General features: G+C 45.5%; 2 protein-coding genes and 1 long non-coding RNA gene across 14 annotated transcripts; 2 read left to right on the forward strand and 1 right to left on the reverse strand.

The window, feature by feature from the left end:
* Nucleotides 1–33,052: 33,052 nt before the first annotated feature.
* Nucleotides 33,053–34,406, forward strand: LOC111857611 (uncharacterized). The gene is made up of 5 exons (XR_011982911.1): nucleotides 33,053–33,135; nucleotides 33,323–33,448; nucleotides 33,886–33,943; nucleotides 34,100–34,180; nucleotides 34,276–34,406. It is a non-coding gene; the product is annotated as an uncharacterized lncRNA (long non-coding RNA).
* A 1,639-nt stretch (nucleotides 34,407–36,045) lies between these two features.
* Nucleotides 36,046–170,323, forward strand: ppfia2 (PTPRF interacting protein alpha 2). Of its 11 annotated transcripts, XM_072709981.1 has the most exons (33): nucleotides 36,046–36,317; nucleotides 44,368–44,622; nucleotides 128,807–128,908; nucleotides 132,778–132,942; nucleotides 134,874–134,948; nucleotides 137,514–137,624; nucleotides 140,744–140,965; nucleotides 142,141–142,287; nucleotides 143,942–144,076; nucleotides 145,269–145,355; nucleotides 145,799–145,882; nucleotides 145,999–146,130; nucleotides 146,691–146,753; nucleotides 146,941–147,032; nucleotides 148,203–148,341; nucleotides 149,115–149,332; nucleotides 151,767–152,007; nucleotides 153,821–153,850; nucleotides 154,150–154,280; nucleotides 155,493–155,671; nucleotides 156,403–156,490; nucleotides 159,235–159,316; nucleotides 159,938–160,138; nucleotides 161,675–161,737; nucleotides 164,646–164,678; nucleotides 165,126–165,301; nucleotides 165,422–165,519; nucleotides 166,421–166,596; nucleotides 167,034–167,099; nucleotides 167,611–167,767; nucleotides 168,049–168,105; nucleotides 168,519–168,607; nucleotides 169,007–170,323. In XM_072709981.1, exons 2-32 carry the CDS (start codon nucleotides 44,374–44,376, stop codon nucleotides 168,575–168,577), a joined length of 3,858 nt encoding a protein of 1,285 aa, XP_072566082.1. In that variant the 5' UTR covers nucleotides 36,046–36,317; nucleotides 44,368–44,373; the 3' UTR covers nucleotides 168,578–168,607; nucleotides 169,007–170,323. The 11 variants fall into 11 exon arrangements, with proteins under 11 accessions (XP_072566082.1, XP_023694409.2, XP_023694408.2 ...); XM_023838641.2 differs by lacking the exons at nucleotides 145,269–145,355; nucleotides 168,049–168,105 and having other exon boundaries at nucleotides 156,400–156,490; nucleotides 168,519–168,618; XM_023838640.2 differs by lacking the exons at nucleotides 145,269–145,355; nucleotides 168,049–168,105 and having other exon boundaries at nucleotides 156,400–156,490.
* On the reverse strand, nucleotides 167,447–202,765 carry acss3 (acyl-CoA synthetase short chain family member 3). Of its 2 annotated transcripts, none has more exons than XM_023838643.2 (18): nucleotides 202,105–202,765; nucleotides 201,733–201,877; nucleotides 201,126–201,314; nucleotides 198,211–198,345; nucleotides 194,243–194,383; nucleotides 191,409–191,489; nucleotides 191,171–191,266; nucleotides 188,816–188,967; nucleotides 185,254–185,357; nucleotides 174,903–174,998; nucleotides 174,412–174,475; nucleotides 172,721–172,802; nucleotides 172,235–172,357; nucleotides 172,055–172,154; nucleotides 171,712–171,887; nucleotides 168,904–170,805; nucleotides 168,471–168,585; nucleotides 167,447–167,810 (listed from the first exon to the last, which is right to left on the reverse strand). In XM_023838643.2, the coding sequence occupies exons 1-16, from the start codon at nucleotides 202,395–202,397 to the stop codon at nucleotides 170,737–170,739; spliced, it is 2,046 nt and encodes a 681-aa protein (XP_023694411.2). In that variant the 5' UTR covers nucleotides 202,398–202,765; the 3' UTR covers nucleotides 167,447–167,810; nucleotides 168,471–168,585; nucleotides 168,904–170,736. The 2 variants fall into 2 exon arrangements, with proteins under 2 accessions (XP_023694411.2, XP_072566092.1); XM_072709991.1 differs by having other exon boundaries at nucleotides 168,471–168,630.
* Nucleotides 202,766–207,868: the final 5,103 nt, after the last annotated feature.

Consider the following 207,868-nt stretch of genomic DNA (forward strand, 5'->3'; position numbering starts at 1 on the left):
GTTTATCTTTATCAGGGTGCCACTGAGCTTGAAGCCCATCTCAGGAAGGACAGGGCACACAGCAGGTGATGCTAATCAATCCCCGAGAGCATTATCACAATTCTGACATGAAACCATCCAGCTCCAATATCGGGAAGTATATCCAAGTAGGGAAGGTCCTCAGATCGCCGTTGGTCCTTGTGAGGTCAGCACGCTTAAAGCAAATGCTGCTTTCTAGATATGTGCATTCTCAGACTCCTAACATTACATCCCAGCAATAATCGTTAACCTTCTCGCTGTTGCTGAGAAGCCACCTTGCAACAATAATATTAGGTTCTTGACTCAAACACTGTTAGATACAGAATTGTAATATTTAATGGTTACTAGAACTCATTTAGCTAAATCTTGAATCATGAACAAAGTAATAATACTCAACAGCATAATTGATTCTTCATCATTTGCACTTGCAGGCAGGCATTAGGAAACTCAGATAGACAAATCGTAGTTAGCTTAGTCTTTCAGGATGCAGCAGAGATACAAGGCGACTGTAAATCCCTGAAGACAGTGCCAGTCACAGACACCCAATAAATGTTTAGGCAGAGTCAGACAGATCCGAGGAGACACAGACAGCAGCAATTTGCCAGGAAAACTACAGCCGTGCTCCTAGCAGACGGACCTAAAGTCGAGGGTACTGTAGCCATTCACTACGCAAGAGGTTTCCTTGACAACGAGCTGGCAGACCCACCAACAGGCTCACACTTCAGGAATTGGATGTTCCACAAAATGTGGTGAAAACGTTTTACAGCTGTCAGCGTACAAGATGACCATGGAGTCGAGGCAGATCTGCAAATGACAGGAGCTGAGGTCTCCCCCAAGCAGTCACGTGACCCGCATGGGGCGAGTCGTCGCAGACGGCGAAGCGGAGTGCTCATTGGAATCAAAACCTGCGGACAATCTAGCAGACCATCTTGCAGTCAACTCATTGTGCATTTTCAAAGGCCACTAGGGGCCGCCATGCTCAGGTGATGAATGCCAGCTTCAGTTAGCAGATGAAGGCGTGCTGAAGATAGATTTAGAAACACGGATGACTGGTGGCCGCCAGCAGTTGGATGTGCAGTGGTCTGAGATGCCCAAAGCCACCTCCCTGTTGAGGACCCAGCTGGTGCACAGACGGCAGGAGATGCCTGCAGGTCCCTCCCCCAATGCTGTGACCTTCTGCGAAGTTGGGGGGGGGCAGCTGTGGACCAGACAACTGCAGGCTGTTATCATCCACAGATCTGCATGTGCTTTAGGGGGTTAGTTACAGGAGGGTGTTCATATCTCAAGTTCACAAAACAATTCTAATTCTAATCCTATTTTCTTCTCGTTCTAGGCACTTTCAGGGATATAGAGTCCAGCTGAGCATCCAGGGATCCCGAGTTTCCTCACCAGCATAACTGTAGTCCTTGTACTACAGCCATTATTTTTTATATGCCCTGGTACTTTGAAAAGGCCTTTTGTGTTTCGCTACAGGGTTCTTTCCCATGTCTGCTGGTTTCTTAGGCGATGAACACCTGCAGCCGATTAAGCCAGTGAAAGCATTTCTAAACGATCCCAGCTAATGAACCAATTTGTACTGCAACACTCTGTGCCTGGTAGCCAAATATGCTCAGGACAAAACTCTCAGGTGGAGATTCTGCCTTTGACTTGAGTTTTCTGTGATGACTGGACACCCAGGTATTTTACATGCAGAGTTTTGGATACCTTTGCGAATAAATGCTTGTCAAACAACATCTGTAGAGTATTTAAGGACCATGGACTATGTAGTTTGAGTTACAAGGCTGGTCTACATGAAGAAGAACTGTTACAAATGAAGTGTAGGTCCTAAAGAACACAGTCCTCACAGCAAAATGAAGCACTGTCCTCATATGTCAGTGATGGAGAAAGATCTTTGAGCACAGTGGTGAGCGACTGTATTTCAATCATCGTACTGCACCTTAAAAAGCCCCAGCTTGGTGGGGGTATACTTGTCATCTGGTTTACCAATCATTATTCTTTGTTTGATGCAAAAAAACAAAAAAACAAACTGTAGCCGTGATTATTATGATGACTTGGTGCGGATTCTCCCCACTCGCTTGAGCGGGGCAGCTTTTCTGTTATGGGATAGCCTGCCTGCTACAGTGCAATCTGATTAGGCCGCGGTTAAAGAGGAGCTTAAAGAGGCTTTCGGACAAAAACAGTTTATGGAGCGCTTTAGAGCTTCGCTTTCTGCTCGATTGCGCGCTCCCGGTGAGAGCTTGGATGTATATGCTGCCGACATAAGTCTGTTGGTGCAGGAGGCTTTTCCGCATTATGGAAGTGTTGCGCAGCGGGAGGAGAAGTTTAGGCGTTTTCTTGCTGTGCTGGACCCCGTTTTAAAGTCAAAGTGCCTTGAGCAGGGGGCTACAGATTTGGAGGAGGCTCTGCTGATAGCCGGACGATGAGACAATGCACGAGAGGCCCTGAAGATAGACTATGTGAGTGCACCTTCGAGCAGCCATCCTATTGGCGAGGGTGCTGCTGTGCATTCTGTGTCAATGGATGAAGGTCTTCGAACCGCAGTCGATAAACTTACTGAGGAGGTGCGTTTCCTTAGGATGGAAATGAAAGAGATGTATGAGGAGAATCACAGACTGAGAGCTGCAGTAGGGGGGCCACCATACAGACGGGGTGGACGCTCCCCTGATCGCGATTTGCAGTTAACAGAAGCAGGCAGCCCATGGCAGGACCGCCGATCACAGTACAGTGGGGGGCACAGCCCCAGCCCAAGCTGGCGCCCTAGACGGGAGAATGAGCAGGGTAAGCGAGGGGTGAGATTCTTGTCTCCACGTCGAGTTAATGACAATAGTCAGCAGGGAAACAGAGGGTAGCTGGTGCCGAGGCCCAGACATGAGCTCACCTTCATATGGGCCCCATGATCATGGACACTTCTGCTGGGGGATGTGAGATATACACTCATAAGTGTGAGCAGCAGACTTCATACATGAAAGGAATTGTGGAAGGCACTGAAGTAGCTATCCTGGTGGACTCAGGGGCTTGTGTGTATTTAATTAGTGCTGATTTTCGCACGTCAATTTCCGCACTACAAAGTCGTCCCCTGGCTAAAAACTACGTTAAATCTCGTGCAATAAATAGGTTAGACACTCTAGGTACTATTACTGTGACTTTTCACCTTGGGCCTGCATCCTGGCAACATGTTTTCCATGTCTTAAGAGAATCAACTCAGGCTGTGCCCCTTGGGCTAGACTCCCTCACCAAGAACCATGCACTCTTAGACCTGAGCCGGGGTATGTTACAGTTATGGGACATTAGCGTTCCCCTGCTACGGAGCAGAGAGTTAATTCCCGAGTGCTGCAATGCATCACTGGCCACCACTATGACAGTTCCACCCTTGAGTGAAGCCATGGTCCCCGTGGCCCTACATTCCTCAGCAGGCACCCTAACGGCTGCTTATTTCGATGGCTATATGGAGCCAAATGTGCCAGACACAACAGGACTGGTGGTCGCTCATACAGTGTCCAGTGTGAGTGATGGTGTCACGCTGGCCCATGTGCTCAACCCTACAGGTGGTCCCATTACACTAAAACAGGGGTTACACATGGGTGAGTTCTACCCCATTGAGGACTCTGATATCGCATCTCTCTCCCAGACTGGAAAGGAGGAGATTGGAGTTTTTCCACCCCGGGCGCTTCCTGCCACATTAGATGAGTCTCCTGTTACGGTGCAGCAACGAGCAGAGCTATCAGCACTGCTGCTGAAGTTGAGTGATGTGTTCAACCTTTCTAAAAGGAACACGGGGCGGTGTACACTTGTAAAGCACACTATAAGGACGGGTGATCACCACCCCGTCAAACAGCGTGCGTATCGCTCTTCGGAGAAACAAGCAGAAATCGATCGTCAGGTAGCTGGGCTGTTACCGGATGGAGTCATAGAGGAGAGTTGGAGTCCCTGGGCATCACCAGTAGTGCTTGTTAGGAAGAAAGGAGGAGAGTGGAGGTTCTGTGTGGACTACCGTAAGCTGAACGCCGTGACAGTCAGGGACTCCCATCCTCTTCCCCGTGTGGATGACAGCCTTGACGCATTAGCTGGATGCACTTGGTTCACCACCCTTGACTTCTCTAATGGCTACTGGCAGGTGGAAGTGGCTGAGGAGGATAGGGAAAAGACAGCTTTTAGGACAGGGCGGGGCCTATATCTGTGGCGAGCTATGCCCATGGGCCTGACCAATTCACCGGCTACCTTTCAACGGATGATGGAGCTGGTGCTACGAGGTTTGCCATGGCACATCTGCATGGTGTATCTGGACGATATCTTGGTCTACAGCCGGACATTTGCAGATCATCTTTCCCACCTAGTGGAGGTGTTGTCCAGAATCCAATCAGCGGGCCTGAAGCTAAATCCAAAAAAATGCCACTTTGCCAGAGACCATGTTGTATTTTTAGGCCATGTGGTCTCTGCCGATGGCCTCATGCCAGACCCAAGGAACACGAACAAAGTACGGTCCTGGCCCACCCCTCATACCCCATCTGAGGTCCGATCATTTGTGGGCCTTTGCTCATATTATAGGCGGTTTGTTAAGAACTTTTCGCAACCTGCTGTGCCTTTGAATCGCTTGAGTGGTAAAAATGTGCCATTTGAATGGACTGCAGATTGTGAGGCGGCCTTTTCTTACCTCAAGCAGGCTCTCACGTCTCCTCCTGTTGTGACCTTACCAGACTACACTCTTCCCTTTCGAATTTACACCGACGCCTCTAAGGAGGCAGTGGGGGCTGTCTTGGCACAGGTTGTGGAGGGCCTGGAGCGAGTGGTGGCCTATGCCAGCCAAGCTCTGAATAACACACAGAAACGTTGGGCCACCTTTTATCGTGAACTCTGGGCTGTCGTGTGGGCTGTACGTGAGTTCAAGCATTACGTTGGGCTGTCCTCATTCACAATAGTGACTGACCATCGCCCCCTTCTGGGCCTCCGGAAAATAGCCCTGGAAAATGACCCCACAGGGAGAAGGGGCCGATGGATTCTGGAGTTGGACCCTTTTGACTGGGAGATTGTCCACAAGGATGGGTTCCGCCATAGAAAACATATTATTGGCCTTTCATGTTACGAGACATACGAAACTGGTGTGATAAATGTAGGGCATGTCAGACACGGCGCTCCCCAGTTCCGCAGCTAAAGGCTCCCATGGGTGGGTCCCTGGCTAGCCGCCCTTTGCAGAGAATTGCAGCTGACATCTTAGAGTTGCCAGTGACCACGAGGGGTAACAGGTATGTGCTCGTATAGTGGAGGACTATTTTACTAAATTTGTGAACCTCTATGCCCTGCCAAATCAGACCGCTAACACGGTGGCACACTGCTTGTTTGAGGATTTTGTGCTGGTGCATGGCGTTCCGGAGACCTTACATACAGACCAGGGTCGGCAGTTTGAGGCTGAAGTTACTCAGTGCCTCTGCCGATTGTTAGGGATTACGAAAACTCGCACCACTGCCTACAATCCTAAATCGGATGGTATGGTAGAACGGCATAATCGAACCTTAATCGATCAGTTGGCTAAGAAACTGCTGTCACAAGGTGGGGAATGGGATAGCTATGTGAAGCAGGTGGCTTTCGCCTATAATATATCTGTTCATTCCAGCACAAAATTTACCCCATTCTACCTCATGCATGGCCGTGAGGCACAAGTCCCAGCTGATGTGCTGGTGGCTTGCGGGGTATTAGACCAAAGGGATGGGGGAAGTCAGATTTTGTGGCAGCGCTTGTCAGCAAACTCAAAGTGGCTTTCAGCACGGCTCGGATTAATCTGGCGGAGGCACATGAGAGACAGAAATTATACCATGATGAAGGTGCTCACCATGGGGGCTATGCTATTGGTGCCATGGTGTGGTTGAATGACCCCACGGAGAGCCGTACTAAGTTGGCCCCCCATTGGAAGGGCCCCTACCAGATTGTGGAAGCGATGGAGGCAGGGGGGGAAGCTGGACTAACGTATCGGATTGTCAACCCTTTGGACATGCATGGAAGGGTGCAGGTGGTCCATCACAATAGACTAAAGCCGTACACGTTACCAGTTCCCCATCTTTCGGATCCCCCTGCCCATTCGTCCAGTTTGAGCTCATCTTCTGTGGCTGACACCCCACCCGCCCCCCCATCTCCTGGGTTGGACAGGGCAGGGCTTCGATTGGATGTGGGGTTGTCGGGGAGACTGTTGCAGGACCCTGGGACGGAGCGGTCGCAGGCTGGACAGGTTTTGCGGCTTCCTGCACATCTCTCAGACTTACTGACTGTTCTGTTATGTAACTGACTGTTGTTCTGCTTGTTTTGTTCTTTGTTTCCTGTAAACACATTTCCCTTATAGGTACGGTTTTGTGCCCTGGAATTGATTTGGTGCGGTTTTGGACACCTAGGGTTTACTGTGGGGTGTGGGTTTGTGATTGTTCTTTTCTTTTGTGGAAACGGAGACGTTTTTTTTTTTTGTGGGGGGGACAGATATAACAAACTTTGTTATATAGAGGGTTCGTGGATTATGTCCCGGTAGAGCTGCCATAGGGTGGGGAAAGGTAAAAATAATAAAAAAAGGAAGTGAAGTGTTCGGGGACTGAGGTGGATCTCGTGTCGCTTGAGGGTTAATATAAATCTATCCGAACCCGGAGGCTCGGTCACATTGCTAAATACCTCTCGATAGTTTCTGCAGCTATTAAATAAATTGGATGCATCTTATTTAAAATAAAACTAACAAAATACAACTAAATACATCTTTTAAGTTATAGTTATTTATTCCTTTTGATTAACCATCCGTTGATGAAATTAGTTAAATGTCCCTAAACAGCCGGCAGTTGTGGTGTTAGAGCCCGACTTTTATTTAAATTAGAAATAGATTATTTTATACTACTTACAAATAAATCAGATTAACAAATAGAGTTAATATCCCGGGCGAGCCCCCATATGACTGTTTTGTTCTGGACTCCGACTTTCGCTTCGCCCCTTTCTGGTACTGTCGTTTTGGTTTGTTTTGGTTTCCTGGTTTATTTGATCTTCCGCTTGTTTTTGGACTACTCTCTTTGCCTTCTCCCTTTGGTACCTTTGCCTGTGTTTTGTATGCTTGCTGTGTGTGTTTGTACCAGGTGTGTGTAAGGAGTGACTGCCTTTTTGTTTTGCGAGACGTGGTTTATTGTATGTTTGGTTAGGGAGTCAGAATCTGATGTTGTATTTTGTTTTCCTTGTGTTGCACTTAGATTAGTTCCGGGACGTTTTCGTTAGCGGTGTTTTGTTTGTTGTTTTGGCCTTGTCACTCCCGAAGTTGGCTACACCTGATGTTTGTGAAAGTCTTTGTGAAAAATAAAAAAAATACAAAAAAAGATCCCTCTTGTTTCCCGTGTTCCCTTTTTCTCATTCCCTGGTTGTCTCGTCTCCCCCTCTCCCTTTCCCTTACCATTCTGGCGATCCCCAACCCTAGACTGGGGATCGTAACAGAAATTGGGGGCTCGTTCGGGATCCCATCGTCCGGGATACAATTACATTTCACTTCTGGTATCATCCCTCTGTGTTGTCTGTGTCACTCAGTCGCTGTGTCTTTTTCGGCTTTGCTTGGCAGATTAACTGTGGTGGGGAAAGTCTGTGTAATCTGGATTAGTATGGCTACATTCGACCTACTCGAGTTTACTCTGAACCCCACAAGGGAGCAATTTGATGCTTGCAGGAAGTCAGACTTGGTAGCCATTGCGGGATTCTTTAATGTGGTGGTCCCTGTTGGTGGATCAAAGCAGGAGATTAAGCAGGTCCTGCAGGACGAGTTGGTCACGCAGGGAATCCTGCCGGAGCCTGGTGATCTCTCGGGTGTTGCACCTTGCCCAGCCCGGTCGCCTACGATGGCGGAAGCCGGAGGCCCAGGGTCTCGGCCTCGCATGGATACCAGGGATCCCGGCTCGTCTAAGGAGGACCTCCTCCTTACAATTCGACTTAGGGAAACCGAGCTGGAGATTAAGAGGCAGGACTGCCAGGCCCAACTCCTATGAATCAGGGCTTTGGAGATGGAAGCAGAGCGGGACGCTGCCGTACAAAGGGCGAGGGTAGGCCAGCCACAGCCTGTTCCTCCGCCGTGAAAGGTAAGCTCGCCCCTTGAAGCTGCTCACTCCACCGCTCGTGCCGGTGTAGGCTCTCCGGACGAGAACGTGCGTCCTTGTACTCAGTCTCCGCTGGTTCGAACTCGATCCCCTGAGAGGGAGAACACTGGCTTCGATGTGAGTTGCCATATTGGACTCGTGCCCATATTTAGGGAGAATGAAGTAGATGCCTATTTCCCCATCTTTAAGCGCATCGCGATCACTCTGAATTGGCCCAGGCACCTTTGGTCGCTTCTGCTTCAGTGTAAACTCGTGGGGAAAGCTCAAGAGGTTTGTTCGGCTCTTGGTTTGGAACAGAGCCTTGATTATGATGTTGTGAAGGCTACTGTCTTGAGGGCTTATGAATTAGTGCCCGAAGCTTACCGGCAAAACTTCCGGAAACTTTGTAAATTCGCCCAGCAAACCCACGTGGAATTCGCTCGGGAGAAGTCCCTCCTCTTTGATAAATGGTGTACCGCTAGTGGTGTGACTGACTTTGATCAGCTTAAAGAGCTGCTTTAGTTAGAGGAGTTTAAAAACTGTGTACCTGATCGTGTTATATATCTGAATGAACAGAAGGTGACGTCTCTTGCGGAAGCCGCTACCCTCACCGATGAATTTGTGTTAACCCATCGAACCGTGTTTGTCCCTACTCCTTTGCCTCGTAAGCTCCATCCCAGATCGGTGCCGCCTCCTGAGAAGGCTGCTACGACAACCCCACCGGTAGAAACAAGGGAATGTTTCTATTGTCATGAAGTTGGACATCTCATTTCTGTTTGCCCTGCGCTTCGGCAGGGCAAACAGTGCCCCGTAACCATTTGGCGTGACACTGGAGCTGCTCAGTCCTTTATACTAGACAATGTGTTACCCTTTACCAACTCGACTTATACTGGTTATGATGTTCTTGTACAGGGTATTGAGTTGAGAACTGTGAGATTGCCTCTTCACCAGGTTTATTTGAAAACAGACGATTTCTCCGGTTTTGTTAAAGTGGCTATTCGACCTCGTCTCCTTGTTTCGGGAGTAACTTTCATTTTGGGTAATGATATCGCGGGAGGGAAGGTAGTTCCATTACCTGAGGTAGCGTCAGAATCAAGGTACTGCTCTGACAATTTAGATTGTGACTATCCTGCTGTATTTCCCACCTGTGTTCTCACTCGGTCTCAGGCTCGAAAATTAGCAGATATTGACCTGGCTGACACCTTCATGGCTGAGCGGGATGTCTCCATTTTGCCCCCGTCATCTAGTCCAGCGCCTGAGCTAGAAGAACCTGTTCTACACCAAGCCACTGATAGCATGTGTACGCGGGGAGAGTTAATCTCCGCTCAGGGAGCTGACCCATCATTGAGGGAGTGTTTTGATTCGTCCGTAGAGAAAGCAGACTTAGCAGACCATCCAGTGGCGTACTTTGTTGATCAGGATGTATTAATGAGGAAGTGGACCCCTCCTCAATCTCCCAAGGAATGGGCTACGGTGTTTCAGGTTGTTGTTCCGTGTCCCCTTAGAAACCAAGTATTAACCTTAGCTCATGACCACCCGTGTTCGGGCCACCTAGGGGTTAGGAAGACGCTCGCCCGCATAATAAAGTGTTTTTATTGGCCAGGGATAACTTCAGATGTAAAGAGGTATTGTCGTTCGTGCCACACTTGCCAGTTAATTGGAAAGGCCAATCAAACGATTCCCCCCGCTCCCCTGCGCCCAGTCCCAGCGATTGGGGAACCATTCGAACATATCTTTATTGATTGTGCAGGTCCATTACCCAAAACCCGTTCAGGAAATGGTTACCTTTTGACATTAATGTGTGCCACCACCCGTTATCCTGAAGCAATACCTATGCGGAGCTTAAAAACCAAAGGGGTGGTGAAAGCTCTAATAAAATTCTGTACCACATTTGGTTTACCGAGGTATATACAGTCCGACCAAGGGTCGAACTTCACTTCCCGGTTATTTTCGCAAGTGTTATGTGAATTGAATATTCAACATCGGGTCTCCAGTGCTTATCACCCGGAGTCCCAGGGTGACCCTTGAGCGTTTTCATCAGTCGTTTAAAACAATGTTGCGAACTTACTGTTTAGAGGCAGGAAAAGATTGGGATGAGGGAGTACCTTTGCTTTTATTTGCAATTCGGGATACCGTGCAGGAATCCACTGGGTTCAGCCCAGCTGAACTTGTTTTTGGGCATACGGTGCGTGGCCCTTTAAAGGTATTACAGAAGCAGTGGTTGTCCTCGAGTCCACCTCCTCAGACTAGGAATGTGTTGAGCTTTGTTAAGTCTCTGTGTGAGCGCCTTGGTGAGCGCCTTGGAGCGCTCGTTAAGTTCGTCACAGGAGGTGATGAAAGCTCGTTTTGATAAGAAAGCCAGAGAACGAACTTTCCAGGAGGGAGATTGTTCGTTGGTCCTTTTACCCCTGCCTGTCTCGTCTCTTCAAGCACGGTTTTCAGGTCCCTATAGTATACAGGAAAAAGTAAGTCCCACTAATTACATCATCGAAACCCCAAACCGAAAGCGGAAAACTCGTCTGTGTCACGTAAACATGTTAAAACCTTACGTTGATCGTGCTGACCTCGCTCCTTCGTCCGCTTCTGTTCTGCTCCCCTCTGCTGTGGTTACTGTGCCGGTGCGCGAGTACTCGCCCGAACTCGATAATCTGCACCTCGGGAGAAATTGTTTGCCATGCGCTCGCCTACCAAACTCACAAGCCCTTAAAACCCTCAAGAAAAGGCTTGCTCACTTACCCAGAGCCGCCCAATCGGATATCCAGGCCCTAGTGCATAAGTTTCCGTCTCTATTCTCCGACACCCCTTCGCAGACCCCTGTGTTAGAGCATGACATTGATGTTGGAGATCATATCCCCATTAAACAGCACCCCTATCGCGTTAGTCCTCATAAGCGAGAGCTACTAAAGAAGGAGACTGATTACCTGCTGGAAACAGGTCTCACCGTTCCCAGTTCCAGTCCCTGGAGTTCACCCTGTTTGCTTGTCCCAAAACCCGATGGTACGTCTCGTTTCTGCACCGACTATAGGAAAGTAAACGCGGTAACCAAACCCGTCGCCTTTCCACTTCCTAGAATGGAAGATTGTGTGGACTGCATTGGCTCCGCTCGGTTCGTAACCAAGCTCGACCTCCTGAAAGGATATTGGCAGGTACCGTTAACCCCTCGTGCTTCGGAGATCTCCGCTTTCGCTACCCCAGACACCTTCCTACAATATACGGTCATGTCCCTCGGATTACGTAATGCCCCAGCCACATTTCAGCGACTTATGAATATAGTACTAGGAGATGTTAGGAACTGTGAAGCCTACTTAGACTATGTGGTTGTCTATTCCGACTCGTGGGAACAACATATGACGTCATTAGAGCAAGTTTTTACTAGGTTAAAAGGGACTTTGTTAGTGCTGAACTTGGAGAAATGTGAGTTCGGACAGGGCACTGTCACTTACTTGGGTAAACTGGTGGGGCACGGAACAGTCAAGCCTGTGGACGCAAAAGTCCAAGCTATTACGTCGTTCCCCATTCCAAAAACTAAGAAAGACCTTCTACGCTTCCTGGGGATGGCGGGTTATTACTGCTGTTTCTGCCGAAATTTTTCGGATGTTGTATTACCCCTAACCAGCTTACTCCGTAAAGATGCCCAAGTTGTTTGGTCTGCTGAGTGTCAATCTGCTTTTGACTCGGTGAAATCTCTACTCACTAGTTCCCCTGTGTTAGCTGCCCCTGATTTTGGAAAACCCTTTAAGTTGGAGGTAGATGCTAGTGGTACCGGAGCCGGTGCTGTCCTTCTTCAAGAGGACGCTGCGGGTTTAGACCATCCTATCTCCTATTGGTCAAAGAAGTTTGTTAAGCACCAGTTGGCATACAGCATGATAGAAAAAGAAGCCCTATTACTCGCCTTACAGCATTTCGAGGTGTACATTGGTGATAGTACTCAGCCAGTGGTCGTTTTTACTGATCACAACCCCCTTGTGTTTCTGAATAAGATGTGTAATTCCAACCATTGACTCATGCGCTGGTCCCTCATTATACAGGCTTTTAACTTACGGATCGTCCATAAGAAAGGTGCCAGTAACCTGGTGGCTGACGCCCTCTCACGAATGTGACTTTTTGTATAGTTGTTGCGTTGATGAGTAGAGTTAATATAGTGTTTGTAAATAACTATGATTGTGGAACCTATGAGGTTCACACTTGTGGGGGGGGGGGGTGTTACGCGCCGCTGTTGTTCGTTCCGCCCCCTCGACCAGGACGCCGCCCACGAGATGTCGGACCGCCTGCTCACTTCCTGTTCCCGGAGTGAAAAGCCGGACAGCAAGATCCCTCGAGAGCTCTGCTCGTTTCTTTTCAATTTGTGTGATTGGTTTGCTTATTGATTTTGACAATCCGTGTATGACTGTTTTGTTCTGGACTCCGACTTTCGCTTCGCCCCTTTCTGGTACTGTCGTTTTGGTTTGTTTTGGTTTCCTGGTTTATTTGATCTTCCGCTTGTTTTTGGACTACTCTCTTTGCCATCTCCCTTTGGTACCTTTGCCTGTGTTTTGTATGCTTGCTGTGTGTGTTTGTACCAGGTGTGTGTAAGGAGTGACTGCCTTTTTGTTTTGCAAGACGTGGTTTATTGTATGTTTGGTTAGGGAGTCAGAATCTGGTGTTGTATTTTGTTTTCCTTCTGTTGCACTTAGATTAGTTCCGGGATGTTTTGGTTAGCGGTGTTTTGTTTGTTGTTTTGGCCTTGTCACTCCCGAAGTCGGTTACACCTGGTGTTTGTGAAAGTCTTTGTGAAAAATAAAAAAAATACAAAAAAAAATCCCTCTTGTTTCCCATGTTCCCTTTTTCCCATTCCCTGGTTGTCTCGTCTCCCCCTCTCCCTTTCCCTTACCTTTCTGGCGATCCCCAACCCTAGACTGGGGATCGTAACAGAGTTAATATGCGTTTTGTCAGGATGGGGGCGTTCTTCTCCCAAACCAGGGGTGTCGCGGTTTATGACATAACGGCACATGGTTAATAGCTTGGGAACCGTTCTATCTCAAGCCAGTAATCAGCAGGGGTGCGGTCCCCCGCTGTTTTACTGCCCCTGCCGTGAACCCCTTTAACAAAAAAGAACAGTAGACAGCCCCACCTAGCGGCCTGTTCTGAGACCGTACCACACCCATGCTTCTAAATTTATGTTAAAAACACATAGATTCATTGCTTAAAACTTATCGTCTAGGCTGTTCACATTACGACAGTGCGGCATGCTGGGACATATGCAAATAGCAACCCCGCTTCTGGGTTAATGCCGTACGCTCATTTTAACAAGGCTTACCATCATTATTTCTTGATTCTTGTTGTCGAAAATGTTTAGGGTGTTTTTAAAACTGAACTTTGGCTATTCAACATCCAAAAGCATCCCCCGCAAGTTCGGATTTATTTTTCATGTTCCGTCTGCGCTTGTCTTATCACTTTTAAGTTTATTCTTATGTTCGTCAGTTACATTCGTCACTTTTGCGTTCGTAGAGTTCCGTCTGGTGCCGAGAACACCCGAACGGCCGAGTACCTGCAGTGGGTTGCACCAGCTAAGCGTAAGTTCGATCTTAGCCTACGATGGACGTAAATTGGCCCTACGTTCGAGTTTACGCACTACTAAAAAATTATCCGTTGCACCACGCTCTTAGTTTCAACGTAGTGCTAAGTTATAGCGTAAATATTACACTACCTTAACATTAGGCGTAAAGTCCATCGTAAGAAAGACGTTAAAAAGTGGTGAAAATGGCTATCCGTTTTGAACGGTGGGAAGACGAAATTAAACGCGGTTTACGTCGAGAAAGAGTCATTCGTGACCGATTACATCCTTTTGAAGAATATGATGATGTTGATCTGTATACTCGGTTTCGTTTTCGCCGTGCCGAATTACAAAAAATTACCGATCTGTTAGCTGCCGATCTACCGCATGATACTGACAGAAACGGAGCCCTCAATCTGGCTTTACAAGTATGTCTGGCACTTAGGTACTTTGCCACCGGCTCTTTTCAAAGTCTTGTGGGCGACTCTATGCATGTACACAAGTCCACCATGTGCAGAGCCGTGAGAGTAGTGGCAGTGTCACTGAATAAACACATAAACACGTACGTGCACTTTCCCCTGCTGCCTGTGCAACAAAACACAACCCGTCAGAAGTTTTTTCAGATCGCCGGTTTTCCAGATGTGTTAGGATGTGTGGATGGCACGCACTTCAAGATAAAAACACCCAGCGACCACGAAATTGACTACGTCAACAGAAAGGGCTACCACTCTATAAACGCACAAATTGTCTGTGACGCCGACCTTATTATCACAAACTGCGTGATCAAGTGGCCAGGCTCAAAACAGGACAGTTACATCCTCAGACAGTCCAGGCTTAGTTCAGACTTTGAAGAAGGAAGATATTCTGGAAGGTTGCTGGGAGACTCCGGATATCCCTTAAGAATACGGTTAATGACACCTTACCTTAGCCCATCAAATCAGCAGCAGGAGCGCTACAATGTAGCACACGTCAGAACAAGGAATGTGGTGGAACGTTGCATAGGTGTCCTGAAGAAACGGTGGGCTTGTTTGCACAGAGGTGATTAGGTTTATAGTCTGTTTACATTAATGCCTGCTATTCAGAACAAATAATGTCTAGGTAAATAAGCTATGCCTAACCTCTATAATTTATGGTGCAACCATTTTGTCACTGACAGGTATAATAATGGAGCCAGACAGAGCTGCTGTAGTAGCAGGTGCCTGTGTTGTTCTCCACAACATGGCCATAGCTTGGAAGGTACCTCTGGTGGAGGATGGATGTGAAGTGGATGGGGACTTAGACATTCCCCGGCACAATGAGATTGACCTACCAGCTGAAGCAGCAGCTGCTCGTGACTACCTTGCAGCATCCTACTTTGGATAATTAGAGCAGACCTAAGCCTACTACAATAAACAGCATACAATCCCCTTAATTCAGTTCTGCAATTAATACTAATAACTAATTTAAATTATGAGGACACAAAATAAAACATGGTTATGGTTCGAGCCTCAGCAGAATAGTCACCTGTCTATGGGCCCTTGAGCAAGGACCTTATCCCCAAGCTCCAAGGGTGCTGGCTGATCCTGCACTGTGACCCCCAAGCTTGCTCTCACCTGTATATGTGTCAGTGTGTCTTATGGAGAGCAAGATGGAGTAGGTGAAGTTAAGCATTCCAATGTTCTTATGCAAATGGAAAACAGAAGATCATTTCATTTCAGTTATCATACAATGACATTATTAATAGTCAATCACAACTCTTGCAATGAAAATATTTAAGATTTATTTGATTTCCAAGTAACACTATTAAGAATGAAAGATTATATAACTTTCTAGGGCTCATTCATAACAAAGGTATATCCCTTGGTTTTCAGTTCTTCTTGCAATTTTAATATTTGTAAATTTAGTTTTATTTTTTCCATGTCAATTTTCTCTTTTTCTGAATTAATTTTTAAAGTTTCTGCTTTAATTTTTTCAATTTCAACTTTATACAATTGACATTTAAGGGCCTCTGCATCCACAATCTCTGGCCATGGCTTGGATAGCCTGACACGCTTTGATGGTGGTGGTGGAGGGCTGCATGCTGGCTCTGCAGGTGGAATTAGTGGCAGTGGTATGGGAAATGCAGCGGTATCTGGACATGGGTGTGGAGGTGACTGCGATACTGGAGTTGGGGGTGAGCAGGGAGTGGGCACCTGCACTGCCAGCCCAGTTTCAATCCCGCCTCCTACAATTCCCACGAGTGATAGGGAATCCTCCCCAACAATGTCAAGAATTAAGGAGGAGTATGGCCCCACATCTGGCTTTGGCCTGCCTCCGGTTCGTGCTGTTTTGGGGAAGTCCTCCGCTGCCTGCATCTTGAGGTCGCTCCACTTCTTCCTAACCTCTCTGACGTCCCTCTGCTCCACTCCCTTGAGTTGGTCTCCATCAGCATCAGGAGGCTGCAGTTGATCCTGATGCTGATGAGACCTGGAGTCTCCAGTGACCCAGATGTTTATGGAGAACAGCAGCATCTGGAGTCTCCGGTTTAACCATATGCTGAGGAGGACCAGCAGCATCTGGAGTCTCCAGTTGACCGTCATGGAGGCCAACAGCATCTGGAGTCTCCAGTTGACTGTGATGGAGACCAACAGCATCTGGAGTCTCCAGTTGACCCAGATGCTGATGGAGTCCAACTGCACCTGGAGACTCCAGTTGCTGTTTATGGAGATCAGCATGCCATCTTGGATAAGGTACAGTTGTATTCCGTTTTATTAGCTATTAGCATTTTATCCAGACCTATTTGACGAATCGGGTATCGGCAATACGTGAGCAATTCACAGACTCATTCGATGTCCGAGTTGGTCAAGTTAAAAGGTGTTTGAGTTCCAAGCTTCTGTATTATGGTATGCGGAGGGACACCATGCGACCGGGCATGATCACAATACAAACACGCAGGATTACGGTATGCGGAGGGACACCATGCGACCGGGCATGATCACAGTACAAACACGCAGGATTACGGTATGCGGAGGGACACCATGCGACCGGGCATGATCACAATACAAACACGCAGGATTACGGTATGCGGAGGGACACCATGCGACCGGGCATGATCACAATACAAACACGCAGGATTACGGTATGCGGAGGGACACCATGCGACCGGGCATGATCACAGTACAAACACACAGGATTACGGTATGCAGAGGGGTACCATGCGGCCGAGCATGAGCACAGTACAAACACGCAGGATAACGGTATGCAGAGGGGCACAGTGCAACCGGTGTACCGAAAGTCTTGGGATGCTTGCTTCATTTTGTAAAGATGTTGCAAATTTTTTGGTTTCATAACAATGTCCATTGACAGGCAATCTTTTACATGTTTCTACATATCTTCCACTCAGACATTTTCTTTTTAGCAATTGACTCATTCAGTTCTATTCCTGCCATTTTGCTACCAATTGCAATCCTAGTCTCCTGCCCACAAATGGATACTAAACGCAAAGGTTTGGTGTTTTATTTATTGCAAAGGTGTTACTAATTAAAAAGTACCGAATGAGACTGCTTGTCAATGAAGTGTTACAACTCAGAGCAGCTCATTTAGAACTATAATTTGGGTTTCAATTTATTACAATATGAAATTAATATTTTACTTAAAACTGCTGGCTCATTCTAACATTTGTAATACTTTATAAAAACAAATGAAAGTTATTTGCATTAAAAAAAAATAATGCAGTATGTGTACTGAAGCAAGCATCCCAAGATTTTTTGTGAGCACTGTGTATTGGTAGTCTACCTATTAATGAATGCAAGCCTACCTATGGGTGGTCTACAAATTAATGATCGTAATGCTAATAAATGGCTAATCTGTCTAAAAATTAATGTAAGCCAATATTTGGTTGGTCTGCCTAATAATGAACGTAAGCCTACACTGTTAAAAACGTAATGTAAAATTCACAGTAATTAACTGGCAGCAATTGACAAGTAACTTACTGTAAAAAAAAACACAGTAATTAACTGGCAGCAAATTAAATGTAACTAACTGTAAAAAAACACAGTAATTAACTGGCAGCAAATTAAATGTAACTGTAAAAAAAAAAAACATTTATATTTTTAATTTGCAGTAACAATCATGTAACTATAAAGTAAAACACGGTTAAGTGCTATGTACTGTATTTTTGGGTTACAGTAGTAGTGTACCAACTGTAAAAAAAAAAACAATAATTACAAAATATTGTTTTTTGTTAATGTAATATTGTATTAACTGTAAAATAAGAAATAGTATTTAATGTATACTGTATTTTTTTCAATGCCCATTTAGTGTTATTGCTTTTGGAAATAGTGTTTTAACTGTAAAGTAAAAACAATAATGTATCTTTAAGTTACAGTACCAGAATTCTGATAAATAAAACTTTCTTCACGCCATGCTGATAATTTATGGACTGTTAAATTTAAGAATTTTAGAATAATGACTGCAGAATGACAGCGAATAATACATTTAACAATTTATTTTCAATAGTTGAACAGTAGCCATAGAACAATAGATAAACTTATCCAAGAACACAAGGACTGATTTTTTTCTTTTTTAAATGGTGGCAATAAATCAACACGAGATCATCTCCATCTAGTCATTTTGCCAGTCAAACTCGGTGAAAGCCCTGATGAAGGAAATGACACGTGGGTTCATATATGATATCTTGCGCTTCACAGTTCCTCCAGTTTTTTGGCTTGTCTGGACTTTGGCACTGCACTTGCTGGAGTCAGGATTAATCCTGACAAGCAACCTAACAGAAATGAAAATGTAAGTTAATAATAGAATCACCTGGTCGGTTTGATGAGAACATCAGATTAATGGGAGTTCTCCCAGGGCAGATAAAAAGTTGTAAATAAAGATCAAATTCTTATTTGAAATTATAGGGCAATCCTAGTGTTTAAAGATTAAATTAACCAAAAAACATAACATATGAAAAAATAACCTGCATCTAGCTGGTTGGAGTCTAGATCTTAAAAAGGCCTATTCTTGTATTGCCGTACATCAGAAAAATGTCTATATATATAATATGGATTGTGAGCAATACCTCTGAACAAACTCCAGCATTGTGGCTGCTTCAGCCTGATATTCAATATTAAATACATAGAAACTGGCAAACAAGACAGCAAAGGCAGTTGTGAAATTAGGCATGGAAGGTGAGTTTGGGATTACAACACGCCCCTCAATGGAACCTAATTAAATCGTAAGATTACAATTATTAATTTTGACTATTTTAATCAGCCTCTGCACAGTCAGATAAATCCAAGATGGCACCTACAGTATGTGTACCTTCCCAGGGCCACAAGAAGTAACCTTTACGTCAGAAGTTATACAGTACAAATAATGACAAATAAAGACAACATACTTACATCTGCAAGGAGAAAAAGGGCATCCTCTGCCACTTTGAAATGTGCCATCATGACCAGCATCGCTGCAAGACCATCAGTGCCCTCTCTGTCCGTGTTCAAGGCTTCCTGCAAAACAGCTCTAACTTCTTTACTCCACTTCATCAGCTGACATCTAATGTTTGCCAGATTTCTATGAATTTTAATATGCCATACAAATGCAGAAATTGATGCTGTATTGAACTTACAGACTTTACATGTGTAACTGTAAGACATTTCTCCAACATCTGTTACCTCTTATCTTGTAAGCAGTAGACAGATGGCTAAAACTTTGGCTACTCTTTCGTAAATGCTAAGTTGGATTTATTTAAACTAAGTTGGATTTAAAGAAGTAAAAGCATGTCGATTCTAAAGATACTTACAGGCAATATTACGTTTTGTGCTGCTCCACTCCAACTGCGCCGTTCCACTCCTCGAACAGTTCCCCAACGGTCGTTAGGGTTTCAAAATGGCGCGGCTGTAAAAACGTCTCCAGCGCCACACCTTTCTCGAGATGTCAGACTGTAAACTCCCGTAAATTAACGCCGTGCAAAGCTGTGAATCCGTTTTACCTATAGCATAATTAGTTTTATGCAATCTCCATTCAATTCCGCCCAAAAGATGCATCGATTTCTAATAATGACGTTGCAGTTACTGAACAACTCTGGCGCCCAAACTAAGCAGTCCTATACGCAAGATGGCGCTCCTAAACTTCCGGGTTAAGTAGAGCGTTAACTATCTGCGGCCGAAATTCGAGAAAAATAGATTGGGTCTCTCTTCATAAATATTGCAGAGACATTTACTTTTTCCCTATATTGATCAGCGACTACTACGCATACGCACAGATATGAGACCGCATTAATCGCGTGAGACCGCGATATCAGATCAAAAGATTCAAAAGGCTTTTTGTTTTAGATTATTTAGAAAGAGTTTGCTCACATACTGCTCACAAGACTGAAAAATAAAGTACAGGGGAACGTAAGAAAACGTTCATTCCTTTAGTGAATGAGTGGGACTACAGGATCAAATAAATTTAGCACATTATTTGACATATAGGCATATACATTGGAAAGCATTTAAGCCATGACTCAACATGTGAAGTTTAAAAAAGTTTTTTTTAAATGTTCTTAAAGGCAGTTTTAAAATGTATAATTTCAACACATACACAAAAAGAATAGTTCTGTTGCTCAATCGCAAAATTTAAAGGGTGTAAAAAAGTTTTTTTTTTAAATGACTTCAGAGTAGCATGTTTATTACAGTACATTTATATAGTACAGTACATAATTAGTTCTACATTAGTTCTAGTTCTAGTGGAGTTCTACAGTACATTGTTGGTTACAGTATTTTTTATGCAATGTAAGATGTACAATTTTGCTGCAAAGTGGTTACTTGATTTTCTACAGTACAGAGTTGGATATTGTGATTTCTTTTAGAGTACAATGGTTGTTAGAGTGATTTTCTACAGTGCATTTTTGGGTACTGTGATTTTCAACGGAACATTGGAATTTTTACTGTAGGTTTGGTTTTTACTGAGATTTTCTACAATACACATTTGTTTCCTGTGATTTTCTACAGTAGCAATTTGATTAACGTGTTTTTTACAATACATCCTTGTTTGCTGTAAATTTTGAAAGAATAGACAGTATTCTACTGTTAATGGGTAAACAGTAATTTACTGTGCACAAACACAGTAAATTACTGTGGATTTCACAGGTATTTTTTACAGTGTATATATGGATGGTCTGCCTAATAATGAATGTAAGCCTGTATATGGGTGGTATGGGGAGGGGCACCATGCACAGGGCATTTCATTCTGGGGTCTGATTAGCAGTTGCAGGGTGTCCACCTGTGTCAATTTGACTACATGTCGTGTAATCATTACATAATCCTTCACTCAGCGTATAAGGATCCCCTCGCTTCTGCAACGTGCCGTAAAGACTTCTGCATGTTTAAAATACGGTGTACAAATGGCGGCAAGTTTAAAGCCATGCAAAGGAAATTATTTAGGTGTCAATGTCGTATTTCCCCTTTAAAGTGATAAAATTGTTTAAAAAGTTTTCGTCATTTTGAAATGACGTATTTAAAAGACGCAACGCTTGAGTTTGTAGAGCTGCGGTGCAGCAGCAAAAAGGAAAGAGGCAGTCGAGACAGGCTGAGCGCCAAAAACCTGTGAGTTTATTATAACGTGCCTAAACAGCAGAGAGAACCCGCGCTCTCTCTTTGGGCATACGTCACCAACCAACACACCCTGAACGCATGAGCAAAAGGTAAGACAATGAATTCTGTTTAAATAGTAGGAGCCCCTACAAGTTCTAGACCTAAACAACAACAATCGCAACACAACGTTACAGTGTTCATTTCATCTTGGTTAATGCAGGAGAATTATGTCGATGGCCATTATAAGCCTCATTAACAGCTTCAGAGCCACTCAACTGGCGGTTGCGGCCGCTGGGACGGCATACCTCGTCCGGCAGCTTCGTGAACGGGCGGAGCCGGAGGAAGGTACCTGAATAGTTACTTTCTTATTATGTGCAAAATACTTGTAATGCTAAGAAAATGCGTACGGATTAAAGTTTAATCGTGTCATCTCATGTTCTGATTAAATATATGTGTATTTATTAAACGGCTCTCTGGAATGCTTGATTCTGATTGGTCAGTTGAGACATTTGCAGGTTCGTTATTTTCAAATAATGACCGCTCCAAAGTAATAACGCATAGTCACGTGGTACTATATCGTTTCGCGGAAAGATAAACATGTTATTTTAAAACAAATATGCCAATAAAATGTTTCAAATTCATATTCATGTCCATGTCATTTTCCTTATGTGGCAAGTAGCCGTGTAATAAGCGGGATAATGTACAGGCAGCCGGTAGTTATCGCGAAATAAGCCCCTTCAGTGTGATACAAGACCCTCCGCTTCGCGTCGGGTCCTGATCACACTGTCGGGGCTTATTTCTGCGATAACTACCGGCTGCCTGTACATTATCCCTTACATATTAAATATGTGAAGCATTTTTGCATATAAGGGCACTCCTTGTACATGCAGATCTCTGTGTCAGCCCAGTTCAGTTAAATTTGATATTTCATATAGGGTCCAACAGCTTAGAATAAAGCAATTCTGTAAAGAATTAGCAACAGCATCACGAGCTGACATGACATTTAATGTCATTGAGCAATACTAAAACCTAAGTGTTATGAAAAGCAAGAATATAACAGAATCCATTCATTAAATACTCTGTTCCAGACCAACAGCATCTGGAGTCTCCAGTTGATCCTGATGCTGATGGAGACCTGGAGTCTCCAGTTGACCCTGATGTTGATGGAGACCAACAGCATTTGGAGTCTCCAGTTAGTCCTGATGTTGTTGGAGACGAACAGCATCTGGACTCTCCAGTGAATCCTGATGCTGTTGGTCTCCATCAGCATCAGGAGGCTGCAGTTGATCCTGATGCTGATGGAGACCTGGAGTCTCCAGTGACCCAGATGTTCATGGAGACCAGCAGCATCTGGAGTCTCCGGTTGAGCCATAAGCTGAGGGAGACCAACAGCATCTGGAGTCTCCGGTTGAGCCATAAGCTGAGGGAGACCAGCAGCATCTGGAGTCTCCGGTTGAGCCATAAGCTGAGGGAGACCAGCAGCATCTGGAGTCTCCGGTTGAGCCATAAGCTGAGGGAGACCAGCAGCATCTGGAGTCTCCAGTTGAGCCATATGCTGAGGGAGACCAGCAGCATCTGGAGTCTCCAGTTGAGCCATATGCTGATGGAGACCAACAGCATCTGGAGTCTCCAGTTGACCGTAATGGAGACCAACAGCATCTGGAGGCTGCAGTTGACCCAGATGATGATGCAGTCCAGCAGCACCTGGAGACTGCAGTTGATGTTTATGGAGATCAGCATGCCATCTTGGATGAGGTACAGTTTTATTCCGTTTTATTAGCTATTAGCATTTTATCCAGACCTATTTGACGAATCGGGTATCGGCAATACGTGAGCAATTCACAGACTCATTCGATGTCCGAGTTGGTCAAGTTAAAAGGTGTTTGAGTTCCAAGCTTCTGTATTATGGCATGCGGAGGGACACCATGCGACCGGGCATGATCACAGTACAAACACGCAGGATTACGGTATGCGGAGGGGTACCATGCGGCTGAGCATGAGCACAGTACAAACACACAGGATAACGGTATACGGAGGGGCACAGTGCAACCGGTGTACTGAAAGTCTTGGGATGCTTGCTTCATTTTGTAAAGATGTTGCAAATTTTTTGGTTTCATAACAATGTCCATTGACAGGCAATCTTTTACGTGTTTCTACATATATCTTCCACTCAGACATTTTATTTTTAGTAATTGACTCATTCAGTTCTATTCCTGCCATTTTGCTACCAATTGCAATCCTAGTCTCCTGCCCACAAATGGATACTACTGTAAATGCAAAGGTTTGGTGTTTTATTTATTGCAAAGGTGTTACTAATTAAAAAGCACCGGATGAGACTGCTTGTCAATGAAGTGTTACAACTCAGAGCAGCTCATTTAGAACGATAATTTGGGTTTCAATTTATTACAATATGAAATTAATAGCCTATTTTACTTAAAACTGCTGGCTCATTCTAACATTTGTAATACTTTATAAAAACAAATGAGTTATTTGCATTAAAAAAAAATAATACAGTATGTGTACTGAAGCAAGCATCCCAAGATTTTTTGTGAGCACTGTGTATTGGTAGTCTACCTGTTAATGAATGCAAGCCTACCTATGGGTGGTCTACAAATTAATGATCATAAATGGCTGACCTGCCTGAAAATGAATGTAAGCCTATATTTGATTGGTCTGCCTAATAATGAATGTAAGCCTGTATAGGCAGGGGCGGATTAAGGTGTACAGAGGCCCCCAGGCTACAGTAGTCTGTGGGCCCCCCAACCCCGCCCCCCTCCGCGCCAATGGGGGCCCCCTTGCAGGCTGGCACACGTGGGGCCCCTAGGCTTAAGCCATATCTAGCCTGTGCGTTAATCCGCCCCTGTGTATATGGGTGGTATGGGGAGGGGCACCATGCACAGGGCATTTCATCCTGGGGTCTGAATAGCAGTAGCAGGATGTGCACTTAAACCTGTGTCAATTTGACTACATGTGGAGAAATCATTACATAATCCTTCACTCAGCGTATAAGGATCCCCTCGCTTCTGCAACGTGCCGTAAAGACTTCTGCATGTTTAAAATACGGTGTACAAATGGCGGCAAGTTTAAAGCCATGCAAAGGAAATTATTTACGTGTCAATGTCGTAATTCCCCTTCAAAGTGATACAATTGTTTTCAAAATTTTCCTCATTTTGAAATGACGTATTTAAAAGACGCAACGCTTGAGTTCTAGACCTAAACAACAACAATCGCAACACAACGTTACAGTGTTCATTTCGTCTTGGTTAATGCAGGAGAATTATCTCGATGGCCATCTTAAACATCCTTAAGAACGTCAAAGCTACTCATTTGCTCTGCGCAACCGGACTGGTGGTTGCGGCCGCTGGGACGGCATACCTCGTCCGGCGGCTTCGAGAACGGGCGGAGCCGGAGGAAGGTACCTGAATAGTTACTTTCCTATTATGTGCAAAATACTTGTAATGCTAAGAAAATGCTTACGGATTAACGTTTAATCGTGTCATCTCATGTTCTGATTAAATATATGTGTATATATTAAATATGTGAAGCATTTTTGCATATAAGGGCACTCCTTGTACAGTACATGCAGATCTCTGTGTCAGCCCAGTTCAGTTAAATTTCATATTTCATATAGGGGTCCAACAGCTTAGAATAAAGCAATTCTGTAAAGAATTAGCAACAGCATCACGAGCTGACATGACATTTAATGTCATTGAGCAATACTAAAACCTAAGAGTTAAGAAAACCATGAATACAACAGAATTCATACATTAAATATTCTGTTCCTGACCAACAGCATCTGGAGTCTGTAGATGACCCTAATGCTGATGGAGACCACTCAGTATCAGTGGAGTCTCTAGTGGAGCCTGATACTGATGGAGACCAGCATCCCATTAAAAATGTAATTATGGCTGTGCTAATTCTCAGCTGGTTTTTATTTACTTTACAAATGTATTGTGTCGTCTTAGGTGTTTGAAGTCTCACTAGAGCACAGCATCTCTGGCAATGAAGTCCTGCTCTTAGCAAAGAAAAAAGCGGAGATGACTGAGCTGAGCCCTAATGTGAGTGTTCCCTCCTCGGGGCTCTTTCAGTCTGGTATAGAAACTATCCTGCCCATTCACTCAGGACCTCCATCTGTTTTTCTTCTGAAGGGCTTTCCCGTGCACACGAGACTAACCCGGGAAAGCACGACCATCAAGGTGAGGCTTCGGTGCTGCTCATTTTGTTGACTTACACTGGATTCATACCAGTTTTGGCAGCCTTGAACATTGCAAACTGGTAGCAGAAAATATAGCATTATTGTCCTTTCTTTGCATTGTGAGATTCTGGGCATTCTGGGCTTGTGAGATTAATTGAAAAGTCATTGTTTGTCTGTGTCTGCAGCTGGTCGCGGGGAAGGTGGTATGCTATGCATCCACAAGCATCGTGGACATTGCTGAGCACACCCCATTCTACAATCGCGTGGTAAATAGTCACTTTTACTCTGTTCCCTTATGCCATTTTCTCCACTTTTCAACAGTTATTTCAAACAGCTCACACTGTAATTTTTAATACGCTGCTGGATAGCGGTGTAGTATGGCATAGGATTTAGTAGGGCGGCCATCTCCTTCAGCTGCTGAACTCGTCGGTCTCAATGTTACTTTTTGCACAGCAAACGGACTTGGCAGCTTGGGCCTTTGTCATGGGCCTGGGGCTGGATGGAGTCCTGGTGACCTATCACTGGGCTGACATCAGAACTAAAATCCAGCCCAAGGAGCGTAACCAGCACAGCTCTCAGGTAAAGCTCTGATACCGTCCAGGACATTCACTAATTCCGACACTCTGAGTGACTTAGTCAGCTAAGAATGCACACGATGTCACGTCGCGTGCAGCACGGATCGGGGAATCAGGCGAACGGAAGCCAGGGATCGGGGAATACGGAGTTTAATGCCAAAAACACAAAGCACACCACATAACAACGTCAATGACCGAACTGGGGATACAAACGGAAACGCGGACTAAATACACTGAACTAATGACAACAATCCAAAACAGCTGTAAAACACTGGGATTCCACATGAGGTTAACGAGGGGGTGTGGCACACATTAGGATCGGACGGAGCGGGGTGTGACACACGAGGCTACAGCTATGACATGAATAGGGTACAGTTAGAGCAGCGGGTGCCACAGTGAGTGCCCATATCTCCTTCTTGATGTTTGAGTCCTGTTTTGCAGGGTGACAGAGCGACCAAGCACTCGCCCAAAATTAAAGGCCCTCGTCCAGGATTTCTCAGTGAGTACATTAACTAACATGTCAGTCACCTTTAGAGTTTTTGGTTTCCTGCAGGCTTGCACATATTGTGAATTTGTCTTAGCCAGTTATTTGTGTTATGCCATAATATTCCTGTAATTCAATGTCATATTGATAAATACTATTTTCTTTCCACAGAGGCTCATCAGCCAAGGAAAGAAGCACTTCAAACAAGCTCGTGCCATAATCCTTGGCAGACTGCGAATAGCCAACAAAAGGGTAACTATCATTAACTATAAGGGGGTAATTGGGAACACTATGAGCTTCTTCTCTGCCGTTATTTTAACCAGTTCTTCTTTTTTTTTTAATGGCAAAGGACATCCGTGCACCCAGCACCGGGAGCCGCTTATAATGTCTCATGGCTGCAGCTGACAGGCAATGTCTGTCCTCATATCCTGGCTGTTGGAAACATAACCTGCAGCCCTTATAAATAAAACCTGTCTTAGAAAAAAAGAGTGTGGTTTGTCATTCATTTAACCTCTTCACGCTTTGACACAAGGAGAGCGAAAGACCTAACAAGACAACTCACTCTGCAGCATAGCGACACCTGACTGTTCAGTTAGACTAAATGTGCAGAAGACAACAGTGACCCACTGCACCAGCTGTGAAACTCCAACTAATCAAGAGCGTGAACCCAGGAACAAGATAGTGGGTAACCAGGACCACAAAACCGGTTCTCAAACTCAGAATGTGGTTCTTAACAAACAAACATCTGAGCTAAATAAACCATTCAGGGCTCATTTAGATTCATTTGAGGCTTCAGTGTTTTGTAATTCAAGATTCTTTATTTGTCACATACATACTTATACGAGTAAAATGTAGCGAAATGTAGACCTGGGTGTAGAGCAGGGGGCTAAGCTCCCAACCTTGTGAAGCTCCTGTACTGAGTGTGACAGTGTTGGAAACACAGCTACCTACTGTACGTTTACCTCCTGTGGTCTGTCTGTGAGGAAGTTAAGGACCCTCACACACAGATAGCTGTTCAATCTCAGGTCCCTCCGCTTGGTGAACAGTCTATAGGGGACTATTGTATTGAATGCTGAACTGTAGTCAATAAACAGCAATCTGAAATAGTTCCCATTTTTCATGTCCACATAGCTGAGAGTGGAGTGCAGGACATGGAAGATGGCATGCTCTGTTGATCTGTTAGGGCGGTAGGTAGAGAAGCGTCGATCGGATATTTGGATCAGTATCGGCGCTGATCCGGACCTATTTCACGAATTGGGTATCGGCAATACGTGGCCATTTCACAGACCCATTCGATGTCCGAGTTGGCCAAGTTAAAAGGTGTTTGAGTTCCAAGCTTCTGTATTATGGTATGCGGAGGGGCACCATGCGACCGGGCATGAGCACAGTATAAACACACAGGACTACGTTATGCGGAGGGGCACAGTGCAACCGGTGTACCGAAAGTCTTGGGATGCTTGCTTCATTTTGTAAAGATGTTGCAAATATTTTGGTTTCATAACAATGTCCATTGACAGGCAATCTTATACATATTTCTACATATCTTCCACTCAGACATTTTCTTTTTAGCAATTGACTCATTCAGTTCTATTCCTGCCATTTTGCTACCAATTGCAATCCTAGTCTCCTGCCCACAAATGGATACTAAATGCAAAGGTTTGGTGTTTTATTTATTGCAAAGGTCTTACTAATTAAAAAGCACCGGATGAGACTGCTTGTCAATGAAGTGTTACAACTCAGAGCAGCTCATTTAGAACTATAATTTGGGCTTCAATTTATTACAATATGAAATTAATATTTTACTTAAAACTGCTGGCTCATTCTAACATTTGTAATACTTTATAAAAACAAATGGAAGTTATTTACATTAAAAAATAATAATGCAGTATGTGTACTGAAGCAAGCATCCCAAGATTTTCTGTGAGCACTGTGTATTGGTAGTCTACCTATTAATGAATGCAAGCCTACCTATGGGTGGTCTACAAATTAATGATCATAAATGGCTGACCTGCCTGAAAATGAATGTAAGCCTATATTTGATTGGTCTGCCTAATAATGAATGTAAGCCTGTATAGGCAGGGGCAGATTAAGGTGTACAGAGGCCCCCAGGCTACAGTAGTCTGTGGGCCCCCCAACCCCGCCCCCCTCCGCGCCAATGGGGGCCCCCTTGCAGGCTGGCACACGTGGGGCCCCTAGGCTTAAGCCATATCTAGCCTGTGCGTTAATCCGCCCCTGTGTATATGGGTGGTATGGGGAGGGGCACCATGCACAGGGCATTTCATCCTGGGGTCTGAATAGCAGTAGCAGGATGTGCACTTAAACCTGTGTCAATTTGACTACATGTGGAGAAATCATTACATAATCCTTCACTCAGCGTATAAGGATCCCCTCGCTTCTGCAACGTGCCGTAAAGACTTCTGCATGTTTAAAATACGGTGTACAAATGGCGGCAAGTTTAAAGCCATGCAAAGGAAATTATTTACGTGTCAATGTCGTAATTCCCCTTTAAGTAAGGGATAATGTACAGGCAGCCGGTAGATATCGCAGAAATAAGCCCCGACAGTGTGATCAGGACCCGACGCGAAGCGGAGGGTCTTGTATCACACTGAAGGGGCTTATTTCGCGATAACTACCGGCTGCCTGTACATTATCCCGCTTATTACACGGCTACTTGCCACATAAGGAAAATGACATGTACATGAATATGAATTTGAAACATTTTATTGGCATATTTGTTTTAAAATAATATTTTTATCTTTCCGCGAAACGATATGGTACCACGTGACTATGCGTTATTACTTTGGAGCGGTTATTATTTGAAAATAGCGAACCTGCAAATGTCTCAACTGACCAATCAGAATCAAGCATTCCAGAGAGCCGTGTAATAAAGTGATATAATTGTTTTAAAAGTTTTCGTCATTTTGAAATGACGTATTTAAAAGACGCAACGCTTGAGTTCTAGAACTAAACAACAACAACCGCAACACAACGTTACAGTGTTCATTTCGTGTTGTTTAGTGCAGGAGAAAGAGCTGAATGGCGTTCGCGGACCTCTTTAAAAACTTCAGAGCTACTCATTTGCTCTGCGCAACCGGACTGGTGGTTGCGGCCGCTGGGACGGCATACCTCGTCCGGCGGCTTCGTGAACGGGCGGAGCCGGAGGAAGGTACCTGAATAGTTACTTTCTTATTATGTGCAAAATACTTGTAATGCTAAGAAAATGCTTACGGATTAACGTTTAATCGTGTCATCTCATGTTCTGATTAAATATATGTGTACATATTAAATATGTGAAGCATTTTTGCATATTAGGGCACTCCTTGTACATGATATTTCATATAGGGTCCAACAGCTTAGAATAAAGCAATTCTGTAAAAAATTAGCAACAGCATCACGAGCTGACATGACATTTAATGTCACTGACCAATAATAAAACCTAAGTGTTATGAAAAGCAAGAATATAACAGAATCCATTCATTAAATACTCTGTTCCAGACCAACAGCATCTGGAGTCTCCAGTTGATCCTGATGCTGATGGAGACCTGGAGTCTCCAGTTGACCCTGATGTTGATGGAGACCAACAGCATTTGGAGTCTCCAGTTAGTCCTGATGTTGTTGGAGACGAACAGCATCTGGACTCTCCAGTGAATCCTGATGCTGTTGGTCTCCATCAGCATCAGGAGGCTGCAGTTGATCCTGATGCTGATGGAGACCTGGAGTCTCCAGTGACCCAGATGTTGATGGAGACCAGCAGCATCTGGAGTCTCCGGTTGAGCCATATGCTGAGGGAGACCAGCAGCATCTGGAGTCACCAGTTGAGCCATATGCTGAGGGAGACCAGCAGCATCTGGAGTCTCCAGTTGAGCCATATGCTGATGGAGACCAACAGCATCTGGAGTCTCCAGTTGACCGTAATGGAGACCAACAGCATCTGGAGGCTGCAGTTGACCCAGATGATGATGCAGTCCAGCAGCACCTGGAGACTGCAGTTGATGTTTATGGAGATCAGCATGCCATCTTGGATGAGGTACAGTTTTATTCCGTTTTATTAGCTATTAGCATTTTATCCAGACCTATTTGACGAATCGGGTATCGGCAATACGTGAGCAATTCACAGACTCATTCGATGTCCGAGTTGGTCAAGTTAAAAGGTGTTTGAGTTCCAAGCTTCTGTATTATGGCATGAGGAGGGACACCATGCGACCGGGCATGATCACAGTACAAACACGCAGGATTACGGTATGCGGAGGGGTACCATGCGGCTGAGCATGAGCACAGTACAAACACACAGGATAACGGTATACGGAGGGGCACAGTGCAACCGGTGTACTGAAAGTCTTGGGATGCTTGCTTCATTTTGTAAAGATGTTGCAAATTTTTTGGTTTCATAACAATGTCCATTGACAGGCAATCTTTTACGTGTTTCTACATATATCTTCCACTCAGACATTTTATTTTTAGTAATTGACTCATTCAGTTCTATTCCTGCCATTTTGCTACCAATTGCAATCCTAGTCTCCTGCCCACAAATGGATACTACTGTAAATGCAAAGGTTTGGTGTTTTATTTATTGCAAAGGTGTTACTAATTAAAAAGCACCGGATGAGACTGCTTGTCAATGAAGTGTTACAACTCAGAGCAGCTCATTTAGAACGATAATTTGGGTTTCAATTTATTACAATATGAAATTAATAGCCTATTTTACTTAAAACTGCTGGCTCATTCTAACATTTGTAATACTTTATAAAAACAAATGAAAGTTATTTGCATTAAAAAAAATAATACAGTATGTGTACTGAAGCAAGCATCCCAAGATTTTTTGTGAGCACTGTGTATTGGTAGTCTACCTGTTAATGAATGCAAGCCTACCTATGGGTGGTCTACAAATTAATGATCATAAATGGCTGACCTGCCTGAAAATGAATGTAAGCCTATATTTGATTGGTCTGCCTAATAATGAATGTAAGCCTGTATAGGCAGGGGCGGATTAAGGTGTACAGAGGCCCCCAGGCTACAGTAGTCTGTGGGCCCCCCAACCCCGCCCCCCTCCGCGCCAATGGGGGCCCCCTTGCAGGCTGGCACACGTGGGGCCCCTAGGCTTAAGCCATATCTAGCCTGTGCGTTAATCCGCCCCTGTGTATATGGGTGGTATGGGGAGGGGCACCATGCACAGGGCATTTCATCCTGGGGTCTGAATAGCAGTAGCAGGATGTGCACTTAAACCTGTGTCAATTTGACTACATGTGGAGAAATCATTACATAATCCTTCACTCAGCGTATAAGGATCCCCTCGCTTCTGCAACGTGCCGTAAAGACTTCTGCATGTTTAAAATACGGTGTACAAATGGCGGCAAGTTTAAAGCCATGCAAAGGAAATTATTTACGTGTCAATGTCGTAATTCCCCTTCAAAGTGATACAATTGTTTTCAAAATTTTCCTCATTTTGAAATGACGTATTTAAAAGACGCAACGCTTGAGTTCTAGACCTAAACAACAACAATCGCAACACAACGTTACAGTGTTCATTTCGTCTTGGTTAATGCAGGAGAATTATCTCGATGGCCATCTTAAACATCCTTAAGAACGTCAAAGCTACTCATTTGCTCTGCGCAACCGGACTGGTGGTTGCGGCCGCTGGGACGGCATACCTCGTCCGGCGGCTTCGAGAACGGGCGGAGCCGGAGGAAGGTACCTGAATAGTTACTTTCTTATTATGTGCAAAATACTTGTAATGCTAAGAAAATGCTTACGGATTAACGTTTAATCGTGTCATCTCATGTTCTGATTAAATATATGTGTATATATTAAATATGTGAAGCATTTTTGCATATAAGGGCACTCCTTGTACATGCAGATCTCTGTGTCAGCCCAGTTCAGTTAAATTTCATATTTCATATAGGGGTCCAACAGCTTAGAATAAAGCAATTCTGTAAAGAATTAGCAACAGCATCACGAGCTGACATGACATTTAATGTCATTGAGCAATACTAAAACCTAAGAGTTAAGAAAACCATGAATACAACAGAATTCATACATTAAATATTCTGTTCCTGACCAACAGCATCTGGAGTCTGTAGATGACCCTAATGCTGATGGAGACCACTCAGTATCAGTGGAGTCTCTAGTGGAGCCTGATACTGATGGAGACCAGCATCCCATTAAAAATGTAATTATGGCTGTGCTAATTCTCAGCTGGTTTTTATTTACTTTACAAATGTATTGTGTCGTCTTAGGTGTTTGAAGTCTCACTACAGCACAGCATCTCTGGCAATGAAGTCCTGCTCTTAGCAAAGAAAAAAGCGGAGATGACTGAGCTGAGCCCTAATGTGAGTGTTCCCTCCTCGGGGCTCTTTCAGTCTGGTATAGAAACTATCCTGCCCATTCACTCAGGACCTCCATCTGTTTTTCTTCTGAAGGGCTTTCCCGTGCACACGAGACTAACCCGGGAAAGCACGACCATCAAGGTGAGGCTTCGGTGCTGCTCATTTTGTTGACTTACACTGGATTCATACCAGTTTTGGCAGCCTTGAACATTGCAAACTGGTAGCAGAAAATATAGCATTATTGTCCTTTCTTTGCATTGTGAGATTCTGGGCATTCTGGGCTTGTGAGATTAATTGAAAAGTCATTGTTTGTCTGTGTCTGCAGCTGGTCGCGGGGAAGGTGGTATGCTACGCATCCACAAGCATCGTGGACATTGCTGAGCACACCCCATTCTACAATCGCGTGGTAAATAGTCACTTTTACTCTGTTCCCTTATGCCATTTTCTCCACTTTTCAACAGTTATTTCAAACAGCTCACACTGTAATTTTTAATACGCTGCTGGATAGCGGTGTAGTATGGCATAGGATTTAGTAGGGCGGCCATCTCCTTCAGCTGCTGAACTCGTCGGTCTCAATGTTACTTTTTGCACAGCAAACGGACTTGGCAGCTTGGGCCTTTGTCATGGGCCTGGGGCTGGATGGAGTCCTGGTGACCTATCACTGGGCTGACATCAGAACTAAAATCCAGCCCAAGGAGCGTAACCAGCACGGCTCTCAGGTAAAGCTCTGATACCGTCCAGGACATTCACTAATTCCGACACTCTGAGTGACTTAGTCAGCTAAGAATGCACACGATGTCACGTCGCGTGCAGCACGGATCGGGGAATCAGGCGAACGGAAGCCAGGGATCGGGGAATACGGAGTTTAATGCCAAAAACACAAAGCACACCACATAACAACGTCAATGACCGAACTGGGGATACAAACGGAAACGCGGACTAAATACACTGAACTAATGACAACAATCCAAAACAGCTGTAAAACACTGGGATTCCACATGAGGTTAACGAGGGGGTGTGGCACACATTAGGATCGGACGGAGCGGGGTGTGACACACGAGGCTACAGCTATGACATGAATAGGGTACAGTTAGAGCAGCGGGTGCCACAGTGAGTGCCCATATCTCCTTCTTGATGTTTGAGTCCTGTTTTGCAGGGTGACAGAGCGACCAAGCACTCGCCCAAAATTAAAGGCCCTCGTCCAGGATTTCTCAGTGAGTACATTAACTAACATGTCAGTCACCTTTAGAGTTTTTGGTTTCTTGCAGGCTTGCACATATTGTGAATTTGTCTTAGCCAATTATTTGTGTTATGCCATAATATTCCTGTAATTCAATGTCATATTGATAAATACTATTTTCTTTCCACAGAGGCTCATCAGCCAAGGAAAGAAGCACTTCAAACAAGCTCGTGCCATAATCCTTGGCAGGCTGCGAATAGCCAACAAAAGGGTAACTATCATTAACTATAAGGGGGTAATTGGCAACACTATGAGCTTCTTCTCTGTGTTATTTTAACCAATTCTTCTTCTTTTTTTATGGCAAAGGACATCCGTGGACCCAGCACTGGGAGCCGCTTATAATGTCTACATGGCTGCAGCTGACAGGCAACGTCTGTCCTCATATCCTGGCTGTTGGAAACATAACCTGCAGCCCTTATAAATAAAATCTGTCTTAGGAAAAAAAGAGTGTGGTTTGTCATTCATTTAACCTCTTCACGCTTTGACACAAGGAGAACGAAAGACCTAAAAAGACAACTCACTCTGCAGCATAGTGACACCTGACTGTTCAGTTAGACTAAATGTGCAGAAGACAACAGTGACCCACTGCACCAGCTGTGAAACTCCAACTAATCAAGAGCATGAACCCAGGAACAAGATAGTAGGTAACCAGGACCACAAAACCGGTTCTCAAACTCAGAATGTGGTTCTTAAACGAGTAATAAAGCATTATCAGAGAAATCTAATAAAATCAGACCACCATTTATTTGTTTTTTTTTCCCGTCCTGGCAACTTAAGGAATTACTATTTGATCTATTGATATAAAATCTTAAATGCAGAACGAATAATTAACTAGTGACTGTTTACTCTATATATGCATTGATTTGCATTCGAAAACGCGTCACAAAATAGCAGCTGCTGTCGTCAACTGATTTAGGCATTTTTTTGCGTGTATTTCTTGGATAGCATGGTCAAATGATTATTCATGGTCAATTTCCAACAATGTAACCCCAGTAACTTTTTCAAAAGACATAAAAACGAATACTATTAATCATTAAATCCACACTTCGGTGCAAATGTCGTCTACAGACACGTCTAGCAGATCGTTTATTATAAAGAGATTCTGCAGCATTTATATCTAATTGCGGATTTATATTCAGTAAAGGCGGGTAAAACGTATGTACTGTAAGTGTTGGTGTTTTTATGTATAAGTAAAGGAACTATTATATATTAGTTTAGATACTCGAAATGGTTTATAAAAAACACATTTGACTAATACCTTTGCTCAGCGAATTATGCATGCATGATCGTATAGTTAATCATTGTATTGAAGTATTAACACAGTATTAACACTAGGTGGTCGATGGGAGCCCTTGCTGTCTGGGCTTTCCCGTGATCCCTGTGCTGTATCAATTACGCCCAGATAATTGAGTAACACCTGCCGTCCCATCACTGCCGGGGGGATAAGCATATAGGTAGTCCTTGGGGTTATGTTTGGTGGTAACTACAGTGATCTTATAAACCAAAACAGCGGTTCTGAGGAGTCCGAGTTTCACGGTCATAAAATCGCTATCCGCCCGCTTAAAATGGGAGTGTAACGGCCAAGGCAAGAGCGATTACTTCACATTTATTTCGGGCTCGGCGGGAACCACTCATGTGAGCGGCAGAGGTGAGTGGGCAGGTAGGCAGGGGCTGCATGGGCACCGGGGGCTTTATGCCCCCCGTCTATATCCTGGCTAATTTAAACCCCGCAAATCATACATTTTGGCATAATTAGGATTCGGGAATATTTATTTAGTCCTGTCAACATGTATATCAAAGCTACATTTGGGTGACAAGGCAAGCCTTTTATTCTTTCATATTACTGATTTTATTTTCATTTGGAGCAGTGCGTCTTGCAGGGGTACCTGTTCATTGCGAACACTTATTTCAAAAGTGCTTGTTTGGAGAAAATAAATTATGCTTTCTAATCTGCATGGCCAAACAGTGCCAGTCTCCTCAAAGAAACAAAAATGAATTAAAAAAATGCACAACTGCAACTTTAAGACGAGCCCCCCCTCCGCGGGCGCTGACAATGGTCTTTACCGGGGTGCGCTTTCCGAGGCACAGATTGCAACGTGCCATCTTCTCACCAATGGGTATTTTTGGAAAACGGGATGTCACCGGCGAGCTGGCCAGTTTTAAGTTTTTTGCAAAAATGCCAGGCGTGGATTTAACCCCGGTGCCCTCCCCAGAAAGCCCGGCTTGCGTGTGGCGGCGGTTGGCGAGTGAAGCCCTCTAACGCCGATGATCCCGGAGCGGGCAGCTGTATGATTTCGGAGACTGCGGCTGTCGTTCATCTACAGTGGGCACGGATATATAAGTAAACTGTAAGTATGTCTAGTCTGTTTTTTAATAATGTATGTATTTTTTTCCCAGCTGCTAATTAATATTTGTGAATGATGGCTCGCCTACCTGTGAGGTGATGTATACGGACCGCCCTGCATGGACGCTGTTAAGGGAAACTTGTACAGATGCGCGAGGTGCCGGAGTGGCATTGCTCCGTGTAAATGTAATTGCTGTATTGTTTCTTGCCCGAAATGAGATAATGGTCAAAATTATGAGAAATACAGCTGTGTGCATCTCTGTTTTCAAGTAGAAGAGTGGAGGGGGAAAAAAAGAATGATGTCATGCATTTGAGACAATGGGGACGGGTTTTTCCTCAATTAATATAAAAGCACCCTGAAGGTGGTATTTCAGATATAAAGGGTGTATGTTGGCGAGAATCACTGGTGTTTTAATAAATGTCAACGTGAAACGAGAAGTAACCACCCCTTCTGTATGTGGTGGTCTGTGGGTTATGACAGCATTTGCATGCCCTGAGATGAATGAAACATGCGGAAATGTGCACGCAAACGCATGTGTGGCGCCCTTGAAACAAAGTAACCGTAGCATTACCGCTTAATTAGCTTTATGACATAGATTGCATTTTTTTCCTTTGGTTTTTATGCATGAATTATTGATTTATCCTGCTTGTTGAAATATTAATGAAAGCATCTTAAAAGGCAACAGTAATGTACGTATTATTGCTGAGGAATAATTCTGTGGTGCAAGTTATGTGCACGGGGTTGTGGATATCCTGGAGAGTGTTTCCGGGGAATGTTCGTAAAATCTAGAATAAAGTTAATTTTAATTTCTAGTGTTATCTTGGTTTGCTAAAATACCTGTGGCTGATCAAGTGTAACCTCATACAAAATATGATTTTTAAGCCTGTGCAATATATGGATGGATACCGGTGCCTATAGAAATGGAATCGGTAGATATGCCTTTGATGCCCAGTGACACTGACCCTCATGCTCTGCTGCAAATCGGGTGTAGACTGGCCATAACGTTACTCTTTATTCCGGTCTTTATTAAATCTCCATTGATTGACGACTCTCGGTGACCTTGCCTTCCGTGGGTCTCCAGGCGGCACCGTGGCGATGTCGCCGGGGCGCCCTGCGCGAGGCTTCCCACAGGCATCCCGAGCGATAATGACATCATGCGGGATGAAACTCGACTCCCTCCCCCACCCCCGAGACCCAGCCGGGCAGCTCAAACATGACAAGAAAGGGGGCGTCGGGAGGGAGGGGGGGTTGACTTCCCTTAGTTTTTTTTTTTCACTAATTTTCCAGTTGTCCAATATGCATCCGATAAGCTGTGGCATTTAAGTAAATTTCTCATTTTCAGAAAAGATCCAGTTCCAATAATTTGCAATCAAATATTAATTTGAAGTATTTGACTTTGTTACCTTCCCAAGTATGATTTTTGAGTCACATTAGTCCATGCGAATGTTTTTAATTTCTATTTTTCTGCAAGTTCAAGTCATCATTTATTCAAATCATTCAGGTTTAGGATCAAGGCAATGTTTAGTAATGGCCACAGTATGACCTTCCCACTCTGAGGGGCTCTGTCGAGTACTGTCTGCAGAGAGTTGTTTTTCACTAAGGTCCCGGTTCGATATGATTCCCAAAAACAAACCTGTGGAAGTGGAAGGAAAAAAATGGGGAGCTGGAATGGCAGTCTTGCTCTGTGCCTGGATGGAGGTGGCTGCTGTGGATTTGCTGCTTCTGCAGACCGGCTAGTGATGGGTAGCAGGGGACATCCCATTGGGTGGTCTCCAAGTCAACCACCAAGTCGGTTACCATGGTGGCTTGATAGGAGGGGAGGGCCTTTCTCGGCTGGGGAATATTGTAACAGGAACTAAATTACTGCTCGAAAGAATTAAGAAATCCTGCATAAACATGATGAGAAAATGCATGCTAAGTAAATGTGCCACATCATAGATCTCTGCCTCTACATTTCACATGGGGCCATGCAGTGTAAGCTCTGTTGTACCTGGAACTCAGGCTGTCAGGCCAGTTCATTCAGTCATAAACATGTGCTGACATCTACATAAGACAGTATACAGTAGTTTTAAGGTACTAACACAAAACAGATTAATTTTTCTATGCAAGTAAAGTCATACAATTGCGGTGTTATCCTTAATCACAAGGTGATTAAGTCCATCATCTACAGGTTCCTTTTATTCGTATGGCAATACATATCTTGGTTTAAACTAATAATTCAACTGTGTACCACTATGGCTGCTGTTTTTTTTCCCTTAAAGCTGAATTGTCTTATGAGAAGAATTTAGAATGATGAAAACATGTTCTGAAAAAATCTTATGGTGTTCATTTTTTAAAACTGACAGCACTCCTGTTGCTGTAGTTGGTTCAGGTTCCTGTGGCCGTAACCACATCTAGATCGAGGACTGAACACATCGCAAAAGCAGGACCGATGTATTTCCTTATATGGAAAGCATCTGCACTCTGTTGAAGAAGCGCTTTTTAAATGCCACCCCTTAAAACCATCATTTCTGTCTTTTTAAACATTTTCAGTTACTGGATCCTTTTCATTAAAGAGTAGCATCTAGAGAACGGATTAAATATTTTATTTTTGCTCTTGGATAAAAGAGTAGCTGTCAGGCTTCTGTAAAGTTCAACAAAGTTTTTCCACTTCAGTTTTCCCTAGAGCCAGAGTGTAGAACGTCTGAAATGTTTAGAGTTAGAAAAAAACACTCTCTGGTTTCTGAACAATGTGTGAATTGTCTGGGTGACTCGGTGGGCAGCACAGTGGACTCAAGCCTATTGCATTGTGGGTATGATTCCTGCCCCCACTCTGTGTGTAGAGTCTGATAGACTGACATCCCATCCAGGGTGTGTCCTGCCAAGTGTTTCTGCTTTCCTCCCCCCATGACCCTGTACTGGATGAGCAGTTAAGGGAGATGGATGGATGTCAGTATTTTCAGAGGCTCCACATTGATGAGTCTGGAGACTGTATCAGTTTTATTGGACTGTTGTGCGGGTTACTGCTTGCTCTGTGAAGGGCCAGGCGCCTCTATGTTCTATAAAACGGCTAGTCTGACTGGTTAAAAATATACAGAGAAATGTCAGTTAATCTTTTATTAATTGACCCCAAGCAGATGGGTTGAGTCCTGGCTCCGGTGGGTCTGTCTTTTTTATTCTCGGTGCAGACAGGGACATAGGTTGAGGTGTGTGCATTCTGCACAGAATACAGATGCTGTGATGAGAAAATTTTCTTTTCCCCTATCCTCCCTTGCACTCCATGGGACACATATACAGGTGAGAGGAAGTTTGGACGTCACAGTACAGGGTCAGCCAGCATGCAGCGCCCCCTGGAACTGGGGGTTAAAGGCCTTGCTCCTGGGCCCAAAGGGATTCCAACTGGCGACCTTCTGATCATGAACATGGAGTCCTGACCTGCTGAGCCATACGCTGAAGGTCTAACGGCAGCCTTCCCGAGTGGCCGTGCCCTCCACCCCCCCAGAAGTTCTGCTCAGCATTGCCTGGGTTCGTTCCCTAAATGTGTACAGGATGAGAAAGTCCATAGTGAGGCTCTGGTGGCTGGCGGTGGAAGGCGCTGGCCGTCGTGCCTCTTGGGCCACTCGGTGTGTCTGTGGCCCTTCCTGGGATCCCCCGGTGTTCCTGGCATCGTGCGGCACCCCTCCCCCACCCCCGCCCCCTCCAGCCGCACCCGGAAGCTCAGGTTTCCAGCAGGTGTCCGTGATTCCCACATCAGGCTGTGCTTCGGGACTGACGTGTGGTGACAGGGGTGGGGGCCCTGCATCCGGCACGCTTAAATTATTCACCAGTTGGCATATGGCACCGCGATGGAACACCAGCGCTTCTGCTGCATTTCCTGTGTCGCCGGTGTCGCAGTGCCCTCAGCTCCTCAGCCCCATTCCTATTTCCCCTTAGCTTTGTTGTGCAATGATTGCGATCATTATGCACAATTTACATGTAAATTTGTGTCATGTGTGCCTGAAATGCCGAATAAAGATGCAGATGCAGTTGTGCTGTTGTTTTTTTTTTTTTTTTTGTAGAATTGTATGTGTGCATATAATTGTTTAGTAATTTAATAATTGTGGTCCGTGAAACATTTGAACAAAAAAATGTGGAATTAGGTATTTTTCCGTATTAGAACAGTCAGCAGTAAATGGTATTCTATTAATTACCATGGCAACTGCTGCTTTATGTATTATTGTATGTTTATGTGCCACCTCCTAATTTTGCATTGTGCCCGTATTCATTGCTTGTGCTTTGTTAGAGAATTGGTGATGTAACTTGCTCGACTTAATGATGATGCGGTGCACATACACCCAGCAGCCGCATTATAAGATACACCTGCAGACAGTCTGCTCATTTGCGTTTGTTTATTTAGCAGCCGCTTTTGTCCAAAGCAAAGTACAAGTGTGGATCAGAGAGCAGGGTCAGCCGCCGTCCCTTGAGGACTTGGGGTTAAGGGCCTTGCTGAAGGGCTGCTAACGGTGACATCACTCTGTCAGCCGTGGAATTTGAACCAGCGACCTTCTGATCACAGGCACAGTGCCTTGACCTGCAGAGCCACACGGTGCCTCTGTTTCAAACAGAATCATGCGGCTGCAACTGAATATATACAGCAAGCTGACAGGGACAAGAGGTTCAGTCACTGTTTGACTAAGTTTTATGATGGTCGACGCGGCATGATGGACGTGATGTAAAATGTGGTGTGATGGCTGGTGTCAGACGTGGTGGTACCAGCGTCTTGGAAACAGGCACCATCCCGGGGTTTTCTTGCAGTTTGGTGTCTAGAGTTTACAGAGAATGGTGTGATATACAAGAAGATCCAGTCAGTGGAGAAAACGGGGAGGTCGAAGGGGACATGTGCGAAAATGTGGTAAAGTCTGTAAGGGATCATCCCTTTGCCATATTTTTTTGAATCCATGCCACCAAGAATCCAGGTTTCTCTATGGGCAAAACAGACCCGGTATTGGCAAGTATACCTAATACAATGGCTACTGACCACACTGTGTAAGGCCAGTACTACATCAGGTGCACTGTCAAATTTAATACGGTTCGATAAGATCAGTCTTAATCTGTTTAAAAAATCTGGCTCTTACCCCCAGGCCGGCCAACCGAGTCACATTCAGAATCGCCACTTTGCTCGTTAATCTAGACGGGCCGATCCTTCTGGGCGAGCACCATTCCCTCTAACACACGGCGGACTCGTTTTGTTTTCGATACGATGATTAACGTGTCCACGATGTCCCCCATTTCATCCCCGTAACATCGTGTGCCCTCTTTTTCACATTACGGGCAAGATTCTTACTTTTTTCAAATTTGAACATAGGTGGCAATTATTATTAATTTGGTATCAGCACAAATCGTAACTGCCACAGAAATGTACAGAGTGTCCCTGCCAAACATTAACTGCACATTCACTTTTCTGTTAATGTGTTCCTGCTGTGTTCATTTGGTACCGTTAGGGCCAACAGAGCCAGATAACAGGCTATGTTCTCTGGGTTTCGATTCTGGGCAGTACCACATAAAAGCTCGATTAATACGTATTTATAAATTTTATTTGATGATGATAAGAAAACTTCGGTAACATGGGTACTTAAAGCACTCATGTATAATGCATTATACATACATTATGAATGGATTATAAAGGTCTTATACACACGGCTATAACTATTCATAAACAGGCATAACACATTATACCCATGTGTATTATGCATATTGAATGCTCTATGAAGCTCTCATCTGTAACACACTATAGCTACCTTTATAATGCATTATATTGGTCAGTATAAGCATTAAGGATGCTTTGTCTTGCATTATAAATGTATCTATAGTATATTATAGATGAGAGTTTCATAAGGCAGTCATAATGTGTAATGAATTGGTTGTTATGTGTTATGCCTTTTTATAAATAGTTATAGCCGTGTGTATATTACTTTATGAATGTATTATAATGCATTATGAAGGCGTCTATAACGCATTATGATGAAGTAAAGTGTTACCAAGGTGTGACCAGCTCCCTTCCTGCTAATGACACCTTACCACCCGGTGTGGTTCTGTGGTGTCCCTGTTGTGTTTAACTGGCAATTCTGCGGGGGGGGGGTCCTTGTAAGCAAGCAGCAGCTTGTTGGTCTGAAGTTCTCAGTTATGTTTAGACTCTCTCTCATGGGCTGTGTGTTACTAACTTACATGCTGATACGGATGAGCGACTTCCCAAGGGTCAAACTCTGTCACTCAGCTTTTAGCTCTTGTGGTGGAAATTTTGGAGAATGCTTCTGACTTTTCTACTGTGTGTAAGGTGAAAGGTGAATGATTTCACTTCAGCGCTTCATTCCCACCAGATTAATAAGGTAGTATTTTGATAAACAGAAGATATTGTAATTGTAATAGCTGGCAAATACCTGCATGCTAGTTTATCCAGTCATCCATCCATCCATCCATCCATTTACTGGTTACTGGAGGGTCTGCATCCACTCCCTGGCAGCACAGAAGATGAGGCAGAGAAACACCTTGGTCCAGCCCAGGGCCACATCTACTCACACACCCACAGGCACATGCTGCAGTGCCCCCATCGCAGCAGGTGTTTGGTTAATGGCCGTGAGTCCCTCTGCCCCCCCTATCAGAGGCCGCATGTCCTGGCTGGCGGACAGTGAGGATGGCGGCGTGCCTGGTCCACGCGGAGAGCACGATCTCCCGGCCCAGGCGGTGTCGAGAGACAGCCCGGCTGTTATCTTCTGGCACACGGGGATGCGGGGAACATTGATGTTTTTGCTTTTTTGCATTGCAAACTTGCACTGCCATATTGCCACAGAGCTTTTCAGATGCCGAGAGTCTATGCAGCTTGGTGCTGCTGCTGGCGTCGACAGCCTCTGGCAGCGTGGAGATGCTCGTTGCTGGTTCTGCTAGGCTTTGGGGGCTGGGCTGCGAGCACAGCGTCCCATTAACTGGGTTTATGGTCCGTCTGGACTCTTTTAAAGTGCTGGCCTCCCAGAACAGCGGCACCCGCTCTGGGAAGTGCAGGAGTTTCTGTGTCTCTTGACTATTTTGCTTTTTAATGTTGTTTGAGGTTTTTAAATGAATTTCACTCTTATTGTTCATCTGTCTGTCTGCCGTTTTTAATTTGCCTCAAATGTGCTTCTTGTTAATCCGACGAACTTAACCCGAACCGACGATGAGAGATGAGTAATTCAGGAAGGCATGTTCGATTCCCGATCAGCCTCGTTTAGGAATCGGGGCCGTGCGACACGTGCACTACAGATCCATCACATTGTGTAACTCGCCATGTGAGAATTGGCTGACCCACAGAGCATCACAAGTGCGAAATCTAATCTGTAGTTGAGTGCTTGGATCTTGATTTAGAAAAGTAAGATATACATCTATCTGTTTGTCTGTCTTTGTCTGTCTGTCTTGGACCTATAGATTGGAGACTTTTTGAGGGGTAGGTACTTGACTAGTAATATTTGCCTGCCATGGATGCCCCCTCTTGGTAAATGTGACTTGAAATTTGCTGACTGGGAGATGTCAGGGGGTTCCCCCTTGGTAAATTTCGAAATGGGTTACTTGGGACTCAGAAGACAGGCATATTCCTTTGTTCTGCAAAAGTAGCAGGTGCTCAAGCACCCCCAGTCCCCCCCCTCCATACACACACCCATCTATCTGTATGTGTATGCAGATATCTCATATTGTATCTAACACAGTGTGTGAGGAGCCTGATATAATGCTGTTTGTCAGAGTGTAGCATTGAAGGTGATTCTGGTACAGTGTTACCCTGAAACTTTGTTAGTAATCCTGGAGTGCATCTCGATTTACCACAGACCTTTTTGGTACCACAAAGCCTGCTGCTCTGTGTCGTACTTTTGTACTATCCTGAAACGGTACCTGTTGGATTTTTGCTGGTATCTCATCTCATATTCTCAGTGATTAGCAGACACCCACTTGCACGCGCATGTGTCTCATTAGAGGAACGTCGAATCATTTGCCACCCTTTCTGCACGCCTGCTGTCCCGTATGCGAGAATCTGCCCCCGCCTCGGCCTGACGTGGCTCCTCACCCCCTCCAGGGCGAGATGATGTGCGAGGTGATGCCCACCATCAGCGAGGACACGGCGGCCGGCCAGCGCGGCTCCCAGAGCAGTGCCTCGGACCCGGACTCGCACTTTGAGCAGCTGATGGTCAACATGCTGGATGAGCGCGACCGGCTGCTGGACACGCTGCGTGAGACGCAGGAGAGCCTGGGGCTGGCTCAGCAGCACCTGCAGGACGTCATCTATGACCGTGATTCACTGCAGAGGCAGCTGAGCTCCGCCCTGCCTCAGGTAAGCCCCGCCCATGTCGATCAGAGCCCCGCCCACACTGATCAGAGCGCACCATTGATGGAGGTGGGCAGCTGGAGCACTGCATCTTTTTAGTGATGATGATGATGATTTGGATGCAGGCCATTGTTTTTTGGAAGTATGTAGGTTGGTGGATCTGTTGCCAGGTGGATAGTGTTGATGGAGAGAAGAGGAATGTATGTGTCTTCAGTCCTGAGAGGTCAAAATACTATATTTATTAGTTAGTTGGTTGGTTGGTTGTGTTAGTTATTATGTTACTGTATGTCTATTATTCATGACCTCATAATCCTACACTGAGATAAGAGGCCCAGCAGCAAAATGATAGCAATTCTAGTCGATAGCAGTCCACACTTCCTTACCAGAGGAATCGCTCTCTTTGTTGGGGGGGAAAAAGACTTTGTTTCCAGGCAGTTCACGGCTATCCGAATAATTCATGTGCTTTTGCGGGAGATGGCAAAAGGAGCGTGTATGCTGGAGGTGACTTATCTGAGCTGAAGTGAGGATGGCCTCCCAAAAGGGCCTGAAACCGGAGGCTGAGCCTCAGCGCTGTAGATGTTTGCCGTTATTTCCCCAAACTGTCTGTAGTTATGGTGTCTCAAATGCACTGTTAAGGATGGAGGAGGAGTAAAGAGTCCAAGGCAATGCAGACCTTGATTTGTGGGAGACTGTAAGGTGGTGTTCTGCCCACTGTCACATGTGCTTCTCTTTTTACAATTAAGTTCTTTTTTTTGTGGCGTCACTTTTTATCAGTGAGGTCATTCTCTAGAAATTAAAGGTGCTTATCAGTAAGGTCTTAAATGTTGGATACAGACGCTCTTCTACTTACGAACTTTCAATTTACGAACTTTCAGACATACGAACGAAGAGGACTGTAATTGTGTTCATTGGGCTCCCGTTTCCTGTCTGCAACATAAAATTTTTTTTCTGCGCACCAATTCCGCCTAGTACGACTTCTGGCTGCTACTCCCGCCGCGCAGCAGCGTAACGTGCGTACTCCCAGCATCCTAGTTGTACTTGTGTATACCCTTAAAATGATGTCGAATAATGACTTTCAAATTACGAACGGCCGCTCGGAACGTATCTCGTTCGTAAGTAGAGAAGCATCTGTATTTTCACATTGTGGGTTAACTCCATCTCAGGTGTCTTCTAAAAAAACACAGAACTGTTCTCCTTTGACTTCAAGCAACACCTAAACTTCCCTTGTGGACCTGGGAATGTCTCTGCCTGATCTACTGATTCATTAGTGGCTGGATGTAAGGTTTTATTTAATTTTTAACTGGTTGGCGATGAAGTGTGGGAGAGAATCGTGCATCAGTATTACCACATGGTGACACAGCGTAGATAGTGAATGTTGCTTTTGGGGGGTGGGGGGGGGATGGGGGGTGGCAGCTGCATGATCACCTGCAGACAGACGATGCCGTTTATAATGTAGCAGCACTAGTTCGTCTGCACTGATTGCTTGTGGAGCAGCTCAACTTGTTGGACCATGATTCTGACACTTATCCGGCCACTTTTTTTACATCTTCCTAAGTATTTTCTAGTGTTTAAGCTGCTTTTTGGTAACTGTGATCCTATTTGTAGATGCTTTACAGAACTAAAGAGGAATGTTTTTGAACGTGGTTGATACAGATCTCTTGAATTTTGTGAGACCGTTCACCGTATTTTCAGCCTCCGGCTTGGAGATGACCTAGTTCTGAAGGACGCGTGTGGCGTGGTGATGCTTTTTTGACATACAGTAGCTCAGGAGAGACCCAGGAAGTGAGGCCAGACAGGCAGCAGCAGGTCTTTGTGCAGGCTGTGCTGTCCCCCTGTCCTCTCCCTGCTGCCCTCCTTGTCCCCCTGTCCTCTCCCTGCTGTCCTGGTTGTCCCCCTGTCCTCTCCCTGCTGCCCTCGTTGTCTCCCTGTCCTCTCTGTCCCCCTGTCCTCTCCCTGCTGTCCTGGTTGTCTCCCTGTCCTCTCCCTGCTGCCCTCGTTGTCTCCCTGTCCTCTCTGTCCCCCTGTCCTCTCCCTGCTGTCCTCGTTGTCCCCCTGTTCTCTCCCTGCTGTCCTGGTTGTCCCCCTGTCCTCTCTGTCCCCCTGTCCTCTCCCTGCTGTCCTCGTTGTCTCCCTGTCCTCTCTGTCCCCCTGTCCTCTCCCTGCTGCCCTCGTTGTCTCCCTGTCCTCTCTGTCCCCCTGTCCTCTCCCTGCTGTCCTCGTTGTCCCCCTGTCCTCTCCCTGCTGCCCTCCTTGTCCCCCTGTCCTCTCCCTGCTGTCCTGGTTGTCCCCCTGTCCTCTCCCATCTGTCCCGCTGCCTCCTCCTCAGACACTCCCCAGGCTAATGGTGCTGGACGCAATCATCTACTGTGCCAGTATTCTCTTCTGCTGCGTATTAAAAGGCATAAGTACACGTCTGTCCTGCTCCTTTATTTTGTGCAATAGTTTGTGCTACATTAGGCTCTTCTGTGTGCCGGACATGGACGATCCGTTCCTGACGTGGTGCTCCAGCTGTATGCACAGAGAATCAGACATGCCATGGCAGACACAGGCTAAAGGGGGTGATTAACACACGGGTTACGTGGAGAGCTGCTGAATGAAACGATCCTTCTGCCTGCCGCTTATCCTGCAGTGGCAGGTGTATAACATAATAATAATAATAATAATAATAATAATAATAATAATAATAATAATAATAATAAATAACTCTTTCACATTTATAAACCTGTCTTGGCCTTCGCTTGACATAGGAGACAAATATTATTATTATTATTAATAATAATAAACTTTTTGGGAAATTTGGTTAAATGGTCCCTGCATTCCAAGAAAAGTGAGGTCTGGCTACTTGTGTATTTATACCCTGTCCATAGCAGAGGTGGAGATTTCAGGTCTAGAGAGTACAAATTCAGACCAAGATTTTGTTTCAACCAACCAGCTGAGTACTCCGTGACTGTGACTCTTTATACTCAACTGGTTGGTTGAAACTAAATCTTGGTCTGGATTTGCACTCTCTGGACCTGAAATCTCCACCTCTGGTCCATGGTGTCAGAGAATCCAGCACCTGTTGCTGTTTGGTTATGGAAGCACCAGAAGTCCACTGCTGACATATGGTTTCCCGAAACTTTGCACTGGCTAAAACAGAAGTCCAGTAAGGTCAGAGACGATTCTGGATGGGTCTCGTGAGCAGTTGGCCATGTTAGGTTGGAGGACTTTTGTGCTGGCAGTCTTTCCCTTTTGATGGTATCTAAATGCAGAGTTATTACAGCTGGGCTCAGAAGAACAAAGGATACAGCTGCCTGCAGGTCTTGTCAGGTGTTTCGTGAACCTTGGCTACAGTTCTCCAACAGTGACAGCCGTGGAAAGGAAAACTAAGTGGTACCACTGCAGGCTCCAGCCCCTGCACGTGATAGACCAGGGTTTAATGGCGGCATAACGAGTGAGGGATCTTGCCTTCTGGTCTTCTAACACCAAGATGTAGAGTTTTGTTCAGAGATTGTCCGTATGCTGAGAACGCTTGTTTTACACTTCATGGTTTCTGTGAAACGTTCAGAACACAGCTATAAATTTAGTCGTTGTATGCTCACAAGAAGCAAGCTAAAATTAGTTTGTGGAACTATGTGCAAGTTGTTTTTCTGGACTTGAGAAAGTCTGTCTTAGAGTCTTGAAGACACTGCGGGGGGCCTTGATTCCCAGGGCAAATGTCTGATCACTGTCTTAGCTTTGATGGTACCACAGATTCAAAGTTCTGGTGATTAAACCAGCTATCCATCTCCAATGAGGGCTGCAGCCAGTTCCTTGGATATTCCCTGAAGTGTTTGCATTGACCTGCTGTCTTTTTGTTTGAAGAGCCTAATCTCCCGGTCTGGTGCTTTTATCGGGTGGTGGCATGGAGAACTTACAGCTCCGATGGCTGCCAGACACCTGCTCACTAGAACTGCATAGCTTTACTGACTTGCATGCTGTCGGGATCATGTTTAACTGAACCCAGGAAGTGTCTCCTGAGATGCTATCTAGCATGAAGTGCTTCACCGCTGAGTACCTAGTTCTGCACAAACCATCATAATTGCCTTTACAATGAAAATGGTCATTAATGGATGTGCAGAAGGAAATATTAATGATAATATGAACGATAATTAACAGAACATCAAAGGCCAGTAATGAAACATCAACAGTAATAGACACATAATTATGAATTTTTACCAGGAAACACAGAATGTAGCATGTTCTGGGATGTACTTTTGGTTAGGAGGACACGTCACACTTTTGGTGGTGTCCACTTTGTTAGTTGCACAAACTTCATTACAGATGGCTCATAAATGGAAAGTGTAATCTCTGCTCATGAACAGCATCCCCCTGCACAATCCTTCCTACTGCAAATCCAGCCACTCAGAGGAATTGTAGGGGAATTATTTTCTCAGCGAGATGCGTGGATCTTGGATTTTCCTGCCAAATCAAAAGCTGCTTTGAAAGAGGTTCCAGGGGGTGGAGTTACACACCTGGATCTAGACAAATTCTCCTGAAGATCTTGCATCCTGACAGATGTTGACTTGCTAGCAAACAGCCAGCAGCTGAATACCCTTGGCATCCTCTTCCTGTCTCTGTTTCCAAACCCACACCAAACATGTTTCTGTTCTCCATGCTTGCTATTTATGTGTCTCCTTCTCAGCAAAAAATGGCCAAATAGACCAGGGCTCACCACGTGTCTTTGGCTTCATGGTCACTGTTTTTTTTTTAAATCATACCTTTTTAAATGTCTGTTTTGTTCACCCAGAACCCTAGGTTGTGTACCTCTGACAAAGCTTGGAAATTGACCATGATTGGCTGTTATGTTTGGATGGTCGGCAGTTGGCTTCATGTGCATGATATTATGATTTTTTTCAACATGGACTGGAAGAACCTGGGTGACTTGCTGATTAATCAGAAATTGAGAGGAGGTTTTAGTATGATGGTTGGGAATCTGGAGAAGAAATTGATAAGTAGAAAGGATGCATTTTTCTGATAAAGACCAATATAGATATTTCAAAAGCAGGTCTAAATGTCTTGTTGGCTGGTGCTGTTTGTCATAAGATTTATAAGAGTAGTATAATTTGGATTATACTGAATGGTAGTTTGTGTAATGATTGAGATTCCTAATTAAGCTTTGATTGATACACAATAGAATGGAGCAGCACACCGACACAGTGACTAGCACTCTTACCTCACCCCTGGGACCAGGGTTTGAGTCTCCACCATGGCTCCATGTGTGTAGAGTTTGCATGTTTTGCATGTCGTTTGGCTTCCTCCGGGTACTCCAGTTTCCCCCCCACAGTCTGAAAACATACTGAAGTGAATAACAGTTGCAATTTTCGTTGTTCCCTGTAACTTCCAGAATATGCTCTGAACCCTACATTAGACAAGCAGGTATAGAAAATCAATGGACACAATAGAATAAGATGATAATTTCTTGCTTTTCATATTTTATGTGCATTATATAAAAGATGTACCCGTGGTTGTGTTTGTGGTACATAACTTAAATATGTGCCACATCTCTCTCTCAAACATTCTGCACTGCTCTTTCCTTTATCAGAAACATATAACCACAGCTGTGAGACTGATCTGTAGAGCACCCGGCCTATACTGGCGTCTGATTTGTGTCGCCCACGGTTACTGAGCATTTACCCCCCATCTGCCGCCTCTTCCCAGACAGCTGTGCGGTATGAGGGCGTGCCTCCTCGCTGTGTGGCAGTACCAAGCAGTCACACCGGACCCGTAATGATGCCCTACATCGGTCCCATCTGACCTGATGGTCATCCGCTGCAGCCGTCCCCTGCACTGAGCTCTAGCGTGGCTTCCTTTGAACTGCGGGTGGCGCTATAGAGTAGAGCTAGCAGTGTCCGAACCATCTGAACTGCTGGGCTGCAATGTTAAATAATTTAGCGTGGGGAACCCCCCCACTACCAGCCTCCCGTCTCGACAAGCAGTGAGCCAATCGCTAGCTGGTTAGCAGAGACCGTGGTGAGGTCATGTGCTGGAGCCCCTGTAGGTCACTGATAAATGCTTAAAAGTTGAAATCACTCACATTTTTCTGTTTTTTCATCATTTTATTTTATCCACGTGGGCAGAAGTAGATGAATAAAAAGTGTGCACAGTGCTAACGTAAAAATGGCACAGCACCATAAATAACTTCGCACCTCTCTCCAAGGCTCGTCTTGTGTATATTCTGCTGGTTCCACTTGCTCCCTCTCTCATTCGCTCACTCGCTTGTTCTCCCCGCTAGCCTCCCAGCTCCCTGGCATCTGATCGCTCCGCACCTCCCAGCGGGAACTCCGGCTCCCAGCCAGGGCCGAGTCCCGGCGAGCCGGAGGTACATCAGTGACAGTGACCCTCGCGCACGTCGGAGTATGATGTATATGCCAAAGCGGCAGGGGATCTGACAGGCCTCTCTGAAAGCCGTTGTTCTGCCTCTGCCGCGCGGCTCCTCACTTTGCCTCTTGTCTGTCCGGTAAATGCGGGGCGGTGCTTTAAGCGTAGGCCGGCGGGGTGCAGCTGTTTGGCGACGCCGCCCGTTTGATTGGCATTGATTTGGCTGCACTTCACTCATTAGAATTGGAATCTGATTATTAGTTTTCCGTTTGTGTAGCATGGAAAAGCAAGCAAGGCGTATTATTTTCTGCAGTAGCAGAAATTACTTTTATTTATTTGGCAGGTGTTTTTACCCAGATTAATGTACGCTTAAGGATCAGAGATCAGGGTCAGCCAACATCCCTGGTTAAGGACCTTGTGCAAGGGCCCAATAGAGATATGATTATTCTGTCAGTCAGGGGGTTTGAACTCACAACCTTCTGGACATGGGCACTAACCCATTGAGCTATTCATTGCCCACCTCGGTGCACACTGTAAAAAAACATGTTTTCCATGCCCTTGCCAGTGTATAATATGCATTTGTGACAACGTATCTGTCACAGGTGGCCACTAGGAAACCAGTCAACCTTTACATAATTTAGAAACAGCTGAGAGGAATAGGGGGAATCACAGTGGGAGGGCTCACTGGCATGGGCCGTACCACTGAGGCTGTGAGGAATAGGGGGAATCACAGTGGGAGGGCTCACTGGCATGGGCCGTACCACTGAGGCTGCGGGGGTATACAGCTGGGTGCCACAGAAGAGAGAATGGGTAAGGAGGAGAGAAAGCAGTTCTGGTTACTACCAGGTCCTTCCCACACTCCCTTGTCAGAGAATGGTGAGCGTGTGGCGTGATGGAAAGCTGCCTCCCGGCGTCAGCTGCATCCCCCGACGAGGCAGTGCGCCGTTGTGATTATGATTACCGTCATTATCGCTGCGCCGGCGTATTGTGCCTGCGGTGTAGATTACCGGCTGACGCACGGCCGTCATGGATCCGTCCCTCCCGAAAGCCGAGAGCCGCATCTGACGGCAGAGACTGCCGAGCTGTCCTGTAATGATGGTGTGGTTTCTGGAAGCTCCTCCTGGCCTGTTTTGTGAGTTCCACAGAACTCTGATGGGGGGGGGTCCCATTCGCAATGCAGGTTCCAACTCACTGCCCCATGCACAGACTTTAACAGCTCTGTGAACTCTCCATTCATTTCTACGAGTACAACCCTAATTCCAACCACAACAACCTTACCCCCTACCCAGCACTAATCTTTACCATACGTAACCAAACAAAATACAGTGGTACCTCGGTTCTCGAACTCACTAGAACTCAAATTTCTTGAAAGTCAAACAAACCAGTTTGACCTAGAACTCGATCTGAAAATCAAAAGTCGAACCATGAACGCAAACCTAATATAAATTGTACACGCCAGGAAATGAGTCATACTACAATGCAATTCTTACTTGAATGCCTTCTTCACAGACTGGACGATTAACCAAATAAAGCAGCGCAACATTACAGTAACTAACAATAAATAAACCACTAACTTACGTGTACTATTAGAGCATTTATGTAATTTATTTAAACTTTATTTTACCAGGTAAATTAACTGAAAACCAGTTCTCACTGCTTTACATGATATTCAGGAGAAATAGCATATTGTTACGATCCAGTCTAGGGTTGGACCGCAACAAAGTGAAAGGGAAGGAGGGATTGGGGAGGACAGGACAACTAGGGCTAGGAGAAGGGAACACGGGACACAGAGGGAGTCTTTTTTTATAGTTTTTTTTTTATAGTTTTTCACAAACACAGTACAAACACTAGGTGTAACGAACGTCAGGAGTGACAAAGGCCAAAGAAACAAACAAAAACACATCTACCGAGTAACCCAAGCTGAGCTATCTAAGTGAACACAAAGAAAAATGGTGAAACGAAACAACAATGCCTAAATCTATCTCCCTGACCAAACAAACAATAATCCCCACGTTAACGAATAAACAAAAAGGCAGACACTCCCTACACACCTAGTGAAACACGAAACACCAAACCGAGGCAAAGGTATCAAAAGGGAAAACCGAGAGGCGAAGTCGAAAAACAGGCGAAAGTCCAAAACCAATCAAGCAATCAGAAACAACGGCGAAAGTACAAATAAGGGCGAGGCGAGAATCGGAAGTCAAGGGCAAAACAGTCATACACGATCAATCAAACAAAGCAAAAGCGAACAGAGAGCGAGCTAGCAGGCGAGAAGCAAGTAGCGGGCAACGAAGGGACAAAGCGGCGAACTCTTCAGCCGGTGAACCGGAAACGGCTCCGAGGGCAAGGGAGGCGGGGTCAGGTCCTGAGGGCGGAGTCGAGGGGGCGGGCGACCAATCGGCGAGTGGGCAGGACGTCCGAAGGACCTGCAGGCATCCTCCGTAACTTACGGCTCATATCCCTTACGGCACGTAACCAAAACTTACGGCACGTAACACCCCCCCACACAAGAGTGAACCCACACGGGTCACCAATATACACAGATCCCAAACAAAAAACAACAAAAACCACAAAATAAACATAAGAAAACAAACAGAACATGTCACATAACCACAGTAGTCAGGATCTCGAGAGGGCATCGGCCACAAGATTGCTAGCACCTTTCTTATGCCTGATCTCTATATTGAAGGCTTGTACGATTAGTGCCCAACGCATGAGGCGCTGGTTCGAATTACACATGCGGGACAGGAAAACCAAAGGATTATGATCAGTGTAGACTATCACCGGCTGGGGAGTCTCCCCCACATATACCTCAAAATGTTGCAACGCAAATAAGAGAGCGAGGGCCTCCTTCTCGATGGTACTATAGGCTAATTGATGCTTCACAAATTTCCGAGAAAAGTAACAAACGGGGTGGTCGAGTCCACGGTTGTCCTCCTGCAAAAGGACAGCACCAGCACCGATCCCACTGGCATCCACCTCCAGTTTGAAAGGCTTAGAGAAGTCTGGGGCCGCTAAGACGGGGGAGCTGCTAAGTAGCATCTTCACGGAATCGAAGGCGGCTTGGCAGGCTGGGGACCAAACGAAAGGCACCCCTTTTCGTAACAGCTGGGTCAGGGGCGCAACAACATCGGAGAAGTTTTTACAAAAACAACGGTAATAACCAGCCATTCCTAAGAATCGTCGTAACTCGCGAGGCGACCGGGGAACAGGGAAGGAAGTGATAGCCTGGACCTTGATGTCCAGGGGCTTAACCCTTCCATGTCCAACTAATTTACCTAAATAACTTACGGCTGCCTGTCCGAACTCACATTTCTCTAGGTTGAGGACGAGCGAGGCGGTCTGCAAACGAATGAACACTTGTTCCAACAAGCAGATGTGCTGCTCCCAGGTGTCCGAGTAAATGACAACGTCGTCTAAATAGGTTTCACAATTGCTAACGTCACCGAGAACCCGATGCATCAGCCTCTGAAAGGTTGCCGGTGCATTACGCAAACCGAAGGACATTACTGTATACTGGAGGAAGGTATCAGGTGTGGCGAAAGCAGAGATTTCAGAGGCACGGGGAGTTAACGGTACTTGCCAGTAACCCTTCAATAGGTCTAACTTGGTCACGAACTTGGCAGAGCCAATGCGATCCACACAGTCTTCCATACGCGGCAGCGGGTATGCATCTGGCTTGGTCACCGCGTTGACTTTCCGATAATCGGTACAAAAACGAAACGTTCCGTCAGGCTTGGGAACCAAGAGGCACGGGGAACACCAAGGGCTGCTACTGGGCACCGCGAGACCGGTATCTAACAGGTAAGAGGTTTCACGAGCGAGCTGAGACCGTTTCTGTGGGTTTACCCTATACGGGTGCTGTTTAATGGGAGGGTGAGCACCGACGTCTATGTCGTGCTCAGCAGCAGGGGTGCGCGATGGGGTGTCCGAAAATAGGGACCGGAACCGACTCACCAGGGATGACAGGTCGGTTTGAGCAGACTGGGGCAGATGTCTGAGACGAGCCGAAAGGTTCTGCAGGGCCTCGGAGTTAGGAAGGCGAGCGCAAGGCAAACAGTTCCTACCAAGATGCAAGTCATCTGTCTCGGGCGAGTACGTGGTGACAGATGCGATGCCAACAGGAGCAGGCGGCTGATCCAAAGCGAGCGAGGGGCGAGGCACCGAACGTTCGAGGTAGGGTTTCAACATGTTCACATGACACATACGAGTCTTCCTTCTACGATCTGGGGTTACCAATACATAATTAGTAGGGCTCAGCTTTTCTTGGACCACATAAGGACCAGAGAAACGGGCACGGAGGGAGGAGCCTGGCAGTGGCAGAAGAACGAGCACCCGATCTCCGGCTTGAAACGATCGGTGTTGGGCGGAACTGTCAAATCGTCTCTTCATCCTGTCCTGAGAGACGCCCAGGGTTCTCCTGGCTAATGCTCTGACCGCGAACATGCGATCACGAAGAGCGCTAACATATTTACACACGTCTTGGGTAGGGGGAAATACACAGGGAGACAGCCATTGTTCCTGCAACACTTTCAGAGGGCCTCGCACAGTATGGCCAAACACTAATTCGGCCGGACTAAACCCGGTTGATTCCTGCACAGTATCACGAATAGCAAAAAGGAGGAGAGGTACCCCCTCATCCCATTCCTTTCCTGCATCTAGACAGAAGGTACGCAGCATATTTTTAAAGGTTTGATGGAACCTCTCCAGCGCCCCCTGACTCTCTGGGTGGTAGGCACTGGATACGGAGTGACGAACTCCCAATTCACGAATCACCTGGGCGAATAGTTTGGACGTGAAATTAGAACCTTGATCCGATTGTACATACTTTGGAAGCCCGAACGTGGTGAAGAATTTAATTAGGCTCTTCACAATCACCGGAGTCCGAAGACTACGTATGGGTATAGCTTCCGGGTAGCGAGTTGCAGCACACATCAAAGTGAATAGATAACAATTACCCGAGCGAGTCTTCGGCAACGGGCCGACACAATCTATAATGACATGTTCAAAGGGTTCTCCGAATACAGGGATGGGACGTAACGGGGCAGGTGCAATTATCTGATTTGGCTTACCCACAGCCTGGCAGACATGACAAGTTTTACAGTAGTTTTTCACATCCGAATTAACTCCCGGCCAATAGAAATACTGCAACACACGGGACAACGTTTTCCGGATACCGAGGTGACCTGAACACGGGTGATCATGAGCTAAGGACAAAACATAATCACGGTACAATCGCGGGACTACCACCTGGAACACCGTAGCCCACTCAAAAGGCGAGTCTGGTGGGGACCACTGTCGCATTAGGATCCGATCGCGAAAGAAGTATGCTGTGGGGTGCTCCTTTACGTCCGGCTTGTCCATGGCAGAGACACGACAGGGTTCCAATGAAGGGTCCCCTTTCTGAGCCGAGATCAGCGCGTCTTTAGTAGAGGGAACTTCAGGGGAAGGAACAGAGTGATTAGGATCAGGGGTCACAGACTCAATCTTCGAAGGTTTATCCAGCAACGGCACAGACATGAACGTGTCCTCGAGGTCAATGTCGGCAAGCTGGCGCCGCTGTGCACGAGTAAGCACACACGCAGGAAACACCGTCGGGTGTTCCACCGCTACATCATTTTCACACAGCACAGGGTCCAGAACGACTTCGGGTAGAGGAACGATTCTCTTCCCCGCTATGTCATTCCCAAGAATAAACGTAATGCCTGGGACAGGTAACTGGGGCTGGACAGCTACTCGCACGTATCCCGAGAAATCGGGAGTACACAGATAAACGGTGTGCAGGGGAACTCCAGCCACACACAAATCAATTCCCTGCACTAACACATCCGTACCACAGTACGTATTGACAGACAGGGGAATAACCCCTTCCACCAAGAAGGACTGAGCGGCTCCCGTATCCCGCAGGATGGTCACAGGGTGCCGAGCATCCATCTCACTGAGCGAAACCGAACCAGTAAATACAAATGGTTCGAAAGCAGCATCAACGCGAGAGGAGGAGGACGAAGAACTGTCGGGGCAGGCAGCAACATTTACTTTCCTAGCTGCTGATCGAGCTTCCTTGCGCTTTAACACAGGACAAACAGATATAATATGGCCCACTTCGTGGCAATAGAAACACTCGCGTTTCTCCACGGGTGGTGGAGACGCTTGCGAAGGGGAGGTTACAATCGGACGAGTTTTACGAGGCAAAGGAATCGGAGCAAACACAGTTTTGTGGGTCAAAACGAACTCGTCAGCGAGGGTGGCAGCTTCAGTTAGCGAAGTGACCTTTTGCTCATTCAAGTACACTACCACTCGATCAGGAACACAGTTCTTAAATTCTTCTAACAGGACCAGTTCCTTAAGCTGGTCGTGGTTAAACACACCACTAGCGCCGCACCACTTATCAAATAAGACGGCTTTCTCGCGTGCGAACTCCACGTATGTTTGGCTGGCGGATTTGGGAAGATTTCGAAAGTTCTGCCGATAAGCTTCCGGCACTAATTCATAAGCGCGAAGCACAGTAGCCTTCACAATGTCGTAATCTAGGCTCTGCTCTAACGCAAGAGCCGAACAAACCTCCTGTGCCTTACCCACAAGCTTACATTGCAGTAACAGTGACCAAAGGTGTTTGGGCCAGTTCAATGTCATAGCAATGCGCTCAAAAATGGAAAAGTAGGCGTCTACCTCATTTTCCCGAAACACAGGAACAAGACCGATGTGTCGGCTCACATCAAAGCTCGATCTACCAATTTCCGGGGAGACAGGCGAGCTCAAGGGAGACCGGGGACGGGGTCTAGGAGCGTCTTGGGCGTCAGCCTGGTCTCGGGCGGAGCGAGCTGCGGGTGGAGGTGTACCTGGTGTGGGTACCTTACGCGGAAGAGGCATTGGTTTTTGGTCGCCCATGCTCATCCGACGTAACTCCAGCTCCTTTTCAGCCTCCATCTCCATAGCCCGGACACGGAGTAGCTGAGCCTGGTACTCCTGTCTCTTAATCTCAAGCTCTAACTCCCGTAACTTAATTGTCAGCAGTAGGTCCTCCCTGGTTGAGCGGGGATCTCCAAGATCCATGCGGTGTCCACTCCCTGGATCGTCGCTGCTGGCCTCCGCTACAGCAGACATCCGAACCGGGGTGGCAGCAACACTAGGGGATCCACCCAACTCAGGCAGTATACCTTGCTGAACCAATTCATCGAGCAGAAATTTCTTAACAACCCGCTTGGAAGCCTCAGCGGGAACCAAAATGTTAAAGAAGTCTGCTATCTGTAGCAGATCATCCTTGCGGCACACATCAAATTGTTCGAGTGTGGGGTAAAGGGTGAACGCAACAAGGTCGAATTGGGCCATCACGATTACTGCAATCACCACAACACCCCCCCACACAAAAAAAATCCGCCAGACAAGCACGAAAGGGAAAGAAGGAAAGGACGAGCCCCCAATTTTGTTACGATCCAGTCTAGGGTTGGACCGCAACAAAGTGAAAGGGAAGGTGGGATTGGGGAGGACAGGACAACTAGGGCTAGGAGAAGGGAACACGGGACACAGAGGGAGTCTTTTTTTATAGTTTTTTTTTTATAGTTTTTCACAAACACAGTACAAACACTAGGTGTAACGAACGTCAGGAGTGACAAAGGCCAAAGAAACAAACAAAAACACATCTACCGAGTAACCCAAGCTGAGCTATCTAAGTGAACACAAAGAAAAATGGTGAAACGAAACAACAATGCCTAAATCTATCTCCCTGACCAAACAAACAATAATCCCCACGTTAACGAATAAACAAAAAGGCAGACACTCCCTACACACCTAGTGAAACACGAAACACCAAACCGAGGCAAAGGTATCAAAAGGGAAAACCGAGAGGCGAAGTCGAAAAACAGGCGAAAGTCCAAAACCAATCAAGCAATCAGAAACAACGGCGAAAGTACAAATAAGGGCGAGGCGAGAATCGGAAGTCAAGGGCAAAACAGTCATACACGATCAATCAAACAAAGCAAAAGCGAACAGAGAGCGAGCTAGCAGGCGAGAAGCAAGTAGCGGGCAACGAAGGGACAAAGCGGCGAACTCTTCAGCCGGTGAACCGGAAACGGCTCCGAGGGCAAGGGAGGCGGGGTCAGGTCCTGAGGGCGGAGTCGAGGGGGCGGGCGACCAATCGGCGAGTGGGCAGGACGTCCGAAGGACCTGCAGGCATCCTCCGTAACTTACGGCTCATATCCCTTACGGCACGTAACCAAAACTTACGGCACGTAACAATATTACGTATTGGAACTGCCTGGGATACAAACATCATGCGTGTAACTAAACTCTTCAGCCACTAAGGGCAAAGGTTTGTCGTCACGGAGGCAGTTTCAGTTTGTGCAGCCAGGTGAGAGGTCGCAATGCATCTAACTGTAATGCATTGCGTCAGGATCAGAATGCATTGCTTTAAGCCAGAGCTGTAAGCAAGTCGAACGCACCCAATGACCGGACTGGGGAAACAAACTGAAACGCGGACTTAATACAGAGGACTAATGACAACAACCAGAAACAGCTGGTCACATGGGGATCCCACACGAGGTTAACGAGGGGGCGTGGCACACGGAAGGAGCGGACGATCAGGGCAGGACAGGGGTAATGTTGGGATAAGATCTTTATCGTTTTGGAAGCCATTAAGAAAAAAAATGCTCTTCTTGTTTATCCTGTTCATTTTGTGTTTAAATGCTTAAAAAAAAAAAAAACATATTTAGGTGTAATTTTGGGGGGCCGGGAACCAATTAATTGGTTTTCCATTATTTCTTATGGGAAAAATTCGATCAGATCTCGAACTTTTTAGGATTCGATCCGGAGTCCGGAACGGATTAAGTTCGAGAACCGAGGTACCACTGTACAAGACTATTAAAAAAAAAAATTTACAGATTGCATTTACAGATTTTATTAAATTGAGGTTAACCTCACAAGTTACAGGTTTTTAGCACATTGTCTTACCCTGCCCACCCTTCACTGTAAGGGGCCCAGCTCTCCTGCTCTCCCACTTTCCAGCTTTCCCACGCTCTGGCTCTCCAGCTCTCCTGCTCTACTGCTCATCCACTTTCCAGCTTTGTCACTCTCTGGTTCTCTTGCTCTCCTGCTCATCCACTTTCCAGATTTCCCACTCTCTGGCTCTCTTGCTCTCCTGCTCATCCACTTTCCAGCTTTCCCACTCTCTGGCTCTCTTGCTCTCCTGCTCCCCTTCTCTCCTGCTTTCCCACTCTCTTGCTCTCCAGCTGTATGGCTGGTCTGGCTTTCCTGCTCTCCTGCTCTCCCACTTTCCAGATTTCCCACTCTCTGGCTCTCCAGCTCTCCTGCTCTACAGCTCATCCACTTTCCAGCTTTCCCACTCTCTGGCTCTCTTGCTCTCCTGCTCATCCACTTTCCAGCTTTCCCACTCTCTGGCTCTCTTGCTCTCCTGCTCCCCTTCTCTCCTGCTTTCCCACTCTCTTGCTCTCCAGCTGTATGGCTGGTCTGGCTTTCCTGCTCTCTTGCTCTTCTGCTTTCCCTGTCTCCTGCTCTCCAGCTCTCCCGCTCTGTTGTCCATCTCTCTCGCTGTCCAGCTCTCCTGCTCTTCTGCTTACCCACTCTCTCACTCTACTGCTCTCCTGCTTTCACTCTGTCCTGCTCACTGGTTGATCTGCTCTGTGGGTGTCCTGTTCTCGTGCTTTCATGCTCTCTTGCTCTCCTGCTTTCCCATTCTCCTGCTTTCCTCCTCTCCCGCTTTCATGCTCTCCCACTGTCCTGCTATCCTGCTCTCCCCCTCTCTGGCCCTCCTGCTCTATGGCTCTCCTGCTTTCCTGCTCCTCTGCTCTCCTGTTATCCCACTCTCTGACTCTCCTGCTCTCCTGTTTTCCTACTCTCTGGCTCTCCTGATCTTCTGTTCTCCTGTTTTCCCACTCTCCTGCTTTCCTGTTCTGTGGCTCTTCTGCTTTCCTGCTCCTTTGCTGTCATTTTTTCCCACTCTCTGGCTCTCCTGCTCTCTTGTTCTCCCGCTCTCCTGCTGTTCTGCTTTCCTGTTCTACAGCGCTCCTGCTCTCCCGCTCTTCTACTCTCCTGCTCCTCTGCTCTTCCACTCTCAGGCTTTCTTGCTCTCCAGGTTTCCAGTATCTCCATGCAGCTGGTTGAGCAACTGGCAGGCTAAGCCTGAATGGTAGATAGGGCTTCACCAGTGCCTCCTGCCAGGCTTCTGTAATGACTCAGCTACATGCTGTACACACATACGCACATACTATAATGACATTCCTCCTTAATCGTCGCCTCCGATTCCCAAACTTTCCAAACACTGACTCAGAGGTGCACTTACTCACGGAGACGTGCCCACGGATGCAGAGGCAGGGATGTTGAGTGACGTCGTTCTTTTGGCAGCGCTGGCCGGACGTGTCCCTGTGGAGGACGGGTGTGATGTGACGACGCCCCCTGTGGTGTGCCTGGAGCTTGTGCGGCTATGCTAACTGGGCTGGTGATTAAGTGATCTGACATCACTGTCCACAGCTTTTAACTGGGGCGAGACGCAGCGACTAATCAGTACGCTGTGCCCCCCCCCATCCTCCAGGGGGCCCTCTGGGTAACTCGCTACACTTAAAATGGGGTAATGAGCTTTTGCCCAGTCTGCCACTTCATTTCCTGCACCGTAAATCTCAAAGCACGGCCTCGGCAACATAAACAACATTATGAGCTATGGGGTCCATTTACCAGAGTTGTTCCTGGGCAGTTCATGCCCGTTCTCCTAAAAAATGATTTCCAGTTAGCCATGTCTTTTTATTGCTGGCCTCACGGTGGTACACTGAGCACCCGGCCTTCACGCGAGCCATGGGATCACTCCCACTGCCTTTCTATTAACCATAAACATGCACATTTAAGCTCTTTGTGTCACAGGACACTAGTGCCGACTTCTGGTCACTGAGCATTTAGTAAGTAACGAAGTATGAGTGTAAATAATGCCTTAATTAGACACACATAACACTGTCTTTAAACAGCACTAAAGTCCTATCTGAAGAGCTGATAAGATGCTGATTATGGCCACCTGATGCTGTCGCTAGTTTCAGAATGAAATATCTGCCAAGCCAACGTTCTGGTTTTCCATTTTTTTCTGTTTATGTGGCATTATGATAACTGCACTTGAGTTTTTTAACTGGGTTGCTTGTATATACAGGTCCATGTGAATGGGGAGATTTAATGAGGCTTGGTGCTCAATCCCCCGTGTGTGTCGGGCAACCAGAATGGGCTTTATTTGTGTATCTCAATCATTGTCATGGGAAGCATATGCTAGATTTGTTTCAAATTTTTTATTATTGTTTTGTGTTTTTATGTTGCTGGTGGATGCTTGTTTAAAAGGGGTCTTGGTAGAGACTTTTCGTTTTAAAGCCCGACTTACAGACACCCCTAGGATCACCTGTAGGATGCATCATGATGATGCGGTTTGCCAATAGGCTCGGCCTTTGTACACTTAATTTCATTAAAGTTGTTCCTCCCTTAACCAGCCCTTTCCCATGATGCCTCTGTGGGCTATGCCCGGCTGGCTGGGCCCCTCTCCCTTTCCCATGATGCCTCTATGGGCTATGCCTGGCTGGCTGGGCCCCTCTCCCTTTCCCATGATGCCTCTATGGGCTATGCCCGGCTGGCTGGGCCCCTCTCCCTTTCCCATGATGCCTCTATGGGCCTCACCAGACTGGCTGGGCCCCTCTCCCTCTCCTATGATGCCTCTGTGGGCTATGCCAGGTTGGCTGGGCCCCTCTCCCTTTCCCACGATGCCTCTGTGGGCTATGCCAGGCTTGCTGGGCCCGTCTCACTTTCCCAAGATGCCTCTGTACCCCACACTGGGCTGGCTGGGCCCCTCTCTTTTTCCCATGATGCCTCTGTGGGCCACACCAGGCTGGCTGGGCCCCTCTCTTTTTCCCATGATCCTTCTGTGGGCCACACCAGGCTGGCTGGGCCCCTCTCTCTTTCCCATGATGCCTCTGTGGGCCACACCAGGCTGGCTGGGCCCCTCTACCTTTCCCATGATGCCTCTGTGGGCCACACCAGGCTGGCTGTGCCCCTCTCCTTTTCCCATGATCCCTCTGTGGGTCACACCGGTTACATCCTCGCCTTGGCCCAGACCCACCCTGTACTCCAGTAACATCCCCAGCTCTCCTGAACTCGCATGCCTCTCAGACTGGCCTTATCTCTCTAAGACACATTTTTAATGTTGCTTGTAATGATTACACATGAAACTGGGTCAGCCTGGCTCAGTGAGCGGGAGGCACGCAGGCTGCTGCTAATTCTGGCAGCTTCTCGCCACCGGCTTCCGAAAAACCATGAGCCAGTTGATGCAGGGGCAGCCCCTCCGTGGCATTCCAGAACATTCTGGGTCTTGACCAACCTTTCTGAGGGGCAGGGTTAAGCAGAACCCCCTTTAAAATGATCGCTATGTAGCATCCTGATCAGCAGGCACCTTTGCTGTGTGTGTCGTTATGATGGCACCCTGTCAGAGAAAGGAGAGAGTGATTTATGTCTGCAGATGCTTCCGGTGATGGAGCACCGTCTAGATTGTGTTAGGAATGCTTATTTTCCTGATCACATGATGCATATCTAGCTGAATAGCAGCTAACTGGATGGAGGTGGGGAGGCCATTTCCGGGCCCGGTGGTCTGCTGCCCCATACATCCTGGGCCGTGATAATTGCACCCTTGCTGCCCCTCCCGCCCACAGATGCCAGAGCTGTGTGTCCATGTGAGTTTCACAGTCCCACAGCCACGTTTTCCCCTCTCACACCTGCACTTTTGCAGGTGCAGGAGGAGTGATGGGCAGCAGTGGTGTTTACCACCAATTTCAGGTACATTTCCAAAAACTTTCCATGGGAAGTTAAGCTGGGTAATTTTGGAAATATTGAACTCCGTGGATCTCCGCACGAGCTGTCAGTAATGGCAAATGAAAGCAAACTATGAATAATACAACGCAGAGTATATGACTTATAAGCAGTGCGTTTCGATGCAGGTGCTTATTTTGGGGTGTTCTTATGCACACATAATTACTCACAAGCACTCACAAGCTCTTGGTTACTCAATGTTCAATGATCATTATTAGTGCTGTCAAGATGTTTTTTTCCCCAACTACATTTAAGTTCCCTGTTATAGGCTAATCTGCAATTTTGCACATTTTTTGAATGACCTGGGCCTGAATGACCAGTTTCTTCTCATTAATTTCCACGTATTTCCATTAATTCCCAGGGAAAGTTTGCAACTTTGAAAATTCCCAGAATGTTGCAACACAAGCCAGTATGTAACCAGTAATCCCTAACATGTAAAGGCAGACTAGCATGTTTGACCAATCTCATAATGGCCTGTATGATGCAGTGAGATCTGTCAATCAGCACCATCTACTTACCGCAGGCTCTGTATGATAAACTGATGTTTATCAGTTTGTTACTCTTTCCGTGGGAAATGGGATGTATAGGAAAAGTTTCCATCATGCTTTGAAGAGGTAGTACCGTGGCCGTACACAGGGAAATCGATGTGCTTCAAATCAGCGGATGTGTGTAAAAAAGATGCAGCCCCTGAATTTCTGATCCACGCCGGTTCCTTTTAGTCGTGCTCCATGGTAAGTGCTTACATTTACACCAGCGCCAGAAGCATGCTGGGCTGGTATATGGTGCCAGGACTGTTCATACATTTCATACATTGTGCTGATGCTTACTGGGTCACGGTCTTTCGATATTTTGTAGTTATATGTGTGTCTATGCTGAGCCCTCAAACAGCATCAGTGCTGAGCTTGTGACAGCCTTACAAGCTGGTGTTTTCATTGCTGCCATGTTAAATTCAGCCATCAATGCTGCGTCTTTGGTTACCTTTTACATATTCGGGTAATTTTGCTGTGCGTTAATGTGTGAGTACACTAATTCCCTGTCTTCACTTCTGGGTTTATCGCACACTGTGTCACAGAGCAGAAAGGCAGGTGTCTAATCCTCTGGCTTTTAATAAAGTTTAGCTTTTGGTTTTGTGTTTTCTCGTTTGGCTGCTGCCTTAAGTCATGCTTGTATATTAATTAATTAAGCTAAGACAGGACTTAGCCTGCAGTCCTTCTGAAAATACATTTAAAATGTCTTAAATTCCAGTTATAATAAGGTATCTGCAGATCTATCTATCATTATTATTATTATGTAATAATGTAAGGTATTTTATTCCAATTACTCAGATATTGCTTGCGTTCTCCTGGAACAAATAAATTGTATAAACAGAGACTTGTGTTTCACCCCCTGAATTTGTTTTTGTAGACATGGATCAGAGGCGATATTCAGTTGTTTTAAGGCTCCCGTTTTATTCCCATGAGGTTAAAGTTGCTGCATTAAGCAGAAGGATCACATCAGAAATATGGAGGTCACTTTGCATTTCTGCGCGGAACATCATTTCCAGAGTGGCATTAAAAACCAGCTTCTGTTCATCCGAATGCGCTGAGGAATGATTCGTGACTGACTCGACCTTGAAATCTGAAAAAGTTTCCTGAATATTCTCAGTACGGCTTTTTTGGAGGAGAAGGGTAAACTCCGCAGAGATAACGCTCGGTGTTAGCACCGCGGCGTAGCCTTCCGACGTGCTGCTGTCTCCTCAAAACCTGAGGACCGCTCCGCAGTAGGTCCCGCCTTTTGGACCGGCGTCTTATGGATTATTGAATTTGCATGAAGTCCTGTCGATATAATGAAAGGCAGCATGGTTTAAACGCGCTGCTCAGCGTTTCCGCCGCCGAATCGCGCACGAAAGTGGCGGCCGCTTCCTGCGCGGGGAGCGGCTGAGGGTAGCTCCGGCTGCGTTTCTCTGCCTTTTATCGCGCCGCGCTAAGCGCCGTTTGTAAATAGAACAGGAAGTTGCTCACCCTCCCGGGCCTTTTGCGCGTTCGGCTGGCCTCTTATCCGTAGCTAATGGGTCCAGGTGGTGCGCTTCAGTGCTAATAGAGCCGTGCACTGCTCTGAAGGAGGAGGCTGAGTCATCGCGGGTGTGCGCGAGCTCAGGTGGGCCTCGCTCACTTTTCAGAGCCAGATGCACTGGATTATGGGGGTGAGACGAAGAGACGGAGAAGTGCCAGTGCTCGATGTTCAACACTGGTTCTCCAGCAGCCAGCTTGCCCAAATCCGACTGTATTTCTCAGGATCCCCGAGACAGTTCACACTTTTGCTCCCTCCCAGCTCCTAGCCAATCAGAACCTTGCATACCTGGTACAGGTGTGCTGTGAGCTGGGAGGGAGAAAAAATGTGGACTATTTGGGGGCCCCTGAGGCCTGGGTGAACAACACTGTTTTGCACAATGTCTGCCTATGCCTTCAGTTTATTTCTATGCAAATCACAGGTATAATGATTGCTTGCTAGGTGAAGAAACAGATTCCTTGCTTCTGTGTGGTGAGTTGTTATGCTCTGTCATCCACTCAGTGTTAAATCACTTTGAACTATGCTTGGATTGGATTATAAAGTTTAATAAAATGCCATGTCATCCTGCTGGCAAAACCATGCTTAGCACCTCAAGCAGACTAAAAGTGCTCCATGTCAGTGGTAATTTCCCAGATTTTATTCCTGAATGTTTTTACACAGTACATTGTTGCATGTAAGTGTCAACTACGCGTTGCCGCTGTTGGCTAGAAGAGGGAATTGCAGGCACATGGTGGTATGTGATGTGAGCGTGTTTCTGGGTTATTGTGCTGGGCCGTGGTAGGGCGGGGGGGACAGTTTGGAGCCCTCCGTAGGGACGGGGGGGGGGGGCTAAGGACATTTAGCATTGCTGTTAGATGATTATCTCTGCTTCCAGTTGCTCGGCCTAAGGATTTATTCTCATTTTGTGGCTTTTTTCAGAAGTGCAGTTTGCTCTGCTCTGATCCCCCCCATCCCAGCCCCCCCTCCCAGCCACCGACCAAAAATAAAAAGTTCAAAGTGTGGCCGTGAGGCTGGAGAAGATCTACAGGAAACCCTGAAACTGGATAGACACTGTGCTGTAGGCCGGACTTCAACTTCATGCGGTCCATTGGCTGATTTGGACATCCAGTCAGCAACTCCATTTTATTTACTAGAGTTATTTCTTAATGAAGCAGAGGTAGCTTAATTACTAGAACTGTATCTTTTCTGAGTCTGAGTCCCTCTAATACTCAAACCCCAAATAATGCTGCTCAGCTAAGCTCGACTCAGGCTGGCAAACCGTTTCATTGGTTTCTCACTTCTCCAGTCACTCCTGATTCTCTCTCTCCTTGTCTGTAGGAAGGTCAGGCCACTGAGGTCATTTATTTTGATCCAATTGGGGCAACTTTGTCATTCATCCGTTCTGCAAGCTCTTTATTTCATTATTATGAGAAATCTGCCAGGTGTAACTGAATACATTTTTCTTCCAGTAAGCTATATCCCAGATTGATCTTCTCCTCAAATACAACATCAATAAACAATTAAGCTTGGCTTATTAGATTTAATGCTGGTTGTGCAACACTTTTTTTAGGAGAAGGTTTCAGCTGCCAGAGAGCTTCCTGTGTCTCCAAAAATCTCGAGTTTGAGTTTAGTCAAATAAAAACAATTTATTGCATTTTAAAATGGCTTTATAAAGAAACTTAAATGCTGTTAAATGCAGGAGTGTGTCTGTTTTCCTGCTTTCATGTATTTGTGTTGGCAGTCCTGCTTTCTGGGACAGTAGACTCATAATGGTCACTGTGAATTCACGGCTGGAATCCCTGTTTTATTTTATATACTAGGTGTCAGATATGGAAATGTAGCCATCGTTCTGTGAGGCTATGCTGTAGGCTGGGCTGTGGTCGCACTAGGGCCTGTGATCTTTCACCAGACCTTGGCGTTCTTGTTGAATTTTGAAGCTGTAGCTTTGGTGTTGTGGGGGGGAGGGAGACGCAGCTCTGTGAAGGCGGGGAGAGTTTGCTCTGAGGCTGCTGGCCCCGGCTACATGGCGAGTGTGGCAAAGGTCCGGATAGAGCCGTGGTAGCTGGGGGCCGGAGGTCCGGACAGACCCACGGTAGCTGGGGCCAGATGTCCGGACAGACCCGTGATAGTTGGGGTCGAGGCACAGATAGCGTTGTGATTTCTGAAGGCTGCTGCTCAGTATGACACCAAATAGCTGCACATTGCTCAGGTTAGTGCTTTTGACACCTCCCAAAGCAGTAAACCAGCCTCTGGACTCCAGGCTCTGCCCTCAATGTCCCAACAAAGGTAGCACCTTCACCTTCTGTTATCCACTTTGAGCCGACAGTAAGTCTGGGTTTTCCCTGCCACATTGTACAATGTTTATGGAGAAACCCGCCTTCACGGAGTAGCTCACCTTCTAGGGAACAGTTCTCGGCTGCGCGTCACATTCTGTCTGAGCTGTAGCTTTGGCTGTGGCATTGAGGCATCGTGGTCTGAGGCCTCCAGAAGGCTCCTCAGAACAGTCCGTCAGCCCCCGAATGCCACCATGGGGGCAGCCGGCCTCGAGAGCAGATAGACACCGTGCTCCTGCTGCCTGTGTTTATGGGGTGGCTGTGAGATTGCCATCAGCAGTACCCACCTTACAGAAAAAGGTGTTTAACATTCTTCTTTCCTGGATGCTAAAGCAGCATAGCATCTATGTGAGCATAATTCCCTTTATCTGCATGCGTGTACCACAAGCTGAACTCACACCTTTAGCTGTAAAAGATCCATTAGTCGTCGATGTTTGTTTGTGGAGGGCATTAGCACTTAATTTCTATTTATTTCTGTCAACAATATCAGACATTAACAACAGCTTTGAAACATGTCCCATTTCTACAGTGTTTTCATGTTGTTTTTGTGAAAACAAATCAATAAATTTCCCGGCCTGTTTGTGCGTCATGTGTGAGAATCATCTTTGCAGGGATTAAGTCAGGCCTGCAGAGTGGGCTTTCCGGAAGCATCTTTTTGTGGCTTGCGATGCCACACACACAACTCGATGCCCTGTTGTTTTAATTGACTTTGGCCCAGCAGCAATACCTGACAGCCCCCCCCCCCCACCCCCCAGCCATCACCACCTGGAACCCCCCTCCAAGGACCTTTTGCTGTGACCTCATCTGGATGGCTGTGAGCGTGCTGCAGGAAGCTGGAAGCCTCCGTGCACCCCCTGTGTGTGTATCTGGGTGCCGTGGCGGTCACAGCGTGATCAGCGCTTCCTGCCTCCGTCAGACCTCGTGCTGACGTATCTGACGACCCTGACCCTGCTCCTTCCGCGGTCCCACTTCACTTTCTTTGCCACAACTGGAGATTTGACGCCTGTATGTGCCTAAGTGCCATGTGATATAACACCCCCCCCAGACATTAGACATGCCCCTTTTTTCTTATAGAGACAGTAGTAACCTTAAAGCTGTGTGGAGCTAAAGTGTGGGGTACGCTTGCTGTCCTCTTTTCTTAAGTCCATCTTTTTTTTCATCCTAAAGTGTGGGGTAGAGGGCTGCACAAGAATAGGGATAGCGGTAATACTGCGCCTATCCATGGTAATCCCCGGGAATGGGGATAACGGTAATGCTGCGCCTATCCATGGTAATCCCCGGGAATGGGGATAACGGTAATTCTCCGCATATCCATGGTAATCCCCGGGAATGGGGATAGCGGTAATACTGCGCATATCCATTGTAATCCCTGGGAATGGGGATAACGGTAATGCTGCGCCTATCCATGGTAATCCCCGGGAATGGGGATAACGGTAATTCTCTGCATATCCATGGTAATCCCCGGGAATGGGGATAACGGTAATACTGCGCATATCCATGGTAATCCCCGGGAATGGGGATAACGGTAATACTGCGCATATCCATGGTAATCCCTGGTAATGGGGATAACGGTAATGCTGCGCCTATCCATGGTAATCCCCGGGAATGGGGATAATGGTAATACTGCGCATATCCATGGTAATCTCCGGTAATGAGGATAACGGTAATTCTCTGCATATCCATGGTAATCCCCAGGAATGGGGATAACGGTAATGCTGCGCCTATCCATGGTAATCCCCGGGAATGGGGATAATGGTAATGCTGCGCCTATCCATGGTAATCCCCGGGAATGGGGATAATGGTAATGCTGCGCCTATCCATGGTAATCCCCGGGAATGGGGATAGCGGTAATACTGCGCATATCCATGGTAATTTCCGGTAATGGGGATAACGGTAATGCTGCGCCTATCCATGGTAATCCCCGGGAATGGGGATAACGGTAATACTGCGCATATCCATGGTAATCTCCGGTAATGGGGATAACGGTAATGCTGCACCTATCCATGGTAATCCCCGGGAATGGGGATAACGGTAATTCTCTGCATATCCATGGTAATCCCCAGGAATGGGGATAACGGTAATGCTGCGCCTATCCATGGTAATCCCCGGGAATGGGGATAATGGTAATGCTGCGCCTATCCATGGTAATCCCCGGGAATGGGGATAATGGTAATGCTGCGCCTATCCATGGTAATCCCCGGGAATGGGGATAGCGGTAATACTGCGCATATCCATGGTAATTTCCGGTAATGGGGATAACGGTAATGCTGCGCCTATCCATGGTAATCCCCGGGAATGGGGATAACGGTAATGCTGCGCCTATCCATGGTAATCCCCGGGAATGGGGATAATGGTAATGCTGCACCTATCCATGGTAATCCCCGGGAATGGGGATAACGGTAATTCTCCGCATATCCATGGTAATCTCCGGTAATGGGGATAGCGGTAATACTGCGCATGTCCATCGTAATCTCCGGGAATGGGGATAACGGTAATACGGCACATATCCATGGTAATCCTCGGGAATGGGGTTAGCGGTAATACGGTGCATATCCATGGTAATTCCCAGGAATGTGGAAAAAATATGTATTCCTGTAACAACATCAAAAATGGAGATGATCTTTACGGTATTTCTGTGGGGATGGTAATGAAATTCAGGGTAACACTGTGGTAACAATAATGAAATGGCTCATATATGCATATTCTTATATCTTTTTTATTAATTATGCGTCCTTTTATTCTGTTAACTTATTTTTTCTCACCCTGGTGGCAGTGTCAAGTCAGTGATTTAATAATGAAGATATCTAAAAGCAAGGATAGACATGTTTAATTTTACACTGTACTGTTAAGTTGGTGTGTTAGAGGGTTTTGGCACACGTGGGGACAGGGTGGGGATGGTTTTGGTACATTTGGGGACAGGATGGAGACGGTTTTGGTACATTTGGGGACAGGATGGAGACGGTTTTGGTACATTTGGGGACAGGATGGAGACGGTTTTGGTACATTTGGGGACAGGGTGGGGATGGTTTTGGTACATTTGGGGACAGGGTGGGGATGGTTTTGGTACATTTGGGGACGGGGTGGGGACGGCTTTGCTATACATGGGGATAGGGTGGAGACCGTTTCGGTATTAATTGATTCATTAAATGTAATTTACAAAAATAATTCCATCTGCTCAATTTTTGCTCTGCTACATCTCCTTTTCCGCACTTCTGCATCACCTTCAAGGCAGCACCGGTGCTTCTGGTCAAAAAGTTCCGGCGGTGTGAAAGCATCTTTAGTGTCTGTCTGTCTCTCTCTCTCTGTCTCTCTCTCTCTGTTGGTTCTGTTTGTCTGCTCCTCACCCATGAAGAACAAACAAAATACCCCTCCCTCTCCCTAATGGTCACTCCATGCCCCTACAGTGAACCCCCCCCCGCCCCCCTGCTCTGGTTAATGAAGTGCAGATGGTGGTAACCCCAAACATTACATCACATTGGAGTGCTGTACCATTTGTATACCAGGGAAATGAGACCTTCCAGAGCCAATGAGAACAGTTACGGAGGACATAGAGATATGGGAGGGGGGGGAGTGGTCTGTTACAGACTGCTGTTACAAACGGACATGAGGTCTGTGTCTACCAATTGCACTTGGTGTGAATGTTCGCTTTCACGTTGGTAGAACAGGTATTTCAGGGTGTAGCATACTGACCTGTGTGTGGCTCAGGAGGGCTTCCTGAGTCTCTGATGGAAATGTACATGCAAACTTAATTTAACATTTCTGTCCACACAGCATACACTCACAATTCTAACAGATAACATCTTATTCCTTACATATATTTTAAACTCCTTGCATAGACATATGTTGAGCAGATTCAGATTCAAATAAAGGATTCATCAAGTATGTCTTTCCAAAAAAAAGGACTAACAAATTACTCCTTGGGGGGAAAATGATGGTGGCAACTGGCTTCCAGATGGTGAAGTTGACTTCCAGATTGTACCATGGTGTGTGAAATCGAGTAGAATGCTTAGACTCATAACACACACTTTTTCTCCCTGTGTTTGTCTCCCTCTTGTGGCTGCTAGAGGTGTTCTGACCAGGGTCACTTTGCTACCCTTATAAATCCCTCGGATCCTGTAGGGGGTATAAAGGTTTGCATGACAAGCGTCAGTTAAACATGTAACTGTTGTGTAGCCTGAAGCGTGTTCAGGCTGACATTATGGCCTGGCTTGTAATTTTTTGCAGCATTTTGGACCCTGTAGTCTATTTTAGTCTTCTATGTATTGAATGTCTGCAGCATGTAATTTTTTGGAGAAAAAAATACATTTTATTTGTCATATCCTTTTGTTGTCTTTTGAACCTAGTTTGAGCTGAGGGAATGTTTGGTAATAGATGGTCTACAGGGGCATTCTGGGTAAACAGTGTGCAGTCCTTCACTGGTCTTATAGGGCATACCCTCAGTAACGCCTTGGTTGCCAGGTAGCACATTTGGATTAAGGTGCTTTTGCATGTTTATGCAGTGCTGCCTAATGATGTTTTCTTATTTTTCATATAGGCAGAGAAGGGAATGTTTGTGGGTGCTGGGCCACTGCAGGCTGCCAGTACACCGTGGGTTGACGCGCTATTCTTCATCGCTTCATTGCGGCTCGCCTCGTTTTGGGCAGTGGGGTACTGCAAGTTAGGGATCTGTGCCTGTGCTGAAGGTCACTGGTTCACATCCTGCCGTCAACAGCGGCGCCAGTCTTGCCTTTAATTGACATAGGTGGCCACCTAGGGCAATGTTTCCCAATCCGATCCTCGGGGACCCCCTACTGGGAAGGAGCAAAAACGTGGACTGTCTGGGGTTCCCTGAGGACCGGATTGGGAAACGCTGGCCTAGGGTGCCATCTTCAGAGAGGACGCCAATTTTGCCAGCCAATTTCACTTTGTCTCCACCAGGGGGTGCCAGCGGTGAAACTTGCCTAGGGGGCCACATGGGCTACACAGCATCACCTCTGGGGCCCTGAGAAAGGCCCTTAACCCCGAAAACATGGTCTGAGGTGCCGAATAAATGGCTGACCCTGTACTGTCGCCCTAAGCTGGACTCTGTCCTCTGTCCTCTATGTGTGTGTCTCGTAGGAGAAAAGAATATTTGAAATGAAGAATAGTAGAATATTTGAAAATGAAGAAGTCCTACGAGCCGTACTTGTAAAAATGGCAAATAAAGCATCATTTCAACATTACTCCTGAGAAGCCTAAACATGGGCATGAAAAAATTATAGTGTTGAGCAGCGCTGAGCACTATGATCGAAAAGTATCAGAATTTTTAAATATTCTGGCGGCTTGATTATATATCACGGTGTTTTAATAATTTTTTTCCAAGGTCAGCCTTACCATGGCAGCAACCGTTTACATCAATAAAACATTTACTGATGTTTTTAAAAAGGTGTGCTTTTATTCATTATTATAAAAAACACATTGACATTTAGCTTGATCGTATAACTGACTTGTTTTTTTTAGATTAAAACTGCATATTCAGCTTGACAGCAGCATGCTTTATTGATTATAACCATGTACTTAGCTTGATAAGAATTGTTTCATAGATATGCTTTATTAGGCTAATAAGGTGTATTTAGCTGGATAGCGACGTGTTTTACTGATTACCGATATGTTTAGCTCCATAGCCACATGTTTTATTGATTACCGATATATTTAGCTCCTTAGAGGAATGTTTTATTAATTATCACAATGGGACCATATTTAGCTTGGTAACTATACATTTGCTTAACTGGTGCGATTTTAATAATTATTACCATGATATACTGATAATATTAGGGATTTTGCTTTACCGATATCCATTTAATTGCAGACCTAATTATATTACACATAATCAGAATTTTCAGGCACAGACTTCAGACTATAATGCACTTGTATAATAAAGGTACTCAAATGGTAAACATACTGCAAATTTATACCGAGTGTATTTTTAGTAAATGTTAAGTGAGAAACATTTGGTGTGTGCAAAAAAAAACAGACACACACATACACACACACACACACACAGTGGTACCTCAGAACTCGAAATTAATATGTTCAGAACTCCAGACCGAATCCTAAAAAGTTCGAGTTCTGATCGAATTTTCCCCATAAAAAATAATGGAAAACCAATGAATTGGTTCCTGGCCCCAAAAAATTACACCGAAATAGGTTTTTTTAGCATTTAAACACAAAATGAACCGGATAAAACAAGAAAAGCATATACTGTACTAAAGACATCTAATCACATTTATCAAAACAGTAATTTTTAAAGTAAGTAAATAAATGTATCCAAACAATGTGTAAAGTTAAAAAAAACCCTGACGTCTGCACCTTTGTCTCCGTTCCGTCCCTGCTGGGCACAACAATATTATTATAATTAAATATATTAATGGTTTATTATCAATATTAAAATAATTAACAAGAAATCTTTTTTACATTTTAAATGTATTTTATTATATAATAATTGCTGTTACTGTCTATCATTGTCTAAATGTATTTTTACTGTCTAAATATATGTATTCAGCTAGTGTAAACATGCACCATGCTATCACAGCGAATGCCAGGCTGAGACTGAACCGTTACCACTGTGTATGTGTGTGTGTGTGTGTGTGTGTGTGTGTAACTGCCAAAATAAAGGACACCAACAACTACAGTATCAGCACACCTTCAGTGCACCTTGGCATAGATTACGAAATTGTCTGCTGGGGGGCTGACACGCCGTTCTTCATCATTTTGGCGTTTTGTCAAAGGGGCGAAGCAGGTTCTCTGGTGCCCTTTGCCAGTTAGGAGTCTTGGTATATGGTCCACAATGTTTGTATCATTCCCAGACCTTTCAATGGCCACACTTACCAAGTGTTTCAAACTTTTATTAAGACATACTTGGATCATAAATATTTCAAAATGTTAGAGTGCTAGTAAAGTCTCAGTCTGTATCAACACATTCTGTTTCAAAAAAAGAATTAGCGTTTCCTAGGATACGGGAAGGTCAACAGCCACAGAATTGGTTTGGGAAGTCAATAGCAGTCCAAAGCTACCACAAAGGTTCCAAAAACGTCATGGAACATCACCTTGCTGAAAGTGGCGTTTATGTAAGGATTGCTAAGAAAAAAGACATTGCTGGGGCTGTTTTGTTTTTTTGTGCTCAATCGACAAAAATGGAAGCTTGAGTTTGATGAGCAGTACTGGTTTTTTGACGGACCATTTGTGATTGACTGACACACATTGCTTTTGTGCACCAAGATTCTCTGGCCAAACACCATATTTCCCCTGCAGGGAGACTGGGACTTCCAGAAGGACAGTGATTTCAAATGTACATTAAAATACATCATGAATTGGTTGACTGATCTCAGATCCCACACTCTGAACCTGGAATTCTGTATACCTGAATCTAAATGAGGGTATTTCTACTGAAAACAAACCTGGAAATGTTTGTGACTGATGCTCTATTTTCTGCTAGCTTTTGACTACAATGAGCAGGTACCCTGATTCAGACAAGGGTCTTAATCTGACTACCTCAGGTAGCTTATTACACCCGTAACCTCAAAAGTTACATTGTTCCAAGTTACATAATTATAACTAGTAAGTGGTGGTGCACTAACTACACCACCTGTGATTCATTAAATTCTGCTTCAAGACTAAGACCTTAAAGGAGCTTGTTACGTGTCTGATGTTTATCTATGCATTACATCAGTTTTTCTTGAAGAAAACTGATCCTCACTAGCTGCTTTTGTCCCGTAGTGCCCCTGGCTTTGCAGAACAGGAAGGAAAACTCTCTCACTAGAGCTGGCCGTTTATCCTTCATCAAAATGCATATTTAGAGAGTCATGAAAGATTTAACAGATGGGGATGCGGTGACACTTCAGGGTGGGGTCTGATATGATTGTTCTCTTCTGCAGGTGAGTGTGGTTTTTCTTCCATTTGTGGTGACGCTTGTCTCGATACACAAGCTGACGGAGGTTTTCCTGGCTCTGTCAGACCCTGTTGGACTGGTCCAATCCCATTTGAGATCCCATGGTTAACTAAACTGTATCCAAAAAAAAAAGTAAACCCTTTCGTTTGATTGGTCCCAATCCCTGATTATCCAAGATCGCCAAACTCCTTAATGGCCCTGTTTTTTTCTAATTTAATAGGTGCAGTCAGTTTTAAATGTGGGAATCATGTTCTTCCACCAAAAAAGAGACGGTCAGTAAGTGTTCACTGAGTGTATAGGCAATGTAGTGTGTGCTGGGTCAGTGTGAATAATTCTTAGGTCACATGACATGGCTGGAGCATGCTCATTGGTTTCCAAGCCCAGGGTATATTCCTTGAAGGAGAATTTGGGAATTATGGGAATTGTGTGCTCATTTTTCGAATGTGTGAAACACTTTTTCTTAGTGTTTCAGTGTAACTCCTTATATAGCCTCAAAGTGAAATATTCAGCACGATGTTTTATTAAATGCATTCTATATTTATGTTTTTCTTTTGCGCTACTAATTGCAGTAATTTCCGCAATAACTGCGATTAAGAAATATGAGTCATAAGCTCATTTCCCTGGTGCAATGAACACAAGCTTGGAGAGTTAAGAGGGATTCTTTGAAGGTGACTTAGAAATTGTGACCATACACTGATGTTTGAAAATTCAAGTAACAGCAGGCGCTCTTTTAATCGTGGAGCAAATGTGTGTGTGGTGCTGGAGATAAAATGTGACTGACAGGACAAGAAGCCCACTGCAGTAATGGCTGAATTAGGGGTCCTGCCATCTCTCGAGGCTCCCCACAGCCCCACGAAGGATAGGTGGTTCCTGTGTGTCCAGGGGGAGAGATAAAGCCTGATGGGACTTGGGGAGGGGGATATGTGTGTTACTTTAGTTTTGGGGGGGGATGCTGTTGAGCTTCATGTTAGTTTGTGATCAGTAAGTCTGCTCTAAGGATTACATAAGTCATTAACTTGGATGTTTGTAAGATTTGTCAGGTACAGATTACTGCCTAATTCCTTTTTGCATAAAATAAATGTCTGATTATTTGTCAGAGGCAGAAATTGTAGCTAGGAACATTTGATGTTTTTTGTAAGAACTTATTGTTTACAGTTAAATATTGATGTATTTTGGTTGGTGATAAAGATAATCATTCTAAATGAACAGTATTAATAATAAGCAGTGGTGACCAGTGATAGTCTTCTGTGTGGAGCATTACACCTTGCACAATAGATGTTTAATGGTAAATTATGTTTTGTTTTAATCTTCCTTTAATTTGCCCCAGGTAGTCTAAAGACCTTGTATTTAAAACAACCAAATCTATTGTTGTTATTACAAGAAGCCAACAGAGGGCGCCATGGCCTAACCGATGCACAAGGGAATTGTCACTCTAATAGCTTGCTGTAGCAGTTTTGTTGTAACGTTCATTTAATTAGAATGCTGTCATTAATTTGCTTGCACCCCTGGTACGTTGTTATGACTGCATACAAGCATTTAAAGAGTGATGCTTTTGATTTTCTCAGTGCATATATCTGATAGGCCTGCATGTTAATGTATTTTATTGGTAGAATGCAAACAGCTACTATGCAGCTGCTAATCAGAACTATAAATCGTATCTTATTGCAGTCATCAGTGTGATTCAGCCTCTGAGGACCTGAGAGTCCAGGTCAGAGAGCATGCCACTGTCATTACCATAAAATAAATTATTTTCATTCCTTCATTAATCTCATGGCTCTGGACTTTAGCTGCTGTTGACAGTAATTGCCAGTCCTTTGTTATATCAGTGTCTGTACAGGCAGTTTCCTCGCAAATAAATGCACTTGTATAAGCTGACAAATTAGGCACGTTGGACGGTGTCGAATCGCTGCGACTCGATGTGTCCGAGCCATTCGTGCGTGTCCGTGTTTTTAATCGTCAGCCTGTCTGTCTGCTATTAGCCCATTTTTCCACTCCTCAGATTCTGTCACTTTGCCACTGAGTGCCATTAATGAGACCGTCCGCTGACAGGCTGCCAGTTAATTGTGGCGATTTCAGGAGGACCTCCGACGAGATGGGAGGCGCTTCTGTGGGTGGAAAGCACGCACGCGGCAGATGTGGGCGTTTCTTGAACCTACATCGACAGCCGTCATTGCTTTTGTAGGTTTTTATCCCATGTTTTCAGAAGTCTATCCCAAGTTTTAGAGTCTATAATGAAGTATCTAACTTTGAGTCATTTGCTGTATATGCAGTATGCCTATTATTTATTTATTTTATTTTCATGTTTGGCCTACAACATTTTTTTTTATAGGTTTATACTAGTTCATGTCAGGTGGACATTAATGGTTAAATGTTAATTACATCATCAGGCTTTATTGGCTTTTCTTCTCCATGCAAATCATCTCAGCCTCCTGAACCACTAACCTCATTGTCAACCCCCCTCCCCTCCTCGTTAGCCTCCGCAGACTCTATTTGTGGAGTGAAACATCACCTCTTCAGGCCAGCAGAGGTAATGAGAAAGTTATGAGGCTGTCCTTTCGTCCCCTGTAATGATTTATGGGCCTGGACTTGCAAATGAAGTCAGAGCGATTGCTATGGCTTTCCGGGGGTGTCCCCTGCAGAGGCGACGCTGACTGCGGCTCAAAAGGCCGTGTGGGAGCACGACACTCACAGCGACGGTCGGAGATGCTGGTGAGGCGCCTCGCCGACACGCCGCTTTGGGGGCTGCCTTTGTTTCTGCCTTGTAGAGCGTCATGGGTAAAGTTTGCTTTTCGTAGAGTCAGTCCCCAGGGTTTTCTTTGGGAAGATTAGCCCTGATAGCTGGACCCCTGGAAATCCTCTGTCGTGTCCTTCACCCCGCCTACAAGATGAAGCAGATTTAAAGAGTTTCACTGTCCTGTTTATTAGCATTGTGGTCCTGAATAACCCCGAGAGTTCGTGCTGCTTTTAATCCAATCCACACCTTTATTCTTCTGGATCTTGGTACATCTTACACTCGTGTTCACAAACTGCTTGTATCTCCTTGTCATTTCTTTTGAGATGGGGGGGGAGGGGGGCACTGTTGTCCTGACTGCGGCCACTCAGGAGCTGTCCGGTGTACTGAAACGTAACTGCCTCGTTCTTTTTAACTAGCTCTTCGCAGCTCTAGTTGCAGCGCAACAGACTCAAACTTGTCGTCATGGTAATGGTGCTTTTATTGTGTCTGCATTAATTATTCAACAGAACAATGGCTGACAACAATCTGCTCCCGCAACTGAATGCGTTCCAGCAAGAAACGGAGACGCCAGGCTTTTGTTGTTTGTGTTGTTGTGGGTAAGGAGTGGGGCCTTGTGCATGTTGAGTCCCCGCTTGAGCACCACAAGCTCTCTGCATGTTAATGGATGCCTGGCATCTTGCTGGGGACAGGGGGCTGTTTAGCTTATACCTGAATCACGCCTCGGCCGGGGCTGGATCGGAGAGCTCGCCCGCGCTGTGTCCCCCGCACAGCCAGGGGCCGCCGTCGCGCTGACATATTTCTGTGGTGCTGAATAACAGCACAGTGGGGTGTCCTGTTGTGGGCCTGGCCTTTGCTCCATTGGTTTGTGCATGTGTGAATTTAAAGGAACAGCTCATAATAATAGCATGGCTTGTTTCCTGTGAGATATTAATAAAAAGAATGTGATTCTGCATATTTCCTTGTGCTGCTGCAGTGTGTCTCGTTTGCTTTCCCCAGGAGTACTAATTTTAACGGGGCTTTTTATCTAAGCTGTCACTTTTCATAAATGTTAAACACTGTTGTTCTTGTGAAGGCTCAGCTTCTGAGCTTCTCAGTTTGTCGTTTTCACATCGGGGAGAGCAGCAGACTCCCGCAGTGTCTTCCCGCCCAGCCGGATGGGAACAGGGGTCCACCGCTGTTGCTGTCAGCACACTGTCTGGTCTTCGCGATGCATTTCCTGGCCGCACCTTTAAGTGAGCCGGTGGGCGTGGCCACTTTCTGGTGATTGACAGTGTGGAATGCATCTCCTGTCATTGGGAGGGGGGCAGGGATTACATCACCAGCAGAATCACTGACTGACCAACCAGAAGCTACTGTCCATTTTGCTGACCTGAAATGCTTCTCTGGATTTTGAAACTTTACGCCACCTCCGCCCCCCGTATTGTCATTGATGTTTTTCTCTCAGTTATATCACTGTATGCAGAGTCATTGCGTTCCTGTAAAAGCTGTCGGTTTATTTTGACTGAAGTAGACAGCTGACAGCACTGAGGAGTCATTTGAATATCCTGCACAGGGATTTTAAGCAAAGCAGGAGCGGATCGGGTGACGTGGGAGAGACGGTGTGCTGCCACGGGATGGAAGCGGGCAGCCGGCCATCAGAAGCTCTACCTTCAGGGAGGAGCGTGGTCAATGGCTCTGTTGTGACACGTGTGTAATGAATAACTTTTTGAGAAAAACTTTAATATGTTTTAAAAATGAAGATTCTTCTTGGCCTGCCCAACCCTGTTTGGAGGCCTGCAGTTGAGTGATGCATTTTGTCCTTTTCAGAGTAGGTGTTAGGTCTGCTTAGTAACAGCTTCTGTGGAGCCTAATTTAGCAAGTTTTCGTAACGTTTTGATGTGTGGGAACTGGGGCTGAATAGGGGGCCGCATTTGCAGACATGTCAGACATGAAGACACATGCCCTGCCGCAGGAAGGTCGAGGGGTCAGCCAGAGGTCGGCCGGGAGCAGGAGAGCGGATGCGGGGATCCCGGGAGGCTGGGTCCTCCGGAGAACAGAGGACAGGAAGCCTGAATCTGCCTCAGCACCGGCTCTCTCCGATGTGTCGTTCTCCTGAGATACGGCTAAGCCGGCCTACCAATTCGACGCCCAGACCACGATTATCCTCGCGAGAAAGAAAGCATCGCTCAGATTATTTGGAATGGGAACACATGACTGTAAGCTAAGCAAACGCAGGAACATGGCGGACATATTCAGGCAGCCCTTACCGGTGGCATTCTGCGGCGAGCCTTTGAAAGAAGCACCCATGCCTGGCGTGGATCATAGCATCCATCCCACACCACTGCTCCCCATCCACCTGCATCCATTAATCCTCGGCGCGCTGTTCGCTGATAAGTCACCTGAGACCCTCTTATCATGAGAATCCCAGGTTGGGAAGGGGGGGGGTGGGTTCCGAGGGGGAGTAAGTTTGAGGGTAATATTCTCAGGCACTGCAGCTGGACGGCCTACCTCCCGTGTCACATTCCTCACCAGGAACACGCATCTAGGGGCAGGTGCATCACCTTCCACCCTCAGTGAAATTTTCAGACCGGGGGCATTGTCCCCCTCGATATAATTTGCTGACCAGGGGAGTCCCTCTGTAAATTTTTCATGATTGCCCCCCCCTCCCCAGCACATCCTCACCCCGCCTCATCTCCACGCAGGAATGTAGATTCAGTGCCTACACTGAGAGCCCTGTGCCTTTCGGAGGAGATACATGACATGAATGCAGATGTTTCACTACCTTCTGTGCCATGATGACACTTAACCCCCCCCCCCCCCACACACACACACACACACCTTAGTAACACCAGTGTGAGGTGCAGATGCCACCTTACTGTTGGCCTTTACCCACGCCAAGTCTTGCACTCTGTACTGTACCTGCACGCTTAGCATGGGCTGACGTCTGGCTGGGTGTGTTAGGCCCCTGTGCCCGTGACCAGCAGAGTGACGTCACCTTTGGGCTGATGAGGAAGGCCGTCACCCCCAGTTGCTGCAGGTATTGTCTGATCCTGCCTCTCAGTTGCACGTTGCTTTGGATAAATGCATCTGCTGAATGGATAAATATAGTTATCCTGGGATGTATGTTTTCCTTTGAAATAATCATCTTTTGAGGTTTGACTGTAATGATTTCAATAGTTTTGAATATGGAGGTGTGCTTTGTTGGAAATGGTCGGAGATGACAGGAGAGAGAACTAGCGAGGCCCTGTAAGTCCAGTGGAGCTCTGGAAGAGAGTGTGGGATTACTGGCTGCACCCTTTGTTTCTGGAGGTGTTAATCTGGCAGCGTTTCTTGAAGACTGTGGTTGTTGGGGTTGGGGTGGGGGTGGGGTGGGGGGGGTGTTGATGCGTTGCCAAAGGTGCGCTAATCATGCTGGAATCAGGCTGATGGTTTTTTGTGCCAGACGTCTGGTCTGTCCTGGACCCGAAACTGGCACCGGAGAGATGCGGCTCTGAAATGGAAATAGATCCTCCCACTCCTTGGTGCAGGAATTTTAAGAAAATTGGTTTTGAGATACTTTAACATTTGTGACAGTGTGAAAAATGAAGTGGTGGAAAAGGGCATGAATTATTCAAGGGACCACAGTGGTTTTCAGATAAAACAAAAAGCGTTGCACTTTTATTTTATTCTATTTTATTTTGCTAAGATCTTATCCTAAATAAGGAGCATCCTGGAAGTGTAGGTTTGGTATTATAAGATTTAAACTGAATCTTTCTTTTAAATTGTTTAGAAAAAAACACAGGTTCGTTACGCAAAGCGGTCTTTTGGAATCAAACCTTTGGCTTTTGTACAACATATATTACGTGTGTATGTGTGTGTGTGTGTGAGAGAGATATCTGTCCATCCATCTTCATTACTGTTTACCCAATATAATATCCAGTATGGTAGTTAGGTTTAACCTAGGGTACACTTGCTGTTTAATAAGCAAAGGTAACCTATTTTTTCAGAAGGTTAATATCTCATTCTCAGTTTGAATTGCACTTGAACATTATTAAACAACAGGGCATTGATATAGGTGGTTGTCTGCCTTGAAACTCGCAAATAGATACATGCAGGAGTGAACAATGTAACAGAAACATCAAATGAAAAAGTAGTTTAACTTTGAACAACTGAATCACAGTTACAAATACAGCTAAAAAGGTGACTCGTATTAGTTTGAATGGCAATTAGCAAAATGTGTCAGCTCTGAAAGAGCTCTGATAATCAGCACTTTGATATTTGAGTTTTCAAACCAATAAACAGAGGTACTAAAAAGCCAAAATAATGCCCAAATCGCAGATGCATTTGTTCCGAAAACTGGAAAATTATTTAATGAGTCACGACATGGGCCAACTGCATTGGCAAAGAGAAACAAACATTTTCAGCTCACCAACAGGGCTCGATGGAAAGTTTGGCCACAGGAAGTACTGCAGAACAGAATCAGCACCTCTGTGACCCATTCTAAACAGAGACTGTATGTTCTGAGCTTCACAGAGCTGGCAAGGCTGACGTGTGGAAACTGCTTGCATCCAAGGCCAATGTGCGGAGACGCATAAGCTGGTGTAAGGGGTATAAAACCCTGAACAATGGAATAAAAAATGAGCAAGGTCTGATGACTCATCATTCACCCCGCTTCCTGCGTTTAGAGAAATGCGAAGGGTGTGGTGATCCCTCAGTGTCTGTTGCGGGCAGCTGGTCTCGTGGGGTCACTGGCTTTGGCGCCTGCTCTGCCTGGTCGTGTAACAGCCAGGCAGCACGAGGCCTTCCTGCAGGACCAGGTGTGAACACTGTTCCTTCATCATGCTCCCATATACGTTACTGAAAAAACCTCATCCCTGGATTCCATGGATTCCTTTATGGGATGTTCTGCACATGTTTCCACCTCCTCTGATTGTCAGGGAATTGGAGGATTTCTTGAAGAATAGCCCAGTATCCAACTGCAGCCAATCCTGGACTGTGAGGCAGCATTAAGTGAAGGACTGAAGCTGTTCCACAAAGGATGTCCCTGCTCCTTATTAACTCCTTGATACACACACACACACACACACACACACACACACACACACCTATATATGTAAAGTTATATTTTGTTAGATGTTTGTGTTACATTGTCCCTCACACATATACATACTTGCAATAAAATTTGTCAGTGGGGGGGTCCCTATCTATGTGTACGTGTGGCGGGCCCCAAAAGTCCAGCAGGGGTGGGGTCGGGGGCTGCTTCCACCACAATGTACTTTGTCGGGAAATGTCCGCCATGCCAGATGCCCAGTCCAGGCCTGTCCCCCCCCAATACATGATTCAGTGCTGTGTGTGTGGGGGTCACCAGAGCTCACAAGGCAGACGTGGATGACAGTTTTTGTTGTTTGTTTTGTCCAGAAATTGAAACTTGTTCAATTTCTAAGTACTGTATAGCCTCGATTTCCTACCAGATGCTAGTCTCCAGTTAAATATGTATGGGCACGCCTAGCCACACACAAGCCGCGCACACACACACACACACACGTGCACATGCAGCACGGAGTCCCCCCGGGAGCAGGGGGACAGCTGACATCGGCTCCTCCGGGTCCCATCCTCGCCCCGATCAGCCAGCAGTGTCAGAGAGCCGGCTGCCAGCGAGGGAGCAAGACGGCCCCTGTTTCTGCCCGCGCCGGTAACACACAGGGGTTGGCAGGCCGGGCCTGATGCTGTGTGGCATCTAAACACACGCTGCCCCATTTGGACCCGCGGGGGAATGGTGCATGGGTTTTGGTCCAGATTCTGATATGAGATTTGGGGGGCAGGACCTCAAACTGTGCAGACGATTGAATAATGTCCTTTATGTAACGATAAAATCAGAAAACACTCTAAATCGGACCTGGGCAAAAACAGGCACGCAGGTCATATCCGGCCTGCAGATCTATTTCTACTGGCCTGTGCGATCATAAATAATAAAAAAAAAATAGGTACAGTTTTATGTTCAAGTCTATGAAGATGAACAGATTTAAATGAAAAAATATATGTTACATTCAGCAGGAAAATGTGCCTGTTCTGGTGGATTCTAACTGTGTTTTCAAGAAGGGGAAAAGTAAGATCTAACAGGTCTTACTGTAGCAGTCATGGGGCATGAAAATAATCATTAAAAACAGCCCCCGCTGACATGATGAAGCTCGGATTTAGCCCTCCACAGATAATAATTCCCCAGGCATGCTCTAAACAGTCATGCCTGGAAATATTATCTTAATATTTTTGTAATACTACTCAATGGGGAGGGTCTTCTCTGGACCGTTACGTCTCCGTCACCACAGACCGCTCTGTGGATTTTGCGGCGTCTCATTACCCCGTGAACTGACTGCCCCTCACATCTTTCCCCCGTCACCTTGTGGTCTTAAAACCCAGCTCAGTGGCCGCAGCTCTTGCTCAGTTGGATTTTGCGTTTCGTCTCCTGGGAGTCAGCGCGAGCAGGACTGACGGTAATTACGTGCAAACCTGGTGCACACACACACTCGCCCGGTCCCAAGGTCACAGATTTGGCTATGGATGGTAGGGCCTCCTGCCTACCCATATTGTGGGAGTGCCGTGTATGTGTAGGGGGGCGGGGCGGTGCAGAGCTGATCTGGCCCCCACCAATGCTGAGAGCAAACCTTGCCCGGTTCCTTGTATGGATTTTCTCCACACTCTCGCTCTCATTTCCTGCTCTCATCAGTCTCATCTGTCCGCTCCCGTTGAAAACAGCCGTCTCCAATAATGACGGCCTTGACTATGTAGGATCTCATCATTGACCATGTTATCTTCACTCAGATCGTGTACCGGTGTCAATAAAAGACATTTTCAAGTGAGCAAGATGGTGAGTGACGTGCAGGGGGCCCACAGCACTGATGAAATAATAAGAGTCCACACTGTTATCAGTATTTCGGGGGGGGGGGGGGGGGCATGCAGCCCACCCATGTTCGTTGTCAAACCTCCTTGTGAAGCTCAGAACATCACAAGGTGTGTCTCTTACATTATGGTTCATTTTCAGTTTGTCCTCCAGCAAGATATTTTAAACAGAACGGAGAAAATGTCCCACCTTCACGTTTGTTTATCATGCAGCCTGAAACCTTACGTTAATGTCGAAAAGACTGTCAGTCTCTGTGGGTTTTTCATTACAATTATAGAAATTAATATGAAATATATATAATTACGGTAATTTAAACAATTATCATGTTGTAGATGCGTATTAGTCTTGAAAATAAGTTCTAATTATTGTGTTTCTGCCATTTGTTTTACAGAAAAACCTCTAACCGCTTCAGGGTTACATTTCCAGCTACAGAGTGGAGTTTGGCACAGTAATTATTGCGCAGGGTCTTTTTTGTAATCAGCGTTAATGTACTACACTTGGGGATACGACTCATTACAGCAAAATGAAATCCAATTAAAAACTTTCAAAAAATTTGCAGCTGTTAATTGGACTACAACAGACTACTAGACTACAACAGTCGTAAACATGAGAGGGCGGCACAAAGGCATCAGGGGCGGACCCACAGTGCCAGCCAATGAGCAGCTGGGGCTTCCGCATCCTTGAACCAATCACAGTCATGCAGCCTACCTCCTATTAACCATTGCCTGTGTAATGCCTGCACGATTGCATTCCAGTCTTTTCATTTGCTACCTCTTAGTTTCATTTCAGTACAATATGAAGGGACTGGAAACCAGCTGGTATTAATGTGATGCTCAGTAAATTTACTATAAAGGTAAATAATTGTGCTGTAAAGGCTAATGAAGAGATTTAAATGGAGTCCATATTTAAGCATCTGAAACAGGTTTCATAGGAGCCAAACTCTAAGGCAGGGGAGAGAATGACCTTAAAGGGACAGCAAACTGGAAGAATAACATATATTATGTTTGTTATGTAATACAGGGAGGACTGTTTCCAGGTCAGGAGTATTATGAAACATTACCTGACGATCCAAGGTGACCACATGTCACCCAGCTTTGAGGGATTTCACTGACCCCCCTCCCCCATACGAGCACCCGCTTTGAGGGGTAAATGGATATGGGTGTATCTCCAAGCTTCAGGAGCCGCAATAACAGGGTAATTTGCTTTAAAGTGATTGTTGGTTCTGTCCCTGCATCATTAAGAGATGGTGACAGGTTTAATCGCCTGGTGCAGAGGGATGGCTGTTTGCCCTGAAGGCCACTCCCCTTCCCGTTCCTAATAAGGACACCTACTGTACCTCAGCTGCTGTAAACGCCCCCTAGTGATTGCCATGTGTTCGCTTTTTGACAGAATTATCGATAATACTGCTATGCCTGTAATTCAGTTATTACGTATTATTTGTGCTGCATGTGTTTTATGCCACCAGGTTTTATATTGCTGCCGTTTCCAGCATGTTTCCCCACAGGGTAGCTGAGATGCAGTCATAATGCACAGGCAAACGCGTTGCTTATATTTCATACAGTAATGAAATAAAAGGTTTTATTTAACCCCAGATGTGAGCATAGGACTTTTTACAAAGTAAATAAAGGTTATTTATTTAATAAACAAAGGTGGTACTGAAGATGGTATTGGACCATTCTTCAAGAAAAGTACTATTTTTATTCTTTGTCATTTCCAGGTGCATTGTGGGAAACCCTGTCCATCAGTGCTGGGGGTCATCAGTGGGGAAGCAGGTCAGAGCTAGGCTTCAGTCACACCACTGTGGGTCTGATTTGCTGCATCTGAGAACGACTCTCTACCAGTTTTTTTTGTCAGGCAGCCCGGCCATCAGTCTGCTGTCCCCAGGTCATCGCTCTGTGTAAAACAGACAGGAAGTTTGGTATAGTGCCCTCAGTCGATCCCTCCGCAGCCTGTACATGGCGGTACGTAGGTGTCATCCATCCTATTACCAGGCTGCCCACCGGAACCTCAGGCATCTCTCCATTAGAGCTCCTCAGTCCCTAGAGCTTCTCACCAGTTTAAAGCCAGAAGATTAGCCGACAGTTTGTGCCGTTTGAGGGGCGGGTGTCACTGTGTCCTGTATTTCTGAAAACCAAATCCACACTGAGAATGAATAACCAAAAAACTTCTTTAATAACCTGAAACTGGTTAATGGAGATGCTGTTTAATACGTTTTCTTTTAAAGTATTGACTGTACTGTGAGGTGTGTTTGTGTTCCTTTCATTTTTTCTTTATTTGTAAAATATTTTATCTCTAAAAACTATAACTAAAATATATAAAGCTTTTTCCTATTGTCACTTGTAGTAAATATTTGTGGGCTTCATAAGAAACTGGTCTCTCACAAAGAGGCTTTTGGTTGCTATTTTATTAATGTCGAATGGAGAGGTTTTTATCATGAAGTCACGGAGTGTGAAGAAATCAATAGCGAAGCCATTACCGGGGTTTATTCCTCGGGAAAAAGGCGAATGCCGAGGCCAAAGCCGCCAAACGCCACCCGCAGTTGCTGGAAAGATAAAGCTGTCCGTGCTTCATCACGGATCCGTCTTTGTGCGTTTGATAAGACACGGTGAGCTACTGTACGTTCGCGCCCGTTTTCGGCCGATAAACTTCGAGTTCTGTGCTGAAGGGTTTTGCAATGCCATTGTCGGCTCCCAGCAAAGGCGTCGCGACCGGCAACTGTAAAGTGATTCGTCCATGAGGCAAAATATTTTACAACAGATCACCACCATATCATTGCTAATGACATCACTGAAGAGATCGTTAACTTACAAAATAATTCTTAAAGCCTGCTGTATTAGTACAGTATCTTGTAGAGTATGTTAGCTTTAATACTGACATGTATGGTAAGAATTCCTATGAATAGCCTTCATATAAAACTTCATAAATCCATCTTCCATAAGAACTTATTCGCGACAGAACGGCTCTTGATACTGTGTTTGTGTATGTGTGCATATATAAAATATAGGCCTATATTATAACATCACACAAGATACTCTTTTTACTCACAATATCACTTAAAATTGTATAATATTAGTAAGGCAGCCAAGATAATTTTTTGTTGGCTTCGGTACAATGCATCGAGGGGGTGGGGGGGTTATGAGCAATTGCTTCTGAGAAAATCAGTTATCCGGGTGTTTCCCAGGCCTCTGCCACATACGTTTAGCCCCGCTGGAGACGGGGAGGTCAGCAATGTGGCAGGGTGATGATGCAAATCCTAAGAAGTCATTACAGCGCGCTGACCTTTTACTTAAAGCCCGTATCTGCTACCCTCGCCTGTATGACAGGGGTATCAGCCTGCATTTACGCTACTTTTCAGTTATTAAACAACTGCAGGATATAACACATTTTATAAGGGGCAGACTTTAAAGACAATCCTTGATGCCATTGCTTTCTAAATGGAATGCACAAACAGATGCACAGCTATTGTATATAATTTGAATATATAAGGCGTGCGTAAATATTTACAATAATACGACCTGCTGGTGTGGCGGTGGTATTTAATTCGGGATCATGCGCCACGTTTCTCTTATAAAGAGCGTGTCGCCTGTCAGCCCTGCAGCGGGAGCGCACGTCCCCGCAGCTCCGCATGACAAACGGACGGCTCCCTCCATCATAAGCGCCTATGCGTTATTGGTTAGCCGCCTATGATGCGGCGCATAATCGCTGGCGGAGCCCGCGGAGGAGGGAGGCGATTATCGCTGGGAGCAGATGGGCTGCCTCAGTGCGTCCAGCGCGCAGCCCGCACAGAAGAGAGTCGCTCCTTCACCTGTGCATCGTCTTTCCCTCTTTTACTCCTTTTCTTCTTTCAGCATTCTTAAAAAAGAAAAAGAGGAGCTTCTTTTACCCGTTTATGGGGGGCTCGGGGTGGGAGTCCTGTGGGTCAAGTCTGACTTCCCCGTAGTCGCGTCCCGTCGCAGGCACACGGATTTAAAGTACTAAAACCCGGCGCCGTCCATCCCCATCTGCTCCGGAGGAAACATGATCTTTTCGGACATGAATTCGGGGACAAATTCCCCCAAGGTTCATCCGCCCAACGGGACCAGGTACTACACCTTCCAGGCAAGTACTTTCTTTTCTCAGACATCTATTTTTTCATTCTTTCATTCGTTCTTCCCCGCGCGTAAATAATCATTTTAACGATTTGCATCGTTTAACAATGTATGTAGCTGTTTGTATTGATTGGCTCTGGCCTCATCTTATATTTATAAACCTTGTGTCGCGATGTGCAGTACGAATGGATGCGGATATGGTGCGTCTGAGAAATAAGAGATATAACGCGATCAAGCGGCGTGGTGTGGAGCGCAAACACAAAGCACACTATAAAAATGTGTTTGCTGTTTTTATTTTTAGGGTTGTCATTATCAAAAGGGCTTGGTGATTTCCACCTGATTATGTGAACTTCGTTATTTATAACTTAATCGTGGTGAGTGTAAGTCCGCCTTGCTTTTGGTTGAATATTTCGTCTTCCTGAAGTGCGCTGCTTTTGCGCCGATAGGCGTTAACCGCGGCTGTCAGTGCGCTGTGCTCCGTATTACTGTATTACTAAATCATTAGTACTGCACTAACTATACCGATTGCTGTTTAAACACGTTATTACGTGAGTCCGCGTTCGTAAATAATCAGAAGCCTCTAACAGCTGGCTTCCCTTGACACACAATATGTATTTTAAAGTTGAACTGTATACATCCTTATATTCTCTGAGGATTGCTATATACTGTAAAACGGGGATGTTTGAAAATATAAAGTTATTCCTTATAATTAAGATGGTTTTCTCGCTGAGTTATCCTTCCAGCAGTGTTTTATTTGACCAGTATGCGCATGGCCTTAGGTGATGCATGGTTAATGTTCTCTGCTTGGGGACTGCTCAGAAGATGGCTCTGGACTTTAGAGCCTTAGTGCTGTTCTTTTAAAGCTCAAAAGGGGGTCGAGCTTAGGGTGGGGGGGGGGGGGGGGTGTCTGGGTCTCCATCACCTTGTGCTTGAAGTTCCTTGGAGTTGGAGCGAAGCTGCGAGGGAGCGAAAGGCAGCATTGATTTCAGCGCCAGCTGAGTGGACCCCTGGAGCCTCAAAGGTCAGCGTGCGGGGAAAAGCACTGCCTTGCTCGTGGAAATGAAGATGCTGTTTTCTTTCAAACTCAGAACAAATCTGTGTTGTTTTTCGTGCATGTGACCTTTCTTGCCTTCATTCCTTAAAATGCCAATGTGAATCCGTATTAGGTTGTTCTGCATTGTTGTGAAAGCCAAACAATAGTGCTTCTTTTCTATAACTGTTATAATTATTAACTTTATTTATAATGAGCTGCCCTTTGTAGTTTGCCGTATCCCTGACAATTAAAAAAAAAATCTAGTGCAAGTACAATCAAACAGAATAAGCAGTGGACCTTGTTCACTCATCTGTTGCATTGAATACTGGAGTTTTCCACTGCATTCTTCATAGATGATATTAGTTGAATTTCTCTGCTTTGCAATTTAGTAACTATTACCCTTGCTCATCGTGTTCAGCCAGTGAGGCACACCCCTTTAATAGTTATGAGCCTATCACATCATGCATGTCAGAGCCAGTGTGGTTTTATAACTCATGTGCATAATCTCTTCCAGCACTTCTCTCCAAGTCATAACATTGTTCCTAACAGAGGTGCATGTGTGATTACTAACCACAGCAGCTTTTTTGTTGCAGTCTCAGAACCTTCGATTCCAATTACCGTGCCTTTTAATGAGATCCCTTCTGGGGACTGTTATGGGGGATGATTTAACTCGCATGAGAAATGCTTCGCGTGTTGGGGTTGACATGCACGGAAGGTGACTTTTTAAAATTCTCTTTTGCAATATAACGCGAAGCAAGCAGTCCTGGCTTGATGAGGAGATCCTCCCAGTCAGTCTGCAGCAGCTAGCATCAGCAGATAAGACTGGGTCCTCTAGCAGCTGGGTATCACCACGGGGAAGGATCTTTAACCAGATTAACTCCCGTTGCTGTGATCAGGACCGGTGGGGGGGGGCATCTCCGAATCGATAGATGTGCACTGCTTTGATGCGGCTGAAATCATTGCAGACATTAGGGTATGAGAAGCTCGGTCTGACATTCATAGCAGGATCATCCTTATTGAGAAGGGTCCGCATTTGACGGAGGGCTTTCTTTTCAGGCTGACGCTGTGGCCCTTCTCCGAAATGCAGTGAGCTTTATAAGATGAGCCAGACTGGGTTTTATTTAAAGTAGGAGCGAAACTGGGGCCTTGAGAGCATAGCAATGCTGAAGGCATCTGAAGGGGGTTTCGAGGTCGAGTTTTCAGCCGGTGTTTCCTCATTCTTATGAATAGCTTGGATGAAAATAGATTTTCTCGCTATAAAATAAAAAATAAGAGATGTCAGCATTTGACTTTTCTTCACACATTGTATCAGTTTCAGCAGATGCAATGGTTTTAGTTTATTTACATTTAAAGCCATTTATTAATACTTGTTTTACAATAAGCTTCTAAGATGCATTATTTTCCATATAGCATGATAAATTGTGCTAAAAATCCCAGGATGTTTCCATTATTCAGACCAGACTTTTTTAGTTGTCATGTTCCATTATGTAAGGCCAGTTCCACGCTACTCTCTTGTATCATTTCAGAAGATCCAGTGGGAATACATTTCAGTTGTGGTACCACTTACGGTCAAAGTAATTGCAGGACAAATTGGATGTTTTGCTGTTGGCATGAAGTTCTGTTCCAATTAGATGTATCGCATGGGCTGAAAATATTAGACTCTGGGGCAACGGGCTTGAAAACCTGTCATCAACGAGAGCTCGTCCCAAACAGCCAATGGAAAGTTCATAGCAGCCCCACCTGCTTTGGCTCCCGCAGGAGAAATTAGCAAAAATCCTTCCAGCTGGGCCCGTTAAAGTTCTGGTTTGGTGTTGCAGGAGTTTGAACATATCACTCATCCACGGATCCAACGTCCAACTATGTGGTTTAGATTAAAGCAGACTACATGATGACAAGAAGCGTTTAGATAGGCCCACTCTCCTGTGCACGCTCCATCAATGCAATTAATGACGGTGTTGATGTGGAAGACACTTTACGAATTCTCGTTAGTAGACCAACATTTTGTTTCGACCTGTGGCAGTACAATTAAAGCCAGAGAAAACCTTCCAGCGTCCCCTAAAACTTATGGTCAGCTGAAACATTTAGAAAAAACGTTTTTCTTATGAGTTGAGGACTTGAGTAGAGTACTAGTCTGTGCATAACTAGTGACCAACGTACAGCATCCTGGGGGTGATGTGGATGACAAACTGTAGCTTTTCTGGATGGGACTTTAAGCAAAAACCCCTTTTCCCTGTAATGACTCATCAGCGTTTTCCCAGGCTGGAGAAGTTAATGTAGGATAATCATGTCCTTTGGCAGTATTCTTTCTATGTGTTGCTGCAATTATTTGGTCACGCTAGGAGTCTTACAGCATTATACATTAGCGATAAACATTCATTTAACAGTTTGCATTACATAATGGAGACAATCACTCTATGGTATATTTGTGTCGTAATGATTTTATGGCTTTATGCAAATGATTTAATTTTGGCATTGAGAGATCGATTTAAATAATAACAGTTTTTAAAAATATTATTAAAAAGAGCTGGTTTATGTTAAATAAGCACTTATTGTAGAATATGCAATTAAACTTAAGTGCCTTCATTGGGTATCCTTATTTAGCCAAGCAAACAGTACCTTTGTATGATGTGAGTTTAAAACCAGAAACTGGTTTGCTGGTACCCAGACTCTTTCTTGCTGGACCAGCCCCTCCCCAACCTCAGCTGGCGGAGAGCAGTCTGCCCAGGCATCCAGACTATCCAGGAGTGACCAGGCATTGAAAATCGGGTCCGGCAGAGGATGTTAATCTCATACAACAAATGTCAACACCTTCATTTATGGGAGTAACTACTCACTGTTGCTCGCTATGCAGAGGACCTGGTCGTTAGGCTGGGCCCTGGTTTGTGCTGCAGCAGCCTGGCGATATTTACCCCATCGCAGGATTCAACGCATGTAGCTCTGATTTAGCATGATGATTTAGCATGTAGCACGTTGATTATGTAGCGATCTGCAGTGGCCCTGGTGAGCACACTGAGCGTGCATGTTGGTAATGTGTTATAAAATTGAACGTCGCCAGGCAGTTAATTTTCCCAAAGAAGGCGAGTTGGCATGACATGAATAGGATGTCAGATTACGTGTTATAAAGTGAGCTGCACCCACCATTGAAATGCGACGCATCTGCATATCCTTTCTGTGTCGGAACTGCAGCACAGCCATACACTTATATTTCTAGAAAGTCCTACTTATTAATGGCCTTTGGTATTTCGGCTTCCGTTTTCCAAAATACTTGTATACCATTTGGTTCCCTCGTAAGCTTGACAAGTGCTCAAATATTAGCATTTTTAGATCATTTAAATTAAAATAGCAGTCCAAGTGAAATGTCAAATTACTGTTACACATTATAAATCAACAGATTTTACAAAAGTTTGCAAGAATTAAGACATTCTTATACATCATTATTAGAGTTTTGGAAATTATGCAATTTTTGCATTTATAATTTTATTATTATCATCATCATCATCATCTTTATTTTTATGTCATTATTATTTATTTATTTTCTGGCATTCCATGCAGGATGTACTCCAGTCTTTCCCTGTGGTGTCTGGGATAGTCTCCAGTCCCCCCCAGCAAGCCTGATAAGTTAGAATATGGGTGCTATAATAATAATAATAATAATATGAGCAGTATTGTTACTGTACTGGCCAGTGAGTGAGTTTTCATGGTGATAATGGGCATTAAAACACCCCTCGCTGGGTATTGACCTGACGCCCTTAAATAATGAGAAAAGCTTGGTGCTCTGCCACCAGTGAGTTACCATCGGCGATGGCGGTCGGCCGTGCTCCTGCTGAGGCCGTGTCGCCACCACACTGCCGCTCTGCATGTGCCGCAGTGCCATAATCATTTTTATTATGCTGTTATTCCCTCTTTCATGAATATGTGTTTATTTTTTTAATAAGGGAAAATACTACTAGGACTAGATGTTTCCTCTGGGAGACCAACTATTAAAGCTGGTCTGCTGCTGGAAGAGGTGTTAGTGTGGCCAACAGGTTAACCCATCCTGTGGTCAGTGTGGATCCCAATGGCCCAGTGCAGTGTCGGGGACACAGTGGCCAACAGATCAGCTCATCCTGTGGTCAGTGTGTATCCAATGCCCCAGTGCAGTGACGGGGACACTGTGGCTAACAGCGGAGCCCATCCTGTGGTCAGTGTGGATCTCAATGCCCCAGTGCAGTGACGGGGATACAATGGCCAACAGGGGAGCCCATCCTGTGGTCAGTGTGGATCCCAGTGCCCCAGTGCAGTGACAGGGACACTGGCCGACAGGGGAGCCCATCCTGTGGTCAGTGTGGATCCCAATGGCCCAGTGCAGTGACGGAGGCACTGTGCTGTAAAAATGGTGCCGTCCTTTGGATGAGACTTAAAAGCGAGGTGCCGACTCTTTGAGGTCTTGGCCTAAAGGTTAGGGAAGTGTGCTTGTGATTGGAAGATTGCTGGTTTGAATCCCTGACCATGCACTGCTCCCTGGGCTCTGAATTTCATTGCTGTGTGCTGTGGTGTGTCAACAACGACAATTCTTCACTTTTACTACTTTCACTACTACTAAAAGGGTCAATGGGCATCTTTCAAATAGTAGTAGTGGTACTCCGGTGTCTTGGCTAAAATTGCTCACTGTAGCCCTATCAGATCTGGCCTCCTAATGATCCCCTATATTTAATTGGTGAATTCTCTCCTGCCCCTTTACCAAATTAGCTACTGTCTGGTGAGCGTACTGGTGCAGAATGTCTGCCGTCGCATCCTCCAGGTCGGTGTCACACAGTGGTTGTGGTTGAAGTGGCTCCCCATTGGTTCTGTAAAGTACTTCAGGTTTCTTAAAAGGCGCTATATAAAAGTAACACTCATTCATTTACTGTGTATTTCCAAGACCCACATGGTCTTTGATTCTAATTTTATCCCTCTCCCTGTCAGCCTTATGCATTAAAGCCCGTCTGGGCAGATGGGTAGTGGAGTTTGACCCACTTTGCTGGATTCCACCGTGATTATGGGAGAGCTTTCAGAAGCAGGAGCTCTGAGTCCTCTTTGTCTTGCCCGTTATGAGCCAAACGTCCACAGTCTGAGCCACATTCAGCACGTGCCCAATTGATTCCCACATGCAGCCCCCCCCCCCAATGCCGTCACCACTGTGTCATGTGACCTGCAGCCTGTCGCGTTATTGGTACAAGTCTGTTCTCAAGATTTAGGCTACAATCCACATCCCATGCAGACGTCTGCACATACATGTGAGTGCTGCCTGCACGTGTATAGTGGAATGTTTATTATTCACCCACCCCCCCCCCCACCACCACCACCACCACCTTGTTATTCCTGATATAACAGGAATCCTCCTTATTGGGTTAGCTTATGATTGGGGCGTCCCGACACAGCGGCCGTGAAATCATATTGCCACTTTGATGAGATGCACGACACTACAGTGACAGTGTGGACGCCGCTGTCATTTCATCTCCCCAGAAAACAAATCCGTTTATAACATGTGCCGGTCATGCCTAGACTGATGGATCACATCTCTGTCACCTGCGTGTCGCCTGCTCCGGACAGCCTCGCCACTCAGAGCCCTCAGAGAGCCTCTGCGCATGGAACAGTTAAAAAAAAAAAACAATCTGAAAATGCAGGTAAAATTTCTGCTTTATTGAGCAATTCATGGGGGTCATAATACTGTGAGCAAAGACAGGTGCTGAGAAATGGATGCCATTCATTGTACGTCTTCCTTGATGATTGGGGTTTACCTCTGAGTCGACTGCCTGCTGTTGACGAGTTACATTAGTAATGTTCAATAGTTTGTACGCAGCAGTATTACGGCTGAAGGCCTGTTGCTTTCATGAAAGCCAGTGTTATTTTAGAAGACATGCTCAGGTGACCTTGTGGGGACCTATGCATCCGTATTGCAGTCACATGGGCTGTGACTGTTGGTGTATGTGAGCAGAATGGCTTTTTCACAGGCTAGCGGTCTCACTTTGAGTCGTATGACGCACCCTGCAGACACGCTGCAGCATATACCGGCGACAAATGTTTACAAAAGTCTCCGAGAGTGCAGCAAAGAAAACACCGGCCTCGTATTTGCCCCCGCTGTTCTCGCACTTGCCTGTGGGAAGTGTTCCTGATGAGGCCCGACACTTGCTTCATCTCCTTCTGGTTGGTGGGGCAGCTTTCCGCACTGTATCTTAAATGGGGGAAAAAATACAGACGTTGATATTCCAGGAGTGTTCCTGCTTTACCTCGTGCTTCTCATCCCACTTTCTCCTGAGCTCCAGTTTGCTCTGCATCTTTAATATGCGCAGAAGATCCTTAAAAGTCCTCCTCACCTTTTTCGAATGGCTGGGGAAGTGGGCTGCTGGTTGGGGTCCTGAAGTGGGGTCTCGGTGTCCCCGACAACTCACAGACTGTTAATTTCATAGCCTGTTGTAGCGATCAGATCCACAAGATTCTCATATCCACAGGGGTGTTTGGCTTTCTGTCTGTGATATTATGCCAACATGTTTTTATTGTTGTTGTTGGTGGTGGTTGTTTTTCTTTTTGGACAACACATTTGGGGAATCGTTTTTCTGATCTGTTTTGTCCAAATTTATTGGAGTTTTGCATCTGCCAGGTTTATTTCTCAGTTTAAAGTGCTAAACACAGGTCAGAAATCTGTGTTTTTGGGCAGAAATGTGCTCACGGAATTAATTAGTATGCAATTACTAGATTAGTTGAGTCCCTTGACTTGCTGTCCCTCCGTTCTCTTCCTGCTGGCCTTGCAGCTCCTGGTTTCTGTGTTTCCTCAGGCTGGGATTAGCAGCTGTCCTGACTTCACAGGCAGCCTGACTCTGCCTCGATCAGCTGCCTGACTCTGCCTCGATCAGCTGCCTGACTCTGCCTCGATCAGCAGCCTGACTCTGCCCCCAATTTCAGTCTCTGCTTGTCCCAAAATATCACTGTGCATGTGGATTATAATGATAAAGTACTAGGCAGAGATTTGTTGGTGAGGTTTCCTTAAGTACTTCTGCTTCCCGTATCAAGCATTAAATAATTTTTTTTTTTAAGTTTTTTTTTACTGTATAATGAATGAATGAATTAATGCCTTTTATTGTCACTATACACATGTATAATGAGATTAAGAGCAGCTCCTTCAGTGCAAACATATACACATGACAAACAATAAACAAATAGTGCAAAAAGTTCTACAGCGCTATATACATATGGAAGAATGAGATCAAGGGCAGATATCTTTGTAAAAATTAGCCAAGTCGGGGAGTTTTTCATTGTTGTCTACCTTTACTCTAGATTAAAAAAACATGGCCATTCATCCATTTTTGTAGTTTTAACCCTTATGTCAGGTTTGGGGTGTCTCAATAACTTTGCATCTCTGTAAAAATGTGTATATCTAACTGTGAGTTTGCAGTGTTTGATTCAGAACAGAATTACATTCATATATAGCATTTGTTCAACCTCCCTTCCAGCTGTGTTTGAATACAACACCACTAATTCTTACATAAAGGAGTCATTAAATACTGACATGAAAGACACTGGCTACTGCGCCTCCCCGGCTGCTGAGGTGTTTGCCGGCTGAAGGACGCCGTTTCAGCTCTGCCTTCTGCATATCCTTGTGCTCCAGTTCCTGGCATTTCAGTTTTCACAGGAGGATGGCTGATTGATAAAACAGACCCCAAACATCTAGTCTGTACTCTTCTGTTATCAAATGATGTAGATTTTTGAAGGTTTCCCAAGTAAGACCTTCGTCGTTTATCCTGAATTAAGGCTGTTGAGGTTCAAACACCACACTGCCCCCGAACCTCACTTCTCTTGTGTGGCCGCAGATATACGACGTCTTACGCCTTCACACTATGCTAGTCAACTTACTCCTCAGTCATCAAGAAATGGACAGTTTTGTCCATGTCTGCTTACCGATCCAATGAATGTGGATCCAGTGTTTCGGTGTCTGGTTATGAGAATGCGCATTGCCGTATTTTCTCCAGAAACCAGACCTCAGGGACTGTAATGGCAGTCAACCCTTCCTAATGGTACTGGGGACATTTCTTAAAGTGGACCCACAGATCAGCTGTGGGTGTTTCTAGTGTATATGAAGCATATTTGTTTGTTTTTCTTTTTTTTCTTCTTCTTTTTTTTTTTTTAAAATGACTGTCCAGGAATCTGCTTTTATATTCTTGAAAACACACTGCAGGTTTTTGTCCATTAACTGGTTAATGATTATGGAGTAGTGTCAAAAAGCATCCCCCCCGCAAAAGGACACATTCTAAGGTGGGGTTCATTAGGTGATAAACAGTAATTTGGTTTAGCCTGTATTTTGCAGTTTCTTTACACTACCCTCTTCCATCTTTCGGTAACGTCTTGTGGAAATTTAATAAAGAATTTGGCTGGTTGGTGTTACATACAGAGCTGCCTGAGGGCCCCAGAAAAGCCTAGTATTTACACTTTTATATAAGTTATTTGCCTACATCTGATCTGCAAGGTTAGACTCTGAGGATTGTTCCCCTGCAGCAGATTGGTGTCGAATCCGTTTCCCAAGGAATCTCCACCACTTGGGTGGTCCTTGGCGATTGATACGCCTCTCAAGGCAACACTGAGGTAGTGTGACACACTTCAGAAGCGCTGTTTAGAATGCAAGCACAAGCCACTCAAGGAGCTGCAACCAGATAGCTGCATCCTCTGATCTGTCGCTCTTCTGGTACGCAAGTAAATGCAACAGGCTACCAATGTCCACCTCGGTTATGATCGATGACTGAGTTTTGTAGCACTGCTCAGCTTACATTGGATCCAGCTTAATCAGTTTAATCTCCAAACTTCATTCATTGACTTTGAACTCTATGATCACCGGTGCTTTCCTTTAAGGCTTGTTTTATATAAAGGCTGTCGGTAAACTTTCAGAGTCCAGTGTAATTGGCCTTTGTTATCTCATTAGTGTAATTAGTCTGTCTCGATCTTCATTCCTTTAAGGGAACATCGGATTGCTTAATAGCGGTAATTCTTGTTTGTGCGGAACCACAGCCATTATGTAGTTCCTCTGGGCTTTTATGCAGATTCTGCTAAGATTCTGTTTTGTCGCAAGTATGATTCACAGCCTTCGCTGTCAGAAAAGCAGCTGAATGGATTGCAGCTTGGTACCTTTGAAGAGCTTTGGGGAGGTTGTCTTGGACCTGTTGGCATGGCAGTCTCCTGCCGTCACCGTGGCAGATAACGAAGGCTCCCTCAGTGATGGAGACAGGCCCTTGGTGTCTCAGGGCAAGGAGGGAAAGAAGGGGGAAGAAAAAAACAACTCTGCCAGTTTCGGTTGAAGGGTTTGCTGAAATCTCAGAGACGCCCACATCATCTCAACCTGCCTGAATAATGGCAGAAAGAACCAGTAGTGGGAGAGTTAGTGCTACATAATGGTTATTTTGAGAGCTGCAAAGTTCAGTCCTAACCAGATTCATTTGTGATGGCGTTTCGTAGCTTGGCCAGTCTTGAGGCAGAATAGGCATCTTTAATTTGGATGTCTCTCTGCTTCTTTCCGCCACCGTCTTGCTGTGATGGACCCCAACGGCAGCGTACAGAGCCGGAACTGTGAGAAGTTGCCGTACGTGTTAGAGATGGCAGGTCTGGAAAGCAAACAGGCTGACAGACCTGAACATCTTATATTTCTTGTGTAATGCCGGCTTTAAGCTTCTCTTATCTGCTCGGCTCGTGTAATTGGTTGCTCCGGCTACATGACGCAGTGCGTCCTCTGCAGCCGTTATCCGTCATGTCCAGATATAGAAGACCTCTATCTCTAATTTCGCAGCTTGAGAATAATGTTTATTCATGGCAGAAGGAATTTGCCAGTGGCTCGTATATCTTCAAAATAATTTCTTACTTTGGCGTGAGAGAAGGTGAGCAGGTTCGCGCTTCCTAAATGAAACCCTCAGGCATTGAATGACTCTGTTTGACACAACTCAGCATTCTGCAAAGCTAGAATCCTGCCGGCAGACCATGTCACACGTTTTCCTGACCAAACTCTTAAGAAATACTCAATGCCCAGTGCAGAACCCTGCTGTGTTGTTCTCAGTCTAGTCACTACAAGAAGATATTCACGAACCTCCACTTTTAGCACCCTGAGCACTAAGTTGTCCTTTCCATCCATGGAGAATGGACGAGGTGTTCAGAGAATGTCCAGAAATGGATTCCTAGGGCTGTGAAACGGTTCCTCGCGTGGGAGGTCACTGTTTTTGTCATTGCCATAGTCATTGCTGTCAGTTTCTGTCACCTCTTTAGGCGAAGATTTATATTGGCCTGTACAGCAGATTTGACAAAAGTGAAACTTTGTTTCACATTAACACACTTTGGAATGAAAAAGTTCCGGGGTTTGGCTCTCAGGTATACTATGGATGCTGTCTACGTGTTGGAGTACGTTTGATGAAGTACCTGCTTTTGAGTGTGTTGGCTGAGAGAGCGTGTACATCTTTTGGAAGAGTGTACCTTTCATGTTCTCTGTAGATGCCATCTGTTGTTTAAAGTATAAAACATACTGCCTTCTGTAATGACTTAATTGCACTTTAAGATCTTTTTGATGTAACTTGAGTTTATTTTTATGGTCCACTAATCATCCCAGGGTTGAAGCAGTTTTCCTCCATTTGTGATCATCTTCTAAAAGGTTGTTACTAAGATGCTGGCTTTGGAAGCTGGCCTGACGTTTTTCAGACTGACTGTCTAATGGAGCAAGGAATACGTTGTAGGGGAAGTGGACTCAAATGATAGTTACCTGCTTAATTACCTTATCGGTCATCATCCAGTCGCAGTAGTTTTCATGTTAGTCTTCGGGGGACATATTTCACCTTCGCTACCCTATAAACATGATCTTTATAAAAACCAGCCCTGTTTTCACTAAGCCAGACTGTCGGATTGTCGTATCGCTTGACCCCTTGGCAGAATCACGGTCTCTCCTGCATCTGTCTTTCTGCATTTCTCAGTGCATTCTGTATTTACTCCTGAATAATTCATAATGAGTCCAGGATTAAAAATTCAAAACAAACATTTAAATATTCATGAAAATGCCTGCTGCAGGTTGTCCTGATGCAGAGCGATGACCATTTGAATTATTATCATATATATTAGAGACTGGTTGAGTAAACTTTGCAGAACCATTAAACCAACCAACTGAACTCGGAGCTTATGCGGTAGTAAATCAAGTCTAGCACTGTGTTTTTAACCTTATTGCAAAAATGTTTAAAATATTATTTAACATAAACTGCATTTTTTTGTACATTTGGGTATAAAAATGAATATAATCTTTTTGATCATAAATGAACATTGCTGCTGTCACTGTGATTGGATAAAGGTTGTTATTACAATAACCTCATCTGTTATTCCATTTTTATTAATAAGAATATATTAAAGGACAGATATGGCCAGTCAGCTTCTCTGAATGCTCTGACGTGCCTATGGGCAGCTCCACTCACCCAGTGCCCGCCTCCTCATCTTGGTAGTAGCACATGGGTCCTACACCCTCCCCGGGCGACATGCTAATCTGTGTCAGTCCTGAGCTATAAAAGTACCCCGGCATAACGGTGCCATCCCTTAGTGGCGTAATCCCCTCCATGTGTCATTTATGTAGCTGACTCATGACATTTTAAAATATTTAACATTGTCTTTTTAAAAACAATGTCACTAAATGACGTATATACACGTATATACATGTGACACTAGCAGCAATACAAGGCCTGCATGTCTTTGTTAATTAATGGAAATAATGCTCAGCTTGTAGTTAGTGCCAACATCTAATATCTAGCAAATATATCAATATTGACAGTGGGGGAATTTGTTTTGCTTCTGTGTCAGACGGATTTTTGACTTGACCCAGATACCGTGCCTGCCAGTCCTGAGAATCTCCTTGGGCTGGATTATCATTCATATGACCATTTAACTGTTTTCTTCCCGAATCAGTGAGAGTCGAGGAAGCCTTTTCTCCCATGGCGAGAGCGCTGTGTCCGTGCCGCTGTGTCCGTGCCGCTGTGTCCGTGCTGCTGTGTCCTGCTGCTAGGGGTCTGTCTCTCTGTCTGCCTGTCTCTGTCTGCCTGTCTCTCTGTCTGCCTGTCTCTCTGTCTACCTGTCTCTGTCTGCCTGTCTCTCTGTCTGCCTGTTTCTGTCTGCCCGTCTCTGTCTGCCTGTCTCTCTGTCTGCCTGTCTCTCTGTCTGCCCGTCTCTGTCTGCCTGTCTCTGTCTGCCCGTCTCTGTCTGCCCGTCTCTGTCTGCCTGTCTCTCTGTCTGCCTGTCTCTCTGTCTGCCCGTCTCTGTCTGCCTGTCTCTCTGTCTGCCTGTTTCTGTCTGCCCGTCTCTGTCTGCCCGTCTCTGTCTGCCTGTCTCTCTGTCTGCCTGTCTCTCTGTCTGCCCGTCTCTGTCTGCCTGTCTCTCTGTCTGCCTGTTTCTGTCTGCCCGTCTCTGTCTGCCCGTCTCTGTCTGCCTGTCTCTCTGTCTGCCTGTCTCTCTGTCTGCCTGTCTCTCTGTCTACCTGTCTCTGTCTGCCTGTCTCTCTGTCTACCTGTCTCTGTCTGCCTGTCTCTCTGTCTGCCTGTCTTTGTCTGCCTTGCAGTGGGTCTCGTGTTCCTGGGGGAGTAATGCCACTCTTATTGGTTTCCTGTGACCCTAACCTCTGCCGTGTGTGTGTGTGTGTGTGTGTGTGTGTGTGTGTGTGTGTGGGTGTCCTCCACCCGGTTAACGATGTGCAGACGGTCTGCATGGTCTCGCATGGAACTGCATTCCCGTGATTTTCCACCTGTTGCTAACAGGGCTAATAAATTGGGTTCAGCAGCCACCAGCATCTTCTTCACTTATAGATCATCAGATTAATATTCACCATAAAGACCAGGCCTCTCTGTCTCTCTCTCTCTCTCGCTCTCTCTCCTTCTGCCACTCCCTCCCTCCCAAGAGTGAGATGCAGCATACTTGGTGAATCAGACAATGCTTGGAGCAAATGACAGGCTGTTGGAGTGAAAGAGTGTATTTGTATTTCACAGGGGACAGACGAAAGCACTGAAGTACAAGTAACACGGATAGACCCTTCTATTGGGTGGCTGAATATTTCGTCCATCCCTTCCCCCTAAATCACGACGTCATTCTGTGGCTGGATCACCGTGCGCTAAGTTACAGAGCGGAGGCACACCTCGGCACGCCTCGTAGAGCTTAAACCTCAGTTTAGTGTCTGAATCTGCTGTTGCTTATTCTTTGTGGAATGAACCAAGTCCCACGGGTCCACCTGGACTCTCTTTTAGCCCCCAAGCACAAGCTGGTACGATTTGAAGCCATTTGGGGTGGGGGCAGGATGGAGGGGGGGCAGATTCCAAGAACAATGCCTCTTGAAGCATTTTTAATAGTGTCTTTTAGAAAAGAGCCTTGCAGGTTCCCAGTTGGCATATTAATAACTGGTAAATGTAAATTTAGGTTAAATGCTTTTGTTTGTGCAAATGAATGTCTGTGATTGAGTGGGGCAGTGGGAGTGGCATGCGAGGCGGGCTTGCCTGTGTGCCGATCGCAGGCACGGTGCCGTCTGTGTGCCGATCGCAGGCACGGTGCCGTCTGTGTGCCGATCGCAGGCACGGTGCCGTCTGTGTGCCGATCGCAGGCACGGTGCCGTCTGTGTGCCGATCGCAGGCACGGTGCCGTCTGTGTGCCGATCGCAGGCACGGTGCCGTCTGTGTGCCGATCGCAGGCACGGTGCCGTCTGTGTGTTCCCCCCCTGGCTTTGCTAGGCACCTACCTCTCCTTCTGTTTGCAGAAGTTTCAAAATACTGCTGTGCGGAATAAGAATCCCCTGTGGTTACGGGAAGTCAAATATTTCAGCATTTTGATTGGGGTCATTAATACTGGAGAAACGGTATGTGGTTTCAGTCTGAGCATAAATTGGAGTGTTGTTTTTTCGATCATGTTGTGATACATTTTTGACAAGGTAATCCGTATGTTCACGTTTCGCAGCCCAGGAAATGAGTGCAGGTCAAGAGACGCATTCCCGTTTCTGATGTAAGCATCTGCTACATAAATAAGTGTAAATAAATTTCTGAATGCAGGTCTTTCCTCCCACTTTCTGCACAAATTGCACTTCCCCACTTCATGTGTGTGTTAGTATGGATACACTTTACGGGTGAGTGTTAGTATGGATACACTTTAGGGGTGTGTGTTAGTATGAATGCACTTTAGGGTTGTGTTTTAGTATGGATGCACTTTAGGGGTGAGTGTTAGTATGGATACACTTTAGGGGTGTGTGTTAGTGTGGATGCACTTTAGGGTTGTGTGTTAGTATGAATGCACTTTAGGGTTGTGTGTTAGTATGGATGCACTTTAGGGGTGTGTGTTCCTCAATGATCTTCTTGAAGCCCTGAGATTTTGAGCATCACAGTTGTACCTGCTGTAGTTCATGATGTGCTTCTTGAAATAATTCATTTATCATTCTGCTTAATTGAACTGTTAAGGCTAACTGACCTTTAAAGTGAATCATCTGCCTCTGTTACGCCTTTCTTCTCTTCACTCCTTCTTTCTTTTTTAGCATATGTCCTTTCTGCTGTGCTCAGTTCTTGCCGTGCTTCGTTCTGCCAGACCTTTGGTGCCGTGCGGAGCTTCACTGGGCTAGCATGACAGCTCTGAGAAATGGGTGCTTTTTCTGCTTGGGTAGATTTAGGTTGAGACTGAGTGTTGCTGTGTTTCTCCTTTTCTAAACATTTAGTCTCATCTTTATTTTGAAAGCAGTACGGTTTCTGGAATGGTTTCTGTTAATATTTGTGTGAAATCGGTGACCGGCAGTTATTGAATTGTCCAGATGATCTTGAATTCATATGTTTGGGAGTTTTTAGACACATATTTTATACATTGGATCCTCGAGTTATGACCGGCCTGACATACGAACAATTTGTGTTACGACCAAAATTTTAGTTTTGACTCACGACTAAAGTCTTGACCTATGACCCAAATGCCGGTCGAGGCCAGAACGTGTATCCGCTTGTGCGGTTGTAAACAAAGACCCGTGGTGCCCGAGAGGCGTTCGTAAGCTTGTGTTACTAAAGGTGTTACTCAAATTAGCAAGTCACGATCAGCAGAGTTAGACGAGGTGGAAAGACTATTATTAGTGTGGATAAACGAAAGGCAGATGGCAGGTGATAGCCTATCTGAGTCTATAATTTGTGAAAAAGCTAGGGCTATAAATCCCGTAAAGGATAAGCCATCAACGAGTCATAATGGTGAAATATTTTGTGCCAGTAAGGGGTGATTTCACAATTTTAAAGCGAGAACTGGTGTTCATAGCATAGCTAGGCATGGTGAAGCAACCAGTGCTGATAAAAGGGCTGTGAAAATGACATAGACCACTTTGAAACGATGACACAGAGAAATGGTGAGTACAGTATGAAATAGCTGTTTAGGTGGTAGGCTAGGCACATTTTATAACTTTTTGGTGAGTGCACTAAGAAAATTATTGGTGATTCTGGTAAATTACGCACATTATACAACCCTTTTTTATTATGAAAAGGTAAGGGGTGCTTTGGGAGGTTCGGAATGCATCATGGGTATTTCCGTTATTTCTTATGGGAACAATAGTCTTGACTTACGACCAACTTGACTTATGACCAACCCTTGCGAACAAATTGACTTCGTAAGTCAAGGGTCCACTGTATTTGATCATGCTAAAGTAATACTGATGGCTGATTTGCTGCATAAACAGAAGAATAAAATGCTGCCTTTGTTGATGGCTGATTATGTGGCTGAGCAAACAACAATAATATTCAGATATATCTTTTTTACAGTGATGCAGGATTTTTGTCTCGTCTCTCAGTTGGCAGTGAATCACATTCGCTTGTTGAAAAACAAATCAGCCTTCAAGCCGACAACTTGAAAAGATGACAACGACTCACTGCGGCACTCAGCAAATGTATGCCGTGTGCCTGCTGACCAGACACGCCCAATCCGCTCCTTTAACTGGAAGCAGCACGTTCCCGTTTAGCATCCCCCGTCCAGCATGCCTCCCCCTGGCATCTCCTCCTGATGATCTGCTTTCTTCTTGACAGCCTTCCTCTGTTTGTGGTCACAGATGGGTATCAAGCGCTGTTTAATTACTGCCCCTGGGCTGAGCTCTCTCTCTGTTTTAAAAAATTAATTTTGTCATGTTCATCAGAACCTGGCCACCTAATTGTCTCACATGTAATTACTTTTTTTTTCTTCCCCTATTGGAGGCTGTGCCCTTTGATCCCTTTACAAAGGATCTGTAAAATGGGAAGAACGTAGCTGGAGTTTCAAGCGTCTGTAGCCACAACACAATGCCTTTTATTTATTTCCTCATAGAATATGACACCCTCTACCTATACAGGAAAATAACTGAGAACTCAAGAAAAATAACATAGCCTGATGGGTTTGTTTGCTTAGTCTTCTACTTGTTTTTCTACACTCTAAATGCTGTTTTATGTTGCCTTACTTTAGAGTAGGATACAGTCCTTTGTTTAAGCATTTTGTTTGGGTATTCTGACATACTGACAAGCATTTGGTTCAGTGCACATAGAAGTTCATGATCAGTTACTAGGTATTCGATCCCCGGCGACCTACAAGAACAATGATATTCCATGTTTTTGCTCCTACCAGGAATGCTGGGAGGGAGGGAAAATATGGAATGACTGAAGGTCGCTGAGAACTGGATTGGGTAACAACCTGCTGTAGTGTTTTTGGGGCTGAGTGCTCTCTGGCAAAGGGACAGTGTTACATGCTGCTGACAAGGCAAAACTGATTCAAGCTACTCCTACTGTTCATAGAAGGGTTGAGAGAAGAAGTTTCAACATTTTAGAAGCTCTACAACATTGCTGAGTAGTCCAGTGCAATATCTCATCAAATATGAAATGAGCACACCCAGGCTATTTTTCCTGTAGGAGAAGGAGCTTTGGATGCCAGGTCATTGTGCTGATCCACTGAGGCACCATTCGATGTGTTTGACAGCAGTGAGCACCTACATCTGAAGTTGCTTATCATTATTGTGTCTGAATGGTAATGCTAAACGACAGCATGAATTGTATAAATTATACAGCCTTGAGGGCAGCTAGACTGCTTTCCATAAACTGCTGGTCTTTAGATGATAGAGGCGAAACTTGATGTTGGTCAATGGTTCATAACAAGTAAGTGTTCCTGATATTGATGTGCACAGTTCTCTGTGTACACTTGTCCAGTGCAATGATTTGTTGATGTGTCAAATTCTATGCAATTTTTCTGTGTTGTAAGTATTTAAAAATAGTTTAGCCAGTTTAAGTAATGGTCTCCAGGGTGTCCTTCTTTTCTCCTTCCTGTATGCTCTAGCTTTACCTTCTTTCTATACTGGATAAGCGATATGACCAGCTGGATGAATGGAGCCAAAATGTAAGAAGAAAAGGGAACTCTTTGGGCAGCTGAGGCTGTTGTTCAAAGTTGCTGATTGACGGTAGCAGCCCAGTGGAGTCGCACGTCATAGATGGTGAGCTGGTAAGGCTTCAAATCCATATCGGAGCCATAAAGTTTCCCAACAGAAGCCTTCACAGTCTGTCTCCTTCTAACCCCTACAGTGATGTTGTTATAGCTTGTGTAGATCATGCAAAGCAGAAGTGACAAGTTGTAAACAACAGGCAATAAAAGAGCGCAGATGACACTTTGAGATGGTGTGCAGCTAAACAAACGGCAGTACATCTTAGATTGGATGGTGAGCAGCAGTGTTGGAGGACCTTGCAGGGGTTTTCATGCCTTACACTTGAGCTTCCTTGCATCTTGGCAGTGGCTGATGTCTTCAGCAGTTTGTTGGGGGGTGATCAAGGACCATAGCTATGTGTTAAAGGCGTATTTTTCCATCATTGGAAGATGGGGTCTTTATTGATGAATTCACACCAATTTGTGTATGTCATTCATGTATTGATGCTTGTTAGGTTTCAATTTGACTCTAGCAGTATAGTAAAGACAACTGATCATTGTCATTGGCCCAGTTGAGTATGTAAAACATTATGTAATATATTATTAGATATGTAAATATTGACAGAAATTAAATATTACATTTCACTGTGTTGAAAATTACATATGTATGGGTGTGTGTTTGTGTGTGGACACTCACATATCATATAAAATATAATTTATTTATTTTTTTACCTCTTCCAAGGTGTATGCTCCCTAGAATACATTTCAGCGACCCCCCCCCCAAGCCCCCCGGTGACCCTGCTCAGGAGTGTTAAGGAGAAGGATAGATGGATGTGTAAATAGCACAGAGGTTTTCTGAGTCATGCTGTTAGGATAAATGGCTAAATAATAGAGTAGATTAACACCTGGGTGATCAGTCATCTGATGAGAGTGCCATGAGAGGAGTCTTTCGGGGGGGCTTTTTGCAGGGATATTCTTTAATAGACCCATACCTGGACCCACAGCTCTCCTGTTTGAAGTATGCCTGGGGTTTGTGTCAGCATCATAGGGTATTGTTACTCGGCCTGTTCTGGTGTGGGTGTTACAATGAAAGGTGGGGGGGGGGGGGGTAGCTGCTTTATATGCATATTTAACAATGGGAGGTAAAAAGCTCTGTAGTAAATGCGAGTTTATGGTAAGTATCACTCTAAAGGTTTCATTAATTTTATTGTTCACAAATGGCTGAAAATGCTGCTGGACGTGAATTTACATTTACACTTTAGTCAATGGTTTTATCCAAAACAAATGATACTTTTGCCACTTTTATAGCTGGACGTTTTACTGGAGCCGTTCAATTTAAATACTATTCCCGATGGAACCTCATTAGGTCAAGTTCCCAGTGCCCTTGAGCAGGATCCCTCCTGCTGGCCATAATGCATTTGGCATGCACCATAGAGCGTCAGCACCAGAACCTAGACCATAGACGGCGCCATTGGAAGCAGGGAATGTGTAAGCACCATGCACATCAATTAGCCATTATGTTCTCACTAGTTATTGCATGTGCTATGAAGTTCTGCAATAATCCTGAGTTAACCCTGCCGGTGAATGTGGTCACGTCCACAAAGTTGGCCAGACATGGACGGGGTCGTCCACGGACGACAGGGCCTGCAAATGAATCAAATCTATCATCTGCCCTTCAGCCCGCAAGCGTGGTGCTTAAGCTACTGTAGAATGGAATCAATTAGCATTTTTAGAGCTTTTTTTTTCCCCTTCGCTCCCTTCAGCAAAATTCAATTATATTGAATTAGCTTTAATTCTTTGATAAACCAGCTGGATGTAAAGCTTTCATGACACAGCGTCTTGACTGGAAAGAATCACTTGTTTCTGAGAGAGCAGGGAAATTACATTAAAATCGCCATTCCTCCAGGTGCTTTTTACACTGCATAAACTGGCTGATAGTCCGGCTGCTAGATATGCAGATGAGGTGTCGTAAGCGATCAGTGCCCTAGTTAGCCTTCTGGAGATCCACGTCTAACCTTCACTACAGTGTCTAGTGTCCACAAATCACCACAGAGAATAAGTATAAGACATAAATGAGGACTATTTTGGCAGTATCCTTTGTCCTTTCGGGAGTTCAGGAGTTGATGGGTTTATGATCGTCTTTTGCTTCAAAAATTTATGAAAGCTTTTACGAAAATGGTAGCTCTCACCACAAATTGAGTTAGCAAAGTTCAGTTATAAACACCACATTGCAGTGCATCATGGGTATTCACATTTTGGTCTTTTCAAACTGTAGATGAGCAGTGATGTGTCGTTCTCTGATGGCTTTAGACCTCCTGTGATGTCCACGCGTGGTGCACGTCGTTTCACTTTTTGGCTTATTTTAATTCCTTCGCTCCCGCTTAATTATCGCAAACAAAATCTCCTGCCATGAGAACATTGAGCCTCGGTACATCTGTTAACAAGCACAGCCGAGGCATTCAAATAGCCAGTAAGTTCCATTTAAGGTTCCCACAGCTCAGAAAGCCATAACACAGACTGTTACTGCTCTGACACTAGACCTGAATCTTATATCAGATGCTGTCTTCTTTGAAACACATTTGTTTTCAATGACTGACACCAAAGGTTCGTCCACTATCCATAACTTCTTGTGAAGTCTGGATAAAGGCAGGATAGCGGTGATGTCGGGAAAGGAAGGGAGAGGGACGCTGGTCTCGTTCACAGACTTGCAGGCCGGGCTGAAATCCTGCGGCAGAATCAGCAGAAACACAGGGAAGTATCAGCAGGGAAGAGAACAAACAAAGGAGGGGAAGTTCCTGCAGCGCTTCGGTCGTGTAGAGCGCTGTGTCCCCTGAGTGTCCCTCCCTGGTGTATGACTCATTGGGGACAGGCTCCCAGGCAGGGGGGCCAGGGCGTGCCGATCCACACAGCCTGTCCCCCCCCCCCGCCCTTGGACCGGGCTCCAGCCTCCAGCACTCTTGCCTATTTGCTGCCCGTGTTGATGCATTGCTATGCGTGTGATGTACAGCTAATCAAACAATCAAAGGAACGGCCACATGGCTGAATACTATAGTTGAAATATGTTTATTGGCACTACAATTACGTTTATAAAAAGTGGTGTGTAGCTGTTTGTCAGTTGTCATGGATACCTTTTGCATGAATGTATTGAACTAAATTTTTTTTCATTGATATAAATAATAGAATTCTATTCTTGTTCTAATGAAATTCTATTTTAATCACCAGCATTCATTGTTTTGTGTGCCACAGTTTCTGTTACCTTCTGGTACACAACCTGGTAATCCGTAATAACTTAAATGTGAAGTGTATGCATTTATATTCGCATCTGTCAGTGTAGAGTGATGGTGTCCCAGCACCTTATCTTCCAAGGCGAATGAACTTGATTATTACAGAAGGGGTCCGGATGGTGGGGGTGTTTGGCGCCCTGGTCCTCCCCCGAGCAGTGTCCTGACAGCAAAGACGGACTTTTAGGCTGGGGGGGGCTGCCAGCGAGTGGTCGACGCACATCCAACTGGGTGGCCCTGCTTCTTCATTAGAAGAGTCAGGTGCGGCAGCAGTGCAGAAAGACAGCAGGCAGCCGGCGTTTCCTAGGTGACGACTTTTTCCTCAGCGCAAATGCAGCCGAATCCGTGCAAATGCAGCCGGGCGCTACTCTCTGTATAAAACAGCTTTAGATGTAGCGTGTTTCACGCGGATTATCTCTACAAATCAGTAAAATGTAAGCAAATATGATAGTCACACAATATAAAGAATTTCTAACCATTTACATGGTTAGGAGATCAAGTCTACAAGCTTTCTTATGTACTTATCAGTAAATTCAGAGGAATTTTGCTCCGTATCTAATCTGCAGATGCAAAAAAAAAGTTGCTTGGAAAGGTTATTCCAGTCTGTAGGACCTGCTGTATGAAAAATATTCTCTGACAGCAGCATTTGAGCCTCAGTCAGCAGTGATATTCTCGCTTTATTACCCGACTAAGGATTAATGACTGCAGTGCTTTCATTTTTTTTTTTAATTTGTCCATGTGCTTATTAACAGTATTTAAATAGCGGCTTCATCAGCATTAATGATATTTTGAAGTATCGGCGAGGTTATAATTGTTTAGAACTGTCGTCTCTTAGCCACTTGTCGAGCTGCTAGAGACTCTTGTGCTTGCTGACCAGACGCATACCTGCAGTTTGCTGATATTATGCTCGGGCTGACAGATGAGGTCGAAGGTTGAGAGACGCAGCTCGCGATGCGATGGGGAAGGTGCCACGCATGCAGAACTGCAGCGGCACACCCAATTTTAAGAGCCACGGTCTGCTGTGACGCAGTGTTATTTAAAAATAGGGCTGGATGAATTTAAGCCTGTCAGAGTACTGGGTGTGGGTTTGGAATGGGTCTTTCTGAAGAATTTGAGGTGAAAAATAAACTGAATGTGAACTCTTACCACACTTTTTGGTATACGGAGGGTTGGATGGTTTGGATTCCTAAACTTGCTTACTACATAACTTCCTTGTATAAACATGAGGGTCAAGAAATACCTTTGCACAGTAAAAATGTGAATTAATACTGTGGAATAGACAAGAGATGAGGACACTTCAGGAAAAATGCTGCATACTAGGTAATGGGGAAACGTGCATTTCTTTGTTCTTGATTTATTTTTGTTGCCATATTTGTTATACTAAAAGATATCCCTGGATGTATTGACAAGCTGCAAGCTCCTTGCTTAAACCCCCGTCTTTCTGAAGCGATTGTCATCTTGCAGATATTGCAGTGATTGCAGAGGCTAATGGAATTTTGACGGGTCAGCATAATTGTCGTGATACACGTCATGACAGACCGCAGCCGATTGTTGTGTATTTACCCCCCACCCACCCCCGTTGAGCAAAGATCGTCTGTGAATCGGGGCGCAGATCTGTCTATTTCTCCAAAGAGACTCATCGATCAGTGGGGACGTTTCAGCATGACAGGTTGGGGTCTCTCTTCTGTCAGTAGAAGTTCTTGGATTCAGGTGGTTGCTAATGTGCTTTTCAGTTAATGAGCGGAATGAGCGCAGCCCGTTGTAAAATGCTTGGTCAGCCAGCTTACTGAGGAACCTCATGGGGGTGTAATGACCCACCAATGCTTGACTTCTCTGCTTTGGCGCTTTGGATGGATGGAGATAATAGCTTTCACCAGTTCTCTCAGTTAACGGTCTGATTTCCTATTAGCTATCTGAGCATGACTATTCATATATAAAACCCTGGATATTGTATAAGGTAGGAGTGGCTCTGATCAGGAGGTTCCTGTCGGATCAAGAGTAAGATCACTTTACCTGTCAGGTACTAATAGGGTCTTCTCTAGTCCATTTTACTGGTCGTTGTTTAAATACCTGCAGTTTAAATGCCTGCCAGTGTTATGCAATAATGATTTATTCAAGGACGGTTTAGGTTACATGTATTGGCTAGCCCGATGCTTTGTTTTTCTCTCAAATTTTTGCCTGTCCCATAAATGTACTGATACCGGAAACCAGGGCAGCAAAGATAATGTGGTAGGACAGGAAACTTGAACATGCAGTAATGAGTGTTGAGGAAGTTCTGTGACTCCATTCATAATTGGATATTGTTGCCCTGTTGAATTGTGGGTAAAACGTCCCTCAGAGAATACCACTGTTGTTTAATATACGAAAAGACTATATGTCTACATAGTGAGATTGCTAGTTCAGAGTGAATTAATAGAAGTGCTTGCTTAAATTGGGGCTGAGAAAAAATATTACAAAGATTGATGAAATGAATCAGATTTTAATTAACCTTCAGGCAGAATTGATTATGGTAATTATAGACCCTATGTAGAAAGCAAATTGTTTGTTTATAAGATTGCTCTTTGGAGTCTCAGTTGATATTTAGTCAACAGCTTTTCATGTTCAGCATAGATGTATATTTAAAGCATATAAATTTAAAGTATAATGAAAGAGTTTTGCATATAATATTCATATGGGTAACTGCTCCTGAAATGGCTGTTTATTGACTAATTGATTAGCCAATGATTGACTTGAGTCTGAGAATCTTATTTAGGTTTTCAGAGACCCCTCCCCCCATAAAGGCATATGGAGGTTATTAAAGAGCAGTGAGATCAGAGTATTGATTCAGTGTTCCACCTTCAGTATGTTGTGTGGGGCATTAATTTGTAGGTTGGTACAGTGATACTTTGAGTCAGTAATCAGACACTGGCCTTGTCGCTGCTGGTTGTCGTGCCTTTGATGTGACAGGCATGCCTGTCACAGTGTGGCACAGCCTCCGTGTTTACGTCCACTTCCCTGCATCGGGGCGCTGCGGCACCAGCTCGCAGCAGCGTCCGGAATGTACCATATAAAATCCTGGGCCCGTCCACAGTGCCCCCTGCCCCCTAATCTCACCGGCCATCTATGTCGCACAAGGGGCTGAGAACGGCTCTGAAGCTGGTCTTCCAAACTGCATTCGGGTTCTATTTAATTCAGTATGTAGAATAATCACATTAATGGAAGATGTGTGATGTTTGCTGCTTTGAGGCCATTTGAAATGGTGGGATGCATGTAGGAAATTAAACATAAACGATGGAGCAAGGGATGGAGTGTCATGTGGGACTAATAATCATAAAGTGCATTTAAGCATGGAATTAGCAGATCAGACAATGTCTGAAATCTAATGGTGTCCCTATGATGTGTGATTGTCATACTATGATGTGTTGAAACTGTCAGCTGTCGCCGCCCATCTGCACCCTGAAAATGCACAGCTTTTTATCATTTGTGCGTCGGTTAGTTTGTTGTATTTCAGGGTTAGTCCTGTAACACGGTCTGTGTGGCAGCGTGATGTCCCACCCAGTTCCTCAGTTTATAAATACCTCAGATCAGGGTGAATCACAGTGATTTTTCTCCGGCCCTTTTCGTCTGGAATCTGGAATAACTGCTGAGTGATGGTTATACAACACTGCTAGCTTTTTTAGACTTTGCTCGCTGCCCCCGGGAGGATATTTCTGCGCTGAGCGGATCTGTGTCATGGTTTGTGAGAAACATTAGGACAGGCCTTTGTGGCACGATATGCTGTCAGCCAGAAATGTTAACCTGTTCCTAGACCAACTTTGGCAGTTTTTAGGAAAACACTGGCCTAGTTTAGTGCTGACATCGAACCTCTGAATCAATGAATACATGAAGGAATAACTTTGGAGAGTTTAGTCCAGTTCAGTTTCGGACCGCATCTGGTGCCCCTAAATCATATATTTTGACAGTTCTTAGAAATGTCCATGTTTCATGTGTGCCTGCAGCCCACAGACTGACCTCGTGCTGTATTTGTGTTACACAAATGAACTTGACTCCAAAACCTTTGATAGACAATTACTGAACCATCAGAATTAATCCGTTTAAAGATCCTGGAATTCTTCACATTCCGTGTGTGTGTGTGTGTGTGTGTGTGTGTGTGTGTGTGACCGTGAACACTATCTTTACGACGACTCAGTTACCTGGAAACAGAAATATTCTTAAAACATGGTATAGGCTGCCATATTAATGACCTCATTTAAAGTGAGAAACGCTAAGTGTAAAGTGTAATATATTGTAGATTGATTTTATTGTAGGTGTTGTTTGTGCCTCTGAATGTGGAACAGATGACTGTCTGAGGAACGTACAGGTCTGTACAGCTTCATGATTAGGGGCCTGGTGACCTCTGACGGGAGGTGGACCCTTGCCTTGCTGACCAAAATCGGAGACAGTACCTTTTTTGTCTGTTTATTAGGACGAGAATTAACCAAAATATTCTCACCCCTACAAGCTCTCAATGGCTGATTTCTGGACTTGATGGGAGCTACTGGGATGTTGGGTTTATTCAACTTTCCTGAACTGGCCAGCCAGGCACGGTAATGCTGGGAGAATGAGCACCACTCCAGTACTTAGAGTCACCAGAACTGGGCCAGGAGACCATGCGTCCTTCAGGAAGGCCCGCTCCTCATGATTAGCCTTTTCTTTGTGCTGAGGTCTTCCTCCTAATTCAGGGGCCCTGCTCCTAGACGCCCCCATGCAGGTTGTGGGTAGGGTCTCCTATAGCTGCTCCTGTTTTATCTAGAAAGAATTAAGCCAGCAGTACAAATAGCCCCTTCTGTGGTTTATCCCCGGGGGGTAACGGTGACGCGGCTCGCTTTCAAACTTCAGAGCTAGCAGTTTGTGCACTGGGCCTAATTTTACTCCCGTGTGGAGATGAAGAGCGCAGTGTTACTGCAGCCCTGTTGTCTCGCCTGTAGCATCTGCAGGTCTGACTGCGAACCCCTTGGTCGCATTCAGGTTTTGCGGGCTGAGCTCTTTGCCCACATCCGCTCACACGCATATCTGACGTCCAGTGCATTTCATTACTGATATTTTTTAATGTACTTTATCCCTAAAGTCATCAGTTAAAAACATTAGCTTAGCCCACACCTAGCATCTTTAAAGCGAGACCCTGCTGTGGCTTCTGTGGGAATGATGCTCTTGTGGCTTTTAATAACCTTTATTGTGCTTGTTTGTATGGATGTGTGTGTCGTTTGTTTATTGAGTCATTTTTCTTAAAGTGTGCAATACCTTTCCAGTTAAGTACTTCCCCTTGTCTGCTTGAGCCTAGCGCAGTCGTCTTTGGCACAGGCCATTAGATAAAGCTACGTGGGGATATCTTTTTGCAGATAGGGATTACAGTATGACAGCAGCGGCCATTCGGATATGCAGAGTCGGTTCTGGTTTATTTAATTTCGACGCACATGTGATTTATGTCTCACAGGTGAGTCTCTAAAGTCTACAGGAAGACAAGCTGTGAGAAGCTGATAACCTGAGTGTGCAAAGATCACTTTTAATGCAACGCAGAGCCAAAATAACTATTATTAGCCTTTCGATTCATAAATCACACTCTGAACACACAGCTTTCGGTTATCTTAGGCACTCTGACTATCCCTCAGCGATGAGCAGTTTTTCTCTGGCTTTGGGGATGCCATTGGTGTTGCTGTCTGTCGGCTGTTACGTGATCCTCCACTATGATTTCTTTGACCTTTCAGAACAACCTTTTATCATGCACTTCAAAACGAATGTATAACCTACATATTAATTACACTATGCATATTTATTATTCAATGTGTTGTCTTTGCATTTTTATTCAAAATAAGACTCATGATCTGTGTCAGTTGTTTCTCAGTCCCTGAGCTTTGGGGAGCTAATCCTGGAGCCTGTGATGTTTAAGGCCCTGGATTTCTGGAGAGTATTTCATCTTTGCTCCTCCCTTAATTGTCGATAATTAAGGAACAAATAAAAATGGCATGTTGTACCCCGTAATTACTTTCTCGTGTTTTTGTAGGGTGTGTAATCACTTGTGCCTAAAGGGCATTTGGTAGATTTGCTGGTAAGATGGAGCATAATCATTCTTAAGAATGGAAAGGAGGCATTAAACAATCCTCGGCAAGAACAGAATTCTTACTCTGAGAACTCCACATTAACAGAATTGAATTATGTTGTACCAGGTTAGTAAGGCTTAATAATAAGTATTTTATTGATTAAATATTATGTGATATTGCCGTTTTTTTCTTCCACAATTGCACCATATATCCATCACTTTATTCTTGCATAAATTATATGAATATATATTTCATAATTTGTCTTCTGTTCTTTCTTGGGTGGGTCTCAGTCTAAAAAAAAAAATGCATCTTTCCAACCCGTCACTCAGAACTCAATAAAGCGGAGAAGATGGTTTTCAGCAGTCTTTTAAACTTCACTCTGTGTAGACGGGGAGTTGAGCTGATGAGAATAACGATGCCAGAGCAGGCCAGCTGCCAGAGCAGGTCTCCTTATTTAGAGGAGTAGATATCAGAAAAAAAGAGAGTGGGGTCTCTCTGGGGCACCCTCCAGACCAAAGAGAATCATCAGAGGTCAGTCAGTGCCAGGATAACGAATTGAAACCAATAATTTACTGAAATATCAGTGTGGGTGAGTGGAGAGGGTATATTCCACCTATCATGGTATATACCAGCTGCACTTATACATATTTTTAATCTAATCAATTCTCTGAATTCTCTCTAAAAGCAGTAGGCCAGTTTAGAAAGGTGTGCTTTTGAGTAACGAGGTGATGCAATATTTATAAAATCATTGTCCTGTCTCATGATACCAAGACATTGTAAATAGGAATCCTACAGGTCTCATGATTTATGAGGTCGGCATACAGTATGTGAGTGGTCTAGAGAACAGATGTTTTATATAGCCTACTGTGTGTTTTTTTTTTTGAGCGCTCCAATCCATCCATGAATTTATTTGACATTTAAGTTTTTTAGGTCAGGGTTTATGTCCAATTGAGGCCCCATTGTTTTTAATAATTCACATGCGGAGCGTTTCTAAATCACCAACAGTTTACCCATTTGCTTCCAAATGTAAATTGTAGTTCAGTTTAGTGTAACTAAATTTTATTGTTCTGTATAATTACATACAATTTAGTAACGTAAGCACTGAACATTCTGACATAGGTGCACCCAACAGGCAGATCATTTTAATGTGTGGTTGTTTCATGCACAGATTCACACTCCCTACGGTTCATATGCTGGACGAGATCCAGCCCATTGACACATGGCCGAGGCAGAGAGGCTGGACAGTAGGTGATCTCTGCTGTATGCATCATTCCATCGTGCTGTGTGAGGAGCCACGTCACGGAGACAGGAGATATATGTGCATTGCCTGAAGCTCATTGCACGTGTGATCATTCTCCTCTGTTTCAGAATCCATTTGTGGCTGCGACTGTGACACGAATGAAGGAAAGATCATGGCAGAAAGGTCTTTCAGAGGTCATCCTGTTGAATTATATCTGCTGTCTGCTTAAATTAAAACCTTACTGTTCCTTCTCAAAGGTTACAGGAAATACATTCACCTGTATGAATGAATTTATTTTGAGTTTCATTAGTTGTAATTTTCTCTGGAAAATTTTTAGACCACCAATGAGCAGCTTGATGGTCATGGTTTCCTTGCCCAACAGTGGTGTAAACAGTCCCACTGTTTATCCGTATTAGATTTAAATAAGGGGTGCATGGCTCATGCTGCATCTCAAGGAGTGACGTAAAGTAAGGGTTAGTGTCTCGTCTCGGTGGACCACGAAGTTTGCTTTGGATATTTCTTTCGTGATAAGTGATAATTGGTTTTTATTGAGTTGCTACTGCACTGTTGACCTTCCCTCTATAACCTGCAAATTACATTAAGTGTTTGATGCATATTAGCTGGTTCATGTCCCGCGGGGGATATATGAAATGGCAATAGCTGCGTGTCTTGTCACACCTGGCCTGCCCGTGTGTTCGGCTGAGGCGCACACCCTTGGGGAATCCTCTGGAAAGCTTTGTTGTCTTGGAGACTTGAAATATTAATGGTGGGGTGTTGATCAAAACTTTTATGGAGTTATTTAATGAGATGTGGTTTCTGAGGTGAAATCTAGCAGCACATACAGTAAGGGTTCCCTTGATTTTGGTCTGAGCCAACATCCACACATCCAACATGTGTTAAGACTGGGTGCTCTCTCTTTCATTCCGAATAAACCGGGCCTCATACTGCAATCTCTTTACTTTCCCCCTGTGTGCTGAATGTCAGATCTTGCATTGCATCTCCATGCGCGTTTTATGTACCCATTCCATCTGGATCGCTGTCGCTAGAGGTGCTGGCATTCAGAGATCAGAATTAGTTGTTGGAAAGGGTAGTAAATTTTATGGCAGTATATCCTCTGTGGTGAAAGGGAGAGTCTACGGATCTCTTAACCGAGAGGCAGGAGTCGGAGTAAATCATCCTCCAGCCGCCTTTTCAGGCCCGGCCCCTCCCAGGAGACACCCCGACGCAGAGCAGGGGTGATGACAGCACACTCTGCTGGGTTTCCCGGCTGTGATTGATGCAGCTGTGCTCTCATCCATGTATCAAGCCTGTTGACACCATCATCGGCCACGTTTCTGTAGTCCGCTGTATCCCAGTCAGTGTTTAGGCATCATGGTTGACAGCTTCCCAGAGTAATGTTCCATCTACAAAGGGATCTCCTCAGCACATCACTTTATTGCACATTGATCACAAAACGGATCTGTGTGTCTGGATGCTGAATTGCTCTATGATTGGACAGTCTTCCGGAATCACAGGCGAACATCGTTCAGGGCGCCTGATGCTTAGGCTTGTGGCTTCCTTTGGTCTACCAGGGCAATAGCACTTTGAGAGCAATTAATGAAAAATCTCGATTGTTGTAATAGCCGGCTAATACCTCTATATATAGCCCTCATGTTGGCTTTCACAGTGGCTTAACTGGGCCTCAGTTACCGTTTAGTTTCTTTTACCATGTGTCTGCAGGGGATAAGGGAGACCATTAAAACCTCATGAAGATTTATGGGACTGGGTCCATATGGTGTTTAACATTTAATTGAGGGTCTTCTACTGCATTTCAAGTACTCATTGTGTGTCACAAAGCGATGCATGCCCTGGAACGAGTATCACCGTGGCTCTGTGATTTGTTAGGCCGAGGCGCACTCTTGAGGGAAGGCTCAAAAGAACAACTGCTGATGCTCCCTCAGTCTTAAAGTCTTTGACGTGCTCAGCTCTCCAGTGGTGAAATGTAGAAATATCAATGCAGCTCCTCAACGGGTCAGCGTGTGTGTTTCAGTTTTAAATATCAATACTGTAAATGACATACGCTGCCAGTTAGGCATATTACTTGATAAATCATCCTTATGTTCAAATCAGAAGTTGTAATAGATATTTTCCTGAACACATGATTGTTGTTCATTAAGACATTGACAATTCAGGATACAAGAAGTGCCTTGAAGGTCAAAGGGACCCCCGAGGTTGTACTCAGGATGATTTGTCTTCTGCTTTTATAGCCATACTTCTAGTTTTGCACCATATGATTATTTATGGCTACCGCTATACATGGTTGGTGTTGAAATCGTATGGCTTATGGTGCGGTGGCAGACAGAAGCGTTAGGAGTTGTGGTGGGTTTTTAAGCTGTTCCACTAACCCCCGTGGTTGGCTGCCGGTTCATGTAGGAATGCTGCATGTCTGACTTCTCCCCCCACCTCCGCATTCCCGCCCACTCCTGCACTGTGCTGGAACATCTGCAGTGAGGTTGCAGTGCTTTGGGAGGAAGTTAGAGGAGTCTTGTTGAGGGAGTCAGCCTTCGTTTGTGCAGGATGGAGGAACCGCGGAGCCTGCGACTGAAGAAAAGGGATCAACTTTGGCGTGAGCCAGCAGACGTCCGAGGGGCTGTTTTCCTGTGCACCTTACTTATGATGTCATGCCTTTCGCCGTCTCATTTGGGAAGGGCAGGATGACTGGGTCAGTGGCACCAGGTCCGTCCTGACAGAGGGAAGTCCAGGCTCTCACACTGCACAAGCTGCTGCTGATGTGCTCTGCAATTCTCCTGGTTTGTTTGGATGGACCTCAGTCTCCCCCCCCCCTCCCTGCCGTTTGATATAATTGGTTTCACGCTGCAAACTAAAATAGCCCCTTTCAGTAGCTCCTTTGAAACCCAGTTTGTGTGCACCGCGGCCGTGTGCTCTTCATCAGGGGTGAGATCGACATGCCTGGGTTTGGCAGGGCTAGAGCTCTTGTTGAACTCTCTCCGGATGAAGTGTGTCTCTTCTTCCCTGCCATTTCCTTTCTTCTGTTCTGGTTGTCAGTGACGCTTATAAACACCGAATGCAGTGTTTTCCCACAATAAACATTTTTTATTGTTTTGGTTTGCAGCACCTGCGGTGCTCGAGAACCTGTGGAACACTCCCATTGTCACTCTTGCTGTTCTTTTGTTCTTTCCAGAATTAAGGCGTCACAGGTTGAAATATTTCCTCTTCTTTTCTCTTATGAGATCGACGCTCCGCGGTCTGTCCTCACTTCTCCCGATCTCGCCTTGCGAGGCTGTGCCTGAATGCGAGCAGTTTTATTCTGAAGCTTGCCAGCCCGTCTGTGAACTTCCTGTGTGTGAGAGTCACACACACACGCACACACATCAGGACAGGCTGCTATATTTCCCAGGCAATATCATTGTGAATTTTAAGTATTCAGTATCTAAAAATATGGCACGCTTTATCTGAAAGTCTTTTCTGTGGCAGTAAGTGAAGGATGCTTGGGACATCTGTGCAGCATTTTTTTAGTAATGGGTACTGGGGGAATGATACTTATTAGCTTGTCAGCACCCTGGGTGCCTCCCCCCGTCTGAGGTAATCCTGTCTGCATTCCCGCAGACCTGCTCTTCATAACCTCACATTCCGTGCTGATTATTCCTTTTTAATTAGTGCTCAGCGTCTCGTGGAACATGGCAGCGCCGCGTGAGACCGAACGGCACCAGCCAGGCTCCGGCCCCCCCACCGTGCTCCCGCTGTGCCTCCCCCCCCCGTCAAACCCCAGGCCCCCAGGAGAGGTGGGTGGGGCCCTGCCGCTGATGTCACGCGCCGGTCCGTGGCGAGCACGGCAGATGGGAGAGGTCTCTGAAGTGAGACAGTCAATTATCGCCTGAGCGGCCGGCCCTGCGCTCGGCACGTGGACTCCGAGGCCATGTTAACTCACCCCCCGCGGCTCGTCTCGCGCCCAGTGACTCACCCCGCTGTCCCTGCGCGCTGCCAGACACACGAGGCCCGTGCTCAGCTGGCACATTTAACAAGGCAGCCGTGTCTTTATTCCCAAAAAAAAAAAAAAATTACGACAGTAAGAATGTGGCACTTAATTTGGATTCTGTGTCTGTGTCCCACATCGAGGGACAGTCTGCTGAGCTTATAGATCAGTCACACCTCAGAATAAAATCTGCTCGAATGCTCAGTGCATAATTAGCAAAGAAGTGTCATGGGTTTAGTGTGTATGTCACTCTCCTGAGCACTTAGTGTGTATGTCACTTTCCTGAGCACTTAGTGTGTATGTCACTTTCCTGAGCACTTAGTGTGTATGTCACTTTCCTGAGCACTTAGTGCGTACAGTATGTCACTTTCCTGAGCACTTAGTGCGTATGTCCCTTTCCTGAGCACTTAGTGTGTATGTCACTTTCCTGAGCATGGTAAATTTCAGCATGCATAAGTCGAGCAAAGAACTGAAGAGTAATTATAAGCTTGTGTAAACCTCTCAGTCGTATCATGATGTTTTAATATTAAGGCAGAATAACTGAAGGCATTTAAGAATTGTTTGATAAAGTTTTTCCCTGACATGTTGTGCCTGTGCATGATGGGTAATTTTTTTTCTGGATGAATTGTTAGGGGTTTGCTTAGAGGCTGAGACCCAGTTTACTACCATGAAGGTGGTGCTTTGGATGTAGTTAAAAAATAAATACACTGGAAAGTTTGTTTTTTCCCTTCCTTTTAGCCCCTATCTGTGAATGTCACCGACTGATAGGAGAAGTCTGATGGAATATAAATAAGCATTGTAGTTACAGTGGTTTTTATCATTAGCAAACCTGCCCCCAAAGGTTTTTGAGGAGCGAGACAGGGAGGGATTTTTAACTTGCAGTATAGCAGCGGCTGCTTTTCCCAGTGGCTGAGCACCGCATGCTAACTGCAGGCCTTGATATTTATTTAAGCTGCGGAGGGCTGCCGCACCCAGGCGGCTGTAAAGCTGCGTTGGTGCATGATGCTAAAGCTCTACACGCATGAGCAGCTGTGAATGGGCATTCGCACGTCCAGTCCGCTGAATAGACGCATTGGTGCTGGTAAGATGATTGCCGAAGGGGGTCGGCATCGCCAGGGTCTCCATGGTTTCCGTACACCGCAGCTGTTTCCTGCCTTCCTCATGTGGGCTGTCTGGTTTGATATGTGAGATTCGGGATGGTTTCATGTCTTGTCCAGAAGTCCCTGCAGCGGCAGCAGCCACCTGCTCCGGTTCTGCTCCAGTTGGCCCGGTCCGTGGCTCTCGGTCATGCCGCATTGGTTTTCTATGCGAGCACCTCCTATGCAGCCCGGCGGTGTGGTAACGATTATCCTGACTACTAACCATATTGGCAGGCTAGTCAAAGGGTCAACAGAACTGAAAACTCTGTGTAATTCCAGTCCCGGGTTAGGGTGTATTTTCACCTGAGGTGAAATAAGGTATCTGTGCTGATTTGCTTTGTCAACCACATTTTACATAATCACGATAGCATGCGCCAAAGACAGACGGACTGCACTGACGGAGAGGAAACTTGGCTGCGAGTCAAAGCTCACAAGCAGTGATAGACAGACACATAACAGGATAGTCGCTAAACACCACAAAAGTCTAAGCTCTGAAATGGCCACAGAACCACAGAACAAGAGTCAGCACCTCTATGACCCATTCAGAACAAAAATGGTCTGTCATGAGCTTCACAGAGCTGAGATTTATTTCTGGGCTGAAGTTCAGAATGTGCATGCATCCAGGACCAGCCCACAAAGATGCATACCTTGGTGTAAGGAACACGATAGCAAGACCCCGGAACAATGGAAATAAGTAATTTGGCCTGATGAGTCATTGTTCAGCCATTTCCCTACATCCAGACAGGTTTGCATTTGGGGAGAGCTTTCCATCCACAATCTGGGGTTCTGCAATGCTATGAGAAGCCATCTTCTGAGAGTCATCGAGTTTGATGCTTCTTTTCGCAGTCGTATGACAACGGAGGCGTTTGAATGAGGCCGTGTTGTAAGACCAGGTGCACAAACTCTTCCTTCATGATGTCCCCAAGGTGATGCTGCCCTCATTCACACCACTAAACAAATTCACATGCCGTGGTCTCATGAGCACTGGATCTAAACATCACTGAACGTTTGCAGGATGCTGTGGATGTCGATTTCCACCTCCTTCATCGCACGACGACCCTTTTCTTCCTGAAGGATGGTCTGATATCCTCCGAAATATACAGTCCAAGATGTGCATGACAGAATTCCCAGCAGAACAGAAGCTGTTTTGAAGGAACAGGGTGACCCTCTTCCATATTAGGTCCTTGGTATTTTAATATATTGTTGGGTCTTTACATCATTTGCCCATCCCCACTATTATATACAATACTACCAGCAGGAAGGGACTCAGACTGTAGGGTCTTTTCTGCCGTACGTTCTGTGGTTGTCAGTTCTGATTGGATGACGAATGAGATGCTGTCCTTCCACAGGCCAGCTTATGGTGTGACCTTTATAAATATGACATCATGTCCTTTAATCCCAAGCGATGCTCCTTTAAAAGTTCCATAAAGAAAGGTTACCTGAAAAAAATATGCCGTTTGTCACAAGGGGAGGCACAGGTGGATTTTCAGAGCCTGTGAGGGTCATGCAGGAGGCGAAGGCTATCATCTACACTGGTCCGTCAAGGGTACCAGAGGCACACAACCCTTTAGGAGACGTCACAGGCAGGCCGACTGCCATGACAGGCCCCCAGTCGCAGTGTGGCCTGGGGGAAGCCTCGTTTTTCCGAGCGTGACTGAGTGAATTACACCCTTCGTGTCTGCCATGTTATGTGGGTATCTGTTGGAGATGTTCACGTTAGTATCGTGGCGCAACTTTTCATGCCTGGAACTTTTGTAGTGTGTTACGTCAGTGTAAGTGTCTTCAGCAGGTTTCAGGTATATGCTTCAGTATATATGTAATAGGAATATCAGTAGATTACTGGTGGGTTTTGCTTAATTTTGTGCATTTTGTGTAAATAAGCTGTAGCAGCCATTACTAGGATAGTGGTAACTTGATAGCATTTGCCCACCGCAAAAAAAAATAAAAAATAATAAAACTTTAGACTTACGCACTGTTATGTGTAACAGGGTCTGTCCCTCGATATATGCTTGTGATAAAATCAGCCACACCATGCAGAAGAGTGTGAAATCAATACCACAGGTTCAGGGTGGTATTACTTGAAGGTGACCCTGCTGGGTTCCCCTGGATTGCTGACAGACGCTGCCCACAGTGTGCCCCTCCAGCTGCTGCCCACAGCGTGCCCCTCCAGCTGCTGCCCACAGTGTGCCCCTCCAGCTGCTGCCCACAGTGTTCTCCTCCAGCTGCTGCTCACAGTGTGCCCCTCTAGCTGCTGCCCACAGTGTGCCCCTCTAGCTGCTGCCCACAGTGTGCCCCTCTAGCTGCTGCCCACAGTGTGCCCCTCCAGCTGCTGCCCACAGTGTGTCCCTCCAGCTGCTGCCCACAGTGTGCCCCTCCAGCTGCTGCCCACAGTGTGCCCCTCCAGTTGCTGCCCACAGTGTGCCCCTCCAGCTGCTGCCCACAGCGTGCCCCTCCAGCTGCTGCCCACAGTGTGCCCCTCCAGCTGCTGCCCACAGTGTGCCCCTCCACAGTGTGCCCCTCCAGCTGCTGCCCACAGCGTGCCCCTCCAGCTGCTGCCCACAGCGTGCCCCTCCAGCTGCTGCCCACAGCGTGCCCCTCCAGCTGCTGCCCACAGCGTGCCCCTCCAGTTGCTGCCCACAGTGTGCCCCTCCAGCTGCTGCCCACAGCGTGCCCCTCCAGCTGCTGCCCACAGTGTGCCCCTCCACAGTGTGCCCCTCCAGCTGCTGCCCACAGTGTGCCCCTCCAGCTGCTGCCCACAGCGTGCTCCTCCAGCTGCTGCCCACAGCGTGCCCCTCCAGCTGCTGCCCACAGTGTGCTCCTCCAGCTGCTGCCCACAGCGTGCCCCTCCAGCTGCTGCCCACAGCGTGCCCCTCCAGCTGCTACTCACAGTGTGCCCCTCCAGCTGCTGCCCACAGTGTGCCCCTCCAGCTGCTGCCCACAGTGTGCCCCTCCAGCTGCTGCCCACAGTGTGCCCCTCCAGCTGCTGCCCACAGCGTGCCCCTCCAGCTGCTACTCACAGTGTGCCCCTCCAGCTGCTGCCCACAGTGTGCCCCTCCAGCTGCTGCCCACAGCGTGCCCCTCCAGCTGCTACTCACAGTGTGCCCCTCCAGCTGCTGCCCACAGCATGCCCCTCCAGCTGCTGCCCACAGTGTGCCCCTCCAGCTGCTGCCCACAGTGTGCCCCTCCAGCTGCTGCTCACAGTGTGCCCCTCCAGCTGCTGCCCACAATGTGCTCCTCCAGCTGCTGCCCACAGTGTGCCCCTCCAGCTGCTGCCCACAGCGTGCCCCTCCAGCTGCTGCCCACAGCGTGCCCCTCCAGCTGCTGCCCACAGCGTGCCCCTCCAGCTGCTGCTCACAGTGTGCTCCTCCAGCTGCTGCCCACAGTGTGCCCCTCCAGTTGCTGCCCACAGTGTGCCCCTCCAGCTGCTGCCCACAGTGTGCCCCTCCAGCTGCTGCCCACAGTGTGCCCCTCCAGCTGCTGCCCACAGTGTGCTCCTCCAGCTGCTTTGTGTGTATTGGATCTCTGTACACAGCAGATGCCATTGAACTGCGATCCCCAGAGAATGAAAGCAAAGCCCTGTGGCCAGCGCACATGCCCCAGGCAGCTGAGCCCCTGTTGCCTCCGTGTCTTCCAGGTCCCAGTGTGTCATGCTGCCCTTAAGACCTCACTTCTATCACTGATGCCGGACTTAGGAACTGTAGCTTTTCTGCTCTGTATACTTCTTTCTTTAGGCTTTCTGGCGTATGATTTGTCCTGGCAACAAGGTGTAATGTTACAGAGTGGAGACTTTGGCTATGAAAATGGCAGGGATTCCAAATTAGCAGTACAGCTTCTTTTATATTTGCATTTGTTTCCAGTTAGGCTGTTTTGTTGCCGATTTACAATTTTCAGAACTGTCTCGATAAGTAGATTCTTATGAGTTTTTCTAGTTCATAGGAACTATTACAGAATTTCACTTGTCTGCAGAGAGTCTTGCATTTGATTAGAATTCCTTTGGGTTATGAGTCCACATCCAGTTATATAATTGTTGCATTAGTTGGCTTTTTTTGCTCCAAGATTCAAGATTCATTTATCTGTCACATGTATAGTTATACACGTACAACATGCAATATGCATAAATATAGAAAAGGTATAGAAGAAATATAGAAGGTAGACAGTGTGCATATGTTTAAGTAATAGTATACCTTACTATACAGTGTGCATATATTTTAAGTACTGTAATACTATATTACTGTAATGTATATTAAAGTGCAGTGTGCAGTTGTGATGTGTGCTGAACCATATTTCTGAGGTTAGTGAGTGACAGCAGATGGCTCCATATTATGAGTTTGTATTATCAGATTGTGGCGGCATGTCCTGGTTAAGAAGTCTTATGGCCTGAGGATAGAAGCTCCTTCTCAGTCTCTCCTATTTAGCCATGATACTTTTGAGACGTTTGCCTGTTTTCGTGATACAAATTTAGTATGGAAGTCAATTGCAAGCGTGTGTGTTTTTTTTTTTGTCCCTTAACATGATGTGTCGAGTGTTTTCCTTTGGTGCCCTATCACAGTAACAAAAAAGATGCACGCTGAGAGATTTGCCGCACAAAAACGCAATTTTGTTGAGTGCATTCGTTGCCACATTGAAGTCTAGCGTGTGTCCGCTCAACCAGCTGTGTGAAGCAATCCTCTTATTCTCTTAGTGTGGAGAGCGGAGTACCATTAACACATAATCGCCTTTATTTCGTCAACGGATTTCTACTTTCCCAAAATGCTTTAATTTGTTTGTTGATTTGGGCATGAAATGATTTTGAGTTAAAAGAAAGCGTGCAGTTAGCAGTAAAGTTATGTGTAGCTTTACAGTGGCTGCACAAACACGTAAGAGAACGCATCACCGGTGCAGTTGTGACACCGCTGGCTCGTCACCATGTGAACCATATCCCGGTGGACCTCGATGCTGATCCATCTCCCTTGTGATTCCCTCTGTTAGGAGTTTGCTGCCCTGACCAAGGAGCTGAATGCATGCAGGGAGCAGCTGCTGGAGAAGGAGGAGGAGATCTCTGAGCTGAAGGCGGAGAGGAACAACACGCGGGTGAGTGGGGAAGGAGAACCTGCCCGTCTCAGGGTGTGCATACTGTCGGTCTTTGAGGTTTGTTGTCTTTCATAGAAACAGCCAGCGGTTTTGTTGTGTAATACTTTCTGTTATGTATTCTTCTGAAGGAAGTACAATGAAGCATTTCATACTATATGTTTTAAGTTTTAGATTGAAATGTTAGATTTTGTCTAAAATTATATGGATGATCTAATGTGGCTTAAATTTTTGTGTTATTAACGACACCTGGAAGTGGCAAGGAACTCCTATAGAACAAAAACGGTAATCACGTGCATGTGAAAATCCATGCCGAAATATTTACCTGCAGGGGTGAGCATGTGTGCAAAATTCAAAGATTAAGACACCTGAGAGGAGCAAAAAGATCCGAATCAATAGAAATCTTACACAGAAACATTTGAAAATGGCCTCCATATAAAATTCTACATATTGAATTATAGGATACAGATAATTTTCGATTAGCATAGCTAATAACCACTAATGAAAATAGTCGGCAACAAATTTTGTCATCAATTTAGGATGCTGTGTAAATCGTGTATAATGACATCATCCCATCATACGTTAACGTTGGTGTGTTAAGTCTAGTTCATACATCACTTTTCCTTGTGCCGTTACTGTCGGTGCACAGTTGTGCGTGCGGACGCTTGTGCATATACTATGTTCAAACTGGCCTACAAATTCGACTTAAAGACAGACTTAGGAACGGATCCAGGAACTTCCTGTAGTAAAATAGGTAAACCTTTATGAACAGCATTAAACTATTATACTATGACAGTAATACGGTATACAGCAGCATACTGAAATCTTGGCTCAAAATGCCATGTACCAAGTATCAAAATAATAATTATAGTAATTATAATAATAACTAGGTGAAGAGTAATATGGGCCTTTCATTGACATGAATAGGCCCATAATAAACAATCAATGAAAAATGCTATTTATATATTCATTATTAGTTACTTGTGGGACCTTAAAGGAAGCTTTTGGGTGGTGTTTAGAGGTGGCATTTTTGGTCTAGTATGTAACAGTCACTCTCACGAACCAGTAGATTTATCACTGCCAGTGACAATTGATCTTGTTGATGTCGAATCTCCACCTCTCAAAGGTTACTGAATCGTAGATAACGTAATACAACTTAAGTTGTTTTCGAATCGATTTTTGTAATTGAGTGAATTTAGATTATGCAGATGTGCCCAAATATTAGCGGGACTGGCGGTAAATCAATTGTCCCGAGTTGGACGCCAATACAACCCCTGTGCGGAGTGACAGCTGGAAGAGCAAGATGCTAATAGAGAAACAGACGGTGATCGCTGGGGTGGGGGGTTGCCTGTTCCCCAGCCAAAATAATGGTCATCACCAGGCCAGCACAGATTAAAGGTAACACCCTGTTTAAGGGCTTGGTTTTGGTTCACGTCCTTTGACCAGCTCAGCTGTTGTACTCCTGAGCCAAGATTTTTGATAATCTGCCTCGCTGTATTGCAGCTTCCAGCTGTAAAGATGCATGAAACGGTGAGTCACTCCGGGCTATAGCATCATGGAAGCAAATATAAATTGTAAATATAGCGGGGACTGTTGACAAGCTTTGTCTTTGTCCTGTGGCCTTGTGTTCTGGAGAGCAGACAGTGACACTGACAGCTAAGCCGACAACACCTGCCCCCCCAAACACCCCCCCCCCCTTAAGTTCATCGTGGCGGTCAAAGTAAATACCAGCATGGAATTTAACCTGTATACGGACACGTCGCTTTATTTTTTGCTTCGCTTGTAAAGATCAGAGGGTCTTAGGAATACCTTGGGGAAGTAGCTGTATGAACATGGCAGGTACAGGAAGGGCCTGGTGTTACTGGGACTCTGGGCTCCAGCCTCTACGCCGCATCATCGCATCCAAAACCAACATGGGTATATAATTTTTGTGCAGTGCCCTTGCTAGCATCCCCTCCCCTAATAACACTTAAAGGATGAGCATTACCCTGCGATGGCCCCCTGTCCTGGGTTGTTCCCCACCTCGTGCCCGTAGCTTCCGGGATCGGCTCCAATCCCCCCAATGCCCAGAAGGATAAGTGGGTTGGAAAATGGATGGATGGATGGATGAGCATTACCGACTGCACTGTAAGTTTCAGTGCAGTTGGCTTTATGCATTAAAGAAGACGGGAGTCAGTGGAGATAGAAGTCCTGTTCGTAGACTCTTTGATGAATGCAAGTTCTTGGGGTTCCAAAGTCAACTTGCCACCTTTCTCCAGCTGGGCATAGTTACACTAATAGAGGTCCATGTTAGGTGCATGTCTTGTTAGGAGTCTTACAGGTCTTAGGGGTTGCAAAGAAGGTTACCATGTGTTAAATGCTATCTGCCAGTTAACACGTCCCTGATGGCAATGGCTATTTGTGGAAAATGGGGCAATGTTTGTGACCTGGCAGCCTGAGACTGCGTGAAAGAAACAGCTAGAGGTTTGGTGTTTGCAGTCATGTGGAACTTTTGACTTCTTACTGAGGTATGTTGCTGTTAAGCTTTAATGATCTCATCTCCAGTGGGGACGAGACTGCAGACGAGCGGTGGAACAACTGTCACCCTGATGCAGTCAAAACAATCTAGACCTCAGCTATACACAGACAAAGGAGATGGTAAATGACTTTCTCAGTCAGCCTCCTCTTCACCTCCCACTTAAAGACTTAAATGACTTAAAAGTTGGCATGGTTGAGTCATTCCTCATCCTGGGTGCTGTCCTGTCCTAGAAACTAAAGTGGGATGAGAACATCACCAGCATCACAAAACAGTATTGGGTGTCCCTATGGCAAATGAAGAAATGCATTCTCCCACCCAAGAAACACTTATCCGATCCTACACCGTAATCATGGACTCCTCGGACACCGTTTGGTTTGGTGTCACGTCGGCTCATTCCAGAGGGAGATTGCTGGTCTGCAAAAATTATTATCGCATGCAGCCTTCCTTGAATCCAGTCTGGAAGAGAGGGAGTAAGATCAAATCTGAAACTTCTCACCCTGGACACCAGAGATCCCCCTCTGATAAACGCCTTCTGACCATAAGAGCTAAATCAACTTGCCACTTGAACTGCTTCTTTCCACATGCTGCAGCTCTAATTAATCAAAACTGTCCTAGACTTTAATCACTGCTGCCTCTGTGTCCCACTCTGTATTAATGATTGATATTGAAGTCTATCCTTTGATCCACATAAGATAGAGAATTGTGTAGTGTATTGTACCGTGCACTGAATTTATTTTGGTCCATGCATTCTATGTAACAATTCACCAGAGCAAATTCCTTGGACATGCAATCTCCTTGGCGAATAAAATCGATTCTGATTTTGATGATTGTATCAGGCAGTGCTGCTCATCTCATTCAGTCCTCTCTGCCTTTACCTGAATGCCAGCTATGAGTCCAGGGTTCATTTCCCAAAAGCGCAGTTGCTAAAGATGTTAGCAACTTACATAGTTGGAACCAAGCAACTCCACGGTTCCAAATATGTAAGCTGGTAATGGGAGCTACTTGGAAACATTCCCCCAGTCAGGAAAGGCCTTAGCATGACTGCAGGCTTGTGGGTTTGTTCCGCATTCAGTCCTTTGTTTATACGCTGCTTTCTCATGATACTGAGTTCACCCCGTGTCCACACATCTACCAGAACAAATGGCCGGTGTGGAAATAACGACCCTGCAGACTTGGAGAACCGTTGCCTGCCCTGTTTTTGCTATTATGTGTTACAATCGAGGAAAAATCTGGAAACTATATGGCATGCTGGTCACATGACCCACAAATCAGATGGCTGTGTCAGCTGATGTCGTGATGATGGATTACAGTGACACTGTGATGTGTGTGTGTGTACATGTGTGTGTGTCCCCAGCTGCTTCTGGAGCACTTGGAGTGCCTGGTGTCCCGGCACGAGCGCTCCCTGCGCATGACCGTCGTCAAGCGGCAGGCTCAGTCCCCGTCGGGCGTGTCCAGTGAAGTCGAGGTCCTCAAAGCCCTCAAGTCCTTGTTTGAGCACCACAAGGCCCTAGATGAAAAGGTAAGAACAAGCAGAGGCTCATTGTTGGCAGAGATTTGGAGAAAATCATTGGCTTGTGTTGCTGTGATTTTCCCAGGTGGTCAGATGCTACATTCTATACTGTGACATGTGCGATGGATGTTGCCTTTCATAGAGATTCACATGTCACAGAAAGACTCTTGCTTTCAGCTACCACCAGCTGAAAAGAGAGCCAGGAATCCACTTAATTTCTTTATTGAATTTGTTTAAATCCCGTAATATGACTGTGTGTGTGTGACCCCGTGCCTCTAGCATTATAGTCTCATCTTGCGTTATTTATGGTCTTGGCTGTGATATTTCTGCCTGTATAATCAATTCTGCTGACAGCACTACTGTAATAACTGGGTTTCATCATTTGTAACATCTCCAGGGCTCAGAAAGAGAGCGCTCATTAGCTCATATAGCGCGAGCACCAGCTACAATGTCCATGGCAAGCGGATCTGTTCAGTGTATCGCGCGGATCTATGTGTGGGAATGTTTGTGTGTGGAACCATGTTAGAGACAATATCGTTTGTAGCTTGCAGGACTGACAGTTATTTAATCTTTGTTCTTGTCTAGGTTGCCTGGTTACAAGTCAGTATAATAATCAAATGAAGAGAGAGGATTTGCAAAGGTATACTTTAGCACAGTCAATTCTGCTGTAGTGCCCCACCTTACCTGTAGTAAAACTCCCTAAATGAGGTGCACTGGCGAGTCTGAACTGAACTGAAATTCATATTATCGTTATTATGTAAGGTTACAAAGGTCAAGTAAAATCAGTCACGTTAAATATTGCCTGAAATTTCGGCCTGTGGCAGTAATTTAGGAAAAAGATGGATTAGTTTAAACGAATTACATATCTCTCCCTTAATGAAGTTATAATCTGCAGAAGTATGACCCGGACCAAACGTAAAAGGTCACAGGAACATAACATAATATCGACCCGAATATAAAATTTAATGGTATTCTAAAATAATTCAGCAGGTTTGCTTGGGTCAATGTTGATCCTTTTTGCAATCTACAGTTACTTATAGTAATAAGTAACCTTGACATCCTTTTACAAATTCCTCAAGAGATATGATGCGCGATTTTTTTGTGCAGTTGTTTTTAATCATCGACATGCATTCTTCTTAATTAACATGGATGTTGTTACATTGTATTTCTGTTGTCCCAGACAGTGGTTCTAGTGTTTGTTCTGTCATAAGATCAGTGCCAGTTTTACAGAATCAAAAAGTTCAGCCGGGAGTATTTTGAACATCCAGGAAACAAATCAGAACATTAACCCTGGGGCCCTGCTAGAGGGCCCCATGAAATCATATTATTTTGGGCCCCGAAACCAGACTAATCCAATTAGGTTCCAAATTTAGGACTCCTGTGAGGATGTGTAATGTTGCAGCCAGTTGTCTTCAAGTCAGCTATTGTCATTTTAGCAAGTGAATCTCCGTTAAAAATCTACTTCCTTGTAAAAGCGCTCCTGACCTAGAGTGCTGCGTTTTACAGCAAAGTGGACTAAAGGTGTGAAGAATTAAAGCGATTAATGATAACACAGAAGGTATGGACAGAGTGATTCCGCAGCTCTTTACAGGGATGTACAGCTCTGTAATGTCATACTGATGTATGTAGTGTCCTGTTAATGCTGTGGTACATGATTAAGATTCAGAACTGGATAAGTAATGGCTTGCATTTTATCCCGGATCTGGGGTTGGGGATGGTATGCTCGTGGTGAGCAGTCTATGGTCACCTGAACTACCAGGTTAATCAGAGCATCTGTCAAACCTTTTGTGAGATGATTATGCTGGAAACGATGTTACTGAGGTATGATTTATGAGGTACGAATTTAATGAGGCGTGACGAGAGCCGGGGGCCGGTAGCCATCGTAGGTGGTGCAGCTCCCCCGGAGAAGCAGGCGCTCATGGAATGTCTGTCCACTGCAGGTCAGGGAACGGCTGCGGGGTTCCCTGGAGAGGGTCTCGGCCCTGGAGGAGGAGCTGGCCGCCGCCAACCAGGAGGTAAGGAGCACGGCCGGCCTCCTCTGTTTACCGGTGTGACCTGACACAAGTGAACTTCCCCCCACGTATAAGGGACGTGAAGATTGACCACTGGCACCAGGACACCGCAGACCCCAGGGGGCGCATGGACACCAGAGCATCCTGTCTCAGGCGGGTTCCCTGGCAGCGTGTGAACCTGCTCTTTACCCCATCCTGGTCGTTGTGTATCAGGCTCTACCGACCTCTTTCAATCCTAAGCCACACTTCAATGGTTTTTCTTGTTCCTGCTGCTAACTATGTATTTCAGCAATACATAGAATTAAAAAATGGAAATCTACAGGAAGCGGTTTATTTATTTTTTTTGCTTATTTTCAGCTTTTTACGCATTTGAAAACTGTTATGTGCAATATATAATGGCAGTCAGTGTGCCTCCGAAAAAGTACATATTAAAATTTTACTTTAAAAAATTTAATACGCTTCTTGCAGTATTTTGTATTTTTACATTTTTAAATCTATTTATTTATTTAGAGTTCTGGATTATAGCTGAGACCTGGTCCCTGGGTTCCTTGCAGATTTTTGGTTGTGAACCACTGCATGTCAAAGTGAGCAATTAATTTAAAGGCCTTTCAGATACCGGAAGAGCTACATCTAGCAAATCCGGGAAGCCTTTGAGCAGCTCTTACGCCCGCATGTGGTCTTTTGCCATTTTGCTAAAAGACTTTGCTATAAGTTATAAGAACAGTTTTCAGACTTGCACTAACATACACATATTCCACACTCCCCAAGCTCATCTAGCAGTTGCCGTCATGCATTTCGACCAGAAGGGTAAGATTCCACCTGCAGTAGATGTTTTGAAAAGCAACCGATGACCAAGCTATTTTGAAAGCAGCAGTGTACTGCTTTCAAGAATACACTGTGATGCTGCTGAAGATGTTCATTTTTAAGGGACAGCAGCTGTTTTGAGATTGTTGATCTTCACTGCTTCTGCCCACATCATGTCTGCTGCCAGCTTCTGAGACTGAAGCAGAGTTGATGCTGTTAAAGAGAGTAACAGGAACCGCAGTTGAATGGGAATGTCCGAGTTTGGAACCCCCGGGGACAGTGTTCATGTCACAGTGGTGACTTGTTTGGAGCACTGATTGATTCTGGATGGAGATCAGCGCTTAGCCTCTTACTGTTAAACGGTGTCCACAGCAGGGAATGGAGCAAAGGCCTTTGTGGGTTTGTCTGTGATTGTTATATTACTTCATTAGAATCCAGGATGTTTTATTTATTGCAATATGAATTCAGCTCATTCTAAGGCTGGCACACACAATGCACCCAGCAATTATAAACGTGCTGTAATGAATAATAATCCTGGCTATGGAAATTAAGAGGAGTATTGAGAATTGCGGATTTTATTATGAGGGGTTTTCCACCAGCATTCATTCATTGCAAAACAATGTAGCGCCAGGTGTTTCAATTATTGAGAGGGCAGAGTATACAAAATTAAACTACCCTCAACAATGGTGAGAGTCTAGCCAGTGGTCAGAAAGCAGGAAGCATTCTGTACTATGAAGGAAGGGTTTTTGGTGTTGATTTTGACAAAGACACCAACAGGAACAACTTATACTGTTATTCTTCACTATTTTCTTACTTTCTTGTCTTTGTAACTATGCATGAGAGATTGGAAGAGTGAAAACCTTACATTATGCATGCCTGCTTTATTCTCTGGTTGACAAAATGTCTGTATTGAGAATGAGCAGTGAAATTGTTTTCTAGGTAATCAAAGTAAACATACCATTTCAGGGTTGTTGAGTTGATTTGGCTTTGAAGGTTTGGTTTTGAATCTTTAGTGTGAGGATCAAATAACTGAATAAAATAACTTAAAGGCACATGTTTACCTCAGTGGACAGTCGGCGACAAGCTGGATTCGCACGGTAACCTTTCAGCTCTGATGGATAATTATGACTCATCCAACCAAACCAGGACTACAGGACATCAACTACCCCTGTGTGGTTTATCATGTCTCTACATGCCACATTAAGGATTCTCTTAAAAGGAATGTACGAGGGTATGGCAAAAGAAAATATTTAGAAGTGCATGGGGAGATTTATAAGATCTGTGCTTTGGGATCACTGCCACTGCTGAAAGCTGTTTCTGCAGATTTGTGCTGACCGTTGTCGTCTGCAGTGCACCCAAACATGACCTGTTTGCTTCATTTTCCTGCTGTTCAAAGGGATGAGGTCGACCGAATTATTATGCGAGGATGGCTGGATATCTATATTCTATTAATTACAATAATGATGATGTACGACAGTTAGCACAGTGTGCAAAGTTTACAGTGAAAGTACAGCAAAACTCACAATTAAGAAGAACCTGGGGGCCATAGTTCCAAAAACTGAACAAAGGCTGGAACGTTATTATGCATGTGGGGATTTGTTGATACACTGCTGAGTCATTTTTCGAGGAGACCATAAGCTATTTCTTATATTGAAGTCAGAATGCTTGCTCAAAAGTACGCTATTTTTCCTGATCATTTAAAAAAAAAAAATTGTCACGGATTGTGAACTCCTCCATTGTTGACTGCCATCATATATCCCCTAGATTGTAGCCTTGAGGGAGCAGAATGCCCATATCCAGAGGAAGGTAGCTTCAGGGGAAGGAGCAGACGACCTGTTGGATGGCACGGACACCAGTCTTAAGGTCCATGGCAAGGTGGGGGTTCGCCGTCATTCAGAGCACTGTCAGGCAGCCCATAACACAGAGACTCGCTGTCATTCAAAGCACTGTCAGGCAGCCCGTAACACAGGGGCTCGCCGTCATTCAGAGCACTGTCAGGCAGCCCGTAACACAGGGGCTCGCCGTCATTCAGAACACTGTCAGGCAGCCCGTAACACAGGGGCTCGCCGTCATTCAGAGCACTGTCAGGCAGCCCGTAACACAGGGGCTCGCCGTCATTCAGAACACTGTCAGGCAGCCCGTAACACAGGGGCTCGCCGTCATTCAGAGCACTGTCAGGCAGCCCGTAACACAGGGGCTCGCCGTCATTCGGAGCACTGTCAGGCAGCCCGTAACACAGGGGCTCGCCGTCATTCGGAGCACTGTCAGGCAGCCCGTAACACAGGGGCTCGCCGTCATTCGGAGCACTGTCAGGCAGCCCGTAACACAGGGGCTCGCCGTCATTCGGAGCACTGTCAGGCAGCCCGTAACACAGGGGCTCGCCGTCATTCGGAGCACTGTCAGGCAGCCCGTAACACAGGGGCTCGCCGTCATTCGGAGCACTGTCAGGCAGCCCGTAACACAGGGGCTCGCCGTCATTCGGAGCACTGTCAGGCAGCCCATAACACAGGGTGTGTGTGTGTGTGTGTGTGTATATTTATATATATAGGTATATATAAATACATCTGAATAGTTATATCTGTGTATATAATCGCACTTGTAATTGAAAGATTGCAGGTTCGAATCCCCGACCAGCAAGGCACCACTGAGGTACCCTGAGCAAGGTACCGCCCCCGAGCACTGCTCCCCGGGCGCTGAATTAGCTGCCCCCTGCTATGTCACATTGACACATATGGGTTAAATGCAGAGGACACATTTCGTTGTTGTGCACTGTGTGCTGTGGTGTGTCAACAAGGACCACTGATCACTAAATTATAATTATAATGCAGTATGAAGGTATCTATAATGCATTATAATGACTGCTTTAAGAAAAGTGTTACCAGAGTTGGTATCTTTTCATATGGTGCACAGAATCTCTGCATTAGGAGGGTGCTATTCATCTCCTGTCTGGCTAGCAGACTGTTTGGTTGTACATTTTTGCAGGATGGTTATACTCAGCAGGCTACTTCGTGGGACAGGGGTACACTGGGTGCCTAGACCAGCAGCTCTCCACTGTCATGAGCCAGCTTATTTGGACAGGAGTATGTCACAAATGTTATCACTAGATGGCTGCTGTAAAGATACCCAAACTCTGTCTTTGAGGGCTGTACAGTCAACCAGCTCCTGGAATTGCTGGATGGTTTCTCAGAAGGTAGAGAGTGACCTGACAAGAGTAAACCAGCAGTGACCCTGGGAATTCCTGTGCTTTACCATTTTCTGTACCTACTAAAAAAGACACATCTCTCCCTCATATCATTGCAGTGGCACTCGAAACTTTAGCTGCTATTGGCTGAGGTAATAAAAGCCATCATCCAGTCACGTTCTGCCTTGCGTTTCTGTTCAACATGCAGAATCAAGTAACATATAACCATGGTCAGATGGATATGTTGTCACTCCTGTACTTCAGGAGTGTCCTTCATGCTCTGTGCAGATGTGGGCGATCATTTTAAGCCAGTTTTGAAGAAAATCTACCTAGATTGTAGCGATACATTACAAATTAATGGAGAAGTTCACCTTTTAAAAAAAAAAAGTCTATTATCGGCCTGAGTGTATTAAAGTCTGAGTGAATTGTGTGTAGCCCAATTTAGCACGTCCTGTTCCTGAGCTCGATGAATCATTGATCAGAGGCAGTACAGAGAGGGCTAATTAGATTCATCACTGCAGATGGATGATTGCGGACGGGCAGCTGGCCCTGATCCACGCGGTCTTGTGTACTTCGCCGACCACATTGGCACGGTTTCAGAGTGCTGCCTATCATACCTGAAACATCAAAGCTTGAGATTGAAACCAGCATGGCTTGTGTGCGTTACCGTTTATGCCGGTCGATCACACAAAACAGGCATAAATACGGACTTGTGGTCATGTGGTTCGCACACTACCACACCTTACCTGTGATGCCTTTCACATAGTATTGGAGTAGGACACGCAAAATTCTTTTTAAACACTTATTAAAACTCATCTACTATGTGTGCTCATAGTCAATTAAACTTCAGGGTTCTGCATCTCTTCATGTTATGGAGGTTGGCTGTCAGAATCAAATCTGAGTTTGATAAGTGAGTGTTTATACACAATTTTCACTTAATTTTGGGGGAAGGAGGCCTGTCTCTTTCTAAGCATCCATCCAGACCCCTGAATATTTGACTCACACTTATAAACATGTCTGCTTATTGCTTTTCACCAGACTAATATTCTGTGTTTAAGAGGAGTATTGCCGCTCTGTGAATTCTAGTTATGCGTTTTTCTACGCTTTGGCCTTGTGCCCATTATCTGTCTGCCAGAAGCTGTCAGATGGGCACGACTATATTTGTGAAGTGCAATCCCAGGCCCACAGCTGTAAATCCCACATGCACTGTGCACGGGAAGCCCAGGTGAGCAGAAGCCCGTAGTCGCCTCAGCAGAGCCACGTCATTAGCTGCCATGTCGAGCCAATCGCTCACTGCCGAGGTGGTCTGTGGCACTTCCTGTCACTCTGGCATTATTCTCACCTGATGTATTCTGCGACTGAGGTGAGACCTTGCCTCTCCATTGAAATATGCATCCTGAAGGGCACGGTTACATGTCAGTGAGAGTAACGAGGCACCTTGCCCAAGGTCAGTCATAAGCGAACTAAGAGGCTGCTTAGGGCCTACCGGTGTTGTGATTGGGATTAGGGTTTTTTCCATGGAAATGAATGGAAGGTCCCCATTTAGATAGCTACACCAGTGTGTGTATGTGTGTGTGTGTGAGGGGGTGTTGCATAGATCACATTTGGGGACCAAATTGTCCCCAAAGTGTAGTAAAACCTGAAATTTCCCTACTTTTGGGGACATCTTTTGAAGTTTTCAAAGCCTTTTGCTCAGATAAACTGTAGGGTTACAGGTTAGTGAAGGTTCCTCGAATGTGCTCCCAGATGATTGAACACCACCGCTCTGTGTCAGGCTCAGTGACCGGGTTTCTGTGTCCCCCTACCCCCACAGCGTCTCTCCAACGGCTCCCTGGAGTCAGTCGACGAGGCCAGCCAGGTGGTGGAGCTGCAGGAGCTGCTGGAGAAGCAGAACTTTGAACTGGCCCAGATGAAGGAGCGCATGTCCTCGCTGTCGTCTCGCGTTTCGGAGGTGGAGCAGGAGCTGGAGACAGCCCGCAAGGACCTCATCAAGTCCGAGGAGATGAACAGCAAGTACCAGAGGGACATCAAAGAGGTGGGCTCCGGGGGGGGGGGGGGGGGGGTTCAGCCTTATAGAAGGTGCTGGAAGGTCGGCGCATTGACAGGAGAAAAATGTACAAATGTACAAACTGGCCCTAAATGCTTCATCATTTCTCCATCCAGAAATGTGCCATCTAAATATTATTTAATGACAATAAAGGATATTTAATTATTTCAAAAACTGCACTGAAATGATCCATTGAAATGCAATGGCTTTTCAGCAATTTGACCAGAAATATTAGTCAATTCCACCCTCAGTTTTCTCATAGAAGCCCCACTAAACTAGGTACCAAAATAAACCTTGAAAAGGCTTTTTCAGGAGGTTCAAAACAAAATCCTACAATCAAGAGCAGAACCTTACCGTGGAAATGAAAGTGACGTCCGCACTCGTCAGGTCAGGGTGTACCCCAATAGCCATATCTCAAAAACCGTTAAATATATTGACTTGAAATGTTTTTGTTGTGAAAATAAAACATTCTGAATTATTAAATCTAACCTGGGGCAATTTTCCATTTTTACCTGCTGGTACCTACTCACAGACATGCATAATGATGGGTTTGTGTTGCACCCTAGCAGGGAAAATTGAAGGTATTTGTGTGTGATTGAAGCTGATGGGCTGTCTGGGTCCTGAAGTAAGCAGTGAATGCTGTTGATCATGGCAGATTTAACCATGATCCTCAACTAGGGAACATGTTCCTGTGAAGCTCTGAGATTGTGTGGATGCGCTATCTGGCCTGTTAGGCATACTGACAGTTAATGCCAGTCCAATTTGTAGTAGCGTCCGTGAAACACAGAAGCCTTTGCAGCCGCCCGTGTCCGACCTCGTCCCCGTGTTTAAATAGCTATTGATCAGCAGCGATTATGTCGGTTCCAGCTCGCCAGTTACTCTGCTCATCTCTGTTGTTTTTTTCCACAGCTCAGTAATTAAAGTTGCTGATGCATCTCGCCTTCAGAAGCTGCAGAGTTCTGTTGTCGTTCTGAAAATATAGCTCATTGTAACACTGAATTAAGTGGGGAAGACCCACGCAAAGCCATTACATTCGGTGTATGGCAATGTGGTGGCCAACACTAGGTCAGTTTTTTTTACTGATTGAGCTGTTTGTTTTTGTTTCTGGATGTGATTGTGTGTGTGTGTGTGTGTGTGTGTGTGTGTGTGTGTGTATGTGCCAGGCCATGTGTCAGAAGGAAGACATGGAGGAGCGCATTGTGACCCTGGAGAAACGCTACCTGAGTGCCCAGAGAGAGTCCACCTCCCTGCACGACATCAGCGACAAGCTGGAGAACGAGCTGGCTAACAAGGAGGCCATCCTCAGACAGGTCTCGGGAACCTGGGAACAGCATGTCCCGTGTTTCCCAATCCGGTCCTCATCAGACAGTCCACATTTTTGCTCCCTCCCAGCTCCCTGCCAAACAGTCCACATTTTTGCTCCCTCCCAGCTCCCTGCCAAACAGTTCACATTTTTGCTCCCTCAAGCACACAGACTGTCTGCATGCCCCTGAGGAGCTGGTTGGGAAACACTTCCATACATCACACCCATGTGGTTCTCACCTCCTGGAAACAGGAAGCCCAATCTCTATGTCCTCGCAAATCCAGCCTTTCTTTATTCACACTGCAGACAGCCTGCAGTTTGAAAAACGTAACTTACTGCCCTGGTTAAAATAGCAGAGGGGGGTGCACCTGAATTCTGCTCGCCTATCGGGTGACTGGCAAACATCAAGAAGGTTTCGCCCCAATGATGTCACATCACCTCAGTTTGATGTAACTGGTTCTCATTCAGCCACGGCCCTTTCGACAGGAGCCGTGTGGGACGAGAAGTATGGTGACATCACAGCACAGCCAGAGCATGTGACGTGTGTGGCAATGTTGATTGGTTACCACTTCTACGGGGGTAAGAGGTGATCCCTGTATGGCCTGCTGTGCTTTAAGCAGTCAGACCATGAAGAGAGGCTGGGTCACCCTGGAATGGGAAATATGTGGGGAAACGTGCTTCTCCCTGATTGTATTGTACTCCAGCCAATGCACAGGGCTGGGTGGCAGGTCTGCCCTAGTTAACGACAGGCAGGCTGCAAGGGGAACACCGTACAACTTACAAAAAGACAATGCATTCAGATGCCGTGAGGTGAGAGTCCTGGGGTTTGGTTACATCTGTGTAGAAAGTAGCCAGCTGGAACTCAAGAGCATGGAACCTAGTATGTGTAGGAATGTTTTGATCCTGATGTTCCTTCATGACATTCACCTCAGCTTCTGTTGCAAGGCGGCGCAAACGAGAAATGCAGACCAATTTGCACGAACTCAGTTCACAATTCTAGCCCCTGCATGTCACCTGGGGTCCTCTTACCAGTATGTCTACAGACGTCTGACTGGACACTTATTTGTTATTTTTTTTTACATTGTGGATAAATTGTACAATTTAGCCAGGATACCAATTATCTGAGGTCTGGCCTTGGAAGAATCGGCACCAGAAAGGGTTTAATTGAGGCTTCTTAATTACCTCAAGTATACTGTGTGTTTGTGTGAGAGATTGGTGCGGGCTGAGTGACTGTCACCACTGATAAACATCAGGGTGACAATTATTCAGTTGCATAAATCAGTGGCCAGTCTCCCACCTGGAGAATTGCATCAGAGGCTTAAGTGCCAAACAAACAATGCATAATCCTGCACTGCAAAATGTTAGTGAAACTTTCCCTTTGAATTAAATGGGGCAGCTATTTCAAGAGGGCAGGCAAGCTGTAAAAATCATTAATCTGTAAGACCTATAGTATCAACTCCAGTAACATCAGAAAGTGGAAAGGGTTTATCACTGTAAGGGAAACTGGGACATAAAGGAGACTGGCTCATTCTTCTGTTCATTACGCTCATGCCAGTGCTGGCAGTAAGCGAAGCTATACAGTTATACTGAGAGTCTTTATAGGACGCCAACCCCCCCAAGCTGATTCTGGGTCCCTGTGCCCCCCGCCCCCATCCCTGCAGATGGAGGAGAAGAACCGGCAGCTGCAGGAGAGGCTGGAGCTGGCTGAGCAGAAGCTGCAGCAGACCATGAGGAAGGCGGAGACGCTGCCCGAGGTGGAGGCCGAGCTGGCCCAGAGGATAGCGGCCCTCACCAAGGTGGGCCCCGCCGGTGGGCCCCATCGGCCCTTCAGGGGCCGTCCGAAATGCTGGAGGTGTCTCTGCCCCACAGAAGATGCCTGTTTGCTTTCTGTCTCTGTAGGGCTGCAGTCTAACAGCCTACGACTCCACCTGCCCGGCTCCCTGAATCGTCTTTAGCTCAGCCAATAAGACTCCCTCTGGGCATTTTGTGGTGTAATCAGTCCGGCTGTTTTAATACGGCCCTCCGGAGCGGGAACCAAATTGCCCGGCTTAAATTTTTGTTCCACCATATTACTGATGTGTTGGTTCTGTGGTGGAACGTCACCACAAATAAATGAACAGGCCAACTGATACCCCATCTGCTTCTTAAACCTGCTTTTAGTTCCAAACCAACCTTACTAATACCCTCACTAGTGTGAAATTTTACCGTATCATCCCCCTTAGTCAAGCTAAATCACTAAGTCGTTTTAACATTTTAATCATTCCCTTGTGGCAATCCAGTTTTTTTTTTTTTTTATATGTGGTGATTTACTCGTCTCTGAGCATGGCTTGGTGGGCTGAGTTTAAAGTGAAAGTGCAGTTACCGTGGTTTTTTCTTTCCATTTGTGTTCTTATGGGATGCAGAAGACCAGAGGCTCATGCCTGCAGTGTTTTCTTGGCCAGTAAATACGTTTTTAACAGCCGTGTGCTGTAACACTCAAGGAAGGCAGGGTGGGTTCGTACCAGGATATTCTAAATGTCTGCCAGGGGATTTCAGACAACTAGATTACTGACTGTATCCATGCAAATTCAATTCATTAGTCGTGGCCAGAGAATCTGCTAAATGTAATGGCATTAAGGTACAACAGCATCTGTCAAGATATAAATTAATAGCTGTCTACTAAATGCCTGTTGGCACTTAATAAAAATAAAAAGTATTATGCGACTTTCTGGACTTGTGTAGAATGTTGCTCACTGGAATGTTGAACAGGCCGTTGTCTTTTCTCTCCTAAACTTTCATTTGCTGACTTATTTGCACTATCCTTCCAGCTAATTGAACATGACATTTTAGCGTACGTTCGATAGGCTTTGAGTGTTTCTTCGGGAACTGGCTCCGTTTGATACTGCCCGTGCCTGAACCCTCTGCTGTTATCCTGTGCTGTGACGCTGTTAATCTACCCGGAGGACTGACTGTTTGATTTGTCCCTCTCCTTTTCTTTCGGCCGGTTAGTCCGCCCCAAGCTCCTCTACCTCCCCCGATGATTATCAATATGTAATGGAAGCTAAACTGCAAGACATGAACTCCATACTTAGGAAGGTAGTTCCGCAGGTCTTTGCTCTCTTGCTCTCTCGCTCTCTCTCGCTCATTAGAATTCATCATCTTTCCTTTTTATTCCGTTGTAGCTGACCATTGCGCGGTTCTGGCTTAACGGGGCGCTCTTCTCCTTTCTGTGTTGGAGGACGGCAGGCCTATGTTGGAGCTGTGGGGACATTGCATGTCTCAAGTGGCTGGTTATCCCTGCTCATAGGTTCAGCCATAGTGTTTCTCTCTCTCTCTCTCTCTCTCTCTGTCATGAGTGGGCTGCTTTCCTTTTCTGCTTAGTTTGTAATTAGCTTTAGCGCAGCATAAAGTAGAGGCTTGGCTTACCTGTCTCATAGATGGCTATACACACATCACCCCCGCACTCGCTAAATGGACTGGCCCATCCCTCCCTGCCCCGCCCCACCCCGCCTCTCCCCTGTCATTCCTGTGCTTGACAGGCAGAGGAGCGTCACGGGAGCATCGAGGAGAGCATGCGGCACCTGGAGTGCCAACTGGAGGAGAAGAACCAGGAGCTGCAGAGAGTGAGTCACTCCGAGAGGACCCCGCCCCCATCAGCCAATAGGCTAGTCCCGATTTGCACCCGTCACGTGCCTTCATGCGTGAAATTCTGCCCCGTGGTCCCGCTGGACGGCTGCAGGCTCGCCAGAGGGAGAAGATGAACGAGGAGCACAACAAGCGCCTGTCGGACACCGTGGATCGGCTGCTGACGGAATCCAACGAGCGACTCCAGCTCCACCTCAAGGAGAGAATGGCGGCCTTAGAGGAGAAGGTGATGGGATGTGACCTCACAAGCGTTTCTCACGTCACATGACCACACGTGTCACTCCTGCTCCCAGAATCACCCTCACCACTCAAAATCGTGTTACGTCACTATTCTTGCTGCATTAAATTTATTGTATTTAGAGTACAATACAAAAGGCAATCAAAGCTGCTTGTATGGGGAGTAAATATATATTAAGTCATCTGTAGTTGAACATTAATAAATGATAACAACGTGACCTTCAGAAATTTACTGATACATGTTGGATGGCTAGAAGAACAACTCCTTAGTTCCCAAATCAGCCATTTCACCACCGGCTCACTTAAGTAACTTATTTAAATCATTTGATGAGGTATTGATTAGCCAGACATGCTATGCTAATGGTCAAGTCAACAAATGCTGCGGCGAGTTTATGAGCAGTTTTGAAATGGCTAAGCTAACAGTCCGACAGACGTACCATACTTTTGCATCAACATCCTTTAAGCATAATTTTCTGTTCGCAGTCAAACATTTGTGAACAGTATTACATATTTTTAGTGAAAAAAACACTTTTTATGTTTCCATTTCAGAATGTTTTAATACAGGATTCGGAAAACTACAGAAAACAGCTGGAAGATTCCCTCCATGAAAAAGTAGGTTTCTGAGGCATCTTGATAAAAGCATCAAACACATAATGTAGCTGATGGCTGCACTGAGTTAATGACGTGCTAATTTTTGACCATGTGTTGTTAAAGTAATTTATAGCTGCAAAAGTACCTGAAAATATGAAAATGAGGTTGAGGTGTGAATCCAAGCCTTTGTTTGGTTTATTTGCTATAGTCTCAGCTTGCGGAGGAGATGGAGAAGCTGAGATCGGAACTGGGTCAGTTCAGAATAAGGGCCGGATCGCTCACGGAACCGACCCTGTCACGGTATGGCAACCTGCAGCCAGAACCCATGGGTTTGGAGCTGCTTTCGGTAATGATTCCGTTTCCCCCTTAGAATGGAGGCAAGACAAAAGGGAGTCTCTACAACCCGCTGAAAATGTGCGCGTAAGATGGAGTTATTGATTTTAATCAGGTTACAGAGACAGGGCAAGTCATTCAAATATTTAAATATCTAAAGGCTGCAGCGAAATCGTCGTAGAAGCTCAGTATTGTGAGGTCTGACTTTGTACCATTAACAGGAAGCACATATTCATACTGTGATATCAACCATCTGTGAAATAACCTATTATTGGCTTGGCTTGTTGTCAGTACTAGCTATCCATCCATGTTTTGGCCAGCACTGAATTAAATGTAGATCAGTTAAATTCATAATTGCTGTCTATTAGTAAGTTCCAGTGTGACGGTGAGATATGTTAGATGGGATGGGTGATGTGGCACTGGTGGCGTTGGCCTTTTGAGAGACTCCAGCTGTCTGTAAACTTGGATGCTTATGTAAGCTGTAATGAGAGCGGTGAGCAGGTGTCATCACTAATTACCCAGTTAACGTAAGTCAGGATCGACTACGGATCATGTACCCAGTGAGAGCTCTGTCAGATGTAGGTGAGCGACTGTATACAGTATTCATGCGCATTTTAATATGCTTGGCCTCCTACAAAACTGCTTTCAGATATCATTTATCGAATTTGTACAGTTTTTATTGTGTTGTTTTATTTGCTCTTTTTTTTCTGACACTTGTATTCAAAGCAGCCTGCAGCAGAGGGAAAGGTTACAGTTTATATGTGCTCCCCAGGATTTGAACCCACAACCTTTACGTTTCTTAGCCCAATGCTCTACTGGCGATATCATGGTATTACTATATGTTTAATATGTTGTGTAATATGTGATGTGTGGTAAAGCTGGGCACGCTTGCAGTTGTACCTGCCGGCCCTAACCCTAACCCTTCACTGAATCCTCGGCAGTCCTTCTTCATGCCCATGCGGTGCTTCTCCTTTCTTTGTTTTTTTGTTTTTTTTTAAGAACAACATTGTCTATGGAAGGGCCATTTTAAACATTTTTTTTGCATTCAATTTGTATTTATTAATGCACCTTTGGGGTTGTAATTTCGTTGTGTCACACAATGACGACGAAGTGCTTAAATCTGGTTTCTCTCCGCAGGTCTCACCTGGACGCCTCCACAGAGCTCCGGTTCTCCCTGGGCTCCCTGGCGGACACCCAGTCAGACCATTACAGGTCGACAAAGGTGATCCGAAGGCCTAGGAGAGGCAGGGTGGGCCTCCGGCGCGAGGAGCATAGGGTACACGTCTCTGATTAGCCGGGGGAGGATGGAGTTGAATGGGGTTAGAATGCAATACCTGCTACGCCGGATAGGGGGCAGTAGAAAGCATCGATACAGCATAAACGGTAATACTGTTATAATGTAGATAATAGTCTATGCGCATTCTGTTCCTGCAAGCTACAAATAATTTTATAGCTCATGGCAGATTTTTTTGTATTTAGTGAATGTCAGGTAATCTTTAAAAAAAAAAATTTAAGCGCTTAATGTATTTCCACTCTGTTATCACTGCAAAGTGGATGTGAGTAATCACCATATTAAACACACAATGTCAGCTACATTTAATAACACAGGCCAAATCGCTGCCCCTCTGCTAGCATTTTTAAAGGGAAAGATTAATTGGCAGGATGGTTAAAGGAGATCCTGTTCCATATTAGCATTCAAACCAGTGTCAAATGAGCTTCTGCTGTGTATTAGTGCAGCTCATTGCTGACTTTAGTATTAGCTTTTAATTAACCGCACTCACTAGGGCCCCCTTGAACACTGAGAAGTTATCAGCAAATAAAAGATGTTTAAAAAACGTGCCCAGTATGCATGTTTCTTTTGATGGGTCTCGGAGTGACTGAGGAATTTAAATATTCAGGTATATTGATGTGGATAATTTTAGAAAGTCTAAAATAGCTCTGCGTAGTATTTCTTTCATGCGGCCACATTAAGATTGGTGGGAGAGCACGATTGGTGGATCATGCTGTCAATCAGTGCAGTACACACAAGCCCCTCCTCTCTTCCCCCAGGCTAAGTCCCTTGGGGAGCATGAATGGCGAACCCAACAGCTGGGGGTCCTAGGGACCCATCACTTTGAGAGCGACACGGAGATATCAGACATCGATGACGACGACCATGACACCATCTTCAGCTCCATGGATCTCCTGTCCCCTGGAGGCCACTCGGATGCCCAGACACTGGCCATGATGCTGCAGGAACAGTTGGATGCCATCAACAAGGAGATCCGGTCAGTGTCCGCTGGGGCAGATCCCGACTCAAAGCTAATGTCAACATTGCAGATACATCTGCTGGCTGTTATCATGAAAGATTTATCACCAAGTTCCACGCTATTAGAAACACCCAAGGAGCCGACAAGTAAGGTCTTAAATCCCGTTTTTTTCTGACAAGGACATGGCGCAATTAGCAAGCCATTACGACGTCTGCTTTTCCGAAACCGACGCCCGCTTGAACGTTTACGCCGCCGTTTGTTGTAAATTGCCGTTTTATCGCCATATTAAGAACAGCAGGTCCATCCGGCCGTTGAGCCAAAACGCCGCTGATAACTCCAGGTTTACTGTGGCGAAATAAAAATTCATTAGCTGCTCCGCTTTTTCCCGGACGAACTCCTGTGGCCATTTAATATGCAAATTAAAACTGAATGCAGATGCGTCGGGATGACTTGCAAGGGCACAATGCTTCTTGAATCACGGTTCGCTCTTGCTAGTACCAGATCGTTAGGTCCTTCACCTTGGCTCTCGGTTTCTGACTTAGTTACAGTATATACTGATTAACTAGTAGCAGCTTGTTCAGCAGTCTGAGTGACAGGAGGACACTGGCGAGACTGAAGGCTGTTACCAGCTGTCACTTCCACAGCGTCTTCCAGATTACAGTCACTCCTGAGGTCATCTGACGGTAGCAGGATTAGCAGATCTGCCTCTTTACTGCAGTTCTTAGCACTAAAGCATACTATACGGAATTTGCATCTACAGCCATCAGGAACCCCTTATAATGCACTGATTATGGCACTTTCTTTATTTACACCTTAATACACAAACACATGCCATATTTTTAATTTTCACGTTCATTACAACGTTAACAGCAGCATTCGAAATTAACACCCAGCTCGCACTGACAAACACTGGCTCTGCCATTGTTGGGTGAGAGCAGAGTGCTGGGCGGGGCTCCCTGGCGTCGCAATGTCATTGATAGATCCCATTTATCTACAGAATAATTATACTATATCAATATTGATAGATGCTTTTAAAATTCCTTAAAAAAAAACACAGCTAGGATCTATCAATGTGTTTCATAGCCAGAATGTTATTTCAGATGAGTTGTTAATTTTAAAGGTGTCTGTTTAAACAGTTTTTTTTTATTATTATGTTAATGCTGCGTGAAGGCATGGCTAACCTGTGTTTCCATTTTCACATGAAATGCTTGTAGTTCGCTCCCTAGAACCACTTGTCATTTCAGTACGGTTTTTCAAAGTGCAGAACTGTTGATGACAGTTTTGTTCATAATAATAATAATAATAATAATAATAATGCATGTAAATACTGCTACTCACATGTACAGTGTAATGTTCTTTGGGATGAATGTAAAATGCGGGAAATATAGAGACGCTATAGTAAAGCACCAAGCCCGAAACACTGATAGACTCTGCTGGTTTTTCACGCACAGTTTGAATTTTCTGTTTTTCATGCAGGGAGCATATGTGCAATTCTGAGAATGCCAATAACATAAAATTAAAAAAATAATAATAATAAAACGGTGACCCATTGCACTAGGTAGGATATTTTGACCCAGAAAACCAATGCAGAACCCAAAGAAATGTCATTCTTAGCTCATTAGAAAGTGAGGCACCTTGTGTAGTTATTGGTAATAAACAAGCCTTCATGCCGTTGAGCTCCCTGCTTACTAAAAACAAAAACTAAATCAAATGCCGGTGTGTCGCCCATATCAAAGACCCCCTGTCAGGATCCCATGCAAATCAGATAGTCAAAGGGAAATTTCAGAACAGCGGGATCAATCCGCAGTGACAGATACAAAAAAGATTAACTATTTGACTTTCAGTATGCTTCCCTGCTAGGTGATTATATTGTTTTTATTATATTCCCTGGATGGGAATGCAGAACGGATTGGGCAACTGCAGAAGACACTAGATCTTGTGAACACAGTAACCCGAAAAGTATGTCATGGATTTTTTCAGTCTTCCTAGGAACATGATGATCTGGGACCTACTTCATTTGAGGACAAATCACACCAACACTGAAGCAGTGTCACTTAGTGGTGGCATATGAATGGGCAGCCACAGACGCAGATCTGTTAATCTTGATTACATTGAGACAAGTCACACAAAGTCTGGCTGTTAATAAAGTTTTTTGGAGAGGTGGGGAGAGTGTGTAGGATGGTTAGAAGTTGTGAGGAGTAGAGAGTAGAGCAGTAAAGACTAGATGGGGGAGGAGGTGATGGGGCAGTCCTGGGAATATGGTGTTGTCTTTCCAACAGCATCTAGTTAATTCTAAATCGAAGCTTCAGGGTCTGACAGCTGTCCTTTCCTGTGTCCTTTCACTGAAGCTCATATCGAATCACTGCTGTCAGGTTACATGCATCACACATGTAATCTCTTCCCTGTTGTCTTCCCCACCCTGTTGCTCCACCCCTTCCTCCATCTCCCCCAGGCTGATCCAGGAGGAGAAGGAGTCGACAGAGCTGAGAGCAGAGGAGATCGAGAATCGTGTGGCCAGTGTGAGCCTGGAGGGCCTCAACCTGGCCCGAGTGCACCACTCCGGAGCCTCCATCACCGCCTCAGCCACCGCCTCCTCGCTGGCCAGCTCTTCCCCCCCCAGTGGACACTCCTCCCCCAAACAGACCCCCCGCAGCCCTGCCCGGGACATGGAACGCATGGGTGTCATGACATTGGTATGCTGGCTCCTCACGCCTCCTCAAGATCATTTGAATACATGCAAGTCATGCCTCATGCTCCTAAAATCATTTACCTATTCTTGCACTGGAGTTCTGTATGAACCATGTACTTGCACTGGAATTCTACATGACCTGTTTGAAAAACCATTCAGATCACTTGAAATGGCACTTCTCTGGAGACCAGGAATCCTGGGAATGGAAAATATGGCTGAAGGTTAAACATAACATATCAGCTGACATGCAGTGTGAAAATGGTACTCTCTGAGGGGCATTTTATGATTGGAGTGTTTGTCATCCCCGTGTGATAATCTCAGTCAGGACTCAGCCTTTCACTTCAATGGAACCAAGAGCACAGGAAGTTCTGAGGTGTGGTTTGTCTGTCCCTCTCACCTCCTTTGTATCCATTGAGTTGTGCTTGTTGTCACTGTTGACCTTCACCACTCTGTAAATATAGTAGATAATGGTGGGCCAGCTGCATGCAGCTCAGTTAGTTGCCACCTTGTGTGCACTGTTGTTCAAGATTACAGGTCTGTATTGATCACTTGATGACACAGGCATTCTAGTCACGGCGGCGTTTGTGTGGCTCCTTGTCAGAGATGGACCTTCAAATGAATCATGATTTTCCTGAGCAATTAAGCATCTTAAACACATTCGTTGACAAGGTAGCCATTCGTGTAGCGAGCAGCTACATAAATTAATGTGATCCTCAGTGTAAAAGCATTATGTAATATACAGGAAAAATACTCATGATAGTAAAGTCAATTTGTAAAGGTTATTTGACTGTTGTTTGATGAAGCTCAATGCAAAAGCACATATTTCATGTCTTCATGCTTGTTAAGGGCAATGTGTTAGGAAAATAAGGTCTTTCAGAGAGTGGTGTTTGGCTGCTTCTGTAGCAGCAAATGGCTCTGGACACCAAGCTGATGTAGATCAGTGTTGGGGAAGTTACTCACCAAAGTAATCTATTACTGTACAGACAAGGGTGGAAAGTTCAGGTCCAGAAAGTACAAATCCAGACCAAGGCTTTGTTTCAACCAACCAGTTTAGTGTAAAGCAGGGGTCTCCAACTCCGGTCCTGGAGAGCTACTATCCAGTAGGTTTTCTATCCTACCCGGCTTCTGATGAGCCACACCTGTTCTCAGGTAAATACCAGGGCCAGGTGTGGCTCATCAGAAGCCAAGTGGGACAGAAAACCTACTGGATAGTAGCTCTCCAGGACCGGAGTTGGAGACCCCTGGTGTAAAGAGTCACAGAGTACTTAACTGATTGGTTGAAACAAAACCTTGACCAGGATTTGTACTTTCTGGACCTGAACTTTGCACCTTTGTCTGTAATGGGTTACTTTCGAGAGTAACTTCCTCAACACTGCATGCTCTGCTTTCTGCTTTCTGGCATTAGCCCCCAGTAGCCTGCAGATTTAACACCCCGGAAGCCGCTGTCCTGGAGCTTCTCTTTAATGCCTTTGTGCTAAAATTACCATCCGCTCCTTAGGGAGCTGCGACTGAAGGGAGCTGAGCATTTTATACTCTTAATTTAGAGAGTTTTTTTTGCAGAGGAGAACTTTTGGAATTAATTAACATTGATTATGTGCGTCACAGTAGGGAATTTAATTTAGAAGTTGTGAAATCCTATGTGCTTCGCAAACTTGTCCAGAGAATGTGGAAATGGAATTTGCTGATAGACCCATAAGGCATGTTCATTTTTAAGAATAACAATTTAATTTTGTTATACTAAATCTTTGTTTATACTGATATTTATTGTCATTTTTTTCTTTCTCTGTGGTTTCTCTCCAACCTCTTCTGTCATGAAGCCCAGTGATTTAAGAAAACACAGGAGAAAGGTATTCCTACTTGTAATGTGACTCACAACCTCAAGCAATGCCCTTGAATATATTTATTTAAAACAAGTTGTTTACATTTTGAAATGGTTGAAAAGATTTTTCGATGAAATATTTGCTAATATATATTCTGATGGTTATCATGTAAATATATTTTTATCATAAGCCTCAAATGTAAACTCGTACCACTGCTGCCAGTATGGCTTTTATTATGGATGTTTGGGCTCAGACCAGTCGTGTCCATGTTGCGGTGTTCCTACACTCCCAGAATGCTCTGCTCTCGGCCACTTCTTCCCCCTCAGATAGCGGCAGTGGATGAGGATGGTCGGGAAGACAAGGCCACCATCAAGTGCGAAACGTCGCCACCTCCCACGCCCCGCCAAGTGCGAATGACCCACACGCTGCCCTCCTCCAGTCATAATGATACGCGTGGGTGAGTCCTGGGGGGCCCCCAGCTAGAATCAGGTGTTAGCTTTATCTGCAGCGTTTGACGACGTCATTCATAATTCCCCAGGAGAACCTCACCTTAGGTACCTTTTCTACCGCTAAAACATTTTTACTCTGTCACAGGAAACAAAACTTTGCGATTTTAATGATTGTTCTTTTTCAAGATTGTCTAGTATATGTTAAAAAAAAAAAGTTTAAAGTGTACAGCCACTGCTTTTGCATGAGCTCTGCTTTTGCATTTTTGCTGTTTGTTCCTAGATGGCTTTGTGAGAAATTTTTGAACACCTTTTTTGGTTTATAAATCCCGATATTTATTGCAACAAAATCGCATCACGCTGTTTGAAAATTTTGTTATAGCAGATACTTTTCTTATTTATTGTCATGCCATCTGCATCTTGCTGAATCTGTTATTCTGACCAGATCACAGTTAAAGCTTTGGTTTCTTCATTTGTCTATGCATCCAATATTATAACTTTTTTTAACTTCCTTTATTCTTGTTTTCTGAGTTTATTTGCAAAACCAGTAGACAGTAAGCACGTTTGCAAGTCCCACCCCGAAGTACCAAAAAAGTTTGGTACTTTTGGTACTGGTACTTGACTGTAAATCAATGGTAAAGGGGGGTTGCGATGATTATAGTGTATTGCTGCACCCCCCACATGACAAACCACCTCAGGGATGAGAACCTGAGTGCAGCCATGCAGTGGGTGATACCTCAGCACCACACTAGTCCAAATGAACTAGTGTGAGATTTTTTTCCAGTGGCTGGAGTGCCAATCCTGCCACCAACCCCCATATTTCCCTGCAAGCTGGAGAACCTCCCCACTGGGCTGGAAGTAGGTTAACGTCACACCCATGATGCAGGTTAAGGGCCGTGCCCAACGGAGTAGGATCCCTGCTGGCATTCATGGGATTCAAACCAGCAGCCTTCCCTTTGTTGGCACAGACCCCTAACCTCAGGGGCACCACTCTGCCAACATGCTTATGCCCCCTAAGTAAAAAACCTGAAGAAAATCTCAGATAACAGACAAGCTTGGAGTTTTCTGGCTCACTTATTCATCACTTTCGATAAAAGTGTCTGCTGAATAAATAAATGTAACCCTGAATATAATGTCACAATAAGGTCCATGATGACTATCCGCATTTGTAGCACAACACCTGCACCTTGTCCTTTGCTTAAGCCCTCGGCATCTGCTTGCAGCGTGAGCGCCGCCCTGGAGGTGGATGCTAGCGCCCTGAGCAGTGTCGCCAGCAGCCAGGACTCCCTCCACAAGCAGCCCAAGAAGAAGGGCATCAAGTCCTCCATCGGCCGGCTCTTCGGCAAGAAAGAGAAGGCCCGACTGGGCCAGCTGCACAAAGAGCTGGGCGGACCGGGCCAAGGTGGGGCTCCCAGTACACGTACTCCAAGCTGCCGTAGACCCAGTAGCGCTAGAAAGTGAAGCTCATTTCTGTAATCTTTTCATTTTATGTGTATGTCTCTTGTGGTGGTGCCTTGTCTGTCATGTCATCCCTGGGAGAGCTGGTTCTCATAACTGTCTTTTGCAACAAGCCAACCTAAAGCCAACATGCTCATGCTTCCTGATTAGAAAACCCGAAGGAAATCTCAGCTGACAGATAACCTTGTCCGGAGAGCCCGTCAGGGGGGGGTTTCTCACTGGCTGCCAGTCGTGAACCGCCCGGGGAGCAATTAAGTTAGAAGGGGTGGCTCCTCTGTCACGGCCAATCACGGACCCAGGCCCCCATGCATGTGGAATTAAAGGGTGTCAGAGGAACCACTGAGAAACTGCTGACGAGTACTTTCACACCGATACGGTAACGAGCGAGGTGTGATCGAGCCCGGCAGGTTCCATTCCTCGCCTCCGCCGACAAAGACGAGTCTATCTTTCCAGAAATAGAGCACCATTAATGACTAAACATGCTGGAATTAAGCTGGGGATGCAGGGGATTTCATCAAATTCCTGCATTCATCTTCTCCATTCAGTGGACTTAAATCCCTGTAGAAAAAAGAAGGTTTGCACGTTTGTTACTGATGCTTGTGATAATCCCAAACACGCATCCATCCTGTACTACAGCAGCATGTAAGTGAAGAACCTCCTTTTCCGTGCCAGTAGGTGCATCTGATCCGGAGCTGACCAGTCAGGAAATGGCTCCAGGGAAGCTGGGCACCCAGGCTGAGAAGGACAGGAGGCTGAAGAAGAAGTAAGTGACCGAGGTCTGCTGCCAGCCAGCCAGAACGCCACACATAGATGAGCTAGAGAGGAATGCTGCTCCCGTGTCACTGGGGTTTGCGTTGGACTGTCTAACAGGAAGCCCAACACTTTTTAGGTTCATTTCGCTGCAAGAGACTAGGTGCCCTTTAACTCCCATAAAGATTTACTAACAGCACAATAGTACATCAGTCTATTTGCCTTGTAACGAGAAGCACTTCGACTCGTGTACCTGGTGGAGCGTAGACCCTGCACCCCCCCCCCCCCCCCAGATGACTCATTTGGGCTGCCCCCTTAACCAGCCATCTGCAGAAACCTGCTCTCCATCCCCCTCCCTTTGTTTTTATTTTAAAGCCCCAGGATTGAAACATACCTCCTTACTTAGCTGGCTGTTAATGCCTTTACCGTATTTACCAACGCTTAGGTCGTGCTCACAGTCGGTTTACATCGGCTAGCTGGCATTGGCGGGCGAGCTGGTGAACGTGCTCCCGCTTTCCAGCCGCTCCAAATGCGAATGCCGAACATCGGCTGCTCCACGGGGTCAATGCGGGGGGGAATGAATAAGCACGGCCTTCCTGGGAGAAGTCGGCACGTATGGCTAAATATAGAGAGGGAAGAGAAACTGAACTATTGATTTCAGCAGAGATGCAGTCATCTCTGGTGGAGCTGCTGGTGGAGGGGAACCTGTCACGTACGTCGTCCTTTAGCCGGCAGCCTGCTGGAGGTCAGAGGAACATTTCCAATGATGATCGATACACTGAACGTGTTTTTTTTTCCTCAGTGAGGTAGTTGTCAGTTTTACCCCAAATATTAACCCCTCCTGGACATCCTATGTCACATACTGTATAGCTGCAGTCCCCCCCCCCCCCCAAAGTAAGCTATAGAACAAGGTCTTACCCTGGGTGAGAAGTTGAGTAGGGTTTTGTGGTCTTGCTGGACTGTGGCGACTCCTGTCCGGATCGTGGCGCGCGTGCATCTTGGAGTGCTCGTGCCCATGGGCCTGTGTTACACACTCTCGCCCCCCAGCATCCCGTGCTAAGCCTGTCCTCCATCCTTCCACGGTGTTTCCTCTGGCTCACCACCATGGCCGCGCCTGCGTGTGACGCCTCCTCTCCCCTGCATGTCGTGTTCAAGGGTCTTCAGGTGTTTGGACATCCGGGTTCTTGCTTAACTTGCTGGTGGTTCGTGTGAGAGAATGACAGATGCACGATGCTGCCCGTGCTCCCCCCCCTGCACCCCCCCCACACCCCCTCCGTGACCAGCACTTGAGTTTTGCCGTGCGTGCATGTGTGCCAACCGTGAGCGTGCTCCTTTAACACTGTGTGCTCTTCTCTCCAATCACCTCTCTCCCCTCCCATCACATGATACTAACCAGCGGGTAAGTTGTGGGGTGAGCCGGGAGGCTTCTGGGTGTCTCCACTGTCAACGCCGTGTCTTTTCTTCCCCTTCTTATCTTGCTTTCTTTCCATTTCCTGTCCATAGTTTCTGGCACCCTGTGCGTCCATTCGCTGATTAAACATGCCGGAACGATCCTGCTCTCCAGTACCTGTTACTGAAATCTGCCCTTCTTTTCAGTCTGTTTGCTTTAAATGGTGGTTTTCTTCTCCCTATGGTGTGTGTGTGTTTTTTTATTATTATGTGGAGACCAGATTTCCCCATAATGTGATTAAAAACCTTTAACTTTATAGCTTGTGGATACATTTTTGTGGTCCCCACAAGAATAACCTCAATTTTTAAAAATCTGTGAATACAATGAAAAAACTTTAACTGTGTAATAAAAACCTGTTATATTGATGCGGTGGGGACCATTTCTCAGGTCCCCACAAAGATCTGTGAATGCAATCAAAAAACTAAAAATGCCAGAAGGCTCGTATTTAGTTTGGTTACTCATGGTTAAGGTTAGGGCTGGGTGGGGGTTAAGGGTGTCATGTTGGGATTAGAGTTTTGCCCATAGAAATGAATGGAAAGTCCTCACAAAGATATAATTACAAACCTGTGTGTGTGTGTGTGTGTGTATTAATGAATAACCACTCGCCCTCTCACTTCTCAGCTCCTCTCAGCCCCATTTCTGTAACCCTCTCCTTCCCTCCCAGCTGTGTCCACTGGATGTCCAGCATGTCTTTTTATGTCAGTGATGTCATAACCAGTGTGTGACCAAAGCACATTATTGTACTTGATTGGACGCTGCAAAGAAGGTCCCAGGAGCACCAGGATATGAAGATGGGTGGAGTCAGATTGAAGCTTAGTGATGTCACTCACATGTCGATATGAAGCGGGCAGCCAAATAAGTTCAGGAGGAAATGTCTTGATGCCAGAATAGATGGCAAAAGAGACCATTGATACATTAATGGGGTGTATACATCATTGCCGAATCATATACTCTGGAATACTTCACAAAATGATCTATAACATTTTTGTGTGGGAACAAATAGTCACTCAAATCCTGCTCTAGCAAAAATAATCTGTGTATCAGCAAGATGTTTTTCCCACCTAAATCAGCAGGTTTTTTTTTAAATATGCAAAGGGACAGTGGAATGAGTCCATGCTGTGCCAGAGAAAGGGGGGGTGGGGGTAAAAGCATCCCCCCCACTCTGCGAACCAGGGGTCTGCGCTTGGAATCGAAGCTTGTGATGTTCGCTCTCCGCCAGTGTGTCGGTGCGTGTGCAAGCGTGTACGTATGCACGGTCGTCGAATCCAAGTTCACCGCCCCCCCACCCCTCCTCGCTCCCCCCGCAGGCACGAGCTGCTGGAGGAGGCTCGCAGGAAGGGCTTACCCTTTGCCCAGTGGGACGGCCCCACCGTGGTGGCCTGGCTGGAGGTAAGACCTCAACCCAAGAGGCAGCTCTGTGCTTCTGTCTTACGGCGTAAAACCAGCCTATCGCAATGGTTAAAAATAAATGAATGTCCGTTAGTGAAATGTGTTAAGTAGCTGAATTGCTCCATTATGCTGCATGTACTGCATGAGGCCGTTACCTTGAGAATGTTTTTATGAGTCACTCTGAGTCGTAGTTATGGCTTCGCTTAATGAGTTACATGTAATTATACGCAGGGGCAGGTTTTACAGCAGTTTTACAATCGCAATTATGCAAAAAACATGAAGCTGTGCATCTTTGTACTCCCTGGAGCGCATAAATTGAATTTATAAATAATTTTGTCTTTATTATACAAAGGTGTGACCATATCTTCCGCTGCTAACGATATATTGCCATATGATGTCTTGCCTCTGCGCGGAATGTATCTTGTTTTGAATCACTGCTGCCACCTGCTGGCCAACATCAGCTTTGCAGTGAAGACAAGTAAATTTGATCAGGAAATGATCCACAATAAGAAGTTAATGTAGAGCAAGTAACCGCAACACAAGCTTGAACCAAAGTAGAATGTCTTTTTTGATATTTAAATATTTGCATACCATTTATGGTGGCCTCGCCTTCCCTGGCAGCTCTGGCTAGGCATGCCCGCCTGGTATGTGGCAGCCTGCCGTGCCAACGTGAAGAGCGGCGCCATCATGTCAGCACTGTCGGACACGGAGATCCAGCGTGAGATCGGCATCAGCAACCCCCTTCATCGACTCAAGCTGCGCCTGGCCATCCAGGAGATGGTGTCCCTGACCAGCCCCTCAGCTCCTCCCACCTCCAGAACTGTGAGTCCTAACCCAGCCACAGTCGCACACTGTCATTCAGGAGGTCAAAGGTCAACGTTTGCAGCCCTTGCTTCAAAGCGGGCTCTTCTTTTTTCTCTCTCTCTCATTGTTGATTCACTACACTGGGGTCTTGAGTTAACAACCAAACTAACAGATGCTTCTCAACTTATGATGCCGTTAAGTTCCGAAGAAGCTGATCAAGCTGAATACTTTGAAAACTTCAAAGACTGGTAGCATTCCTGCATAGATGCTGCCATCGCACAACATCAGTAGAAAGTAACGTATGGCATATCGATAGCCCGGGAACAGATAAAAATTCAAAATTTTCTGACTACTGCATGTGCATCACTGTCGCACTATCGTGAAGTCAAACCATCGTAAAGCGAGGAGCATCTGTACTAAAACTACAAACCATAACATCCATGTCACAAATTGTAATATAGAAGTGTGTTTTCCTTTTGTGTATTAGCAACAGAATGTCAGGTGCCTCACATTTCAGTCATGAAGCATTTCCTGTAGACCTACCAAAGCAGGTCTTTGTGTTTTCATAACAGGAGCACAGCTGCCTGAAAAGTACGGGAAGGTACTGAAGCTTGTTTAGAGCATCTCAGTCATCCCTGCAGGAGCTGCTGTTCTGTCTTTCATAGAAAAAAAACACTTTCTGTTGGCATGGCAATTTGATTCATATGCATATCAACTATAATCTTTCAAGCCCAAGAACAAGGCAGCTTCAGTCAGACACCTACGGTTTTCCTCAACCAGAAGAGCCCCCATCCCAGCACAGGCTCTGAATCTGATAGGGAGAAAGTGGCACCGTTGGGTATAAAGTCCAAATGGGGGCTTGTGATTGAGTGCATAGGAGAGCCCAGCCTATGGCCTATATTATCCAAATGTCAGTCTTTCCCCCTTCAAACAGGTGTGACTATGTTTATGAATTAAAGAATATTTTTCAAAACGTATTTATTCATAATTCAGCTTATTCGGGTGATCTGATTAGTACTGTGTCTGGAAATACACCCAGTGAGTCTGTATGCAGCCTCAGTTTCCCCGTGATTCAGTTCCCGCCGCAGCAGCTAGAGGCAGTGGTGCAGCTATCTCTGGCTGTTCTGCTGGAGCACCAGCCTGCTACAGTTTTGGATTACGAGGGTCAGCAGATGTGAACTTGGAAACCACACAGCTGCAGAAACGTATTACCGCATAGATACACTGTGGTGTCTGTTTGTAATTTTCACTAACCCTCCCATCAGTCCTGCTACTCACCATATGTTGTCTACGTTTGTGGCACCTCCCTGTCCCCCGTCATAAACGTGAATTTAATAAGACAGGAATTCAGTGCCAGTCCCGTGTCTCGTCCCAGGTGTCGTTCGCGTTGCTGTTGAAACCTGTGTAACTCTCCCTGACCCAGGAGGGCGGGGCCAGCTGCTCATCTGATTGTGATGCTATAACACTATTGGCTTACAGTGGTGATGCTCTTCTTCTTTAACACTGCTTGCCCCTCGTGGATTGTCGCTGTCGCTCATGGGCTCCGCCCACTAGCCCTCAGGCAATGTCTGGGTGACCCACGAGGAAATGGAGAACCTTGCAGCTCCCACCAGAACGGTCAGTCCCGTGCCCCCCTCCCCCGCTTTCGTCTGCCTGTAGTGCGTACTCACCCCCCCCCCCAGCCTCTGTGTGCATGCCTTGTAAATGTTACTCGTAATTGTCAGAAGAATGAACGCAGGTGGGACACAGAACACGCAAGTGCTGCAGATCGGCCCATTCTTTCGCTTTTTAGTGCTGCTGTAGATACTCCCAGGTTTACACATTTCCTATGGCATGTGTCCTTACCATTTTTAAGTCATACATGCCAGAATGAGCGCATTTGCATTAAGCATGAAAAAGTCATAACTCTAGCCATGCTTGTACTACCCTTAAAAGCTATAAGAATTACAGACGATGAATTCTCGTCTGATAGGAGAAATTAATTCAGGCTGGCTTTTAGTGCACCCAAGTATAATAAAAATGTTTTAAAAAGCCCTAAAAAAAATGACACATCCAAGTGTGTGGCTGTGGGTTTTGAGATGTTTTGAAGGTCATAAAAGTAAAAACCATTTCTCCTTATGATTAAAGATACACCTTTTTAAGTTTTTCCTAGGGACAATGGTGCAGGCTAACAGAAATACCATTTTCTCAAACGTTGCACAGTATTTTGTGGAACAGCCAAGTGTAAGATTTTACAGCCCCAATATTACTAATGAGCCTTCACAGGATGATGTATGACAGAACAGGGCTGTTTGTTTTTATACTCTTGCAGAAATGTCATCACGCAAAGCAGGGTTGCAGTATAGACATTTATGCTAGTTAGTTGATCTGGATTATCAGGCTTTTACAGTGTTACAGTGAAGCTGTACAAAGCATCTGTCAAGCTTAAACCTACAATCTCTTTGGATACACACAGGAAGTGTACCAGCTCTCCATGCTTGTGGGAGATTTACTTACACCAAAATGTTCTCAGGACAGAACAAAAATTGTTTGGTTCAGAGAGATAACTAATCAGACTGTAGTGGAGGCAGGTCCTAGCAACTAGAGGAGGCGGGATGGGTTGGTCTGACATCTGACCAAGATCTGATTGGTTATCTCTCTGGGCCAATCATTTTTCGTTCTGCCCTTGGAACATGTTTGTGTAAAAAAAAAAAAAAACTCCTATGAGTGCTCTCCATGTGCTGACATCACTGGTGTCACCTTAAATTAACAATCATGTGCAATTTCAGTTGAATGGGTACCATCTCAAGAATAACTTATAAACTACCCATGCACCCAACCTTACTGTAAGATTGTGAGTGAAAATTAGCACACATTTAAGGATGCCTGACCTAGAGGCGCAGGTTTCACATGGATGTGCGTTAATCACCCTGGAGTCTTATAGCTCTGGGGGCTGTGGACTCCGTTGTGTAGCGACTGCTTCATTATGTATAGTTCATATCATTCCAGTTAAACCCTAGTTCAGGGATAAGAACTCATTTTAGCAGCGAGTGTGTCCCAGTTGATTTAAAGTAAGATGGATAATTCTGTCAGGTTGTGTGAATAGCGTGAACTCTTGTGAGAATTTTTACTTGTAATATTAGCAGCGTATTAAGAGTTGTGAAAATCTTGTGCAAATATAGGTTAGATGATATAAGCCTTTATATTTGAGAGATTTTTCTCAGCAGAATGTGACCAGCATGCAAAATACTTTATCAGCTATGGAAAAAATATCTAAGAACATTAGTAGCAGTACAGAGTACTGCTGGCAGAAATTTCCAGTCCATAAAGTAAAAATCCAGACCAAGATTTTGTTTCAATTAGGCAGTTGAGTATAAACAGAGAGTACTCAACTCTCTCGCATTCAGAGAGTACTCAACTGTTTGGTCGAAACAAAATCTTGGTCTGGATTTTTACTTTCTGGACCGGAAATTTCTGCCAGCAGTACTCTCTTGTACAGAACATTCCAGTAGTGTTGCACATCATTCAGAGGGCCTTTACCAGACTTGAAATGGATAGTAAGGTCCTTTTTGGAGAGCAGTGGTTTCTGTGGTGACCTCCAGTGAACACCACTTGTGTTTAGCAAATTTTTTTTTAAGTAGCTCCATACATTTTCAAGTGTGAAAGATGCCCACAGATCCTTCGCTGTCACCCAAGGCTCCTTTGTTGCTCGCCTTAGGATTCTTCTACCACATGTTCTTGCACTGACTTTTGTAGGATGCCCAGTCCAATGGGAAGGTACCAGTGGTGCTGAATTCCCAGTTGTAAACAGGAAGTAGACTGTGGCATAGTTCTTTAGAGATCCTTCCATAACACTTTCCAGGCTTGTGACTCATCTTCTGAAGTTTGAACAGAATTCAGTTCTGAGTGTTTTTTATAGATATAGTAGGGTAGGTCAAACCCGCACCTGAACTGATTGGAACATCTGACTGTTAACCAGTTTTCAAGAGGTTATTATCTTTGAGATTCACAAATCTTTTCCTTCAGTGACCTTGATAATTTAAAACATTTGTTCAATAAAGATGAGGCAATGCAGAGGAAACTTTGTAAATTAATGAAAAGTCAATATCAGCATCTGTGGAGAATGACATACAGAAGTGGCCCACCCTTCTTAGATCTTATTTATATGACCACACCAGTGGTCAGGGTCCCTAATTGTGCTGTTTTCATTCAGGAGTTGCTGGTTTAAGAAAGGCTGAAAACCCCCGACTTGGGGAAGAGAGAGATCTTATTTTAGGATTCATGAAGAAATTCCAAAAGGCTCACAAACATTCTCTCGACTATATAATTTAACAAACTTGAACATTTGTACAAGAAGTCAAACTAGTCCCAGAAATGCACCAAGTGTCAAGTTCTCCTAAAGCTGTAGTATTTCAGCTGAGGCTTGGTGTAAATCAGGTCCCGCCAAAGTCCAGTGCAGAACATGACCCAACCAAGCCTCACTGAGACCACCGTGTACTATGTTCTTCTCTTTCCACCTGTGGCACATCGCTGGCTGACCATGCAGAAATCAGACTCTGAAGAGGGAAGTTGGGCCCAGGTAAGACAACAATCCCCGTCTCCATCCCAGCCAAGTTCCCAAAAGTCCTCAATATTCGGATGGGACTTCGGGTAGAAGGCAGCTGAAGCCACCAAGGGGCATATAGTCAAAAGAGCAGTGAGAGGAATGGAACATTCCAAGAACGCTTCCTCTGGGGCGTTTTTGTTGGAAACTCGAGATGTTTATCGCTATGTCTGATCCACTGCATGTTATGTTCCAATAGTTATTTGCTTGATTTTTAAAAAATATTCTTTGTTTTATATACATCATTGTCTTGGGATCTAGATAAGGCATGGATGCATGCAAGAGAATAAAGGGTTTCAGCATATTTGGTTTCTTGGCGCAAATATTGGAGGGAAAACGGTGTGAAATTAGTACCACAAGCAAGAGGTCTGTGCTGCTATGTTACCATTGCATTAGAAACACAGGCGATGCTGTGTCCTGCAGACTCTCGCGTATGGAGACATGAACCACGAGTGGATCGGTAACGAGTGGCTGCCCAGTCTGGGGCTCCCTCAGTACCGCAGCTACTTCATGGAGTGCCTGGTCGACGCCCGCATGCTGGACCACCTCACCAAGAAAGACCTCAGGGTGCACCTCAAGATGGTCGACAGCTTCCACAGGTACCTCCCGCCTCGTCTCGTGCCCGAGAGCTCGTCTCAGCTCAGGCCCCTACCATGCAACCCGGGTCAGCCATAACTTATGCAAGATGTACTCTACGGCTGTCTATCACCTTACAACAGGACAAGTCTGCAGTATGGAATCATGTGCTTAAAGAAGCTGAACTATGACAGGAAAGAGCTGGAGTGGAGGAGAGAACACAGCCAGCATGAGATAAGAGGTGTGCTCTGGCCGCCTGGGGCTTCCCCGTGCCTTTCATACTGCTCTTTGGGGTTGTGTTCATAATGCTGGACCTGCAGGGTTCTTCCATTGATATGGTCTAATACAGGTACCCCCCACTTCTCGAACGTTCTCTTTACACCACTTTGCTTTTATGAAAGACCTACATTAGTATCTGTTTTCTTTAACCGAAAGAAATACAAAAAGGATTTATGTATTTACTATAATGTTTTATCATTTTTTAGGCTATACCATGCAGCCTAGGTGTGCAGTAGGTTTATGCAAGTTCTCTCTGATGTTCTCACAAAGGCAAAATCTCTGAATGTCGCATTTCTTAGAACGTATCCCTGCCGTTAAGCAATGCATGACTGTATTGATTCCGGTAAGAGAATCTACACTGTACACATTATTACACTATATATTTTAAATAAGCTGTGTATTTATGATGTCAACCAAACAAAAACAAACATGCTTTATTTGCCATTAACGCAAGCATTGGAATGCTTCTCTTTGCCTGCCCCGTCTTGCTCTCCGTAGCTCGGGGGTCACAGGGCAGGGTTAGCTAACGTGCCGTCCCCCTGGAGCTGGGGGTTAAGGGACTTGCTCAAGGGCCCACTGGCATGTGACTGTTTCCTCAAGGACGGGGCTCCAATGGGTGATCTTCTGATCACAGGCACTGACTGATTTGATGGGTTATTCATTGGGTCCGGGAACGCTGAAAATTTTTCCTTATACAAATTAATGGTAAATGCTGCTTTGCTTTACGCCATTTCAGCTTACGAAAGGTTCCGCAAGAACGTTCTACTTTTGGACAGTGGGAAAAATTTGTAACTTGATTGTACAGTTAAACCAGTTAGTTCTAATCCATCTGATAGGCAGCCTATATATGCACGCTGTTGTAGACGTACTGGTGTGGAGCAACGAGCGCGTGATCCGCTGGGTGCAGAGCATCGGGCTGCGTGACCACGCCAACATCCTGCATGAGAGCGGCGTGCACGGATCCCTCATCGCCCTCGACGACAACTTCGACTACAGCAGCCTGGCTCTGCTGCTGCAGATCCCCAACCAGAGCACGCAGGTGAGGCGTGAAACTCGTTTAGTAAATCCCGCGGCGGTATAATTAAGAGCCGGGGCTACCCTGAAACAGTCCTGTTCATTTGAAATGATTTAATGCGCAGAAACCGATGAAGATCTTTAAATATGCAACATTTTATGATCTCCCAGAGTAATTTCAAGCAGAATTTCAAAAAACCATTAAATCATTTTAAGGAAAAATTGGATCAAAAGCTAAAAGGCAGCTTTAAAACTTATGGGAAACTGTCCTAATAGTGCATAAAACTGTCTCCTGAGTGACATTTTATGTAGCCCCCACCTTGGTGATTTCAATGAGCGCTTCAAATTTGAAGACAGACCAAACTTTTGGCTGTATATGAAAGTGCTCCATTTTCAGGGATGATGATAGTATTTACAGTGGGGGCAGAGATGACCATATTCATGATGCAACCCCCCCCCCAGGCACGGCAGATCCTGGAGAGAGAGTACAACAACCTGCTAGCCTTGGGCACAGAGAGGCGTCTGGAAGTGAGTGGGACCCACCTGTCTGTGTCTCAGCAGAGCAGCGGCAGCCGGCTGATCTTCCTGTTGCTATAATCATTACGCTTCAGGACAGTACTCATGTGGTCACTGAACCTACTCACTGCTATACTCTGGGTAAGCTGGGCTGCAACACACCAGAGACCGATGACGCATCATGTGTCTCCAGAACAGCTCCCTGACAGTAACGGTAGAGCGCTGACTTACCAAGAACGCAAATAATATGGCAGATTAATGCATCATTATCATACCAAGAAGGGTACAGGCAGTGATGCAGCCCCCCCTCCAGTCCATTATATCTCAGAAAGGTTGAAACAACACCAGTCTACACAGTATTTCTGATCAATCTGTTATTTTAATGCACAAAAAACTTGCCTTTTTTTCAAAAGCAAGGAAATTTCTAAGTGACCCTAAACTTTTGAACGGTAGTGTACATATAGCATGTCACCCAGAGTTTAACACAATAGCACAACCTCTCTCTTACCCCCCCAATCCATAGTGTGACGACAAGGACTTCCAGCGTAGCGCCCCCTGGAGGAGACAGTTTCCACCACGGGACTTCCACGGGATCAGCATGATGCCCGGCGCTGCGGAGACGCTGCCGGCCGGTTTCCGGCTCACCACCTCTGGACACTCGCGCAGGATGCCCCCCGAAGGTGGGTGTGGGGAGGACAGGGGGGCGATTTCTGCTACACAGTCCTGTAACATACAGGCTGGGAGTAATAGGGCCCAAATATCCTCTAGCTCTGTAACGGGCACAATTACACTAACACTGCTCTAAGTGTTAAATCAGTGTTAGATATTTTGATTTTGACAGCGAACTTTCATGGTGCTGGATCTGCTGCCTAATCGTCACCCCTACAGCAGACTCTGGGTCACTCTGTCCCCTCCTTTTTGACTGTGTCCCTATCATTTTTTTTTCAACTTGGCACTGTAGTCCTCTATGAGGTGTTGGACAGCTGTCCCGAGGACATATGTGAGGACTGGTTTCAAGGTCAGCTATACTGGTGGAGTTCACCACCCTACATGCCCCACCCCCAGATCCTGTTGCCCTCCCCGCCTGTCATCCTCAGTGAGCTGACCTTTCAGTGTCCCACGTTTCCCGCCCTCTCAGTTTCACAGCACGAGCAGGAATGCACACCAGATGAGGGCTTTGAAACAGGACGTCTGTGTGTGAAAACCTGCCCCCGGTGTGAAAATACTGCAGTCATGTCTGTGATCTTTAAATTTACATCCAATCAACACGTCTAAGGTACAACCCTCATCAGAACGGGTCCCGGCTGTCCCCAAGTGTCACGTTGTTGACTGGGTAACAGACTCAGTAATCGTGTGAATACTTGCACTTTGTGTGCTTTTTACCTCCAGCCACAAGGGGGCGCTTGAGGTGACGTTTCCCTTTGTCTGCAGTGGGCCCGTCGGCGATGCAGAGGCTGGACAGCTCCACTGTGAGGACCTACTCGTGCTGACATTCTTACTGGAGGGGGAGAGGCTCTGCAGTGAGTAGTAGGTCAGGGCTGACCTATAATGTTTAGTAATTAATAAACTACACAGTAGATCAGGGGTCTCCAACTCCGGTCCTGGAGGAGCTATAATCCAGTAGGTTTTCTGTGCTACCTGGCTTCAGATGAGCCACAACTGTTCCTGGTATTTACCTGAGAAAAGGTGTGGCTCATCAGAAGCCAGGTAGGATAGAAAACCTACTGGATAGTAATTCTCCAGGACCGGAGTTGGAGACCCCTGCAATAGACTTTATGATTGGACACACGGCAGAAATACAATGGAAATAACTCACCTGATACATGGCAGTGGTTAGTTACTCCGCACCCTGAACTCGGGCATTTCAGTGACATTCCCACAGTCATTCCCAGTATCTGAAGCATCTCCATATCCAACAGGTTGTTAGCCCTCGTTTTGCCCCCATTACCTCAGAAGCGGGCAAGGAGTCCCCTCCGCAGGACCTCATACAAGGAACAGAGCTCCGACAAGACGCACTGCCAAGAAGCACGACCCCCCCCTTCCCACCTCAGAACCAAGGGCCCAGCAGGGGCACGTGGGGGGTGCCGGTGGGGGGGTGCCAAGGCCCAGGATGGCCCCTCTGCACTTGCAAGCCAAGTCCTTAATCTGGCCACCAAACCGGGTGCTAACCAATGTCCCACAGCCTCTTTTTTTGCTATTTATACCTTGTAACATAACTAGTTAAGATGTGTATTTCTTCTAATGGAAATCGTTGAAGTTATCTGTAAATGAATATAAATACTGCTTTTTATAAGCGCGTACATCACAGAGGCAACTTTGTGCCGAACACATCCCCTGAATGTCAGTCCCGCAGGTGAAAGATGCTGCTGTGACTTTTTTTTTCCATCCTTACAGCTATTTCGTACGTTGGATTTTCCTTCGTCCCCAAAGCTTAGCGGAAGGAGGACCTCGCGCTTAAAAGCATTTCTTTCCACTCCTCACCTTGGTCTTTTTTCTGATCGACGCCATTTTTACCTTCAGCTGTGAACGCATATCGCCCCCCTGGTGGTGTACAGCCATGTGCTCGTGTGTCACCGGCGCAACGCGGGGCGGGGGGGGGGGGGGGAAGCCAGGGGCATGGAGGAGCGCACTGTGACAGCGAGCCGCTGTGACGAGCACTTTGAGAGAAACCACGCACGCTGACCTCTGCATAACAAGGAGCTGATTACTCCTCTCCTCCTGACGTGTGCAACCGAACCATCAACTTAGCTGGTGCGCCAGAAGCCGGACTGGCGCCGCTGTGCTGGACCCTCAGCCCAAAAGGCCTTTTTCCGTCCCATGGACTTTAACCCCAGAGTCACTTTATAAGGAAGAACGGTCGAGAGACAGGCCGCCGAACTTGTATGTGGTAAATATGAACGTGTCAAACGCCAGAGGAACTCAGCTCAATGTGTTGCTTGCTTTGACTGTTTAGTGTAGCTGTTGACATCGTGCCAGGGGTGATCTCTTCTTCTTCCGTTCCCGTGTCTTTTCTGTTTACTCTTAGCTCAACATTGATTTTATTCCTGCCCCTCCCCACCGCCCCCCACGTATGACTCCTACCTACTTATTCATCTGGAGTTTTATGTTCTTGTTTTGCACGTACAGAGAATTTATTTTGTGTCCATTTAATTTATTACTGTTTTTTGGAAAATAGTAAAATGGTGGTAAGATTTTCATTGTCAATAAAAAAAACTGTCGAATCACAGGAATTAAAACAGGAGTCCATGTGATGTTACTACTCAACCACTGTGTTTATAGGTAAACCTTCTTGAGTACAGGAGTTTCTGGGGGGGGAAAAAATCCATCCAGCTGACTGCAGAAACCTTTGTTGCTGACCTTAGACGACACCAGGGGGGTGTATCGCGAAGTGAGTGGTAGCTAGATAACTTCTTGTATTTAAGGTTGGCTGGGCTAATTGCGCGTGACCAAAAAAGTCCATTTACACTAGGGTCCCGGCAAAGAGAGAAATCTTGCTTTATGATGCAGACTGCAGGTGAGATATTTAGCTGTGGACCATAGACCATCTCTGGAGTGACCAACTCCTGTCATTTCCAGACCTGCAGGAGCATGTACAGCACGACAGTGTCCTTCTGCTGTTCCAGCTGACTTAAGCTCCCCCCCAGACACCTCACAGGGCCTCTCCGACAACCTTCTCAACCTCATTGAAGACTCCAGGGTCCTCAATGGTGGGAGTGATCTGGAGGAACACATTAAACAAGGCCAATGCACAGATAGACATTAGTCTTCAGCCATTCAAGTCACAGTGTGCTTTTCCACTGCACCAGGTACAGTTCTTTTGGTACAGTACTTTCGGTACTTTTTCCATTGACTTCAAGTTGAGTACCAGTACCAAAAGTTCCAGTACTTTTTTTGTACTTCGGTTCTTTGTCGTAGGAATTGCAAAGGCTTCCTTTGTTGACTAGTTGTGCAAATGGGCTGCCTCTAAACACAATACAGCTGCTGTCTTGAAAAAAGTTGCCCTCAGAAAACAACCATAAACGAGTCGGTGAACCAGCATTCTGAAGCTACCTAAAGTTACCAAATGTAACCGTAGGTATGCATATGTGAATGACTGGTATGTCAGTGTGCCCTGCAATGGGTTGGCGCCCCATCCTGGGTTGTTCCCTGCCTTGCACCCATAGCCTCCAGCATAGGCACCAGACACCCCATGACCCAGAATAGGATAATCTGTTTCAGAAAATGGATGGATGGATAATCTTGAAAAGGAACAGTTATTAAAATTGCAAAATAAAAAAAAATAAAAAAGTTTTTTTTTCTTATGACAGAGTAAAAATGTTTTAGTGAAAATTAAATTCTCCACACTATAATGCTCATACAATATGAAAATGCCTGATCTTAATCTAGCTGACCAGTGATGTAAGAATTGCATAACATGCAATATTGGTATTAATATCGCACATCATCCAGTCCTATAGCATACTACAGCCATTTTTTTACTTCAGCACAAAATACCCCACCTCGCATTGTGATATCATTTGGTACCAGTAGCAGTTTTTACCCCAGTAGAAAGTAGTACCAAGAGTACGGTACCTGGTGCAGTGTAAACGTGCCCACAGTGAACAGAACTGACAATCACACACACCTTGTAGGGCTTCCTGTTGACAAGGTTGGCAAGTGTGGATCGGGGGATTTTTCCAGACCGTGTCTTCGGGAGAGCCTTCACAAAGAGCACCTTCCGGAAGGCCGCCACAGGTCCAATCCTGTCACGCACGATGCTCACCAGTTCACCCACCACCTCTTTCTGGTTTTGCTTGGGGTCTGAGAGGGGATGCAGAGAGGGAATGCACAGAGGACTTCACAGAACTGCAAAAGACAGGTTCTGCTGAGACTAGGAGCATGGGAGCTGGAGGTGGATCAGGCCCATTAACTACTTCTACATTATAGCCTACAACAGAGGCATCTCCTCAGTGCTAGTCCACACTCACCCATCCTCAGCACACAGAGGGCGAGAGGAACATGGCCTTTCAGAGAGTCTTCCAGTCCCACTACAGCACAGTCCACCACCAGGGGGTGCTGCATCAAAGCCTAAGAGATAGCAGGGGACACTTCACTTATCCCATGCTAGTTTACCACCTTGCATTCCCCCCGCCCAGGTCCTGAATCACCTCTTCCAGAGCCCCAGCAGACAGCCTATGTCCCGCCACGTTGATGACATCATCGGACCTTGACATTATGTACACAAATCCTTCCTCATCAACAAAGCCTGCATCCATGGTATCGTAGTAACCCTAGAGGGCAGAAGTGAACATAACCATCCATGTTAGTAAGGAACGCGGCGTTTCAACAAGGAAATATTACAGGAGAGTTTGGACACTAACAGTATAAATAACTTTTTAACAATGCTGTTGCTGTCACTGAGAGAATACAGGGCTTCCACCACTAGATGGAGCCATCAAACTGGAAACAAGACCAAGCATATTAAATAATGCTGGCCAAACACTATATTACACTACACTAGACTATACTGTAACTGCACAATCCCTCCATTTGGTAATGTTCATATGTAAAAAAACATGAGATTCCTAGGCTTCCGCTGCCAAAAATCCAAATGAGTCAGAGAAGAGCAACAGCTAGTTACAAACAGCACGTACAGGGAACTTCGTGAAGTACAGCTCCTTAAACAGCTTGTCATTTTGCCAGAGGGACAACGCAGCCCCCGGTGGCAGAGGCAGCCTAAGGAAGAGAGAGAAAGACCAAGAGCAGACACATTCATCACTGCTGTACGGCGCCTCGTAGAGGAGCCCATGTATTTCCACCAGGCTGGTGTGCGATGGAGAGAGGTGTCCACAAACTGCACCGTGCTCTGACAGGAGCCAAAGGGGGCTGATGGCTCACAGAGCAAAGAGTCAGTCTGACTGTTAAAGCCCTGGCAGAAACCGCTACCTTGAAGGGACCTGGTGGGACATTTAATCGCATGAGCAGCTCAGGGTTTGAAGTCCACAGCCTCTGAACGGAGAGCGTCACGCTGAAGCGGGGATAGAGAAGATCAGCACAGCCAAAGCACACAGGCCTCCTTCAGAGAGACGAAGTACAGGCCTGCCATGTTGAATCCATCATCAGCACAAGATCAGCATTTGTACGCAAAGGGTTCACTCTCCAACAGACCTTCGCCGGTTTAGTGCAAGAAAGAATTCCCTTTTAGATAACAGACATGTAATATGCTCACTGAGACCCCACAAGCTTTTTATGCACCTTTAAGGGATTTGCAGTGAAAATAAGATTACATTTTAGAGAAAGGATTTCTGACTCTGCGCATGTCTGCATGATATTTGACCAGACTTGAGCACCTATAGAGTCAGGCTCCAGGAGTGTCTAAGCCACAAGCACTGGGTCAACAGCTCACATGTTCCCTTTTCCTAAAATGCCTGTTTTAACAGGAAGCAAGAGACAAATGATGCAAGTGGTCTGTGCAGAAGCACTGAGCACCAGCAACATTTGTATCAGGAAAGGATATTTAGACCGTCTTACTGTTTTTTTCCCATTGAAAGGAATTCCATTTTGTATCAGTTACAGTTGGATTCTCTTCCAAAGATGGAGATTTAAACTGTCAGTTTGCTAAAGACTGGCTCATCTTGCGGCTTCACCTTATACTGCCACAGAGGAAATAAACAGCAATACTACTGAAAGAGTAAAGACAGGCGACTAGCTGACAGCAGGGCAAACTCCTGGAGACGGGGGGGCGGGAAGTGGTTTCAGGGCCCTGCCCTTATCACATCATATTACATTTATTTACCAGATGCTTTTGTCCAAAGTAACGTACAAGCAAGGATCAGAGAGCAGAGTCTTACAGTGACCCTGGAGCTATTGGGGTTAAGGGCCACGCTGAAGAAACCAATGCTGATATCACTCTGTCAGCAATGGGACTTGATCCAACGACCTTCCAATCACAGACACTAACCTGCAGACTCACCCCCCACTCCACCCCCCCAGGTGGGTGTCTGGGTGCACTGACAGGCTGGGATAAAAACCTGAACTGGAACAGCAAGAACAGGAGGGACTGTACAATCACCAGCACCAACAGCGATACCAGTACAAGCACAAACACAAACACAAAACACCAACAGAAACACCAGTACAACCACCAGTCCCAGTACAAAACAGCACCACAAACACCAACCTCAGCCCCAGTACCAGTACAAACATCAGCACAAACATCAACAGCAACACCAGTACAAGCACCAGTACCAGTACAAACAGCACCACGAGCACCAGTACCAGTACATGCATCAGCACAAACACCAGCACCAGAACAAAACACAAAGCTACTGCCTCTTGATTTTACCTGACCACGATATTTCCCAGAGTTCTCGGCTTCACCTTCTGCATGTTGTCATCCACAATTTCCACTGAAGAAAAAGAAAGCCACATTAGGCTCCAGCTGCATTGATCAGTGCTCACACTTACCCCTGCTGTCATGCTGATAAATGACTCAGCCGCCCCAAAACGGGAATTAATTGAGCCAATGTGAATTTCACCTTTGAATTTTGTTTTTATTTTTGGATCAATTGTGATATTTTGCTCAATCCTTCAATATCACAAAGGTAAGTACAGGGATGGCTTTCCTGTACACATAAATAAAAACCATTCCATAAGGGTGACCAAGAAAAATTATATCAATAATAAAATCAATCCATAAACAGCACAATTGATTACTCAGGCAACAGATATATAGCATGTTTAGAAATAATACTACCTCTAGATTGGGGCTGTGATTAAACACAGATTGGTTTCCATGACGGCTGAGAAAACTGAAAATGGTGAGAATGCCCTCACCATTATAGCCCGGTACAGGCTTGCCAGCTTGACCAGCAGGGGGAGACAATGAGTTTCCAAGGCCGACACAGGAGGCAGTGATGGAAGATCCAGTCTCTGAGAATAGCATAGAAAGGGATACGATACATTAAGTCCAAATCCAGATGTTGCGCACTAAACTGCGTTCAGACTGAACTGCAGGAAAAGACCCAGCAAATGCAAAAAACAGCTTAAAGCCGACAGCAGTCTAAACGACCTTCAGGAATGGTTCACGCGAGTGTAAGGGGTCGTGTGTCCCACTGCGCCACCTACAGAACGTTTCACTCAGGTGCTCTCCTGTTCTCCTCCAACACACACTGAACACATCTGACGTCCAACAGCTGGCTGTTTGAAGATGGCGACATTTAGGCAGCAGTCTTAAATTTAGGGAAAATTTTGATGTTGTTCACAAATGCAATTCACTTTATTTTCATTCATTCTGCTTATGATGCACCTTCAAATTCAAGCGGAGGCAAGCCAAGCTCAGAGCTGAAGATCGAAGCAGTCTCTGACATCAATTTCAGACCTCTGCCGCCCTACATCCACGCTTCAAATCCCACCGCGTAGTGAGCATTATTATCCGGAGCGGGACGTGCACGCTGGGTGTCTGAGAAACGCCAGATTTAGCACGAATATGACAAACACAAAAATAAATCCCGTGCACATTTTTAATAAGCCATTTTTTGCTACTCATTGGCACATTCTACACCTATTCAGATTATCCTCTCTGACTACTAGAAGGGACATCAATTTCCTTACTCTGACCATGGATGAGGAACATTGTAGAGAGGATCTCTCCATGTGACCCAGTCTGCTAAATGTTGCTCCAGTTTCCATCATGAGGTAGGAGGAAAAGAACTAATAAAGTAGCAAAAATAAAGCAAAACGATCAAATCAAACCAGCTCTTAGAAATTAGTCAAGGATAGCACTATGTAGAAGGAGGCATACGGAAAAAAATAACAGTTTTATAAACAGTCTAAAAATATCACAGTGACAAAAGCAGACAAGATTGTTTTTCACACTCCACAGGTTCTGGCACCATTGGCATTCAAACCCGTTAGCCAATGAGGCACAGCCTTGTGAGCATGCCCAGTGTTCAGGTCAGAGTGAGAGGGACGGAGTGGCACAGCCCAGGTAATTTACCTGCATGCCATTTACCATAACCATGATCTGCCTGAGTATACACCACAGTGCAGCAACCTACGAATGAGATATCCATACGACTGCATTACGCTCACACTGCCACTCCTGTTGAGGTTTCAAAAATTTCAAAATGTATCCGAATGAGTTTAAAACACAAGGGCAAAAAATGAAACAAAAAGCAGAAGCAGGGCCAAATTTGCAAAACTCCCCACCTTCGTATCCATAACTGATACATTTAAAAAGTACAAATATCATCAAATAGCAAGTGCAGGCTAAGAGAAAGGGCCTTGGGCAAGTGACACAGCAAAATGCAACACACAGATGTACAGAAAACTAGCTGAACACACAGAAATGACACAATACCCCCAAATCATTCCATATCACACATAAATGCATTAAAATTACAGCAATGTTTTATAAAAAAACAAACTTCCAAATGAACCCCATCTACCATGTTCAGATAAGATATAGAATAGGACTGGGGATGGAATACATGACATGACAAACTTTATCCATCCCCATGGGGGAAATTAGTTGCTTTTTGCATATCCCATCTTGCTCTCTGTGAAAAAGACAGAAGTATATGGTACATGTATATACCAGTGACTGCAAGATTTAGGGTTGGAGTGTAGTGCCTTTAAAGATGCAGTCTAATGCCCAACAGTAATATCATTACTCTGCCAATTCCAGGATTCGAACCCATGGCCTTCTGGACACAGATTGTTAACCCACTGAGCTACATGCTGGCCAATGTACTTTTCCAGTGTATGAAACTGAAAAAAGGTATTATTGTGAAAAACAGATGAGAGACAGGGGGGTCAATGTGAGCGTAATGCAGTCGTATGGATATCTCATTCATAGGCTGCTGCACTGTGGTGTATACTCAGGCAGATCATGGTTATGGTTAATGGCATGCAGGTAAATTACCTGGTACATGAAACCACAACAAGACAAATCGTAAAATATGTCAAGAGCAGGTTGTGGGAGTGTCAGCCAAGGGCAGGACCCAGGCAGACTGTGCGGCACAGAGCCAGCACCCAAACACACGTCTGTTCTCCAGAAGCCTCAGCTTCCTGCCAGCCACGAGCAGGCTCTACATGAGGCAGCACTGTGGGGTGGGGGGGGGGGATCAAGGCTGTCAGCTCTGAGGTCCCCATGAGATGGGGGGGGGGGCGAGGATCTACCAAACTCACTGTCAGCTGGCACAGATATCAGCCATTAGAGCCGGCAGGTAGGAGACAGCATGTTATTCCGGGCTAAACAATGACGTTTGGATGTGTGATTCACTGAGTTGGGGGGGGGGGGGGGGTGGCGGGGGCTGGGTTCCAGGAAGCCAGTATGATGAAAATAAGAAGTAGCCCTCAAGGTCAGGAGATCACTGCTGGGGGGTCACTTCTCTGGAAAACTGAAATACTTCAGATCACAAACCATTACAGCCCTAAATAAAAACTCTTCCCTGGAATGTATGACAGACTCCTGGGATGGGGGCCACGAGCAGCTGACACTGGGAATGATGCGACAAGGGCAGCCCCCCCACCCCCCGCGTGCCGTAACGAGTGTGCCTCAGCTAATGGACTAATGAGCTGTGCACAGCCTTAGCCCTGTTCTCTGTGCACAGCCTTAGCCCTGTTCTCTGTGCACAGCCTTAGCCCTGTTCTCTGTGCACAGCCTTAGCCCTGTTCTCTGTGCACAGCCTTAGCCCTGTTCTCTGTGCACAGCCTTAGCCCTGTTCTCTGTGCATATTTCACACAGAGCTCTTACTGCACATAAAAATGGTAAATATGGTGCAAGTGTACCATTATGCTGCTTCTGCAGAAACATCCGTTATTCTAAAATTCCCTTTTAACAATGCACCAATATTAAAAAAACAAAGCAACTGAATTATTAAATATGTCACACATATTCACATCGACGGTTTATATTATCCAAATGGGTATGGGCATTCTACAGGACAGCTAAGGGATTTGTAAGGTCCCCATACTCATTCAGGCATAACAAGCTCCAGATCTTACTGCAACAGTTTTGATGCGACATCGTTTTCATCCTGTGGACTTTACCTGAGGCCTGTTCCTCCACTAGTGTGTGGGTAGTAAGTAGTGTGGCATTTCGGGGCATTAGTACCAGAAACTTTAAGGTTAATGGGTTCAAATCCCAGGTGTAAGGTGCTTAACACTCGTGGGAGTTTTACTTACACAAAAATGTTCTGAGGGCTAGAGGAGATGGGACCAAGACATCTGATTGGTTGGTCTGCCCCCCTCTGTTGCTTGGACCCACTTCTCTACAATTTGATTGGTTATCTCACTGAACCAAACATTTTTCTTTCTGCCCTCAGAACATTTTTGTGTAAGTAAAACTCCCATGAGCATATTCAACCCAAACTGCTCTACTAAAATACCCAGCTGTGTAATTGCTTTTGATCTAAAATCTCTCTGGGTAAACAGTTTTTTTTTCGCTATTGGACCTGCTTGGCATCAGAGCAGTTTAGGCGACCCTTAAAGATCTCTGTCCCCTACAGAGTGAACGACTTCACACACTGGCTGAGCCAAAATACCATAAATGCTCTGGCTGAACAGCCAATGACAAAAAAGCCCCAGTGGAGGAGCAGGAAATCGGAACGATGCTGGGAAAGGACAGAAAGAGGAAACTATTACGCTGGTGGCTCTTAATTACGCATGTTCCCGGCCCACCTGCAACGCACTGAAACGACAAAGCGCTAAAGTTAACACACCCCTACAGGGTTTGCTTAAACAAGCAGTACGTCAGACTGCGCTACGCCCCCACAGGGCCATGGGGGCCGGTGCTCGGACCACATCCAGGCTGACTCAATATGGTGTCAAGTTCAACTACATCTATTCCATCAGCCAGAGTGCACAAGAAGACAGGTTTAATAAAGAATGGACTAACCCAAATTAAGCTAGGCTGCAGAGGGTGTAAACAGTCAGTGCCCTTGGGGGGGGGGGGGGATAATGGGGACCTGTGATAACCAGTAGAGTTGTTCTGAAGGGTTATGTTTCACTGTCTAGGTACTTTGTACACCACACTTCACACAGCGTGAAACCTACCCTGTAAAGTGGGGTCCTGTGGATAATGACGACCCAGGGCTGTGAGGCCAGGCAAAGGTGACTGTTTCACTGCGAACTCTCAGCCGCAGCCATCAGAGGGGGTTTACCATTGCTGAGCTTACAAGGGACACCCAAACTGATGGTAAGGAGCATCTATAGCCTACAGCAAGGTGACAGGTAGCGAAGTGATGTGTGTCATTCTCACTGAGAGCTAAAGGGTGTGAGGGTGACCAGCCAGCTTCACTCACAGGTGGGAACCAGCAGACAGAGGTGCTACATAGTGCTGAGTAGTGCTAACTAATGCTATTCAATGCTACGCAGTGCTACGTAATGCTATTCAATCCTACGTATTGCCATATAAGGCTACTAAATGCTACATAGAGCTACATAATGCTACATAATGCCTCATAATGCTACACAGTACTATGTAGTGCTGTGTAATGCTACATAGTGCTCCACATAACAAACTGAAATTGCTAATTCATCATATTCCTCATATTATTCTTTTTTTCATTCTCAGTAGCACCTTCTTCAATATCCCTAAGGGACACTTGGGGTAAGGAGAAGAGAGAGGGCCAGCCCATCTGACAGTGGCATACATCCCAGAGTCAGACAACCAGTGTCATGCCAACCACACAGCACGAAGGCGCCCCCTTCCACACGAACGATGCTGGCGCAGGATTATTTAGATGCGCTAAACTGGACTAAAAAGAAACAAAAAATTGAAATCCCTTCGGCTCCGCTAATAAATCGCCACCCAAACAGGCAACTTCGCACCGTCGAGCAGCGCAGATGCTCTCAACTGGAAACTCACTGGTTGCCAGGCAACACCGATGACATCAGCAACCTTCATCACTCCCCCCCACAGTTTTCTTCCCAAAATAGCTCACAGATTATCTGGAGGTTTCAAAGCACTTCGGCTGCCTCTCTCCTTTTATCTACATCCATCCTCAGGGGTGGGGGGGTGTGGTGGGGGTCACTGACACTGAGATTTCCAATGGGCACTGTGGTTAAGTGCACAATTAAAAAGGTCAAATCCTTCTTACACCCCCAAACAACTGAAGACCGAAAAAGGAGAAGCCGCGTGGAGAAAGACCTCAGATCCCTCTAAAGATGATGTGGGAGAAATGAACGGAGGGACCAAAAAGAGCAGATGAGGGAGGGTGCCGTTCCAAAACGGGTGTGACACAGTGTCTGGAAAGGATGCAACAGGACAGGCATCGCCGAACGTCACCCAGCCCCAAGGTCACGCCGGTATCGTACACTGACGCACGGAACCCCGTCACCCTTGTAAAAGCTTCACAAAGGACACAGGTCCGGCTGAATGGCTATTTATGAATCCCAGCCAGTCCTCCCACTTTCTCTTACACAGCATAACTTATGCCAGATGTCAAACCAGCCAGGCGCTTCTCACACACAGGGAACAGCCATTATTTTTCCAGATCATCAGGAATATAGTCCTGCTTCTAACATTACATAACATTTCTAACACAGTGGCATATTATTGTTATTATTATTATTATTATTCATAATTATGGTATTATATTGACCATTGCTGCAGCCATCACTGAATTTTACAGCCCATTTGCAAACTGTTATTTGTGATGGTATTTTTTCAACGCTATTAACCATATTTTTCTGTCTGATCTGATATGTCCATGTCTCAGTGTCAATGTTTCAAGAGAGCACTATAAGATATTCTGCTATAATCCACATTTCATGCAGCCTCTCCTCCCATTCACAAGATCAAAGTCATGCCTGACGGATGCAACACTGAACATGCCAAGTTTATATTCAGACAAAAAGGCTCATCCAAGTAACTGAATTAATCAAAGTTCACCTCACGTCAACAGCCCTGAGCGTCCGCCTCAACCCATATGTTCAATGACAAAAAGCTAAGATACACACACAGAAGCAGGTGACCGCTTTCCCCAATCAGCGGCACCCTTGTGATGCAGCCAGCCAACTTCAATTCAGATTACCCCCTTCAAGCATTCAGAAAAGGGCCCAAAATGGGAAATATTAGACCCTGAAAAGGATCCAATGAGGCCAATTGATTTAGTACCCATTTTTCAAGGTACACTCCCACTTTATCACTTTCTTCTGGAGCGAGACAGCAAGATTTGGGCATGTCCTCAGAATACCCTGAGGTCACACGGCATTCTCTGAAAGGGGACAGTATAGGGAAAACTAGATTTTACATCCACAAAAGCCAATTCAACATTCGAACACAACTGCATTTCACATTGGACAGCAATGTGTGCAGAATGAAAGCATCAGTCGAACTTCTCAGCAAACCTTTCAAGTCTTTACTAATTCAATGAGATCTGTCAACAGAGAGGAGCAAGGCTGAAGGAAGGTCCATGATTAATTGCTCTCCGAGTCTGCGGCCAGCGAGAGGTGGGGCAGCCTCCTGTCAAGCAGAGGAGCTAATAAATCTGAAAGACTGATCGCATGTTGACAAAGTGCTACTGCAGTCTACCTGTGGTTGGGTGCCTCTTATGCTGAAATCGGGGCTCTTTTGGGCAGAAAACAAGCAGAAAAGCTTGCAGCATCTGTATCCTCACTCAAGGGCCACATGGTGCAAATTTTTATCACACGATAAAAGGGGAAAAAAAAAAAATCATCATAAACTCGCCACTAAAGCCAGAGGCAAGTCTGCCAGTAGTACTGCTCTTCGCCTCGGTGACGCAGGGATACATGATTTCGACTTTATTCTTCACCAATCCTGTGGCCCGAGAACTTCAAAAAGGCCATTATACTTGTGACATACGGAGGCAGCGCGATGCACATATGCAAAGCCGACAGAAGAGCTGAAAACGAAGAACGTGTCAGCTGAAGCTGGATGCCGCAGTTTCCTATTCATTTATTCAGCCTCTGCTGTGTGCCGGAGTTAAAGCATTCAGGTTCCCTTCCGGCTCACAGAGCAAGTGGCAGACGGCGAGCTTTCAGACTGAGCGAGAGACCTTGGCGCACCCACAGACGGACGGGACGAGGGGCCGACTCCACACAGCTGGCCCTTTATCGCCGTCGACAGCTTTGAGCCGGACGGCACCCGCCGGCTAAACGGCGCCACCTGCGGAGAATGCATTTCCCCGGCTGGCGTTATCCAGCGTACGGGCAGATCGCGCGTGAAAGCTCGTAACGGCGAGGCGGGCCTCATTATGTAGCACGTGAACACGGTCACGGTCCGGAGCCAGCGGAGGCACCCTGCGAGTGTGAAACGGAGCTGCTGATGTATCAATTACGGGTGGGGGGGGGGGGGTTGAGTGTGGTTACTGGGAGGAGGGCTAGTATGACAGTTCACCATATTTCATATACTTATGATGAGCCATTTGTTTCTAGACAAAAAACAAAAACAAGGGCTGTTGACTTTAGTTATTATTAGATTATTACAGCAATATTTGATTTATTGGCAGCAAAAACATATGTGGGAGTGAACAGAATTATTAAAAATATGCAACTTATTATTCTTATTTAACATTATTCCTACAGTAGTGAAAAAGATAATACAAGACTGTCTTGGTTTGATACCAAATCACCCCGTGTAATAAATGTAGTACCAGAGATCTAATCTCAACAAAGATATTAATTAAAGTTCAAAGTGAAGGCAGCGAAGGCATAATCGATGAGCATCATAATTAATGGTGAATTATCAAAAGACTTAAATTTAGGAGGAAATCAGCTGGGTCAAGAGCGCAGATTGGAAAACGCGAGATAATCTCCCCAGGGAGCGAGAGGCCGAGCGCCATCAGTATCTGCTTCCGCGGGTTTAGGGGCTGCAATTACAAGCAGATCTCTGGAAGTGAAAATACTAAGCATGAGACGCTTTAGCCCTTGTGCAGCGTGCGATGATTACGCATCCCATCGTATCACCTGTAAGTCCTCCTCGCTTACTCCCACCTACACGCACACGCAGAGACACACATGCGCACGCTCACACCTGCCTTGAGCTGTTAGAAGCACACAACCCCCCCGCCCACCTGTCTGAACAAGCGCTGGACTGCGAACGAGGCGTCCATGGTTTAAAGAGTAAAGCAAACCCTGGAAGAGAGCCGGGGGAGAGCAGTGTCCCATGGCGGGGTATGCAAACTTCAATAAATCTGTGTGTAAAGCGTCTGGCTGCCCCAACGACCCGCCGCCCCCGGCGTTTAAGCAGCGGCCTCTTCAGCACGGACAAGCTGGGAGCAGGCAACCTCCATTAAGCACTGCAGAGTGCGATGTCTAATCAGCACACTGCTTTGATTGGCTCTCCAGTTCTGCCATTAGCGAGCAGGCCCAAACTGGATGCACTGCCTGATGTCCTGCCAAAAGCTGAATGGTCACCGGCTGGTCAGCTACACATCTCTGTAAGAGACACGCCCTGCCTTTGAGCAAGCGATATATAAACAGCTCTGGAAAAAATTAAATCCCGGTTTAATCCTGGTTCTGCTGGCAGAAGGCTACATTGCAAGGCGGGCTCCTTCCAGGCTCAAAGTTTCTAAGAAGAGAGTACACAAGATCAAGGTGAAGCAGGAGACACGGGCAATAACCAAAAACCAGACAGGCAGAGGGCAGAAGCAACTTTCTAATGCCAGAGATGACTGTCAACTTAGTTGACTGACCTCAAGTGACCTTCAAAAAGAATGAGAAGGGTTAAGTGCAGCTGTGAAGTGCACTGCTAGGACAGTTCATATCAGGCTCCTAGAAGCAGGACTGAAGACCCATAAAGCAAGGAAGAAGCCCCGCATCAATGAGAAGCAGGGAAGAGCCAGGCTGGAGTTTGCAAAAAAAAAATTTAAAAAATTCACACAGGCGAATACCAATAAATTGAGGAATGAGTGAAACGGAAATTTTTGCTGCGGTCTCAATTTTTTCCAGAGCTGTATATGCGCATTGATCTGAGACCGATCCATAGCTACATGGCCCCATACGCGAGAGGGCTCTATGTACTGTATCACGACTCATCACTCCCATGATCCTCATCAAAATTATCTGCCATTTGTGCCACAGCAGGCCTCGTGTTGGTTTGTACACACGGATTGCCACAGCAGGCCTCCTGTTGGTTTGTACACACGGATTGCCTTCACTCACTTCCCACATGGACGAGTCCTGGCCGCACAGCACCCAACAAGTTGACTACAAGTATTGAATGTTAGCTTATTGCGTAATATATCCCAGACCCTGACACACACTGCTTTTACAAGATAGTTATGATTCGCCTCACAGACGGAGAGAGATAGAGAGATAGACAGAGAGATAGGGCCTAGGAGAAACAGACAGCCGGGCCCAATATGACAACTGTGAGATGCCACCAGGTTACTGTATGTCATGTTAAAAAAAAAATCAATATTTGGGTGACATTTATAAGATCTCCCGTCCTGCCAAACTGCAGTCCGCACGCCGGCATTTCAGAGCACAATCAGGCCGTATGACCGAAAGCCTGTTTCCAGCCAGAAGCCACCTGATCAATGGAAAAGACTAAAGGGGTGAAGCGTAGCTCAGTTTCGAAGACAGCATTGCTTTCGCAGCTATCAAACTCTACTGAGGCCTCCTTAGCAGCGTGGGGGAACTCATGTGTCATCGCTCTCATTTAAATCATGAACACAAGCTCATCTAAGGAGATGCTCAAATAAGCTTGGCTGAGATGACAATTGGTTTAATCTGCTGTTGCTAACACCCTCGAAAACAGAACAGAGAGCAAAGCTGGTGCATCAGCACCAAGTGGCACTGCTGCAGACCCAAGACTTCAGGAAGCAGTCACTACTCAAACGGCCTCACGGTGGGAAATTCTTCCTCCATTAAATTCACGACAGATTACAAACATGTTCACCTTGCAACCACCCCTCTCTCCAGCCATCTGTGACCTCAGCACCAAACTAAGAAAGTCATGCCAAGACAGCTTTAGGGTAAAAGTGTGTGTGTGCGTGTGCGTGTGCGCGCGCACGTGTGTGTGTATACATACAGGTTTTGATATACGCAAAGATGCAAAATGTGAAAAGCAGACACTCTGGCAAGATCCCTAAAAGAATGGCTTTAAATACTTAACCAAAAACTACCAGAACTACCTGCTTAACAACATTCTCTCTCTACTGCATTGCGGGGGAACCAGCTTTGATGGTGTGGCCACCCCACCAAAGATACTCACCCGTCTGCCACCAGTGGTCCAGCACAGGGACTCCAAAGCTCTTCTTGGCCCATTGCAGTGTCTCCACATCGCAGCGTTCTCCTGCCACGAACAGGGTCCTCATTCTGGGAGAAAGGTGGCCTATAGGTTACCAAGGGCCATTTCAGGCAAGAAATCCGTCCCCTCCTTGGCCTCCCAGCATCTTGAACAATTCATTCTGTTAATGTCCATTTCATATGAATCGGAACTTTAGCAAAAGGGCCACAATTACTCAAAACAGAGGACAAACCGTAGAGCTTGTTAAACCACACCATGCGGTTTAAGCTCTCCAAGCAGCTAAAGGTCAAAACAACATTCATAGAGTTACTAACATAAAGCATAATTTTGCAATCTGCCCATTTAAACCACTGGACTCTTTTAATGAAAGAATTAAAGTTAATTACCATGCTCAAGGGTATAATGGAACAAATACAAAACGCTCTCCAAATACAAAGTTACGCACTGTCCCCAATACATGTTATTTGTCAATTAGGTGTCAGGTAATTTTACTAGGAAAATCTGTAACCTAATTACCAGTTATTAGATACCTTCTAATTCAGGTATCCAATATTACTGTCATATATAATAGTAACTGATGCCCTGTTAATTACCATGGTCTCCTTATAAAAGTTTTATACGAAAAGCACACTGCTACTCATACCTCAGGACCGTTTCCCAGACAACACGGCACTTGTGTGATGGTTATTCTACCTTTTTCATAAGACCAACAAACTCTTCACAGCAAATAGGTCATGGTTCATAAAACTAAAAAGGAAACAAGGCACCACGCTGGAAAATGTCCATAGTGTTCATGACCTCTCACCTCCTTCATGCAACCTATTCTTCATAGTTAAATGCTGTTAGATTTACAAAGTACACCCCAATCCGGAAAGATGGACTGGACTGTGCACATGTGCCCGAGGTTTCAACACCTGGGGCAACGGGTGAGCCCAAGTTAAATATGGGGGGGGACAGCCACTACAGCACCAAACAGAGTGCCCCAGGGCTCACAAGGCTGTTTCACTCAGTGTTTCCTCGCTTTTCACACATCAGAGGGGACTACTGGCTTCACGCCAGCTCGCCTGCAGGCTCAGGGATTCCATAATGTCGGCTTTTATCTCTGGAGCAGCACACAACCCGACAAGCCCGTTTTCAAACTGCAGCCATTACCCGCGAGATGTCTGCGGACAGCTGAAAATGCTACAAGCTGCTTCATTTCATTTACAGCGCATTGATTCTGATGGTGACACACTGTACTAAATGGGGGAAAGATGTGTACATTCAGATACATTGAAAAGTGGGTGAAATAAATCTTTCAGAAACCTAAAGCTAAATTGCTAAAAACACACACACACACACACACACACACAGAAACCTAAAGCAAGTATACCACCAAAAACGTTCTCTTGAAAGGTCATCATGGCTGCTATAGAGTTCCTAGTCAGTCAGCTGGTCTGGGAACAGAGGCCGGCAAACATGCTGGTTTCCAGGAATCCTCCGCAAAAGCGTTAACACACAACCTAAGTCGGCACACGTCTCACATCAGGTGGGAACCAATCGCTAATTCATGAGGGACCAAACCCTTGTAGGGTGCAGCCTTCGTGGAAAAGAGCTGTCCACACCTGTGCTATCAGAGAACAGAGAAGGTCGCAGAAGAAAAACAAACAGCTCCAGTCTATTAAATATGCATCACTTATAACAGTATATGACTATACACACTGTTATTGCCAGGCAATTACCAGGTACGTGATTCATGACACAATCAGGTATATGCATAAGAATGGTATTAAAGTGAAATCTTTTGTTCAGAAATAAGCAGGGTTTGTTTACTATGCACAGCATAATAATGCACATTACACTGAGAATTTAACGTGTAGGGAAATAAAATGCTTTCTGCTGCACAGCAGAGCTTATCAAACCCAAATTGTCGTCAACCCAACAAGCTGAAATGAAGTCGTTTCTGAGCTGTGCTGCCCAAGCAGTGGGGCTGGATCAGCCTGAGCCAAGACGGCAGGGCTCAAATAACCGTGGATTCAATTTAGAAAAAGCCCTCATGATCCAACAGTAATGGAATTGCTCTCTCATTCAGGATAAGCGTCGCCACATAAACAGCCTCTTTGCTGTACTTCTTCTTGCTCAGCTGAGCGCCTAGCAGTAAAGCATCTCGTTAAAACGCTGGACTGGAGGGATGACGTCAGGCACACTGGGGAAATTCAGCCGCGACGGGGATGGTTAAACGTCTGCTCTGCACAGCGTAGCTTCATAAGCCCTCCGCAAGACATAAGCGACATATATCGAGATTCAAAACTGATCAGAAGTCTCTTACCAGGCCTGGCTGGAATCAAATTCTTTTATTTCATCCAACAATAATCGAAAGAAACCACAGCAGTTACTGTAATTCTCTGGCTCATGAGTCTCCGGAAAACATCAAAGGCTAATTAAGATTAGGCCTAATAACAGAAAGCTAACATCCTTTTCATATTTATAATATTGTAGCATGTCCCAGCATGCCCCGCATGCAAGCTGTAAATAGCCCTTGTTGTGTTGTTGTTAATGTTAATGGTTACATTGTTGTGCGTGTGTTTACCCGTATCTTGTGTGCACCCGGTCCGATCCTCGTGTGTAATTAGCTTATGTAAATCTCCCACCGTGTATGCGTCTTACAGTTCGGCATCTGACAACCTTGTGTGTCCTATATGTAATTGGTTCAGTGCTCGTTGGGTGTGTGATGTAGTTCTTTTCAGGACTGCTAATAAAGAGCAAGCCAGTCTCCGCGTCTCTCTCTGCTCCTGCAATGCCTCAGTCTAACGGACGCCACAATATTCTTACTACTGTTCCATATTTCAGCTTTTACAGTTACTTTACTAATTTATTTGCAAATGGAATATGCATCAAAATTATACTCCAATGCAATACATTTACTTGTATTACAAATTCTCTACAAGCACTTGTCTCAGATCGGAAATCTTTACATTATTTTATTAGCAACTCGTAGCTTTGCTCCAGCAAGCCACTTAATCACCTTTAATTAAATATATTGGCACAATTTATGTTAACACCATTAAGATATAGCAATTAATTAAGGTATAAGTTAATTAGATTCATTCCCGTAATGGCTTAGCAGGTGGCATAGCAGCTAAGGACCTCGACCTGCAATCAGGGCCTCGATATCGCTCACATAATGAGGACACGTAAACCGCTCCCACCACATCCAGCTAAGGACACAGTAAGACACAAACGGCTCCATGGAAACTAGAGGTACTGTAGAAATGTCATCTCTAACCCTAGAACTGCAGCTCTTTACCTGCAGACACCAAGACTTGTGTAGGAGTTGCACCTCTATCTGATGATTAAATGGAAATTAATGGCCCACTGCTGCTTATTATCTACCAAATCTTCTTATAATGAGGCCCCAAATTGTGAGTGATGAGGCAGAGAGCGGGAAAGTTTCAGCAGCTGGATGGACACTGACTGGGGTCTGACCCACACCTCGACATTCTTTAATACCACACCCCCACTGGAGCGGATTTCCCAGCATGCTTACCTGGTGACCGGGTACCGGCTTCCCAAAGACACCTGGGGGTCCTGCTGACGGATGGCGCGGATGGCGGTGGGCGCCGTGAACATGGCCGCCACGCCGTGCTCCGACAGCACGCGGAAGTAAGCCCCCGTGTCTGGCGTGCCGACCGGCTTGCCCTGCGGAGAGGATCTGGTTAGCCCCCCCCTACCATGACCTCTGTGGATCATTGCTCTTTAGTTTCAGGGCTGGACAGCTCAGCTCCCTGGGGGGGGGGGGTGTTACATTATTATGTAAGAATACACCCTGAACCTAAAACATTAACCCTGACAGAGAGTCTTGCTGCTTAACTAGTCTCATTCCCTCCTTTTCGGGCAAAATCAAGCATAATTAAAAGCATTGCTGGCCCTGAATTTGAATGATATATCAGACAGTCACTGATTACCATCTTGGAGGGATCTTGGTATAATTACCATTAGCTTTTTATTGATTTATGGTGCAAATGGGAGCCAGTTGTTGTATTTTTCATCGAAATGAGACAAAGCTGAATAAAGACCAGTGTTCCTGCATGTGAAGCGTGGTTCTCTAAGGACCCACATTCCAGCACCTGTGGAAAAAGTGTGACAGAACCAAGCCAGCTCACTAAATCTTATTACAGTGAAAACACATCGGAGATGAACATTTCAAAAAGGATGAAAAGTTATGAAACTAGCATTGAAACACCAGAATACTCATGTACTCGCCCCCCCCCCCCAATCTGGAAAAAGGTTCTGGAGCAATAGGTCCAGCACCACTAGGCACTGCAGCAGTTTTTCCCCCCAGGCTATCAGATTTCTCACCTACCCCATAAGCGCTGATAAGATGTATGCTGCATTGCAGTTTGTCTGTTATTTGCACAGCCTACTGTCTATATGCATTGCCCTGCACCATTTACTTGCACCACTTGCACTATGTCATTGTTTTTGTCATTGTTGTGCATTAGTCTGTACTGTTGCATACTGTTTTTATTTTATGTTTATTATTATTCTTTTAGAATGGTGCATGAGTGTGCTCAGTGATGGATTGGCGCCCCATCCTGGGCTGTTCCCTGCCTTGCGCCCATAGCCTGCAGGATGGGCTCCAGACCCCCCACAACACTGAATAGGATAAGCGGTTACAGAAGATGGATGGAGTATGGATTATCCCCCCTCCCCAGTATTTATTGCTTAACAGTTCTTGTCCGGTATGTTTGATGCTCTGTAGAATCGCAATTTTGTTTCATATGTGAAATGACAAAAAAGTGACTTGACTTGTATTTATGCCACAACAGGCTAAAAGTTCTATTAAAAAATTCACTTCAAAATCATTACGCACTTTACGAGAGAAAGGTGATGTGAAAACAACCCTCAAAACTAAATGTTTGTTGCTGGCATCTCAAACTACACAACACGCATCAGAGGCGGGACCTGTGAGTGACACGCTCAACGTCACGACGTCCCAAGATCAGCGATGATTAAAGCAAAGTCATCGATACGGCAACAAAGCCTCCGGCGCTGCCTCCGAGAAAACAGATCAAAAGGCTCACATGACAGCAAACTGCCACCGCAGGCAACATAAAAACTCTAAAAACACATCCCAAACACACAAAGATCACTCCAAAATAAAGCATAAACAGGCAGTAAATTTGGGGGTGGGGGGGGTTATCACAAAGAATAAGGATTATTTCTTGGAAGGGCAATTTAAACAAGCATTTGAACAAACATGTTTATCGCAATTGCCGTGAAGCACATCAAGAGATACATGACTCTTAACAAAGTGGACAAACTCTTTAAGGGGCGGATCTACAGGGGGGCAAGAGGGAGCAGCTGCCCCCCCCCCTACTGAATGTCTTGAATGTCTAGAATGTCTTGTCTGAATCCATAGTATTTAAGCAGTGCCTTGCCAGTGGGGTCTGTAGGCTGATCGTTTTTCTTTAGCAAACTGTTACTGTCAAAGATACCAGTTTCAACATCGCAAGACTCTGCATTATGGCATTTAAAAGTTCACTGGCATGATAAAACACTCGCACGTACCTTCTTCGGATCTCAAGACACAGTACAATAGCAAACAAAAAAGCCACGCAGCACTGTATAACACAAACACAGCAAAATGGCAACACAAGAATAACAAAATGACTACAAAACGGCAAACGAAATGTACTATGGGGACCAAAAACACAACAGTGCTGTATCACTGCAATTTACAGAATATATCTTTTTGACAGCTTGGTTAACTCTTGGCAAAATCTCTTGCCACTCCTTTGCCGCCATATAAAATTTTCTAGATCCACATTTGTGACATAAGGGAGAGGCTGTCAGCTAAACTTTGTCAACTGCCAGCTGGTTATCTACGAGATAAGCTTACCTCGTAGAGCACCGTCGTCATCCCGCAGAGCAGAGGGGCGTAGCAAATGTAAGAATGACCAACCACCCAGCCCAGATCAGACGCCGCCCACCAAACCTATCAGACAGGAAAAATAACCCGTAAACAGGACTTTAAATACAACTCACACGATACAAACTTCAAGCACATGCTACATACAGTGCACTCGCACTGAAGCTGGTGTCACGTGACAAAAAATTAGCGTGTGACGCTAGCTCACCTCTCCAGGCCTCATGTCATACACGCCCGACATGGTCCAGCTCAGCATCACGGCATAGCCTCCCGTGTCCCTGACGACGCCCTAAGAGCAAGTAATGCGATTCAAAAGAACAGCATAAAAAAATCGAAACGGGCCACCTGAGGACAGTCGGCTGGAGTAGCCGTGCGCATATAAGATAAGATAAGATAAGATTGACTTTATTAATCCCACAATGGGGAAATTCTTTAGAAACAGCAGCAATAATAAAAAAGATAGCCTCGAGCTTTATCGGGGTGTATGAGCTCTGAGGCAACACATGAAGCGCTTGAGACAGAGGCCACACAACACTAAACAGGCTGTTGAAACCCATTTTCCTCATAAGCGGGAAAATGGCTTCCCTTTAGTGAGTCAGGCTTAGGATATTGCAAAAGAAACATTACGCAAATTCCTTTCACAATGATGCACAAACCCAGTAATTATCATTATACCCTCCAAGGAGGATTCCCCAGCACGTCCCCCACCCTGGGCCCCCATTCAACTGATAAGAAAATGGAGTGAAAAACTACAGCTAACAGCTGGGAACTACCCCATTACCCTGGTGTCTAAGAGCGGAAAATTTTAAATCTACAGTACGGAGCAAAAGTCTTCAGCAGTCAAGGAAAATGATGCGTAAATGATCTTCATGTTAGTAAAACTATGATTTTATGCCTGTCAAAGTGTGTGTCAGCTTAGCCAATGAAAATCCTCTCCTGAAGTCAACCCAGTTCTTGCAGTAACCATCCAAGTGCATGTATTTGCTGACTCGACTACTAGCACGCCGTATTTGGCTAATCAAATCATTTAAGTAAATTAAGTAATTGAGCTGGTGACGAAATAAAATGAATGCATGAAATGGTTGTGGTGCCCTGGGGAGAGGTTTGGAGAGCCCAGCTCTACCAGCCATCCAACAAGATATCAGTAACTTTTTGGAGAGCAGAAGAAATTATTATCTGAGCAAATACTTACTTTCCAGATAAACAGCTTTAAACATTTTCTTTGACTGCCTAAGACTTTTGCACAGTACTGTTCAATTTTCACACACATACAAACACACACATTCATTTCTATGGGCGTAACCCTAATCCCAACTATGACAACCTTAACCCCCACCCGGCCCTAACCTTAACCCTAACCGTGAGTAGGCAAACAAAATACAAGCTTTTTGATTGCATTCACAGACTTTTTATTAAAGTTACAGGCGTTTATTACATCGTGGGGAAATCTGGTCCCCACAATGCAGTGATTATAAAAACATATGTGCACACACACACACACACACATACATACACACACATATACTGGAGCCAAGCCCACATCAGAATGAATCTTATCAGGCAGCATGGTGGCTTCACACCTCCAAGCTCATCCTGACCTGCAGAGTTTGCTTGCTCCCCTTGTGTTTATATGAGTTTCCTCCTGATAAATAAGAAGCTGTATTTACTGGGATCTGTAGTATGTGCTTTTTTTTTTTTTTCTACCCCTGTCGTGTCCGGCAGTTTAGCAAGCAAGATGTTAGTCTGGGTGCTTTATTGTGCCAACACTTTTATTTTGCCAAGTGGAGCTTCGGATTAAGCTCCTCTTGTTACTTGAGATATACTCTTTATTCACCGTTTTAGATTATTGCGCCATTAAGCCAGAGCCGACAGGGAAAGTTAACTGAAATAGGAGAGATAAAGAGAGGAGGGAGAGAAAGGGGAGAGGGAAAGAGAGAAAGAGAAGAGAGACAGAAGAAGAAAAAAAAGGGGGGGGGGTCAGATAGAGAGAGAAAAACAGGGAAAGAAAAATAATACGACAACTTAAGAAAAAGTAGAGCGAAAGGAAAGAGTAACAAAAGGACAGTGTGGTATGTTCTTGTCAGTGCCCCGTGACAGACTGACACCCCGTGCCCAGTCTCCCGCCCTGGTCTTAGAAATGACGAAAAGAACCGTTCCTTTTCCAAAACAAAGATGTAACCCATGTAAATAACACCGTATTACCCATCGGAGCCCCAGCACTATGATAAAAGCAGCAAACCAGACCACTGCACTGTCTGCACCCTGCAGAGACATTTGCTGATGTTATACCCCTTCATAGGGGGGCGCTGAGACTGGCGAGCGATGGATCATCACCCTGAGATCATCAGCCTCATAGCGAAGCTGGCGGGTGAAAGGGCAGTTAAGACGAGGAGGAGAGAGGACCCCAAGCTCGACCGGTCTGCAGAGTCCCAACAAGAAGGACAAGCTCTCTGTCTTTGTGAGGACCCAAGGGGAACAGCGGTGGCAGAGATGAATGGCTGGCACATTTGAACCATGGATGCATGGTGACAGGTGGGACTCCACCACTGACCGGGGGGGGGGGGGGGGGTTGTTTGTACCACAAACAGCAGAAGTGGGCAAAAAGGCAGAAGGCAGCCCACTAAGGCATTTTACAGGCCTGTGGGATCATTAAAGTTAAAAGAAAATGGGGCAAAGTTTTATGTTCACGTCCCATAAATAATCACAAATACAGCAGCTGCTTCCACGGTGGCAGGCAAAAACAGGCCTCTCCAAAAAAAGAGCAGGTCTTCTGAGCAAGGCTTTCATGAGAATAATCATTAAAAATGGCCCCCGCTGGCACAATGAAGCTTGGATCCACCCCGCCCAGGCTTAACCTACACTCTGCTTTCCACTTTCTTGCTGTTTACTTAATTTTCCTTTATTCCTTTGGGGAGGAACTATTGTGCTGCAAGTTATTTTCGCAAAGCTGTACCCTAAGGATCGATAAGAGTTTTATCTCGCGCGGTCAGCAGATTCAGGCAGCACTGATTGCCACTGGGCACCAAGAGGGGGCTGGCATACCTTGGGCAGCCCAGTGGTCCCGGAGGTGTAGAGGACGTAGAGTGGGTGACAAGCAGGGACGGGCACGCAGTCGTGCGGGGGGGCGGCAGCCATCTCCTCCTCCCAATCCAGACTGAGGTCCGGATGCAGGGACACGGTTTCCTGGACAACAAGAAAGTTACGCCATTTCACAGTAACCGCTCCTCAGATCATTAACATCTTAATGTGTCTGGTAACTAAGAAAACTAATGGAACCAAAAGGACAGTAACCACTTAGCTGCATTTTATCTGCAAGACCGCCACTGTTCCACAAAACAGTAATAATTATGCTTCATTAGGAATAAAGACTCAAGAAGCATTAAACTACAAGTTCCTAGAGAATAGAAGAATTTCTTAGCACACAGCTCTGATCTCCATTTCTAATTACTACACACAAAAATGAGACCTCAGTCTGAGTTACACTGAGCGCAAGGGAATTGACTGCAGTCTTCAGCTGTGAAGCTTACAGCTCACACAAGGACTAAAACAGTGGTAATGAAGTTAATCAGACATCCGATATATCAAAATCAAAGTCAAACAACCATACTGACTTTTTACCATGTTATCTTACAAAAGATAAAAAGAATACTGCCTCTTAAAATTAAAGATTTAATCTTTAACACACTAAGCAAACACTGGAACTGCGAGACACTGTTGCACAACCACTGACTATTGCCCATAAACGGAACTGGTAGCCTCATCGCTACATTAAAATTGCTCACCTCTGGCCCTATACGATCCGGTTCAGTCCAATAGAAAGTACATGTGCAGACTTGGCTCTGTCATGGCCATAGAGCCGTGACGTCTCTCTGCTAGTGTCTGAGGACATTTCTTTACTTAAACAGCTTGTTAACGTGCCTCCAAAACCACCAAGAACCCACCCTACCTGAAGCCTGTCTATTCCAGGCCCACTTCCTCGTTTATGGTTGCGTTCATTCAGAGCCTTGGGAGCAAAATGTCAGCGTCTCGCTACATGAATCATATTTTAACCTTTAATGCAGCCAGCTGCTGAGCTATCTGTCTTTAGTGTCTGATAAAACACATTATACTCAGAAGAAGGTGAGATAAACAAGCCCCCTATCCACGCTGTTGTCGGTTAGTGCATTAGAAACTGCAAAACACAGTATGAAAACAGGACCGTCCTGACCTTGGCAAGTCTGTTAAGCAGTTACTGTCAGCTTGAATAGCTGGATATGGCACACATACCAGTATCTTTACTGATGTCTTAATATCTGACGGTGGCTCTGCGTGCAGCAGAGTCACCTCCCAGTCTGTAGGTTTAAATCCCAGTGAGTGCGGTTTGCATGTTCTCCCCATGTTGTGCTGGTTTCCAAAACCCTGCCATTACTATTGACTACCAATGTGATACTGTATGATTCACCCCTTTTGCAATGGAGGGTGAATCGACAATTTGATTCAACACAATTTTATGCAAAAGAACATGATGGAATTTAACATGTTACAGATACAGAAACAGTTAATTATTGGCCACATTCCTAAATAACAAAGACATAGGGCCTCTACTAATAATTATAAATGAATAAACTGGATTTCACCAATGCAAAGATGTTAGAAACAATGCATCCCAAATTCATCCTACAGTACATTCAATCCGGTAGACACTTTTTTTTTTTTTATCAGGGCAATCGCATTGTGAGCTTTTAGGCTAGTGCGCCGACACGGATCTGTGAATCTTATCATCCTTAGCCATTATGCTAAGTAGCATCTCTAAATTGCTTGTATTGTGTGAGTGTGGGCATCTTCTCTGTGATTGGATGTATATCACATTCACACACTATCACAGGGCTCTTAAGTCTCATGCATTGGCTATGAGACAGGCCCCGCCCCTAACAGATGTAATTTCACTCCAAACTTTTGATGAAATTTGAGAACCCTGCCATTAAGAGATGCCAATTAGGCAGTGAGTACTGTAAGGTGACCACGCTGCGTCTCCATTCACATAAAGCAGCGAAACTAGATATATTTGTGTACTTCTGTGTAAACCGGATGAAAAGCCTAACAAGACAACAGACTTCCTAAGAACTGCCACCTTTCAGCAACCCGCGCTGAGAAGTCCTTGAAAGGTTGAGTGCACTGTGCACAGCCCATTGACCTTGGAGCACTTTCAAAGGCCCTCGCCGACACCCTCGCAGGTAATGTGTGTGCGAGCGGCATCTTCTACATCATGGAGCTCCAAGGACTTAATCGGCTTAATCCACAGCGGCGATGCATACCGCAACGCCCTGCACCCACATGTACCGGCCAAACTGCATTCACGCATCTATTCCACATCCCCATCTATCACCTCCACCTGCTACAAAGCGCATCTTAAAGATCACTGAGCCGTGGTGGTAATCTCGGTTAATCCATTAATCACCGGCAGTTCTCGGTTAAATCGACCAAGTGCAGGAGGAAGCGGACAGGGGCGACTAGGCCTGCTGATGCTAACGGTCGCCAGACGAGGCACCAAGTGCCCACAGAAACTCAAAAACGGCCGAGCCCTAGAGGGGGTGTCAAGTTAAAAGATTGCTCTACACTATTAATGGGCGGGGGTGGCTTCAGCTGCAGGGCAATGCAGTTAAAAAAGGGGAAGCAGGAAAAAGGACGAAAAAATGAAAAAGTTCACTACCGAGGCAGCATTTGAAAAACACTTCACAATCGATCATCTCATGGCACATTTAAAATTTCCCACAATGCTCTGTTACCAAGCACAATTCAATTCAAATTAAGTAATGTTAAATAAAAACATTTTTTCCCCACCTATTTCAGCCACTGCAGTGTCTACAGACCGAACCCAAAGCTGGAAACGTTCCTCCACTTCACACACATACTACAGTGTAACGCAGTTTCCAACATCTCAAACTCAGCTAAACTTTACGTGTAAGCAGCTTGTTCACTCGGACTCTGAGGCTGGCCTCCCCTGGGCTGTACCCAGGGTAGGTGGGTGGGGGGCTTTAAGTCTAATGCCAAATCAGCAACAATGGCTATCATGGCAAAAAGGTAAAACAAAAAAACAAATAATTTACAACAAGAAATTTAAGCCAGGAAATAGATAACCAAAAAAGTAATTTACATGATTAAAAATTCCAAAGCTTTATGGGGGTGGTACCATATTAAAAAACACCCACCAGATGGCTTTATCGGTAAAATCGGTGCCTTATATTACGCAGAGCAGAACAACAAAGTAAAATATGTTTCACTGACAAGGCCAGATTACAAAAGTCCAGGCTCTTCACTTCTTAATAAAAAACCATGTCCTATATGACCTATATGACATCTGGTATAAACTGCTTGATCATGTCTTGTTTGAAAAGAAAACCATGGTCTCTTATGTGCAGTAGGATTAATTTTATGCCATATGTTACCAGCACATTACTCCCAGTCAGTTTGCCACTTACTACAGACATAGGATGCCAACACAGGTCTGAGATCTGTAACAGGGATTTGACATGTACTGTAGTGAGTTCCGCATTAAGAGCTTTCTTGGCTGTACCCACGGACCAACTTTTTCCAGAACCATGTCCACTGATTGCATTTCTGATCAAATATACATTGATGGAAGAAGAATCCACTTAATCCACTATTACGCATTATTTTGGGCTCCTGACTTTTTGCATGCTTTCGTTTTTCGAGTTCACCGGCACTGAATGGATATTTTTGCCAGGCAGGATTTGTTAACTGACAGGTGGGATTCGCCTGTGCTATTTACTGATGAGCTACAGGTAAAAGCTCAGCGGGTTTAAAGTCCGTGCCTGTAACTGGAAAGTCATCAGTTGGCATCCCAGGGTCAGCAGAATGATTTCACCTTTGGGTCCCTGAGCAAATGCCCTGAACCCCCCAAACTGCTCCAGGTACTGACTGACCCTGCTTCCTCACCTGTACGTCACTTTGAATAAAACTGGCCTAACACCCTCACTGATTACATGTAGAACAGTTTGTGGCACTCTCACCATATCCGGCCTGTTGTAGATGAGGACTTTGTGGGGTTTATGGGCACTGATCTCCAAGGCTTGCTCCACCAGAGGAATGTACTCCACCCTCCGTCCCGGCTCGATGCCGAAAGAGGCCGTCACTATAATTTTAGGCTGCAAAATAAGCACACAATTTAAACGGCAACCCCACCAGTCTGCAATCAAAAGCCGATTCTCAAATTGACTCAGCCGTGCTGCAGTGGAGGCGATCAGACAGATTAGACCTTCAATAAATGCGGACGGTCGTCCTTGCATGGGGAGAGAGGGAAAAAACTCAAAAGATGAGCAGAAGAATCTCAGGGGTAAAGCCTTAAGGAGAGTGAAATAAATCCTGAAGCCGACGGCACAAAGAGAACATGAAGATGCTGGTCAGAGAATAAGTCATTTGCCCTCCGCAAATCCCAATTACAGACAGAAAGGCTATATATCTCCCTGCTAACCTGCTGCCTTGGTGCCCGAGAGCCTTTCCTGATGTGTGCAAAAACTAATGGAAATGAATATTCCACGTAATTAAAGAACAGGCAAATTAATAATACTTTGCACACCCTGTCTCGATGCGCCACCTAATTATAGCATATTTATTGATAGCTAAGCATCAGTTTGTGGCCCATTTTTCACGTTATGTATTGTACTGTCTTGTTTCCTATTCCAGCATTTCCCAAACCAGTCCGCGAGACAGTCTACATTTTTGTTCCCTCCCAGGTCCTAACATACTCATACCAGGTATTTGGTGTTCTTGATTGGTTGGGAGCTCGGAGGGGGCAAAAATGTGGACTGGCTGGGGGTCCTCGAGGAGTGGGTTGAGAAACACTGTCCAACTGCACTGTTGCTTGTCCCACTACCCCTGAACCCAGGCAAACGTCACTGACGCATTCTTCAGAACATTCAAACAGAGCTACAACATTTCTGCAAAATCTACACTGTACCTGCACAGATCTCTTAACCCAGGGGTGCCCAATCTTTTCCGCAAAGGGCCAGTGTGTATGCGGGTTTTTGGGACAACCTGTAGGTCAGCTGTTCAAACCCAGGTGTGAGGACTCGTCAGCCAATCAGACCTCTAGTTAGTAATCTAATTAGGGCGTTGCAGCGAAAACCTGCATACACACCGGCCCTTTGCGGATAAGATTGAGCACCCCTGTCTTAACCTGAACGTTTATAGAGTCTCTCGTCTTTACCCTGCCCATGCATGAAATTACCTACACTATAAGGAAAAAAGTATTGGGACACAGCTCTTAATCATTTGATTCAGGTGTTTCATTCCAATCTGTTGCCACAGCTGTATAAAATCAAGCACCTAGCCATGTAGTCAGGTTTGCAAAAATTTGCGAAAGAATAGGCTATTCTGAAGAGCTCAAGCTTGGTATTGTCATAGGAAGCCACTTTTGCAATAAGTCAGTGCGTTAAATTTCTTCCCTGCTAGATATTCCATGGTAAACTGTAAGTGGTATTATTGCAATGTTGAAGCGTTTAGTAACAACAGAAACTCGAGCCACAATGTGGCGGATCACGTAAAGTAACAGAGCGTGGTCGGCGAGTACTGTGGCGCATAGCGAGTCGCCAACGCTCTATTGACTCAGTAACTGCAGAGTTCCAAATTTCCTCTGGCATTAATCACAGCACAAAAAATGGGAGTTTCATGGAATGGGCTTCGATGGCCAAGCAGCTGCATGCAAACCTCACACCACCAAACACAATGCCAAGAGTCGGATGGACTGGTGTAAAGCACGCAGCCACTGGACTCTGGAGGAGGGGAAACGTGTTCTGTGGAGTGACAAATCATGCTTCTCTGTCTGGCAGTCTGATGGACGAGTCTGGGTTTGGCAGATGCCTGGAGAAAGCTACCTGCCTGACTGCACTGTGCCAACTGCAAAGTTTGGTGAAGGAGGGATAATGGTGTGGGGCTCTTTTTCTGGGGTTGAGCTTGGCCCCATAGTTCCAGTGAATTCACAATTCTATATTTCCAACTTTGTGGGAACAGTTTGGGGAAGGCGGCCCTTTTCTGTTCCTTCATGACTATGCCCCAGCGCACAAAGCAAGGTCCATAAAGATATGGTTGGGTTAGTTTGGTGTGGAAGAACTTAACTGGCCCACATAGAGCCCTGACCTCAACCCCATCAAACACCTTTGGGATGAACTAGAACAGGGATTTCAAGCCAGACCTTCACATCTAACATCAGTTCCTGACCTCACAAATGCTCTTCTGGCAAAATACCCAAAGACACACTCAAAATGTTGTGGAAAGCTGTCCCAGAAGAGTGGCAGCTGTTATAGCTGCAAATAGGGGGGGGGACCAACTCCATATTAATGCCCATGGATTTGAATGGGATGTCATAAAAGTTCCTGTAGCTGTAATGGCCAAGTGTCCCAATACTCTTGTCTATACAGTGTATCATAAGTGTAAATTTGTGCACAGCTGGTGACGTTATAGTTCATGCTTAAATCCTTAAATACAGCAAAGCGAATCCTGTCAGTCACCTATGTGGCGTGTTTTCCAGCAGAATAAACTGCAGTATAGATTGATATTCAGTTAACAGTCCGTCCATTTTCCATACTGGCCTGTCCCATTTAGGGTCACGGGGGGTCCGGAGCCTGTCCCAGAAGCTATATACTAACCCAGGACGGGGTGCCAACCTATCACAGGGTGAGCACACACACATCATTCATACACACATTCACACCTACTGTACTGACAATTTTCAGTTCACCTTAGTGAATTCAGGTAATATCACACATATATATTATACAATGTGGCATTATAATAAATATGCTTCGCGGTTGTGCACGAGCGATTATCTTTCCATTAAAAAATATGTTTAACAGGGAGCCATCCATGGCAGACAACACATCATCTGCAGAAAGCTGATGTAATGTAAACCACCCTGGTTGAGGCTCACCTTGGCGTGGTCTATGCGGACCGACAGCTCCTTTGATGCAAAGCCGCCAAAGATAAGACTGTGCGGAGCCCCAATTCGAGCACAGGCCAGCATGGTGAACATCGCTTGTGGGATCATGGGCATGTAGATGACCACCAGGTCCCCTTTCTTAACCCCGTGTTTCACCAGGACACCAGCCAGCTTCGACACCTAATGACATGGAAGAGACGTGAGTGCAGCTGCCCCTAGAATCTGCAGAAGTGATTATACCACGGGGTTAAATCAATGCCGCGATATTTTAAATCGTTTGTATAATCACGACGCTTCGTGTTTAAGTCACGTGGAAGTTACAACATGTTTCATCAACGTTGCAGTTTTTCATGAAAGTTTATTCAAGACAGATAGAATCCATGTACGTCACTGTTCACTAATATCCTAAGGAGATGTATAACATATGCATGATAAGAAAAAAAAGCATTCATTGTTGTTCAATTTCTATGCATTAAGCGATGCCACATCTATCTGTCCAAGGACACCATACCTGACTACAAAAAAATTAAAACTTCAAGGATAGTGGAATAACGTGTTTTATAAAGCAGGGAAAAGACAAATTTTTGCAAGCTCGCACCTCTTGTTGAACTTGGGCGTAAGTAATGAACTGCTTTCGTCCGGTGACGGGACTGTCATATATAACAGCGGTCTGACTCCCCCGGCCGCTTTCAACGTGTCGATCCACGGCATTAAAGCACATATTCAGCTTCCCTCCGACAAACCTAACGCAAGTATACAAAGATGACGATGAAACAATGTTAAAGCCGTTAGAAACGGAAAAGGCTAACTTAATTAGTAATCTATTACAGGCTACAGGTATACACAGACGTATAAGCAAAACTTAATTGCGGTTAGATTCAAATTAGAATTCAAATGTAATTGAATCCAATTTCGGTTTCTGTCAAAGTTTTGCATATATCTGTCACGTGTCATTTGGCTGTTTCCATACCACTTGGGGAAAATTGGATCATTGCAATCCAAAGTTCTACTCCAGGGTTCAAACCACGTTATGTTCTCGGCGACTCGACTCCAGAATATTTCAGGGTTATCCCGGGCGCCCCGGAACTCGCGGCTGTAGGTGCTGCAGTGCCGAGGAGGGACAAGCACAGGTTGCCTGTATGCAGCTGGGCCCTTGAAGAAAACTGCTTTGCAGAAAGTCCTGAAGTCCGCCGAGCGTTTGGGGTGCCGGATTTCACTTCTTAACCACAGCCTCTGTAAAGCTACACTTTGCAATATCCACATCTCGCTGCTTGTAATAAAAAGTTATCAAAGTCTGCGGTATTTCTAACTTCTAAGTTTAAAAAGTGAAGAAAGCTGTTTCAATCGCAAAAACATGTGGTGTTTTCCTTCGCTTTCTGTTTACTAGCACAAAGGAAAGCGCGTCCTGCCAAAGTCTCTTCGGAGAATTGCAGATTATCATCGAAGCCCAAGTGAAGCTCTGACTGTACGCGCAAACTAGGGTTGCCAGATGTAAGTCTACATTCTGATTAAAAAAAATGTAAAATTAAATGTTTCGAAAGATCTGTCCAAAGTCCTCTTTTTAGCATTAATCCCGAACTAGCATCAGGAGTGCGGTTATTTTGTTTGTCTAGGTCTTTTTGTTTGTATATTCAACATTCGTTCCAGGCACCATGAAATTAAACGTCAAAACTTAGGCATCGTTGTTTCAGGTTTTGTAACTTTAAGTCAGAGACCACGTCTGGCAACCTGCAACCGAACTATGAACTGGGTGTTGACATTTCGTGAGAAACCTATTTTCCTCGGTTGTACTTCTAATAATTTTTTTAAGTTTTGAGTTTGTAATTCAAAGTATCCAGAAATAGCGAGAAAGGTGGTTTATATTTTAATAATCCAATACCTGATTTGCAGGTATAGCAATTTTCAGTACGTGAACGACAGTAACTAAATCTCTAAGAGCAAGATTGCTGATTAATGGACCTGTGTACAATTATTCTAATACGTGAGCGTTTACAAGTAATCATACCCGTGCAACTATGGATGTTGCCCAAATATATTTCAGTAACATAATTTCTTAATCCGGTATTTTTGGAATGTGGTAATATATGCTGCTCATTATAATGCCATAACAATGGTTATGTAACAGTGTAAAATATGCACTACCTCATCTTTTTGTTATCCATCATCAATTACAAAACACCTTGTTCTTGTCAAATCAAATTCATATCATAAATAAATACAAACAGTTATAAAATTGCATGAATAACCTCACGTGTCATTCCCTGAACAAGTTTCTGTACCTTTCTCACTGGACTTTGTAATTGCTAGAAAAGTGTATGCAAGTGACTCCTGAACTTCACCAAAGGCTGCTAGTTAACCGCTGGGCTGCTGACTTCTTAGAGACACTGACTTCAAAGAGGAATCGGCTCCTTTAGCCAGGAACAATAAGCGAGCCGTGTGCGCTTTCATTTTAGCCAAAGAGAATTTATACACCTTTCTATCAACTCTTCCATTGTATTTTCTGCAGCATTCTATTCATACATTAATCAAACAGGAGCATATGTTCCCAACCCTAATTTCTCCCCCTGAAAGCACAATAAAACTAATTTGAGCAAGACTGTTATTATTTCTATCACTTCCCCACTAGTGCTGGCCAACATGCTGTATAATTTATGGCTTGCACCCCCATGAATAAATGGGTGAGTTTATTTCTACGGAAGGGAAAACTATCGACAGAAGAAATTTGTTTTTCATGTGCTGTTTTTGCAGATTAGCGGGTTTGCGAGCTGGCCGCTGTGTTCTGAATTAATTCGTCCGCACCACGCGCTGCATATATGCTGTTCACGAATTGCCGCTCGCAGACTCATTTGGACATTTACTGTACGTGCCAGCAAAGTGCACGAATGGCAGGTAGATACAGAAGTCAGAAGTATTACTTATATTACTTATATTTGAAGTACGTAACAGGTACGTTCTCAGGACCTAACTCGATTTAAAAAAAAAAAAAAAAACTTCCTGAATTTTTACACACGTGTGTGCGTGTGTGTGTAGGCCTATTGTGTTAGATTGCAGTAGATAGCGCCTACAGTGATCACGTCTGTCTGGGTGGAATTGATCATAAGCGGATAATCATAACAGATTATTTTCTTTTTCTTTATGTTTCAGGCAGATTACCGTCTAAGTGACATTTGTATATTTATTACACAAATATATGGTATAATAAAACTAACAGCGTGACAAATTACTTCATGTTATCGACAATTTCAAAATACAGTACAGTTGTTTCAATCACTTTTCAAATTACAGTACTGTACAAATGAAATTACTGAACTGTGTAGGCCTATAATTCAAATACACTATAATACAGTACATAATATTCAATTCAAATTTTATTTACACAGTTAATTTCACCAACATTACATTGTCTCAAAGCGCTTGTAGTGGCTCGTTTTCGACAACTTATTACAAGTGTCACGTATGCTCAGGCACGGAACAGGGAAGCAGCAGCCAGAGCCGAGGAATCAGGTAAGCAAGGGATGTTTCACTAGAAACATGTGAGGCAAGGCACAAGACAAGACGTCAAACTTCAATGACTGGACTGGGGAAAACATACCTAACGCAGACTTAAATACATAAGACTAATGACAGCAATAGGAAACAGCTGGCAAACATGGGGAATCCACACAGGGTTAACGAGGGGGTTGGCACACAGAAGGAGCGGACAATCAGGGCAGGACACCTCCCCGCAAAGCGGGGATCGAAGGATGAGACCGGGGACATGAGGAAACCTGGGGAAACAAAAGCAAACCTCAATGGGAACTGAACAGAACACCAAGGAAGGGGACAACGGAGGAACAACACCAAGGGACACACAGGGACCAGCTGGAAACAAAGGCACAGAGGGATGGGGAGCAAACACAGGGGGCACAAAGGGACCAGAAGGGGAGTAAACACAGCGGGCAAGGAAGCAAAGGGCGAGGGGAAACGGGGAGCTGGAGGGACCCTCGGCCGGTGTGAGGTGAAAGCTGCCAGAGCAGCAGGCGACCACAAGGCCAGAGCAGGGGCTGAAGAGGACGCTGAAGGTTGCGAGGAGGAAGGCAAAGGGGACAGTGGCAGAGGGGAGGAAGGAACCATAGCTGCGGTAGGCAGAGGTGCAGCCACAGCCAGCTCAGGCAACCAAGGAGTCACAGGCAGGGGACCCGCAGGCAATTGAGGAGGCGCCGGAGGCAGGGTCACCGCCGGCCAATGAGGCACCACAGGTGAAGCTGAGGGCAACTGCGGAGCTGGAGCCTTGGGGAGCAAAGGTGAGCCAGGGAGCCGACCCCGAGGTCGGTGTCCTCTCCCTTTCCAGGAGACTGAGAGACCTGACCGAGATCCGCCATGACGAGGTGTCGGTCAGGGTGTTCCACGAGAGAGGTGTAAGGGAACAGTCAGGGTAATCCCCGAGGGGTCCCACTCGAGTTCCTCCTCCAGAGCCACCAAGGAGGGAGGAGTGGTGGTCAGGCCATCCGGGACCTCCTCAGGGACAGGGACTGGGGCCATGGAAGCCAGGGACACAGGAGCAGGACCATGAACCAGGGAGACTGGAACTGGAGGGTCAGGAGCCAGTGGGATTGCCGCCAAGTGATCAGGGACCAAGGGGGCTGCAGCCGAGGGGTCAAGGACCAGGGGAACTAGGGCCGGAGGGTCTGGAGCCAGGGGAACTTGGGCTGGAAGTTTTCGGGTGCAGACGAAGCAGCGGGCAGACAAGCCTCAGGTGCAGACAAAGCTGCAGGCAGACGAGCCTCGGGCACAGGATCCATGGGGATTGGAGCCAACGCCCCCTTCTTGGGGAACTTGGGGATCCGGGGAATCCCGTCCTCGCCAGCCCTGGCACCTTATTGGGTCAGGCGTGTGCCCACGAAGGCACGGGCTGTGGGGGCTGGGGTGAGGGAAAGCAAGCCTACCGGCAGATTTACCTCTGGGACAGGTAAAGTAGCAGTTGCGCAGGCGTTGGGCGCCAGCTGCGGAGACGTCGGGTGTCCGCGGCAAAGCGGCAGATCCCGGAAGGGCTTCTAACACGCCCCCCCATTTGCAATCCATCAGCCTTTACCGCTGAGCTGACACAGTGGGAGCAGCAGAGAGTTTGGGCTGTCTGGATGGCTGGGGAAGAGGCAGTCCACTGTCCAAGTGCACTTGCCTGATCATGGCGTCTGCCACTCTGCCCCTCAGTTGCCGCACGTTGGCTTGCACCTCCTCTGTAAGGGGCGAGTTATCGAGTGGGGTGATCTACTCAAAGATCTCCCTCGATCGGATAGCAAGGGGTCAGGTCAGACTTTAATGACCGGACTGGGGGAAACATACCTAATGCAGACTAAAATACATAAGACCTATGACAGCAACAGGAAACAGCTGGTAAACACAGGGAATCCACAGGAGGTTAACGAGGGGGTATGGCACAAGGAAGGAGCGGATTGGGGCAGGACACAGCTTTGATGAGTCTATATTTGTCATTGAGAGAAAATGAGTTTCTTTATCCATCATGTTTTCTGTGCATGCAGACTGGTTACTGCAAGACAAAATAAGGCGATCAAAGTAAAATAAAGTAAAAACAATAACCAGTTTTAATGATTTCCATATGTTGTCATGCTTAAAAAGACCCGAAAGGAACACTCTAAGCAGACTGCTGGTATACTAAACTGAATTATTTAAATAGTATTTGTAGTGATTTAGTCAAGACCACCTAAACCGAGACCGAGTCATTACCAAGACCAGAGTGTACGGAGACCGAGACAAGACCAAGACAGGGAGAGACCTAGATAAGACCAAGATCAAGGCAGGGCTAGACTAAGTCCCAAAATCAGAAACAAACTACACAACACAACACACTATAAATGTAGAGCATAGGCACTGCTACAACAAACGGGGCACGGATCGGGAAATAAGGGATTTAATAGGTAATCGAAGACGCATTCAGGATGAACTGTCACAACAATACAATGACAGGACTGGGGGAATAAACTTAGACGCAGATTTAAATACACAAAACTAATGAAAAACAACTCGAAACAGCTGATGACAGGGGGATTCCACACGAGGTTAATGAGGGAGGCGTGGCACACAGGAGAATCGGACTAGCGGGGTGTGACAGGCACCATCTTGGGACTAGGCAGTATGGCCTAAAATTTGTGTTACAGTATAATTTGAACCCTGGACGTTTTTTCTTAAAATTTCTATATAAATGCTTCTGTACAAATGCAACATTTTTTTTCAAATACGACACCTTATTGGTTGCATTTTAACTTTGAAGCAGGATGTTTTACACACAATTATAATATCACAGTACACAGTGTTAACGAACAGATGAATATTAAGCCATTGTGATAAATATTGAGGCATTTTGATGAGTGGTCTTGACTGGTCTTGAAATAGAACCTCGACTCCTCTATGGCTGAGACTTAGACAAGATCGCGTCAAAATTAAGTGGATTCTGTGAGGAGACCAAGACCAAGACCGGTATACACTAAGTATTTGTACGGGAATGATTATGGCCCAAGCTTTTTGATCCATATAGTGGGCTGATCACTAAAACCGAAATCACTTCAAACGGCCTTCACTGTATTAAGGTATGCCTATATTAATTAAAATCTGACAGTAAAATATTCACCTCCGTACTACAAGAGTCATAGGGTATTCCGCACTAATACGTTTTCGTTTAGTAACACGAACATTTTTCTTCGACTTAACCTTCCGTCCACACTACCGCAGACCTCTTT

This window comes from Paramormyrops kingsleyae, chromosome 1 (assembly GCF_048594095.1).
Source record: "Paramormyrops kingsleyae isolate MSU_618 chromosome 1, PKINGS_0.4, whole genome shotgun sequence".
Lineage (NCBI taxonomy): Eukaryota > Metazoa > Chordata > Actinopteri > Osteoglossiformes > Mormyridae > Paramormyrops > Paramormyrops kingsleyae.

Coding starts and splice junctions, on each gene's coding strand:
- ppfia2 (XM_072709981.1), top strand. CDS start 44,374: ATGATGTGCGAGGTGATGCCCACCATCAGCGAGGACACGGCGGCCGGC. Junction 144,077..145,268: donor GGATAGCGGCCCTCACCAAG/GTGGGCCCCGCC, acceptor TCGGCCGGTTAG/TCCGCCCCAAGCTCCTCTAC. Junction 154,281..155,492: donor AGTCATAATGATACGCGTGG/GTGAGTCCTGGG, acceptor ATCTGCTTGCAG/CGTGAGCGCCGCCCTGGAGG.
- acss3 (XM_023838643.2), bottom strand. CDS start 202,397: ATGTGGATATTGCAAAGTGTAGCTTTACAGAGGCTGTGGTTAAGAAGT. Junction 174,476..174,902: donor GCCTGTACCGGGCTATAATG/GTGAGGGCATTC, acceptor CTTTTTCTTCAG/TGGAAATTGTGGATGACAAC. Junction 171,888..172,054: donor CCTCTGTGTGCTGAGGATGG/GTGAGTGTGGAC, acceptor ATCCCCTCTCAG/ACCCCAAGCAAAACCAGAAA.